The sequence below is a fragment of the Durio zibethinus genome, chromosome 28, assembly GCF_047325235.1.
Source record: "Durio zibethinus cultivar Kanyao isolate XHJ-2024 chromosome 28, ASM4732523v1, whole genome shotgun sequence".
NCBI classification, from domain to species: Eukaryota; Viridiplantae; Streptophyta; class Magnoliopsida; order Malvales; family Malvaceae; genus Durio; species Durio zibethinus.
In genome coordinates, this window is record NC_143189.1 from 1,628,268 (window position 1) to 1,900,839 (window position 272,572).

The window sequence follows — 272,572 nt, forward strand, 5'->3', positions numbered from 1 at the left end:
CTTGACTGAGAAACGTCTGTTTTACATACTCTGAAGTCATGTACGATGAGATAAAATAATTTCCAACAATATTTAAACTGAATATATCATACAGTAAAAAAAATTAAATTATTAATTTTTTATGTGAAGTTAACAAAAATAAAATAAATAAAACTAATAAATAAATTATCATACTACAAACACAAAAACATAAATAATTTTCATGAAAAATATTTTCAAATCGAAGAATAAAAACTACATATAGTAACAAATAACTTTTACTATTAAAATAATGAAAATATAAAAATTTTTTTAGCTAGAACTAGAGGTATATAATATCTCAAAATTAAATAATTTTGGTAAAAAACTAATCTTGCAAAAGAAATTTGAAGAAGTCTCAATAAATTTAAAAATTAATAAACACTCGTAAAATCAGTAGGTAAAAAACTCGAAACTCGATCTCCACTATTCAAATTAAAGAACAATTAGTCATAAATACACTGATAAATTTTTAACTAAATTGGATAACAGATTGATTTTAATCAAACTACTTAATCGAAATTGTACAAAATCTTCTTTTTTTCCTTTTTTCTCTATTTTGTCGTCACATTCTCTTGTTTCTTTTTTCAGTCATATAAGGGTTTAAAACCCTATAACTAAGCATAAAAAGACTAAAAAATCCTTGGAGAATGGGCTTTAGTTTTAAGTCAACTCCGTATAAGGGAAACTAAGCCTAATAAATCTCTCATTTTTCTAACTATGTGAAAGGAATCGCCATTATGATAATTGAACAATAAACTTCAATCTTCTACCTTTGTAGTTTTACCAGCTTAAAAGTATTATTTCATACAAAGACTTCATCTCGTCTTGCATGGCATCAACCTACTCTTTCTTTTGTTCATCTTTCATGGCCTCTGAATAACATTCAAGTTTTTTCACATCAGTTAGTAACACATACTTATCAATAAAATATCATGTGGAAGGTTATCGATCTCTAATAGACTTCTTGAATAGAACTTCTGGTAAAACCTTTGGTTGAACCTCTGATATTGATGACTATTCATAGGTATCATCACCCACCTTAGCCTGTGTAAGACTGGTATCAACATCACTTGTATTATATTGGTTATCCTCAACATCTTCAATCTCTATAGGCATATGTGTTAGAAGAACTAGATCTAAATCAATCAAAGCATCACTGCATCGTGAAACTCATGTATCAGTCTTTTGAATATTTTGTATGGTCTAGTCTTTAATAAAAACAATATCTATGCTTTTCACAAGTTTTTTTTACATTGGATCATAAAACTTATAGCCAAACTCATCCCAGCCATAGCCAAAAAATACATATTGTCTAGTCTTGACATCAAACTTAGACCTTTCATATTTGGGAATATACTTAAAAGCCTTACATTTTTATGTGCACAAGTGATCATAAGACACATTTTTGCTTGATCAAACTCTATCTAGAACATTAAAATCTAGAGGAACACAAAGTGAAAGATTTAAAACAAGTACAATTGTACTTAGAGCCTCAACCCAAAAAGATTTTGATAACTGTTCTTGTGAAAGCAAACATCTTACTTTTTTCATTAGTGGTCATCTTTATCCTCTAAGCTAACCCATTCAACTAAAGAGTTTTAAAAGGTGATCTTTGATGTCCAATACCCTACTATCTACAATACTCATCAAAAGGTCCAGTGTACTCACTTTCATTATCAGTCTTTATGCATTTCAATTTCAATTCTATTTGTCTTTCAACTAAAGCATTCAACTATTTAAATACATCTAACACTTAGTCTTTTGATTTCAAGGTATAAATCTACATCTTCTTTGAATGATCATCTATAAAGATCACAAAATAGATGAAACCACCAAGTGTTTTTGTTCTCATAGGACCACAAACATCAGAATATATTAAATGAAATATGCTTGGCTTTTTTTATGGAGGAGATGTCTTGAATGCAACTTTGGTTTGTTTCCTTACCAAGCAATGATCACACTTCTTCAAAGATACATTTTTCACTCCAAAAAGAAAATTTTTCTTGACCAAAACCTTTAAACCTTTCTCACTCATATGACTAAGTTGCTTGTGCCAAAACTCAATTGTATCATCATTATCTACTATATTGATAATGAAATCAGATACCTTTACCTGCATCAAATACAATGAAGAACACTTTATACCTGTAGCTACAACCATATAACCTTTAGTGAGTTTCCACTGACCATCACAAAAAATATTGTAAAACTTTTCATCATCAAGCTTTCCTGCAGAAATCAAATTCATGTGAATATCGAAAATATGTTTAACATTTTTCAGGACCAATGTAGTACCATTATTGATCTCCAAAAACACATTTCCTATACTAATGGATTTAGTTGAGCCATCATTACTCATTCTAACACTCTCAAAATTACAAAGTGTATAAGATGCAAAATAGTCTTTCTGAGATATAGCATGAATTATAGCACCAATATCAATACTTAACTAGTCTCATGGCATGTAAGATTAACAACATCATCATCATATAAAATAAAAAAATTATCTATAACAGTAGAAACTTTATCAGGATCATTGCTATCACCATTTTTTTTTCCTTATCTTTTTCACTATTGTTGTCTCTTTTTAACTTTTGGCAATATTTTTTTTATATGTCATTTCATACCACAATAATGACACTTAATATTGATAAATTTATTGGACTTAATCTTGCTACTGTCTCTATTTTTGGATCTCTACTTTTACTCATCATCTTATTTTTTATGACTAAGACCTCAAATTGTGAAAAGAAACCCTATGAGTTTCTCTACATTTTTTCATTCAAAACACCACTCTTAGCTAAATCTATAGTGATAATACAATTTAGGACTAAGTTAGATAATGTTGTTCTAAACATCTCCCACGAGTCTGACAGTATACCAGAAAGTCATAAGCTTTATATCTCATCTTCAAACTTGAGATTCATGCTAGCTAATTGATTAATAGTACCTTAATGTGCATTCAAGTAATCTGTCATAGGAGTTTCATCTCTATATTTCAAACACATCAGCTACTTAATTAAAAATAGTTTGTTATTCTCAGTTTTTCAAGCATATAACTCCTCAAACATGCTCCAAAGAGTGTGTGCATGTGTTTTTCACCTAACATGGTTCAAAACATTATTATCTATCCACTGTTTAATATAATCATATACCTGTTAATGAAACAAATTTCATTTCACATCTGTTTTATTTTAAGGTTTTTCAGTGGCAAACATAGGCAAATAATAATCCTTTATATAAAACAAGTTTTTCATATCCCTTTCTACACATGGTAATTTGAACCATTCAAATTAATCTTTCTATATGTATTAGCATACATTATTCAACATAAGGCATAAATCAAATAGCATGAGCTCTAATACCACTTTAATGAGATAAAAGAATCTCAACAATATTCAAACCGAATATGTCACGTAGCAAAAAAATCAAATTATCTTATTTTTTTATGAATCTAGCAAGAATCAAACAAATAGAGCTAACAAATAAATCACCAAACCACATGCACAAAAACACAAGCAATTTACGTGAAAAACATCCCTAAACGAAAAGTAAAATCCATAGACAGTAATAAATAATCTCTACTATAAAAATAATAGGAATACAAAATTTTTTTTAGCTAAAACTAGAGGTATATAACCATAATATCTCAAGATTAAGTAATTTTGCTATATAAACAATTTTGCAAGAGAAAATTGAAGAAGTCTTAGTAAATTTAAGAATTAACAAATACTCATAAAATCAGTAGGTATTAATTTTAAAACTCGATCTCAACCGTTCAGATTGAAAAATAATGAGTCATAAATACAATAATAAAATTTTAACTCAATCGAATAACAGATTAATGGTGATCAAACTACTTGACCGAAACTACACAAAACCCTCTTTTCTTCCTTTTTTCTCTATTTTGCTGCCACACTCTCTTGTTTCTTTTTTCAGTCGTATAAGGGTTTAAAACCCTATAACCAAGCATGAAAGAACTAAAAGTCCTTGGTGAATAGGCTTTAGTTTTAAACCACCTTTACATGGAAGAAACTAAGCCTAACAATATCCATTATCAACAATCAAAAATAATTTTGATTAATATTTGCCAACTTTGTGCTGTAGTCCCTATTGGGAGGGAAATTTTGACTACGACATTTGAGAGGAGATTTATACTTACAATGTTCCCATAACTCTAGTTGTATTAGTATGAGTTTGACCATATTTGAACATTTAGTCATTCCAAAATCTAAAATTTTAAGATTCATCTCTTCATCTAAAAGAATGTTATCTGGTTTTAAATCTTGATGAATAGTTCATAGTAAAAAATCTTCGTAAAGATAGTGAATCCCTCTAGCAATTCTCATTATAAATTTTGTAACTATGTTCCTAATTCAATAGCACACACTTGGTTGAATCTACAAAATTATAAAATTAAGTTACTAAACTCATGGTAAAACAATGCTAATAACAAAAATAGATGTATAAATATGAATTTTATTATAAATAAACTCTCTCTCTCTCTTCATGTATAAGCTCTTGCCTTTTTATGAGATGTGTTGATATAATATCCACAAAAAATGGATCAAGAAAAAAAATGTAATCATGCGAAATATAAACTTGCCAAGGTTTGATTTAGGCACAAACTAATAAATGAAAAGCCTTTCCTCTTCCTCTAAACAAAAACCTATATGCCTAAACAAAATTTTGTATTGAAGCCTTGCCATTAACAAGACTTCATTCTTAAATTCTAATTTTCCTTGTTCAGAGTTCCTAAATAGCCTCTTCATGGCTACTTCTTATCCACCAAGAGGCATGCTCTAAAGCAAAAAAATAGAGAAAATATGAATCCTAGTCCTAATAGAAAATTTAAAATTGACTCGTTCTTCTACTACGGTCTCTAATTACTTTAAATTATTGCTTTTTTGATAGTTCTAAGATCTAGTTGCGATGATTGCCTACTAAAGTTAAAAGGCAATCTAGTGCTAACATTTTCATCTATAACTTCATGGATTGATTTGGTGAACATATGTAAATGGAAAAAATGTAAAAAATCTACATGGTTTGATCTTATGATCTTTATTGTAGACTGATTGATTTTCTTTGGCACAACTACTAAACATGCAATTTCAAAGCATTAAGCAATAAAATTATTTTCTATGATTTCTCTAAAATTCCAAGTGCTTGAAGCTATTGTAAAGAAGATATGTAGTCATTGTCAACTAAATTTGTAACATATAGAACCAAACAAAATAAAATGATCAATTACTTTTCTTCTTCTATTTGATCTTTTTCGTCATCCTTTGTAGCATGGTGTGATAGGATAAAATAACCTTAAATAATATTCAAATTGAATATGTTAAGCAGTGAAAAAATCAAGTTATCCCTTTTTTATATGAATCTAGCAATAATCAAACAAATAATTTTAACAAATAAATCTCCAAACCACAAGCACAATATCACAAGCAATTTATATAGGAAACCTCCTTAAAATGAGAAGTAAAAATCATAGGCAACAATAAATAATCTCTACTATCAAAATAATATGAATACAAAATTTTTTCTAGTTAAAATTAGATGTATACTACCACAATATCTTAACATTAAATAATCTTGATAAAACAATAATCCTGCTAGAGAAAATTGAAGAAGTCTCAGTAAATTTAAAGATTAATAAACACCAACAAAATCAGTAGGTAGAAAACTTAAAACCTGATCTCCACCTTCAAATTAAAAAAAAAATGAGTTGTGAATACATTGATAAAATTTCAACTCAATTGGATAACAAATTAACTTCGATCAAACTATTTGACTAAAATTGCACAAAATCGCATTTTCTCCCTTTTTTCTCTATTTTGCTGCCACACCACTTTTTTGTTTCTTTTTTAACCATATAAGGGTTTACCCTATAACTAAGAATGAAAAGACTAAAAAAGTCCTTGGTGAATAGGCTTTGGTTCTCCACATGGAGGAAACCAAGCCTAACAAATCTCACTTTTTCTTATTATATGAAGGGAGCAATAATATGATAAAATCATCATCAAAGAATTTTTGCACAAACACACAATGATTAGAAGTAATTTTTCGGTAGCCCTGCTTACCCATAACTAACTCAGACTTCTTATACCATTGTCATAGTACTTGCTTCAACCTATAAAGACTTTTTTCAACTTGCACATAAAATCCTCTTTTCTTTTTATCATGAAACCCTTTGGCTCCTCAATGTAAATCTCCTTGTCTCAATCACCATGAAGAAAAACAGTTTTGATATCCATTTGCTCAATCTCCAAATCAAGGCTAGCTGTAAAACCTAAAACCACACGAATAAATGACATTTTAATAACAGGAGAAAAAAATTTATTAAAGTCAATACCTTTCTTCTGACTGAATCCCTTAACAACCAATCTAGCTTTGAAACATGGTTGTGATATGTGTTCTTCTTGCTTCACTCTATATACCCATCTACATTTCAAACTGAATATGTCACATAGCAAAAAAAAAAAAAAAAAATAATCACTCTCTCATGTGAATTTAGCAGAAATCAAATAAATAGAGCTAATAAATAAATGTCCAAATCACAAGCATATGGACACAATCAATTTACATAAAAAAACCTCCACAAAACGATAAGTAAAAATCACAGGCAGTAATAAATAATCTCCACTATCAAAATAATGAGAATATAAAAGTTCTCTCTAACTAAAACTTGAAGTATACAATCACAATATCTCGAGATTAAATAATTTTGGTAAATAAATAATATTGTAAGAGAAAATTGGATAAGTCTTAGCAAATTTAGAGATTAATAAATACCTACGAAATCAGTAGGTAAAAAAATGAAAACTTGATCCCCACTTGTCAGACTGAAGAATAATGGGTCATGAAAACACTGATAAACTTTTAGCTCAATCGAACAATAAATTGACCTCAATCAAATTATTTAATCAAAACTGAACAAAATCTTCTTTTTTTCCTTTTTTTCTCTATTTTACTGCCACACCACTCTCTTGATTTTTTTTTTCAGTTATATAAGGATTTAAAATCCTATAACCAAGTATGAAAAGATTAAAAAATCCTCAATGAATAGGCTTTGGTTTAGGCCACCTCCACATGGAGGATACCAAGCCCAACATGGTGGAAGTAAGAGCCAAAATTGCCGTTAAAGTAACAGTTGGAACAACGATGAATATAGCAGTTCGAGATGTGGAGCTTTCTTTAGCTGCGAAAGCCAGCAACATGCTTGACAAATTGAATCCAGCATTTATAAAAAGTGAAACAATATAAGAGGTCCCATACAGGCAAATTTTGGGTACCTTTCTTTTTCAAGTATTTCAAAATAATTCATGTCTATTAAAGAGGATAGTTCTATATATCCTTTTTTTCAGTCCCAAATAATCTGAATTTCTCCAATGGGCGAGAACCCGAACCTTTCTTGGTTATTGAATCAGTAGAATGTGGATGAGGAATATTAGTTGGAGGTGGAGGAGATAGGGACGGGGGGTCAGCTGAAGAATCATAGAAGGTGTACAAATCCCATCGGAAGGAACAGTTAGGTTTATGAACATAACCTCCCTGCCTCCCATGGGAACGTCTTAGATAGTCAGTGCACTGCATGAGTGAATATATCCTCACATGACTAGTCAAATTACTCAAATGTATCTGCAACAACTATACCGAATATGAAGTGGTCAAGGCTTGAGTTATAAGTAACAAACTCGTAAGTAAATAGGCTTTGTCTGAATTGTCAAACAAATTCCATTGCACTATGCCGCCTTTGCTTAATTTGGTTCTCATTGGCCTCTAATATTATTTATTTTAAAAAATAGACAAAATAAATATGATTATTAAGGTAATAAACAATTAGTAAAGTCCAAATCAATTTGAATATCAAATTGTGAATCTCTTGTTTTTTCCTCTAACCTCATGCATCATAATGACAATAATAATGAAGGTTCCATTAGTAGATGATTACAAACATTGTTTAAGATTAATTTAAATATATATTTTTTAAAAGAATATATTATTTTTATCAAATTTAATAAAAAATAATATATTAAATTTATCCAAAATGTGCTGATTCTACGAATCGGGTCTGCAACACATATTTTCGTATTCCCAGCACGTACTAAAAATAACTAAATTTGCGTTTTAACAAAATATGCTTCGCGTGGATAGTTCTTTTTGATGGACTCCTTTTTTGTTTTCTTTTACTTTTGGGCTTCGTTTTTTTCTAATTTTTTCTCTTCTTTTGGATTGAGTCACTAGCCTTTCACCCCACGCCAACGGGGCAACAGCTTATGGTCAAACCTTTTACTTTTGACTTGGGCGGGTTTATATAGCCAATGGGTTCAAAAAACTGGATTTCATCCTAACTACTACTTGGGCTTTAAATTTTCAAGGGAAAACTCTGGCCCGCTAGGTGTAGTTCCCTTATAGAATACAAGAGGTTTAAGCTTTTACAATCCATTCAACAAACCGCTCGAAGGGAAAAACATTAAAAATTAAAAATATATAATATGGAAGACTTACCAAGCCAAGGGCTCACCGAGCAGCGAACCGAATTTGATTATTATGTGTATTTCAGGTAAAGAAGCACTACCATTGGGACTTTGTTGAGTTGATAATATATAAGTACTATCTTACGGAAGAATTTATTGACAAGACTTACAGATGATATGTAAGTACTATCTTTCAGACTTCATCGAGGATCTAGGTCGGAAATTGAAACCTCATTAATTGAGACTGTGGCAGTTTCACGTCTATATTGATCAGATATGGATGACTCAGACCTCGTTTCTGTCTCCTCAATGGAATGTTTATCAAACGCAGGTCTCGATGGCACTGGGAGAGATATGGAGTAGCGACTAAGCATGAGAACGACAGAGGCCATTGTTGGTCTATAAGCAATATTTTCTTGAACACATACCAATCCGAGATGGATACACCTCATTATTTCACAGCTCGAACCATCCCTCAGAATTGGATCTATAACTTCTAAAGCAGTCCCTTCATTCCAATTTTTCCATGCCTCCAAAGATTTTGAGAATATGAACTCAGCAAAGAGCATGTAAAATCTACGTTGTCCTTTTTAACAATTCTAATCCAGTTATATCATGAGCACAAGGGAGATGCAACTTACATGGGTTAGAAGAGACTCTACCACTTTTTCTTTGGTGAAGCTACTGATTTTTTTACCACTAATGATTTCCAAAACCAACACACCAAAGCCATAAACATCAGACTTAGCTGAATATTGTCCATGCCATGCATACTCTGGAGCCATGTATCCACTGAAGACAACAAATTAATAAAAAAATGAATTTGGTTGGATGCTAAAATAAGTCCTTGGTGAATTTGTGCTAATGCTTAGGATAACCTAGTTTTTAGACTCAACAGGTGTAAAAGCAATATTTGGATGTTCATATACTTACAAGGTCCCAACGATTCTGCTTGTATCAGCTTTAGTTTGATCGACTGGAAACAATTTTTCCATTCCAAAATCAGAAATTTTAGGATTCATTTCTGCATCTAACAATATATTGGCTGCTTTTAAATCGCGATGGATGATTCGATATTGAGAATCTTCGTGAAGATAAAGAAGTCCCTTAGCTATTCCCTCTATAATTTTGTATCTCTTCTGCCAAGATAGTAGTAAACGCCTGACAGGATCTACAAAATTCTAGGACTAAAATGCATTCAAAAAGTTTCTACTCATAATTAGTCATGAACAGAATATTAATAATCAGAGATATTCAATTTTTTACCAATAAACATGTCTTTTCAACGCATTCTGCCAAGACAAGCGAATTAAATAAAGTCAATATATTCAATTTGTATGGTCAAATGAATTGCTACCATACCGAATATGAAGTGGTCAAGGCTTGAGTTGGGCAAAAACTCATAGATGAGAATCCTTCTTTTTGTTCCGAGCAAAAACCAAGAAGCCTAACCAAATTCCTATGTTGAAGCTTTGCCAATAACAGGACTTCATTCTTGAATTCTTGTTGGCCTTGTGCTGAATTTCCAGACAGTCTCTTCACTGCTATTTCTCGTCCATCTTGAAGCTTACCCTGATAGAAGATGCAACAAAGAAAATGATGGAAAAAACTAACTTGCAATTCCTAGTATTTGTTTTTCAAGGGAGTAGTGATACTAGCGAATTACTTGTTTTTTGGCAGAAATACAAACACTAGATTTAGCACATTTTGAAAGAAAATTTATTATAAATGTGAAATTTGGAGGTTGAGTAACCGAGACACCACTAAAAGTGTTAAGCTTAGCACTCGGAAAAGAGGACAAAGTCCTCCATTCCTTCTAGATATAGAGGCAGCACAGCGGCAGGGGAAGCCTTATTCTATTATTCTCTATCTTTTCTTTTCTTTTCTTTTTTTATATTGAAAATTTTCACACACTAAATCTTAAATTACCTTATAAACAGTACCAAATCCACCTCGTCCAAGCATGTTTGCATCCGAGAAGTTTTCTGTTGCAACTCTGACTGCATTAAAATCAAATTGCAACGATTTCTGATCTAATTGCAATGATTTCTCATGACTCCTGTCATCTGCAAATTAACAGAAGAAGCAAGTTATAGCAAATGAAAAGGAGAGAAAGGCACTGGCAAGAATTTGGCTAAATGGATCTCACTTCATAGATAGTTATTAAGCTAACTACAACCTTTTCTTTTTCATATTGCTGGATTAAATTACTCATCTTTAATTTCCAAATTATGAAACCACACCTACTTAAAAATTGTAAAGAGGTTGATTTTGGGAAGTGGTGATGGTAGAGTGGTAGACTATAACAAACAAAAATAAAAAACGATCTTACTTTGATCATCCTGCTTTGTTTTCTTCCTCATCTTGAGGAGAACAACAACTGCAAGTATGCCAACTATCACGAAGACGATAATTGGAACAACTATAATGGCAAGAGTTGGGGATGAAATGCCTCCATCCACTGCAAAAACAAGAAATTTGTATGTAATTTTTTTTTCAAGATACCTATTATTGAAATTTTCGTCTTCTTGCTGAAATCTGCATGTCATCTAGCAGACCCATACTTACCTTTTGTGATTGTGGAGTTCACTTGGTGCGGAGGAGGACTTCCAGATTCAGGTGGGGGAGGAGGAGAAAAGGATGGAGCAGTAGCAGACTAGAAGATACAAATCCCACCGGAACCAACAGTTAGGCTTCCTAACTACACCTTCTTGCTTCCCGTGGCAACATGTTTCATAGTAGTTCACGGAGTTCCTTAGGCAGGAATCAATTCTTCTGCGATAAATCTGGAGTGCACTGCATTAGTGGGTATATGTTTTTAAATGGTGTAAAATATGTGTCCCCAGTTGCATACTTGAGACTAGACGAGCCAATGGAAGCCTGTCTCACCACACTATCCATCAAACTCTCCCAAACCTTATCAAATTGTGTCAAGTTCGATGTGATATTGCCCGTGTTATAGACTGCAACAGTAGGGTCTAGCTCCAGGATTCCAAAAAACGACCGATCTGCATAGCGTACAAGACAATCCTTTTCCTATGTTAGGGCTTCTTTCTGGTTAGGACACTTAGCTATGAGATCGTGAATTGAGGAATTGAGGCAACTAAAACAATTATCTGAAGAAAGGTCTCCTCTGCAAAGCCCGAGAGCGTAAACTTTGTTGGAGTCTTGGCCAATAGTGGCAGTAAAGAAACCACTTTTCGCAGAGACGTTAGCAGGGAGAGAAGCGAGAATAAGGTCCCGGTTTTTGCCATACGTACTATTAGTTGTGTAATTACCTGTGTCATAGCAATGTTGGGCAGTGACAAGATTGATGCCTATAAACAGATGGGAGAGGAATGAAACAAGAACTTTAACCCACATTGCGTGACTACGCTGGCTTCAAAATAATCGACCTCAAATTTGAGAGAATTGAGATCCCTGTTGGAAAAAAAAAGTTTTTTCTTGCAAGAAGATGAGAGTTTGTATGTTCTGGCTTCTTAACTTGAGTTGGAAAAATACTGCCATGGAAGCCTTACGCAGTTGAAGTCAAGCAATCCAAAACATGTGAAATTCTCACATTCCCCGTAATTACTCGTCATCTAGTAGATAACCCAGCATGGCAGTGTCGCATCGCTAAGCACGCAACGACTTATAAGTTGGCGTGAATAGGAAGAAAATTGAAAAGAGATCCTTCCAGGTTTCTCCCTGAGTGGTTCTGTTTTTTTGACAGTGACACTAAGGGACATGGCTTTGGAGTTAGCTTTTTGACTTGTAACTTTTCGAAGTCAAGGTCTTCCTATACCAAACCCAACAATTGTATCGGGAGTAGAAGAAATTACTGCAGAATCATTAATGTGATATTGCGGAGTTTTGTCAGGTTCAAACTTACAAACTGGTTTTGCTGGTGGAAGTGGTACGTAAATCAAAGACGTTCGTCCATGGCAATTGGAATGATTTTTCCTCGGTTCCAACGGCCAATGCAATTTACTCAAGCTGTGTAAATTTTACGGGAATTAATTCTATAAAAAAATTCTTTTCGTTTTTGAATAGCATACAAAATTTCTAATTTTATTAAAATTAAGATAAAAATAATTTAAACTATCACATGATCAATTGATAAAAATTTAATTCCTTAATTTTAATAATTAGAATTCGAATTTTAACAATTTAAAACATAAAAAAATTATTAAAACCAAAGTAAATACGTAGTACAAACTGCCAATCAACATTTATTAGAACAAAGTAAATAAGTAATAATGATCAATTCCAGAAAACAAGTTTAAAAATACAGCTTAAATTTTCAAACGTTGTCGAGGATCTGTGTCAGAAATTGAAACCTCATTTTGGGTAAATTGAGTGATTTCGGTTTTGGAATCATTGGATGCCACCAAATTTGTACTGCCATTTTTTAATTAGGATTCCCCCAATTCCGGAGAAGAGTTTTGGCAGAATCCAGGTTTTGAGGGCTCTGGAAAAGAGTAGGTGCATCTACTGAGAGTAAGAAGAGCTGAAGCCATAGTTGGTCTATTAGCAAACATCTTCTTGAACACATAGCAACCCTAGGTGGATACATCTCTTCGTATCACTTGTAGAACCACCCATCAGAATAGGATCTATTTCATTCAAGCCTGTTCCTTTCTTCCAATTTTTCCATACCTGAAAAAGTATAGAAACTAGAGACTGTAAATTAGTACTACTAGTAAAATTCCCAGAACATAGGGAAAATATCACTTGTTCCTTTTTTTTCCAATGGTGCTTGAATTATTGACTATGTCTTACATAAGTTGGAAGACTCCCTGCCTCCTCGTCGAAAAATGACTGATTTTTTTGCCACTGATGATTTCCAAAACTAACACACCAAAGCTATAGACATCTGACTTGACTGAGAAATGTCCATGTTTTACGTATATCCACCATAGACAATGAGAAGTAAAATTTGATTGATATTTGCCAATTTTGTGCTTTAGTCCCAATTGGGAGGGAAATTTTGACTATGAAATTTGATAGGTGACTTATAAATGTTCGCACAACTCAGGTTGTATCAGTACGAGTTTGATCAAATTTGAATAACTTGGCCGTTTCAAAATCTAAAATTTTTGGATTCATCTTTTTGTCTAAAAGAATATTATCTGTTTTTAAATCTCGATGAATAATTCATAGTCGAAAATTTTCATGAAGATAAAGAATCCCTCGATCAATTCCCACTATAATTTTGTATCTATGTTCTCAATTCTATAGCACACACTTGATTGGATCTACAAAATTACAAAATCAAGTTACTTAACTCATGGTAAAACAATGCTAATAATAAAAATAGATGTATAAATATGAATTTTATTACAAAATCTATCTCTCTCTGTCTCTTCATGTATAAGCTCTTGCCTTCTGTGAGATGTGTTAATATAATATCTACCAAAAAATGCATCAGGAAGAAAAATGCAATCATACGAAATATAAACTTGTTGAGGCTTGATTTAGGCACAAACCCATAGATGAGAAACCTTTCCTCTTCCTCCAAGCAAAAACTTATAAGCCTAACCAAATTTCTGTGTTGAAGCCTTGCCATTAACAGGACTTCGGTCTTAAATTCTACTTCTCCTTGTTAAGGGTTCCTAGACAGCCTGTTCAGGGCTACTTCATGTCCATCAGGGAGCGTGCCCTGAAGCAACAAAACAGAGAAAATATGACTCTTAGTCCTAATCGAAAATTAAAAAATTGACTCATTCTTCTACAACGGTCTCTAATTACCTTGTAGACAGTGCCAAAAACACCCTGTCCAAGCTTGTTATCATCGGAGAAGTTAATTGTTGCTTCTTTGATAGTGCGAAGATCTAGTTACAATGACTGCCTGCTGAAGTCAAATGGCAATCTAGTGCTAACATTTTCATCTGCAACTTCACAGATTGAATTGGTGAACATATGTAAATGGAAAAATGGAAAATACCTGCATGGTTTGATCTTATGATCTTTATTGCAGACTGTCTGATTTTCTTTGGCACAACTACTAGACATGCAGTTTCAAAGTACCAAGCAGTAAAATTATTTTTCTATGATTTCTCTGAAATTCCAAGTGCTTGAAGCTATTGTAATGAAGATATGTAGTCATCGTCAACTAAATTTGTAACATATAGAGCCAAACAAAATAAAATGATCAGTTACTTCTCCCATTTGATCTTCTTCGTCATCCTTAGTAGCACGGAGCAAGTAAGAGCCAAAGTTGCCATTAGAGTAACAATTGGAGCAACGATAAATATAGCAGTTCAAGATATGGAGCTTTATTTATCTGCAAATTAAAGCCAGCAACATACTTGACAATTGAATTCAGCATTTATAAAAAGTGAAACATTATAAGAGGTCCCATGCAGGCAAATTTTGGGTACTTTTCTTTTTCAAGTATTTCAAAATAATTCACGTCTATTAAAGAGGATTGTTCTATATGTCCTTGTTTTTAGTCCCATATAGTCTGAATTTCTCCAATGGGCGAGATCCTGTACCTTTCTTGGTTATTGTATCAGTGGAATGCGGAGGAGGAATATTTGGTGGAGGTGGAGGTGGAGGTGGAGGACATAGGGACGGGCCGTCGGCTGAAAAATCGTAGAAGGGATACAAATCCCATCGGACGGAACAGTTAGGTTTATGAACATTACCTCCCTCCCTCCCATGGCAACGTCTTCGTTAGTCATCCACAGACACTCTTAGGCAGTTGGCGCAGTCTCTCTGAGATAGATCTGGAATGCACTGCATGAGTGAATATATCCTCACACGGCTGGTCAAATTACTCAAATGTGTTTGCAGCAACTATGCCGAATATGAAATGGTCAAGGCTTGAGTTATAAGTCAAAAAATCGTAAGTAAACAGGCTCTGTCTGAATTGTCGAACAGAGAATTACCCCGAGAGGAAAGAAAACGGGAGACGCTGCATAGTAATTGTATGCGTGGAAATAGACCGATAATGAAAACAAATTCCATTGCACTTCGCCGCCTTTACTTAATTTGGTTCTCACAGGCCTCTAATATTATTTATTTTAAAAAATAGACAAAATGAATAGGATTATTAAGGTAATAAACACTTAGTTATATTTCTTTAATTTAAAAGAGATGAAAAAAAAAAAGAAGAATATACTGACAATAGTAAAGTCCGAATCAATTTGAATATCAAATTGTGAATCTCTTTTTTTCCTCTTAACCTCATGCATCATAATGACAATAATAATAAAGGTTCCATTAACAGATGATTATAAACATTGTTTAAGATTAATTTAATATTTTTTTAAAAAAAGAATATATTATTTTTATCAAATTTAACAAAAAATAATATATTAAATTTATCCAAACTGTGCTAATTCTATGAATCGGGTCTACAACACATATTTTCGTATTCCCAGCTCCTAGTAGAGACAACTCAATTTGCTTTTAAACAAAATATGCTTCACGTGGATAGTTGTTTTATGGAACCAATTGCACGGACTTTAAGAGAGTCTGTTGCTTGCAGGGCCAGCAATTTGAGAAAAAGCCAAGATTGCTGAAACTTAGTTTAGGGTTTAAGTACGCGTGACTTTAATGCAGGTTAAAATCATAATGTGCAGAAGAAATGCAAAGGTGAAATTGATGAAAACATATGATGCGAGAACAAATCCAACAACAACGCAAATCATTTGGTGAACAATGTACAAACAGCCTTTTGTCACAAGTGGAACCAGTCCGACTACACACTGACGGGATGCCCTTAGGTATATAAGCTCTCTTTTCGATGGACTCCTGCCTTTCGTTTTCTTTTACTTTTGTGCTTCGTATTTCCTTTCTCTTCTTTTGGAAAAATTAAAGCATTAGCCATTCAACCCCCGCCGATGGGCCAACAGCTCATGGTCAACCTTTCACTTAGGACTTGGGCGGGTTTATATAGCCGAAACGAGTTCACACAAGAGGATTTCATCGACTACACACTGACGGGATGCCCTTAGGTATATAAGCTCTCTTTTCGATGGACTCCTGCCTTTCGTTTTCTTTTACTTTTGGGCTTCGTATTTCCTTTCTCTTCTTTTGGAAAAATTAAAGCATTAGCCATTCAACCCCGGCCGATGGGCCAACAGCTCATGGTCAACCTTTCACTTTGGACTTGGGCGGGTTTATATAGCCGAAACGAGTTCACACAAGAGGATTTCATCCTATCATACTACTTGGACTTTAAATCCTCAAGGGAAAACTCTGGCCCGCTAGGCATGTCGTTGCCTGATAGAATACGTGTGATTTAAGCTTGTACGATCCATTCAACAAACCACTCAAGGAGAAAAAAAATAAAAAAATAAAAAATGAAAGACTTCTCACGCAAAGGGCTCACTAAACAGTGAACTAAAGTTGTTTGTTATGTAATTAAACTAAAGAAGCACTACACACGAGAATTGATTGAGTTGATAAAGATTCAACACTTCGCTTGTGATTTGTCTTGGGCTACGGAGTTTCTACGCATCTTAAATTTTTGTGAACAAAAAAAAACCCAAAATTTCTAGACAAACTTGCAGATAATATGTAAGTACTATATTTCAAACTTTATCGAGGATCTAGCTCGGAAATCGAAGCCTCATTGACTGAGACTTTGACAGTTTCACGTCTATATTGATCAGATATGGATGACTCAGACCTCGTTTCTGTCTGCTCGACGGAATGAAAATGAAACGCAGGTCTCGAAGGCTCTGGGAGAGAGGTGGAGTAGCTACTAAGCATGAGAACGACAAAGGCCATGGTAGGTCTATAAGCACTATTTTCTTGAACACATAGCAATCCGAGATGAATGAACCTTATTATTTCACTGCTCGAACCATCGCTCAAAATTGGATCTACAAGTTCCAAAGCAGTCCCTTCATTCCAATTTTTCCATGCCTGCAAAGATTTCGAGAATATGAACTCAGCAAAGAGCATGTAAAATCTACGTTGTCCTTTTTAATAATTCTAATCCAGTTATATCATGAACACAAGGAAGATGCAACTTACATGAGTTAGAAGAGACTCTCCCACTATTTCTTCGGCGAAGCTACTGATTTTTTGACCACTAATGATTTCCAAAACCAACACACCAAAGCCATAAACATCAGACTTAGCTGAATATTGTCCATGCCATGCATACTCTGGAGCCATATATCCACTGAAGACAACAAATTAATAAAAAAAATGAATTTGATTGGATGCTAAAATAAGCCCTTGGTGAATTTGTGCTAATGCTTAGGATAACCTAATGTTTTAGACTCAACAGGTGCAAAAACAAAATCTGCATGTTCATATACTTACAGGGTCCCAACGACTCTGCTTGTACCAGATTGAGTTTGATCGACCGGAAACAATTTTGCCATTCCAAAATCTGAAATTTTAGGATTCATCTCTGCATCTAACAATATATTGGCTGCTTTTAAATCGCGATGGATGATTCGATATTGAGAATCTTCGTGAAGATAAAGAAGTCCCTTAGCTATTCCCTCTATAATTTTATATCTCTTCTCCCAATTTAGTAGTAAACGCCTGACAGGATCTACAAAATTCCAGGACTAAAATGCATTCAAAAAGTTTCTACTCATGATTAGTCATGAACAGAATACTAATAATCAGAGTTACGGAATTTTTTACCAATAAACATCTCTCGACTGCATTCTGCCAAGGCAAACGAGTTAAATAAAGTTAATATATTCAATTTGTATAGTCAAATGAATTGCTACCATACCGAATATGAAGCGGTCAAGGCTTGAGTTGGGCAAAAACTCATAGATGAGAATCCTTTCGTTTTGTTCCCAGCAAAAACCAAGAAGCCTAACCAAATTCCTATGTTGAAGCTTTGCCAATAACAGGACTTCATTCTTGAATTCTTGTTGGCCTTGTGCTGAATTACCAGACAGTCTCTTCACAGCTATTTCTTGTCCATCTTGAAGCTTACCCTGATAGAAGATGTAACAAAGAAAAATGATGGAAAAAACTAACTTGCAATTCCTAGTATTTGTTTTTCAAGAGAGTAGTGATACTAGCGAGTTGTTTTTTGGCAGAGATAAAAACACTAAATTTAGCACATTTTGAAAGATATTTTATTACCAATGGGAAATTTGGAGGTTGAGTAATAGAGACACCACTAAAAGTGTTAAGCTTAGCACTCGAAAAAGAAGACACAAAGTCCTCCATTACTTCTAGATATAAAGGCGGCACAGCGGCAGAGGAAGCTTTATTCTATCATTCTCTATCTTTTCTTTTCTTAATTTTTTTTTTTATATTGAAAAATTTCAGACACTAAATCTTTAATTACCTTATAAACAGTACCAAATCCGCCTCGTCCAAGCATGTTTGTATCCGAGAAGTCTTCTGTTGCAATTCTTACCGCATTAAAATCAAATTGCAACGATTTCTCATCAAATTGCAATGATTTCTCATGACTCCTGTCATCTGCAAATTAACAAACGAAGCAAGTTATAGCAAATGAAAAGGAGATAAAGGCACTGGCAAGATTTTGGCTAAATGGATCTCACTTCATAGATAGTACTTAAGCTGACAACGATCTTTTCTTTTTCATATTGTTGGAAAAAATTACTCATATTTAATTTCCAAAGTATGAAACCACACCTACTTAAAAATTGTAAAGATGTTGACTCTGTGATGTGGTGAAGGTAGAGTGGTAGACTATAACAAACAAAAATCAAAGACGAACTTACTTTGATCCTCCTGCTTTGTTTTCTTCCTCCTCTTGAGGAGAAAAACAACTGCATATATGCCAACTACCACGAAGAGGATAATTGGAACAACTATAATGGCAAGAGTTGGTGATGAAATGCCTCCATCCTCTGCAAAAGCAAGAAATTTGTATGAAATTTTTTGACAAGTACCTATTTATTGAAATTTTCATCTTTTTGATGAAACCTGCAAGTCATCTAGCAAGACACGTACTTACCTTCTGTGATTGTGGAGTTCACTGGATGCGGAGGAGGACTTCCAGACTCTGGTGGGAGAGGAGGAGATAAGGATGGAGCAGTAGTAGCAGCATTAGATGTATAGAAGGGATACAAATCCCACCGGAACCAACAGCTGGGCTTCTGAACATAACCTCCTTGCTTTCCATGGCAACATCTTTCATAGTAACTCACGCATTCCCTTAGGCAGGAATCGCAATTCTTCTGTGATAAATCAGGAGTGCACTGCATTAGTGCATATATCTTTTGAAATGCTGTAAAATCTGCTTCCCCAGTTGCATACTTAAGCTTAGACGAGCCCATGGAAGCCTTTGTCACCACACTATCCATCAAACTCTCCCAGACCGGATCAAATTGTGTTAAGTTATATGTGATGTCGTCCGTGTTATAGCCTGCGTTAGTAGGGTCTAACTCCAGGATTCCAAAAAACGAGCGATCTGCATAGCGTACAAGACATGCCGCTGCCCATGACAGGGCTTCTTTCTGGTTGGGACACTCAGCTATGAGATCGTGAAATGAGGAATTGAGGCTGCTATAACAAAAATCTGAAGAAAAGCCTCCTCTGCAAAGCCCAAGAGCGTAAACTTTGTTGGGGTCTTGGCCAATAGTGGCAGTAAAGAAACCACCATTTGCAGAGACATTAGCAGGAACAGAAGCGAGAACAAGGTCCCGGTTTTTGCCATATGTACTGTTAGTTGTGAAATTACCTGTGTTATAGCAATTTTGGGCAGTGGCAAGACTGATGCCTATAAGCAGATGGGAGAGGAGTGAAACAAGAACTTTAACCCACATAACGTGACTATGCTGGTTTCAAAATAATCGACCTCAAATTTGAGAGTTTTGAAATCCCTGTTGGAAAAAAACAGTTTTTTCTTTTGCAAGAAGATGAGAGTTTGTATGTTCTGGCTTCTTGACTTGACTTGGAAAAATATTGCCATGGAAGAGCAAGCCTTATGCACTCGAAGTCCAGCAACCCAATAACATGTGAAATTCCCAAATTCCCCGTAATTACTCCTCATCTACTGGATAACCCAGCACGGGAGTGTCGCATCGCCAAGCTCGCAACGACTTGTAAGTTGATGTGAGTAGGAAGAAAATTGAAAACAGATGCTTCCAGGTTTCTTCCTGAGTGGTTCTGTTTATTTGACAGTGACACTAAGGGACGTGGCTTTGGGGTTATCTTTTTGACTTGCGACTTTTCGAAGTCAAAGTCTTCCCATACCAAACCAACAATTGTCCTGGGGGTAGACGAAATTACTGCTCACATTAATGTGATCTTGCGGGGTTTTGACAGGTTCAAACTGACAAACTCGTTTTGCTGGTAAAAGTGGTACGAAAATCAACGACGGACGCCCATGGCCATTGGAATGATTTTTCTTCGGTTCCAACCTCCATGTCAATTTACCCAAGCTGTGTAAAATTTCAGAAGAAATATACGGGAATAATTCTATAAAAAAATTCTTTTCATTTTTCAACAACATACAAAATTTCTAATTTTATTAAAATTAAGATCGAAATAATTTAAACTATCACATGATCATTAATAAAAGTTTAGTCTGTTAATTTTAATAATTAGAATTTAAATTCTTACAATTTAAAACATAAACAAATTATTAGACCAAAACAGATAAGTAGTACAAACTGCTAATCAACATTTATTAGAACAAAGTAAATAAGTAATAATAACCAATTCCAGAAAACAAGTTTAAAAATACAGCTTAAATCTTCAAACTTTATCGAGGAACTATGTCAGAAATTGAAACCTCATTTTGGGTGAATTGAGTGATTTCGGTTTTGGAATCATCGGATGCCACTAAATTTGTATTGCCATTTTGTAATGAGGATTCCCCCAATTCCGGAGAAGAGTTTCGGCAGAATCCAGGTTTTGAGGGCTCTGGAAGAGAGTAGCTGCATCTACTGAGAGTAAGAAGAACTGAAGCCATAGTTGGTCTATTAGCAACATCTTCTTGAACACATAGCAACCCTAGGGGGATACATTTCTTCATTTCACTTGTGGAACCACCCATCAGAATAGGATCTATTACATTCAAGCCTGTTCCTTTCTTCCAATTTTTCCATACCTGAAAAAATATAGAAATTGGAGACTGTAAATTAGCACTACTAGTCAAATTCGCAGATCATAGGAAAAATATCACTTTTTCCTTTTTTCCAATGGTGCTTGAATTATTGACTATGTCTTACATAAGTTGGAAGACTCCCTGCCTCCTCGTCGAAGAAATGACTGATTTTTTTACCACTGATCATTTCCAAAACTAACACACCAAAGCTATAAACATCTGACTTGACTGAGAAATGTCCATGTTTTACGTACTCTGGAGCCATATATCCACTATCAACAGAGAGAAGTAATTTTGATTAATATTTGCCAACTTTGTGCTTTAGTCCTAATTGGGAGGGAAATTTTGACTACGACATTTGAGAGGAGACTTGTACTTACAATGTTCCCACAACTGTAATTGTATCAGTATGAGTTTGATCATATTTGAACAACTTGGCCATTCCAAAATCTGAAATTTTAGGATTCATCTCCTCATCTAAAAGAATGTTATCTGCTTTTAGATCTCGGTGAATAATTCGTAGTCGAGAATCTTCATGAAGATAATGAATCCCCCGAGCAATTCCCACTATAATTCTGGATCTATGTTCCCAATTCAATAGCACATGCATGGTTGGATCTACAAAATTACAAAATCAAGTTAATTAACTCATGGTAAAACAATGCTAATAACAAAAATAGATGTATAAATATGAATTTTATTACACACACACACACACACACTTTCTCTCTCTTTATCTATAAGCTCTTGCCTTCAGTGAGATGTGCTAATATAATATCTACCAAAAAATGCATCAGGAAGAAAAGTGCAGTCATACGAAATATAAACTTGTCGAGGCTTGATTTACGCACAAGCTCATAGATAAGAAGCCTTTCCTCTTCCTCCGAGCAAAAACCTATAAGCCTAACCAAATTTCTGTGTTGAAGCCTTGCCATTAACAGGACTTCATTCTTAAATTCCACTTCTCCTTGTTCAGAGTTCCTAGACAGCCTTTTCACGGCTGCTTCTTGTCCATCAGGAAGCGTGCCCTGAAGCAACAAAACAGAGAAAATATGAATCCCAGTCCTAATAGAAAATTCAAAATTGACTCATTCTTCTACTACGGTCTCATTACCTTGTAGACAGTGCCAAAACCACCCTGTCCAAGCTTCTTATCGTCGGAGAAGTTAATTGTTGCTTCTTTGATAGTGCTAAAATCTAGTTGCAATGACTGCCTACTAAAGTCAAATGGCAATCTGGTGCTAACATTTTATCTGCAAATTCACGGATTGAATTGGTGAACATATGTAAATGGAAAAATGGAAAACACCTGCATGGTTTGATCCTATGATCTTTATTGCAGACTGACTGATTTTCTTAAACACAACTACTAGACATGCAGTTTCAAAAGACTCAGAAGCAGCATAATCCTGTTGTCTCAGGCAGGGCAATGGATTCCACATGCCAGTTTTTCTTCTCCTTAACTATTACATTCCTTCTTACTCTTAGTCGTACCGTTGCCCAACAAGAGCCTCTAGACTATTACTGTGCAGACACTAGTGGTAATTTCACCAGAAACAGCACTTACGAGACAAACCTCAACCGCGTGCTGTCATTTTTCTCCTCGAACACAGCAAATGATTATGGGTTCTACAATATGTCATCTGGCGAAGGCTCAAACAGAGTTAACTCAATTGCACTTTGCAGAGGAGATGTGAATTCAGGTGATTGCATCGGCTGCATCAATAACGCAACCGCTGAGCTCAGAAATCTCTGCCCCAACCAGAAAGAGGCAGTTATCTGGTATGATAATTGCATGTTTCGCTACACAAATCGCTCTATCTTTGGTGTTGTTGAAAACGATCCTTCTTTCTATATGTGGAATTAAATAACGTCACGGACGTGGATGCTTTTAATCAGTCCCGAGGTACCTTGTTGGGTAGCCTAAGAAATAATGCTTCATCAGGCACTTCCCTTCGCAAGTTTGCAACAGGAAATGCTGAAGTTACAGCTTTCCAAACAGTATATGCACTTGTTCAATGCACTTCTGATTTGACCGAGATTGAATGCAGCTCTTGCTTGTCTCAGGCTATTGGATTTATTCCGGAATGCTGTGACAGAAAACAAGGAGGCAGGGTAATTGGGCCTAGCTGTAATTTTAGGTTTGGGATTGAACGCTTCTATAATCTTACTACAGCTGATACACCACCGCCACCAACACCAGTATCCCCACTGTCTCCCCCTTCCTCAAACAATACCACCACAGATACCCTCTCTGCTTTGTTTTGTCAACAGTTGTTTCTTTTCCAAATAAGAATGTCTACCTGCAGAAAAGTAATTCGTATGCACAGCCACAAACCAGTTTCAAGAATTTCTCCATCTTGTATTGAGGGGATGTGTGCCTGTGACAATTTTCTTTTCGTAAACAACATTGAAGAGGGTTTCTCTAATTTAATTAATTAAATTAAGATACTTTCATATCATTTTGCTTATGTTATTGGCAGAGTAGTTTCCAACTTCCAAAATATACTATTTCAGCACTCATATAGAAGGTGTTTGAAATTTTGCAGGAAAAAAGAGTAACTCATCCCGAACTATTATCATCATAACCGTCTCGGCTGTTGCTTTTGCAGTGCTTCTCATTTTCAGCTGCATCTTCATCTTTTTAAGAGTAAGAAAGTCAAAGGTGAAAACTGAAAGTAAGTAAAAGAATTTGTTTACTGGTTCTTTTTTTGTTTGTTTACTAGTTCTTTTCCTTTTGGACCCTTGTTGAATGAATTTAGCTCGTGATTAAATCGACGATTCAGACTTATTTACTTCTATTTTTGTTCTTTTCTTAAAATGTGAAGCAGCTGAAGCCGTGGATGAAATAGGTGCAGAGTCCTTGCAAAATGATTTCAACACCATTAAAGCTGCACCAAATCACTTTTCTATTGCAAATAAGTTTGGGCAAGGTGGATTTGGCGCGGTTTATAAGGTAAAACGAAAATGATCGTATCTGTAAGAAATAATAAGGCCATTGCATCAAATGATAAGTTCAGTTACTATAAACATGTATAATTTATTGTGATATCTTCTCAGGGCACACTTGCCAATGGAGAATTAATAGCAGTGAAAAGGCTGTCTACAGATTCTGGACAAGGAGATTTAGAATTCAAAAACGAGGTTCAGTTAGTGGCCAAGCTTCAGCACAGGAATTTGGTTAGGCTCCAAGGTTTTCGCCTGGAAGGAAATGAAAGGCTTCTCATCTATGAGTTTGTGCCTAATGCAAGTCTGGATCAATTCCTATTTGGTATGATATATCAGTGTATTATTTAGAATGTATTGTATACTATAAAGCAAAAGACCAACATCCATGTTTTACTTCACTAATTCGGATGTGTACATTAATGGTGATCCAGATCCAGTTAAGCGTGCATATTTGGACTGGGAAACAAGATACAAAATCATAGGAGGCATTGCGCGAGGACTTCTCTACCTTCATGAAGATTCTAGACTCAGAATTATTCACCGTGATCTCAAAGCTAGCAGTATATTATTAGATGCAGAGATGAATCCTAAAATTTCAGATTTTGGCATGGCAAGATTATGTGCTGTTGATCAAACTCAAGGTGCTACTAGTAGAATCGTGGGAACATAGTAAGTACTAGAAATCTTTTAGAGTCAACAGTTACACTTTAATTTGCATCATATAAATAACAGAATAATCTTGGCTGATACATTATCATTCTCACTTGAATAAGATAAATCAAACAATTCAAAGGTTGAAAACTAAGTTTCTTTTTATTGATTTATAGCGGATACACGGCGCCCGAATATGCAATGCATGGTCAATTTTCTGTTAAGTCTGACGTTTTTAGTTTTGGTGTACTACTTTTGGAGATATTAAGTGGTCAGAAAATTAGTGCTTTCCTTAATAGGAATAATGTAGAAGATCTTCTAAGCTTTGCAAGTACTAGCATCCTTTGTGCCCAAGTTCGAGACTGCAACTCATGAAATTTATTCAAAGCATTAAAAGAATTTACTGTTTAATAATTTGCATGAACTAAACCCCTTCAGGCTTGGAGAAATTGGAAGGATGGGACAGCATTGGATCTTGTAGATCCCACTTTGAAGGATGGTTCAAGAGCTGAGCTGATGAGATGCATCCACATTGGGCTGCTTTGTGTTCAAGAAAACGTAGCTGAGAGACCAGACATGGCTTCAGTTGTTCTGATGCTAACAAGCTACTCTGTCACTCTCCCACTACCCTCAGACCCTGCATTTTTTATGCACAACAACACTCAAGTAGAGATTCAATGGTCGCAGGACTTAAATGCAAGGACAACAAATTCCTGTCAAACGAAAAACGAGGTTTCAATTACCGAGCTGTATCCAAGACAGCAAGCAGCTGGTCACATTTATAAGCTTTTTTTTGTCAAATTCAGTACCATTGTCATTTATGATTGTCATTTGTAATTGTCAGTTTGATCTCATTTATACCCTTAGACCATCCTTTTTATTTGTGAAGTATGCCGGGGTTAATCAAACTCTTATCATTTTTTTTTCTTTTTTAATAAGAATTCATTTGAATGAAAAATAAGATTGATCGGTGAAATTAAAAATATTAATAGAGGTATGATTAATTATTATTAATAAATAATAATATTTATTTAATTTATATATTAATATATTATATAATAATTTTTTTGTTATATTAAATGAATGAAAGTACTTTTATAATTTTTAAATGAAAAAATTAAAATGTTATGGAAAAAATAAAAAAAATTAAAATGAAAAAAATTGGCTCAATTAGTGTTAAAATAACATTTAGGGGCAAAAATAAATAAATAAATAAAATCATCTGTTTGAATATGCATAGATCATTGGACACAAAAATAATAATAATAATAATCTCTCATAGAAAGTCCAATCTCATCCTAAGTCACTTTGAATTATAAATGTAGTGCGTGCAATACCTATAAGTCAACAGATTACGCTGGTTTTTTGACTAATTGATATAAACTATATCAGGCCACGTTCTCTACCAAGAATCTGCCAGCTGTCACAGTTGGACTCCCATATTTTAAGCTGCATATCGACATGTGCTTAGCCTAAACAACCACTGATGATATACATATAATTGTCATATAGACAAACAATCATAAAAATAAAAAAAATAAAAAAATTTGAAATCTTCTTGTTTGACTGGCAATGTATTTGATTTTGACACGGCATTATAATTGCCGCAAGGAAACAAAAGTAAACCGTGGACCCTTTCTTGTATTTAACAGAGGTGGAATCAACCTCGAAGCTTCACAGCTTCTCTTCTTCCACCAGTCCCATCTCAATCGAAGACTTTCTTTTTTTAGAATTCTGAATTTTTTTTTTTAATTCAAGAGTAAATAAATTATTTAATTTTTATGTTAGAATAAAATATATTATATTTAATAATTTAAAATAAATGATTATAAATTATATATTTAAGATAATTTTAATAAATAATTATCAATAAAATTTAAATTTAAAATTTTTTTATAAAAAAATAATTTTAATTGATTAAATTAATCACTTGATAATTTTTTTTTTTTTTGGGTTTTAAACAAAGCGTGTGAACTATGAAGCCCTGTTAGCAATTTCTTATGAAAGAACTTATGAGTAGTCCAAAATTAAAAATCTCAACGTAATCTCCCAAATCCTCTATATCATTGCCGAGACCTTAAATTAGTATAGCAGGCTGTTGGACTGATGTTTAAGAGAGCTAGCCATTGCTGATCAATTAGATTCTTCAACATTTGCAAAGAGAATTAATGATCAAGAAATAAAGTTAGTCCATTCAATATGCCCACTTAGTCCATTCAACATGACCCACCAACTAGTGGTAGAAAACTTATAAAAAGATTATGGACGAAAAAGTCTAAATAGAATTATTTAAACGTAACAATGACGAAACATTGACAATCCTCTCCAATTATTTTATTTTGTTTTTAATGACAATCCAATATTTACATTTACGAGTTCTGTGGGTTAATTCAGGTCAGTTTTATTGACAACCTAAACATACACTGGTTAACTGCAGTGTGAATCCGCCACATAGATGAATAACGGTCAAACCGGTGCCCAATGGAAATACCAAGCACAAAGAAAGCCAAGTTGGTCCATGGCGACTTGTCGCCAACCACTGCCATCTTTATCAACCCTTTGTAAGTAAATATATGGGTACATCAACATGCGCAAAAATATGATGCATACCATCCAAATTACTTTATTAAATATTGGTATTTGGATGGTCAATTCAGAAAAGTCTCAATTTCTCAATTCGGTTTAGTAATTTACTAATGCTTTCACCATTTTAGCAACTATGTTCATAAAGTTTCATATAGAAAAAAAAAAAAAAATTGGAAGAGCAGAGAGACGGTATGGCAATTGGATCTTCAAGACTGCTTCTCTTGTTGTATTCGGTTCTCCCATTCCTTGCTACTCTCACCCTTGCAGCCGATCAATATTTTCAGCATCGTTGTATAAGCACAGCAGGTAACTATACCGCAAACAGCACTTACCAGGCCAACCTCAACAACATCTTCTCTCAACTTACCTCTCTGACAGAGTTCAACTATGGGTTCTATAATCTGTCTGCTGGTGATGAAAACGCTACCAAAGTTAATGCAATCGCACTATGCAGGGGGGACATAAACCAAGCTGATTGCAACAGTTGCCTCAATGACACCATATCTGAACTCAGGCAGCGATGTCCCTTTTACAAGGAGGTGGTTGGATGGTCTGAATTTTGTATGCTGCGCTACGCCAACCGAGACATATTTGGAGAAATGGAAGACTCTCCTGACGCTTGTCTATACAACACACAGGATTTAGCGAATGCTAATCAGTTCCATCAGACATTGGCTAACCTCTTGAATAATCTGAGCAGTCAAGCCGAAGCTGGGGGTCCTCTTCGCAAGTATGCAGCAGATAACTCATCGGTGGGCGTCTTTCAAATAGCATACGCTCTAGTACAGTGCACTCCTGATTTGTCCGAGCAAGAATGTGGTGCTTGTCTAACTGTGGCTAAGCAAGGGATTGGAGGTTGCTGCTCGGAGAAGATCGGATGCAGGGTTCTTAGACCAAGCTGTTTCTTGAGGTTTGAGTCTAGCCCATTTTATCAGACTCCAATTCCTCTACCGTCGCCTCCACCATCTCCAACTTCTTCTCCTCCTCCTGGAGGTAAATTATCTAGTCTTGCTGATAAAAAAATGATTACTAGGAGTAGTTCGATCAAATCAATTGTCTTCTTGATAACTATATATCATTTGCATACTTCTATCAACTGGAAATCAAAGTTTTTTGTTCTAAGAAAAAAAAACTCCAAATCCCTGAATAATTCGGTTGTTCTTATTTCTTATGTTACAAATTAGTTTCTTAATAATAGAAATCATTCATGATTAAAAATAAAGAAAAAATACGGGTAGTAGAATTCAAGGGAAAATTGCAACTGTTCAAGTAAAATTTTTTGGTAAGGTAAGGACTCGCAAAGTCAATAGAAGAAACGGAGTAAACAGAGCAAAGCACTTGAAAAAGAAAATAAAATTATTTATAGAGGAACACCAATATGTAGCGGTTTAATGTGTGACAACCAGATTTGAAGGAATTGTTCCTTTTTTTATTTTTGGCCCGGGGTGGGGGAGGGTTATGTGGTCTTGTGGGGATTTTCTCCATTGTCTTCTAGGTTTATCCATTCTATGTGTAAGTACATAGAATTGTAATTCTGATTGGACCTTTGAATTTTGCAGGAAACGGCAATAACACAACTCGTATTGTCATAATTGTTGTTGCCTCAGTTGTTGGAATTCTGATACTGATTACCTCCATCTGCATCTTTTGGAGAGTCAGGAAGACCCATGAAATACTTGGAAGTAAGAAATATTACTCCCTAATGCAATATGATAATGGACTTGATTCGGTAAAAGATATAGGAAAAAGACTTTCCAGTACTAGCTGCTAGCTGGTGAAGAATTGTGATGAATAAGTAAAGATTACTGTCAATAACCAGTGAATAAGTTTATAATAATCAGTAGAATGTACTTGAAATGCGTACAAAATGCCATTTTTTATCTGTAAGTGTAAACAGCTTGCTTCGTGCAGCTGATGATGAGGTTATTAGGGCTGAGTCCTTGCAATTCGACTTTGCCACTGTTCGGGTTGCAACTAATAACTTTTCTGATGCATTTAAGCTTGGTCAAGGTGGATTTGGAACTGTTTACAAGGTAAAGAGCTCAGCTAATTGGAAAAGAATATTAAATTGTCTCAAACTATGAAAGCTTAACCTAAATTATGAAATCAATTTAAAATCACTTATGGTGCATTATTCTATTTTCAGGGTCGGCTTCCAAATGGACAAGAGGTTGCAGTGAAAAGACTATCCATGAATTCTGGACAAGGAGACCAAGAGTTTAAGAATGAGGTCTTGTTAGTGGCGCAGCTTCAACACCGCAATTTAGTTAGGCTCCTTGGCTTCTGCTTGGAAGGACATGAAAAGCTTCTCATTTATGAGTTTGTGCCAAACACAAGCCTTGATCATTTCATATTTGGTACAGTTTCCATTTCACTTTCAGATGTATTCCTAATAATTTTTATAAATTTTTTGCTTTTTTTTTTAATCCATAGACATCAACATGAACATATTTTTAAACTGACAAGTGATAATATCCAAACGAAGCCTATAATCCTAGTAATTTCTCTTATTCAACTATTGTCAATCTAAAACTTCTATGAACATGTAATATAGATCAAGTCAAGCGTGCACAACTGGATTGGGAAAGGCGCTACAAAATCATAGGAGGAATTGCTCGTGGGCTCCTTTACCTTCACGAAGATTCTCGACTTAGGATAATTCATCGGGACCTTAAGGCAAGCAACGTTTTGTTAGATGCAGATATGGTTCCTAAAATTGCAGATTTTGGGATGGCAAGGTTGTTTGTTCGGGATGAAACACAAGGCAATACCAGCAGAATTGTGGGCACCTAGTAAGTATCAAAATATTGATTGAGCTTTGAATTGTTTATTGTATGAACGAATTCCAGCACTGTATATGCCATAGAAACAGCATGAAACTCCAAAAAAAAGATTTAGTTACATTCTATCTTTAAGAAAACCTTGTTCGTCAAAATTGAGAATGACATTAGAAATATTCATCTGCAGTGGATATATGGCACCAGAGTATGCTATGCACGGGCAATTCTCAGTAAAATCTGATGTTTTCAGTTTTGGTGTGTTGATTTTGGAAATTATAAGTGGTCAGAAAAATAATTGCTTCCGAAATGGGGAGACGGTGGAGGACCTACTAAGCTGTGTAAGTATACTCTGTAAAGTCATATTTGTTTCTTTTTGGTTAGAAATTTGCACCATTATTTGTCTATAAATTGATAATTTTTTGCTGCAGGCATGGAAAAATTGGAGGGAAGGGACAGCATTGAATATCATTGATCCAACTTTGAGAGATGGTTCGGGAAATGAAATGATGAGATGCATCCACATTGGATTGCTATGCGTTCAAGAAAAAGTAGCTGACAGACCAACCATGGCAACAGTTGTTCTGATGCTTAATAGCTTCTCAATCTCCCTCCCGCTGCCCTCACAGCCAGCATTTTTTATGCACAGCAACATTGAATCTGATATGTCATCCTCGTTGGGTTATAATTCTCAGATGACAGAGTCCAACGAATTCAAAAGCGCAGCACTTCCATTGTCCACGAACGAGGTTACAATTACTGATCTCTATCCTCGATAGTGTTTGAGAATTGAATCGTTCGATGTCACTCGCTGCACCACTTCAACTTGGATTTGTCTCCACAGTGGTAGGAGCTGGTGAGAGTTTAGACAAAGATTATTAGTTGTAAAATTGATGCTCTAAAAAAATGGTGTTGCTTTGCTTCATGTCAATAACAACTTCCAATTCCTGAATTTGGTGTTCTTGCCCACCGGTATACGCTATACATGCACATCTTAAATCAAACTCTGAGTATAGTTTTTTTTTCCTGTTTATTGAACTTATGATCATAACTTATGGGTGTAAAAATTATGTATGAATATCATTTTGTTTGATTAGAAATGGGAAAAAAAGGATTGAAAGACTCGTTTCATTTTGTTTCATAAGTAAATGTTGCATCTAAGCCTTTTAATTTGATTCAGCAATTAAGCACAATTACAAGTCTTCATGAACCATTAATGAATATTTGCCATGATATTCGGTTTCTTTTATTGAAGGACAGTTGTACATAATAAACTTGCCGTACAATTAATGTTTCAAACTCCATAGTTGTAGGGAGAGAGTGAATGCGGGTTCTTTGTTAGTTTTAACATTTCATTAAATTGAAAAAAAAAATAGAATCAGTGGTTATATTATATTATAATATATTATTTATCCTATCAATTTGGTTTAAAATATTTGTATTCATGACCTAATATATAGTTATCAAATAAATTCAAATGTTAGATCGGTCAATTTATGGATAAATCAATTAATTTTTAAATGAAATATTACACATAAATCAATAAATTATTATAACTTAAGAATAAAAAAATGATGCGGCAAATAATATTTTTTATATTATTAATTATCCATATATTAATTAGTTAACTTAAAATTTACCTCTTTATAAACTTCCTAAAAAAATTTTTCTTGTTACCAAAAGATATAACTTGAGAAAAAGGGTTTCAATACCAAAATTTCTTTAAAACACAAATGTGATTAACGGGACTAAACTTGTTTCAGCACAATCCACAAGAGACTTGTATAAATTTTTTAATAATAAGTGACTCGTTCAGTATTTCTAGAGGAATCAATTCGCCTTTCCATGCCAACTAAGCAAAAATAATTACCTATAGTATATGGTCACTTAATTGCAAGTTTAATTAACTTGCATTCTACACGTTTTATTTATATATTTATTTTTGAGAAAATAATAATTATAGAATAATATTTTGTGGTCCGTTTCAAATGAGATTAGGATTTTTTTATGTATTATTTATTAATAATTAAAAAAATCATTATTACTATTATAAAAGGTCGAAGATAGCTTACATAAATTTCATTTTTAATATATAAAAAACAAGGATTATTATTGCAACATGTGATGGCTTTGTCTCAACTACTTCAAACAACTTCATGTTCAGGCGTATTATTGAAGAGTTTAATTTCCATGTGATGACAGAGTGTTTCAATTCTACGGATTTGATTAGTCTTAAACTCTTGTCATAATCACAACCGAACCACCCAATTTCTTTGAACTCAAGTCATGATCATAAAAGGAAATAACCATACAAAAATAAACTTTTCCAACACAACTTTAAAATATAGTAGTCAAACTTTAGAAGTTTAAGCAAAATTTTAAATTTATAAATAAAATATTATAAATTAACCAATTAATGAATTAATGAATATATTAATATATTAATTTATTATTAAATAAATTTAATATAAAATTAAATCAATTTTGATAAGACCTGAATATTAAATTTTAAAAAAATTTCAAAAATTTTTCGTTAAAGTTGACACAAAATCTTTTTGCCAACCTTTTTGATTTGACCCAGTGCAAAGCCGAAATTGACTTATTCAACAGTGATAATTATAAAACCTTATGAATCAAAAGCATTTTTGTTGGATTTCCAGACTGATGTTGTATCGATTTTCAAGGATTAGATTAAAATGATGGCAATGGGTTCTTCAAGACTTCTTTTCCTTTTAGCTCTTAACCTTGTTCTCAGTGTCAGCAGCGCCCAGAACTCTCTGTTATTTCCAAGTTGTTCAGACGATGAGGTAACTTATACCGCCAACAATACCTACGAAGCAAACCTCAACAACCTACCGTCTTCTTTCTCCTCTATAGCTGCAAATGATTACGGCTTCTACAACATGTCCGTCGGCCAAAACACCGACAGAGTTAACGCGGTTGCCCTTTGTAGAGGAGATATTAACCCTGACGTTTGCCTTAGTTGCATTAATAATGCTACCACTGAGCTAACAAATCGGTGTCCCAACAGGATGGAAGCAGCTATTTGGTATGACTATTGTGTGTTGGGCTACTCAAATCGCTCCATCTTGGGTGTCATGGAAACTAGCTTTTTTTTTCTATTTGACGAACCCTATGAGTTTAACGAATCTGGTCAGTTTTAATGCATCGCTGAGTAATTTGCTGTTTCAACTGATAGAAAGAGCCGCATCAGGAGGTTCTCTACGCAAGTATGCAAGAGGAAATGTTGACGATTCAAATTTCAAACCAATATATGCACTTGTGCAGTGCACTCCTGATTTGTCCCTGCCTTGGAGAGATCTTTTCAACAGATTCCACAATGTTGTACCGGAAGACGAGGAGGCAGGGTAATTACGACTAGCTGTAGTCTACAGTTTGAGATGGAACGTTTCTACAATGCTTCACCCGGTACAACACCACCCTCGCCATCTCCTCCTCCGCCTTCCAATGAAACCGCAAACTCAACATATAAAACACCTATTCTCTGCTTCAAATCTGTTGAGTCAAACCGTCCTATAAGTGCTCCATATCTGTGTCTCCTTTTCTGTCTCTTTTCAATGTTCTGAATTGTTATTCTTTTTTTGCTTTCTTAATTCAGGACTTGATTAATCAGCAAGCTTTGTTATGAAATCAAATGTTTGGTTTTTTGCAGGAAATAAGAACAACACATCTCGAATTGTCATCGCTGTCGTTGTTCCATCTGCCAGTGTTATGATACTTATCATCTGTGTCTACCTTTTTTTGAGAGCTAAAAAGAGGAAGGAAACTGTTGAAAGTAAGATTAAACGTCTTTCCAACAATTTTATAGGAAAAGATTATTTATTTATTTAGAAAAGCTTTTGGGTGTCAAACTTGCTAATTTAGCCATATATATCAAGTTCAACCTTTAGTAATTATAATTACTTGCTCCTCGCAGGTATGGATGAAGAAATTATCAGTGCAGAGTCTTTTCAATTTGATTTTGGCACCATTAGAACTGCAACAAATAACTTTTCTGATGAATATAAGCTTGGGCAAGGTGGCTTTGGTGCCGTTTACAAGTTGAAGGAGAAATAAATATCTCTGTTTTCTAATTCTTGATGTAATGTAAGTGTTTGACGTATATATATACTTTATTCCATTCCAATGTTTTTCAGGGTAGGCTTTCCTCTGGAGAAGATATAGCTATAAAAAGGTTATCCAGTGAATCTGGACAAGGAGATTTAGAATTCAAGAATGAAGTCCTCTTGGTGGCCAAACTTCAACACCGAAATTTAGTCCGACTTCTTGGTTTCAGCCTGGAAAGAACTGAAAGATATCTTGTCTATGAGTTTGTACCTAATGCAAGCCTCGACCGCTTCATATTTCGTATGGCTGCATTTAATCTTGAATTCACTTAAATTTCAGATTTTGGCATGGCAAGATCATGTGCTGTTGATCAAACTGAAGGTGCTACTAGTAGAATCGTGGGAACATAGTAAGTACTAGAAATATTTAGAGTCAATAATTACACTTCAATTTGCATCATATAAATAACAGAATAATCTTGGCTGATACATTATCATTCTCACTTGAATAAGATAAATCAAACAATTCAAAGGTTGAAAACTAAGTTTCCTTTTATTGATTTATAGCGGATACATGGCGCCCGAATATGCAATGCATGGTCAATTTTCTGTTAAGTCTGACGTTTTCAGTTTTGCTGTACTACTTTTGGAGATATTAAGTGGTCAGAAAATTAGTGCTTTCCGTAACGGGAATAATGTAGATCTACTAAGCTATGTAAGTAGTAATATCCTTTGTGCCCGAGTTCGAGACTGCCACTCATGAAATTTATTCAAAGCATTAAAAGAATTTACTGTTTAATAATTTGCATGAACTAAACCCCTTCAGGCTTGGAGAAATTGGAAGGATGGGACAGCACTGGATCTTGTAGATCCCACTTTGAAGGATGGTTCAAGAACTGAGCTGATGAGATGCATCCACATTGGGCTGCTTTGTGTTCAAGAAAACGTAGCCGAGAGACCAGACATGGCTTCAGTTGTTCTGATGCTAACAAGCAACTCTGTCACTCTCCCACTACCCTCATAACCAGCATTTTTTATGCACAACACTCAATCAGAGGTTCAATGGTCGCAGGACTTAAATTCAAGGGCAACAAATTCCTGTCAATCGAAAAGCGAGGTTTCGATTACCGAGCTGTATCCAAGATAGCAAGCAGCTGGTCACATTTGTAAGCATTTCTTTGTCAAATTCAATACCATTGTCATTTATGATTGTCATTTGTAATTGTCAGTTTGATCTCATTTATACCCTTAGACCGTCCTTGTCATTTGTGAAGTATGCCGGGGTTAATCAAATATGTTATCATTCTTTTTTTCTTTTTGAATAAGAATTCATTTGAATGAAAAGTAAGATTGATTCGGTGAAAGTAAAAATATTAATGGAGGTATGATTAATTATTAATAATAAATAATAATATTTATTTAATTTATATATTAATATATTATATAATATTTTTTTTTTTTATTAAATTAATGAAAGTACTTTTATAATTTTTAAATGAAAAAATTAAAATGTTATGGAAAAAATAAAAAAAATTAAAATGAAAAAAATTGGCTCAATTAGTATTAAAATAAGATTTAGGGGTAAAAATAAATAAATAAAATTCACGGGCATCGATGATCTGCTTTCATCGCATCGGTCATCTGTTTGAATATCCATAGATCATTGGACACAAAAAATAATAATAATAATAATCTCTCATAGAAAGTCCAATCTCATCCTAAGTCGCTTTGAAATATAAATGTAGTAGTGCGTGCGATACCTATTAGTCAACAGATTACGTTGGTTTTTTGACTAATTGATATAAACTATATCAGGCCACGTTCTCTACCACGAATCTGCCAGCTGTCACGGTTGGACTCCCGTATTTTAAGCTGCACATCGACATGTGCTTTAGCCTAATCAACCACTGATGATATGCAAATAATTGTCATGTAGATAAACAATCATAAAAAAAAAAAAAAAAGGAAATCTTCCTGTTTGACTGGCAAAGTGTTTGATTTTGACACGGCATTATAATTGCCACAAGCAAATAAAAGTAAAGCATGGGCCCTTCTTGTATTCAATGGAGACGGAATCAACCTCGAGGCGTCACAGCTTATCTTTTCCACCAGTCCCATATCCATCGACGGCTCTTTTTTTTTTTTTTTTTAAATTTTGAATCTTCTTTTGGTTTTAAACATAGCGTGTGAACTATGAAGCCCTTCCAGCAATTTCTTACGAAAGAACTTATGACTAGCCCAAAATTAAAAATTTCAACATGATCATACAAATCTTCTATATCATTGTCGAGACCTTGAATTAGCATAGCAGGCTGTTGGACTGATGTTTTGAGAGAGCTAGCCATTGCTGATCAATTAGAGTCTTCAACATTTGCAAAGAGAATTAATGATCAAGAAATAAATTTAGTCCATACAATAAAACCCACCAACTGGGCCGGATAGAAAACTTATAAAAAGCTTATGGACCAAAAAGTCTAAATAGAATTATTTAAACGTAACAATGACGAAACATTGACAATCCTCTCCAATTATTTTATTTTGTTTTTAATGACAATCCAATATTTGCATTTACAAGTTCTGTAGGTTAATTCAGGTCAGTTTTATTGGTAACCTAAACATCTACTCTAGTTAACTACAGTGTGAATACGCCGTATAAATGAATAACGATCAAACCGGTGCCCAGTGAAAATTCCGCCTTTGGGGCACAAAGAAAGCCCAGTTGGTCCATGGCGACTTGTCGCCAACCACTGCCATCTTTATCAACCTGTTGTCCTATCTACTCGCCCAACTAATATATGAAATAATTATAATATACATAAATCTATGGGTTACATCAACATGCGCAAAAATATCATGCGCACCATCCAAATTACTTTATTAAATATTGGTATCTGGAAGGTCGTTTCAGAAAAGTCGCAATATCTCAATTCGGTTTAGTAATTTATTAATGCTTTCACCATTTAAGCAGCTATGTTTATAAAGTCTCATATAGAAAAAAAAAATTGGAAGAGCAGAGAGACGGTATGGCAATTGGATCTCCAAGACTGCTTCTCTTGTTTTATTCGGTTCTCCCATTCCTTGCTACTCTCACCCTAGCAGCCGATCAATACTTTCAGGATCGTTGTATAAGCACAGCAGGTAACTATACTGCAAACAGCACTTACCAGGCCAACCTCAACAACATCTTCTCTCAACTTACCTCTCTGACGGAATTCAACTATGGGTTCTATAATCTGTCTGCTGGTGATGAAAACGCCACCAAAGTTAATGCAATAGCACTTTGCAGGGGGGACATAAACCAAACTGTTTGCAACAGTTGCCTCAATGACACCATATCTGAACTCAGGCAGCGATGTCCCTTTTACAAGGAGGTGATTGGATGGTCTGAATATTGTATGCTGCGCTACGCCAACCGAGACATCTTTGGAGAAATGGAAGACTCTCCTGGCACTTGTCTACTCAACACACAGGACGTAGCGAATGCTGATCAGTTCAATCAGGCATTGGATAACCTGTTGAATAATCTGAGCAGTCGAGCCGCAGCTGGGGGTCCTCTTCGCAAGTATGCAGCAGATAACTATCCGGTGGGTGCCTTTCAAACAGTATACGCTCAAGAACAGTGCACTCCTGATTTGTCCGAGCAAGAATGTGGTAATTGTCTAACTGAGGCTAAGCAAGGGATTGGAGGTTGCTGCTTGGGGAAGATGGGATGCAGGGTTCTTCGACCAAGCTGTTTCTTGAGGTTTGAGTCTAGCTCATTTTATCAGACTCCAATTCCTCTACCGTCGCCTCCACCGTCTCCAACTTCTTCTCCTCCTCCAGGAGGTAAATTATCTAGTCTTGCCGATAAAAATATTTCTTTCTCTTTCATTTAAAATGATTACTAGGTGTAGTTCGATCAAATTAATTGTCTTCTGGATAACCATATATCATTTTCCATACTTCTATCAACTAGAAACCAAAATTTTTTTGTTCTAAGAAAAAAAAACACTCCAAATCGCTGAATAATTCGATTGTTCTTATTTCCCATGTTACAAATTAGTTTCTTAATAATAGAAATCATTTTCGATTAAAAATAAAGAAAAAAATAGGGGTATTAGAATTCAAGGGAAAAATGCTACTATTTACGTAAAATTTTTTGGTAAGGACTCACAGGGTAAATAGAAGAAACAGAATAAACAGAGCAAAGCACTTAAAAAGCAAATAAAATTAGTTAGAGACGAGCACCAATATGTAGCGGTTTAATATGTGACAACCAGATTTGAAGGATTTATTATGTGGTCTTGTGGGAATTTTCTTCATTGTCTTCTAGGTTTATCCATTCAATGTGTAATTATATAGAATTCTAATTCTGATTGGAGCCACACTTATGAATTTTGCAGGAAACGGCAATAATACAACTCGTATTGTCATAATTGTTGTTGCCTCAGTTGTTGGAGTTCTGATACTGATTACCTCCATCTGCATCTTTTGGAGAGTCAGGAAGACCCATGAAAAACTTGGAAGTAAGTAATATTACTCCCTAATGCAATATGATAATGGACTTGATTCAGTAAAATATATAGGAAAAAGGCTTTCAAGTATTAGCTGCTAGCTGGTGAAGAATCGTGATGAATAAGCAAAGATTACTGTCAATAACCAGTGAAAAAGTTTATGATATCCAGTAGAATTTACTTGAAATGCGTGCAAAATGCCATTTTTTATCTGCAAGTGTAAACATTTTGCTTCTTGCAGCTGATGATGAGGTTATTAGGGCTGAGTCCCTGCAATTCGACTTTGCCACAGTTCGGGTTGCAACTAATAACTTTTCTGATGCAAATAAGCTTGGTCAAGGTGGATTTGGAGCTGTTTACAAGGTAAAGAGCTCAGCTAATTGGAAAAGAATATTAAATTGTCTCAAACTATGAAAGCTTAACCTAAATTATGAAATCAATTTAAAATCTCTTATGGTCCATTATTCTATTTTCAGGGTCGGCTTCCAAATGGACAAGAGGTTGCTGTGAAAAGACTATCCATGAATTCTGGACAAGGAGACCAAGAGTTTAAGAATGAGGTCCTGTTAGTGGCGCAGCTTCAACACCGCAATTTAGTTAGGCTCCTTGGCTTCTGCTTGGAAGGACATGAAAAGCTTCTCATTTATGAGTTTGTGCCAAACACAAGCCTTGATCATTTCATATTTGGTACAGTTTCCGTTTCACTTTCAGATGTATTCCTAATCATTTTTATAAATTTTTTGTTTTTTTTTTAAGCCATGGACATCAACATGAACATATATGTAAACTGACAAGGGATAATATCCAAACGAAGCCTATAATCCTAGTAATTTCTCTTATTCCACTATAGTCAATCTAAAGCTTCTACGAACATGTAATATAGATCAAGTCAAGCGTGCACAACTGGATTGGGAAAGGCGCTACAAAATCATAGGAGGAATTACTCGTGGGCTCCTTTACCTTCACGAAGATTCTCGACTTAGGATAATTCATCGGGACCTTAAGGCAAGCAACGTTTTGTTAGATGCAGATATGGTTCCTAAAATTGCAGATTTTGGGATGGCAAGGTTGTTTGTTCGGGATGAAACACAAGGCAATACCAGCAGAATTGTGGGCACCTAGTAAGTATCAAAATATTGATTGAGCTTTGAATTGTTTATTGTATGAACGGATTCCAGCACTGTATATGTCATAGAAACAGCATGAAACTCCAAAAAAACGATTTAGTTACATTCTATCTTTAAGAAAACCTTGTTCGTCAAAATTGAGAATGACATTAGAAATGTTCATCTGCAGTGGATATATGGCACCAGAGTATGCTATGCACGGGCAATTCTCAGTAAAATCAGATGTTTTCAGTTTTGGTGTGTTGATTTTGGAAATTATAAGTGGTCAGAAAAATAATTGCTTCCGAAATGGGGAGACGGTGGAGGACCTACTAAGCTGTGTAAGTATACTCTGTAAAGTCATATTTGTTTCTCTTTGGGTAGAAATTTGCACCATTATTTGTCTACAAATTGATAATTTCTTGCTGCAGGCATGGAAAAATTGGAGGGAAGGGACAGCATTGAATATCATTGATCCAACTTTGAGAGATGGTTCGAGAAATGAAATGATGAGATGTATCCACATTGGATTGCTATGCGTTCAAGAAAAAGTAGCTGACAGACCAACCATGGCTACAGTTATTCTGATGCTTAATAGCTTCTCAATCTCCCTCCCGCTGCCCTCACAACCAGCATTTTTTATGCACAGCAACATTGAATCTGATATGTCATCCTCGTTGGGTTATAATTCTCAGATGACAGAGTCCATCGAATTCAAAAGCGAAGCATATCCATTGTCCACGAACGATGTTTCAATTACTGAGCTCTATCCTCGATAGCGTTCGACAATTGAATCGTTCGATGTCACTCGTTGCACCACTTCAACTTGGATTTGTTTCCACAGTGATTGGAGTTGGTGAGAGTTTAGAAAAAGATTATTGGTTGTAAAATTGATGCTCTAAAAAAATGGTGTTGCTTTGCTTCATGTCAATAACAGCTTCCAATTCCTGAATTTGGTGTTCTTGCCCACCGGTATACACTCTATTTGCTTTTCTTAATCAAATTCTGAGTATAGCTTTTTTTTTCCTGTTTATTGAACTTATGATCGTAACTTATGGGTGTAAAAATTAGGTATGAATATCATTTTGTTTGATTAGAAATGGGAGAAAAAGGATTGAAAGACTCGTTTCATTTTGTTTCATAAGTAAATGTTGCATCTAAGCCTTTTAATTTGATTCGGCAATTTTAAGTACAATTACAAGTCGTCATGAACCATTAATGAATATTTGCCATGATATTCGGTTTCTTTTATTCAAGGACAGTTGTACATAATAAACTTGCTATACAATTAATGTTTCAAACTCCATAGTTGTAAGGAGAGAGTGAATGTGGGTTTTCTTTTAGTTTTAACATTTCATTAAATTGAACAAAAAAAAAGAATCAATGGTTATATTATATTATAGTATGTTATTTATCCTATCAATTTGGTCTAAAATATTTGTATTCATGATATAATATATAGTTATCAAATAAATTCAAATGTTAGTTCGATCAATTTATGGATAAATCAATTAATTTTTAAATAAAATATTACACGTAAATCAATAAATTATTTTAACTTAAAAATAAAAAAAATGTTAGAACAAAAATGGTGCGGCAAATCATATTTTTTATAATAGTATCTATCCATATATTAAATAGTAAACTTAAAATTTACCTCTTTATAAACTTCTTAAAAAAAATTTTCTTGTTAGCAAAAGATATAACTTGAGAGAAAAGGGGTTTCAATACCAAAATTTCTTTAAATCATAAATGAGATTAACAGGACTAAACTTGTTTCAGCACAATCCACAAGAGACTTGTATAAATTTTTTAATAATAAGTGACTCGTTCAATATCTCTAGAGGAATCAATTCGCCTTTCCATGCCAACTAAGCAAAAATAATTACTTATAGTATATGGTCACTTAATTGCAAGTTTAATTAACTTGCATTCTATACGTTTTATTTATATATTTATTTTTGAGAAAATAATAATAATAGACTAATATTTTGTGGTCCGTTTCAAATGAGATTAGGATTTTTTTATGTATTATTTATTAATAATTAAAAAAATCATTATTACTATTATAAAAGGTCTAAGATAGCTTACATAAATTTCATTTTTAATATATAAAAAACAACGATTAATATTGCAACATGTGATGGCTTTGTCTCAACTACTTCCATCAACCTCATGTTGAGGCATATTATTGAAGAGTTTAATTTCCATGCGATGACAGAGTATTTCAATTCTATGGATTTGATTAGTCTTAAACTCATGTCATAATTACAACCGAACCACCCAATTTCTTTAAACTCAAGTCATAATCATAAAAGGAAATAACCATACAAAAATAAAATTTTCCAACACAACTCTAAAATATTGTAGTCAAACTTTAGATTTTAAGCAACGAATCAATTAATAAATTAATTTATTATGAAAAAAATTTAATATAAAACTAGATCAAATTTAATAAGACTTGAATATTAAATTTTTTTAAAATTTTAAAAAATTTTCGTTAAAGTTCACACAAAATCTTTTTGCCAACCCTTTTTGAATTGATCCAATACAAAGCCGAAATTGACTTATTCAACATAGATAATTATAAAACCTCATGAATCAAAAGTTTCAATTTTCAAGGATTAGATTAAAATGATGGCAATGGGTTCTTCAAGACTTCTTTTCTTTTTAGCTCTTAACCTTGTTCTTAGTTTCAGCAGCGCCCAGAACTCTCTGTTATTTCCAAGTTGTTCAGACGATCGAGGTAACTTTACCGCTAACAGCAGCTACGAGGCAAACCTCAACAACCTCCTATCTTCTTTCTCCTCTATATCAGCAAATGATTACGGCTTCTACAATATGTCCGTCGGCCAAAACACCGACAGGGTTAACGCGGTTGCCCTTTGTAGAGGAGATATTAACCCAGATGTTTGCCTTAGTTGCATCAATAATGCTACCACTGAGCTAACAAATCGGTGTCCCAACAGGATGGAAGCAGCTATTTGGTATGACTATTGTGTGTTGCGCTACTCAAATCGCTCCATCTTGGGTGTCATGGAAGCTAGTGTTTTTTTCTATTTGTCGAACTCTATGACTGTAACGAATCCGGTCAGTTTTAATGCATCGCTGAGTAATTTGCTGTTTCAACTAATAGAAAGAGCCGCATCAGGAGGTTCTTTACGCAAGTATGCAACAGGAAATGTTGACGATTCGAATTTCCAACCAATATATGCACTTGTGCAGTGCACTCCTGATTTGTCCCTGCAAGATTGTACCACTTGCTTGGAGAGATCTTTTCAACAGATTCCACAATGTTGTGCTGGAAGACGAGGAGGCAGGGTAATTACGACTAGCTGTAGTTTACAGTTTGAGATGGAACGTTTCTACAATGCTTCACCCGGTGCACCACCACCCTCTTCATCTCCTCCTCCGCCCTCCAATGAAGCCACAAACTCAACAGGTAAAACACCTATTCTCTGCTTCAAATCTGTTGAGTCAAACCGTCCTATATGTGCTCCATATCTGTGTCTCCTTTTCTGTCTCTTTTCAATGTTCCAAATTGTTATTCTTTTTTTTCTTTCTTAATTCAGGACTTGATTAATCAGCAAGCTTTGTTATGAAATCAAATGTTTGGTTTTTTGCAGGAAATAAGAACAACACATCTCGAATTGTCATCGCTGTCGTTGTTCCATCTGCCAGTGTTATGATACTTACCCTCTGTGTCTACCTTTTTTTGAGAGCTAGAAAGAGGAAGGAAACTGTTGAAAGTAAGATTAAACGTCTTTCCAACAATTTTATAGGAAAAGATTATTTATTTATTTAGAAAGGCTTTTGCGTGTCAAACTTGCTAATTTAGCCATATATATCAAGTTCAACCTTTAGTAATGATAATTACTTGCTCCTCGCAGCTACGGATGAAGATATTATCAGTGCAGAGTCTTTGCAATTTGATTTTGGCACCATTAGAACTGCAACAAATAACTTTTCCGATGAATATAAGCTTGGGCAAGGTGGCTTTGGTGCTGTTTACAAGGTAAAGGAAAAATAAATATTTCTGTTTGCTAATTCTTGATGTAATGTAAGTATTTGACGTATATATACTTTGTTCCAATCCAATGTTTTTCAGGGTAGGCTTTCCTCTGGAGAAGATATTGCTGTAAAAAGGTTATCCAGGGAATCTGGACAAGGAGATTTAGAATTCAAGAATGAAGTCCTCTTGGTGGCCAAACTTCAACACCGAAATTTAGTCAGACTTCTTGGTTTCAGCCTGGAAAGAACTGAAAGACTTCTTGTCTATGAGTTTGTACCTAATGCAAGCCTCGACCGTTTCATATTTGGTATTGCTGCATTTAATCTTGAATTCACTTATATTTTATTTGTTAGTTAGTACGTACGTAGAAAGCACTGCCGGTGATAGAAAACCACACATGATTGATTTCTTATCGGTAAATTGATAGAAAACCACACATGATTGATTTCTTATTGGTAAATTATATATAGATCCAAGAAAGAGGGAACAACTGGACTGGGAACAACGCTACAAAATCATAGGAGGAATTGCTCGGGGACTCCTTTATCTTCATGAAGATTCTCGACTTCGAATAATTCATCGTGACCTCAAAGCGAGTAATGTTTTGCTCGACGCAGGTATGAATCCAAAAATTGCAGACTTCGGCATGGCAAGATTGTTTTCAATGGATGAAACACAGGGCAATACAAGTAGAATTGTGGGAACCTAGTAAGTAATTTCCTAAGTAACATGATCAACCGTCTAGCTTTACGAATTAACACCGTTTATCTACCAAAAAAGCCAATTACATTATGAAAACCCCAAATGCCACGCATATATTTCAAAGGGAAATTAATAATATGATTCTAATTATTTGTGTTTTTATTCTTGATTGGTAGTGGTTACATGGCTCCAGAATATGCAATGCATGGACAATTTTCCGTGAAATCTGATGTCTTTAGCTTTGGAGTATTGGTTTTGGAAATAGTCACCGGTCGAAGAAATAATTGTTTCCGCGATGCAGAGAATGTAGAAGATCTTTTAAGCTATGTGAGTATGAAATTCATAAATTCAAATAGTTTTAAACTTGGTGAGGATTAGAAGCCTCAATATTATGTTGCTTACTAAAAAAATCCTTGCAGGCGTGGAAAAATTGGAGGGAAGGATCAACGGTGAATCTCATAGATCCAACTCTGATGGTTTCTTCAAAAGCTGAAATGACAAGATGCATCCACATTGCTTTACTCTGTGTTCAAGAAAATGTGGTGGACAGACCAACCATGGCTTCGGTTGGCGTCATGCTTAATAGTAACTCACTTACACTTCCGTTGCCTTCACAGCCAGCATTTTTCATGCACAGCACCATTCAATCGGACCTCTCAAGTGTTACGGATCATTCCAATGACGAAGCCTTGCCCTTATCGAAAAATGAGGCATCAATTACAGAGTTATCTTGTCGTTAGGTGCTTAACCACCATTATAATGGATGTTAGTTTCAATTATAACCATTTGTTCTGTATTTTAATATGTTGCAGTTAGTTATTAAACATAAACAATTTTTTCATGTAATGAAATTATATACTTGCGATTCTTGAAAGTTGATGCACTGAGATGCTGCATGTTGTACTAATTAATTCTTTGTACCATTTTATTTTTTTGACAAATGATATTTCATTGATCGAAGGAAACATGAAGAACCTGTCAACCGTCAACAATTAAAAAAATAACTACTTTATTATCCTTTTTATTTTGGATTAGCAATGGGAAAAATTTTAGATTTGACCATTATTTAAAAGTAAGTTAATAAGCTGATGGATGCAACAAAAAGTACTTGTAATTGAGCTTAGTTGTTGCTTTGATTTGGACATTTGGTTTGGTCAGGAGACGATTGGCGTCTCATGTGCTTTATAAAAGAAATTTATGTTAGAAAAACAAAACTAATAAAGAAGTTGGCATCGTGCCACCGCCAAAGATTGTTTTATCTTGGACCGCTTCTATCTCAATCAAATGTTTAAAGTTCGACCACAAATCTTTATTCCAAACAGTTTATTAGTATTCTTCAAAGTTCAAATAGTTGATTAGTATCTTCTTCCTTGACGCCCTGTCAAAGGGTTGAACAACGGTTTGAACAACAATATATTAGAGTTTTTTTTTTTTTTTTTAATGTAGATCGAAATATAGAAACTAAATAAAATGAAATTGTAAATACAGGTGATAATCTTAGCCTTACCGAAATTTACTTTAACAAAAAGTGAATGAAAAAGATTAGTCTTTTACGTTTATAAGTCTAAGAATGAGGTCCTGTTAGTAGCCAAGTTTCAACACAACAATTTAGTTAGGCTCCTTGGTTTCTGCTTGGAAGGACATGAAAAGCTTCTCATTTATGAGTTTGTTGCGAACACAAGCCTTGATCATTTCATATTTGGTAGTGTTTCCGTTTCACTTTCAGATGTATTAATTTTTATAAATTTTCTGTTTTTCTTTAAGGCATAGACATCAACATGAACATATTTGTAAACTGATAAAAGTGATAATATCCAAGAGAAGCCTATAATCCTAGTAATTTCTCTTATTCCATTATAGTCAATCTGAAACTTCTGTAAACACGTAATATAGACCTAGTCAAGCGATCACACTTGGATTAGGAAAGGTGCTACAAAATCATAGAAGGAATTGTTCATAAATTTTTTTTACTTTTATGAAGATTCTTGACTTAAGATAATTCATCGAGATTTTAAAGCAAGCAATATTTTGTTAGATGCAAATATGATTCTTAAAATTACAAATGTTGAGATGGCAAGGGTTTTTTGTATGGGATGAAACACAAGGCAATGCCAGCATAATTGTGGTTATCTAGCAGGTATCAAAACATTGGTTGAGATTTGAATTGTCTGTTGTGTGCACCAATTCCAGTACTGTACGTGTTATAGGAACAACATGAAACTCCAAAAAAAAAAAAAAAAAAGATTTAGTTACATTCTATCTTTAAGAAAACCTTGTTTGTCAAAATTGAGAATGACATTAGAAATGTTCATATGCACAGTGGATATATTAATTCATGAGTAAATCAATTAAATGAGATATTATATTTAAATTGATATATATTATTATCACGTAAGAATAAAGAAAAAAGTGTGAGAAAAAAATGGTGCGCCAAATAATATTTTTTATATTATTATTGTCCCTTATGTTAATTAGTTAACTTAAAATTTACCTCTTTAGAAACTTCTTTAAAAAAATTTTTTTTGTTTGCAAGAGATATAACTCGAGAAAAAGGGGATTTCAATACCAAACTTTCTTTTAAAACATAAATGTGATTAACATGACTAACCTTGTTTCAGCACAATGCACCGGTGGCCTATACAAATCTATAAAATATATTAAACTTATCCTGATGGGAAATTGAAGTTTAATTTTTAGCCACCAAAGCTGTGTCATAAATAATAATTTGATAGATGAATTTGACTTTTAACTTAAGAATTTGGGTTAATTAAGATATTTAATCATAGTTTTAGGGTTGGTTTGGACTTTTCAATTAACTCTAAATAGGGTATTTAGGACTTTAACTAATGTTTTGGGGGTTACTTTGGGATATTAACTTATGTTTTGTGAGGTTAAGTTAGTAAACATCAAATTTAAGTTATTTTATTATTTTTAATTAAAGTCTCAATTAAAAAAAAATCAAACTACTAGGCCTTTAATCAAATTAAGCCCTGTTTGAAGTTAGTTTTTTTTTTAAGAAGTCACAAAATCAAACAAAAATATCACAAAATTTCAAGAAATAAAAAATTAATATGCACTTAATCAATACAATAAATATCAATCAACTATTAATTTTATGAAAATAAAAAAATTAATAATATAATATACAATAAAGTTGTCTCCAAGTAGGAACAACTCTCAATTGAAGGGCAACTCATAATTGAGCTTTCAAATTATTTTCTATTTATCAAATAGGTATTGGTTGAAAAAAGAGTTTAATAAGTTGGTCTAGTAGATCATAATGTGTTTGGTTTAAATTAGATTGACACATAATAAGTTGGGTTTTAATTAGATTTGAAAAAAAAGAATATGATTTTCGTTTGATGTTAGATTATAATTTGTGAATTTTTACAAGTTTTGAGTTGATACCATTTATTAGCCACAATCAAATAAAATAAAATAATAAAATATAATAATAAATAAAAACATAAAAAATTAAAAATTAAAAAATAAATTATTTTTTTTGTTTTAAATATTTATATAAAAAGTGTTTATAATTTATAAAAAAATTAAAAATTATATGTTTTGATCAAATAATTAATAAAAAATACAACACTCATAACATAACATAAAAATAATAAAAAAATATAATAATACTAGCTTTTCTAACCCGTACAATGTACATTATTTTTTTATTAAATTTTACATAATTTTAAATTTATTTTTTAATTTTTTATCTAATATATAATCATATATTTATAAATACTAAGTTGCAATTAAATGATAATTTTATATAACATATTATAAATAACATTATTCATTTAAAAAAAGTTTAAACTTTTGTAAGAAATCCTTTTTTTTCATTAAAAAATTTTTTCTTCAATTTATTTGCTAAATATTAAAAATTTTGATACCTCTTTTTTCTTATTTAATAAAAATAAGAATCAATATTTAAATAGCTAAGATTAATAATTGTTGTAGACACCCAATTTGATCCAGGTCCGGATCAATTGGGCCTGACCCAAATAGGTAAGCCCAATTCGGTTCTTATTTTGTATTATTTTTATTTTTTTTCTTTTTTATTTTATGTATTTTATTATTTATTATTACTATGTATTAATATATGTATATCTTTATTTTTTTTCTGTTAATATTTATATGTATTTTATTTATATAGTTATATATTTATTATTATATTATAATTTATTTATTATTATTATTTTTTTTTATCTTGTAATATTTTTTGGATTTATCTTATTTTATTTTTAATTATCTGTTAATTTTTTTTATTTTTTTCGTTTATCTGATTATTATTTTTTTTTTTTCGGGCTGTGATTGAAGGCTGAAGAATTCTACTGTAAATAGAGATTCAATCAGAAGAGTCCAAATTGGATTCAAAGATTGAATCCCCGTCCAAAGAGAAATTGGGATTGATCAGGAACTCTTGATCAATTCCTATAAAAAGGACCCTCTGAAACAGAAGCAAGGGACAGAAAAAAAAACAGTGAACAAAGCTACTGATTTGAGAGAAAATGGGCGTATAGAAGGCTAAGAAAAGGTTTAAAAATGTTTTGAAAATTAGCAGAAATTTTTTGAAGATTTTTGACAATTTTTTTTTCTGGAAATTTTTGAAAAATTCCAGATTTCGGTTGAATTTTCCGGTGAAATTTGCATTTTTCGACAAAGATTTCTGCCAACTTTGAAGTTTTCGGCGAGCTACCCAGTTTTTGACGAAGGATCCCAGAAACCGACCAACTTTCGGTGAACTTCTGGCCAACTTCCGATGAAAAACCCAGATTTCGATAAAATTTTTCAGAATCCGGTGAACATTCAACCGGAGTTCTTCGACCTTTTAGAGAGAAACGAAAGGAAAAAAGAAGAAGAGAGAGAGAGGGGAGGAGCTTTCTGTCGAAAAACAAAGGGAAGAGCCTTATATACCCTCCCAAAACGACGTCGTTTTTGCCTTAAATAACCCAGAGGATCCGCGCATTTTACCGAGATCCGACCCGACCCAAGCGTCGACCCGCTTCTTGACCCACGCGTGTCTTCCCCCCTCCGAGCCCAGCCGAGGTCCCAAGCCGCTTTTTCGAGCCGTTCTCTTTTCCTCGAGCCGAGCCGTTTCCCGAGCCGCTCCAAGTTTTTTTTTTTAAATTTTTATTTATTTATTTATTTTTATTTATTAAATTAGAATTATTTAATGTTCTTTTATCTTTATTTTATTTTTATTTTTGGTTTTACCTTTTTTTATTATTTTTATTTTATTTTCTTTTCTTTTCTTTTACTTTATTATTTTATTTCCTTTTTTTTAAAAAAAATCCAAAAAAATAAATTTTCAAAAAAAAAAGGTTTTTGAGGAAAAGTTGAAAGTATCAATTTTCCTTAAAAATAAAATTTCAAAAAAAAAATATTTTTGAGGAAAAGTTGAAAGTATCAATTTTTCTTAAAAATAAATTTCTAAAAAAAATATTTTTGGGAAAAAGTTGAAAGTATCAATTTTCCTTAAAAATAAATTTCAAAAAAATCAATTTTTGAGGAAAAGTTGAAAGTATCAATTTTTCTTGAAAATCAAAGTTTCCAAAAAACACATTTTTGGGGAAAAATTGAAAATATCAATTTTCCTTAAAAATAAATTTCCAAAAAATCTTTTTGGGGAAAAGTTGAAAGTATCAATTTTTTCTGCACAAAAACAATCATTCTTTCCTTCTTTTTTATTTTGATTTTGATTTTGATTTTTCTTTAAATAATCCGACGATGAAGCCTCTGCAAGTGAAACAGTAGTTTTCTTGCATACTCCTGAGGTGAGGAAATTTTTTCAATTTTTTGCTAAAAGTATTAGAGTCAATTGAGAATAATTTCTAATAATTAATTACTTGGTAAAATTTTAAGGCTTATTGGATAACACAAATTTAAGCTGGTACCATCTTTTGATTGGCGTTGTGAGGGTGCTATAACCTTCCTTACACGTAACCGAACTCCCGAACCCTGTTCTGATTAGTAGACCTGAAACTATTCTTTTAAGGACCTTTAAACTTAGGTGTCCCCTGAAAGGCTAGATTCCTTAGGTAGCCAATCGCACCTAGATAAAAAAAGATTGGTGGTGACTCCCTTAAAGTCAATGTCTAGCGATAGATCCCCGGATCTAGACGTTATGACAATTATTTTTATCATAATGAGGATTAGGTGGTATATATATATAAATATATATATATTTGATTGAACAACAAATTACAATTGTTAATTTTGTTATAATCATTTGCTCTTTATTAGTTTTTATTTTGACATACTTCAGGTAATTATTACATAAATATATTGGGCTAACAATTATTTCTATATATATCAACAAAATAAAGTTATTTTTTAAATAAAAGGAAAACAATAATTTTTTATGTTATTCTTAAAAACTTTTTTCTTGAAATATTTTTTTATTTTTAATTATTTTTAACATAATTGATAGTATTTTTTATGAGTTAGATATGATAGTAATCATCATTCTTCTCATATCATCCATTGTAAATAAAGAAATTCAATAATAAAAAGTATAGCAAAAAAAAAATAGAGAATATAAATTTACATATTAATTTGTCAAGATTAAATATATACAATAATATAAGCAAATATGTTAATAAATTAATAGAAAATAAAAACATTGAAGAAATGAATAAAACCAAAAAAAATATAATACAAAAAGTTAATTATAATTAATCTAAGCAAAATTCAAAAAAGTTATGAACTAAAGAGAAACGAATAAATTAACCAAATATATAATATAACAATATTTGAATTAGAATATAAATAAAAACATTATATTTGTTTTCAAAGTAAAATTATATTTTTATCTAATTTTTTATCAACATTCAAATGTCTCATATTTTCATATAAAGATACAAGCTTTTATTACTTTAACAATACATGCTTTCTAGTCAATAATTTATTAACTTATCTAAAAGTATTAAATTTAAATAATCTATTAAATAATTTTTAATTTTTGATAGATTTTGATTTGATTTTAAATAATTATCTAAAAATATTAAATTTAAATAATTTATTAAATAGAATTATTTGATAGCAAATAATTTTTTTAAGTATATATATTTGGAACTGTCAGTAAATTAAAAAAAAGATAAATTATAATTTAATATATTTAAATTCAAATCTTATGCAAAATTTTCAATCTTAGATAGATTTTGATTTCAATTTAAATAATTATCTAAAATATTCAATTTAAATAATTTTTTAAAATATTTTATTTGATAAATAAAATAATATAAATATTATTCTATGTGTTATTAAAAGAGATTATCCACCTAAGCATCCACATAAATAATTTTAATCATGCATCATTGTATGTTGTAATATAATATATATATTAGATATGAAATATTATATATATTTTTAATTCTAATGTTTTTATTTTTTTTATTTATTATTATTTTATTAAAATAATTAATCCACCTCATGAGAACTATTTCTAGTCATTATAAAAAATATATTTATTATTTTAACAAAAATAATAAATATATTTTTTTATAAAATATAAAAACATAATAAAAATAAAATTTAATAAAAAATTATCAGCCCGACATTCCAAAGGCAAAATTCTAGTTTTGAATTAATATTTTTATTTTGTTTTTGTTTTTTTTTTCTTTTAATTTTGATTTTATTTTTTATTTGTTGATTTGCTCATTTATTTGTTTGTTTGCTTATATACTTAAAATTTTTTGTTATGAACATATTTTAATCGGTTGACAATATAAAAACTAAAAAATAAGTGTTAGACAAATAAATTTATAATTTTTATAATTATATTTATTTATTTATATCATATAAATTTACAAAATGTAAAAAATTTTAATAATTAAATTAGAAGAAAATTGCAAATGATGATTGGAATTCTTAGGTGATGAATTTTTTTAAAATTTTACCAAAAGTTTTGAAAAGATTTTGAAAGTATTGTAATAAAAAATAATTTATTTATTTTTAATAAAATATTTAACATAAATAAAAGTTGGTAAAATCATAAATAAATATAAATAAAAATGTAAACTTCATTTTTATAAAATTTTAAATTAATCCAACGACAAAATCTCTTCAAAGAAGTAAATAAGTTTTTTTTTATTTTTTATAGATGAAATAACTTTCTCGAAATTCTATTAAAATATTTAAAAAATCTAAAAACTTTTTAATATTTCAAATAATAAAATTTAATTATGAATAAAAAATTATTTAAATAAGATCCTTTTAAGATAATATAAAGCTAATTGATATTGTCTTTGGACAAAATTTGTAAGAATGATAGTACTATTTTTGGATGAACGTTGTGAGAGTATTAATTCATTCTCTACATGTAAATTAATAACATAATGTACAATAAAAGTTGTCTACTAGTGTGGATAACTCTTAATTGAAAGGTAACTCATAATTGAGTTATCAAATTATTTTATATTTTTTAAATAGCTGTTGGTTGAAAAAGGAGTTTAATAAGTTATTGGGTCTAATAGAGATCATAGTGTGTTTAGTTTAGATTGGATTTAGACATTATAAGTTGGTTTTAATTAGTTTTGGAAAAAAAATGATCTTTGTCTGATGTTAGATTATAATTGTGTGAATTTTTATAAGTTTTGAGTTTTTACCGTTTATTATCCATAATTAAGTTACCTTTTTTTTTGTTTTAAATATTTTAATAAAAAAGTATAATTTACAAAAAAATTTAAAAATTTTATATTTTGATCAAATAGTTAATAAAAATACAACACTCGAAACACAATACGAAAAATAATAAAAAATATAATAATAATATATGAAATATTATATATTTTTAATTCTAATATTTTTATAATGTTTTTATTTGTTCTATTTTTTTATATTAAATAATTAATCTAACTCACGAGAACTAATTCTAGTAATTATAAAAAATATATTTATAATTTTAACATAAATAATAAATATATTTTTTATAAAAAAATAATAAATACAATACAAAAATTTAATAAAAAAATTATCACCCCGACATTCCAAAGGCAAAAATCTAGTTTTGAGTTAATATAATCTCTCCACACAAAATTTTTAATAAATACCCGGAAAAGGACATTTGGCACCTTTTTCCAGCCTTTACGTCTCTCGTAGTACAATCGTTGGTTCGCGTAATTAAGGGTGTAATTGAGTCGATATATTAATAAATTTTACCTCGAATTCGACTCACAACTCGAGATTCGATACTCGGCTCGAATTCAATCGAGTTTTATTTTTCAAGCTCGAGTTCGATTTATGATCAAATTCGAGCTTATTCGAGTTCGCTCGATTGAGCTCGATTAATATGTAAAAATAAACTCGATTTGTATACTCAACAAGAGTTCGATTATTTATGTTCGAATTCGAACTCGAAATATTTTATTAATTAAAATAATAAAAATATATTTAAATATAAAAGCTTAATTAGCCTCGCGAGCTACTCGAGCCGGATGTAAGAATACTCAAATTCGGCTCGATCGATAAGTCGAGATACTTGAGTTCAAGCTTGACTCGATAATAATCGAACTGAAATCAAGTTTTTTTTGAATCGAATCCGAGTAACTTGTGAGTACTAATGTATCATTTACACTCATAGATACAATGATCAAATTCTTTATTTTTTATTTTTCCTCTTTATTTTTTTTCGGCCGTTGGATATTCCAATCAAGATCTCGGTTAGATGCATTTGGAGTTACGATAAACCACGAACAACTCCCAAAGATGATGGATTTTCTTACCCTATATAGTGATCATGATGCAGTCGACGAATTTGATTTGGAAAAATAATTGACTTCTAAGGCAGCAAATGTTGTTTAGCAAAATAGTATAATAGTTTGTGATGTATTTGATCTTAGCCTAATAATGCGTGGTAAATAGCAATTAGAGCGGCAAACGAATATGAATAAACGTACCTATGTTTGTGATTTTTTATCGTTTGCTTTTAGAGTTGTTCGGACTCAATTTGTGTTTGATAAAAAAAAAGTATTTTCCTCGTTTAAATGATAAGATGTTTATATTTAATTTAATTAAGTTAAATAAATTTGTTTATAAATATTAAGAGAATATATCTACGAATATATATAAATAAATATATTCATAAATAATAGATAAATCATAATCAAATAAATTTTAAATTAACATAAACGAATATAAATAAATCTTAAAATAAAATTAAAATAATTGATAAAAATGTAAATTTATTAATATTATTATAAATAAACAGTAAACAAATAACTAATAAATAAATTTTAAACAAACTTTAAACGAGTTTATTAACGAATATGAATGAATTAAAAAAATTTTATTCATGTTCAATTCAATTAATAAATAAATATAAAAAGATTATTTAAAATTATTTATTAAATTTAATACACGAATCTAAATGATAAAAAATTGAATATATTCACAAATAATTTATCAAAAAATATATTCGTTTGCACCCCAAATAACAATCAAGCGTGTGAGAGACCAAAAACGATTTTTTTTCAACGCCTAATAATTATACTCCCTTAGTGTTTTTTTTTTTTTTTTTAAGAATTAATCTGGAGGAAAAAATAATTAATGTTGGTCCAACCATTAGCTTGAACAACTTAGTTGTGGATTTATATTTTAAAAACCTAATCTTTTATCGGAGCAATATTAAAATTAAAAGGTTCTTTCCCACATTGCTAAGATGAAATTAAAATTTTATTTTTAATATTTTTTATAAGAATTGAATCTCATCTTGTTTTTTTTTTTTTTATCAATTTGACTAATTTTTATGGATTTAATTTAGAGTTAATATTTAATATATTATTAGCATAAATTTTTAATTTCATAAATAATATAAAAAATTTAACATATATTTCAATTTTATTTTTAATTATTTTTTATTTTAAAAAATATATGTTATCCTCTTAATCTTATTATAAAATTTAAAAATTTTATTGTCAATATATTTGATAATTTCTTTTTAACGTATCTACGACGGTGTGAACCTAATGTATAACAAACATTTTAATTTTTTTATGAAAAAAAATTTGGTCTATGATGCTGACAATAATTTGTTTTTTAACGTGAAAAATGATACACCATATACTTTAAGCATGATTAACAAGAATTTGTCAAAGAAATTAATTTTGGAAAAAAAAGTTAGTCAATATGCCATACGCAAGTAATGATAAGAGATTGAGCTTTCTTGGGTTTACCTGAGTTGTAGTTGTCAATGAGTCAAGCGAAAACGCCAATGGGGTTTTTATCACGATGCTTTCAAAGCATGTATTGTATCCCTCGTTTTTCAACAATTTCATTTTCACTATTTTGCAATTCATGTAAGTCAGCAAAAAACCTTGGAATTTAAAGAAGGCTGAAATATGAAAATGTCTTTGAAGTATTAAAAAAAATCTAACTAAGTTTTTGTACTATTATTTTATTTAAATAAATCCTTCAATTTTTATTTTTTATTATTTAAGCTCTTTTGGAACATGTGTAAATTATTATATGGCAAAAAAAAATATATACATGACAGAAAATTATATATGTGGCATACACGTTGCAAAAATGTATAATGAAGGAAAATTTTTTTTAAAATGGTCTAACAAATTTATTTTAATTGGTAACATGATTAGAAAAAATAATTATTAAAAAATGATTATATAAAATTAATAAAAAATTAAAATTATTTTTATGACCTTAACATTTAATAAGTGCTATCTCAATATTACAAGTGATTATCATATATACATATAAACAAAATATATGTATATTTAATCAAACAATATGTATAATTTTCTTGCAACATATATACAATGAAAGTCATAAAAGTAATTTTTTTTTTTTTTTTAATTTTACATATAAACATTTATTTTTCACTAATTATTTTTAATCATGGCATCAAATAATAAATATCTTTGATGTACATATATTTTTAATAAATATAATATATAATAATATTTATTAATAAAAATATGTTTATATGTAAAATCAATAAAAGGGAAATATGTATATTTATACAAAAATTAATAAAAAAGTAAATTAAAATCAAATTTGTAATTTTCATATAAATATAGATATTTTTTTATTAATTTTACATGCAAACATTTCTTTTTTACTAGTTGTTTTTTTATAATAGTATTAAATAATTAATTTTTTTATTAATTTCCAATATATATGAACATCTCTTTTTTATTATTTTTACATATAGACATTTCTTTTTCACTAATTAGTATTTATTATGGCATCAAATAGTTAATTCTTTTTATTATTTTTCCTATAAATATAGAAACTTTTTTAATTAATTTTTTAGAATATTATTAGGGCGGTCAATCTTACCTATATCCAATGAATAATCTGATTTTTTATCTAAATGAAAATGAGGATGGGTATTACATTGTAAGTATGGGGATGTGGATGTGTATAATTATAAATTTTTATTGGGTTTGAGAATGAAGATGAATAATATAGTACATGTCCCGTACCTGTATCATATATATATTTAGTAAATGAAATTTTTTAAATAATATAAATTATTATTTTAGATTAATTAGAATTAATAAAATTTTATTGTATAAATATATATTTATAAAAAATTTCCTAAATATATAAGAAAAAAAATAATAGTTAAAAAAATCATACCCATTAAATACTTATGAAAATGAATATATAGATAAATTTAAAATACTCGTTGGTTATAAGTACATGAATTAATATAATAAAAAATTTTGAAAATGAGGATGAGGAATACTCTACCCTCTTTATATCTTATCCATTAATATCCCTAATTATTATTATTTTCTTATAATTATTTTTGATAATAATACCATTTAATAAAATTTTTTGTTAAAATATACAATTTTTGGCTATATGTATTTTTTTTTTATCATGTCATTGTTTACACATATCTTAAAAAGACTTAAATAGTAAAAAATAAAAGTTGAGTAATTTATTTAAATAAAATAATAATACGAAGTCAGATGTTTTAAAATGCTTTAGGAGTATTTATCTTGTTTTAGCCTTTAAAAATCTGTTAAATCTATGGAACCAAAAATGCACGTTGAGTAGAAAAAGGAGAACAGTTTCAGTGAAAGAGAAAATTGTGAGAAAAAAAAAAGGTTTCAAATGTCCTATGCAACTTCCAGATAGATATATTATGGCGGTCACAAAGATTTGGATAGGCGACGGAACCAACCCAAAATCCAGTGATACGAGAATCGAAAGTTTAAGGATCCACACGCATTTCAGCAAGCAGAAAAAAGTGTGTAAATTGGCAGAAAATCAGACATAGAAAACTGAAACAAGAGAAGTGGGACTCCGACATGTCTATCACAGTTTTCCAGCCTTGTAAAGCAAGTTCGGGTGGTGGCCTTGGAAAAGTTGTTTCTTTCTTGTTGACAAGTGCATAATAAAAGACCAAAAGAAGGGGACCAAAAGGAAAGGACCAAAAGGAATTGACCCAATTTTATAAGTCTCTCGCGCAATAACTGCGGCCAAATAACAAACTAAAATTCCAGTTATTCAAAGCCGAAATTGTTCACTTATTCAACATAGATAATTAGAAAACCTTATGAATTAAAAGAATTTTTTATAGGATTTCCAGAGTGAAGTTCTATCAATTTTCAAGGATTAGATTAAAATGATGGCAATGTGTTCTTCAAGACTGCTTTTCTTTTTAGCTCTTAAACTTGTTCTCAGTGTCAGTAGCGCCCAGATGTCTCCACTATTTGAAAATTGTTCAAGTGATAGAGGTCGCTTCACCGCTAACAGTACCTACGAGGCAAACCTCAACAACCTGCTGTCTTCTTTCTCCTCTATAGCTGCAAATGATTATGGCTTCTACAATATGTCTGTCGGCCAAAACTCCAACACAGTTAACGCGTTTGCCCTTTGTAGAGGAGATATTAGCCAAGATGTTTGCCTTAGTTGCCTAAAGAATGCTGCCACAGAGACAACAAAACGATGTCCCAAAAGTATGGAAGCAACTATTAGGTATGACTATTGCGTGTTGCGCTACTCAAATCGCTCCATCTTGGGTGTCATGGAAAGTAGCTATTTTTACCCGATACCGAACCCTAATAATGTAACGAATCCGGTCAGTTTTAATGAATCGCTGAGTAATTTGCTGTTTAAACTGATACAAGAAGCCGCATCAGGAGGTTCTCTACGCAAGTTTGCAGTAGGACATGATGAAGATTCAATTTTCCAACCAATATATGCACTTGTGCAGTGCACTCCTGATTTGTCCCTGCAAGATTGTACCACTTGCTTGGATAGATCTTTTCAAGTGCTTCAACAATGTTGTGCTGTAAAACAAGGAGGTAGGGTATTTATGACTAGCTGTAATCTGCAGTTTGAGATGGAACTTTTCTACAATGCTTCGCTCGCTACACCACCACTCTCTTTATCTCCTCCTCCTCTTCCTCCTCCGTCCTCCAATGAAACCACAATCTCAACAGGTAAAACACCTATGCTCTGCCTCAAATCTATTGAGTCAAACCGTTCTATATATGCTCCATATCTATGTCTCCTTTTCTGTTTCTTTTCAATGTTTCAAATTGTTATTCTTTTTATTTTTTTTATAATTCAGGACTTAATTGATCAGCAAGTTTTGTTATGAACTCAAATGTTTGCTTTTTTTTTTTTTCAGGAAATAAGAGCAACACATCTCGAATTGTCATCGCTGTCGTTATTCCATCTGCCAGCGTCGTGATACTTACCATCTGCGTCTACCTTTTTTTGAGAGCTAGAAAGAGGAAGGCAACTGTTGAAAGTAAGATTAATCGTCTTTCCAACAATTCTATAGGAATAGATTATTTTTTTATTTCTCTTTATACTTGCTAATTCAGCCATATATATTAAGTTCAACCTTTAGTAATAATAATTACTTGCTCCTCGCAGCTATGGATGAAGAAATTATCAGTGCAGAGTCTTTGCAATTTGATTTTGGCACCATTAGAACTGCAACAAATAACTTTTCAGATGAAAATAAGCTTGGGCAAGGTGGCTTTGGTGCCGTTTACAAGGTAAAGGAAAACTAAATATTTTTGTTTCCTAAGTATGGATGTAATGCAAGTGTTTAACGTATATATACTTTGCTCCAATCATGTTGTTCAGGGTAGTCTTTCCTCTGGAGAAAATATAGCTGTAAAAAGGTTAGCCAGGGTATCTGGACAAGGAGATTTAGAATTCAAGAACGAAGTCCTCTTGTTGGCCAAACTTCAACATCGAAATTTAGTCCGACTTCTTGGTTTCAGCCTGGAAAGAACTGAAAGACTTCTTGTCTATGAGTTTTTACCTAATGCAAGCCTCGACCGCTTCATATTTGGTATGGCTGCATTTAATCTTGAATTCACTTATTTCAAATTCAGTAGTGCAGAACTTTTTTTTTTTTGTTAGAACGTGCGTAGAAAGCACTGCTGGTGATAGAAAATACACATGATTGATTTCTTACTAGTAAATTATATATAGATCCGAGAAAGCGGCAACAATTGAACTGGGAACAACGTTACAAAATCATAGGAGGAATTGCTCGAGGACTTCTTTATCTTCATGAAGATTCTCGACTTCGAATAATTCATCGTGACCTTAAAGCAAGTAATCTTTTGCTAGACGCGGATATGAATCCAAAAATTGCGGATTTTGGCATGGCAAAATTGTTTTCGATGGATGAAACACAGGGCAATACAAGTAGAATTGTGGGAACCTAGTAAGTAATTTCCAAAGTAACGTGATCAACCTTCCAATTTTACAAATTAACAATATCTATCAAAAAAGCGAATTACATTATGAAAAATCCCACGCATATATTTCAAAGGGAAATTAATATTAGTTTTTTATTGATGATTGGTAGTGGTTATATGGCTCCAGAATATGTAATACATGGACAATTTTCTGTGAAGTCTGACGTTTTTAGTTTTGGAGTACTGGTTTTGGAAATAATCACGGGTCGAAGAAATAATTGCTTCCTCGATGCAGAGAACGAGGAAGACCTTTTAAGCTACGTAAGTATGAAAATCGTAAATTCAAGTAGTTTCAAACTTGGTGAGATTAGTAGCCTCAATATGAAGTTTCTTAAAAATTCTTGCAGGCATGGAAAAATTGGAGGGAAGGGTCAACGGTGAATCTCATAGATCCAACTTTGATGGTTTCTTCAAAAGCTGAAATGACAAGATGCATCCACATTGCTTTACTCTGTGTTCAAGCAAAAGTGGTGGACAGACCAACCATGGCTTCGGTTGGCATCATGCTTAATAGTAACTCACTTACACTTTCGGTGCCTTCACAGCCAGCATTTTTCATGCACAGCACCATTCAATCGGACCTCTCAAGTGTTACAGATCATTCCAATGACGAAATTTTGCCCTCATCGAGAAATGAGGTATCAATCACAGAGTTATCTTGTCGTTAGATGCTTACCAAAATAATGGATGTTAGTTTCAATTATAACCATTTTGTTCTGTGTTTTACTATGTTGCAGTTAGTTATTGAACATAAATATTTTTTCATGTAATCAAATTATATAAATGCAATTCTTGAAACTCGATGCATTGAGACCATGCATGTTGTACTAATTAATTCTTTGTACCATTTTATTTTTTAGACAAATGATATTTTATTAATCCAAATAAACATAGAAAGTCTGTCAACGGATAATATTTCAAAAAATAACTAATTTATTATCCTTTTATGTTGGATTAGAAATGAGAAAAAATTTTAGATTTGACCATTAAGAATAAGTAACTAAGCTGATGGATGCAACAAAGAGTACTTATAATTGAGCTTAGTTGTTGCTTTGATTCAATCAAGAAAGAAGAAGACTAACTCTTTGCTATCTCTTTCCTTGTGAGATTAATATTTCACTCGGGCGTGGAAGCCGGAAGGGGTGATGTCGAAGCAGGGCCTTTGGTGTCAAAATGACACCCATGCTGGTTGTCCAAGTCCAAGCCCAATGACCCAAGCCTAATTGTTAATTCTTATTTTTTTGGGTTAATAGATGACAATGGTTAACCATCAAGAGGGGTTCCAGCAAGATTCAAAAGGAAGGAAAAAGTTAAGAGCAAGATTCAAAAGGAAGGAAAAAGTCAAGTCTTTTATGTAAAAGAAGATGACATTGTCAAATCTTCCGGAGAACTTTGTTTTCTTCGACAAAGCTTTTTGGTGAAGATTTGAACCACTTTTCTAGTTAAAAAATAAGGAAAAATAGAACTTGAGTGGGGATGAATTTTTATTCATCTCGAATTCGATTCGATTTTATATTTATCAAATTTAAATTTGATTTTTAAAATTTTTTTTATTTTTTAATATCTGAATCTGATATTATATAAATTGTATCATATCTGATTTGATTTAAAATTAATAAAATATTATTTTTTAAAATATAAAATATTTTTTAAAATATAAAATATTTAAATAATAATTATATAAATATTTATATAAATAAATAAATTATTTAAAAAATTATTTTTATATAATATCAGATCGAATTAAATTAAATTTATCTAAAATTTAAATCTAACTCAAATTTTATTTTTTTTTAATATTATTTGACTTGACTTAAAATTTAATTTAAAAAAAAATTGATCATATAAAAATAAATCAAACCGAGTCAAAATTCGTTGGAGACGAATTAAATTGCCCACCTTAGATAGGACTGGAAAAGTCAAATTTTTGGCGTGCAGGTTACTGTCCGTCTGTCTCGCTTGGACTTTGTTTATGATGCACGACGTCCAATCCAAGAAAAGGATTAAAGAAAAAAAAAAAAAAAAAAGGAAAACTCACCATTTAACAAAGAACGTCAAGAATGTGGTAAATCAAGGCCCTTCATCTTTTCTGTACATTCTATGAATCATTTCATGGTAAACTTCCAACGATGTTGTCATTGTATGGTTAAAACACAAAGAAATTATTGATGGGTTTATTTCATTTTAAGGACAGGAAAATAGGAAATTTGAAGTGGAATATTTTCTCTTCCTATCTTCAAAATTTTATTAATTTAGAGAATACTCTAGTCTATTATAATATTACTGTTCTAGACAGAAACAGTAATGTGATTCTTTTTTTCTTTTTTCTTTTTTTTTGGGGGGGGGGGAATGGTGGATAACAACAGATTATTAAAAAACCACGATTTGACGCATTCTTTCTAAGAATGTTATGCCTCAAATATTAAGGTGTAATATAATTATATTATCTTAAAATAAAATTTAAAAGTAATACAAATTTTTTTTAAATTATTTTAAAATTTTTTAATAAATTGATATAATTTATTAAGTAAAATTTATATCTTTAATTCAATTAATATTACATCTTTATATCTAAATATAAACTATGTAAAAATATAAAACTGTTTAATAAAATCTCATTAGTCAATATTTTTCCAATGAGTAAGAAATCTTTTTTATTTGATCTTTAAGTTTTTCACAAAATTAAGCAAATTTATTACTTACTCATTTGTTAAAAAAAAAAGTAAAAAAAAATAAGCAAATCACAGCTTAGCAAGTATAGGTTCACACATCTTACCCGATCAAGTATTATTTTTATATATATTATATAGATCATTCAAAATATTCATCAAATCATAATGTCAAACATTTTCAATGTTATTATTATGTCAAACATTTCGTAAATTATAAATCAATATTAAAACATATCAATTCATAAATTATTGTAAAATATGCTACCATTCAAATATCGTAATCAAATTAAATCATGAATCAACCATTAAAATCATTATAAATTATCATTATTATAAATCATTAGTTTATTGTTAGTTTATCGTTAGTTACGGTTACTGTAATAACTCATGATATTGGTCGTATGAATAATTTTATTCTCATGATAATTGTTAACTATTATAATCCATTAACTAGGGCCTTACGCTAACTACTATAACCTATTAGTAGGGTCATACGATCATGTCTATGCTAATTACTATTACCCGTTAGCTGAAGTCGTAAAACAAATTTTGGTGTCGATGATCTCACTTTTTAAAGATATAAAAACATAGTTATCATAAAATCGTTCTTTAAATATAAATCATTTTCTCATTTCATTCATAGGCATGATTCATCATTTACATAGCAAAAATATAAAATAATCATATGCTTGATTCTATTTTCATATATCGAAAATAATGAAATAAAATATTTACTCATTTAAAAATATACATATATACATAAGTTCAAAAATAAACAAAGAGTGTGAATTTTTACTTATCTTCTTTTGATTTTACCACTTAGTTTTTCCCTCAAAATAATTAATAGCCTATTTAAAATAATTTCAACATAATAAAATTTAATTAACCCATTTCAAGACCAATGATACTAAAAACAATTAAGTTAAATAATGATTAACTTAATTAATTAATACTGATAGTCTAAGCTCATTTCACTAAAACAGTCATATTTCAATATATGCAACTTAGAATTAAGATCTTTTTAATGTGTTAGAAACTCAACTCGATAAGCTTTCTAACCATATATGATCCATCTTGTAATTCCTTATAGATTAATTATAATAATTTTTGAAATTTATTTCATATGCTGTTGTTAAATAGCATGTATACCTTCTAATAAAATTTACACACTTATTCATAGGAAACTTCAAATTCAATTCCGCCTATTTCGTTAAAAAATAGACTCAATAAGCTTTTCAAACATATATGACTTAATCTATAATTTATTGTATAAGAATTAAGAAGAATTTTGAAATTCCACTTTACTATTGCTATTAGGCAACCTGCACATCCTTAAGTAAAAATTAAACTACTTTTCATAAAAAAACTCAGAATTGATTTCTGTTTATTTCATTGGACAGTAAATTCAGCAAGCTTTCCAACGGTATATAATAATCATAGCAATATTTTATTTTAATCTTAATCCATCATTGTAAATATCAGAGTTCAAACGAAATAAAAATTTTCTTTTCTCACACTATCAAATTTCTATTTCCTATTTTTACATCAATGAAATCACATTATTAAACTTTCTTAACATTTTATTAGACCATAATTAAAGTTTAAATTATTTGCTCAAACCAATCTTAAAGAGGGATATTGGATCTCTTAAAATTTTAGAGTTTTTAGATTATAAATTACACCTCAATACTTAACAATCAATATTATTTCTCTAAAATTTAAAAAAAATCATTTACTCACCTCTAAAAGATAATTTTTTTTTTTAGATTTTGTTTTTATTCTTCACTTAAAATCCTTTGATTTATCTTTTCTATATAAAAAAGATAAGAGAAATAAGCTTTTTTTTTTTTTATCAATTGTCAGTCGAACAAATGAAAAATACTAATCCTATTAAAAGTTGAGTATTTTATCAATAGATCTTATATATTTTTTATTTTTTATTAAAGACTCTCTTCACTTATAAAAATACTTAAAAAATATAAATATATATATATATATATATTTTACGGGCATTACAAAGAACATTCCTAATTTTGGGATTAACTAGTGTCAGATATTGCAGAAAAGCAGTCGGAAGAAGTTATCTACATTGCCGGCCTTAAAAAATTAATTCTCAACTTTTTTTCATAGAACCACGGGTCAATGTTAGCTGCAGTGACATTATTGAGTATAGTTTTTCAACTATTAGTAATTATCCAGGCGAACAAATCAACAGGATGCCATGGAAGGTTGACAAAGAGAGACGTGTTTTTACCTAATCCAAGCTAAATTTTGAAATATCAACTTTCTTAAAGACAAATTCACCAGCCATAGCCTAGAAGCAAATCCTGTATTCTTGATCAACCCTTTTTTTCATAGAGCATGAAAGAACAATGACTCTCCTTTACAAACCCAGAGCCTTGCTTTTATGCTTGATCACTATCTTTGGGCTTATTAGCTTCATCACATGCCAGTCACCAACATTGGCTACATATAATTATCATTATTGTTCTGGTCCAGATAATGATACAACCACTGCCAGTTATAATTCGAGCCTTGCAGCTCTTCTGGGTTCTATATCCTCTAAAGCTTCCGACCACAGCTTCTATGATGATAGCTTAAATGGAATTTACAGTCTGTTCCTTTGCCGAGGTGATGTTTCTAGCAATAATTGCCAGGTTTGTGTCAACAATGCTACTCAAACACTCGAACAAATGTGCCCGTCTGATAAAGGAGCAATCATTTGGTATGATCAATGCATGTTACGCTATTCGAACACCAACTTTTTTGGGCTGGTGCAGCTTCTTCCGGGATTTTTAATGTGGAATACTGGCCAGAATAATAGTACTTCACCTGATGAAGGAAATATTGGTACAAAAAGTTTGATTTATCCTCTAGTTGATCATGCTCCATATACGGAAAATATGTTTGAAACAAACGACATGGTAGTGGGAAATGGACCAGAACGTCGATATGGTCTCGTGCAGTGCAGCAGAGATCTTGATGTTAGTGCATGTTCTACTTGTTTGAGAGGATTATTAAATCAGTCAGAAGATTGCTGCATAGAGAAAATGGGATGGCGAATTTCAACTCCAAGTTGCTTTATGAGGTACGAAAGGTACCAGTTCTATGAGCAACCATTAGCTCCACCAGGACCACCACCGGAGAATGGAGGTAAGCCAAACTGGATTATTTTATCGCCTCGCAATTTTTTCTTTCCCTCTATAGAAGCAGAAGATTGTCCTGGTTTTCCCTGCGATATTTTGTTTAACAGACAACTTAGCCCAATGCCTATCTATGAATCATTAATCAGTTATATATCACTTCCCAAAATGTAACAGCAGGTGCAGGTAAGGGAGGCAACAGCACAACGAAGATCATAATAATCACTGTATCATCATTAGCAGGTGTTTTTGTATCAGTTCTCGTGGGTTTCCTTTATTATTCATCCTTAGTCAGGAAGAGAAGACAGAAAGGTATTTTGACTTTATTTTTCGGGCCATATAACAAAAATTTGATTTCCCAAAAAGTTTGAACATTATTTCTCGATACTCAGATGGAGAAACAAGCCAAGAAATTTTACTAAGAAGCTATCAAGGCTCAAAGCCCGCACATTTGATGGAGGCAGGTATTCATCTATCAGATGAGGATCACAGCGGAGAGATGCATCACTTCAATTTAGCTACCATGCAGGCTGCAACAAACAACTTCTCCACGGAAAATAAGCTTGGAGAAGGTGGTTTTGGCCCTGTTTACAAGGTTGAAAGTAGTTCTTTGCTTGGATGCACATTTAACATGTGTGCACGTTCCACTCAATGACAGAATAGAAGAGCACTTTTAAAATTGTATGGCAATTTTTCTTTGAATGACTAACTGTAAAATGCTTTCAGGGAAAAATGCCCAATGGGAAGGAAATAGCAGTTAAAAGGCTTTCGATGAGATCAAGACAGGGTCTTGAAGAGTTCAAGAATGAAGTGAAGTTAGTTATTAAGCTTCAACATAAAAATCTTGTGAGGCTACTGGGATATTGCTTGGAGCAAGATGAAAAGCTTCTTGTCTACGAATACATGGCTAACACAAGCTTGGATGCCTTTCTGTTTGGTTTGCTCCCTCTTTCTCTCACATGTCAAGTTTATGTTAGATGATTCTTGTTTTCCTTTATCAAATATCTATGAGATGAACTGCATATGCTCAAGTTTGGTCCATATAAGTGCTTTTGAGTGTGCATGTGAAAAATGAATATTTGGTACAAGATTTTTTACTTTGCTCATATGCTTTTTCTGAAGGCAGATCCAGAAAAATGCAAGCTACTGGACTGGGGAAAACGGTCAAACATCGTTATTGGAACTGCTAGGGGCCTCCAATATCTACATGAGGATTCTCGGCTTAAAATAGTCCATAGGGATTTGAAGGCAAGCAATGTTTTGTTAGATGATGATATGAACCCTAAGATATCAGACTTTGGCACCGCAAGAATATTTGGAGGCAATCAAATGGAAGCCAACACTGAGAGAGTTGTTGGCACATAGTAAGTACTTCATTTTGTTCCTTCACTCGCACATTCATTGTTGCTAAACATTGTCAGGATGAGGTGAAGTCCTCTGTGTTATGCCTCTAATTATGTTTAACCAAATTTCAATTGAAATGGAAAAAGGGGGCAAAAAGATTCCAAATTCATAAGATCAATTATCACATCGAAACTCCGGTGATAATCGTGTGCTGTCAAGATTTATTTTGCTCATAGCAGGTTACTTCACTTTATAAGTCCTAGATTTAGTGTTTTACTTTCCAATGCAGTGGATACATGGCACCAGAATATGCGCTAGAAGGGTTGTTTTCAAACAAGTCTGATGTTTACAGCTTTGGAATCCTAATGCTAGAAATATTAAGTGGTAAAAAGAACAGGGGATTCTACGACCAGGACGGCGGCCAAATCCTTCTAACATATGTAGGCATCCTCTCTTCATTATCTCTTCCCTGTAACTAAATTAAGGCTTCTTTCCTAATTAGGACTTTGTTATATATGGCCCTGAGCAGGCATGGAAGCTATGGAATGAAGGCAAAGGACTGGAGTTGATAGATCCTAACATTGCTGATGATTGTCCTATTCACGAGGTTCTAAGATGGATACACATTGCATTGCTGTGTGTTCAGGATGACCCTGCATTGAGGCCTACAATGTCATCAGTTGTTCTCATGCTTGGGAGCAGATCAGTCAATCTCCCCCAGCCATCGACACCTCCATATTCTGCAGCAAGATTTGTCACAATGTTGGATCAATCTTCAACTACTGGGACCGGGACAGGGTTTCTTTCATCTGATCAGTCTTCAACCACTGCATCTTCCTAGCTCAGAGATTTAAGTATTTAAAGAGTATTTAAGAGATGGACTTCACTGTTGACAATTCTGATTATAATTATTTTTTGGAAGAATGGTGCATTATGTGCTTGCAGATACAAATTAAAAGGAAGCTGTAGTTACATTCTTCATATGATACTACTTTTAGCTTTACTGGTAGTTTGCATACTGTACAAGTGTAGAATTGATATTATAAAGTAAATCCCTAGATTTGTAATAGGATTCCTGAATTCTTCAAAGAAAAATAAAAAGGAAGTTGCAACATCATTAGAGAAAGTCTTTCCCCCAGTTGACAACCTGTTTTGGCAGGAAATGTTAACAACAATTTTTGAAACCAGAGGAGACAACAGGCTGAATGTGTATGCAAAGTGATGACAAAGTGATATGGAAAGTATAGAATGAATTTCCAATTACCATGTATGTGGTAAATAATCTCGAGCAAAATTAACCATTCGTAAATTGAAAAAACCTTATGTTGGAAACTAACAGCAATCATCAAGGACTTTATAGGTGACTCACCCACCACTCATGAGTTGTGACTCTGATTTGTCAGGGCATAGAAAAAGCACCAGATAAACTGTACAATGCACTACAACTGGGTCCTTGGGGCTCCCATTCTTCATTTCTTCTTTATTCTGCAATACCAACTCTTCATTCTAGCACTTCATCTGAGACTTGTCAAGCCTCTTCCTCAGCCATATTTATCACTCTTCGTTTTTGTTCTCGTGTCACGGATTGGTTTTACCCTCTTCTTCTTCTTCAAAAAAGGCTATTGTCTATCAAATTTCCCTTTGATCAGGTCCTCGCTGACTTCTGCATAGCTCAGGCTTCCCATATCTATCTGTGAGAAGGACGAAGGTACTTTCTACTGACATATTTGTCAGGAATAGCTCAAAAATTAAGAACCAGTGCCAAAGAAAAGGATTAAAAGCCTAAAAAAAATCAATAACAAGAGAAATTGCCAGATTCAGGAAAGTTGGCTTTACATTATGTACAGCTGGTATTAGTGAACCTTTCTGCATGGATAGAAATTACTATATGATGAAAATTTGTTGGTTACAGACCTTGGTTTTGACCTTCAAAATAGCATAATTGAATAGCCAATGAATGGTTATGGCAAAATTAAAAACAATGGGACTGCCATTGATATGCCAATTGCAACTCCTTGCAAGGAGACTCTCCTAGCACCTGTTTTAGCATCACAGAAATGGTTCAGTTTCATTTATTATCAAAATAATATCAAGCATTACATTAAACTTCTAATTAACGTTATGCAGTAGAGATTGCAACAAATACAAAAAACTTTGTCTCCATCAAGGGAGAATAATGATCAAAGCAATCACAACTCACCATCATTTGTAGGGATGGAAATGTTGGAAAAAAACTGGTAATCATGGTACCACATGCTACAACTGGACCCGTAAACCTCCCATCCTCTCTTATTTCCAATCGTGGTTCTAAATGTCACTAGCTGAGTATCCAAGCACTTGCTGCAGTCAGTTCTAATAATATCTCTGGTACATTGAGCCATGCCATACCTCTTCCCAAATTGCCCAGCATCCAACACTGCAGTGTGAAACATCAAAGGCTGCTTTGGTGCTGTTATTGCAACTTCTCTCATAAAGATGAGTCCTTTGGAGACAACAGAAACATCATCAAAATTGGTGTCATTGACTCTTGCCATCGAAGATTGATCCCAAACACCAAAAAAATGCTCATTTGAATAGCGAAGAAAGCACCATGTGAACCAAACCTGAACCTTTTTGCTCTTTGAGCAATTATGTAAGGCTACTGCAACAGATTCCCTTGTACAATTGGCACAGTTTTCTGCAGAAACATCCCCTCTGCATTGCACTAGACCATAAATCTTCCCTGATCTCCTTCCTACTGTGGTTTTAAAGAAGCCGTTGCGGAGAGGCCCATTTTCAGTTAGTATATTCAGTAGGTTGCCAAGATTGATCATGAATGATTTTTCAGATGTAGAATTATCAGCTTCTGAACACTGCCAACCAGAATTCACATTGCTATCAGCATGGCATATGTCAAGTGACAACATGAAAACTAAAACTATAATGAAACTTGGCACATTGAAATCTAGCATTTCTAAATTCTGTAACTCATTTATATCTATGTTGCCCAACGGAAAAGACTAAGAGCTAGATCTGAGCCATTTGGCTTCAATTAATCTTGAATTAGTGTCAAACAATCAAAACAATGATTATATCTGTTCCTTTTGCTTGTTAAAGGTCAACTCTTCAACTTTTGATGCCAGGCAAGCAATTATGTTCTTAGCCAAAACAGATTTAGAAGTCAACTGCAACTAGTTGCAGATACTTGAGTATATCTTTACCTCAATTCTCCAAAAGCAGTAAAGAACCAAAACTTTGGATAAGTACTAATGATAGTAAGTTTGATTAAGATCATAGAACTAAGATGGGTTCTTTTTTATATTGCAAGAATCCAAGGCATTTTTAAGTCAAAAGGCAATCAACGGTGTCTTATAGGCTAGGATGCAAGCACAGGGCAGCATTTGGGACATAATTTTCTCCCATTTTCTTTGGAAATAATTAAAGATTTCACATTACTAAAAACTAGAACAAAAATGAAGCAAAAATGAAGCAAAAACAGAAAAAAAAAATTATTATAAAGTCCAAAAATTCAAGCTTCTGAAAACGCTTTGATGTACTCTGAAGGTTCAGCCTTGCAAAATCTGAAATCTTTCCAAAACTAAGAATCCAAAGCCTCAGAGATTACAAAAAGAAGGCTGCATTATTTCTGACAAAAATTAATCATATAGGGACCAAACTTTAAAGAAAATGGGCAGATTGTAAGCATTTCATAAGTGCCATATAGCGATCATAAAGGGTTTATTAGATTAATATAAGGCTGTCTCAGTCAAAAGTTCAAATGAAAAGAAAAAAAAAAAGACATTAATTTCTTGATGGATGAACATGAATTTGCAATAATGCTCAAAAAGGAACCATGCTGAAACCTACTTTTTCCTGAATGTGCGGACATGCCTAATGAATTATTTTATTTTATTTTATTTTATTTATTAACTAATTAAGGAGGTAATCAAGAGTCTTTAAGCCCCTTGATTAATACCCAGATTTCCTGTAATCCTATGTGAAAAATTATATAGGCCTGTTAAATTTGGCATTTTCTCATTGTTAACTCTTTCATCTTTTTATTATTTTCAAAAAAGCATCTATCATTTTTTCTTAAATTTTAACCACAAAGAAAAAGTAGGTCACTTGTGGCAGGAGTTTCTTTGCATCAATTAGGTGGATAAAAAGAAGAGATGCCTCTTGGCATGTTACCCTGGACCACTGATTTGATTTTAATGGCGGAACCAATTTGATCCATATCGCTCGATCATGGCCTAAACTGGAAAATCTGATAGAACTAGGATATCTGCCACCTATTACTCTATCAACTTTAGGTATGTCAGCTTTGAATATTTCACGATGTAATGAGCAAATAAGACAAATTTGCATCTTCTCTTTTAAAAAAAAAAAAAAAGTGAGCATTTTAAATAATTAAAAAAAAAAGATATAATTGTGCATTTGTAATCACAAATGCACAAATGAGTCATTATCAAAACCCGTAATCATTAACATGGAACTACTGTTTTTGTTTCCTGGGAGATGTTTTACAGCTTCTGATGCTTCTTCTTTCTGCCAAAAAAATGATGAACAAACAGTTATCTGCTCACTTTTTCTGAAAAGCTCGAGCAAAAAGCAATCCTCATGTAAGCGTGAAAATGTAAACCAATAATTAATCGACAAATGATAAAAAGTATCTTTACGAATTTAATGGCGGCCATATGTAATATTTTAATATTTAGCAAAGAAAGAAGTCAAGATAAAAATGAATGTATGTACATTTGACGCATGGTAGCACTAATATCAACTTTGACATAAAGAAATCGATCGATTTCACACTATGAATCATCTCTAGCCTGATTGGCCTAAAATGAAAGTGATATTTCCCTTTCTTTTCATCCATATCTAGTTATCCACATCCATAAGTTCTCCGAGTTGCTAAACAATTTGACATTTGAATTTTATATTACACCGTAGAACTCTAGTGGGTTCTCCATTAGATTTCATTTTGTATGGTGATTGCTTCAACTTGATAGCGATCTTTAGCAATCCAAACCCTGTATATGTGCATATCAGGCCTGAACTTTTCCCGTTGGAAGATCAATAGTTAGCTACTTGGGTCGAATTTTATTCCAGGGGATCCTTTGGAGAGAGCTAGGCGAATCATGGGCCCGTCAAGGCGGGATTTGGCCCATTCCAGTTGAGAGGATATTGCGAGGTTTCTAGATTTGTCAAAATCCAAGATCTCTTAGTAGATTTGTAGTAGATAAATAATTAACATCTCTCGAATCATTATCAATTACCAACCAGGTCACCTTGTTGGGAAGACATTGCGAGGTCTCTGGCTGTCTTTCCCATCAGCATATACCACATATGCATCCCCCATTACCAATGTGGCCATCAAAATCCTAAACCAACCCATCAACTTTTTCTCCTTTAAATTTCGTGCACCGCTTATTTTTTCGATGCGAATTCCTCTACCAGCTAGTCATTATAAGTGAAAAATAATTGAGATCAATACAATTTTAAATCTCATATTCTCTTTCATCACATCAAAATTTCAACATTTCATGGTATGGATTTCATATGCGAATGGGTGAATCATAATTATTAGTACAATTTTGTGACCTAAAAATGAAAAGGACGTGGGACAAGTTGTGAGGAACATCCTTTATAAATTAAACAAGAGGATAATATCTGCCCCTGCAACCGGTTTTTTTTTGTTTATACAGGTATTCTTTGAGTTGATAGTGAAACTTCCTGTGGTTTTCCCTTCTTCCCATGTAACCTGCGTCGAACTAACCTTGTTGAAGACACAGGGAATGAATTCGAGTGAATTAACGACACCCCATCGACTGGCCAAAAAAAAAAAAAACGACACCCCATCTAGTATTATATTTCAGGTGCTTTCTTATTTGTAATATTAATGAAAGGTAGAAATTTTGAGATAATTTGATAAAATTAAAGATTCAAAACATTCATGATTTGATTCCTCCAAATTCAAAGACAAGATCACTATTTTTCCTATCCAATTCAATCGGCAAATAGTTTTTTTTTTCCCTTTTTTTTCATATTTCTCTTAGACATGGCCTATATGAAATTAATATTATATTGCCAGATTAAAGTAATGAAAGGGTAGATTGAGATGGAGCTGATCATCAATAAAGCAAATCACGAATGAATATTATATTGTTTTTAATTAAAATAATTTTTGAAATTGATCTTGTCCTTTTGTTGTTTTCACGAAACTGTCATCCAATTCAAGAATCAATATGCTATCAGCCTTATATAATAACATTTCGTAAGACTCTTGTTTCTACACAACACAGCTCCCTTCTCGAGGGACAGAAACACCAACATCACCACCAAACAACTTCCAGCAAATGAAGATCCATGTTTTGCTAAGATGGGTTTCACTCACCCTTCCTATTTTCATCATCCTCATCAGCCAGAGCCAATCCCATTTAACACAAACGCAACCTATTTTAGATGATCTCACGATTGGCAGCTTCGTCAACAAAACTCTCCAATGGAAAAGTCGCCTCATAAAATTCCAGGGAAACAAACTGAAACTGTCAGCCTCTACTGCGCTAGCAGGAGTGTTCTGCTTTATAGCTGCCTCCATATCCAGTGCGGGAGGTATTGGTGAGGGAGGGTTGTTTATTCCCATTCTGACAATTGTGGCAGGTCTAGACCTCAAAACTGCTTCAAGTTTCTCAGCTTTTATGGTCACGGGAGGATCAATTGCAAATGTTATGTACAACTTGCGTACCAAAAGTGCCAAGTTTGGGGGTAAGAATTTGATTGACTATGATATAGTACTTTTGTCAGAGCCCTGCATGTTATTAGGAGTAAGTGTTGGAGTAGTTTGCAACCTTGTCTTACCAGAGTGGTTGATCACCATCTTATTCGCCATTTTCCTTGTTTTCTCTACCTTTAAGACTTGTAGAAATGGGGTCGGGTTTTGGAAAATGGAGTCAGATCAGCATCAAGAAACTAGAAATGGGTGTGAAAGATTGGAAATTGGGGTGATTAAAAATGGAACTTGTGGAGAAAGTGGAGAGATTAAGAGTCTAGAAGAACCTCTGGTGGGTACGGAAGGTAAAGAAAAATCTAGGTTTCCATGGAAGAAATTGTTGGTCTTAATTATGGTCTGGTTTTCCTTCTTTATCATCAATCTCCTTCGTGGCAATCGCTATGGACAGGTGCTGCTTCTTGTCTCAATATCTGATATTCCTTCTAAAATGTTGCATGCTTTTTCAATTCAATATTGTTTCTTTTTCATCATTACGACTAAACCGTTTTTGGAGATGCATAATCTGATACTTTAGAAGAAAAAGCATTACTATACGTTAGTTCATGATGTCTCGGTCACAAAATTCTTCATTGAGCACCTTTTAAAGATTCTGTTAGAATATCTCGTGGGATTCAGCTAATCATCTTTCTGTATATACCTTCTTTCCTTTATAAAAGATATCTCAAAATTAAAGGTTGCTGATAAAGGTCTTCCATCTACTTCAGGAATTTCTACAAGCTTCTTGGTCCCTTGGTATCTATCTCCATTCATCGATACTCATCATCAATGCATAAAAGTAGAACAGAATATGCCATATATGCTCTAATTAACCAAGCGTTAATCTAAATGAAGTTTTAATAGTTTGAATAATTGACAATGACCCGGATTTGATTATAGGCCAGTGTCTCTTTCTTTACACGAAACCCACAATTACAAAGTGAAAGCTATCTCACTTTGGATTACAGATAGTGAAAATGACGAGGAATGAGCTACACCAACTATTCATGGTCCAAGTATTCGACTTTGACAGAGCACTATCTGCCCACTTCTCTATTAATGTTAATCTCAGTTATTACACTAAGAAAGTATACATCCAATCAAACCAATTACAAATTGAATTTTGTTTTGAATCTTACTCTGCCTCAATCTTTTAAAAGTAAGTACCAAAGTTTTTATCACTTTGTTTTTATGTTTTCACTCTTGTTTAAAAAATTAGAACTACATGGAATGATGGGGATGATCTTCAATCCATGTATAAATCATGGCGTGTTCAAGAAACGTGCAGGGTATCATACCAATGAAGCCTTGTGGAGTAGGATATTGGACAGTCTCATTATTTCAAATTCCTCTTGCCCTAGCTTTTACTGCATGGATCCTTAGTAGAAAAGAGGCCATCGAATGCCAGGGTCCAAATAAGCAGGTGCTTAACAAATTTATTTACAAAATCTAATAGCTACCGCCTACCAGATAACTTAAATTGAGAAAATATATATAAAAATCAATTTTTTCCTTTATTTTTTAAGGGGGTTAACACGCTTATTTTCCCCTTAATGGCGCTACTGGCTGGAGGCTTGGGTGGAGTTTTTGGAATTGGAGGTGGAATGCTTATAAGCCCACTTCTTCTTCAGGTTGGGGTAGCCCCTGAGGTAAACACTCACTTCTCCTTTATTCAACCATTATAGGGTTCCATATTCTTTCCAGGGCAGAAGCAAAAAGTAATGATTTAATGATCATTTGATGCAGGTAACAGCAGCTACTTGTTCTTTCATGGTTTTCTTCTCATCCACCATGTCTGCCTTCCAATACTTATTGTCAGGCATGGAGCACACCACCACAGCCCTCATATTTTCAGTCACTTGTTTCGTCGCATCGCTTCTTGGATTGGTGGTGGCGCAGAAAGCCATCAAAGAGTTGGGAAGGGCATCCCTAATCGTGTTCTCAGTTGGTATAGTGATGGCTCTGAGTTCTATTATGATGACTAGCTTGGGAGCTCTTGATGTTTGGGAGGACTACTCATCAGGGAGTTATATGGGATTCAAACTACCTTGTTGAAATCATTTTTGTAAACTTGTTTGATAACGAACTAAGTCTGAAATTTGAGCTTTAAAATGAAGAGGTAGTTTTATGAAAGCAAGAGAGGCTTCCACTGTCTTGACAACGTTGTATGGGGCAAACTTGTCACGTCCACTTTTGCTCCAACGCCTAAACCAAGGCAAACTTTAAATAGAAGTTGGCCTTTCCAATTCCTTTTTACTCCATTTCCCATATAGGACCATATTTTCATGGAATATCACCAGGCAACTTGATCAAATGGCGGATTCTATCAATGAATGCAGCAAAAAAAAAAAAAAAAAAAAGAAAGGTAACTCAAATTTAAATAAATACGCTAGTTTTACTTCTAAGTAAATCACACAAACTGGGTAACTGGAAGATCCTACAAATATATAATTCACCTTCTTTCTAACTTTTCGCGTACCTAGCTTCAAAGACTTGGCAACATAATTGACCAAAATTCAGTTGTACAAAATTATAAGTTATCCGAGCAATGAATGATGAGAGTTTCACTTCCAAGCTTACCACAACATGGCTTCTCTCGTACTCTTCCAAACAAGGGGAGTAGAAAGTACAGACCAAAGAGAAAAACCACCAAGATCAATGACAGATATAATTAGAACAATGGTTTTTTGTGCTAAGGCAGAGCCAAAACAATAGCCTGCCAGCCTATGCGACTGGAGGGTGGAGAATATGATCCTGTGATGTGTCAACAGCAGCAGGAGGCAAGAACTGCCACATGGAAACTCCAGGATAGCCAACAAAGGGCACCACCTTGCCACCAACAACTTGGCTTGGGGTAGAATATGGAGTTGGAATAGCAGGAGGATGAGGTAGGAATCCTGGTGAGAACCCAAGGCATTGACTTGCCGCTCAAGATTCTCTTTCTCAGTCTTTAGCCTCTGTTTCTCATCACGAAGTTCATTCTTTTCAGCCTACAAAATAAAACTCTCATCAGCACAACCAAGATGAGTTAAACACTCAAGCCACCTAATTCTCCAGGAAATTTAATTACTGATGCATCAAATAAAATTTTAAACACGCATCACTTGTCCATGTATACTGGCAAATAGAACATAGAATAAATGAACATCAAAATCCAGGCTCACCTTTAGCTCATTAATCTTCTCCTTCAGACTCTCATTTGACTCCCTCAGTTTCTGAGCTTCATCCCGTAACTGAGTAACCATCCGAACAGCATCAACCAAAATAACAGCCTTGTCCACTTTGGCAGGCCTTCCAGGATCTAGGATAGAACCCAATTCCAGGAACCTTGAGATATTGAAAATGCAAATATCAGAGAAGGCAGAATGAGTTGAAAAGGAGAGAAATCGGGGTAACCAAACATGCCTGTCATTCAACCTATCCCTTCGCATCTTTTCCCTACAAGCTTTAGAGCCAGATGCAGTGTAAGTTCCAGGCCTCACCCTGCGAATAGTGAAGAGATTAGTACAGGAGTCCTGGTATGAAACCAAGGGACAAATTCAAGCACAATTACACTAAAACTGGGCCGAAGCTTAAAGAATAAAATGGTGCAGATGTCAAACCGGAAACTGCATTATAAAAATAGAGTAAACAAATTCAATAAAAAAATTAACGAATGAGTAGCTGTATACCGTTTTCGGAAGCCTGTTTCGTTAAGATTGTCTGAATTCCCAAACGATTCATTAAATTCAATACTGTAGGAATATCAAGAAAGATTAATGAGCATGTGTAAAGTACAATGAGAAATTAACATAGCCTAGCTTGAAGGAGCAACCGGGCCACGACAGACCATGTGGCCAGAAAAATTATACTAAACCGACAGGAAACATGGAAAAAGAACTACAAAAGTCAAAAGCAATTGCTTTGAGTACCGCACTGTTGGGAAAATCCATACTTGAAGTTGAAACCTACTTAAAGTTACAGTTGATCAAACATGAGACAATCAAATACATCCAATTCCATTTCATTTGACATTCATAAACAATTAAAAAAAGGAAAAGATAGGAACCTGAGACGAGTAGAGCAAGTAAGGGGGTGTGATGACCAGATAAAGGCTGAAGGGTCGAGTGAGGGAATATCACCATCAGAGACAGGAATATCTTCTAACAAACCATAATCATGGAATATCCATGTGTTGGGATTTTCCAAGGAAACCAGGTCCTCCTCGTTTGGTTGCCGGGATACCATATCCCCGGCAAGGATTCAGTTATACCACGCGGTAGATGAGTTATTCCAAATGTGAAAAAAAAAAAAAAAAAAGAAGAGAGAGAGATATATGGAACGAGTGAATTTGATTGGTTTGGCGAATTTTGGGTGGGCAGATTGTGATGATGGAAGAAGGTAAGGAATATTTTCTTTGGATTTGGCGTTGGGATTTGATAGGGATTTGAGAGAAAGTCCACATTAATTTTCCTTTCTAAAGCAATTGTTTTTCATTCCACTTCCACCGCCGTCACCGGCCACCATATGCAAAATAAAGAGCAGGGTCACTTTCTCTCGGTCCGACTACGCAAGAGTGACAGACTAACGCTCCTTTGGAGAAATTGGGCTTTGATTGGTGACTTTTGGGCTACATTTTCTCAAGGAAATGTGCTAGTAAACAGTATTTACAATCTATCACCCAGAATGATAAGCCCAGATCAATGGGCTGCACTCTTAACCCGGTTCAGAGACAATTTTTTCCCACATACCGATGAGACACTTTCTGCCTTGGAATGGGTTTGGTTTTGACCAATTCTATCTGATAGCTCCTACATTTACCGAGAGACACACGATGAAGCAAGTGAAAAGAGATGATTTGGGGACGGGTCATAGTCACAGACAGAGAGACCATGCCGATTTATAGTCCACCAACAAGACCCACCAGGAGTACAGGTTTCAACCCCTTTAACTTCACCAATTGACAAGCCCAACGTGAGAATTCGCTGTTTATGCTTTATACAACAAATTGGTCCAACTGCATCAGATATTCTTTTCAACAGGATGAAGATTGTGGAAAGAATGCTACAAATGAAAATCCTATTCTCTGTTTTATCCTTACAAGACAATAACAATCACCAAAACATCATCTGCTTCAATGATGCAAACAGTCTCTTGGTCTTAGATGAACAAGACAACCACATATAATTTTACACGTTCAAAGATGTATAAAATCACAAGCATTGACACTATGCAACATATACACGAATGGACTGCACAAAACCATCAATCCTTTTCCTTATCTCTTCTGGATTTGCACCGACTAGCTTATCAACTACAACACCTTCCCTCATCAGTAAAAACGTTGGCATGGCCTTGATCTCCATCCTCGTTGCTACCTCCTAATATTTCCACCAATAAAGAAATTTTCAAAGTCATCTACATGATTAATACCAAACAATTAAAAGGCAAATCTCAAAACTAAAAAACATTATGACAACCAATCTGCACATTAGATAGGGACATCCCGCTGATAATAACTAAACAACTTGACCAAACCAGAAACCTAATATGGAATGAAAGATGGAGCATAATATGAACTAACAATCAAAAATCACCAAAGAAATATTCTCTCCCCCCCCCCCCCCAACCAATCAAAAAAAGAAAGAAAAAGGACATCTGAAATATTCAGACATCTCAAAAACCAGGGGGCCGACAGTGAACATGATTATTTAGTGGTCATTGTACCTAGCACTAACAAGAAAAACCGACGTTATTATTAAAGGATGATACTTATCCTCACCTTCAGATGTCTCTAAAGACGAGTCTGGAACATCTTCACCATATCACCCACAGTCACAATAATTATATTCAATAAATAGAATATGAATTCGAACTCAAAGCTTAACTCAATCGATTCATGTAATCAATCTTACGAGGTGGCATCCAAACGAATCAGGTTCAAATCTTAATACTTGCAATCTCTTTCCTTATCTTCATACTGCCATCTCTTTTGTAAAGTTAAAAAAAGATAGAACATAATTCTAACACATCTTCACCATACCAAGCTTGCTGTTACAAAATAATGTGCAATCAAAAGGTACATGTATCAAAATGTCAAGGAGGAAGAAGATAATGAACTCACTCTCCACTTGTATTATAACAGTTCTATCTTCATTCTAAATTTTTACTTTCTGTGTGTAAGGTAACAATTCAATTCTAATGCTAACCCATAATATAAAACCCACATCTGAACAGAATCTCAAGAGTTTATAAGATTCTTACCTTAACGTCATCAACATCAACAGTGAGAAACAGAACATCTTGTAAAGCTGAGGCCAGTTCTTCAAAAAAGGGGTTCATGGCCACTGAAGGGATACACCATGAAGCAGTGAAGTGTACAACAATCTACAACAGGGTTTGAGATCAACAGACCATGAATGAAAAGAAATTGAATAGCGGATACTAAACTTTCATAAGAGAAGAATTCAAGGGGGCAGATAGTAGTGGATTTAAGATTGTTTTCAAGAACAATGACAAGGGACAGGGCAAAGCCAAAAATATTACTAATAGAGAGATTTTAAACATATAAAATGAAAGAATTGAAAAGCTTACTGGGCAGCCTTGATTTGTAGCTTGGTTAACATAGAACTCCCAGGATTCAACAGAGTCAACCTTCACAACTCTAGACTTGTTCTGCTGCTCTTGTGTCTCCATCTCTTTCTTCCCTCTCGTTTACCTTCCTGGGCAATCCTCTTTGATGCTTCGTTGTTTTGCTTCCAACAAGGAAAATCCTTGGACTATGAAACACTAGGCGGCTAGGCCCATCTCTTCCCACTTGTTGATTTATTAAATTTTGTCATATTCCCACTTATCACATTACTTTTTTTTTTTTTTAATTTCGAACTTGAAGAAGCTTCCTCCTCCGATGCCTATCCCAAATAAATATCTCACCAACTTATTCCATTTCCACTAAAAGCCAATGGTATAAATAGTTTCATTTACAAAAATATCCCTACTTTTCTTGTGTTTTTAATAGAAAGGTATATTTTCAATTTTCTCAACAAAACTTGTACTCAGATAAAACATAGAAGAATTCCTTTGTTTCTGTGTTCATCAAAGAATGAACTTTATCATACAACAATTAGAGTTACTTTGTGCCAAGCCAACAACAAATTGGAACTTTCCTATCATAACCATCCATCAGAAACAGTATAAATCTAAGAATACAGGTTAGTAGTAGTAGCTCAAGCAGAATCTATCATTACAAAGCATGATCCTTTCAATTACTAAAATAGTTACTTTAGTTATAAAAGAATGTGATAATCATAACTTCAGCCACAGCTCAACCGCGAATCAGCTGGCCGCAAGGTCATCTGACGGCGGGGAACTCCAATTTCACATGCATTCACTCTAGCAGCAAAGCGGAGAGAGCACAGCGATTCACCCACGGAAGAAGGATCCGGCGATACATTCACAAACATAAGAGTTTTCGAATCTCCACCAAGACAAGGCTGTTTATCGATGGAAATAAATTTAAAAGGAATGCAGTGATTCATTGAAAACAAAATGATTCTAGAATATAAAACAGCATAACTAATACCAAATTCATTTTGGCCCAAATTTCTTGACAAAAGAGATATATTCAGAAGGCACCATCATAGTAATAAGGCATCAGAAAACACAGTTACCATCAAATAGGGCATCAATCAAAGATGATAAGCTCTTCAAGAGCACTTTACCTGGAGAAGATATGTCAGCTTGGAATTCCTAAAAGGCACATGATCCTCCTTCTTGGCCAAGGCAAATATGACATCACTTAAACACGATAAGCTCTTGTTTATGGCCTGGTTTCATGGAAAGAGGTCAGCATAACAACATAAAGATTAATTTACGGAACAGACAAATCCAGTGGTACGTTAAACACCTGTGTCTCCTTCAACCTATCTCCAGTTGCGCCACTCCTTGACAGTCGCTCACTTCCTGCAAGATCAATGAGGTTCAAGACACCCTGCACTTGTTGCTCAGTGCCCTAACAGAACAAAGAAAAGAAATGTCGATATACAGAGGAAAGAGGGTTATCAAGAGATTCAACATAAAACAAAGAAGCATTAAAAGGAAGGATATTTACCTCGTTTATGCCCGATATCCTTAATGTGAAAACCATGTGACTTCTCGACGATTGTTCATTCATCTGTGTCCTGCCCACTGACCTGCAAAACAGAAACGTATAACCCCCTTAAACTTCCAAATTGTACTATTGCATGGTCATTGAGAACAAAACTCATACAAGGCATTATACATTATATATCAGAGACAAACTTTTATTGCTTTTGTTTAAGTTTTGTTTTATTGGCATGCACACTTGGCATCTAACTCTGTCATCATTCATAAACATTTCATAGTTTATAACATTAAGTAATTTAAAAGGAACTAACTCTTTCATCCAAATTCATTCAATTGGGAAATAATTTCTGGAACAGTTATAATTCCAACATAACATTGTAGAAACAAATTCAAACTAGGGTAGATGCATAAGGCAAGACATAATCTACAGAATATTATAGCAATAATCACCAAGACTCTAAGCAATTTTACCTGCTTTGAGCAGCCTGCCGTAAAAGCGAGGAAATCTCTGTTAAGCTGCTAACATCAACAATTGTCAGGTCACTGACATATGTATTACCATTTGCGTCATGTTTAATTGTGTACTGCTTTCCAGAAACTGCACTTTCTGGGCGTACTGGATCTGAACTAATTGATCGATTGGTTGATAACAAATCGCGGATGGTCTCATTGTATATTTCCAACATTGAAGCCTAAAAATTTTAGCAAGATATGGTTAAAACTATGATTAGCCAATGTAATAAGTGGAAATTAGGACCAAATTGAATTACCTGCATTTTGTATTTCCATCCCTGGGCTTGCAGTGACTGACTACTTTGGAATATCTGCTCCAATGAACGCGGTATCAACCCTTGTTGCTCTGGGGCTTCTGGCCTTCCCATCATGGTGTACGTCTTACCTGAACCTGTCTGTCCATAAGCAAATATACAAACCTGCCAAAAAAAACAAACCACCAACACTCTATGAATGCATATTTTCTTCGCATCAAAGGGCAAATGATGGAGATCAGATAGCAATCGTAGACAATTACAAGTGATTACTCAGCTATCACCATAAACACTGTAGAATTCAGCTTCAAAGAAGAAAAGTCGTGTGCAAAAGAAATCACCTAGCTTTAAAGTTAGATTTTCTTCAATTTTGGATTAAAAAAAAAAATTTCTTACCCGCCAGTCACCGTAGATTATATTGCTAGTGCAGTAAAAAGATTGACCTAAATGTGCACAAACAAGACCACAAAGTTGCTAAATCACCTTATATCCATCAAGGGCACTCTGTACCAACTGGGATATCTCCACAAAAACATCTTGCTGTGAAGCCTCATGATTGAAAACCTTGTCAAATGTGAAAGGATACTTTTGTCCTGTTCACAGTAAGATAAAAATGATTAAGATTGTTGCCTTTGATATTAAACAGAAATTGGGTAACAAAGAAAGAACGCAAATGTTTATACCACTTTGTATCAAGTCAATGCCACGGCCGAGAGATTCCATTGATGTAGGATAAGAGACGACTGCCCCTTCTGCTGCACCATCATCTGGTAAAAGAGGACGTACACGACAAAATACTCGAATGTTCCCTTTTAGTTCCTGTAATTAAAAATAACTTAGTATCATTACAGCATTACAAGCAACAAAAAAAGGGCGATGAAGCAGCAGTACCAAAATAGTATTGTGCAGCTTTTTCCTCAAATTCTCTCCTTCAATAAGTTTATGTTCCATATCTGCCAGCCGATCTTGTAGTTCTTGTACGATTCTCTTCTGTTCTAAATATTCCATCCTTGTTTCTGAAGCTGACAAGTCAACCATCTAGAGACAGGAAAGAAATACAATCTATGACATTAAACTATATTGAAGATATTTTTTGCAAAACAAGATAAAACACAATAAACTGTGTCTAGATTTTAAGCAAAATCATTGGTACCTTTAGTTTCTCATTTGCAGCTGCAAGCTGAAGCTCCAGTATTCTTATTTGCTCCCTCTGAGAAGAGCATGTCTCCTGCAAAAGAAACCTAGCATGTAGTAAAGCTTGCCAAAATGGATTTTACTACTTGTAACAAATAAAACCAACGTACCTCCAAGGACTTTGATTTCATTGTCAAGTTATCTAATTCTGCAAATGATTTTCCAGTACTTTCTTTGAACTTCACAATTTCAGCAGATAAGGCATGCACTTTTGACACTTGGTGATCGCGATCATCCCTCACTTGTTGTAGTTCTCCTCGTAAGCATTTGACTTCATTAACTAATGTTTCCTTTTCATTAACAGCATCATCTTGTGAAGCCTGAGATGATAAGATCCAAAAGATTCAAAATCTACTGAATATGATATTTGTTGTCTCAACGCAAACCTCAGTGCTACAGAATGCAAGGAACAGGTAGGAAGTGTGAACACACGTTTGTGGCAAACCAGCTATTAAATAAAACCAGGGTTGAATCACTAAAGTTGGGAAGAATAACAGAAAAAAGTGCACAAAAGACCCCGATAAAATTTTTGTGAGTTCAGAATTAGTCATCATGAAAAATCTGTCTCAACCATAAAATTACAAATGATTAAATAAAATCCAACGACCCCAATTGAAGAAATTCTCCAAACTTAATTTAATTACTTGAAACACAACATGAAGGGGAAAAAAACTAAATATGATAACAAAGAAAAATTATAGAACAGGCTGACATGAAAACTTACTCTTGACAAGGTTAATTGTTCTTGCAATGAACTACAGTGGCCCCTTAAAGTACTAAGATTCTCCACTATTGTCAGTTTCTCCTTTTCAACTCGTTTGAGTGACTCACGGACTGTTTCAAGGTCAGTGATTAATTTGGAGTTGTACTGTTGAAGACTCAGGATGTACTCTTGTAATCGCTTGTGTGTATTGTCAAGCGAGGCAGCCTGCAAAATTCAGCCTTCAAAGTTAACACTAATTTAATAATAGCATCTATTTCATAAGACAAAAAAAAAAAAAAAAGCAAAGACGTATATATTACCCTCTCATTAGCAGCTGCTATATCCTGCTGAGCTTTTTCAAGCTCTTCTGTCAGAGAAGCAACCGACTTTTCAGCGGTAACCCTAGCTTCATTTTCACTTCTATGGCGGTCAATAGCATCCTAGTTATTAAAACCAAACAAACATATGAATAAAAAAATAAAGAAAAACATACATCCATGACAGATTTTTAAGATTAAGTTCATACCAGCTTGTCAGAAACTTCCCTAGAAAGCTTCTCCTGTAAAGACGCAATATTGTCCCTTAACTCTGAAATAACCGCATTCAATTCTTCCTCCTTGTTTTTCTTCTCTAACTCTATAGAATCAAAAGTTAATTAACAAAAATCAAGCAGTCATTTAAATTAACTTTTATAGGAAGAAGCAAAATTACCCGTATCAATGCATTTTTTCTGAGCAGATTCCAATGAATTCTTAAGCTTCTCTTTATCAAGTACATGATTCTCATCACATTGTTGAAACCATTTCACACAAAGCTTAAGCCTTTTATTATGTTCCGCCGCGTGTTCATATTTAGCCTACACAAAATAATCACCAACGGCAACAATAATAAAACAAACAAATATCAAAATTAAATTTATAAACCAAAAACAAAACTGACTTTACCTTGAGATCGAACCTTTTTGCTTTCGGCTTCTCGTTCAATATCCCTTCGACTTCTTCTTTGGTGAATTCATGATTAGGACATTCCTCGGCGGGGTTAGCGGCGGTTGTAACGTCTTGGCGGTTGTTAACAACGGCGAAGGCTTGTCGGGTTCGCCCGGCTCCTGTGGGCCCCGCTGCTCTTCCTATTGCTCCAAGCCTTCTCCGTTTGTCTAACGGATTGTCATCTCCAAGCTCCTTCCTCTGAATTTAATAATAAGAACAGTAATAACTAAAAAAAAAAACAGAGTGAAAAAAATTCAAAATAAGGGGGAAAATTGCTTACAGTGGAGGGGCTGCGAGGAGGTCGGTTCTGGTTGCGGGAAGCCATATTTGAAACTCAGTCGAAGCTGTTGCCGAGGTTATTTGACAATACTTTGTAGTGAGGAAACGGAGCAGGGTTGGATCTGGGCCGTTGTTATGGGAGAAAATGGATTTGGAATTGATTTTTTGGGGAGATTTTGGATTTGGGGAACAAATTGGAACGTTAGGGTTTGGAAAAGGAAAGGGGGAGAGAGCGTTGTGAGATTGGGGGGAGCCTGGAGACCGAATTTTTGAATTGATTTGAAATTAGATCTGGCGGCCTGCCCTATGAAAAAATATATATATACTAACGGTAACTTCTTTCTTTTGGGTCGGGTTTGTAGGCCATTAATCTCAACCCGGTCGACCAGGTGTGGACTGATTGACCCATGTTGTCTGGACTCCAAATCCGATGAACCAAACATTGGGCCTTTGATTTGAATTAAGGCTAAAGTTAATTTAAAAAAAAAAAAAACCAAAATTTTTGCAGCGTCACGTGTCAAAACACAAACCACGCCAACGTGTCATATGCCAAAATCATCAACCACCACATGTCTAAGGACAATGGGTTAAGGCCATATCCAACTTATCCAAAGTAGAAAATGGCAGATAAGGTTTTGGACTACTGTCCAAAACCAATCTACATCACAAGAAAAAAAGGGAACAAACTAAAAGCATCTTTCGTCCAACACCCCCTACTCACGCCAAAACAAAAATATAATTCCACATTTTCTACTCTTAGCTCAGTGGCATTGAAAATTACTTGCTGCAGAGATGGTACAAGCAATGGCATCGATGGCTGGCTTGCGTGGCTCCTCACAGGCTGTCCTGGAAGGCAGCCTCCAACTCAGTGGCCAAACCCGCTTGAACATTGCTGGCAACAATAAAGTAACTGCGGCTAGGCCTGGTTTCATCGTGAGAGCCCAACAGGCACCGACCGAGCCTGAAACTGGACGCAGAGCCGTGCTGGGTCTTGTTGCTGCTGGTTTGGCCACAGGCTCCTTTGTTCAAGCTGTGCTTGCCGATGTAAGAAGCCTCAAGATTGGCCCACCTCCCCCACCCTCTGGTGGATTGCGTAAGTCATCAATGCTTCTCAATTTTTACAGACCTTCTAATGATTTTTTCCCTCCCTGCATGCAGCTCTGTTTGGAATGGTGGTTCGGTTAAATTTGTAAATCAGCACTGTACTTAGCTCCGAAATAATTAAAAAAAAGTACACAAAATTAGGATGAGAATGACAAGATTTTTATCATGAGATTCAAAGATAGTTGTCAATTGGGCTTCGTTTGCAAGAATAATGAGAGGGAAATGATTTTGCATATCAAACTTGTTCATAAGTTCTAGTAGAAAACAATCCCTGTAAATTGCTAAGAGAATTCCAGCAATGTAGTTTCCCAACTTTAATCAACATTGCTTTGTAGGCCAATGTCCATAAAGAACATGAAAACTGAAGTTGTAGGTTGAAAATGGAATCATTATATATACAGTTCAGTATTTTGATGGCCAAATCGGCATGATGGCAGCTGGAACTCTGAACTCTGATGAGCCAAGAGACCTTGATCTGCCATACAAATCCAGGTTCTTCCTCCAACCACTTACTCCAGCTCAGGCAGCTCAAAGGGCAAAGGAGTCAGCCAAGGACATTCTTGGTGTCAAGAGCTTGATTGACAAAAAGGCCTGGCCCTTTGTCCAGAATGATCTCCGTCTCAAAGCTGAGTATCTCCGCTATGACCTTAACACTGTCATTTCTGCCAAGCCCAAAGACGAGAAGAAGTCTCTGAAGGAGCTCACTAAAAGGCTCTTCGATACCATCGGCGACGTAAGTTTTGAAGTTTGCTTCGGTTTTGCTGCGTAATTCCCACACAATTACTTCCTTGAAGGAACGTGGTGAATTATCATAAGTTTCTGATACGTATAATGTTTTCTTGCAGCTGGATCATGCGGCCAAGATCAAGAGCACCCCTGAAGCTGAAAAGTATTATGCTCAGACTGTATCTACTCTGAACGACGTTCTTGCCAAGCTTGGCTAAGAGAATTGTTGTATTTTGAATGCAAGCCTTGTTCATCGTTTGTAGAGACACTTTTCATTTCTATTAACGAAATTGAAACTTGTTAATTTGTGGAAGCACTTTCGCGTCATGTCACCGCTCACTCAAGGATTCTAGTTTCGGGAAAAAAACAGAATCAATTTAAGCAACTTTTGATAAACAAGGCACCCTTTTGCCCATATTAAAAGTTTATAAAGCCCCAGATAAAGAAGCCCATATTAAAAGTTTACTAATCATAAAAAGCCCCTGATAAAGAAGCTCAAATTGATATAGAATTGGGCTTCCAGGTAAATTGGCCGAAATTCTCAAACGTGGTGGCTGCCTGTGGGCTAGAGCCAGATTTCCAGATTTAACCCTCCCTTTTCTAAATTCCCCAATTTCCCGCTGTTCCCAAAGTCCAAAACCGATCGGGAAACTAATCGTCAACCGTCCATTAACAAGCACAATCAACGATAAAAGATCATGATCCGCGTAACTTCCTCTCATTGGCTATCACACCCGCTTCCCCAACCATATAAAATTCCAGGACATGCAACGCCTCCCCGGCTGAACATCATCCAAAATCGACTCGTGACCGAGGCCTGATTCTTCCCTTTACAAACTAATAAATCTGAATTTTCTCAATATCTCTCCAATCTCGAATAGTAGCAAATTAAAAGAAAACAATGGCAGGAAGAGGAAAGGCAATTGGAGCAGGAGCTAAAAAGATGGGCCAATCAAGAAGCCACAAGGCTGGTCTCCAGTTCCCTGTAGGCCGTATTGCTCGTTTCTTGAAAGCTGGAAAGTACGCTGATCGCGTTGGTGCTGGTGCCCCTGTTTACCTCGCCGCCGTCCTTGAATACCTCCCCGCTGAGGTAACTAATCCGCTACAATTTATCCCTTTCTTTGTTGGGTTTTAATCTGGGGTGGTGTTGGATTTGTGATCTGTTACTTGTGATTTGACAGGTCTTGGAATTGGCTGGTAACGCTGCGAGAGACAATAAGAAGGCAAGAATTGTTCCAAGGCATATTCAGTTAGCAGTTAGGAACGATGAGGAACTTAGCAAGTTGCTTGGAACAGTTGCAATTGCTAACGGCTGTGTTTTGCCTAATATTCACAACACCTTGTTGCCTAAAAGGGCTGGTGCTGGCTCCAAGGGTGGCCCTGCTGATGATGATATTTAGGCTTATTTTTATATCAATTTGTGAAATATCAGTAATTTTCTTTCTGGGTTTTTTTAGTTTCTGCGATTTTTTGCATTTTGTTGGAGGTAGTTTTGTGAAGATTGGCAGTGGCTTTAATTGATGTTGTAAATCAATTACTTTTTGACACATTATAATTCTTCAGTTTTGCTTCTGCTTTTAAGAAACCTTTCATTAAAGTGGTTACATCCAAAATGTCAATAAAATAATCAAATATCAGATGTTAAACTTTGCCACAAAGCTTGGAAAAGTGGGATAAGGTAAATTAGGCAGTGGATCGAGGTCGATTTGTTCCATCTTCTCGGGCTGCTGCTGTTGCTGATACATAGTAAGCAACTGTGAAAAGTCCATGAATGAAACAGAGAATTCCTCCAATGGAGAAAAGCCGATGGTGGGATATGCCGCACGTTTTCCTTGACTTTGAGTTTGATAGTGTCCCTATGATCAGCATTGAGAATCCAACTGCTAATACTATCCTGTTTTTGTCATCACATTATAAGTTAGAGGGCATGATTATGTCTCTGTCACTCTCCAAGAAAAATTGAGTACGGATTCTAGATAGATGTTACTTGACCATAAAGGAAAGCACGATTTACATATCTGGCAACTTTGTTAGTAAAAGGTTTTGAATATGGATTGGGGTCCTAGAAAATTAAGAAGCGTTTCTTAACTGGTGTCTTTTCTGCTTTTTCTTTTTTGTTTTTTGGTGCAAATGAAATCAGAATGATAATTTCTAGGTGGCCTGAAAACATCTCAGTGATCAATTTTGTTATGCGAAGGTGGGTATTAAGAGTGGCAAGGCCTGCATATGGAGATTGTTTCGGGTACAATAACTTTGTGCTTTGACCTAAGATATTTATTACCTTTTTTATTCTGTATTGTACGATGCGAGCAGTTTATTTGTTGTTATTCTTGGAGAAGTGAAGAAAAAGATACTAGGCCGAGAAGGAGATGAAGGGATATTAGAAGACATACCATGCAAAAATGAGAGACGCCACAGCTAATTGTTTGTTAGCAGACGCTCTTTCGAAGTCTTCCCTGGTCCAAATGCATACGCAGCCACCAAGTAAATTACCGATAACATGGGCAAGGCCAAGAAGGACTGCTGCCGCCAGTCCTAGCTTGAAAGCTTGAAAGCTGGGATCTCTACACTCAAAAATCCACACCCTTAAATGCTTCACCTGTTTAACAGCACCACCATGCATCATTAAGAAAAGCTTAAGATTAGAATTCTCGTTTCATTCTAACCATACCTTGTTTTCAGATATTTCGGCTTCAATTCCAAGTATCCCCGCAGTAATGTCCATAGCCATGATCAAGAGACAAATCAGAAAACCAAAGTTTCTTGCCATGCCTATTATGAAAATTTACTATGGAGCACCAATGAATATGATCGCAAAGAAGGCAGGAGAAATCTCTCGGTGAAAGGCCCCCTTTATAAGGGCAAGCTTTATGAACTCTGGAGTCAGAATGAAGACGAGAATGAGAATAAAGTGGGACCAGGCATGCAGATTAGTAACAAATAAAAGGGAGATTGGCTGTGAGCTGTGAGTTTTAGATTAAAAGCTTCTTTTGTTCTTACAGTTTTCTATATTCTTCTTTTGCACCTTCTTTTTAAATTCGGATTCCTTCCATGGAGAACAAGAAAAGTAGATTATCTACCGGACTGAAACAGACATTGATCAATCCCTGAGATGTATGAACAGCAAACCATAATCCCCACTTAATAATAACTAGTTACCTTTTAGAGTTTTGGTTTAATTCTCAAAAGCCATGGTCAAGCCACAACGGTAACCCCAGCTTAGATTGGTGCATTGGCAATGGCAACTGTAGGATGCCTTGCCCCTCCCTTTTCTTTGCCGGAGTACCAAAATTCAAGATTCGGTTAACTGATCAAAACGTTTTGGAATCAAAGGAAAAGATGGTACCAATGTAACTTTGTGAAGCAAATGGCATACATCAAAGCCTGGAATCAAACTTTCAGTGGGCATTGTCATACCTTTAACCGTTTCAAATTTCTCATAAAGTCTTTACCCCAAAAAAAAAAAAAATCATAAAGCGAACATGTTTGCACATAGAATAATCAAGGAGAGTGCATGGGAATCATTTCAAATTAGCATATTGTTTTCATTAAATAATTAAATTGAAAATATGTAGTTGCTGTAATAGAGGTTTTGCCTTTTATTATGAGAGGTTTTAAGATGGGAATCTCCTTTTGCTTTGTACTTAAAACCCTCCATATTACAAATTCATCTCTTCCAACTTCCTAGTCTTGATCTTCACCAGCATAGGTTCAGTTTACAGTAGTGATTTTGTGAGTCTGGCTCCGTGTTTGAACTCTTGTTGCATGAGATTACTCTTTAAGCCCATTTGAATTTTGTTTGTAAGCAATCAAGTCAAGTGTGTAAAGCAGAGTTGTATGATGTGCAGGATCGCAAAGGCAACGGCAGTGAGTCAAGAAAGCCATGTTTATGTAGGTCCGGGTGTTCAAGATCCATATCCAATTTAAGAGATGATATTTATGGAAGCAAGAAATGCACAGACAAGGCACCAATTGGTAGCCCAAGATCTATAACATTCTCAATCCGATTCAAGTAGTTTTCAGTAACTCGAAATGTTAACTCAAAATTAACACTCAGTGTTGTGATAATGATAGTGGCAAGGGGGGTTCAACTTTTGTGGGCACCCTTAGGCCTGGTACACCTGGCCCTGCAGACCGCCTTATGGAGCTCGACTACGGCGGCATAAGGTCATTCGGCCTTTCAAGGAGTATCCTTTGGGCAGTAGCAATGGCTTTCTTCGAGGCCTAGGATCTCTCTTGATGCAGAGTCTCAAGGTTTTGTTTGCCAAAATGTGGTGAAAATTTTAAAAAGTTGGAAGCCATAGAAGCATATCATCACTCCGGACATGCCATGAGATTGCATCAATATGCATAAAGCTGTAGCTAGTTGTAGCTTTAGAATTCCTAACAATGCTTTCATTTTCAGCTTAACTGCTTGAAGTTTCTCACCACCCTTCCCTTGCCCCGTCCCCTCTCCATATTTTTTAGTGAAACTGCCTTTAGGATTGTCCTGCAGGTAAGTCAATTTGATCTTCAATCAATGATCATCTTGGGTAATTCCCATTGCCTGTTTCCTTTTCAGAAGAATTTAGGGAATAATTAGAAGAACTCCAGTACAGAATCTATTAAACCTTATTAGAATCCAATTCTGTTAGTGCACTGATCCTGCTATGCCTGGTCTAATTCCTTAACAAAATTGCCGTGTTTGGGTATTGTCGGTCTAGTTCCTACTGTTGCTCTTCTTGGACTTAGATGTCATATCTAAACCTGATGTATATTTTGATAGTAAGAGTCACTTACAGAAATGGGTTAGGATGAGTTGTTGAATTTGATTATATACCAAAAACCTGCTTTTAGCAATTAAAGCAATGCTAAACTTCATCTAATTTACGTTTAAAGGCACTTTTTCCTACATGGAGAGATGTTTTTGCTAATCCAAGTTGTTTTTTTCAATTGTAACAGCATTGTCAAAATTAAGACCTAGGGTTTTTAAAGATGATTTGTTTAGTACTCCATTCTTTATTTGGGAAGGGAAACTTGTGATATAAGAAAGATTATTAAAAGATCTCCCAGGTGTTCTTTTTTCCTCGTCTGGTTAATTTTTTTCCTCCCCATCAAACAAATTAACTATAGTTTCAAAACAGATGTTACACTTTTTAAACGTCTGAATCCTGATGGTCGAATGATGTACAACCGCCACTTTAAAAAAAGGATTCGTGCCTTACCTGATATTGTGGTCAAAAACAGAAAAACCACCTAACCGGACACCCACGTGATACATTATTTAGATCCAGGGTGAGGTTTTTAGGTGGCCATTGGCCCAGCTACCCCCTTTTGCCCTCTACTCTGCATTTCCAGAAATGTTGACACCAACCATGCATCAAATACTGACACCAAAACCAATTTCACTCAAATTCTAGGATAAAATAATTTATGCTGGAATTATATGAAAAGGCAAAAAGCCTTAATTGCTCCAATCTTAGAATTAAAAGCTTTTGTTTTCTGCCTTATCTAAACCAACATTGGAAAGAAGCCGATACACGAACCTACTTTGCGCATGATTTTAAATGCCGCTGTTCGTACAACAGAAGAACTTGACCTCAACCCACCTTCAAGATTTCATCATAGGAGAAAATTGTATCTCATCCTATAAACCTACTTTTAAGGATGTTTGACAATTGACATCAGGGTTTAAGCCTTTTGAATCGTTGGTGTGCACAAGGTCACGTGCTCACCTACTACATCTAAATATCTAATCACGCTTTGAAGTTTGGACCAAGTGAGCAACTTCTATAAGAGGACTTTGCTTAATGTTTCAAAGTCATAGCAGTCAAGTAACAATTTTTCCTTCAAGAAATCAAAACAAGCAAGAGAAAAAAGAAAGTAGAAAACTAGTAAAGGAAACACAAATTAAGGCATAGAAGCATGGCCAGCGAGATTGTAGGAACAAAGAAGGCTTGTGTCGTGGGTGGCACCGGGTTCGTTGCATCTTTGTTGGTCAAGCTGTTACTTGAGAAGGGTTACGCTGTTAACACTACAGTCAGGGACCCAGGTTGATTTCTTCTTCTTCTTTTGGTTTTTTCTTTTTGATCGATGTTTCTTTTTATGTTATTGTTCTGCCCCCATTTACAGTGGGAGTGAAGTGGGAGTGGCTAGTGTTTAGTGGTTTGTATTGTTATCCAGCTTCCTAGGTTATACCGCCTTGGTTTGGTGGGCCATTCTAATGTGTAATTTACGTTTTCTTTTTCTCTGATACTCTTTGCATTTGCTCAATGTATCATCCGCCTGCCCAGGAATTCCAGGGCTTTTAACCCCTTCCTGACAAGTCTTGTCATCAATAATGGCGAAAATCTTAAAGACTTGAAGTACTCATGTGGAGACCTTTTAAGCTTTTACTATGATTCTAGGCAAGAATAATATCAAGGCCTTTGAAAATTTTCGTCGATTTGAAGAGTTTCCTTATTAAATTAATAACATTGCAACACCCAAAGTAAACATATGAATGGGATTAATGCTACATCTTTTATGCAGACAACCAGAAGAAGATCCCTCACCTGTTAACACTACAAAAGTTGGGAGACTTGAAAATCTTTCAAGCAGATTTAACTGATGAAGGGAGCTTTAATGCCCCTATAGCTGGTTGTGATTTTGTCTTCCATGTTGCAACACCAGTCAATTTTGCTTCTGAAGACCCAGAGGTATATGACACTGTTAAAACGACTTTCCTTTGATAATCAAATTACTTCTGCTTTTGGGAATGACAAGGTTGCTTTATTTCTCTCCACTTTTTTTTTTGGTTATAGAATGACATGATCAAACCAGCAACCCAGGGAGTGCTGAACGTTTTGAAAGCTTGTGTCAAAGCAAAAACAGTTAAACGTGTCGTCTTGACATCTTCAGCTGCAGCTGTGTCAATCAACACACTTAATGGGACAGGTCTGGTCATGACGGAGAAAGACTGGAGTGATATTGAGTTTTTATCCTCAGCAAAGCCACCAACTTGGGTAACAAAATGATGCTAATACAATATTCTTTTAGGATCAAGCAATTAAGATAGCTGTTATGTACAGATAAATTTTAGGTGGGCAAAATCTGAAATAAGCTTTATCCATATTTGCAGGGGTATCCTGCATCCAAGACATTGGCTGAAAAGGCAGCATGGAAATTTGCTCAAGAAAACAACATCGATCTCATTACAATTATCCCTTCTCTGATGACTGGTCCTTCTCTCACGCCAGATGTTCCTAGCAGCATAGGGCTTGCTACATCTTTGATTTCAGGTATTTAAAATTAGAACCTAGTGTTCTGGCATTGTTTCATTCTGCTGCTAATATCTAGATGTAGAACTGCTTAAAGAAAGTACACTGAAGCACCATAAACTATAACTGATGGAATTTAAACATTTTGCAGGGAACGAATTCCTCATAAATGCTTTGAAAGGTATGCAAATGTTGTCAGGTTCAATCTCTATAACACACGTGGAGGACGTATGTCGGGCCCATGTTTTTCTGGCTGAGAAAGAATCTGCATCTGGTCGATATATATGCTGTGCTGTCAATACCAGTGTGCCTGAGCTTGCTGAGTTCCTCAACAAAAGATACCCCGATTTCAAAGTCCCCACTGAGTAAGTCAATATGCATTGTCAAGATCTGCGTTCAATATCATAGCTAAACTTCTCTTCTTTTCTGGGAGAATTGTGTTTAACATAGTTTGTTTACTTTATAACAATTGCAGTTTTGGAGATTTCCCCTCTAAAGCCAAGTTGATCATTTCCTCAGAGAAGCTTATTAGTGAAGGATTCAGCTTTAAGTTTGGGCTTGAGGAAATCTATGACCAAACTGTCGAGTACTTAAAGGCTAAGGGGCTGCTCAAGTGAAGACTCCTGAACTTTTTCACTGATGATTGTGGCTTTTGGTTGCTTAAGATCTATGCTGTGTTCTGTGATAATATCCTAATAACTTAATGTGTTACAAATTAAGCTAAGATCATGTGGCGAATATGATTTGCTTTGTTTATGAAGGGCATTAGTAGTTGAACTCAATTTTCATAGTACTTTTCTATTTTTTGCTTTTCCATCAGCATATAGATTAATACCTTTAGACACCAAACATGATCTCTACTTTTAATTCTACTTAGCTAGGCTCAAAGAAAACATGAACTCTTCATTGATTGATTATCATAAAAAAATCAATCTCAGAAGAAAAAGGAAAAAAACCAAATTATCCTTGTTGGAAGACCAAAAATCAAATCACAAACTGAATCATGAAACAGATTGTTTTATACAAAACAATGGCTATGATACTTTGTTTCTGGGTTCAACTATAACATTTGTGCAACTCTTTCAACGTTCAGTTAAAGAATGACCAACAATCCCTTGAAGGTCCAGTTCGAAAGTAGTTTCTTCTGCTTTAGCAGGGTAGTTTTGGCCGTGATGCACCCTTGAGTTCCTTGGCTTACGGATCTCAGCCCTTTTCTGGAGACAGGATTTACACAATTATAAGCAAGGGCAGCAATATAATTCAGTTGTTGAACATAAAATTTTCCTGCAAGTCTAGAATCTGCAATCTCTTCCCACTCTACATTGTCTTCCACATCAATAGCCACCTATTCGTGATCACAGAAATGAAAAACGTCAATGAATCATGCAGTCAATTTCAAACTATGGCTTCAATTAGAGGTTCATATTTTTTGCATGCACGTAAAAAATGTGGATGCATAGGCGAAACGCAGGTGAGTAAGGGCAGAGGGGCTTGAGAGAGATCTCACAAGCTCCACATACTCAATGAGACCCTGTTGTGGGTTCTTGCTACTCAGTATTTCAAATAATAGCACCCTAAGACAATAAACATCACTTTTCTTAGTAAAGATCACCACAGACATACTCAGGATCAACATATCCAAAAGTTCTATTGACATTAGATGAATGCAAATTATTCTTCCCCAGTCTTGAAAGTCCAAAATCAGCAACCTGCGCTGTTTGACATTAGTACTTACACATTTTAAGCATCAGAGCAAGAAATACGTGGGGGAAATGAACTAGCTACTGAAAATTGAACGCATACTCTGGCTTTCATGAAGCTGTCCAACAATATATTTGAAGATTTGATGTCGTGGTACACAACAGGAGGAACAGCCTGTTACAAAATGAATGAAGCTGAATACTGATACACCTCTTTTCAAAAATTTTACCAGTTGTTTCTACTGGTTCAGTGACAGACTGAAACCTACCCTATAATGAAGATAATCCAAACCCCTTGCCACGTTCAGAGGTATCGGAACCCTCAAATTCCAGCTCTAAGCGTCATGTTTTTCTTCAGCAATTCAAACATGATAATGCGTTTTGCACTACGAAACAACAGTACGGATATCAAATATATGTTCTTGTCACTCAAAGCCTTCCAACTTGCAGGATAATCACACATCTGATGAACTATTCACTGATCTTATAAAATGATATGGAAATGCGAGTTCAATCAAGAAATATTTTCAGATAAAACAATGGCTAAAGGAGAAGAATTAGCTAAAGGAGAGCTGATTGACATGATCACAAAGCGAGGTATGGCGGACCTCTCTGCAGAGGAAAGGCCGAAAGCTTTACAAGCTGTAGCATCTTCCAAGAATAGGAAGAATAGTAAACGAAAAACTCAGTCAAAAGACATAATTCAAGTTTCATTTTTGCTAAAGAAAAATTATCAAATCAAAGACTTCCACCAGGCAGAGAAAGAGAGAGGGGATTCTCCATCATCAATCCTGTGATACATGCGAGAAGTGAATGTTTAAAAGGAAAAAGCTCATGAGCTTATAAGGACATGACAACCAACACATGTAAGAAAATAAATGGTCAATGCTTCAACACTCAATCACCTTTGCTGCTATCCTTTATCAAAGGTACCACTAATGTTGCACGCATGGTACACTGCCTCTATCAATTTGCAGAGGGATTTAGCATTCAAGACCCAGATACGTTCAGGCATATCCTGTCTCTCCTAATTCAACATATGAATTTCTTTAAAACAAGTATAATACTCAAATAGAGTCAAAAACAGTTTGACCAATTGAAATTGTTTAAAAATAATGGGACCAAGAATTCAAGTCCAAGATAAGACTTGGCCCAAAGTCTTTTTAGCGCTTGCTCAGGCTCATGATTCCTTTTTCATAGTTGAAAGCCCAACATACTTTTCAGTTGTAAAATTGTGATTGAATTACTCAAGCCAAGCCCTGGTTTAATTGACAATTAGCAAAACCAGAAGAAGAACAGTACAGCCGAAGAAGAACAGAACCGTCCCGAGACAGGGAAACATTATTAAACTTTGTTTGTGTTTTAGATAGAAAAAAACATTGGGTCCGTGAGTAAGAGGCCATCCCTTTCTCTTTTCCAGAGCTTCTCCATCCTTCGATTTTCTTTTTGTTCTTTTATCTTCCGGTTTCAATAAATCGGGGGTTCTTTTTTTTTTTTTAATATCTTTATTTATTTTTCTTTTCTATTTGCATATACAAATTCTTTTATTCATATATATTTAGAGGGAGAGAAAGTTTGAGATTTTTGTTTTTGGAGGGACAAATAATCAAAGGGAAAATGTCAAAGAAGAAAGCTTTCAGTGGCAACACTATGACTTTGAAAGATTTTCATGGTGGTTCAATCCCAACTGATCTCCCCCTCCCTTCTGCCCCTGGCGTGTAAGTTCCCAAATTTCAATTTCCATTGATTTTGATCCAATTTCTCTTTTTTTTTTTCTTTTTTTTTTTTGATGTATACTTTTCTGGTATAATCCAAAATGTTAAATTTGAGTCGTTTTATAATGGATCTGAAAGCCACTGGATCTGCAAGTGAAACCCTAGTTCATTAATATATATTTTTTAATTGAATTTGATTGGTATAGGATTGTTAGACCTGTCGATCGCTCAGGTTATGACAGAGCAACATCGTGGGGAAACCCGATAGGCCGGCCTGATCACCGAGCCCGGCCCAATTCGTCTCCCGGAACTAGGCATTTTGATGATAAAACCCCATTTCTTACCAATTCAGTGCATATTGGTCGTAATTTTGATGAGGATGAAAGAAAGCCTTTAGATGGGCTTTCTGCCCCCCGTAGAACTATTAGTGATGACGGTTTTCGGGTTCCAGCTAGTCGTGTGGAGCTGAAGCCAGAGTCTGCTTATGCAGGGAGGGTTTCAGGTCAAAATGGGTCAGCTCCGGTATCTCCATTGTCAGGTGGAGCGGGGAATTCATACTCTAGTAGAGTGTCTGAGGCTGCTCACTTTGGTCGAAGTTCTCAGAGTGCAGGAGGGAATCATGGGCAGGCTGCTTCTGGGTTGTACCCTAATGCGTGGGCAACTAGGAAGGAGGTGCTTGTGAGTGTTGCTGAGCCTGTACAATCTGTATGGTCTGAACAAAGTGCTGTCTCGAAGTTGGCTCATGCTAGTGCACTTGAAAAGGTTTCCTCAGGTAGATGGAAGTCAAAACAGTCCGATCAATATCAGACAGATATTGATGTAAGTAAACATTCAGAAACAGAAAATGGTTTGCACTCCCAGGGTTATGATGATAAGACATACACCGGAATGAATGCTGTGGGTAGGATGGAATATTCTGATGTGATATTGGCTAAGCATGTAGAAAAGGGTTTGAATAATGAAGATGGAATTCAGTCTGGAAGAAAGGAGTTACCTGAATATGAGAGGAACCTCAGTCCTAATTATTCGGAAGTTAAAGAAAAGATGTCTGTAATTTATGGTGAAGGAATTCAATCAACTCAATCAGATGACAAATTTGGTTGCTCTGAATTGCAGCCATCATTGTCAGTGCCATTGGAAGTATCTGAGCGACCCAAGTTGAAGTTACTTCCTCGGACTAAGCCAATGGATAATCTAGAATCAACTGTTATTGATCCTAAGCAGGTACTGATCTGATGCCATGCTATCGAAGTTTGCATTCATTTAGTTCTCCTCTAATTTTGACAATTTTCTTGAAATAGGGGTACCAGAGGCTAAGTGAACACATTCTTGGTCATACTGAATTTGGTAGTGATTCACATGGACATGTGAATACTTCAAAACCTGGTTTAGCTGGCAGTGAGAGTGGGATCCAAACAGTGGAGCGTCCAAAGCTGAATCTAAAGCCACGTTTACAGCCCATTGAACAATTGGAAGGGAACATTGAAAAGGAAAGGTCAGTACACTTCCGGACTTTAAATTGATGTTCCTTTGTATGAGTATTTTATAGATGTGTATTCCTGTTATTATAAAATCATGAGACAGAGTTTTGAAATTTGAATATATTAAGTCTGCTTCATATTATCATCTGTGGTAAGAGTAAGTCAATGAGGGTGAGGGACAGAATTGTTGAGGTATGGAGCGACAAATATAATGTATTAGGAATTGATGACATATGCTCTTTCTTGGAGACTTCATTTAAACTTTTAGCAATTATGTACACAAAATGATAGATAAGGATAGTTTGTTGCTTTTAGGGAATATCTCTAGGTATCTCTGATTGCAGCTTTTGTTCTTTAGTTATCAAAATATGTTTGTTTGTCCTGTTGTGTGTTGTTTTTCCTCCTTTTCTTGCCATTTTTATTTTTTTGATTTTGCATGTGCTATTCTGTTGACTTGGCAATTACTGTTTGCATTTTTATACCCTGTCCATAGGAATGCTAGTGTTTTCTCTATTTCCTTGCATATTTTATATAAATAAAGGAAAAAATTGGTGAGTCTGAAGGCAGTCAAATTAGGAAGGTTATTTGGAATTTATTACTCTTTAATAGATATATACTTATGTTGCAAGGAAAAACTTTTAAGATAAGAGTGAAATGAAAATTTTTAATTTCACAATAGCAAATTTAGATGATTTGTAAATTTTGAATGTGATAGTCTCATAAGGAACTTTGAGATTAGCCATTAAATCATGATATTCTTAGGCATTAAATTGACAGTGAATTATTGAGTCACATTTAACCTTATTACTATTAAGCAACTAAAGCACAATTGAAAGGTGAAAGAATGCCATCTATGATTTAAAGTATAGAACGTGATAATGCACTTTTACTACAATTTTTTAAATTTTCTTGTCACCTATTTGTTAGGTTCCCATGCAAAACTCATCAATCATTACTTAACTTGAATAATAGTTTAGATCTTATGCATCTTACCTGGCTAAAGAGAGTTTTTGCTATATTCTATTTGCATATCCTATCAACTTATACAGTAATCTTGAATGAATGAGTTTTTTTAGTTTATTTTCTGGACAATGAATGAGTTTTTTTAGTTTATTTTCTGGACAATCATCACGTTAGGTTTATGAATAACTACTTAGCTAAGTGTTACTGGTGCAGAAATGCATTGTTTGGTGGTGCTCGCCCACGAGAGCTGGTAAGTGAATCTCTCCTGCCTGCTTATTGGATTATTCAATTACTTTGTTCATTCATCACTCCTTTGTTGATGTCAACATAATTTAATTTATAATAATAGCTTCACACTTTTTATTATGTTCTTTTTGTAATTTTCATAATAATAACAGCTAATAGGATTGCTGGTCTGCATCTCAGGTTCTGAAGGAAAGAGGGATTGATGATAGCAACCATGAGCCTGGCCAACATCCTGATAACCATAGGTAGTAGTGATTTATTGTATTTAATACGATTCTAGGACATTTTGCCCCTTTTAATTTTTGGGTTTGTTCACCAATTGGCTAAAACTTAATAATACCATGTCGTTATTAGTCTTTGTTTTTTCATGAAGGGTCAAACATAATGTTATGAGGGCTGAAAAAGTTTCTGAGCAAGCAACTCCTCGCCATGGTGAAAGAGTTGAGAATGCTCCTGTTGATCAGAGAGCTGGAAGAAAATCAGGGAGGAATCATCATGTGGACAATGAAAGAGCTGATATGCAGAGGAGGAATTGGCGTAATGAAAACCGGTGGAATGGCAGGGAAACTGAAAGGCAGCAGCAGCAGGAGAGGCAACCATCACCTGAGACCTGGCGCAAGCCTGCTGAGCAGCCTAAACCAGTCTCTCCTGAGGCTGCTGGCGTGCGCTATGGAAAAGCAGCATCAGCTGTGGAGCTTGCCCAAGCCTTTTCGAAATCATTCTCAGATCAGAAAACAGATGATCGATATGCTGGGCAAAGGGGTATTCCTGGACAGACCCAAATGCCTTTCTCTCGTCTGATGAGTCCAACTCCGAGGCCTCAGATAAATGGCTACTAAACTTTGAGAGGCATATGGACTTCTTCCCAGTGGCCAGATCGTGTTACTGGTAATTGGTTTTATGCAGTCGATGATTATAATGTGACGTACGACTCATGAGTCATGAGTACCGTCGCAATTCATGAGTCCATGCATCTGATTTTTTTCCTTTTCATTTAAAAGAAATTTTTTCAGAACAATTGGCATGCCAAAAAGATTGCTGTGTCTTCTTTCTTAAGATTCTCAATTTTCACTAGTTTTTCATCAACTCTCATTTGGTTAATTCCTAATTGCTTGTGGAAAAGTCGAGTTTACTGTTAGGCCTACGCGTTTGATAAAATTGCGTTGGAAGAAAAGTTAAGATGAGCTAAGGCGCCATATGGTTATTATATCCATTAAAATAGATGATATATGAACTGTTATCCAATGCGAATGAAGTATATAAATGCTCATTAGTTATCAGGACTCTCTGTCGCAACTAGTGGGCTCCTAGTTTTGCCCTTCTTTTTCCCGTTGCTTTTCTTCTTAAAAAAAAATAATTTCTTTGACTGGGCCATAACAATATCTTATATTTTATGCCTCTACAAAAATCCAATACTTGCTCAGCTTCTCTATTTCATTTCTTTTTAAGTGGCGTACAGATTCAGCCTCCACCAAGAGGTTTCTCTCTTGCTCTCTCTGGCTCAATAGAAACTGGCGCCACGAGTAACGGAGTCAATAGGCATCAACGCATGCAAAAGAAAAAAATAAATAAAAAAGGAAGCGCTCGAACGATGTGCATCATAGAAAAATAAATTGTTTTAGAAGTACTATTTTCTAGAATGACTTTTCCAATTATGTATTTCAGCTACTAAATATTTTAGTTTGAGAATGTGAAAGCCCAGCCTTCCTTCCTCTTTGACGATTTCAACTTCCTTTTCTTGTGGAAACTAATTTGATGTCCAATTTTCAATGTAAACTACATGAAACAACATCACCAAGCAAAATCAAACCCACTGGCTATTTCTACTTAAAACTTTACTTAAATTTTCATTGGTTTGATATCCACAAAATTTTTTCCATATACTAATGATAATGATGTGATTTAGACTAAAAAACATTAAAAATTTTAAATTTAAGTCATCTTAAGATTAAAACATGCGTTTTTTCATCATGGTTGTCGGATTTGATACCTTTTTTAAGGGTGTGAATTCGCCACCAACAAGCGTGTATTTGGTAGATGAGAAGGAACAATGTGGGTGTCCCCATTGCAATATGTAGCAACTGTAAAGTTCCATTGTTTTCAAAAATGCCTCGTTGCTTCTTATTCCCTCCCCTCCTTTCTATATCTACATCTACTCTCTACTAACAAACCTTGTCTTGTCTCTTATGCTCAGTTGTCCATTGACCAACCAACATCGCACCAGCTTCTTCATACAAGCAACTTTTCTACTGTGTTTCTCTCCCTTCTCTCTTTGCATCACTCTTCATGTCCTTTATTCTTCTTTTCTGGCTCAATCCCAAAAAGTGTATCCCCTTTTTGAACGCGGCACCTTTCATTTTCTAAGCTCTATTAACCTCTTTTGCCCTGGTGGGGTTTTCAGTTTTCATCTTAGTTTATCTCAACAATGCAAGTCTGCTGTGATCTTGAAGTGGATGTCAACGGTGAAGAGATTTTCAAGGTAGACAAGGTAATAATACTCTTACTGTTTACCATTCAATCCTTTTTGTCAGTAACATGCATAGTTTGATCTTTATTATGGGGATTTAATGCTATATTTACTATTGTAGTTTGTTCACTTCACTTGAAACTTGGCAAATGTTTTTCTGTTTTTGGAGGTTGGATCTTTAATCCCATGTCGTTTTCACCCCCGCTGGCATGCTTATCTCATTCTTGTTTCAGCCTCTATGATCATTAGTACTCAGTTGAAATCAATGTGTTGCTACTTTCTGTACTCCTTTTTATGCGTCTTTTCGATTCTTCTGGTATCTGTAATCTATTCTTTAATCAAGGATCTTGGCCCTTCCACTAGATTACAGAAGAAACAGGACCACTCTTAAATTTATGGTTGACAGAAACTTCCCATCACAATTTCCTAAGAACGCAAGAAACTGGACCACTCTTAAATTCATTATCTTGTATGGGTTTAATTGATACATTTAATTCATTTTTAGCTTTTTGTTGAGTTGGTAACCGCTTCACTTTTTGGTGTAAAATGAACTAAATGTCATAAAATGTTTCTTCCTTTCACTATACTATTAGATGCTATAATTCCTCTTCAATTTGTCTTATAATGCAGAGAACTCTTGCATCTTACTCTGGTATATTCAGCAAATTGTTTGGTAATTTGATGGATGATACCAGGAACCTGAAATTGGTATTTCATGACTTTCCTGGGGGAGCTGAGGGTTTTGAACTCGTGGCAAGGTTTTGCTATAACAAGGGAAGAACTGAGATAACTCCCGCCAATATAGTCCTACTAAATTGCGCTGCACAATTTATGGAGATGGAGAGTGATGGCCTCAGGGCCAGCTTGTTAAACCAAACAAAAAATTCACTTGATGGTATCAGCTTCTGGACCTGGTCTGAGCTCCTTTTAGCTTTGAAAGAGTGCCAAGATTTGCTTTATTTCTCAAATACTTCGGTAATACTTGATAAGGTCCTGGATTGTGTTATAGGAAGGCTTACCTCTCCTATTGTTGCAAGCCCATACACATCTTCCTCAGAGAACTCCAGTTTCCAGTGTTCCTCTGATACAAGGAGCAGCTATAGTATTAGAAACAATTTCTCTCAACTATCTTGGTGGTTTGAGGATCTTCTGTTTTTGAATATTGATTTCATTGACAAGGTAATAAACATGATGATATGCCAACATTTTGATAATGCTACAATTAGTAAGTTCCTCTTCTGTTATCAAAGATCGAGATTTCTTAGTGCCACCCCAACTGAGAAGTGCAAAATCACAGAGGTCATAATCAATCTGCTTTCTTTACTTGATAGGAGCTCCCTTTCTTGCAAGCTCTTATTTGATATATTTCGAGTGGCTTCAAGCTTGAAAATTAGCAAAAATTGCAAATCCATTTTGGAAAGTCATATTGGTTCACAACTGGATCAAGCAACTATAGATTTTCTGCTAGTCCCATCCCCACGCGGGAAAGATTATATGTATGATGTGAATCTGGTACTGAGGCTTGTAAAGGCATTTTGCAATGAAGGAAGTTGTTGTTTATCCCCAGTGCGATTAAGAAAAGTTGCTAGCTTAGTTGACTCATACCTTGTGGAAGCGGCAGCGGATTACCACCTGAACCCTTCAAAGTTTGCAGCATTAGTCATGCTGCTGCCAGATTCTGCAAGAGAATCCCATGATAGGCTTTTTCAAGCCATGGACATTTATCTAGAGGTATTGCTATGAACTTATAGATATTTACCCTTGTTATAAATGCAATTAATTGCTTTGCTCAAAATTTAGAGCAAACCTGATTCTCATTCTATCTTAAGAATTGAAGTATTGATAACGGTAGTCTACTCTTTATGTAATGTAATGGCAATAGTAAGTGGCAGGCCTTTTGCTAGGGCTTAATCACTTCAGGTTCCCAAATTTAGGTAAATTCATTGAATATACAAATGAAAAGGGCAAAACTGATGTTATAGCCAGCCCTCTACATGCTAATTCTATTTGATTGTTCTTACTGGAATGATATCACTTTTTGGTTATTAGGATCAATTGTAATCCAAAAACTCAATTTTTTTCTTGGCTGATGGAATTTCAGGTTCATGGTAGACTACGTGAAGCAGAGAAAATGAGAATCTGTAGTGCACTTAACTATGCAAAGCTTTCAATAGATGCATTGAGACACTTAGCTCGGAACTCGAAATTTCCATCAAGAATAGCTATACAAGCTTTCATTAATCAGCAGTCCAAGCTTGAAAATTTACCTGTGGGCAAAAAACATTTTGAAACCTTTAGTGGTTCCATCTCTGCTGAGGAAAGTATCAATGAGAAAGAAAATTCTGATCAAAACCTTCTGTATGCAAAAAGTGTCAACCTTCCTAGGAAAGCCGAGCAACTTGATGCACAGCTGCAAGGAATGCAATGTAGAATAACAGAACTGGAGAAGTTCTGTGGGATAATGCACACTCAGATTGGAAGTATACCAGGAACAAGATTATCCAGTCTTGGTAATAATGCTAGATTCTTACCAAAACTATGTTCTTGAAGATAGCCTTGCCTCCAAGGTCAATTTGGTTTTTCCCCTACATTCTATTTGAAAACATTTGTATAGTATGAAGCAAATTAATGTAAATGCAAATTAGTTTTGTTTCGAATTTTGTAAAGAACGATCAAGAGTGGGAAACTTTGGTTTTACTTCATTCTCCTCTGGTTTTACTTCATTCTCGAATAACTGTAGAAGCATGAGTAGGTATCTGATTTGCATACTGATCCAATAAAAACATACTGATGGAAGGATGAGGATCTTTACTGCATTTGTACTTTATGATCTTCTCTTAGCATCGTTTCCTAAGGTTTGGGTTTTACTTGGAACTGTGTTCTTTTGACATGATGAAAATGAAATACAGAAAGAAGTAAAAAAAGTTCAAGTTCCAAACTGATGACCAAGAACAGTTTGTTGAATGTCAAAGAAATGTGATGAAAAAAGCAGTCATTGTAGAACACTAATCACTTTACCATTGGTTTTTCCAAGAAAGGCTACTGCATCAGGTGGAAAATTGCTGCCAGCTTGTGGCAAAGCAAAGCATTTCCATTGCAATTTCCAACTGCTTTCATCGAAGTTTAGTTGTCCTAGTTATTCAATATGACTTATCAAGCTGGTATGAAGGCAAGAATTATTGAACTTACATCATCATCTAATTGGGACAAGAAAATAACTGTGGAACAAATTAAAAGTACAAGAGACAATTCCAGCATCTATGTCCTTTCTTAACCCAGGACTCCCAGCCAAGGCAGCCTGCGAACTATGTGGCGAAGAGCACGGTGGTTGCGGGGCTCACTACACGAATGTTTGCAAATTGCTCAAAAATTTAAGGCACCATTTGTTAATGTAAAAGAAAAATGACAGTCCTAGGAGATATTGCAATAGGTTGTAGATATTTCACCTTGACCTAAAGCCTTGAGAGTTCCAAGTTTCAATAATATGGTGCTGTCTTTTCCTTGGAGAATGAGAATTAAATAATGAACTAATGATTAACGATGAACAAGGACATCAAATGACGGACAAATTGCATGCACTCCCATGAAAAAGAACAATGTCATGTTTTCTTTGGAACCATGGTTTTGTGTGAGCCATAAATGCATTGGCCAACATCCTTGAAAGAGCCATTACTACTTTCATCGCAATCGCGAACAACTTTGGTTATAGTGATTTTTTTTAGTCAACCAATTTGTGGGATGCTGGGATCATTAATGAATTGCCAAGCCAAGACCAAAGCCTTCTCTCGAGGTGTTAAAATTTCTTACATTTTATAATCTATAGTCAAAGCAGGGGTGAAAAAGATAAAAAAAATTAAAAATTGTTTTGAAATTATAATATTTAATTTGGTTTGAATCGATTTTTTTTTATTTGGTTTGAATTAAAGTAAGATATTAAATATTATATTAAGTTCATATCAAATTTTGAATCATGATATGAAAAATTGAAAAAAAATTAAATTATATATTTTTATTAGATTGTATATATATTTTAAATTTTTATAAAATAACATAATTATTTTATATATAAATCTATTTAAATATATTAAAATTTTTATTAAAATAATATATAAAAAATAAAAAATAAAAAATTTAAAATTTAAAAACTAATAAACTGAATTGATAGAATTCGATTCAAATTAAATCAATTTAAAAAAAATTTAATTCAAATTCGAATCAAATTTAAAAAATTTATAATATTATATATTATCCAAAAAATTGAAATCTAATCTAATTTGATCTAAATCGTTTTCCCCCAATTGAACTGCGCCAAGGAAAAGAAAAGGGCGAACAACCAAGGTAAATTTTGGGTTTTTCTGATGGGCTCAAAGAGTAACCAAGGCTTAAGCAATATGGGCTCATTTGGGCACTTTGTTCACGTTGATAGATTACAGCAAAGGGCTTAATGGACTATGGTTAGCTCATATTGGCCTGCTACACTGGTGATTTATCATACGCAATAGTTTGGTTTGGGATTATATTTCTTTTGATTTGGGCTATACCCTTGCAGCCAAATCAGAAACGACGCCGTTTCGGGTTCTCAGGGACCGATATACGTCTTCATCTTCCTCATCGATACTTTTTCTAAACAATACAGACTACAATTTTTGCTTCCTCTCTCTGCAACAAATCTACTAAAAAAAATCGAAAATAAAGGAAAATAAGGAGATGTTGGAGAAGATCGGATTGCCGGCAAAACCATCGGTGAGAGGGAATAATTGGGTGGTTGATGCTTCACAATGTCAAGGATGTTCCTCTCAGTTCACCTTCATCAATCGCAAGGTTTTGTTCTTGATCCCTTGATCTTTCTAAGGGATTCCTACATTTTCTTCTCTCTAATTCAATACCCATATCTCAAAATTTGTTATTTTTATTTTCCAAATTTGTGGGTTGGTTCTAATTTTACTTGAATTTTATTATTTTAGACTTCTAGAATTTCTCTGATATAGAATGATTGTATTGGAATTTGAGATTCTTATTGATGCTCTATTATAGATAAAATTGAATTTGAGTCTGATTAGGATCCTACTTTTAGAAAGCAAGATGTGTGAGCTTTTTTCTTTTTGGTGATAATTGTTGTAGTTATTGATGTTATTTTTACTATGGATTATCAGCATCACTGCCGAAGGTGTGGGGGCCTGTTTTGCGGTACTTGTACACAGCAAAGAATGGTTTTGCGTGGACAGGGTGATTCACCTGTGCGTATTTGTGAACCTTGTAAAACACTAGAAGAGGCCGCACGATTTGAGTTGCGCCATGGGTACAAAAGTAGAGCTGGGAGAGGTATCAATATTTTTTCTTGGTTATTGCCTAAAGGATTCATTTTTAACTGTGTAGTGCACTTAGTCACTGATACTATTGTCTTACTTTGTTTTCATTTTGTATATATGGGTTGGTATTAGAAAGATGAGTTTCAGGTTTATTTGGTGTCCTCCTTGTATAACTAATTTATGGTCGCATTAAATTAAAATTTGTATACATAAGTTTGTATAAGGTTCACTTGTTTGTTTGCTCATGTATGTCAGTTATCACTATGAAACAACAGGGGATTTTACCCTCAATATTAAATGGCTTAGCCGCTTTTTGCAGGTAGTTTGAAACCAGCTGCAAGGGATGAGGATGATATGTTGAACCAGATTCTAGGTGCTGACAGAAATGAATCCTCTTCATTAGGAGTAGCTTCCAACAATGACATGACTCCTAGTGTTCGAAGGGCAACTAGCAGTGCTTCGTGCTCCAATCTTCAAGTAGGTTCCAATCATGATGGGGGTGGAGAAATACTTAGAAGTCAGTCTGTTGATCAGCGTATGCAGAATGATATGGTATTGTCCAGTCCTGAGGAATTGCGCCAGCAAGCATTGATTGAAAAAGGGAAGTATAAAATTCTAAAAGGAGAAGGGAAACCTGAGGAAGCTCTAAGAGCCTTTAAGAGAGGCAAGGAGCTAGAGAGGCAGGCCGAGTCTTTGGAGATATATATAAGAAAAAACCGTAAAAAAAGTTTGCCATCTGGCAATATGTCGGAGATCCAGAACAAAGATGCCCCTAAAGAATCTGGCAGAAAAAATAAGGTCCCTCATCAAGTGGGTAAGGATGACCTGGCTGCTGAACTCAGGGACTTGGGGTGGTCTGATATGGATCTACATGATGACAATAAAAGATCCGCAAGTCTGAGTTTGGAGGGTGAACTCTCTTCCCTTCTAGGAGAAATGCCAAAGAAGGTTAACAGTCATGACACTGACAAGACCCAGGTTATTGTCATTAAGAAAAAGGCTCTTATGTTGAAGCGTGAAGGGAAGCTTGCCGAAGCAAAGGAAGAACTGAAGAGGGCTAAAGTCTTAGAGAAGCAACTCGAAGAACAAGAACTATTGGCTGGAGCTGAACATTCTGATGATGAGCTATCTGCAATAATCTATAGCATGGACAATGATAAACAAGATGAAATGTTAATTCAATATGAGCATACACAAGGCTTTGACTTTGATCAACTTGTAGTAACTGCTGATGATCTTGTTATTGATAGTAATTTTGAAGTAACTGATAAGGATATGGAGGATCCGGAAATAGCTGCTGCTCTGAAATCACTAGGTTGGACTGAGGATTCTAATCCTACTGAAGATGTTATGGCTCAGTCTGCACCTCTTAACAGGGAGGCACTATTAAGTGAAATTCTTTCATTAAAAAGAGAGGCTCTTAGTCAAAAGCGGGCAGGTAACGTGGCGGAGGCAATGGCTCAGTTAAAGAAGGCAAAAGTACTTGAGAAGGATCTTGAAAGCTTCAATTCTCAGCTGGAGAATTTGACAGTTAATCTAAATGGACCAACTCCTCACTCTGCTGATATATCAGTGAAGTCAGTTAAGTTGGGTGATGACAATGTTAATGCTATGAAAGATGTGGATCTGAAACCTGCACCAAAGAGTAGATTGATGATTCAGAAAGAGCTTCTTGGTTTGAAGAAGAAAGCCCTTGCCTTGAGAAGGGAAGGAAGATTGGATGAAGCAGAGGAAGAATTGAAGAAAGGCAAGATTCTTGAGCGCCAGCTTGAAGAAATGGAGAATACTTCCAACATGAAGGCTGCACAGGTAACCATTGGCAGTAAGGGGAAGGATTTGACAGACAAGCATCCTAGTGTATCAGAAAACCTGCCGGTTGAAGGAGATGTTACAGATCAAGACATGCACGATCCAACATATCTTTCAATCCTGAGGAACTTAGATTGGAATGACAATGATGATGAGCTTTCGAACTCTTTGATGAAACATTCTAAACCAAAAGATTCTGAGCAAATTGTTGAATCTTCTTTGACTCATTCCCCTCCTAAAATCCCAGCCAAGGCATCAAGAAGAACTAAAGCTGAAATACAGAGGGAGCTATTAGGCTTGAAAAGGAAAGCTCTTTCTCTGAGGCGCCAAGGAAATACTGATGAGGCAGAGGAAGTTCTGGAAACAGCAAAAGCATTGGAGACTGAGATGGCAGAAATGGAGGCGCCAAAGAAAGTGGTTGAATCAAAGTGGCCAAACGAAAAAGCCACTGTAGCTCCCCTCAAAGGTGATGGGGAAGAAGCAGATGAAGAGAATGTTACAGAGAATGATATGACTTATCCAGCTATGCTCTCAATGCTAAAGAATTTGGGTTGGAAGGATGAAGAACTTGAACCTGTAACCATGCAAGAAAAGCACTCTAAAAATCTTGCCCCTGAGCCTTTACATTCTGGCCATCCACACGTCACTCAAATCTCTTCAGGCATTTCAGCTTCACCACCAAGAAGTAAAGGTGAAATCCAAAGAGAACTTCTGGGTTTGAAAAGAAAGGCTCTTGCCCTTAGAAGAAATGGGCAAGCCGAAGAGGCTGAGGACTTGTTGCAAAGGGCAAAGGTACTGGAAGCCGAAGTGGCAGAATTGGAAGATCCGAAAGGGGAGCTTGTGCTTGATTCGTCCAAGGACAATAAATCTGTGAACTTTGACTCATTTACTAACCATGAGAGGCAAGGGAATTTGAAAAATGAAGTGATAGTAAAGAAAGGGCCAGTTGCAGTAAAGGTGGGACCAAGTGAAACAGTCGTACAATCATCGATGGGTTTAGGAAGAATGGGGAGTGATACAGATAATCCTACCCTGTGGACTTCCGATCTATTATTTCCTGCATCCTCCAGGCCACTAGAAGACAAGCAACACTCGTTGGAAAAGTTGGATCTCTCTGCTGCAATGGGACTTCAAGGTGGTGAGGGAGAAGTTGAGACTACCAGTTTCATCCCTCCACCTGACCAGTCTGCAAACATAGTGGATTTGTTGACTGGTGATTACCTGTCGAGTTCACAGATACCTGTGAAATTGGAAGAGAAAGGTGATCTTGGATCCAACTTCTCTTCTCTTGCTAGACCCAATGTTCAGTTGGCATGCCAAGAAGATCTTAGAACCAAGGTTGAAAATACCATCGGAAAAAGTAGAGTGGTTAATGGAGAGCAGAAGTCACATGCACTTGGTGTGAGTTCAGTTCAGGGATTTACTTCTCAGAACAACCAAGATTCACTTAGGCAAGCAGTTTTGTCTCACAAGAAGAAGGCACTTGCTTTGAAGAGAGATGGAAAATTGGCAGAAGCTCGAGAAGAGCTTCAGCAGGCAAAGCTGTTGGAGAAGAACCTGAAAGAAGATGGCACTCCGCCAAAACCTGGTGCAGATGATGTGTCAATATCTGCATGCACTGTTCCCTCTGATGCACCAAAAGGGCAGGATGCATCAAGTTTGGCTCCGAGACCACTGTCTGCGCGTGATCGCTTCAAGTTGCAACAGGAATCCCTCAGTCATAAGCGCCAGGCTTTGAAGCTGCGAAGAGAAGGTCGGATGCAAGAAGCAGAGGCTGAGTTTGAAATAGCTAAGTCTCTTGAGGCCCAGTTGGAAGAGTTGGCTACTCATGATTCAACAAAAACTCCTAGCATTGGCGAATTACGAGTAGATGATGTAGTTGTTGAAGATTTTCTCGATCCTCAACTTTTGTCTGCCCTGAAAGCAATTGGATTGGATGATTCTAGTGTTTTAGCTCGTGGCCCAGAAAGACCAGAAGTCGTTAAGCCCAATGCTGCCAAAGGAAAAGATGTTGACCAAGAGAGAATCCAATTGGAAGAGCGGATTAAGGCAGAAAAGGTCAAGGCAGTAAACTTGAAAAGGTCAGGCAAACAAGCTGAGGCTATGGATGCACTTCGGAGGGCGAAAATGCTGGAGAAAAAGCTGAATTCCTTGTCTTCATGATAATAACTCGTATAAAATTCCATTTTCAGCTCGGAAAAGGATTGAGGTATATGGTATTTGAGATCACCTTGTGAATTAACTTGAACGCAAAATAGTTAAAATGATTTATTTTAATCTCAACGGTGTATGCTAAATTTTCATTGTCGATTCTTAGATGGAAAATGTATCTTCATCGATGTAAAAAAAGGATGAACATGTTGATTTATGATTGGATCTGTTCATTTGTTACTGTTTCTGTTAAATATATTCTTGTTTTCTCTGTATTGTTCATAAAAAGAGATACTCCATAAGGTTTTAGATTTCCAGCAATGCACTAATCATAATGAAGGATCAGAAATGTTGAAGTTTTTGAAATCAAACAATTTGTCCTTGTACAATGATATTGGTTTTAAATTGGAACCAAAACAGCTAAAATTATTTATCAATTTGAGTTGGTCCCGAACTAAACCCCTATGGTCCCAAGTTGTCTTCTATGTTATGAAGCTTTTTGAAACTCTCAAGTCTCTTCATCAATAAGCTTAGCAGCTTACAAATGATGTGGAAAATCATGGTAGTGTGTCTCTGGTTACAGAGACTGGAGGGAATTGAATGCATCTGTTGCATTGAACCTTGCATGACTCGCCTTTGGCCCACACTATATTCATCTTCGCTGCTGCGGCCATATTGAGAAAAGACACGTTTTTCTTCTACAAAGGGATTGGATCAAAAAGCAACGACATTGCATGAGCTGGTCTTGCGGTTTTGAGAAACATGTCCATCTTCACGTTGATAAATGCAATGGGCCGTCCTCACAAGATTCAGTACGATTCCAGTGACGATCCGGGATAATGGGACACAGCAGCTCGGTGCACAATTACCTTTTTCCATGCCTCATTAAATTCCAAATATGTTCACGGACAGCTTCGTCAGAGATGCCATTTTCGTGCATGTAAAATTGGATTGATTTTGTAACATATCACCTCTCTTCAACTCGTCCTGAATTACAGGTGAAGGTGATCAGTGGATGGAAAGCTAAGTTCATCTTATAAAGCTCTTAATTTTATTTTTTTTTAAAGCAAGAAGAATTTTATTGATGGTATAGCTCTTAAATTTTGGTAGCTTTCATGCCGATGAAGTTCCTAAATCATCTTGAAGTCAAAAAATCACGGATCACCAATAAAATATATCTGGGTAGCTTTCCAAGAATTCTAATTCCTTCTGGTTTATTCGATTTGTGAAAGAGACTTGCTTGAATTGCTATTAGAGGCCCTGTTATTTGATATCCAGGCATTTTTCATGTACTCTTCCAAAGTTGCTGTATATCCACTGCGGTACCATCTTGCTTCCAACAAGTAGGATCCTAGTACATCCACCCATTGACGACGCCATAAGCAAGCGGAAGAGTTCTTATGAGAATTTGTCATATCATTTTAAATCTGAATCACATAAGATATCAGATGACATTTATCCGAGAGAAGATACATTGCCGCATTTTTAAGATTCACACAACATCATGACCCTGCTCCTTTAGAATGTCGTAAATCATCTCATTGACAGTGTTGTGAAGGGCAAGGAAGCATATTTTCATATGGTCCGGAAGTCGTTTCATTGCTTTAATATCCCACCTGAAAAGTGTAGAAAAGAGAAAGAAGTCAATTAATTCCCTCTTGGAAAGTAACAAGGCACTATAGATGCCAGAACATTTTCCCACCAACCTCTCAACAGCATCAGTGAAGAGCTCAAGTTCATCCAAGGTACTATAGACGTCATAAATATCATCTATCATTGTGATTAGTGCAATGGCCTTTGTATGAATTTTCCGGAAGCTTCCAAGCTGAGGCTTGAAAGCAATTCCCACTGTCCATAAGAAGGATTCGACCAACCTATTCCTAGCAAAGCTCGATTTCTCTCCAAGACATGAAGTGCCAAGTTGCCTCCGTGGTGCTTTCTCCTTCAAAACAGTAGTATGAAGTTTCATATAAGTTAAGCATTGCCATGATATCATCACAGAGAGATAGCTTGAAATTGCATGTCTTGTCCCTAAAACTGCCAAAAACATCTACACTCTAGCAAAACCACTTATTACAAAGTCTTATACACGTGAATCATATATAATTAAACACATCATTTCATATCTGGAGAAGAATGATATCCATGTTCCCTGAGGAGCCTAAATTCCAAAGCAGTTGTTCTTGTAGATGCCCCCTCATATGTTGTTAATTTAATCATCAAAATGATATGCCACCAAGCCTCTGCAAGTTGTCTATCAATTCAAGTTGATCGAATAGCCCTTCTACGTTGGTTAGCATCATCTTCACTTTTACTTTCAGCTCTTGAACTCGTCTCATATAATCATATGATCCTATCGTACACAAACTTTGAAATTAAAGCAATAGTCTGGACTTAACCTAATAATATTATTCTCTCACTTAAAATTAGAGATATAGATTGAAATATTACGTCTGAATGTTCTTTAAATTAAAAATAGATTGTAAATCTAGTTTTCGAATTTTCTCTATTCTCTCAGGTTTTCCAATGTTTTTGATTGTCTCGTAATATTATTTTTTTCAAAAACTGATATCATAAACTCTATTATATAATATATTTTAATACAAAATTGTCAATTTTATTAGCCTCTTGAGTCACATCACATTAATTGTCTCGCATATAATATCTTCAATTACAGCTTAGAAGGCATGAAAATCGTTATAGTGTTTCAATGTTGCAGCTTGGCTTCTGACAGGCTTTCCGCCCATGGTTTGGCATTTTTATTTGTTGTTTTGAGTGTCAATTTATCTTCCTTGATGAGTCAGGATCAGTTAACCAATATGGCTAAAAAACTTCAAGCTGTGCTGACCCACACATTCATTTAGTAGTTCCGTATACATTTGTTTTTATCAATCTAAATTGATTCATGATTTAAGATTAATTATTAAATTTAAAGGTATTTATTTGATCAACTTTATTAATTTAAAATTTAATTAAATTAATTAAACTATTTTTATTAATTGAATAAATTTATTAATTTTTAAAATTAATTAATCAAAGTTAATTTATCAATTTAATTAATTTTTTTAATTAATCAAATAATAAATTATTTGAATTATATTATATTTTAAATTTTTTATATTTTAAATAAATTAAATAAAATTATTCAACAAAATATTTAAATATAAAATATTATATTAAAAACTTTAACAATTTAAAAAATAATATGATATATATTATGTATTTTTCGTTTTATATTTAGATTTTATTATATTTCAATTAAATTTTTAATTAAATTAATTTTAAGTTAAATTAATTAAAACTAAAATTATTTTTTAATTAATCAAAATTAATTTAATGATCAATCAATTAATTAAATTAAAATCAAAATTTGAATATCCTAATTAAAGTCAATTATTTTGTACGCATTCATGAGTAGTTCCATCAAATTCTGAGCACCGCACATTTTGTTTTGCCATGATATTTTTTTAATTCCAGACAAAAATGGTGACTAATAAAATTAATATATTTGTATCATGTTTTATATTAACTATAAATATTATAATTTATATTAATATAAAAATATAAAATATAATTTTTTTTTATTTTATTAAATTTATATATAATTATTTTTATAATTTTAAATTATATTATGTTTTATTTTTATTTTTATATTATATTTATATAACATTATTATATCATATTTTAAATTATCAAATTAATTGACGAACAATAATTTTAATTTTATCGGTGGGCAAAAGTCATATACAATGAGTTTGATTAGAGATTTTTTTTTTTTTTTTTTTGCAATAAAAAAATCAAGAATCTATATATTTGCCTCGTGACGTTGTATCTCAACATTGAATCCTCTGAAATAGAGACCTGAAATACGTAATCAAACCATAAGCAATTCAAGAAACAGTCTCCATGGCGTTGTTTTCCAACGTTTTGTTCTCGTCCCCGTATGCTCCAATTTCTACTAACAAAACTTCACGAATTATTAACAATTCCAACCTTATTGCTCCTACTTCATTGCCTATGATTCCCAGATGCAGCGTTGCTCATCAACACTTTGATAATCGAAACGCACACCCCACCATTACAGTGAGTTTGTTTATATATAAGATCTTGCCCTGTTTCAGCCCTTTATTTCTTTTTGACCCCTTTATCCCATAAGCTTATTTTGTCACCTTTATTGTCTTGCAGGATAAATTTCGCATTGTGCATGCAAACAAATTGGCGGCATTCAAGCGTATATTCAGAGAACTTTGTGAAGATCCATTTGATGGTTTGGCCATGATTGATGCAATCCAGCGCCTAGGCCTCGACCACCATTTTCAACATGACATTGAAAAAGTTCTGCAAAAGTAGTACCATATGCTTTCTTGCACTAATGGTGTTCATGATTATGATCTTCATGAGGTTGCCCTTCGATTTCGACTACTTAGACAAGAAGGTCACTTTGTCCCAGCAGGTGGGTGAGAAGTGCAAATTCAAGCCTTTTTGTAGACAGCGTATTTTTTTGTTCTGTTAATTAACCTATGGAAATGGTTTTCATATTAAGCAGGAGTGTTTAACAGGTTCAAAGACAGGGAGGGCAGATTCAGAGATGAACTAGGCAGGGACATCAAAGGATTGATTGAATTGTATGAAGCTTCACAACTGGGAATAGATGGAGAAGATATTCTTGATGAAGCCAGAAAATTTACTTCCCACGTCCTGAAAAAATGGCGAACTTCAGAAGTGGACCGTTTTCTGGTAGAGTTATAACGAATACACTGGACCAACCTTATCATAAAAGCCTATCAAGATTCACAGCCAGAAACTTGCTTACTGATTTCCAAGGCACAAATGGATGGATAAATATCCTCCAAGAACTAGCAAAAATGGATTTCAATATGGTCCAGTCCTTGCATCAGGAAGAAATAGTTCGGATTTCCCAGTAAGATTTATATTAGTATATATGGACACAACTAAAAGCTTTCTCTATTGTCCCAAAAATCGCCAACTCTAATTTTCTTGTATGTTTGACGAATGTTTAGTTGGTGGAAGGAGCTGGGTTTAGCTAAGGAGTTGGAGTTTGCCAGAGACCAACCAGCGAAATGGTATCTTTGGTCCCTGGCTTGCCTCCCTGATCCAAGCTTGTCAGAGCAACGGATTGATCTCACAAAACCCATTTCCTTAATCTATATGATTGACGACATTTTTGATGTTTATGGGACACTTGATGAACTCACCCTCTTCACCCAAGCTGTCGATAGGTATCTATATATATATATATATATATATATATATGCATCAAGTCTTTCAGTATCATCTTTTAACTCTATCCCAAGTTATAATTTGTTAACAAATTCTTTCATTAATTTGCATTTATAGTTGGGATTACTCTGATACTGATCGACTGCCAGATTACATGAAATTATGCTTCAAAGCTCTTCTTGATATCACTGATGAAATTAGCCGCAAGGTGTACAAGGAGCATGGGTGGAACCCTGCCAACTCGTTAAGGAAGGCGGTATGTAAACTGATAAACTCTTTTAACAAATACTGCAACGGGCAACACCCATCTGATAGCGTATTTATCTATTCATATGTAACAGGACTATAACTACCAACAAATAAAAAAAGGGCTATAAAAAGGTTATCTAAACTAGTCTATATCTATAACTATATTTTTAATTCTTTAAATATTTATATTTTTATATTTAAAATTATCAAAATTTAATTCCTAATCTAATAAATTATTAACAAATTACTTAGCGATCGGTTATATTCATCAAATCTATCTTGTCGTAAAAGTTTGTCCAAAATAAAACGTTGACCCTATTAAAGTTGAGCTTTGAAAAAAAAAAAAAAGGGTCGTTAATTGGGAACCATACAAACAATAATTAAAGTTTTGAGACAAGTGAACAGGTAACGTCTCTTTGTTGTTCCTCAAGAAAAAAAGCAGGTTGGAGGAGCGTATAAAAAACTGACAACAGAGAGCATCCTTTTCATCAAAAATATATTTTAGGATTGTTGTACTATTAGGTTTAATTGTACTCCCCTCGATCTCATTCATGTTAAATGTTCATGGAATTACCCCTTTTTTTGGCCAAACATAAGTATCCTAGTTAAATTCTTTCTTTCAACGCACGCATCGATTGTTTGAAATTTTAATCGAAACGTAAGTGTGCATGTAACTCATACATATTGAAATTTGAAAACCATGTTTTGTTAATAAATCAAAACCTTATGGGCGGGTGAAAATTATCTTTCACTTACAATGGTTTAGTTTTGTTTTTCAGTTTTTCTGAGCTTTAGTTATAATACAGTGGTGGGTTATTATTGCAGTGGACCACTTTGTGCAGAGCCTTTTTGGTAGAAGCGCAATGGTTTGGTTCAGGGAAGCTGCCAATGGCCGAAGAGTACTTGGAGAATGGGATAATTAGTTCAGGAGTCAATATAATGCTGGTTCACACTTTCTTTCTCCTTGGCCATGGCTTAACTAATCAAAATGTGGAACTAATTGACAACAATCCTGGCATCATCAAATCCACTGGAGCAATCCTTCGCCTCTGGGATGACTTGGGAAGTGCCAAGGTAAACTAATTCTTTATTTTACTTCAAATATTTTCACGTCCAAGTGTCAAGTCCTCTGATTCAATTGACTTACATTTATTATTGATTGTAGGATGAGAACCAAGATGGTCACGATGGGTCCTATGTTGAAAGAACACCAAGGCATTGCGGTTGAAAGTGTTAGGCAGCATGTTATCCATATGATTTCGAACGCTTGGAAGGGCCTTAACCGTGAATGCCTTTCCCCAAATCAGTTTTCTTTGTCTTTCTCCAAGGCTTCTCTAAATATTGCAAGGACGGTTCCATTGATGTACAGTTACGATGAAAACCACTGCCTTCCTAGCTTGGAAGAGTACATGAAGTCCCTCTTCTATGAAAGTGTACCCATGAAAACTCATTTCTGAAATATGACATATACTTCTATGAAAGTATACATCATATTTACCTATCGTCACTTCTTTAGTTACTTTCCATTACAACACTTCAATGGTTGTAATTAACTCGTTGCTTAATCGTTAAATTAATAAGTTTTATATTTTACTCTTTCCATCTTCTCTATTAAATAAAGCCTCAGTTTTCGATCGATATTTTTTGAGGGTGGATGCAATCAAAGATATTTTCAGCCGTGACAAAATTTCAATTATTCTATTCGTATCTATTGATCTGATACATTCTCAACCGCGAGTTCCAATTGGGTCCAGAACTTGTTCAAAGTACTAGACCGGAAAAGATTATCTAGACTATAAAAATGATGAGTTTAAATTAGGAAACTTGATAACTCCAGTAACATAAATAATAAGCGCCTAATTGAATGAAGGCAAAACTTAAAAACTCAATGCTATTTTCTCTACCACCTGTGGAATCCAAGTTTGATACTACGCAAGTGACCTGTTTGGTAACCTGTTTGATAAATTTCTTCAGAAATGATGCCTTTCTTGTTTCGAATAACTTTGTGAAACAATAGACTATCTTTTTTCGTTGTATGATCCAGCAGTGAACTTAAGGAAACAATTTTAAGCACATATAAATCGAGGAGGCGTTTGAGATTCTTTAGACAGTTTGTAGACAACGTCACGCAACAGGAAGTGATCATGACCTCAAAGAAATGTTCACATGTTATTTACCATGTTTCTCTTGAGTGGTTTGAAGAGAATCATCCGCAGTTGATGCTGAATTGCTGTTGCATTCCATTGTCTATCAGCTGGTCCTACACACTTGAAATTTGTTTTGTCATTTGTACCGATTTTTAGGAACTGTCAATTTATTTGAAAAGCATTTTTCATTCATAATCTTCAAAGTAAAAATGAAGCCTATAGTACTGAGGGTTTGTGCGGATAGAATTATAACACCCGAATCATGCATCTGATTGATGATTTGGAACCCTGCCTAATTTTCTAGTTTCCGTAGTCGTTGCTTTGACTGATTGTATGTATGTCAGGCTTCATTTTTTTATAAGTTTGTGGGCTGAAATGACATGGGATTTCGCTTTGAACATACAAACCATTGGAGGCATTCCAGTTAACAGAAGTCAGAGAAAGAAGGAAAGAAAGATCCAAACAAGCAATTCAAAAACAAATGTTCAAGGAGTAAATGTTGTTGATCATGTGCATTTCCTAATTTTCTTTCTCCTGTACATATGGGTACCATCTGTCAACAAATTTTAAGGCTCGGGGATCACTTTGTGAAGTGCCAAAAATAACTTAAAATTAACTGCAGTCAAATATAAGTGTAATATCGTATAAATTCGTAAATTTATAATTAAATTTAATAAGAGAAGTTATCATCAATTTTTTTAATTAGTTGTGATTGGTCACTTAATGAATTTATCTTTTTAAAGAGCTCTTAAGCTTGACTAAAGATTCATAAAGAATAGGTTCTGACCTTCTAAACAGAACTAAATTTAGGAATTCGATTATATATGCAAAAAGTTATACTATTCCCACAACGCCCATCCTAAGATAGTATTATTTAATTTTAAATTATCCTAAGATCTTAAGTATGATGGTCTTAAATTTAATATTGAATATTGAAAATAACTTTTAAAATTCTTCATTAATTTGATAAAATACTTAAAAATATTTTATTATCTTAAAAGTATTCAAGAATTCCATTTATTTTTTTGTAGAGGTTCCGTTGTCGAAAAAAGATTAATCATTTTTATTTTTTTATTATTAAAAATATATATAATTATTCTACAATTTGAGCTAAATTAGAAATATCTTCTCACCAAAAAATCTCTTAGATAATCAACCATTTGCGATTATTAAGAATTTCATCATTGAGATTTTTTTTTATTTTTTTATTTCTAAATTTTTTACCATTTTGGTCTATTTAGAATTCTTTTTTTTATCTTTGAAAAAAAAAATAATATGACAATTATTTTTTAAAGTTTCATTTAAATTCTTCCATCATTTGAGACAAATTTAAAAAAATTTCTTATCTAATGACTTTTTAGAGAATTTGTCATTTAAAATTTCTAAGATTTTCATCTTTAGATAATAATCAAATATTTCAAAAAAAAAAATTTCATCATTTGGAATAAATTTAGATAAATTCCTCACCTAAAGATTTCTTAAAAAAATTACCATTTGAAATTTTTAAGAATATCATTCTTGGGTAATTAGTATTTAATTCCAAAATTTTATTAAAATTTTTTATTTTTTTATTCTTTTAAATTGAAAATAAATATTAATTATTATTATTGAAACTTTATCTAAATTATTCCACCATTTGGGATAAATATAGAAAAAAATTTCTCACATAAGAATTTTATAGAAATTTACAATCTAAAATTTCTCAAAATTTCATCATTGGATAATTAGTATTTATTTTCAAAAAATTATTTTGTTTTATATTTTTTAATTTTTTTAAAATTTAATCATGCAAAAATATTTTTAAAAATAAAAATAATTAATTAATTAAATTTTAAAAAAAAAGAAAATGGCTCGGTTTGACTAAGAACTCAGCTCAGTTGGAGGCAAGGGAAGCAGCTGGGATGGCGTGGCTTGCGACTCAACTGGAGCCAAGGACAGAGACGCAAGTTGAAAACAAGTCAAACACTACGGGTCAAGTCACCCGCTAAAAAACATGTGGATCCTGGGTTTCTTAAACGCCCAAAATGATGTCGTTTAACAGCAGTATAAAAGACAAATTCTTGTCTTTTCCCTCAAATTTTTCTTTCTCTCTCTCTCTTTTTTTCTCTTTTCTCTTCCTTTCTCTCCAGAATCTAAAAAACGTCAGTTGAATCTTTATTGGATTTTAGAAAACTCGTTGAAATCTGGGTTTAATCATTGAAAGTTCATCAAAAAACTCAATCTTCACCGAAATCTTTAATCGGATTTGAGAAAATTTACCCAAAAATTCAAATGTCATCGAAATCCAGGAATTTCTAAAAAAATTTTTAGAAAAAAAATCTTTATGTTCAAACCAAAAAATCTCTAAAAAACCTCATATTCTCTGACTTTCTTTATGTGTATTTTTTCACTGATTTTTCTCTGTGTCTTTTCTATTATCTTTATGTGTGTATATTATAGGGTTCTGATCCAAAGAACTCTATATCCGAAAGGACTTTCAATTTCCTTTAAATTCAAACTTCAATTTCCTTTAAATTCAAACTTCAATTCTAAATTTATCCCAAATATGATAACTTCAGAGGAATGATCCTAAACAAATCCAACCACTCTAAAGCTTTTCCTAATTTTTTATTTTTATTTTTATGAATAGAAACAATTAAAATTCTAGACAAATTAAGGTATCTATAGTTATCTCTCTTTGAGCATTTTTTATAAAACAGGAATTGTGCAAAGACATAGACACCTATTACTTTTGGGTGTGACTTAACAACAATTACAAAATCTTGAAATTTCAAAGATTCACAATTTGAAGTATTCAAAAATTTTATAATCTGACATTTGCAATTGAAACTCAAAGATTCATAATTTGAGTTCAACGAATCACAATTTTGAAATTCAAAGGTTCGTAATTCCAAAATTCGTAAGAACAAAAATTCACAAAAACTCATATTTGCAAGATTTTAGGATTCGTATTTGTGAGATTCACATCCAAAATTTTAATTTAGGGATTCGTATGAAAATTGTAAGGCTCATACTCACATTCGAAAATTCTGGAGATTCACACCTAAAAGTTAAAGTTTTTTTTTTTTTTTAACTTTAGGGATTCACTTCCAAGATTTCAAAGATTTTGATTAAAAAATTTTAGTGTTTCCCATCCGATATTTCTTTTTTAAAAGCTTCAGGATTTCATCCAAAGTTTTAAAACTTCTCATTCGATTTCAAAGATTCATATTCGAAAGATTTTAAAGTTTCAAATCTAAATTCAAAGGTTCTCTTTCAAAAAATTTGGGGTTCATATCCAGAAGTTCAAAGCTTATCATTCGAGTTCAAATATTCACATTCAATAAAATTTAGAGTTTCACATATAAATTCAAAGGATCTCATTCAAAAAACTTGGGGTTCACATCCAAAAGTTCAAAGCTTCTCATTTAAGTTCAAAGATTTACATTCGATGCTTCAAAGATTCAGATTCAAAAATTTTAGAGATTCACACAAATTCTCAAGATTCTCATTTAACACTCAAAAACAAAGATTCTCATTTAAAACACCTTAAAAATTCTCATTTAAAATTTCTTAAAGATTCTAATTTAAAACTCCTTAATGATTCTTATTTAAAACTCCTTAAAGATTTTCATTTAAAACTTCTTAAAGATTCTCATTTAAAATTTCTTAAAGATTCTCATTTAAAATTCCTTAAAAATTCTCATTTAAAACCCCTTAACAATTTTCATTTAAAACTTCTTAAAGATTCTCATTTAAAACTCATTGAAGATTCTCACTTAGAACTCCTTAAAGATTCTCAAAATTTTTAACATTAAAAATGCTTCTTTAAAAGGCTCCACAACTTTAGAACTCTAAATGTTTTCCTCATAAAACATTTTTCCATTTGAGGATTTCCAACATTGTCTTAAAAAGCTTTCCTCAAAAAGTTCAAAATTTTTTGTCTTGAAAATTCTCAATCTTTCATCAAAGTCAAAATTTTGTATATAAATAATGTCATGATAATGATGCAATTTTTTTCTAAATGATGCAAATGTAATAGTCTAGATTCTCACAATAATGCAGATGTCATATTCTAACCATGATTCAAATGTTTACTACATAAGGCAAATGCATGGCCAACCAAGATTCAAATATTCACCAAATTATATACATGTATTATTCAAACAACAATGCAAATGGCATGCATGTAATACAGTTGTCACTAACATTAATGTCATGAAATTCTAATTAATTATGGTAATATTTTTCTCACGACTTCCCCATCTCGCATTTACTTTTTAGCATCTTGGCACTAACAATTTTAGAACAAATTTCAAGCATTTTTTATTTATTTAATAAAGATTATTTGTCCTTAAATATATAGCTTTTATTAGTTAGTTATTTAAATTTAAATATAAAAGTGTTATAAATGAATAACATATATACCCTGATAAAATTTTAAAAATAACAAATTTATCTTTCAATTTCTAACATTTTTATTTATTTAATAAAAATTATTTGTCATTAAATATATACATTTTTATTCATTAGTTATTTAAAATTAAATCAATTAAAAATTTACAAATAAAATTTATATCAAATTAAACTACATTGAAATTTTATTTGTGGGATATGATGGGTTTGTTGTTGAAAATTAACTCAAATTTACTCTCATTTTTCTTTTAGTATTCTTTTTTGTTACTTTTCTCAAGTAATAATTCAATCAAATCATATAAAATACATTTCTCATCCTATAGACTGTGGCATATTATAAGTTCGTGGTATTGAACAAAACATAGATACAATCTTTTTCCTATTGCTCAATTACTAATTGTCTTAGTCTAAATTATTAGATCATAACGAGTATGCCCCCAAAATATTTAGCTTTATTTTAAGTAAAACATATAATTTTTCATTTTCAAGGTATAATCTAATTTACTTTTTATCTTCTTTAATAGTACATGTCATGAGTTTTTAGATAGATTTATATTATTTATTTATTTAATTTAGATTAATTAAAATTAAAGCTCATAGAAAATTATAAATTAAATTATCAAAAAAAAATTAAACAAGAGTAATACATGTATTATGGTAAGTTTGTATGTTTGATTTTTTTTGTTGATAAATATACATTTATAGGTTTAATGATTGCAATAGTTGATTATGATATTTCTAATCACTCTATGCAATCACGCCTTAACATCACAATGCCTAAATGAATTTTTACTTTATGAACATAATCTCTAGTACCATTGAATTGTTACTAAACTTAATTTTTATTTTATTTTCTATAGATTGATTCTATACTATGCCCAAATTAATTTTGGTCTATTCTTATTTTTTTATATTTAATTTCAAATATTTAGTACTTAAGATATTTTTATAAAACTAAAGTCAACATTGTTAAAAAACATTAATCTTAGAGAAGAGGAATTATTTGATATACTATTAGTTGCGTTTTTTTTTTTATCTTCACAAACAGGTTAAAAAATTAACACATCACTCACTTTTTATTCAATTAATTTTTTTTAATATACTCTAAAGCTTAAAGGATATATATCATGTTGCTAACTTCATTTGTGAAATTTAAAAAGTATATTATTAATATATTTGATAATTTTTTCTTGAAAAATATAAATTTATTTTTTTAATTAAGAATGCTTTAACATATTTTTATTTTTAATCATGAAAAATATTGATTAATTGTGCATATTTGTTGAATGATCAAAGCTTTGTTAGTTCTCTAACCAATTATTATATTTTTTGAAACAATAATGTTATAGTTTATTTCATGTTATTTATGTGTATACTTAACGTTTATAATTATTGATTTGTATTCTTATAATGAAAGTATCTATTTAATAATTATTTGAACTTTTATGAGTGTATTTATTATACATAAATACATATATTACCTTGATATATACATATAAAAATGTGAACTCTAAACAATATTAAAAGTGATTTTTTAATTTGGTATACTTCTATTAATACACTACATGCCAATCATGTATGTCTAACTAATTCTTCAATTCATAAAGAAAGGAAGACTTATAATTAAACTTGTTAGTTGCACGATAAAAAATTTGAAATATAAGGTGTGGAATAAAATATTTTTATTTATATAGTCTTACAATTAATATAAAAAATTAACTTAATTGATAAAATTAAATTATATATATACAAAAATAAGATAAATGAATCAATTAATATTTCATATAGATCCTAAGATTATTAAATTAGTTTTTTTATTACTCAATGGGTCAATGTATCATAATATATATGAAAATAATAAAAAAAAATGTATTAGATGATAGATGATAATGTGACCTCGGATATTTATTTTCAATTAATGTTTAAAAAGTACTTAATTTGAAATTTAGCCAATTTTACTATAAATAGTTATTTAAATTTTAACTAAATATTTAAAATACCGACAAACATGTGAATGCTTTACATTTTATAGCCTACTTTAAATAGAAGATTTTATAATTAAAAAGATGTTTAGTGTATATATATATATATATTATATATAAAATGTGATAATTTATTAAATTATCTCTACTTATTTTTATTTAATATTTTTTTAATAAATTAAAATGTTGTCTATTTTTTATTTATTTTCTTATTAAAATAGTTTTTCTACATATGAATATTTTAATGTTTGTAACACATTATACCTATTAATATGTTTTACACAATTAAATTAATTATAAAGGATTTAGTGGTAAATAAATTGTAACATAGTAGTAAATGTATAATACTCTCTCTTTTTTATTTTTTTCCATCTTTTCTTTTTGAGAAGCCCAAAATTATATTTTTATTTTCTTTTTTGAACATTTAAAAATCTTATTTTTTATATTTTAAATTATTTTTTATGATTTTTTTTACTTTTTAACATTAAAAATCATAAAACTTTAATTTAATTTAAAAAATTTAATTTTAACATTAAATACATTAGAGTTAAAACTTTTTTTAAACTTTGACAATTTAACTACGACATATATAGGAATTGACAAATTTAGTGATAAATCTTAAATAACTTAGTAATAAATTAATAATAATTTAGAACTTAATAGTAATTAATAATTAAAAATTAAAAATTAAAAGCAAATCAATATAACTTAATAGTAACATTGATAAATTAATAGTTAATCAGTAATAGTTTAGTATAGTAAATTAGTGATAATTTAATAATATATCAATAATAATTTAATAGTAAATAATTGATAATTTAGTAGTAAATCAATAATAATATAATAGTAAATGCATAATAACTTAATAGTAAATCAATTATAACATAATTGTAAATGCATAATAACATATTAGTAAATCAAATGATAACTTAATAAAAAAATAAAAAATAACTTAATAGTTAATCATTGATAATTTAGTAGTAAATAAATAAAAACTTAGTAGTAAATTAGTTATAATTTAATAGTAAATCTATTTTAGTTTAATAGTAATTAAATTATAAACTTAGCAATAAATCATAAATAACTTAGCAATAAATTAATGATACTTTAGTAGTTAATCATTGAAACCTAGTAGCAAATCAATGATAACATAGTAGCAAATACATAGCAGTGTATAATAAATACTTGATTTTTAATAGTAAATTATTGATAATTTAGTAGTAAATCGTTAATAACATCATAGTAAATCATTGATAACTTAGTTGTAAATTAGTGATAATTTAGCTATACATTAATGCTAATTTAGTTGTAAATTAGTTAATTATTAATAACTTCATAGTAAATTAGAAATAATTTTATAATAAAAGATCTATAACTTAATAGTAAATTATCAATAATTTAGTAGTAATTGTTTATAATTTAGTAGTAAATCTTCTATAACTTTGTGATAAATTGATGATAGTTTAGTAGTAAATTAGTGATAAAATAATAATAAATAAATAATAACTTATTTGTTAATTAGTAATAACATTTTTTTATACTTGAAGTTACTAGTGATTGAATCTTGGTTACTAAAAATAGCAAAGCTAGAACTTTCATTATTAGAAAGTAGAATAAACCTACTACGAACCTATCCATTAAAAAAATTTAGTAAAAAAGTTCTAAATTTGAATGAAATAATAATATTTTATATAAAATGAAAATTATCTCATATATTATAATTTGTTGATAAATTAATAGTAAATCATAAATAATTTAGTAGTAATTTAATTGATAACTTAGTAATAAATAATTGATAAGTTAATAACTAATTATTAAAAAGTTAATAGATTAATGGTAATTAGTAAATGCATAATAATATAATAGTAAATTATTGAATTTAGTAGTAAATCACTAATAACATACTAACAAATCACTTATAATTTAGTTGTATATCAATGATAATTTAGTAGTAAATTTGTTAATCATTGATAATTTTGTAGTAAATTATTGATAACTTCATAAAAAATTAGTTATAATTTTATAATAAATTATCAATAACTTAGTAATAAATTATTTATAACTTAATAGTAAATCATTAAAAATTTAATAATAAATCACTGTTAACATAGTAATAAATCAGTGATAACTTAGTTATCAATTGATTAATAGTAAATCATTAAAAATTTAATAATAAATAACTGATAACATAGTAATAAATCAGTGATAACTTAGTTATCAATCGATGATAAGTTTTTTTATACTTGAAATTTTTAAGGATTAAACTCTGATTACTAGCAAGAGTGAAATTAAAACTTAGTAATAAATTAGTTATAATAATAAATTAGTATTAACTTAGTCGTAATTTATTGATAACTTAATAATAAATAAGTTACAATTTAGTTGTAAATCAATGATAATAATAAATTAATAATAACATATAATAAATCAATTTTAGCTTAGTAGTAAAGTATGAAAAACTTAATAATAAATTATTCATATTTTAATAGTAAATTAATGATATAACTTAATAGTAAGTCATCGATAATATATAGTAATAAATCATTGTTAACTTAGTTTTTTTTTTTTTGGTTGAATATTGATATAGAGCTATCTTTTTTTAATATTTGTAACATATTTAATTCATTTAAAAAATTATATTTATTGCCATTTAATATGAAGGTATTGAATTACAAATATTTGTGGATATTGCACACATATATAATTAAAACAATATTCATATACCAATTACTATAACAACATAATTTTATTTTTAAAAAATTAATTTTTGAAGTAAAAATTTAGAATGACTTTATCTAAATTTGTATGTCTACTTGATAATAAACTAATAGTAACTAGATTAATGCTATATCTTTACTAAAAATAAATTGTTGTGCTATATTCCTTCAAAACATTGATAGCATTTATACAAAAAATTATTGTCTTTAAATATATTTTTAAAATGAAAAAGGGAAATAATAAGTCTAAATTTATTAGAAAACACCATAAAAAAATTACCTATAAGTTATTTTCTTAGGTACACAATATTTTAAATCAAAATATATGACTTAATAATACTAATAATACTATGAATTCTATAAATTATAGTTTTATAATAATATCAGTTAAATGATAAATTTTTTGTATGACTTATACTAGATATATAATTAAGTGTTTGCCAAATAAAGAAATTACTCTATTTTAATTTAAAAAGAGTTCAAACATTAAAAATATATTCATTATCGATTTTAAAGTCTAAGATTTAAAACATTTATTTTCAAAATAAAGTAATATCTTTTGATATTTATCTAAAATAGGTCATATCTTATTAATTTTAGAATTCTTATATTTCATTATTTAACAAACAATAATAATATTGAACCAAAGTTAATTGAGAAAAGTATTTCAATATTTAAAGAACAACATAAACAATTTATTTGATTAGATAAGATATACCTTTAAGTCAAGTGTCTTGTTTAAACTCTTATTATAACATATTTTAATAAGTTATGCATATTTAGTGGCTTTTTAAGAAATTAATATTTGATATTAAAAATAGTTTTAGTCAATATCCCTTGTAAATACATAAATAAACATCATTGAAAATTGCATCGAGATATTAATAGTTTTTGATTGCTTCATATCCTTTTTTCTAGAATATGTTTATAAATTAATATTTTTTAATTAGTAAAATTCATGTAAGTATGCATTTTTTTTACTATAAAATGAAACTACAAAATAATTTATATTACATAAATAAGTACATGTCAAAAACCGAAGTAAGTGATGAAAAAGAAAACATTATATATTTACTTTATTTCAAGCAATAAAAATTTTATAACATTTTGGTTTCAAATCAAAATAAAGAATTTAAACTTTCAATAACAAATAGATAATAAAAAAGAGTCTAAATGAGTTCAATGATGATCAATTGCTTCAAAAATTTATAAAATTGAAAATAAAATTTATAAACTTGAGAAAAAGCATAAAATAGAGAAGAAGAGAAGTACAAAATCCGATTTGATTGTGATAAAAGACAATCATCTTAAAAAATTTAAAATATACATATATATATATATATATAATTAATGAAGATGATGACCTAAAACCAAAAAATTAAAAAAAAAATCTAAAAAAAGTTCAAAATAGAGAAAGATTAAATATTTATTCTTTATTGAAATTTTAATTTAAATGTTTGTTATATTTAATTTTTAAAACTTAAATTTATATTTTTAATTCAATTTAATATGATAATAGTTATTTCAATTTTATTACTATAAAAGTATTAAAATTATAATTTAGTTAATAAATATGTGCATAGCACGTGAAAGAAAACTAATTTTTTAAAAAGCAAGAAGAATTTTATTGATGATATGGCTCTTAAATTTTGGTAGCTTTCATACTGATGAAGTTCCTAAATCATCTTGAGGTCGAAAGATCAAGGATGACCAATATAATATATCTGGGTTGCTTTCCAGGAATTCTAATTCCTTCTGGTTTATTCGATTTGTGACAAAGAGACTTGTTTGAATTGCTATTAGATGGCCTGTTATTTTTTTTATGTTCTCTTGCAAAATTGAAACATCTACACTCGAGCAAAACCACTTATTACGAACACTCTTTTACACATGAATCATATATAATTAAACAAATCATTTCATACCTGAAGAAAATGATGTCCATGTTCACTGAGAAGCCTAAATTCCAAAGCAGTTGTTCTTGTAGATGCTCCCTAATATGTTGTTAATCTAATCATCAAAATGATATGCCACACCAAGCCTCTGCAAGTTGTCTATCAATTCAAGTTGATCCAATAGCCCTTCTACAATATTGGTTAGCATCATCTTCACTTTGCCTTTCAGCTTTTCAACTTGTCTTATATAATCATTCTCCTATCATATATAAACTTTGAAATTAAAGCAATAGTCTAGACTTAACCCAACAATATTATTCTCTCGCTTAAATATTTTTGAGATTTTCTCCAACTTCTTTCTCCTCGTCATGTGTTAAAGTAATAAAGGGAGAAAGCTAGATGTTATATGCTTAGATATTTGCTATTCTTTTTACTGTGATTTTATAAGTAATTGTTATTTGAAATTTTTTTAAAAGTTAGGACAAATTCTCAGAATAAAAATATATTGTAACATTAATTTAGTTTTTTTTTTAAATTGATACCATAAAATCCACTACATAATATATTTTAATACAAAATTGTCAATTTTATTGTCATCTCGAGTCACATCACATTATTTGCCTTAACTTTATGTCTTGTCTATTGTATATCTTTATTAAAATTATTTTAATAAATGAGATTTTTTCAATTTCATTAAAATTACTTTATCAGAATTATTTTATTAATTTATTTACATTACTTTATGTCATCATCATAAACCTTTTACTCGTTTAGGTAAGAAAACACACTTGTCAAATAATGTCAATTTATGTCTTCCATAATAAGGAAGGATAATCAGTCAACATATACGGCTAAAAAACTTCCAATCGTACTGATCCACCCATTGTTTGTATATATGATTGTGTTCATTCAACTAAATTGATTCATGATTTAAGATTTGATGTTTAGATTTAGAGATATTTATTTGAACGATTTTATTAATTTTAAATTAAATTATTTTATTTTATTTTTGTTAATTTAATAAAATTTATTAATTTTTAAAATTAATCGATAAAATTTAATTCAATTAATTTGATTAATTTTTTTGATTAATTAAATAATACATTTATTTAAATTAGATTATATTTTAAATTTTAAAATTTTCATATTTTAAATAAATTAAATAAAACAATCTAATAAAATATTCAAATATCAAAATATTATATTAAAAATTCTATTAACTTATAAAATAATATGCTCCATGTTATATTTTTTTTGTTTTATATTTAGATTTGATTATATTTCAATTAAAATTTCAGTTTTTTCAAATTTTTAATTGAATTAATTAAATTAAAATTTTTTAAAATTATTTTTATTAATGAATTAAAATTAATTTAATAATTAATAAATTAATAAAATTAAATCAATTTAATTGATTAATTCAATTAAAATCAAAATTTGAGCACTCCTAACTGGATTCAATTATTTTGCAGTGTCTGAGTGCTCTTGAATATATGGTTTCACAAAACGCAGTTGCGTATCCAATTTTGTTTTGCCATGATATTTTTTCAAATCCACGTTTTTTTTTTTTTTAATTAAAACTTACATTTTGGAAACATTAAAAATATAGCAACTCGTCTTGGCGGCTATCAATCACATCGATGGCCAAAAGTCACATACGGTGAGTTTGTTTAGAGAATTTATATATTTGCCTCCTACCTCGTAACGTTATATCTCAACATAGAGAATCCAAGGAAGTAGTCTCCATGGCGTTGTTTTCCAACGTTTTGTTCTCAACCCCGAATGCTCCAATTGCTACTAACAAAACTTCACGAATTATTGACAAATCTAACCTTATTGCTTCTACTTCGTTGCCTATGATTCCCAGATGTAGCGTTGCTCATCAACACTTTGATAATCGAAATGCACACCCCACCATTAGAGTGAGTTTGTTTTTATATAAGATCTTTCCCAGTTTCATCCCTTTATTTCTTTTTGACTCCCAAGCTTATTTTGTCTCCCTTTTTTAAAAGCCAAATCTCTCATTATCTTGCAGGATAAATTTCGCATTGAACATGCAAATAAATTGGAGGCATTCAAGCGTATATTTAGAGAAGTTTGTGAAGATCCATTTGATGGTTTGGCCATGATTGATGCAATCCAGCGCCTAGGCATCGACCACCATTTTCAACATGACATTGAAAAAGTTCTGCAAAAGCAGCACCATATGCTGTCTTGCACTAATGGTGTTCATGATTATGATCTTCATGAGGTAGCCCTTCGATTTCGATTACTTAGACAAGAAGGTCACTTTGTCCCAGCAGGTGGGTGAGAAGTGCAAATTCAAACCTTTTTGTAGACGGTATTTTTTTGTTCTTTTAATTAACCTATGGAAATGGTTTTCATATTAAGCAGGAGTGTTTAACAGGTTCAAAGACAGGGAGGGCAGATTCAGAGATGAACTAGGCAGGGACATCAAAGGATTGATTGAATTGTATGAAGCTTCACAACTGGGAAAAGATGGAGAAGATATTCTTGATGAAGCCAGAGAATTTAGTTCCCACATCCTAAAAAAATGGCGAACTTCAGAAGTGGACCGTTTTTCTGGTAGAGTTATAACGAATACACTGGACCAACCTTATCATAAAAGCCTATCAAGATTCACAGCCAGAAACTTGCTTACTAATTTCCAAGGCACAAATGGATGGATAAATATCCTCCAAGAACTAGCAAAAATGGATTTCAATATGGTCCAGTCCTTGCATCAGGAAGAAATAGTTCGGATTTCCCAGTAAGATTTATATTAGTATATATGAACACAACTAAAAGCTTTATCTATTGTCCCAAAAATCGCCAACTCTAATTTTCTTGTATGTTTGACGAATGTTCAGTTGGTGGAAGGAGCTGGGTTTAGCTAAGGAGTTGGAGTTTGCCAGAGACCAACCAGCGAAATGGTATCTTTGGTCCCTGGCTTGCCTCCCTGATCCAAGCTTGTCAGAGCAACGGATTGATCTCACAAAACCCATTTCCTTAATCTATATGATTGACGACATTTTTGATGTTTATGGGACACTTGATGAACTCACCCTCTTCACCCAAGCTGTCGATAGGTATCTATATATATATATATATATATATATATATATATATATATTTATGCATATATATATATATATGCATCAAGTCTTTCAGTATCATCTTTTAACTCTATTCCAAATTATAATTTGTTAACAAATTCTTTCATTAATTTGCATTTATAGTTGGGATTACTCTGATACTGATCGACTACCAGATTACATGAAATTGTGCTTCAAAGCTCTTCTTGATATCACTGATGAAATCAGCCGCAAGGTGTACAAGGAGCATGGGTGGAACCCTGCCAACTCCTTAAGGAAGGCGGTATGTAAACTGATAAACTCTTTTAACAAATACTGCAACGGGCAACACCCATCTGATAGCGTATTTATCTATTCATATATAACTGGAGTATAACTACTAACAACTAAAAAAAGGGCTATAAAAAGGCTATCTAAACTAGTCTATATCTATAATAATATTTTTAATTCTTTAAATATTTATATTTTATATTTTATATTTAAAATTATCAAAATTTAATTCCTAATCTAATAAATTATTAACAAATTACTTAGCTATGGTTACATTCATCAAATCTATCTTGTCGTAAAAGTTTGTCCAAAATAAAACGTTGACCCTATTAAAGTTAAGCTTTGAGGGAAAAAAAAAAGGGTCGTTAATTGGGAACCATAAAAACAATAATTAAAGTTTTGAGACAAGCGAGCAGGTAACGTCTCTTTGTTGTTCCTCAAGAAAAAAAGCAGGTTGGAGGAGCGTATAAAAAACTGACAACAGAGAGAATCCTGTTCATCAAAAATATATTGTAGGATTGTAGTACTATTAGGTTTAATTGTACTCCCCTCGATCTCACTCATGTTAAATGTTCATGGAATTATCCCTTTTTTTGGCCAAACATAAGTATCCTAGTTAAATTCTTTCTTTCAACGCACGCATCGATTGTTTGAAATTTTAATCGAAACGTAAGTGTGCATGTAACTCATACATATTGAAATTTGAAAACCCTATTTTGTTAATAAATCAAAACCTTAAGGGCGGGTGAAATTATCTTTCACTTACAGTGGTTTAGTTTTGTTTTTCAGTTTTTCTGAGCTTTAGTTATAATACAGTGGTGGGTTATTATTGCAGTGGACCACTTTGTGCAGAGCCTTTTTGGTAGAAGCGCAATGGTTTGGTTCAGGGAAGCTGCCAATGGCCGAAGAGTACTTGGAGAATGGGATAATTAGTTCAGGAGTCAATATAATGCTGGTTCACACTTTCTTTCTCCTTGGCCATGGCTTAACTAATCAAAATGTGGAACTAATTGACAACAATCCTGGCATCATCAAATCCACTGGAGCAATCCTTCGCCTCTGGGATGACTTGGGAAGTGCCAAGGTAAACTAATTCTTTATTTTACTTCAAATATTTTCACGTCCAAGTGTCGAGTCCTCTGATTCAATTGACTTACATTTATTATTAATTGTAGGATGAGAACCAAGATGGTCACGATGGGTCCTATGTTAATTACTACATGAAAGAACACCAAGGCATTGCGGTTGAAAGTGTTAGGCAGCATGTTATCCATATGATTTCGAACGCTTGGAAGGGCCTTAACCGTGAATGCCTTTCCCCAAATCAGTTTTCTTTGTCTTTCTCCAAGGCTTCTCTAAATATTGCAAGGACGGTTCCATTGATGTACAGTTACGATGAAAACCACTGCCTTCCTAGCTTGGAAGAGTACATGAAGTCCCTCCTCTATGAAAGTGTACCCATGAAAACTCATTTCTGAAATATGACATATACTTCTATGAAAGTATACATCATATTTACCTATCGTCACTTCTTTAGTTACTTTCCATTACAACACTTCAATGGTTGTAATTAACTCGTTGCTTAATCGTTAGATTAATAAGTTTTATATTTTAACTCTTTCCATCTTCTCTATTAAGTAAAGCCTCAGTTTTCGATCGATATTTTTTGAGGGTGGATGCAATCAAAGATATTTTCAGCCGTGAAAAAATTTCAATTATTCTATTCATATCTATTGATCTGATTCATTCTCAACCGCGAGTTCCAATTGGGTCCAGAACTTGTTCAAAGTACTAGACCGGAAAAGACTATCTAGATTATAAAAATGATGAGTTTAAATTAGGAAACTTGATAACTCCAGTAACATGAATAATAAGCGCCAAATTGAATGAAGGCAAAACTTAAAAACTCAATGCTATTTTCTCCACCACTTGCGGAATCCAAGTTTGATACTACGCAAGTGACCTGTTTGGTAACCTGTTTGATAAATTTCTTCAGAAATGATGCCTTTCTTGTTTCGAATAACTTTGTGAAACAATAGACCATCTTTTTTCGTTGTATGATCCAGCAGTGAACTTAAGGAAACAATTTTTAGCACATATAAAACGAGGAGGCGTTTGAGATTCTTTAGACAGTTTGTAGACAACGTCACGCAACAGGAAGTGATCATGACCTCAAAGAACTGTTCACATGTTATTTTCCATGTTTCTCTTGAGTGGTTTAAAGAAAATCATCCGCAGTTGATGCTGAATTGCTTTTGCATTCCATTGTCTCTCAGCTGGTCCTACACACTTGAAATTTGTTTTGTCATTTGTACCGATATTTAGGTAACTGTCAATTTATTTGAAAAACATTTTTCATTCATAATCTTCAAAGTAAAAATGAAGCCTATAGTACTGAGGGTTTGTCTGGATAGAATTATAACACCCGAATCATGCATCTGATTGATGATTGGGAACCCTGCCTAATTTTCTATTTTCCGTAGTCGTTGCCTTGACTGATTGTATGTATGTCAGGATTCGTTTTTTTACAAGTTTGTGGGTTGAAATGACATGGGATTCGCTTTGAACATGCAAACCATTGGAGGCATTCCAGTTAACAGAAGTGAGAGAAAGAAAGAAAGAAAGATCCAAACAAGCAATTCAAAAACAAATGTTCAAGGAGTAAATGTTGTTGATCATGTGCATTTCCTATTTTTCTTTCTCCTGTACATATGGGTACCATTTGTCAACAAATTTTAAGGCTCGGGGATCACTTTGTGAAGCGCCAAAATTAACTTGAAATTAACTGCAGTCAAATATAAGTGTTATAATGTATAGATCCGTAAATTTATAGTTAAATTTAATAAGAAAAGTCATCACCAATCTTTTTTAACTAGGTGTGATTAATCACCTAATAAATTTATCTTTTTAAAGAGCTCTTAAGCTTGATTAAGGGTTCATAAAGAATAGGTTATGACCTTTTAAACAGAACTAAATTCAGGAGTTCGATTACGTGTGGAGAAAGTTATAACATACTCACAACACTCATCCTAAGATAGTATAATTTAATTTTAAATTATCCTAAGATCTTAAGTCTGATGATATTAAATTTAACATTGAATACTGGAAATAACTTTTAAAATTCTTCATCAATTTGATAAACCTCAAGAGCATTCAAGAATTTTACTTATTTTCTTGCAGAGGTTACGTTGACGAAAAAAAATTAATCATTTTTATTTTTTTATTATTAAAAATATATCTAATTATTTCACTATTTGAGCCAAATTAGAAATATCTTCTCAACAAAAAATGTTTTAGATAATTAATCATTTGCGATTATTAAGAATTTCATAATTAAGATTTTTTTATTTTTTTATTTTTAAAATTTTCACCATTTGGGTCAATTTAAAAATTTTTTTAATTTCTAAATTTTCTACCATTTGGGTCTATTTAAAAAAAATTTTTTTATCTTTGAAAAGAAAATAATATGACAACTATTTTTTGAAGTTTTATTTAGATTCTTCCATCATTTGAGACAAATTTAAAAGAATTTCTTACTTAAAGACTTTTTAGAGAATTTACTATTTGAAATTTCTAAGATTCTCATCTTTAGATAATTGTCAAATATTTCAAAAAAAAATTATTTCACAATTTGGGACATATTTAGATAAATTTCACACCTAAAGATTTCTTAGAAAATTTACCATTTGAAATTTTTAAGAATATCATAATTGGGTAATTAGTATTTAATTCTAAAATTTTTATTAAAATTTTTTATTTTTTTATTTTTTTAAATTGGAAATAAATATTAATTATTATCATTGAAACTTTATATAAATTATTTCACCATTTGGGATAAATTTAAAAAAAAAATTTCTCACATAAGAATTTTATAAAAATTTATAATTTGAAATTTCTCAAAATTTCATGATTGGATAATTAGTATTTATCTTTAAAAAATTATTTTTTTTAAATTTTTTAAATTTTTTTAAAATTTTAATCATGCAAAAATATTTTAAATAAATATATAAATATAATTTAAAAAAAAAAATGGCTCAGCTTGGCTTGATAACTCAACTCAATTGGAGGTAAGGGAAGTAGCTGGAATGGTGTGGCTCGTGGCTCGCGGCTCGATTGGGCCAAGTACAAAACATAGGTCAAAAGCAAGTCAAACACTACGGGTCAAGTCACCTGTTAAAAACACTTGGATTTTGAATTTCTTAAATGCTCAAAACGACGTCATTTAACAGCAGTATAAAAAACCAAATTCTTATCTTTTCCCTTAAATTTTTTTTTCTCTCTCTCTCCCTTTTTTCTCTTTTCTCTTCCTCTCTCTTTAGAATCTAAAAAACATCAGTTGAATCTTTATTGGATTTTAAAAAACTCATCGAAATCTGGGTTAAGTAGTTGAAAGTTCACCAAAAAATTCAACCTTCACCGAAATCTTTAATCGAATTCTAGAAAATTCATCGAAAAATTCAAATGTCACTAGAATCTAGAAATTTCCAAAAAAAAGTTTTAGAAAAAAAATCTTTTTTTTCAAACCAAAAAATCTCCAAAAAGCCTCACATTCCATGGCTTTCTTTGCGTGTATTTTTTCTCTAATTTTTCTCTGTCTTTTCTCTAATCTCTATGTGTGTATTTATAGGGTTCTGATATAAATAACCATATACCTGAAAGGACTTTCAATTTCCTTTAAATTCAAACTTCAATTATGAATATATCCAAAATTTGATAACTTTAGAGGAATAATCCTAAACAAATCCAACTACCTTAAAGCTTTTCCTAATTTTTTATTTTTATTTTTATAAACAAAAATAATTAAAATCTCAGACAGATTGGAGTGTCTACAGTTGTCCTTCTTTGAGCATTTTCTGTAAAACAAGAATTGTGCAAAGACATAAACACCTATTACGTTTGGGTGTGACTTCACAACAATTACAAAATCTTAAAATTTCAAAGATTCACAATTTGAAGTATTCAAAAATTTTATAATCTGGCATTTGTAATTGAAACTCAAAGACTCACAATTTAAGTTCAATGAATCACAATTTTAAAATTCAAAGGTTCATAATTCAAAAATTGGTAAGAACAAAGATGTACAAAAACTCAGATTTGCAAGATTTTAAAATTCGTATTTGTGAGATTCATATCCAAAATTTTAATTTAGGGATTCGCATGAAAATTGTAAGGCTCATAGTCACATTCGAAAATTCTGGAGATTCACGCCTAAAAGTTAAAGTTTTTTTTTTTTTTAACTTTAAGGATTCACTTCTAAGATTTCAAAGATTTTGATTCAAAAATTTTAGTGTTTCCCATCGATATTTCTCATTTAAAAACTTTAGGATTTCATCCAAAGTTTTAAAGCTTTTCATTCAAGTTTAAAGATTCATATTCGATAGATTTTAGAGTTTTACATCTAAATTCAAAGGTTCTCTTTCAAAAAATTTGGGGTTCACATCCAAGAGTTCAAAGCTTCTCATTCAAGTTCAAAGATTCACATTCAATATATTGTAGAGTTTTACATCTAAATTCAAAGGTTCTCATTCAAAAAATTTAGGGTTCACATCTAAAAGTTTAAAACTTCTTATTCAAGTTCAAAGATTCACATTCGATGCTTCAAATATTTACATTAAAAAACTTTAGAGATTCACACAAATTCTCAAGATTCTTATTTAACACTCAAAAACAAAGATTCTCATTCAAAGATTCTCATTTAAAACTTTTTAAAGATTCTCATTTAAAATTTCTTAAAGATTCTCATTTAAAACTTCTTAAAAATTCTCATTTAAAATTTCTTAAAAATTCTCATTTAAAACTCTTTAACGATTTTCATTTAAAACTTCTTAAAGATTCTCATTTAAAACTTATTGAAGATTCTCATTTAAAACTCCTTAAAGATTTTCAAAATTTTTAAAATTAAAAAAGCTTCTTTAAAAGGCTCTACAACTTTAGAACTCTAAATGTTTTCTTCATAAAACATTTTTCCATTTGAGGATTCCCAACCTTATCTTAAAAAGCTTTCCTCAAAATGTTCAAAATTTTTTATCTTGAAAATTCTCAATCTTTCATCAAAATCAAAATTTTGTATATAAAGAATGTCATAATAATGATGCAAATGTTTTCTAAATGATGCAAATGTAATAATCTAGATTCTCATAATAATGCAGATGTCATATTCTAACCATGATTCAAATGTTTACTATATAAGGCAAATGCATGGCCAACCAAGATTCAAATATTCAACAAATTATATACATGTATTATTTAGACAACAATGCAAGTGCAATGCTTGTAATACAGTTGTCACTAACATTAATGTCATAAAATTCTAGTTAATTATGGTAATATGTTTTTTAAAACTCCCCCATCTCGCATTTACTTTTTAGCATCTTGGCACTAACAATTTTAGAACAAATTTTATCAATTCATCCATATTATTTTCATCATTTGATCATAACTTGCAAGCTTCTCAGTACTAGTAATTTCAGAACAAATTTCGTCCACTGATCCACATTACTTCTATCATTTGATCACAACTCATAAGTTTTTTAGTACGAACAATATCAGAACAAATTTCACCCACTAATCCATATTATTTCCATCATTTGATCATAACTCATAGGTTATATCGATTGATCCATTACTATATTCATCACTTGATTACCCTTTGTGTCCTTTCAAATCACCTTTTTAGGCATCTTCCATCTTTTTATTTTTTTGCCTATATTATCTTAGATTTTTTTTCAAATGAATGCAAGAATCTTTTCTAAATATTATCATTCATTGATTATCATTTCAATTTTTGACAAATATAATGCAATCATATATTTTTTTGATTTATTATGGGGATACAAAAATAAGATAGTACAAAGTGAATTGAGAGAAAGGTAATCAATACAAGAACAAGTCTAGTAAAAATAATAAATGGGTAAAAGAACAAATTCAAAGCAGATCACTAAAGATGATATTGTATAACAATATCTAAATAATAAATATTCAGACAATTCTTAACATTAATCTATAATTTTTTTTAAAAAAACTTATTCCATTGATTTTCGAACTCATTTTGAGCTTATCAAATTTTACCTCAGTTTCAGAAGATCTTCGGATGACATTTGATCTTTCATAATTAAATTGTTCATCTAACTCTAAGCTCAGAGGTTTTTCTACTAAAATCGTCTTTTTAAGTTTTTAATTTAAGTTTTCTTTTTTTATTATTTTTTTTCATTTTTTTCACATTCCTCATTTTTCACCTTTTTCAGTTTTTCTTCATTTCTTCATTTTTTTTTCATTTTTTCATTCTTTTTCTTCATCTATTATTGATATTGCCATACATTAATCACAAAAGCATAAAACATAGCATGATTCACTTGCTCCATCATAAGTATGACTTAGCCTAACATATGATCATTTAATTCAAGTATTCACATTTAATCAAAATAGACTTTTAAGGGTTATAATGTAGGCTATGGTGAGGGCTCATGAAAGAAATTGATAAAATAGGCTCAAAACATATTTTTAAAGGGTTCAAACCAAAAGATCATTTCTCATCATGTGATGTAATTTGGCACTTGCCCCATTCTATATCATTTCACTACTTTTTTTTTTGTTTTTTTTCATCTTACTTCTCACAAAATGATTCTCATTACTTTGTCCCAAATCATTTGTGGCATTTATTTTTTTTATAAAGGATTCTTGTTTCTTTTTTATTTTTTTAACTCTCTATCTTTAAGGCTTTTTATAATCTTTTATCTTTTTTCAAGTATTTTTTTCTTAAAATTTACCCCACAGAATGAATAGTGATCCTTGTTTGGGGTTATTTAAAAAAAAAAATCATAATAGGCTCAAAAGGGTACTAATATATGGTTTTATGAATGGTAAAAAAAATATGACCATTTTTTTATCTCAAACGTGAATGCTTTTTTTGAGGATCATCTATTGAACAAATAAAAACTTATGGATCTTTATAAATGACTGCATATCTTTAAAACATATCTATTTTATATCTGCTAACAACTTACTTTTTTTGTTAAAATAGTCTCCACAGATCAATATAAATGAGTTCTTAAAATTAAATCTCAGAATTATTGTTATTATTATCTAAACATTCATCATTAAGAATGAGAATAAAAAGACATGTGAAAAAAACTAAAAATTAAATAGTGGTCGGGATGAAAGAGAAAATATAATGAAATGCATCATACTTGTCTTTTATTAGAATGATAAAAAATAAAATCTTATTACATAGAAAAATCCTAACATTACTCTGAAAGAAATCCCAAAATGATAAGCAACATCTAACCAGCCTTAACATCCTCGTCCAATTCAAAATTATGCCCTTGTACGATCAGGTGAAAGATTTTTATTGACATTTTACCCTAATAATTTGTCGAAACTCATCAAGTCTTTATAGATTAAACTTTGCACCTTGTTTTTGAAAGCAAGATAAGTTTTAATAAAATGACCAACATTTCTATTATGATAATCTCATGTCGCATTAGCATCATACCATTTTAGATAAGGTGGCTTCAATGGTTCTAAAATAATTAGAGATACCAAGTCATTCTTAACTAGTTCTAGGAATAACTTAGTCTAAGTCATGAGAATAGGATCAATATAGGCTCTTTCTTGGTTGTTTTAAGATCTCTTTAAATTACTCACTTGATTGTTAGGCTTTAAAGTTGATGCAGTGATATGACTAGACCCATATACAGATACTTGAAAGACTGATTGATAGATTTATGGGTAAGCTAATTGTAGATATGGTTGGTAAGGGGTCTGCACAATACCATTAACTGTGGGATATTAAATAGGATGAACAGGCAGTGGATATAAAGCATAGCTTCTAAATTATTGTCAATTAAAATTCACAGCTTGGGCTTTAATTTTTTTTTTTAGGAAACTCTCCTTTCTTGATGGTTTTTCTTTTTTGGAGCTTACCACTCTTGATGGTATTTTCAATAATTTCTCTTGAAATCACTATATCAATGAAGTTTTTCGTTGCATTTCTATCATATTTTTATAATAGAAAGATTTTAAAGTTCTTACAAATAACACTGTGATCTTTTTCTTAGTTAAAGGTGATTAAACTTGAGTAGCTATGTCCTTCCACCTTTGAGCATACTCCTTAAATGATTCGATTGCTTTTTTCTCTATATTATGCAAAGCTAGAAGATCAGGAGCTAAATCTTTTATATATAGATATTAACTAATGAAGTCGCGAGCCATATCACTTTAGGACTGAATGTGGGTCCTGTCCAACTGGATGTATCACCTAGCAATAGAGCCAATGAGGTTGTCTTAAAATACATGTTTTAATAGTTTCTTATTATTAGCATGGGTAGCTATTTTCTAGCAGTACATGGTGATATGGGTCTTTAGACACTTTATACCATTATATTTTTCAAACTCTGAAATCTAAAATTTAGAGGAATACTAATATCTAGGACTAAACAAAACCCAACCGCATCAACAGAACCATAAAAATCAATTTTCTCTACTACTTGCAACATTTTCTCGAGCGTATTTATCTTTTTGTCTGCTATTAAGTCTTTCAGTGACTCACCTTTTTTTGGTTTTAATTTTTTTTCTTTTAGATAATCCAAATCAGGGATTTAGATTGGTTTCACTACCTTCTTAATAAAACAAGATTTATATAACTCTAGTAATGCTTTGGATTTAAAGTTGATGGCATTTCAGAGTATGTATACCCTATAAGGTATATGAACTACTGTGGTGGTGCATCTTATGTAAGCTGGGCTTGTTGTAAACCCTAACCAATAGGGTGCAAAGGATCAGTCACCTCTTGTAAAGAATGGTCATGTTGGCTAATGTTTTCTTCCATACCCTTCCATTTATTTAACTTATTCAAAGCCTCCAAAATCTTACTCAACTCACCTTCAAGCTTCTTTTGAGCTTTCTTTATCTTTTCAAGATGATTGAAATTTTTTTATTTTATTTGTCTAACTCAAGCTCTTGTGTTGTATTGGTGAGTTGATTGTGTGGGGTTCTTGGTTGGTGGAGCTATCCTTGAATATTGAGTATTACAATTATGTCATTATTAGAAATGCTATGCTTTATATTCAATATTTTAATGCATGAATGTAATGGACTAATATTATGCAGCTATGAGATTAATTTATCAATATTTCTTATATGACAATGATGCAAATGCACAATGTTAAACATAATAATGAAATGATGCATGGAATTAAATGGAAACACTAATTGAAATGATGCAAATGCACAAAGTCAAACAAATAAAATTGTTAGATAATCAATATATCACACAAATTATTTTTTCTTGTATCCTAACTTAGGGTTACATCTAGCAACATATAGAAAAGGCTCTATTTTAAAATTGACCTCTTAGGTGTAAATTATATACTAGGTTAGGTGATTTTGACCACTAAATATTCTCAAATTGTTTCTTACATCATTGTCTATTATAGACTAATAAGGCATTTCAATTTTCACCTATCACAAGCTACCAACGTAAAGGATTTAATTTGAGTGAGAGTATTTCGTTAGCCATTACGAAGATTATCATCTCACGAGAGTGTAGATACTTTACTTCTTCCTAAGAGGGACGAAGCCTGGGTGTAAAGCCCATGTAATACAAATGCATATGATAGTGTGTGTGAAGAAACATAAAATTTTCAATCCCATAAATTAAGACAAAAAAGAAAAAAAAATGTTAGTAAACAAATAACATAATCATTACATTTTAAAACCATATGATAGTGTGTGTGAAGAAACATAAAATTTTCAATCCCATAAATTAAGACAAAAAAGAAAAAAAAAATGTTAGTAAACAAATAACATAATCATTACATTTTAAAACCATTAGATCAGAGGATAGGACAAATTTAAAATTTATGGCCCAACTCTCTAGCAATTGCCAATGAAGTTATCAAACTATCATAACGTATAGATTCATAAATCTATAGCTACACTTAATAAGAGGAGTCATCACAAATATTTTTTAACTAGGTGTGATTGGCTACCTAATGAATCTATCTTTTTAAGAAGCTCTTAAGATTGACTAAGAGTCCCTAAAAAATAGGTTCTAACCTTCTAAATAAAACTAGGTTTGAGAGTTCGATTGCATATGAGAAAAGTTATAGCACCCTCACAATGCTCATTCTAAAATGGTACCATTTAATTTTAAATTATCGTAATATCTTGAGTCTAATGGTCTTAAATTTAATATTGAATATTATAAATAACTTTTAAAATTTTGCACCAATCTGTTAGAATTTTTAAAAATTTTTCTCACTTCAAGAGTATTCAAGAATTCTATTTGTTTTCTTAAAAATGCTCCATTGTCGGAAAAAGATTAATCATTTTTATTTTTTATTATTGAAAATATATCTAATTATTTCACAATTTGGACCAAATTAGAAATATCTTCTCACCTAAAAATCTCTTAGATAATCAACCATTTGCAATTATTAATAATTTCATCCTTGGGATTTATTTTTATTTTTTCATTTCTAAATTTTCCATAATTTGGGCTAATTTAGAATTTTTTTTTATTTCTAAATTTTTCACCATTTAGGTCTATTTAAAAAAAAATTTTATCTTTGAAAAGAAAATAATACGACAATTATTTTTTGAAGTTTCATTTAAATTCTTTCACCAATTGGGACAAATTTAAAGAAATTTCTTACCTAGAGAATTTATCATTTGAATTTTTAATATTCTTATCTTTGGATAATTATCAAATATTTCAAAAAAAAATTTGTATTTGAAAAAGGATACAATTACTTTTATTGAAATTTCATGTAAATTATTCCACCATTTGAAACAGATTTAGATAAATTTTTCACCTATAGATTTCTCAGAGAATTTACCATTTGAAATTTCTAAGAATTTCATGCTTAGGTAATTAGTATTTAATTCCAAAATTTTTATTAAAATTTTTTATTTTTTTAAATTAAAAATAAATATTAGTTATTATTGAAACTTTATCTAAATTATTTCACTATTTGTAATAAATTTAGAAAATAAATTTCTCACCTAAAAATTTTATAAAAATTTATCATTGAAATTTCTCAAAATTCTATCGTTAGGTAATTAGTTTTTATTTTCAAAAAATTATTTCGTTTTATATTTTTTAATTTTTTTAATTTTTTCTAAAATTTAATCATGTGAAAATACTTTTAAAATAAATAAATAAATAAAATAAAAACCAAAACAGAAAAATAGTTTGGCTCAACTGAAAAACTTAACTCGGCTGCAGGCAGAGGAAGCAGTTGGAATGGCACAATTCACGACTCGACTCGGTTGGAGCTAAGGACAGGGATACAAGTTAAAAGCGGGTCAAGCACTACGAGTCGGGTTACTTGCTAAAAAATACGTGAATCTTGGGTTTCTTAAATGTCCAAAATGGCATTGTTTAATAGCAGTATAAAAGATCAAATTCTTACTTTTTTTCTTAAAATTTTCTTTCTCTCTCTCTCTCTCTCTCTTTCTCTCCTCTTCTCTATTTCTCTCTAGAACCTAAAAAACACTAGTTGAATCTTCATTAGATTATGAAAAACTCATTGGAATCTGGGTTGAGTCATCGGAATTCAATTTTCATCAGAATCTTTAACTGGATTCTGAAAAACTCACTGAAAAATTCAAATGTCAATGAAATCTTTATCAAAATCTGAAAAAAAAATGCCAAAATCTAGAACTTTTCTAGAAAAATTTTCAAAAAAAAAAAAATCTTCTTTTTTAAACCAAAAATCTCCAAAAAAAAACCTCGTATTCTCTAGCTTCCTTTGTGTGTATTTTTTCTATGTCTTTTCTCTGATCTGTATGTGTATAATTATAGGGTTTTGATCCAAAGAAGCCTATACTCGAAAAGACTTCCAATTCCCTTTAAATTCAAACTTTAATTCTAAATTTATCCCAAATTTGATAACTCCAAAAAAATAATCTTAAACAAATCCAACCACCTTAAAGTTTCACTTAATTTTTTATTTTTTATTTTTGTTTTTATTTTTATTAACAAAAACAATTAAACTCTTAATTGATTGTGGTGTCTATAATAAGAATGACAACTAATTATAAGGATTTGCTTGTAATTAAAAATCAAATGTTAATTTCATTTACTTATAGCATGAAGGCACGTATAGGCATAATGGGTTGAAGTTTTTGAAAACATCTACGTCTTGCTCTAGTTAATAGATACCGCATGAAGTAGACAAGATAAACGTGGAAAAGCCATCATGAAAACGATGCCAGTGGGCTACGAACAACTGTGGTTTGATCAGTCCAGAGTTGAAAATCATTAACACTTTCGGCTTAACAGTTAGGAGGCTTCGGTTCATATTGCTTCTCGCCCATATCCATCTTAATTCATCGGCTTTTCAGTGGATCATTTTTTTTAACTGGGTCAATACGTAGCCCAAACCGTATTAAAAAATACGATAAACTGGAACAAGCATGTAATATAACCACAAAAAATGAAAGGAAAAAAAAAAAACACTATCTTTGACGATTCATGCATGGCACATTAAACCACTTAAAGCAAGTACACAACTTTGGCATGACATTGCGTATCTTTGTCTTTAGACCACAATAGTTTGTACTTCAAAGTGGAAGCGAATACATATCTGCCTTGGCAAAAGCCTCACAGATTTTGTACTTTCCAGTCAATGATGCTAACCGTTAACTGCCCAAGACATGAAAGTAACACTGACCAAGATTGAAGCAAACACATAATTACTAATCTCTCTTTTTACTTCTGTAATTTTTTAGTTAGATGTTGAATTGCCTGATAAAACCCATTATTATAATCATATATATATATATATATATATATATGTCCATATTTTAGGAATGTAAGAGAAGTTTGTTAATATTAATATAAAAACTTTTGGGCTTGCAAATTTATCCAAATAAAAGGGCAAGTTTATTAATTTATTGGCTAAATATTCAATTTTGTCCTTTAACATTTGGGAGATTGTTCAATTCAAGACATAATTTTCAATTTTAACAATTCAGGGCTTAATTTACTCAAGATTTAACAATTAATCCTTTGAGAAATGAAATTTGATATGTGTCGTACATCCGTTGTTTGTTTTGCCAAATGACTATTATTCCTACCAAATAAAACAAACAATATGACATGTAAGACGCCGGCATGTAAAGTAAAATTTTTAAAAGAAAAAAAATCCATTTTCTCAAAAAAAAAAAATTTTCTTTCAATTTTCTTATGTAATCAGGATTTGCTTGACCAATGATTCTTCTTCTTTCTTATCATTCTCATCATTATCATCACCGTCGTGTGTTATCAAAGCACCACCACTACCATCCCTATATTGTATCCATATTAACTGAGAAATTAGCTCAAACCCACATTTATTTTCATCAGCAATACAAAGGAAATGGATGCCTATACCCTTCAATCTCAGAGTTCATGAACCCAAATAAATTCGCTCTTGTAACTCATAATAAATTTAATTTTATTGTCATTACATGAATAAAAATCATAAAAAGCTGAGATCATTTGAAACCTGAAAAAAAGAAACCTAAAAAAAGTCCAGAATAAAAGTCAATCTTGTAAATTCCCAAGGAGCTCGAGTAACTTATAAAAGGTTTGAGTTCTTAGATTTGAGTTTAACCTTTTTGGTGATTTTGAGTTTGTGTTTCTTCTTGAAATGTACATATTGAAACAGATGCATTTGAGTAAAAATTTACAAGGAGTAAAAAATTAAATTAAATATTTCACGTCACCCAAGGTAACACGATTTAACAGTATGTGTATTACAATCACCAAATTTCATGTAAAAAGTCCTTATTAGTTAGATCCCACATAGAAAAAGTTCTTAGTTGTTAAACTTAAAAGATTAGGTCCTGATTTGAATAACCCTTCAAATATTAGAATTAAATTGAGCATTTAGCAAAATTCATTGCTGTCTCCAACAAGCAAACATAACCGCCAAGATTCTCTCTCAAACGATCTCGTTGTGACCTTGTGAGAATCATGTATATGTAACGGTTCTCCCCAATGTCCAAGTTGTAGTTTTGTCAGTGCTTGCTCTTCCCTCTGCATTTTTTAACGTATCGTGATCCAAAGACCACTAGCAAGACTCCATGGACCATGGATATGGAATTTGTAGGCTCTGACATGACTATATTATCCATAACTGACCCAGGTCCTAGCAGAGGAAGGGCGGGGCGGAGAAAGCTTGAAGATGGTGATAACAAAGAACTCAAATCAAAGAACCTCCATGCCGAGAGACGAAGGAGGCAGAAACTCAGTGATAGGCTATTGACTCTGCGTTCAGTTGTCCCAATAATCACAAATGCAACTACCCAAAACCATACATTTTTATATCTTCACATTTCAAATTTCCAATTTGCTAACTTCACAATGTTTTGTCACATCTACTAGTAACAACCCTCTTGTTCCTGATTCTAGATGAACAAAGCAACAATAATTGAGGATGCAATTACTTACATCCAAGAACTGCAGAAGACTTCACAGGTTCTCAGTGACCAGCTACTCGAAATGGAAAAATCATCTGGAGAGGGAAGAAATTCAAAGAGAACTGAAGTTGATGCTGCAGAAGATATGAAGAAATGTGGGATAAAGGTTGTTCACCCCTTTTTTGTTCATGAGTCATAGTCACATTATAATTGTTTTTATCTCCAATATGATCTTTTTCACTCAACATATAACTCTATCGATATTCCATTTCCATTGTGATGTTTATAGGAAGAAGTTCAGGTGATCAATATTGATGGGAACAAGCTTTTATTAAAGATTATCCTGGAGAAGAAAAGGGGTTGCTTCACTAAATTGATGGAGGCCATGAATTATCTTGGTTTTGAGCTCAGTGAAACCAATGTTACCACCTTTAAAGGAGCAATGCTTTTTTCATCCTGCGTACAGGTGAGTTTAGCTTGCAGAAACCTTAACATCCCCTCCTCTGTATGACCATGTGATGGCAACAAACCAAAAATTGGTACAAAACCCTTATCCCCCATGTATTATTGGACTTTGCCCCCTTTTTCAGTGAAATATCAAATATCTCATTTTTTTTACTTTTTTAAAAGGAAACAAAAAATGAAAACGAAATATTGTCCATGTAGTACGTACTGTGGTTGTGATGTGCACCATCCCAAAGCTCACATCTCTATCCTTTGTGTAGTTTTATAAACCTAAAGATTGGCAAGCTAAAGGTAATGTTACATTTATTATGATTTCAGGGAGCTTATGGGGATAATCTCATGGTTAAGCAGACCCAGGAGTTTCTGTCAGAGATCATCAGAAGAATGAGAAACTGTTCTGAATGTGCTATTGATGAGTCTCTCTGATTTGTGAATTTGGGAAGACAACTTCCAGGATTATAGTTTATTTATCTAATATTTATAACATACTGAATTATAGCAGTAAAAATATGACTCAAAGAATTTTATTGCTTATCGTGGTTGAGAGGAAACCTTGATTAATTTTAAGTCTGGATGTTGAGAACAATAAAGAAAAAAAAGGTTGCATGATTATTTTAGAAATCTAATTCCCCTGTTTCCTGACAGACATTAAATTGAACTTGATGCTGACTATTATTGTCTGATTGTTTACATTTTGAAATAATGATCAATCATCCTGCTGGGAGAAAGTTGGAGAATATATACAGAAGACATTGATTTAAAACTATCACAAGAAAATACTAGTAATTAGCGACTTTAAGTTAAAGAAATAAACTTCATGAAGAAAGTTTGATGGCTTTGTTGAAACCGATTTTCTAGCTTGGGTGAAGTTGACTGATGGTCAATCTTCTCTCCATCCTAAGGCAAGCGACTAATTCGTTGAAAGCAATCGTATGAAACACAGTTGTTATTTCTTGTCATTTTGTTGATTCCTCGCATTCTATACAGTTTACCAAAATTGAATAGTGTCGGAGAGTAAACCTTTAGATCTCCCCCGAATATACCTTCCCGAACACCACCTCCCCTCATAAAGCATTATTCAAAGATCATGAGATCAATATTCAAACAAACGGAACAGTTGTTTCCGAGTGTTCAAACCAACATGCCACTAACCCTCATAAAATAATTTACAGAGTCAAGATACAGTCCAAGCTTCCTTCTCTATGTGTATGACCAACCCTGCTTTCTTGGCAAGATTTAAAGTTATACCACTTCCATTTGAGTTTCATGGCTCCGTTTCGACACCTTTGCATTGTTTTAGCAGCCGAGTCTTTTAGCTTTATTTTCAAGTTTCAAGCAGCAGATGGTTCCAGGCTCATCCCACCAGATCAAGCTGGGACAGAAGCTGATCCACCGGATGTTGCAGTGGTAGCAGAGGCCCCAGTAATTAGAGCGATCGGGAAGCATTATTCTTCTGCTAAGTCTGCAGCGGGCGGAGATGTCATCCTCGGTGGATTTGTAATGGCTCTGGTGGTGGTAGTTGTTTGCTACCTTCGCGTCACAAGAAGGAGCCAAAATGCCGATGCCTAGTTTTCAAAGGCCTTGCTTTGAGTGTTACGATTTATGAAACATAAACTACTTGCAGTCCCCAAGCTTCTCATACTGTTTTGGACGAGGTTAGATTTTCATAGTCAGGCAAGTGCTTGATACAAATTTTAAGATTACACAACCTCGGAGCATGATAGAGTACATTAATATACATTATTGCTTCATTTTTACTGTTTTTGAACTTTTAATTCAATGATTTGGTAGTGTCTTACCATTTTGAAAGCCTATCAATTGAACATTGATCTGTAAAAGTATGGGCTCACATAATTTTTTTTTTATATAAATGATATTTTATTAATCCAAAGAAGCAAGAAGAACTTGCTATCCGTCAACAATTCAAAAAAATAACATGAGAAAATTTTTATACAATCCTCATATTTTTACATACCAAATTACCAAAGAGATCTTCGATATATTTTACAAATTTGAAAAGACAAAACTTTACATCAAAACTAAATTGAAAGTTTTATACCTGGAATACCGAATAGCCCAATCAAGCTGTTGCTGCCAGTTTTGAATCCTACCATCAAAGCCACACACTTTACTGAAACCAGATGCCAAACCTTGTTTGAGAAGTGATAAGAAAAGTTTTGAATCCTGGGGTTCGTAATCGTGATTAATTAGTTTAGTGTAATAATCATGGATAATATGTTTCCAAGTGATTATGATTTAACTATAGTTGATCTGATTTTCAAACAAATGACTGGTCGCTGGTCCCACTATCTTCAGCTAACAGATTGATAGGAAAAACTAGTTGCTATATGTGTATGCTTATTCTTACGGTACAATCTAGACGGTCAACATCAACCTTTTTTCTTTTTTTTTTTACGTTAAAAAACTTGGTAATTTTCTTTTGCGTTTTATGTGATGAAGATCACTGCCAAATCCCAAAGTAGGGTCACCAAGAGGGGAATTTTCTACTTTTTGATATGAAGTGCTGCTAAGGTGGGGATTCGTTCTTAACTTATTGAAGTATTGTTTGATTTAACTCTAGAATTTTACAATTTTATTTTACAAGCTTTTCGAGTATAGGTTAAAATTTTAATTTATATAGTATAATAGATATTTAGAATATCTCAAAGTAAAATTAAAATATCATAAATTTTTTTGTTAAAACATAATATTTCTATCAAATTCAAAATAAAATACATAAAATCAGGATTACATTAAATATTGAAATTCTTGAAATTTATAACATTTAATTCTTATAAAAATTTTAAAAATAACTCTCATAATGTAATACTTAATTTTTTTTTATTGTCAATTGCTATAATATTTGTAAAAATTCATGTAAAATTTACGAAATATTATCCGTTGTGATCATAAATCTTATAATTTGATCTCATAATAAATGCTTTCAAATATAAATTTAAATCTCAAATGAGTAAATTTCGCATGAGAAGAGTAATTTAATGCTTGAACTCAAAACAAAATCCTAACATTTTGCTTGGAAAACTAACAAGAGGTAATTTAGTAAACAGAAAAGCGAGAGATAAATAATTCAAGATCTTTTTTATATACAATTTTATGAACTCCTAAAATTTTGTCAGTTGATTACAAAATCTCATCTTCCATCTTCCATTTTTAGATCCTACAAAGATCTTCTACAAACTCTAAAGAAGGAAAATAAAAAACAAAAGGCCAAAAAAAAAAAACAAAACAAAATCTCTAAGAATTTTCATCTCGTGAGATCGAATTCCTTCTTCTTCCTTCCAATTTTCTCTGCCAAAACTTCTGCATTTAACAGCCAAAATTTTACATGATTTAAGAACATTTTTAATTCACAAGATTCAGACAAACATAATAAAGAACACAATCCTAAGAAAACATAATAAATTTAAAGTTCTAGACTGATTATTTTAAACCCAAAACAGAGGGAATAAGCAGAATAAAAGAAACAAATAATTATAAACAAATTCATGCTCCAAATCAATCATGAAAAAAACACTAACAAAACCAATGAGGATCAGAAGGATTAGAGAGAGAAAAAGATTACCTTGAGGCTTGCAAACAGGAGGGTTTTCAAAGAGAGAAAGAGAGAGTTGCTTGTAAGCAAGACCAATATCAAACAAGATAAGCCCAGAAGAAGGATCAGTCACTATGATACCTTTAACAGGCAACCACAAAAATAGTTCTTCCTGCGAGAGCCCTTCAAGCCCCACAAGCCCGCCATAGCTAAGGTTAGCTCTCACCACACGGTCAAAGTATACTCTTCCATCAAACTTGGCCATGCATGGGCTTTCCAGGTGCACTTCCAGGCGACCATCAAGGTCAAGTTCGTAGGATTTAACATTGTCCGGGAAGAGACCTATAGGCAGGCCTTGACTCTGGAGGAGTTCTTGTATGGAGAAGGAGGCTGTGAAAGGGAGGAGGAGAAGAAACAGAAGGAAGAAAGATATGGGTCTCAGAATTTTCAGAGATGAAGACATTGTTTGGATGATTTTAAAAGACACACACTGAAACTTGAATGCTGAGGTTTTTTCAAGGGTTTTAAACTTTTAATTTTAAGATTGTGTTTTTAGATGTACTACAGAACTGGGTCAATTCTAGGATGGAATATAAAAGTGAGGCCAGAATGCACCGCCTAATTTCTAGGCTGGCAATTTTTAATTTATATTGACTTTACTATCCTTTCTCAATGTCTTATACTTTGTTAATTGTGATTTAAAATCAACATATTTGGAGGGTGATTTGGGAAATCCGAAGTATAAAGTTTGTGAAAGGAATCATAACAATAAACAACAGTTTGTCAATCAGCAAGGCGGCCAACAAATGATCGAGTCAGCAGCTACATATCAGGTTTGAGTTTGACAGCTCAATTACTAATACTAGTTTTGTGATCACTGATGACAATCGCAGCTTAATTCCCATAAAACATGGAAATCTTGACACGCCACAGATTTAAAAAATTACATAACAAGGTTTTTAATTAAGATGATTAACCGGTTGTCAGATTACTAAACAAAATAATTTACATACTTTTTAATCGGTGAAGCCACTTTCCTTCTCTTTATGACTTTTGCTGTTCCTCTAATGATATCATTGTAAATGTATCGATTGAAATATCTGGTGCCTTTTTCTGACTTGCGGCCATACTCTTCATTTTTTTGTAATCTTGCTTTTGTTTGTTATCACCTTCTCCGGCATTGTTTTCTTTAATTAAAGTTCTATAAGTAATTAACTTTCAGTTTCACTGTAGAAATTTTTATGCTGCATTTTTTGGGGTGTGCATTAGTTTTAATTTCAATCTGATATTTGTTAGACCTGAGTTTCCATATTAAACTGAAGAATTTGTATAAGTATCAGAGATGAAGCTGATAAAATTTTCTCAAATGTCACTTATTGATTGTTTATAATTGCAAAGCACCAGTAATGCAAAATGCGGCCACACTCCAGTATGCAAGCTTGGTCTCCTCGGGGACTGGGATCATATTCATTCTTGCAGATGCCACATATTTCCTTTTCTTCCAACATCCTCAATAACAATTGTTGGAAATGGTTGCCCGCCATCACATACAAAATAAAAAGCACAAAATAATTAATGATTGCATCATGTATTAAGCATTTTGTAAATAAGTTAAAACCCAACCAGTGCATTGTTGGTCAAAGAAGGTAATGGCTGCAGCCTGCAAGTTAATGCAAGGCCCATTTATTTACAAATGAAAAGGGTCGAAACCTCTTCCAAGGCCCATTCTCAGTGGACTGGCATATCACAAAAACTTCAACCGCCAATTGACCTTTAGATATGCAGCTTAACCGGAGAAACTGCCCAGAAACATGGTTAATTGTTAGTACTTTGCTGCTATAATTGTCAAATATTAGTCAGTGACTCTCTCACTAGATGCCTTTATTTTCTTCTCTGATTGACCAATAGCAAACGTAATGTATGAAGACTGAATTTAATGTCAGTCGAATTTTATATCTCCGCTTGGAGTACATACAAAAGGTTAGGTTCATTTTACAGCATAACAAGCACACAGTTCAAGGAAATCAAGAAAAGGCCTAGCTGATATACGTCATTGATTACAAAGTGTAGTATCCCAAGTGGAATTGTTTGAGGAAAACTCAATAAACAAAATTAATTCATTATATTATTTATTTAAGTATAATCATTTGACCAAATCTTATATTATATCAGCAGTTCAACCAAACTCTTGTTTTCTGAAAGCAATTAACCAGCTCTTGTTTTCTTATAAAAAATATATGTATTTTGCCCAAGGGATTATTATAAAATTGTCTTCATTGTTTGATCCTTAATCGGCTATCTATAAAAACAAAGGCCTGGTCGACATCCTTGTGTCATGTAAGATAGTGATTGTTCATCTTCAATTTTGGCTTAGGCAAACCAAACTGAATTTTATAGTTTGCAAGTGATTGAATCTTGTAAGTTATTAGAATATTATTTAACTTTTGTTGATGCATCAAAGGACATCAGGATTTTGGGATTTCTAAACATTTATCATAGCTCCTTTAGGCAAAATTATTGTTATGTATATGGTTGCATTAACAATAGTTTCTAATGTTCTTGTTTTCTTGCAATAAAGGTCAAGATCATTAATAAAAATAAAAAATCCTTCACCAAATTCTACAGAGAGCAGTTTAACCTTCCTTTGTGGGTCATTTGGAATGTAGTTGTTGGAGGAAAGCTGCATTGATCACCCTTAAAAGGGTAAGCAGTTATGTCAGGTATTGTTAATATATCTGATAATTAATTGTCTAATCTTGTTTCCCATTCTTAATTATCTCTAATCTCATGTAATACAAAAAGCTTTTCGATATGATTCTTCTTGATCATCATCTTGTATTTGTTTACATTTTCATATAGGGCAAGTTACTTAATCATGTCAACTTCTCTGGAGGATTTAGCTGCACAACTTCAACACATACAAAAATAAACTTATTGGACAAAACCTTTGGCTTTGGTTGCTCAAATACCAGTTTTTTTGGCTAGAACCGGTGAATCACACTTGAAGATTGAGTATGCTGATTATAAAATGCAATATCCACATGATCTGACTTTGGAGTTTTTACATGAATGCTTCACGAGGTAAGAAACAAAAATGTGAACAAGTGATTTCAGATGAGGTAAAGAAGCGTGTGGACAAAAAATTGAGTAGGGAAAGGGAATTGTTTCCCTAGCAATAATGACAAGAAGAAGAATAAGAAAAAGAGTAGGTCCAACCCGTCCCTCTACTCCATTTTACCATCATGAAACCTAAAACAATATTATCTTGAATAACTCCTTCACCTCAGTCCATTGCTTTTGAAATTCCTCTGATCAATTGGAATGGAATTGACCCATCTGCCAGTTCTTTTTCTAAAGTGTAACGATGATGTCAAGCTGTGGGGCTTTTCTTACCAGTTTCATAAGCTTATAGAATATCACAAAATTAGCTCCCAAACGATGTGTGTGAACAAAATAAATATTTGATGGGGATGTATGATTTAATGGAAAAAAATTTTGAAAATTCATGAGGCAATAATTCTCTTTTATTTTAAGAGAATTAGTGATTTAAAGATGTGATTTCAAATTAAATTCAAAAACATTTAATCAATATTTCAAATTGTGAATCATAGTAGTTCAGACTTGAGAAAGAAGCTTGAAATATCGGTGGAAAAGGAAAAGAACTGCATCCACAATAACACATTTCAAAATCCAATGATAGAAGAAAACACAAAGAAAATTTTGAGGTACTCTTTCAGTACATGTTGACCAATGTAAATATATATATATATAATCAAGGACATGTATGAGCAAAAGTTGACAAGGAATGACCTTATTTTAATGTCCTAAAATCATCAGTCTTAAGAATATTAAAGGGGGTATTATCTAGGCACCCCAAATGACTAAAAGAATGTTTTAAATTACATGGGTCAATCATCCATGTCAATCCCACCAAATGGAAGACTAGTTTTTGGGTGACATTTCATAAAATCAACAAAAAAAAATTTATGAATGACCTGTCGTAGGTGGCTTTGGAATTTAGGAGGAATTTTGTTTGGTTGAAAATGCTCAAAAATGCATTTTCAAAGATAATATCAAACCCATAAGAGGATAGAAGTCAATCTAGACAGAGATGGCCATGGAGGGAACATGCATGCACCTAATGCAAAGAGAAGGATTACAAGTTACAATTGAGTTTCATGAAACCCATGGGCTGATCATTTATAACTCATGGGAATTGAAAAAGGGGAAATTATGTAGTGCAACTACCACTAAATAAACATTAAGCCACTTTAACATCATGTTTAGCACAATTTGACAATTTAATAATCTATATATCAATTATCATTTAATTTAAGGGTTAATGTTCAGTTTTCTTCATAGTAAATTAGTAAATAGGGAAGGGAAAAGGTATGTGTAAAAAGAAGAGAGAAGAAGAAAGGGTAAAGGGCGGCTGGCGTTGTCATGGTGTGTGTTTCACCGAGTTTGGGGTTGACCAAATAGGCAAAGCCACCGCACACGTTGGAACCACAAAACACATGGACCATCTTTTTGGGTTTGAACATTTGGAGTCGAACTCTCAAGCCCCAAGTCAGTTAGTCAACCCATGGCCTCATCTCTCCATTAGTTTATTTTGTTCACATTTTGTTGGTATTTGCTCATTTCCCTACTTGTGTCCAACCTGCATGATCGCTTGGGGTTACTTGACCAAGTCACTATTCCTCTCTTCTCACCCATACCTATGTATTTCTCCTTTATTTCTTGCAATCTTTCACACTTCATGATTCCATCAGTATTACATCACTATTGTATATTTCTACATATACATACATGTATTTGATTAAGTATGTACATTTCAAAGCACTGATCAAATCTCTAGGATTCATCACCTTATTCAAGTAAAATAATTATAATTATGACAACCTTGAACAAGTCCGATTTTTTTTGTACATGCATGGTAGGAGTCATAAGAAGCAGGACATGAGCAGTAGGGTCCCCCAAATGGGCAGGTCACTTAGTGAAGAAAGAACATTCCACAATGACAAGAAGACAAGCGAGAAAATCTAAGGGCTTGATGGGTATAAATATATATGATCTACTATCTTTTTGCATTGATGGAAAGTGACCATGCTGTCTTTAACCTGAGATAGTCTGGCTCAGCTAGACAGCCACTTATTTCAAGAGGATTTTCCTTCATTCCCAAATATTATTTAATAAGGTCAACCAGTTGGAGAGTGGCATTTAACTTATATAAGCCTAATAAAACACAAAAGATACAAATCCGCAAATTTGATTTTTCCACAGACATTATATGAAGCGAGAAGAGCAAATTTAGGATTAATTAAGATATTCAATTACTTGGGACAAAAAGCTGTATGACTTAATTAAATTATGTATTAAGATTCTTAATTGTAATATCATATATTAATTAAATACTAAACTCTAACTATAGCCCATGAAACTTAAAATCTTACAAGAACAGGCCAACCTCTAATATTTATAGCAATATATTTAAATGTTCAATTTAATAATAAATTTAATTGCTAATGAAATATTTTTTAAAATTTTATATATATTTACTAATGAAATACTTTTTATGGCAAAGTATACTAACAAAAAAAAAATAAAAAATATCAAAGGCTGCGAATTGGGGGATAACATTGTTGGAATAAAAGACAATCACGTTAATTCAAATAATCATTAATTTTTTAGAAAACAAATTTTAAAATAAATTTTCATAAAGTTAAAATTCATTCTTCATCGTTTATAATTTTTTTTAATACAAAAAAATTGTAATGTAAAAAAAATATATTATAAATATTAAAATTCAAACTCCAAATCTAAAAAACATCAATTATATAAACTAATTAAATTAAATTTTGAATTGTTCATCATTTGTAATTTTCCTTCTAATTTCCATGATTTCGCCCTTACATGTAAAGATCAGAAAGCTGCAGTAATGTATACATAGTAGTATTGACTGACTGTATGTAATGCTGTTGTACTTGTACACCCACCTGCCACCCTCGCCCTTGTATTTTGACTCTTGAGCCGTCAAACACGGTCCCACGTGTCTCCTCGCATGCGCGCCTGCCCCGTGGGACCCATGATGACTCATTTCTCTCTTCTCTTCTCTTCTCTCTTCCTTCTCGGCTTCTCGATATCTTTGGTCATATTATAATATATATGATTTGTAAAGTTAATAAGTAGCTTAAAAGGCGAAGAACCTTTGATTAGTTTAATGGTATTTAATTAGTTTTTTAATTATTTTAGTTAATAGTTTTTTTTTTTATTAATTTAACCGCTGCTAAGCATATTAAAAAGTTTTGGAATAATGGAATTTTAGTTATTAATCAATATATATGTGTGCGCTTCATTTTTCTAATCTAATATTATTATTTGATTTGGTGGGAGTGTAACGTTCAACTTTAAGCCTTTCTATGCTTATTATTATGTAGATATATAATTTGTCAAAATTTAAAATTTTATTCAATTTTATATAATTATTTTTTTAAAAATAACAATTACTATATTTAAAATTTCAATTTCAATACTTATAAATTTTTATTTTATTTTCAGATTATGATTTTTTTATACAAAAAAAATTATTTGGTCAGTACCAATGAATAATTATCAAGTAAGCGTATAAAAAAATCATCTCATGCTTTAGAAATTTTATGCTTATCACATTCTTTTAATTTGCAAAACGAGGGAGCAAGCATAGTTTCTCTTTTTTTTCTTAAATTTCAAGACCCATTAATCCTTTGAGAGCAAATGATTGGCTATTTTCAATTTAATTTCGCTATAGCATTAGACCTATTCGCAACAAAGTGATCTGCTTAATTATAAAAGTCAATATTAGGCGGCAGTCCACATAAAGATGATAGGTAACATGATCAATCACCGTGGAACTATATATGTATGTTTCCTATGTATAGTTTTTTTGTGAAATTTATTATGATATATGCATTTATATCCCCACGTGTATCAGAATTAACCAAAGATCATTTGTTGAAAGATTGATTAAGGGATTATGACTTGATAAAGTATCGATGTCAAGCGAGTTAGCAGTGTTGAAACTTTGAACTTAAACAAAATAGTCTCTGTCCTTTGCATTTATGGAGAAAATTTAGTTTTCAGGGATCAGACCTAACTTACTTTTTAAATCTTCAAAAGTCAACTATTTTCTTCAAATGTTTTTTTTTTTCTTTTTTTCTTATTGTAAGGTCTAATTAACTTTACCACAATCAAGAAATTAAATTAATTGGTCCAAGTCAAAGTAAATTAAGGTTCAATCACATGTATCGTGTTTGATTTTTTTTTTTTTACTCATTAGTGAAGCCATTGACATTGATTTTGATTTTTTTTTTCGATGGTTCATTCCCGCTCTCTTTGATTGATGATTTTTATTTTTTTGTTATTTTTCCTTTATTTTTTCACTTTTTTTTTATAAAATAAATTTGTAATATGAGAGCAGGAAAACAGATTTTAGAATTCGAATATTAAATTAACTTAGCTGAAAAGTCATATAAGGAATCCTTTCACAAATTCACAATAACAAATTAGGCGGCTATGTTATTGTGGTTTGGTCATCTACGTTTGTTGACCTATTGATTTGCTCTTTCACTTTGTTGCTTTCATATAACACGAAAACCTTAAAGGTGTGAAAAATAATTTCGTGTAAGAAAAAAAAAGAAAGTAAATGCTGACAATTCCTATATATGAGTTTTAACAAATATATTTCATATTTAATTTGTTAATATGAATTTTGATACGATATTTTTGTGTTTAATACATTTAATTCGTGTAAGATACAAAAATTATATTTAAATAAACTATATCACATAAATGCATGAATAAAATAAATAAAATATGTCAAATACGTTTGACACGTTTATAATATAATTTATTTAAATTATATTATTAATTTACTTACCAAATTTAATGCATATAAATATCTATTAATTTGATCTTCATTTTGAATTCAAATCAAACATTTAAAAAAATCTTTAAAGGTTTTGGTATTGACACAAATTATCAAACCAAGAGGGTAATTTAAATTTCTATATTATAAATGTGTTAAGGGTATTTTCGGTCAATAGTTTTTTTGTTAATGGTATTTTCGAAATTGACGAAACTTGAAAGTGACTTTCACGAGCCACCACCAGAACCAGACGCTATGGTCACTTCAAACGTACAGTAACTGCTTTCCCTATGGTCCATAAATTTCAGGTTTATGTTCAACCAAATATCAACCGTCTGATTAAACAAGAATTTGAGTCCAAAACAATGACGTGGCAGTCAGATAAAACACCATCATCATCATCATCGTATGCCCACATCCCTCTATTTGTTAGGAGCAGAGAATAATTTTTAAAACAATTATCAAACAAATAAAACACAAGTATTAAAATTTTTTATTGGGAAAGTAGGAATAGCGAACAAAGTTAAATTTCTTTTTTAATTAATAATACTTAAAGAGAAAAAAATTCGATTCAAAATGCTTTCTCTCATTTGTCCAATCATCCTTTGAAATGTCAACTAAATTCTAGTAATTTCTTTTGCACTGATCCGTACTCCTAAACATTTATAAATTACACATCATGCCACACTGGTAATCCTTTCATATACAAGTAACGTTTGGCTCACAAGGGAGAGAGCTCTCATCAAGACAACAAACAAAAAGGACTTCAAATTGTTTACTATGGCAGAAGAATTTCATGCAGGAATTTGTGGCGAGACATGGTGGAATCCGTCGAAAACCATGTTTACAGGGTGTTCTTCGCCTTGTTCTATGGGAATTGCTGACATGGGAAGCTTCGGATGGGGTATTGATATGGTGGATATCAAGGCAAGGACTTGTGATGAGGAGTCTAACAATTCAGTTTCTGGTAGCTCTATATTTTTCCAGGGTGCTCACCAAAAGCCTCAGCAAGCTGATTCAGATAGTGGTGGCACCAGTATTTTGATTGATTCTACCTTACAGATGATGGGTTTTGGCCTTTCATCATCGACAACATCTGATTGGAACCAACCTTTGATGTAAGTTTGATGTGTTATGATGATAACTGGTATAATTAGTAGTATTCATTTTCTTTAGCATGATCAAATAAGAATTTTGACGGTTGAAGTTCAAATACCAGGAGTCTTTATAGTCCAAAGCTTCAACCACAAGTTGGAAAGAAGAATAGTTAAGACTTTTTGGTTTTCCTTGGAAAAGGAAGTCAATATGATCAATGAATTAAATGTTTAATTATTATAGATTAAAATTCTTTATATGAACTGAATATATATGTTGTGATTCATCCTCTTGCCTGCGGCAGTACTCGGAATAATGGGTTGGATTCTTCTCAAATCCAAAAGGATTGGAGTCCAAAGAGCTATACAAGCCCCGGTGAAGATTCGTCCATTACTACCTTCAAGCCTATCAATCAAGATTTTTCATTGGAGCAACAGAGATTGAATTCTGTAACCAGCTCTGGTAACAATACACCAACCTGCCAGGGCTTATCAGCTGGGTTTCCAATGGGTACAGCATCATATGGGTACCCATCAACACTGTTACACAGTTTGTTTGAACCTGATCCCCAACCTCAACAACAATCACTTTTCAACAACCGGTCAATCAACTATATGTCTTCCACTGCCCCTTATAGGGCAAACGCTAATGAATTATCACCTTCTTGGCCAAAACTAGCTCCATTCATAAGGCCATCGTTGCCAAAGCAGCAGCCCAGTAGCATACACTTCTCCAACAACACACCCTTTTGGAACGCCTCTTCCACTGGCGGAAACGACGTTAAAGCTGGTTTTTTACCCTCGCTGCAATCACAATTTCTTGTGCAAACATATGAAAAGAAACCCAATTGTCCCAGCCTCACGATAAAGGTAAATAAATAAAGTTTGATGAGACATATATATAGAAGTACTTGTTCAAGTTCATGCCTTGGATCCAGGGATAGGGTTTCTGTGACGATTTTGATTTATTTATTTTCTGTTATGGATTGGTATTATAGACTAATATCGAAGAAGTTAGAAAGTCGGGGGGGTCAGTGATGAAGAAAGGAAGTAGTGAACCTCCATTCAAGAGGCCAAGAATTGAAACGCCATCGCCATTACCAACTTTTAAGGTACTACTATATAAATTTGACCAAGTGTTTTTAATGATGGAATCTTCAAGCTTTTTCTTCCAAGAAAGTGATCGTTTATTCAAAGAATTAAGATAATAATTTATAGCAATTTTTATCAGGTTCGGAAAGAAAAGCTAGGGGACCGAATCACTGCTCTCCAGCAATTGGTTTCACCTTTTGGAAAGGTGAATTTTTGGAATTTTCTTCTGCTTTTTTTTTTCCTTTTGATATTTCACAGAATATAATTGAAGGCTTTACTTTTATCTTGTCCTTTGGTTGATGTATACCTTACCTTTTTTTCAGACTGATACTGCATCTGTTCTCCATGAAGCTATTGAATACATAAAGTTCCTCCATGATCAAGTCAATGTAAGTTCCAGTTCCACTACCTTCTTCCTTTTATTCCTTTTTTTTCTTATATAAGACTGAACCACTAAACCCTAACATATTGTTTAACATATGAAGAAAAAGATACTAGGTAGAGAATTCTCAATATGGACTGAAAAAAAAAAATTTTTTGTGTCATTTCAGGTTTTAAGTACTCCATATATGAAACAAGCAGCAGCTTCCATACAACAACAACAGGTATTAAATAAAAAAGAAAAGAACACTTTGATCGATAACTGGTTTTCTTTTTCAGTCTGCTAATAATAACTATGAATTCCTATTCGAATAATGGAGTAAATGTCTTATTCTGATTTTGAACAATTCCGCACTTTTTTCTTGCAGAGTCCTGATAAGTTGAAAGACCCAGAAGGGCCAAAACAGGATCTAAGAAGCCGGGGGCTTTGTTTGGTTCCAATCTCAAGCACATTCCCAGTTGCTAATGAGACCACAGCTGATTTTTGGACGCCGACGTTGGGTGGAACTTACAGGTAGAGAGGAGACAGTTAATATAGTTAAAGGGTGTTGTACACAACTACACTGTAGCAGATTAATTACCAGCTCCGGCCATAACTTCGATACTCAGAAAGTGAAAAAAGAAAAAGAAAAGATAATGGAAAATTTAGAAGCTAGCTACATTGCTTTGCTGTACCAGTTTTGATAAAAAGCTAAAGAAAACAAAGAAAAAGGGAAAAGAAAAAGGAAGTGACGCTCCAAAGATGGATAGAGACGAACAGTGTGCTGGACTGCTGGGCCAGCTACAAGCAGAATGATCAATGATATAGGGCTAGCAAATGATTAGGAACCCAACCCTTGGAGGATTATTAAAAAAAAAAAAAAAAAGAAGATAACCATAGTTTTTTTTTTTTTTTTCAATAATCCAAGTAATATTAATTATAGTTGGAGGTGATTGGCAACGGGAACAAGTGCTAAATTCAGCGAAAACCGACGTGAATTTAACTGATATTATACTAGACGTCTATTTATTTTGTTGTTGTTTGTTGATGTTAGTAGCTGAATTTAGCAGATGGGGTTCATAAAGAGCCTTTTGTTCCTGGTGAGTATGTGTACAGGGCAGCCACCCCTTTTATTATTTACTACATGAAAAAGAAAAAAAAAAAGAGAGAAAATCAATAAAGAGATTATTGTATTTGAAATATTTGTTGTTGTTCAGGACTAGCTATAGAAGTGAGTGGAGCTCATTTGATTGGGGTTTCGACTTTTTCAGTGTTTTTTTAAAATATTTTGGGAATGTGCTTGATAGTTGCTGGTGGAAGTCAGATGGCAGACCACTGTTCCTGCTTTTAGGGTTTCTTCATTATTTTAATTGAGAGAGAAAGAGAGAAAAAGACAGCAAGAAAAAGAGAGAAAACTCTCTTCAATTCTTCATTTGTGCTTGAGTGTGCGCGTGGCTGCCTTGAGGATTCAAGATTTTATCTTATTGGGGGGCATGAATCATGCTTTTGTATGGAAAAGCCACTGGCCAGTGTCCATAATGGGGTGAAATATTGCATACATTTTAATTACAGATATTGAACTTGAAAAATAGCCAAAACTGACCCAACCCTCTCTCATTCCATCATCTAATAATAACCTAGGATCCTTTTTGTGTTTGTTGTGGCACTGGATTTACCGATGAATGGTATTATTTTGATATTTCATGATGTGTGCCAAGGTAATTTACTGTTTCTAAAAGTTGTAATTAAGAATCTTTGATCACTGCTAAAACTTGTCTAACACATAACTATCTCTTTCTAATCATTATGTACTACTCCACTGTTGATTAGCATAACTTTTCTTAAGTTGTAATCTGGAATTTTCTGCAACTTTATCCTAAACGAATAGTAGCAAGCATAATGCAATAGTAACACCATAAAACCATATTGTATTGAAAACCATTGCTGAAAAACGAAATAAAAGAGAGTTGAACCACAATTACACAACTCAACTACGCAAAAACAAACTAGGTTGTTGGACTTCTTCGTCCTTACAGTCCTAATTCAACTAAAGGTTCAGTGGTTGACTTCTTTTGATTATTATCAGATCAAACCAAGTATAACCTAAATTTGATGCATATATATGTGAGGAAATGAAATTCTCAAAGAGATGATTTTTCATTTGGCCTCTTGCATTAAGATCTTCTTTGCCATTAATTTAGTGTTTCACAATTTACACTGATAAAGCAGATTACAAAAGAATCCATTAATCAACCATTTGAAGTCATTATTTCCTCAAATTATTGCGTTCAAGCAAATCCTACATCCGTTTAACAAGATATTATTCAACCTTGTTAAGCAATGTAAAAAGAAAAAAAAAATCAGAGATGAGAACCAATTAAAAGTAAAGAACTTAATCAAGTACATATCCAAAACTCTCAAAGAAGCTTAATATTGAAGAATCGGATGTGACAAGTGACTAATCATGAGAAATAAAAAAAGTATAATTTATAATAATTTTTCTTGACTGGTATATGGTCTTGCCAGCTGCTTTCTGTTTTGTTAACTTTTGGTGACTTTTTGAATTGATCGGCTCATGGGTATTATACCATAACTTGAAGCATCCGGATCAGTACCTATCTCAGTCGAGTACTCCATGGAATTCTATTCTTATATATATTTGTTTTTGCCCTAAGAAATACAAAGACAGAAACATAAAATGGAATACTGAAAAGGAAAAGCATCTATGCATCATTGTTGATGTTAATAAAGTATATGACTCCCAGCAGTTCATGATCTATCACTTTCGTGAAATACTTTCCTTTTCCTTGTTTTGGCTAATCAGAGGAAAACTCAAACAATAGTTGTCTTCTGATACAAGTTTTTTTTTTTTTTTTTTGATTGCTTGAAAAAGGGTCATTGCTTTTTGCTCCTTTGAATCTAATCTTGTGCACCATTTACGAATCAAACCATATTGGCTTATAATAGCCTTCCAAGGAAGTATTGTTACACCATTAAAGATTCTTTCAATTTTTGGGTGTTGATGGGAAAAGAAAAAGCTTTGTCGCCAACTTTTGCTTCTCTTGTTTTGTCCAGCTCTTCGACCTCTAGCAATTTGCAAATGTTCCCGTTTCAAGGAGTTGATCTCTATTGCATAAAAATTTTGAACCCAAATTGCATTGTTATTACTCATATCAAGAAAGTTGGCTAATAAAGTTTGATCTAATCTGTCATAGGAGTAGTCAAGATCGTTATATTCTGTGCTTATGAACAGTTGCAATAGAAAAAAGAAATTGAAAATGGAAAAGATATTAGCACCGACTTGATTTTCCATGCTATAAAAATGGCTTAAATTGATCCATCATTCCTGCCGAAAAATAGAAACCCATGAATCATCATCGTGTCTCTTCACTCTTCGGCTTCTTTTTCATGACAACTTTCGCTTAGGAGTGGGATGGAAGTTTCCTGTACGAAAAAAGGCCATCATTTCATTTAATATGTTTCTTTTTCATCTTTGATTTCATTTTTGGATGGAAAAACAAAAGAAATCCAGATGAGATTCTCGATGTTGTGGCTCTGGGAGGGTATCTTCAATTTTCTAGCAGCTTCAAACGGCCCCAATTCTTATGGATTTTGGATCTTGGGCCTTTGGTTGCTTGAAATTTTGGGCTGCAACTTTCTAGCAACTTGGACTGTAATGGACCAGTCAATAAGGAATTGGGCCCAACTTTTATCCAATTATCTAAGAGAAAAAAATAGAATTCCTCAAAGAGTCGGTTTGAATATAATTCGTGACAACAACAAATCCATCCCAACCAAGCATATATTATTCTATGGAGACCAAAGATCTGGAACAATAACAAAGGAAAGAAAAAAAAAAAAAAACATGTTTTATAAAGCTGAATGCTAGTAGTTTGTTAAGTGAAATTTTAAGCTACTCCTTTGAGCTTCTTTGCAATGCCAGCGAAGTACTTCCCCTGGTGGAAAGCCTGCTCTAGCTCTAGCTCAGATGGTTGTCTCGAGCCATCCCCAGAAAAAGTCCCTGCACCATAAGGGCTTCCAACCTTCACTTTTTCCATCTTAAACATACCTGCGCCAAAGGAATATCCAATGGGCACAAAAATCATTCCGTGGTGAACAAGTTGAGTGATTGCAGTTAAGCTGCAAAATTTTCGAATTAGAAAAAATTAATAAAAAATTTATTTGAACTGCTATTTGATACTTTTACTATAGTCACGGTCCAAATACTCACGGGGTGGTCTCTTGTCCACCTCCTTGGGAACCAGTGCTGTAGAAAATTCCAGCAGGTTTGCCTGCAAACTCTTGTGTTCTCCATAGACCACCAGTTGCGTCCATGATGGCTTTAAACTGTGCAGCCATCATTCCAAATCTTGTGGGAAAGCCAAAAAACACTCCATCAGCCTTGGCAAGCTCATCGGGTGTAATGAAAGGGGCATCAGTCTTTGGTGGTGTACCCATCTTTCCAAGAACTTCCTCTGATAGTGTTTCAGGTACCTGTCAAAGTACCAATATTAAGCAGGAACGTACACTGAACAATTGAAAGGAAGGAAAAGTGACAAAGGGATTTCCAATTTTCAATGCTCATTTGGATTCCCCTTATGCAAATGTGTGATAATTGCATTTCTACTGACGAATTTCACAAGTAAAGGTTTTGCTGGTCTAGGTTCGAAAAGCAAAACTAAGAATCAGAAAATGTAAACTTCGAAATGCACTTGGTAAGAACTTCGTAAGTAAAAATCGGTTAAACTAGAGAAGACAGTTCAAATAGCTTCACCTACTGTAAAATGCTTCCTATATCTCTAGGAAAGAACTAAGCCTTTGAATCTAGTAAAAAGGAAAACATTGTGAAGATAATCAAACCTGCCAGAGTTTGACTTCTACTCCCACAACGGATGCAGCTCCTTTCTAATCTCCTGTGCCAGCTTCTCAACATGTCCATACACGGAATATAGTAAATGCTACAAACACCCAAGAAATTTTTAAGTTACTACTCAACAAAATACAGCAATTGAAATTCTTTCAGTAGGTATGTTTCCTAACAATGCAAGGGGTTATAACAAAGGAAATTATCGATCAAACCCAATTACAATAGAGAAAGTTACACAACGCAAATGGATCAACGAAAGTGCTTGATGGGACTACCCTGTCAACAAGATAAGACAAACTGTGGGTGTTTTGTTTTCTACCCTTGTCATCTACATATATAAACAATTTCTTTCTAGGTGAAAAAAAAGGTTATCTGTAAGCATTGGAAGCCATGAAAATGAAAGCCACTATGTAAATTATATGCACAAAGAATAGGACTACTTTAAAAATGGATGATGGGACCACTTGCTAAAAAGAAGAAGAGCCACCAGTTTTCTCCTAATCGTATAATTTCAATGGCAGGTCATGTTTCACAATCACTTTATTTTGATGATTGAATAAAATTATGTACTATTCAATGGCAGGTCCTGTCATAAAAAATCTTGCAAGAACACAGAATGAAAAAGGAGAGATTGAAAAGTAACTTGAAATTGAGTATAACAAATTTTCCTTAAAGATACAAATGCGGATTCAACCATAACTATAAACAAAATCAAATCATTTGAAACCAATACAGTCTATAGGTTTTAATTGAGAGAAGCGATTTCTCACCAATAAACATTCCCTTTTAAGAAAAATGTAGTAATAAAGCAAAACAATACATAGCTGAAAACTCCATTTAACCGAGGAAAGAAAGACAAAGGTGAAGGAGAAAAAGAAAGTATTAAACTAAATCATTAATGCAAGCAATTGTAACAGAATTAATGACTAAAACTGAACCCCAGAATCAAAATTTTCTGATTCATAAGGAAAAAAAACAAAACTTCACAACTTAATGGCTAAATACACGAGAAAACAAATGCAATGAAAAGCAGAGCAACCCCAAAGAAACAAGATTAGAATGCTAGCACAATGTAGACTTTGGTGGCCATTTTCTTTCTTAGTTAACTGTATTTTATGCTTTTGAAGGCAAAGCAGAAGCATTTTTTTTTATTGTTTGTTAATGAAAATGTTCTGTTTCTAGCAGAGACACAAGAGAGAACAGAGGAAGGAAATGCTTTTAGATATGGTGACGTTTTAAGTAGAGGCTTTGGGATATTCTTTTGTCCAAGAACTTTGGAAATTCGTAGTCTATGGGTTTTTTTTTTTTTAATTTTTTCTTCCCTGTAATTTGGTTTATTTACATTATGCCTCTCATATTTTTGTCACATTTAAATTTTAGGTTAATGTAACGAATAACTCTTATATTATGATAACATATTTAATATAATTTTAAAATTTAAAAAATTTTAATGTATATGTTAATGAATGTGATAGTCACTTTTAACTTATTAACTTTAAATAATAATACATAATAAATAAATAACACTACAAATACTATATTAATTAATAAATTAATAGTTTTGATATCACATTAAATATTTATTATAATGTAAGAACCATGATATTAACCTTAAATTTTTTGTGCTAAAATAGACTTCTTAATTATCAAGAAAATAAAAAGACATATTAGTATTCCTCTGGTCATATGGGACAAGAACTTTTTTTGCTTTTGAAAAATTTCAAAGCATTCAAGCATATATGATTGATACATTGAAAAAAGAATGTTAGAATTCAAATTATTCAGAAGAATAGCATAATGTAATTGGGGTTAATGAAGCTAATGTTTTAGCCAAAACATTCAAACATTTTGGATTTCAGTCTAAATGAGATTTCTTCAACTTTAAGTGTCCAAAACTTGGGTTTTGGCTTAAAAAACCTTTGCCTAGGTGACAAATTGAAATGAGAATTTGATTGAAAGAAGTGTGAATTTGAATCATAATTCTTTATAGTTCTTTTTGTTTCAGGGTTGAAAAAGAGAGAGAGAACATGAACTATTTGTCTAGTAACAACAGACAAATGGTCAGCTCTATTACAAAAGGGAACACCAACTCTTTCACCATCACCCTGGCCGTGGCAACCTTGTACCTCTTTTCCAAATCAACCAGCTCATCAGAGAGGGAAATCATACAAGTTTTAGGCACAAGAATTAACAATGAGAGGTTTTATAAAGAAAAGAGAGTTGAGGGAAGAAAATTCTGAAAAGAAAGAAGAAAGAAAAGTTGTTGTGTTCATTGTAAAATTGAGTTTTTTATTAATTTTTGTTTTTTAGAATAAATTAATATCAATATACAATTAAACCATGAAATTAAATCATGCATAATTGTTACATACAAATTTTCATCTAAATATATCTTTATTTGTAATCGTTGATAATGTTTAATATTTATTTGTATGAATTAAAATGTTTATTAGTGCACGAATATAATGCAATTGGAATTGATTGATCAATGTTCCGGCTAGTTATGATCATGTACAACCAGATAAAAAAAAAAATCCATCAGTAACTTTTCAGTGCTTAAAAAAGCAATGCCATTAGCGTTTGTCTCACACCATTTCTCTCCCAATCCCCCATTCTCTCACCCTCTTGAAGCTTGGCAGACCCCACCACCTAGAAGAGTTGCAAGGGAAAGAAATGGAACTTCCCTTTTTCCCTGCCCTTTTCTCAACTGTTAAAAGCTTGGTTGTGAAACAACCCTTTTTCCCAACCTTGGAGGATTGGTTAGTGAATCATCCGAAAATCCTAGAGTTTTCATGGATTAATGGCCAAACTCCAGCCTCCTCTCAACGCTTCCTTACCCTCACTGTATTCTCTTACATATCCTTCACGTTCATTCTCTCCCAAGTATCTCGACCTTTCCTTGCACGTCCAGTCCTGAAATCTATCTCAGCCGTCCACAACATATTCCTCCTCACCCTATCTTTCATCATGGCCCTTGGATGCCTCGTTTCAATCTTTTCACAGGTGCCAAACTTCAACACCCTCGTTTGCTTCCCTAAGCGCACATCACCATCGGGACCTCTCTTTTTCTGGGCCTATATATTCTACCTGTCAAAGATTGTTGAATTCATGGATACCCTTTTGATCATCCTCGGCAACTCCATGAAAAGGCTATCGTTTCTTCACGTATACCATCACTTTATGGTCGTGATCATGTGTTACTTGTGCTTAGACAGTGTTCAATCTTCCTTCTCGATGGTGTTGGTTACCAACTGCATAGTGCATGTTGTAATGTATACTTACTACTTGATGTGCACCCTGGGAATGCGCCCAAAATGGAAGAAAATGGTTACAGATTTCCAACTTTTGCAGTTCTGGGCAAGCTTTTTGATCATGGCTATGCTTGTCTTCTACCATTTCACTGGGTCTGGGTGCTCTGGGATTTTGAGTTGGTGCTTCAATGCTGTCTTCATCGTTTCTCTTTTGTTCTTGTTCTCAGACTTCCATGCTAAGAGTTACTCTCCCAAGGTCAAGGGTAACTAAATTAATTTAGGTGTACATTTCTTTTCCATTTTTATACTTAATCTTTGAGGGTGATGATTCAGTTCAAGAAAAAACAAATATGCACATTGCCAAAGGTGCACTGTCACAATTGTTCACCATGTATCTTCTTTTCTTCTGAATAATTGTTCAGTACCATGTATCTTAATTTCAATTCAAGAGTTTGAATATTATTAATTATTACTAATTAAACTTGGGAAATATTATTAGATCATATGCTTTAAGTCATGATTAAACATTGCATGTTCATGTTCATGTTCATTTTCATTATCACAAGCAATTCTTGTGTTAGCCATATATGTGATTAAACAGTACTGCAAATGCATGTTCAATGCTCATATATGAAAGGAAACGGAAAAATATTGCAAAATGAAAATCGAATATTTGTCAAGATACTCCCCCTGACGAGAAAAGCTGGAAATGTCGTTGGTGTTGCACTTACCATTAAATATGGTAAGCAGGTGAGTTAGATAAGTTTGTCAGGTACATGTTTCCTCAAGAAAAAAGTTGCCCCTTAGATCGTTGTATCATATTTAAGGTATTTCTTTGTCATTTTCATAGATTTTTACTTCCCAAGGATTCCTCAATATTTAGTAGTAGTAATTTTGATATATATATATATATATATATATATATATACAAAAAAAAAAGATTTTGTTTATGTTTTGTTCAGTATCACGGATTCATTGTATATCACGGCTCATAGAATGAGAAATGTGTTTTAATGATTTGATTGAATTATTATTTATGAAATTTAACAAAAAAAATTTTAAAAAATGATAGTAAATTTGAGTTAATTTTCGACAATAAATCCATTATATCTCACAAATAAATTTTTAATGTAGTTTAATTTGATATTAATTTTATTTGTAAATTTTTATTTGATTTAAATTTAAATAAATAACGAATAAGAAGCTATATATTTAAATTTTTATTAAATAAATAAAAAATGCTAGAAATTGAAAAATAAATTTGTTATTTTTAAAATTTTACAAGGTTGTTTATGTTATTCATTTTTAACGCTTTTAGTTTTAATTTTAGATAACTAACAAATAAAAATTATATGTTTAATAACAAATAATTTTTATTAAATAAATAAAAAATGCTAAAAATTTTAAGATAAATTTGATATATATTAAAGTTCATAAAGATATTTATGTCGTTCACTTTTAATATTTTTAGAGTTCACACATATATATATATATATATTTGATATTTATTGTATGTCAATAAGTAAGCAACTTCGTTTTAAGAACAAAATGTAAATTTTTACAGTAAAGATCCATGGCTTCTAGACAGAGGTATTGGAGAAGATGCATCTGATTCTTATATGATCTATTGGTTCAGGGTCAAGATCATTGACTTTATACTTTTTACAGATTCAGAATTGTGGAGAGTGTTGGATGGATGTTATTTGATGCAAGAAACCATAGTTATTTGCTTGCAATTTTGGCCGGTAATCTCTAAAAGGAAATGAGAAGATTGTACCAGCTGTTTGTTGAATTCAGAATGGAAATTGCTATAGTGGTTAATAATGACTTTAATTCCATTAAGGAAAGAAGATTTGTAGCAGCTTTCAGTTGAATTCCAAGAGGGGACGACTGTTTACTCACTATAAAAAAAAAAAAAAAAAAGATTGCAGCTATGCATTCCCATACACAAGGAAATACGAAGAAGATTAAAGCTGCTTTCTTTTGATTTCCAAGTGGAATCTGCTCAGTACCTTCATTGACATGAAGACTAAGCAATAAGTAAGCAAGGCTTTCACATGGTATCATGTGTGTTTTTGTTTGAAATTTCCTATTGTCTCTTTGTCTCCGGGGGATCTAAAACCAGCATCAATTGCCTTTGTTTTGAAGCGTGCTTATTTCTTCTTGATACCAACTCCCTCACGCCTGCAAATTTCATCCCACTTACGCATATTTATTACAAATAAAAAAAACTCCTAACAGCCATTATTACAATCCCATAATTATAAATTATCATTGTTATCTCATCATCTTTACCTGCTACAATGCTCTCCTTTGCTTTGTTCTTTTTGTTGAGTGAGCTTTTACGATTGCATTTTCACTTGTTTTACATTTGTTTTTAGGTTAGATGAGAATGAGATGATGAGACCACCATTTCACACTCACAAAACTCCATGCATGTCTGATGTCCCCATTTAGCCATATGATAAAGTTACATTTTGTTGGGGGGATAACGTTTGGAAAAGGCACCAGCATCAATCCCTTCATATGGTAAGTGTATATGGAAAAACTAATATATATGGAAACCCATTGTTGAAGAGATAATCTTTTTGAAAAAGTTATAATCAAACAATAAAACATAGTTAATTAAAGTTTAATCCTTATATTTTTGTAGTAGAACCTAATTTTTAAATGAAATAACATTCACACAGAATTGAGCATTGACTTTATTTAGCTACTAAATTCTAAACTTATTTAATGCCAATAGACTATGATGGTATGTGTTAATCAATCTGACTTTTTCAAAAAAAGTTTTCTTGTAACAACATTTGCATAATGTTTAAATTCAATCTCGGTTAAATTCATCGATTAATTTAATTGATTCATACAACGACTTTTAAAAAATAACATTTAATAAATTTAAAGTTCAATCCCAAAGTTATTAACTCCACGACTCCTACGAAGAGTGAACTCAACTGGTGGGGAAAATAGTACATGCAATCTCTCTATGGGGTTAGAGCTTGGAATAGATAGAACTTAAGAGTAACCACCAAAATACATGAGTAGGAGAAATGGCTTGTTGGCTTTGATAGCTCCACGAGTGTTTCTAAAGGATGACCCCTTTTTTGAGCATCCCAATTTCATCATATCCCAACAGAGATCAAACGTCTACGCAGATCTTTTCTAGTAGTATTTTTTTTCTTCTTTACCCCCAAGACCTCATCAGAACCTTCAGAATCATGGCTATAAATTGGCCTTTTTTTGGGTGGTTGGTAAAGTGTAGGCTTTTTGAGCTGATAGCATTATGGAAGCTTTCTTCCTTGCTATTGGACTCACCACTAAATTAAACACTTTGCACATTTGGCTTTTTTTTTATTTACCATTTTCCTCTCTTCCTTCAAAAAATGAAAAGTAGTAGGCACTGTCGGTGAACAACCATAAACTGCCCCACTCAAAAGAGGATGTTGTTGTCAACTTGTTGTTCACTTGGTGGACCCAAATCCAGTAATACACTTAACGTATTAGGTACCCCATAACCCGTTTTGCTTTTGCGTATTTACTTGCCATTTTCAGTTTCGCTTTCATTTTTTCAGTATTTCCTTCGCACAACTTGATGTTGCCCGATGAGGTTTTTCTTTGTTTCCCATGGACCCAAGTTTGATATTTCCTTCTGATGCATATGCACGATTAGGTTCACGTCATATCATCAACTTCTGCCAAGCCCAAAGCCTATATTATCAAAGGCCAGGATGTCCAAGACACCTGCATCTTGCCAGAGACCTATTAGGCCCAAAAGACTAACCTAATGACCTTTGCTTGTTGCCCTAAGAACAAGTTACACCCATTCAGCCAGCTACCCAAACCCATGGCCCAGAAAAGATCAACAAGGATGAGAGAGACAGAGGCTAGCCTAGCATATTTGCCGTTCAAGTTGTCAAATCAGAAAAAGAAGAGAGAGCAACCAAGTTTTGCGCCGTCGTCCCCTCCTCTGCTGCAGCCCTTGGAGGAGGCGGCAACGAGTAGATGGATCTCCCATCTCATTGGAAGCTCCTCTGATTTTTTTTTTCAGTCTGATATGTTCCTCTCTTTCTTGGATGATTTGGTCTGTTCACTTGGGCTATGTCGCCGTCAAACAAAAGAAAAAGAAGAAATTAAAGAATAAAAAGTAAATGAAAAGGTACCTTATCGGCAGCCGAATACACTTATTTTTACCAGGATTTAATTAATTCATAAGAAAGTAAAAGCATAAGAGCTTTCCCTCTTTCAGCAGACACTTCATTTCATTTTGATGCCTTCTTTTTACGAATTACTTTAACACGCATGCCTCGACATAACTCTCAAAAAATATTCTCCATTACGTTCACTTTACAAAAAGTAAACAAATGATGGTAATTCCATTCACAGCCCTATTTTATAACCCAAACCAGTTGGGACAGAGAAAAACATATAATCACTAGAAAATTCAGACATTATATAAATTACATGTATAGGCAGGTGTCAACTGATCACACATGCTCATCCAGTATATATATATATATATATATATATATATATATATGTATATCATCTTATTAGTCAGCCCTGGGCCCTTGACATAATGAAATCAAGTCAAATTTGGCTACCAAAGCGGCCCTTCAATCTTGTATTAATTTAATGTAATTAGCTGCGATGCATTCTTGACTCAACTAGAAAGAATCAAACAATAAGAGAACCTATCAAATACCAACTACACACGGCCTGACCATGTAGCATGTGGGATAAGTGGACAACCACCGTTATCAAATAACTAACTTTATGCAATGTTACCTACCAAACAATATGTTTAAGTATCTATGAAGTATTGCATGAAATGTCATATGTCACAATTTTTATGCACAATGTATCTGTATGCTGAATGTAGAAATGAAGGCATCAATTCTTAAGCTTTGCTTCACAAATAATTCATCTTCTGTTTGCTGTTGTAGACTTCCCCAAGAATAACATGGTTGGAAACCAGCTTACGCCTAAGCCCTTATAAACAGCTATGAACTTGCACATGATGCACTGCTGGACTACAACAACCAATCCTACAATGATACCTTGGCGGCTAACAAAGCTAAAGTGAAATTCATTAATCATTTCAAAGAAACCACTTTCACCATGCAAATAAAAGCCATGTCCAAACTCAAAACGTTTAAATGAAAATTGAAGTTGCACAGTGGAAAATGAGAAACATTGAGGATCAAAATCAGAAAATAGGAATGGGGATTGCTCAATTCAAGGTTGGTTTGCTCAATTTATGGTTTTCGAAGGCACTTTTCACAGTTTCTCAACCTATGGATGATTTTCTGACAATTGCAACTCAAAGTTTCCATATCTAAGTAAGCAGCAACTTGTCATGAAGCTTTAGCCTACAACATATCATTTCATTACAGTTTAAATGACATTCCACCTACATCAACTCATAAAAGTTCAAGTATATAAAGCCATTAAGAAAATCTCTAGAAACTGTTGATTAAACTTCAATGGAACATACCTTCTCTTGAAGTTAGAGAATGATGGTCCCTAGTAAAGCTGCCATATACTCTTCAGCTAGTTATCGAGATGCTCCAGCAAGCAAATCTACTTGCCATCTGCTACGGCATCTCATATGGCCAGGCAGAGAAACTAACCTAACACCTATTTGATATGGCAATCTAAAACTACAAGGTTTGCACAGACAAAAGTTGTTTGTTCACTCAGCATTCCTAGTTCGTTATGGGGCATAGCAAATACATTCTATTTATACTCTAAACCAAGATAAGATCTGCTTTTCTTCTCAAGGTACAATTTTGGTACATTATAATCTTCATAATCCAACCAAAGTAATCATTTGAGACAAATTACCAGTCCAAATGTTAAATTCACACAACACAAGCAATAATGGACCATTTATGCCTCAAAATTTTTAGTCAACACAGAAAACATATAAATTGTAGTCATACAAGCAATCACAGCTTCAGCAAATGAATATAACTAGTAAAAGAACATATCTATTACATCTCATTCAAGTTTCTTTCAAATTCAAATGGTTGCAATATGCAAAATGGGAAAGTAAACACTGAGGTAACTTTGATCAGATTAAGTATCCCATCCCAACCCCGAAGTTCAATGCCTGAGGGCATTAACAATGTCCCATTTGTCTGACAACAGCAACAACAACTAGCAGTATAAAGTACACAAACAAAAGTACAGTTTAAATTACTATATAGCATCTGATCCAGAAATTTTTAACTCTCAATGACAGAACCAGAGGCCATATTAACAATTTAATGATAAAGAAAGAAAGGGCGAGAATACTGAATGTCACTGCCACAAATTCCTAATAAACACAAAGCAACTAAATGAGGCAAAATTTCTAAGGCAAATTGATTGAATAAAAAAACAATCACAATCATAACTGGAAATAAATCTCATTATTCAATCTTCTCGTACCGAGCAAGATTTAAATAAGAACATTTCTTTCTCTTTCCAATCTCTATTAACAACTTATCCCTTGCAAAATCCACGGCCAAAAAAGTTCGTAAGAGAAAAAAGTTTAACAGGAGATTAAAACTTTGTAGCCAAGCTTTAAACACAAGGAAATTTCTAAATCAATCCAAAATTATGATTCAAGTAACAAAACTTTGAAATTTTTTTTTTTTTTTTCACTAATACACCTAAAAACCAGGGAGAATAACGAGCCCTCCCTTCCATAATGTTCCCTTTTATTCAAATATACACAGATACAAAAATCTAATCTTTTTTCCTTTTGTACAAGAAACTATTCCCACCTTCTAAACATCCCATAAAAAAACCAAAAAACTAAAAAAAAAAAATCTCACCTCCTTTTCCGTCACAGAAATTTTCATTCACCCAATACCATGATCTCCTCTCATCAGAGTCTGAACCAAACTCGAAGTATACCGCCTTATCTTCTCATTCTCTTCCTCCACTAACCCCATACAAATCTCCAAAACACCTTCGTTTCTTGCTTCAAAACAAAAACTTTCGCTATAATTACACAAACAATTCAAAGTAAATAACCCATATTGAACTCCCCTTGAACTCCCATTCCTTAAAACCCCAACCAAAACTTTAACACACCCATTAACTTTCATCATCTCTTCTCGGCCTTCTTTACATTTCACCAATAATCCCAACACTTCAATAGCTCTTTCCAGCCCTGAATCCAATAACCCAATTAGTATTGGCACCGCCCCACATTCTATAGCTCTTCTTCTGTTATCATCAAATGAACAAATTGTATAAAGAGCCGTCGCTGCCTCTTTCTTTTCCCTTCCTTTTCCTGCAACTAGGAGGCAAACTAATGCCCGAATCGCATCCGGGTATGCCCCGATTGTCGCTTTATTGACTTCAACAACGGCTAAGCTGGTTATGATCGTTGCAGCTATGGCTCTGCAATCGGGCGACCCCATACGTAAGACTTTGACAACCCGGTTAATTGCGCCTTCTGCGACTAAACCCACTTTGTTATCATCGTCGAGGCTGAGATTGAGGAGTAAAGAGAGTGCCTTTTCTTGTAAACTCGGATCATCCGAGTCGACACACTTCAGAACGGCAGGGACTGCTCCCGACTCGGTTAGTTTGCGGCGAAGTGCTGAGTCACGCTTGGTGATTCTGGCAAGATGGGTAAGTGAGTCGAGCTTGGTTCCAAGAGGGGATGATGAGGATGTCAGAGCAGAGATGAGGGTCTGGGGTTGAGGGCAAGGTTGCGATGTTGAAAGTGTGACAAGGGTATAATTGGAAATTAAGGAGCGAAGGGCGTGGTTAGGGATAAGGCAGGGGTGTTCAGGTAAGGGAAGTTTGGTAATTGGACAGGTGCGGTGACCGGAGTCTAGCCAGCGTTGGATTGAAGCTCTGTCGAAGGTATGACCCGATGAGAGAATAACCGGGTCAGACATAATCTCAAGAGATATTGGACACTTGAAATCTTCTGGGAACTGAGTAGCCATCTCGTTTGCAACTCGAGCAAAAGACGCAGCCTCTCTTTCTTTTTCTTCTCTCTCGAAAGAGCTTTGAAAGGAGGGTTTATGAGGTTTTGGCAGCTGTGGAGAGAGCTGACACAGCGAGCAGTTCGCCTGTGAATGTAGTTTGTTGGTGACCAAATGACCACAATGCCCTCCTCATTCAGCTGACAAAGGGTATATATCCATTTTGGCCGAAACTTTTAGGGGTAAGCAAGGTAGATTAGATTTCCAGGAAAGTCATCATTCTCTCAACTTTTTCATTAATGACAAAGAAAAGCCATATTTCCGGTATCAACGCCTCAAAAGGGGCAAATTCGGAAACGTGATCTCCGATTCCTATTATAAAAACTGTTGCTTCGGCCTTTAATGAAGACAATAAATTAATTTGCATTAAAAAGGAAAAAACCTCAAAAAGGGCAATGCTAGAGTTACCCAGCAGCAACGGCTCCACGTACCTCCAGTATTGGTTGAAATTACCCTAACACCCTTCTTATTAGTGGTATAACCTTAAAGTCAACTTTCCAAAAGTCCAAATTTGCGTGCCAAATCATATTCGAATGACACGTGGCTTTATACAATTTTGTTTTATTTTTCCACCCTTCAATTTCTCAACTTATTATGTTTGAAAATATTTTTTTAAAAAATTCTTTACCCAATTCATTGAAATTTTAAAATATTAGTTTAAGAAAAATTTATATTTAATATACTATTTTTCATTAAATTTAAACAAAATAATATATTAATTATTTATTTTATTTTAAATATCATCAAAATGAAAAAGATTAATGTAGAAAACCGACAATTCAATGGGCGGACATGCTTGAAATAATGTCCAAACATAAAACAACAAAACAAGACCACCTTAATCCTTCTGATAAGGGATGAGTTGGTTAGCTCTACTAATTTGGTTAGGTGGAAAAGGGTATCATATCAAACAATTAATCACTGTTACTTCAACAGTTAAATCCTCCATACCCCATAACAACAAGACAGGATGTTAGTGACTGTTTCTGTTTGGCCTAGAAAATCTCTTTCTTTAAGATATCTTTCTAGTAATTAAGACAGGATTGGTTTGGATTTTTTATTGTTGTTGCCAAAGGATGTCTTGTTGAGACTGAAAAAGGACATTTGCCAAGAAAGAAAAAAACAATAGCCTGGGCACTTGCCCAAATATTGATAGGAGGGTTCCAAAATCGCATGATGAGTCCAAAAATCACATATTTGGCAGTGTCAGGACTTCTTTATTTATTTATTATTCTCATAGCCAGTTCAATAAAATCCATGATTGGAGGGGATAAGGTCAAAGGTTTCCTATCTTTGTTTTTTTTTTTTTTTCTAATTATTTTATGTTTTGCTTAAATTATTACAAATTGGCTTGGGTTGGCCTGTCCCATTTGGGTTTTCGTGTTGCCGGAGGCCCTTTGTTTAATTAGTAACAATGAACAAATTTACCTAAAATTTTCTTTCTTTTCTGGTTTTTATCCCTTTAACAATTATAATGAAACAGAGGGACAGTATTTCAATTTTTTTTTGGTAATAAAATGACAGCTATGGAGAAAAAGATGTAATAGATTTGTTTTTTCAATCAATGATTGATGATGATGATGAAAAGGAAAGGGGAAGGGAGGCATGGATGGATGAGACAGAGTCAAGAATCTCGGCCTCGCCTTCGGCTTACTTTGGTAGAGGAAATTGAATTTGTCAAAAGAATGGCTGACGTGTTTGAACTGTGAAATTTATTGCCTTTTCCTTCATTATCACAATATTTTTACAGAAGAAAAGGAACATGAACCACGGGCATTGCCACGTCTATTAGACATATTTATTTATTTTGATTTTTTTTTTTTGGTACGAACAGGGTGGCAACTAGCATTAAGATAAATAACGGTACACAACGGTTCCAACTGCATCCTCATGCAGTAATCAAGCACAAAGTTTGGAGGTTCCACAAAAGAAACAAAAGTGGCATCATTGCCTAAACACGTGAATGATCTTCTGGTTGTCAAGCTCCCTCAGAAGCTGCCTGCAATCAGAAATGAGCGGTTGAAGCACAGGGTTAGGCACCATTTGGCTTTTAGTCATAGAAATGACAACAGATGATCAAGCTAAATTTCAAGATTTCTAAGGTTAAGGTTTTTAGCGAGCAATAACCCATCCCTAAGGGCCCATATTTCGGCAAGAACGTCAGTCTCAACCCCAATGAAACGGGAAGATCCTCCAATCCCCTGCCCTTTGTGGTCCCTAACAACCACCCCAGCACCAGCTTTGCCTGGGTTTCCATGCGCAGATCCATCAGTGTTCAGTTTAAACCAACCCCTTTCAGGAGGATTCCAACGAATAGGAACAAGAGTTTCTAACCGCCCTTCCTTCCTTTTGGTTCATGGCAAAGTACTCCCCAGCGCTCTCCACGGCTCGTCTTGTGATGTCTCTGCCACTTCAATTGCCTCTGAATACAAGGTTGTTCCTTTCCCTCCATATTTCCCAGAGGGCATGTATGAATATCACGCCCCAAGGGATTCCTTAATGGGAGATTCCTTGACTGTTAATAGCATTTCTCTTGATCCACTCCCCCACCACAACGTCCATTCTTAAACAAGAACCTCCCACCTCCCTCAAGCTGTCCCAAATGTTTCTAATCCGTTGGCATTGCATGAAAAGGTGTTCAGTGCTTTCAGAGTGGAGGTTGCAGAAGGCACAAACATCTTGGAATTTTGGCCCTTGTCTATATAGGAATATTGATAAGGTTTCTCATTTATGGTACAAAAATTTTAATGTTAGTGGATTTAACGACCCTCTTATAAGGTAACGATCATCTCATTCGAAATTAGATTCCCAGGGGTTGATGATGAATCTGTCTATGAAAGACACCTTTCTGGATAAAAACCTAGTTCTTCCAGGTTGAGTTAATGACATACTCTTGCTATCCGACATCAATAGCACAGTTTGCATCACTGTCCTGTCTTCTGGCCACTGCTGAACACAAAGGAGCACTGCCTGTATGCGTCTGAGTGCTTCATGTTCAGGAAACTCTTGCTCCATCAATTCCAAAGCCTTCCCCTCATTCCACAATATCCAGGCCTAAATGATATTTAATTTAATTTAATTTTTTTTAACTCAAAGTCCTTGATCCATCGCCTAAGACAATGGTATCGTTTTTAGCTGTAAAATTCAAAATCTAAACACTTTAGATGCAGGTTGAGCCTTATACTTACTAGGTTCCAACTACGCTCTTTGTGTTTGCTTCAGTTTGATTTCCACGGAACGTTCTTGACATACCGAAGTCTGAAATTTTGGGATTCATGTCGTTGTCCAAGAGAACATTACAGTGTTTGAGGTCCCTATGGATGATTCTCTGTCTTGAATTAAAGAAACCTCCGAGCTATTCCAACAATATGATGTCATGTCTCCTTCTCCTGTCAAGTGAAGGCCTTTTTGTTTCATCTGCAGCCATTGCCCATCAAGATCCAATATAGTTTGATTTTCTTAATGAAGAAATCAAAAGGACTTAATACTGATGGCTAGCTTGAATATGAAGCATGCATATTCTGAAGAAAAATTTATAAATGATAAAGCATCAAAGAAATAAATAGAAAGTTGAGATACCAAAGAAAAAGGAGACCATACTTTTAATATTTGGCATGTACTCATAGATTAACATTCTTTCTTCCCTTTCAACGCAACAACCTAGAAGCTTGACCAGATTTATATGTTGAAGTTTGGAGATCAAAATTAAATGACCTCATTTTTTAACTCTTGAAGGCCCTGTCCAGAATTATCTGCAAGTCTCTTCACATCTACGTCTTGTCCAGACAGTAGCTCACCCTATGAATTATATCGAAGATTATTTAGAAACAGTAATGGAAAAAAGAGAAGAAATAGTCTAAAATAGATGATGCCTCCCAGAACAATCTGCAAATAGATTTCTACCTGGTATACTGGTCCAAATCCACCTTCTCCAATCTTATTTGCAGCAGAAAAGTTGTTAGTTTGAGTCTTTGTGTGTTATTCAGGTGGCTATTTTGTACCAAACAAATGGCAATTCAAATCTAATTCTGCTCATGCCATTCGAAATTCAAAAACATATGAGATCTTACAAGTTACGACAGTATGTTCTCATTCGTGCCATTTGAATGGAAGATATTTCTTACAAGTTACACCACAAAAGATTCTTAACTACCCAAAACTGCCACAAAAATTATGGCAAAGGCTGTCATAAAAATCACAACAGAATATATGAAGTCAAGTTTTTGAGATATACAAACACCCTTGATGAGGCCGGACCTTTCACTATCTGGCATCTAGCATTGTAACCGTGACTTGGTTCACAGTGCATGATTCATCTTGCTTACTGGTAGATGAATCAGTTTCAAGTACATTTCTTCCTAGGCAAAAACCAGGCGTTTTAGGACGGGGCATTATGGCTGTGTCACTGTTCAGCATCAAAACCACAGTCGACATAATTGGCCTGTCTTCTGCACGCTCTTGCACGCACAAAAGACCAACCTGTATACACCTTAGTACTTCATGTGCTGGATAGGTATCACCTGCTGCTGAATCTATTAACTCCAATCCCTTCCCTTCTTTCCATGATCTCCATGCCTGCAATAATACGAACCCAATTAAGTATTGATTCAGTGACATGACAGGCTTTCGCTAGTGATAAGAGTATAAGCATCAGTAGAAATAAGATGTGATACTCTGCTTACATGGCCAAGAAGGTTGAGTTCACTGTTTGAGTGATAAAATCCTCTGTTCTTCTTGCCACTGACGACTTCCAACACCAGAACACCAAAGCTAAAAACATCTGATTTTGCTGAGAAGAGACCATCCATTGCATATTCAGGTGACATATAACCACTGCATATCACAGGTAATTAGGATGAGGAACTTTTGTTTTTACATTTTCAAACAAGTATAGAAATCAAGTTTACAGTACTTACTAGGTTCCAACCACTTTCTTTGTATTTGCCTCTGTTTGATCACCACCAAAAATTCTAGCCATGCCAAAGTCTGAAATTTTGGGGTTCATTTCTCCATCGAGTAAAATGTTGCTTGCTTTGAGATCTCTATGGATGATCCTGAATCTGGAATCCTGGTGAAGATACAGAAGTCCTCGGGCAATACCACATATAATGTTGAAGCGCCTTTGCCAATTTAATAAGGAGCTTCTTTCTTTATCTGAAAAAAGTTTCAACTGCTATAAGTGCCATGAATTTAGAATTGTTACCTTAATCAAATTTGTTTACTAAAGAGAACCCAATTGAGTTCATTAAGTTGTGAGAGGGACTAACTGAATAAAACAGAATCAAGGCTTCTGTGTTCCATGTACTCATAGACTAGCATCTTCTCATCCATCTCAATGCAGCAACCAAGAAGTCGAACAAGATTCCTATGTTGAAGCTTTGCAATCAGTCTAACCTCATTCTTGAATTCTTCAGTCCCTTGCCCAGAGTTCTTTGAGAGCCTTTTTACTGCTATCACTTGACCCTCAACCAACCTACCCTGGCATTAGCATACGTATTTTCATGGTTAGATTTTGAGTTCATCTGTGACTATTTGCATGCAGAGGTATTGTTTGTATCATTGAATTTACCATGTATACGCAGCCAAAACCACCTTGTCCAAGTTTATTTTCATCAGAAAAGTTGTCTGTAGCTGTTGCAATGGTATCAAAATCAAACAATGGTAATTCTAGTTCATCAGGTTTACTTTCACCCGAGTATTCCTTCTTATATGAGATAACCACTTCATTCAATAGAAAATCCTGGCTTCTTTCATGAGGACCTGAAAAGTAGAAAGATAAAACTTTGAAACCTAAAAATAAAAAAAAAAACTGCAGGGATAACTATATTCACTTAGTCATCCAAACTTGAAACTCCAGTTACCTTTCTTTTCTATTTTTCCTCTTCTTCCCACTGCCTTCCTCTTCCATATGACATAGGCTATCAATCCTAAAAGCAAAACGCCAGCACCCACCGTAATGCCTATAATCAGAGCAGTTTTGTTCCCACCATCTCCTGAAAGAAAAATCAGATTTAATCATTAGCCATAACAGTAAGAATTTGTAGGCTGAAGTGCTACCCTCTTTCACTTTCACTTTCACTTTCACAATCACTGAAATATTTTATAGTACTTGTTTTCTGGGGAATTAGTAGAAGAGTTCTAACTTTGCGAAAATTGAAAATTCTCACTAAATTCTCCCTAAATTGCACTTGTGGCTGACTGGCTGTAGCTGTACCTTTCCAATAATCATCAATTTATATGCTAGAAACATATGAAAATGAAAGTACTTAAGAGTTAAAAACATGCTACGATGCTACATTACACGACAACTCGGCTCTGTGTCACCAGTCATTATTCTGATAGGTCACCTTCCACACAGCACAAACAATGTATTATGCAAGCCATGAATGAGATGGCAACCGCCCGTATTTACAGAACCAGACAACCAGTAAGACCGCCAAAGCTGTTAAGTCTAAAGTCTAAACCTAAAGTCCAGCTACCCCTTCTGATGCAGTTTTTTCAATGCATTCACTTCAAACCTTAAATATTTACTACTTTATTTGTATCATAATTTCAGTACACTGTTCAATTCCATCAGTCCCAAGTGAGAACTCTTTTAGGATGCCATCATCCTTATTAGTAGTAGAAAATTTAATGACAGAAGCAAGCACGAGTCTCTGCCATTACTCCTGTGGACCTTTTCCTAATAAATTCATTGGCTGTAGCAGGCATATTTTGTTATACAACTTCCATATCAAAAGATGAAAATCCTCTTTAAAACAATGTCCACATGATACCTAACTCACCAACAACCGAGGGTTTTTCTTCCGGAAAATAATGATTGGTTGGGAATTTATTTCTACCATTATATCACTGACAGCTTAGCAGATAAATCAAAATTCCATGGCCGATTGACATCCTCAAGAGGGTCCTTGACAGGAATGTTGGAGGACGGGTTCTTAGGCGATTTGGGCCTAAATATTACACTTTTTTAGGTGGATTATGGGGCCAAGGGCTTACTAACTCTCCTATATGGACCTTAATTTAGGCCTAAATTTCAACACATCCTACCCCTTGTGGGTTAAGGGAAAGAGAGTGGGCCACTAGGTCCTAAACCTTAAAGGCCTAAGCTTTTTTTATCCGGTAACTTGCAACACACTTTTCATACCAACTACAATCATAGAGAATCACTCATATATAGATATTATAACTTTGACTGGTCATAATTGATTTATTCGTTATTATTGATTCGAAAAGTACTAAAGGCAATGCTAATCGGCCCAATTCCATTAAAAAAAATGTGTAAACCAGCAAGCTAAGATTTAATACACTTTGGTTTTATCTTTAAAGAGTGACATAAAAAGGATGGTATTAGGTAGAGGTTAAAGATAGGCGTCGCTTTCAAAAGTTGAAAAGGAAACACCTTCCAAATCACAACTAGACCCACGGAATTATTGTTCCAACTGAAATATTGAAAACATTGTTATTGCTTCAGAAAGCGAAAGTGAAAACAAACCACAAATATAACGTTGGCTCCAACTTAACCTACCAGGTCAAAAACGTCGGCCCAATTTGTGGAACCATCCAGGAAGGAATTAAGACTCTTGTATGTATATTGACTGTATGCAGAGGCTTTTTGGTGGGGGGGAAGTGGGGACAGTGAAAACGTTACATCTTTTGATTAAGCCATTATCTCACGGAACCAATCATGGCGAGGAGTTCAGCTATCTTCACTCCAACACTTGGACTATAACCTATGACAGACAACCTTAGCACCATTTGATTCATGGAGGAATTGAAATGTTTCAAAACAGTGATCTGACACATATAAAAATTTTTTACGTATCACCAACTCATCACAGTCGGCTGTGACGTATATCAAATCTTGCTAAAGGAAATATTTCAAAAGATTGTCGTATTTCATGAGATTGTAATTCTAGAATTGTGGGGTTAGTTAGGCTTCACCCCAAACATTTGCTGCCATTCAATGTTTCGATGCCTCTTTTTGTTTTTTGGGTTAAGGTAATGTCTTCTAAGATTGGTTCAACTAATGTGAGCCTCAACTCACAACATCTAAAACAGGGGATCCCCTGTTCTAGTTGACTTGATTCAACCGATCGATTACGCATAATGAAAATAATCCCGAGTGAAGATTATTAAAGAAAGGGAATTTTGAAACGTACCTAGGTCAGAAGCAGCCAATCTAACAAAGAGATCTTGTCCACCACCTGTATATTGCCTCAAATCAATCAGGTCGCCAGTCCAAATGACACATCCAGTGCCTCCATTTCGAATATCCGAGTTAGAATAGGCAGTACAAGAACAGTTCCTGGTGCACAATGCTTCACATTCCTTAAGATTCATGGTATTGTCTCCGAATGAAGTTGTACTTTCTGGCATCTTCATATTAGGCAAGTGCAGGAACTTGTCTTTGGTGCAATCTAAATCTGTCTTTCTAACACACCCATCAGATCCATCCCTTAAATTCCATGCTTGCTGATTCTTTGGACTGAACCCCTTTGGACACTTACAAACCGGAGATGCGTTGCTGTCACATATACCATACGGACCGCACTCCCGGTAATTGTCACACTGGTCTTTTGGTGCGAACCAAAATGGATTCCATTGTTTAGTATCGGGAATCCATGTTAATCTTTGAAGAGCCCCTGTTGGAGTAACTATCAATCTGGAAAGCAAGTTCTTGTTTGCTATAGAAAATGAGTAATATACCTCATCTTGGTTGGTGACAAAGTTGAAAGAGATATAATCAAGAGGTTTCATTTCCGGGACACCGCTAAACCTTAGACCGTTCCATGGACCACTTCTGTATTCTTTCTCTTGCTTGTTCCACAAGAATATTTCGGGAAATCCATGATAATCCAGCTTGAACGAGCAATCCCCAGATGAAGGGTCCCCTCTCGTCCTCCAGGCTGTTAAGAACCTGTTAAAACCTGTGTTGAGATCCCATCCGAGCTTCATATCTGGTAACAACGTATCTGTAGGGTAATCAAAGCTTTGCCAAAGGTAGTTGTTGGTCCCATCGTTGGCGTTTGCTTCTCTTAAAACCAAATTTCCAGAGTCTAACAGCTGTGCAACAGGGTTGTCGCCCTTTGTTAAATTTGATGACCATACAAGATTCTGTCCTTGGTCAAGAAGAACGAGGTCTCGATCCTCCACCTTAAAAATACCTGACGAGTTTGTAAGTGGGTTATCTCGGTTGGCAACCCACACGTAGGTTCTTTCAGGAATGTTCTTGTACCATATCCCGACGTACCATTCCCCTGGATGTTCCAGGGTGAAGAATCCGAGCTCGAAAACATCACCTGGGGAGACAAGAGTTTGGTTATGTATGATAGACTGAGTAGCAGATAAGATGTCTACCGAAATGGAAATTGTTGGGAAGATAGTTAGGAAAGTGAAGAGCAAGAAGAAGTTACAAATATGGTCATCTGTCATAGTTCTCATTCTTTACTTTAGCTCTGGGAGCTTCTCTCTCAAAACAAAATGGTTTAGTTGGTTTGTCCATTTTGAACACATTTAGTATTGTTTGATAGGAGAGGATACTTGGGTCTTTGCTTGCTTTTTTTCTTGATATTCTTGGTTTCTTCTTTGAATTTGGCATTTGAAAAAGCAACTAAAAACCAAATATCATAGTACTGTAAACCAAGAAAAAATGATGGGCCTGGTTTGGGCTTGCACATGTGTTTCACTAGGTCAAAGACTGAAAACTGGAGGGTCACCTAACCATCTTTTTTATATTTGTGCAGATTAAATGTGCTTTTCGTCTCTCCTTTTTCCCTGGTATTCGGTGTTGGGATGGGCAGTTCACATTCACAAAGAAAACGAATGATTCACACGCGGGATGATGCTGCTGGGCTTGTTATTGTCTTGGAATGGGACATTTCTTGGACAGCGCTGTAGCCTACCACAAAAGGCGACAGTAAATTTCGAAATACTTTAAAATATGATATAATTATATAATACAAAAATAATATAAAAAATTTAAAAATGGTACAATATAAAATTTCAATAAAATTTATATATAAATTTAATAAAATAAATATATATATTTTATATTTTTATATCGATATAACTATAATATATAATTTTTATATAAAATATAATATAAATATATAAATTATCATTTACAAATTATTAAATCTATGTTTTTTGAGCTGTTGTCTTTTATTGTTAAATTTTAATTTAACCTTTTTTCTGTCATCCTCTTTCAATCCAAATCTAGTCATCTAAAAAGATTTCACTTTTCCCTTTTTTTTCAGTACATTTATACACTTTCTCCTTCCAAATCTAGGGTAGAAGCCAATTTTACTCTTGAGTTATTGTATATTTATCTAATGGAAAATATCAAAATATACTACCAAGTTGCCAACCCTTACGGATTCTGCCATATTTTCAAACAGGATTTAATAACACAGGTTTAGTTGGAAACTTGATTTTATAAAACCTTACCAAACAAAGTTGAAAATCTTTAGGGTCTTTTATTAATCCTAGTTTTGCTTTCTTTCTATTTAATTTAGTTCCCAAATCAATTGTTTGTTAGTTCTTGATGTGAAAATTGGTAAAAACTCAACTTTCTTGTTGCAGAAAGAGAAATATTGATTTTCTGTTTTTTAGATGGGCCTTGTTCAGAAGTAAAAGTTATTTCTGACATGACATGTAGTATAGTTATATTAATTACTGAAACCCAAAAAAAACAAAAAAAAAAAAGCTTGAATCAATTAAATATGGTTATAAATGGAGGTTTATATACATTATTTGATCATATTTCTGTCTTTTGATCCTTGCGTAGCTGAGGGCCCAAAGATTAGTAATGCACACATCTGTAACTGAAGTACCATAATACCTAAGCTAGAAAGAATCTGTTCATCATCATTCATCAATCATCGGCCTTCGGTCGCTGACAGAGTGACCTCATTCATGAAGCACTTCAGAGCAGTCTTGCCAACTCTGAAAAGCAAATGCAGGTTGCTTTGATTGCAGAAGGTTTGTTCCACCGGTAAGCTGGAGAATCACGGTTGGCATGTTTGGCCTGCTTGCAAGTGCAGGATTTTCCTGGACGCAGAGGAACCCAACCTTCCAGTCATGACTAGGGTCCGCAAATCAACCCGAAACCGTCGGGTTCCAACCCGATCCGACTATTTTAGGGTCGGATTTTTTTTTCAAAAATCGGGTTTCAGGTCTGGTCGGTTTTATTTTTTTAAAATATCGAATTCGGGTCGGGATCGGGTTTGTATGAAATCCGACCCTACCCGACCTGAAATATTTATCAAAATACCCTTAATATATATAATTTTTTTTAGGGTTTCTGAATTTTAATTTCTTTTGGGTTTTGGCCGTTCTTTCTCGTCTTCCTCAGCCGTTCTATTTTGCATTTCTGCTTCTATCTGCCAGACTGCCAGGCTGCTTCACACTCACATAGGTGCTACCCACTCCCAAGCGTGCATTTCAATTCCGTCAGTTCTTTCTATTTTTTATTTCCAAAAATATTATTTTAATTATTATTTTAATCAATTCAGTCCTCCTATTTTAGTCTTGAATAAATTTCAAACCATTTAATTTAAACCCTCTTTATCAGATCCAAACCGTTTCTTTGAGTCTGATAAAACCCAAAGCAAAACATAAAAAAAAAAAAACAAGAAGAAGAAGGAGAAGAAGCTTATTTTTTTTTCTCTGAAAACAACTTTAACAGTTTTTTTTTTTTATTGCTTGGTTTTGAAAGGCTTGTTTCTCAACAACCTTAATCTTTTGTAAGAAATTTTTTTTAATTTTTTAGAATTTTTAACTTTCGTTTTTAAAAAGCCGCTGGTTTACTTTCTTGTTCATCTTTCTCGATTTTTTTAGTAAGCAGTTTTGATTTTCGTTTCTTCCAACGAAATCCGAAACGTTTCAATTTTCATTTTTTTTCTCTTTTTATTTTCTTTTTCTTTCTCAAAATGTCTGCTATGTCGATCTTCTTCTAAGTTTTTCAGTGTGAGTTTAGCAAGGATATTAATTTGAATTTCCAAAAAAAAAAACTTTTTTGGTTGATTTTCGGGGTTTTTCTTTCAAAAATGATGTTTTCAGCATCGCCGACGACTTTAGCGAAAAGTTCGCTAGATTTAGGTAGGAAACAGGCCATAGATGATTTTACTAGATGTTATTTTCAGGCATGTTTGCTATGTCTCCTTATTCTCCCTTTATCTCTTGTTGCCTTATTTGAAGGCAATAACAAACATAATGATGATAACATTCTGATCTACAAGAAATTTAAGTTGATGAATTACTACCTTGCTTGTATGAAATTCACTGAGAAATTTCATTCTTGTTTATATAATAGGTGAGGATTCTTGTTAGATTATATGTCTATAGTTGAATATGCCATCGTCTGGTTCTGATCCATGCATATCAGCAATATTGAAGTTCTCAGTGTGTTACCTTAGCATTTTTTTGAAGGGGGAATCATAACAAAATGGTTCTGTTTGAGATAATTAGTCTAGTCTTTCTGAATAGCTTGCTTTGCCCTTCAAGTTATAATCTTAGTTTATTGTCATTAACATAAACTTTAGTGGTGTTTGGAAATTAATCATGTCTGTTATTTTTGAATAAAGGTAAAATGTCTAATTTGGGAGATAATTCGTGTTTCCCAACACCTCCTACTTCTACCTCACATCAATCACTAATTCAGCAAACTCGAATTTCAACATCTGATGAAAATACAACTCAATCATTAAATATGACGAATCATGGTGTTGAAGTTGATGATAGTGGGTATAACTCAAGTAAGCTAAAATCAGAAGTATGGAAACATTTTAAAAAAGAGAAAATCAATAATGAATGGAAGGCAATATGCAATTATTGTAAGAAAAAACTTGGTGGTGCTTCAAAAAATGGGACAAGTCATTTACGTGAGCATTCAAACAGGTGCAGCAAGCGATTTCAAATGGATATTCGTCAACAAGTGCTGGTAGCAAATCAAAGGAAGGCAGATGGAAAAGTAACACTAAAAAACTTTTCCTTTGATCAAAATGTCACAAGGAGGGAGCTTGCCAACATGATAATCATGCACGAATATCCTTTATCAATGGTTGATCATGTGCAATTCAGAAAGTATTCTTGCAGTCTCCAACCTTTGTTGCTATGCCTTCTCGAAATACTATAAAGAGTGATATTTTGAAGATTTTCAAAGAGGAAAAGGCAAAAATAATATCCAAGTTGAAAGCTAATGAAAGGAGAATTGCTATCACAACTGATATGTGGACTGCTGATCACCAAAAAAGAAGATACATGGCTGTCACTACTCATTACATCGATAATCATTGGAACTTACAAAAACGCATCATCAGGTATATTTTATTAAATTGTCTTATTTTGATAATGTTTATTTTTTATTAAGTAATTATTATTATTGAATTAATTATTAAATTAGTGTAAATAATTGATTGTTTAATTAGGTTTGAATATGTGCCAACTCCACATACAAAAGAGGTCATTGCTTCAAGTTTGATGAAATGTTTCCTAGATTAGAATATTGATAGAAAACTTTCATCTATTACAGTTGATAATTGTAGTGTGGATGATGGTGTTATTGAGTTGTTAATTGATAGAATTGGTTGTGATGTATTTTTGCTTAATGGGGCTTTTTTTCATATGCATTGTTGTGCACACATCTTGCATTTGATTGTGAAAGATGGATTGAGTGTGATTGGAGATGGAATTGAAAGAATTCGTGATAGTGTCCTTTTTTGGGGTGCTACACCAAAGAGGTGGGAAAATTTTGAAGAGGCAGCGCATCAATTGCGCATTCCAACTTTAAAAAAGTTGTGTGTTGATGTCAAAATACGATGGAACTCTACTTATTTGATGCTTCGAACAGCTTTGTTTTATAAAGATGTTTTTCCTCGTTGTGTGCAATTACATGGTGATCCTTTGTACAAACATTTACCAACTAAAAATGATTGGATCATTGCAACCGAGATTTTGAGAAGTTGAAATTATTTTATGATATCACTGAAGGGTTTTCTGGCACAAAATATGTTACTGTAAATCTTTATTTTCCTAATATTTGCAAAATCAGATTGAAATTGAATGAATGGATTATGCAGACCGATAGAATTATTTCATGTATGACTGTGAGCATGTTAGGCAAATTTGAAAAATATTAGAATGATGTGCATGGTATAATGGGTGTTGCTACAATTTTAGATCCAAGGTATAAAACAGAGTTGTTGGAGTATTACTTTGAAAAGATTTATGGAGAAAATGCTGAATTTGAAATTGAAAGGATTGTGCAAATATGTCAGGATTTGCTTAAGGAGTATGAGAAAATTTTGGCTTTGAAAAAGGAAGAAAGACCTTCTAGTTCAAGCTTTTCATTTTTAGATGGTGTTGGTGTTACTGAATTGAGAAATTTGGGAGACTATGATGATTTTGTTTCAAGGAAAAAAAAGAAAAAATCAAAAGTAAAATCAGAGTTAGATCGTTACTTGGATGAAGAAGTCATACCAAGAAAAAGAGATTTTGATATATTGAATTGGTGGAAACTAACTAGGCCTCAATTTTCGACCTTACAACTTATTGTTAGAGATATATATGCCATACAAGTTTCTACTGTTGCTTTAGAGTCTACTTTTAGTACTGGAGGGAGGTTGGTGAGTGCACAACGTAATAGACTTCATCCATCAACTATAGAAGCTTTAACATGTTGTCAAAGTTGGTTATGGGCTAAAGAAGAAGGTACAATAATTCATATTATATAATTTTATTTTTTATTTTAGCATATTGTTAGTTATTATATTTTGTTGTTATATATTATTTGTTAATGTTTTATTATTTCATTTGTAGGGTCAATTTCATTAGAAGAAAATTCTTTTTACGAGGATGTTGATGATAGTGAGATTGAAGAAAAGATAACTAGTTTGGTAAATAATATTATCTTTTTTAACTAATTTATTTTTTATATTATTATTTTATCATATTTATTTATTCATCTTATTGTTTTATTTTATAGGACTAATGTGGTCAGAGGAGAATGATGATATGAAGCTTAGTGATGATGAAATGATTTGTTGTGGTCTTGGAAGATTTTCACCATATTGGATGAAAGAATGTTCAAACAATTTAACTTTTTATTGTGGTAGTTTAAGCTTTTAATGTTTATCTTGTATTATGTATTATATTTAAATTTTAGTTATTAACTTATGCTTGTTTGATATTTAAATTTTAGTTTACTAAGTTTTATATATTTCATAATTCCATCATTTATTGTGAGAATTTGTTAGTTTTGATTTACTATGTTTTATGTATTTTATAATTCTATTATTTATGGTAAGAATTTATGAGATTTTTATTAAATAAAAAAAGTTGTATGTACTAAGTTTGAATTTGTGAGTGATTATGTTAAATTTGTTTATGTTTGTAATATATTTAGATTATGATTTATTACATTTGCAATAATTTTGAATAGGTAGTAGATTAAATTAGGGTCGGGTCGGGTAAAATTCGGGTAAATAATATTTTAGCAGGTCGGAGTCGGGTTTTTCAGCTACAACCTTCGAGCGGGGGCCGGTCGGGTATCGGGTAGAAGCATTAAAGCATCGGGTCGGAGGCGGGGAAAGTGAAAAACCGACCCGCCCCGCCCCGATGCCATCCCTAGTCATGACGTACTCAGGAAGAATATAGCCTTCAATGTTGAAGTAGTTGAAAAAAAATATGGATTTTAAGGTACATTCAACAAGGCAATATTGCGAGGCTCCAATCACATGTTAAAAAGATATGTGGATAATGAATTATATATATGTAGAGCTTTAATCTTAAATTTACAATACGTTTTTTGTGGAATAAAATCGTGAGACTTTCAGGTCAAAATTGATAATACCTCGCAAGTTAAATGTAGGTCTCCATAAATGGTATCAGAGTGATCATCAGTTCGCAGTCATGAGAATCACTAAGTGCTACACAGTGGAGTCATGCCGCAATCATGAGACTCCACAGCCATGGGAGAGTTACTAAGTGCTATATGATGATCTAGTGTGATTTTGGTCCCAACACCTCTCCGAACCCTTGTTGAGGTTCAATCCATTTTTTTCGTTCTACCTTCCTTATTTATTTTATATAATTCTTATATAATTAGAATTCTAAAAAATACTAAATATAATTATTTCTTATAGAATTATAATTCTAAAAACAACTAAAGTCAAAGGGTTTTAGTTCTACCTTCCTTATTTATTTTATAAAATTCTTATATAATTAAAATTCTAAAAAATGCTAAATAGAATTATTTCTTAAAAAATTATAATTATAAAAACAACTAAAGTCAAGGGGAGCGAGAGACTAGTCTCTGTTACTAAAGACTCATACTTGGAAGTCCCCTATTCCTAGCAAGGGATAGAGTAAGACTTCACTAACTCTATGTAAACTTGCAACACCTCTTCAAACCCTTGTTGAAGTTCAATCCACTTTTTTCGTTCTACCTTCCTTATTTATTTTATATAATTCTTATATAATTAGAATTCTAAAAAAAAAAAACTAAATAGAATTATTTCTTATAGAATTATAATTCTAAAAACAACTAAAGTCAAGGGGGCAAGAGATTAGTCACAGATATTTGATTGTATATCGATCTAATCTTTTTCACCCTAACCCGCAACAATAACTAGAATTAAAAAAAAGGGAATGTTAATGCATCCGGGAAGAAACGATTGATCTCTATCAATAAACCCGTTAAAGAATTGAACCATAGAGTACTTAGTATCGGTACTACGAAAAGATATGTTTTTAGATCTCGCATTTAAAATCCTCATTCTTTATCGTATTACATACATTATGGTAATACATATATAATCACATGTATGTGTGGTTAAAAACCACTTGTATTTGTATATTTGTACCTGGAATTCCTAATTCAAAATTCAAATTTAAATGTACAATGCATAATTTTCTCAGATCAGAAAGAAGAATAGGAACGAAAAAGAAAGAATAAAAAAGAAATCTTTTTTTTTATTCATTCTTTCATATATATAGAGAGATATAATATGTGTCCTGATTTATGAGCTAATGTAATATTTAATTTTTTTCGTAATCGAAAACAATAGGTTGAAATATCTATTGATATTTCTACAAAAAGTATTTTATTGAAGGCTTAAGTTATTACTCAACAAATAAAAATTGAAATTAGTATTGTTCTAGAATACTTTTCTTGAATATCATTCAAAAAAGTTTCGGATTGCCTAGTATTCCATCAATTAGTAATCCAATATTTCAGACTTTTATTAAATGAGAGAGAGATCCATCAGGGCAAAAATACTATAGATGCAAGATATAGAAGGGGAGTGAATGCTTTCTTTTTTGCCATTTTTTCATCTGTGAATTGTTAATGAACCCACCTCATTCGTTGACTTTATGTGATCTAATCTTTCTATCAAGCATGACTTTCATTATATTATAAATTATAAGATAAATTATAAGGTAGGGGCCCATAAATCTATTCTTTTTTTTTTTTTATTCATTGCTTAGTCCTTGAATTTAAAAAGAGTATAGAAATAGAAAATAAGGTAGGGGGAAATGAAAGCTTAATAGCAAATATAAGGATAAAGTATAAAGATAGAATCCTTAGATAGAGTCTTGAAGTATAGGTACCTCACAGGTTGGGTGCGGGTCTCCACAAATGGTATCAGAGCGATCACCAATCCGCAGTCGTGAGAGTCACTAAGTGCTACATGATGGTCTGGTGTGATCTTGGTCCTGTGGATGGACGTCAAGCATTAAAGGTAGAGAAATTGTAATGCCCCCAATCCCACATCAGAAGGATGTATGTAGAGACTTAATCCTAAACTTGCGAGGTTCTTTTTGTGGGATAAAATCGTGAGACTTTCGGGTCAAAGCGGACAATACCTCTCAGGTTGGTCTGGTGTGATCTTGGTCATGTGGATAGACATCAAGCATTAAAGATGGGGAGATTGTAATGCCCCTAATCCCACATCAGAAAGATGTATATAGAGACTTAATCCAAAACTTGCGAGGTCTTTTTGATGGGATAAAATCGTGAAACCTTCGGATCAAAGCGGACAATACCTCGTAAGTTGGGTGCGAGTCTTCACAAATGATATCAAAGCGATCATCAGTCCGTAGTCGTGGGGTCACTAAGTGTTACACGGTGAAGCCGTGGAAGTCACTAAGTGCTATATGATGGTTTGGTGTGATCTTGGTCTTGTGGATGGACGACCTTCGAGTCAAGGCGGACAATACCTCACAGGTTGGTCTGATGTGATCTTAGTCCTGTGGATGGACATTAAGCATTAAAGATGAGGAGATTGTAACGCCTCCAATCCCACATCAGAAGGATGCATGTAGAGACTTAATTCAAAACTTGCGAGGTCTCTTTTGTGGGATAAAACTGTGAGACTTTCGGGTCAAAACGGATAATATCTCGCAGGTTAGGTGTAGGTCTCTACAAATGGTATCAGAGCGATCATCAGTCCGCAGTTGTAAGAGTAGCGGACAATACCTCGTAGGTTGGGTGCGGGTCTCCACAAATGGTATCAAAGCGATCACCAATCCACAGCCGTGGGAGTCACTAAGTGCTACATGATGGTCTGGTGTGATTTTGGTCTTGTGGATGAACTCGGCTTGACAGGGACGTCAAGCATTAAAGGTGGGAGATTGTAACGCTCCCAATCCCACATTAGAAGGATGTGTGGATAAGGAATGATATATATGTAGAGACTTAATCATAAACTTGCAAGGCGTTTTTTGTGGGACAAAACCATGAAACCTTTGGATCAAAATAGACAATACCTCGCAAGTTGGGTGCGGATATTCACAAATACATACCTAGCAAAGTGAATCAATGATTAAGTGTACATGAATTTTAGACTTAGACCAGAATTTAATGCATTACTCATGAAGGGGATGAATTTTGATTCCCGCAAATTCGAAGTCTGAAAGTTTTGGGTTCATGTCTTTATCTACGTGAACATTGCTAGCCTTCAAATCAAGGTGAATCACCCTTTAAAAGGAATGACAACGTGCATAGAAGGTAATGGAACAACTCTTGTATATACTTCAAAGAAGAGAAGCAGAAATTAAACACCAGGTTCAGGACAATTTGTATGGTGTAAACGAATATATAATATTCTGCATAAATTTATCAACATATGAAAACAATGGAAGGGAAGCTAACAATTCAATCTATCTTCCAACTACCATTGTCACCGTGACATCATTTGAAGATACAATTTCCTGGCCATCCCAAATAAATTCGGAATCTATGGAACGCCTTTTGGAAGTATAAGTGGGTTGTCTTGGCATTGGAAGTGTAGGAGTTTCACTCTCAAGCATTAACACCACGGCTGCCATTGTTGGCCTATGCATTGCAGAATCTTGCACGCACAGCATGCCTATATGTATGCATTTCAACACTTCGTTTGGAGGGCATGAATCCCGAATGCAAGGGTCGACGAGATCCATTGCTTTATTTTCCATCCAAAGATGCCATGCCTGAAACCAGTTCAATAAAATTCCATTTTAGTATTGAATCTTCAATATCTGATAAGAAAAAAAATCTCTCGATTTCTTGTTTCGCAGTTAGCTTTAGCTGTAAATGGTGCATTTGTACTTACATATGCGATGAGACTTGTGTGTTCAGATGAACGAAAGCCAGTATTTCTCCGGCCGCCAACAATTTCTAGCAATAATACCCCAAAGCTGTAAACATCTGACTTCACAGAAAATAGGCCTTCCATTGCATATTCAGGAGACATATATCCACTGCATTTTAAGAAAGGAAGGAAAGGATTAGATCTGTCAAGCTAGTGACAATGTTTGAAAGTTGAGTTTTCTGTTAACATATCTATAAATAAACGTGTAGTGCTTACTATGTGCCAACTACTCGAACTGTATTTGCTTCATTTTGATTACCCCCAAATATTCTGGCCATGCCAAAGTCTGAAATCTTTGGATTCATTTCTGCATCCAACAAAATGTTGCTGGCCTTTAAGTCTCTATGAATAATTCTAAGTCTTGAATCTCGATGGAGATAAAGAAGTCCTCTGGCAATGCCTTCAATAATGCTGAGGCGGGTTCTCCAGTCTAGCTGTGCTTGCTTGGCTTCATCTGCCATAAAGTTTATCAGGAAACAACTATCAGTACGAATAAGTAGCTACAAAAACTAACAAATCCAGATTTTGCCATTTTTTCTCTACAAAGACCTCTAAAACAATATGGAACATACCAAAAAGAAAGCTATCCAAACTTTTATTGGGCATGTATTCGTAAATTAGGATCTTTTCTTCCCCTTGAATGGAGCAGCCCAATAGTCTAACAAGATTTCTGTGCTGCAGTTTGGCAATCAGGATAATCTCATTTTTGAACTCCTCTAAGCCTTGACCAGACTGTCCTGAAAGCCTCTTTACAGCTATTTCTTGACCTCCAGGAAGTTCTCCCTGTTGACAAAAATAAACAGTGACTGGTATTACCTTTAATTCGATAAAATTATACCGATTACAAATTTGTAAGTAACTAAAGAAAGTCACCTTGTATACAGCACCAAAACCCCCCTGCCCAAGTCTGCTTCCTTCACAGAAGCTGTTTGTTGCAGCTGCCACAGTGCTAAAATTAAAAATTGGTAATTCTGGTCGATTAACTTCATTCCTATCTATAAGGATGTCAGATGGTTCTGAAAGATCTGATGAAACTTCTTTGCCCTTGGACTTGGACACATCAAAAACTGCTACATCCTCGTCCTTGCAACATGGCATTGATGAAACTGCAGGCAAACCTGAAAAGAAAGAGCTGAAAAATTAATAACAAGTAGTAGAGCAGACCACTTTCTCTAAGCTGCATGCCTCCGAAGGAAATCATACCTCCCCTCTTTTGTTTTTCTTTTTGGGGAGAAAAGAATCTCACCTTTCAGATTCTTCTTGTATCTCCATAGTAGCCATAAAGATACCGCCAAGAAGCATGCCCCCACGAGAGAAATTATGATTATCACAAGGTTGGATATCTTCCTTGTGCCATCTATGTTTGAAGTGAAATGAAAGGTGTTAATATATCAGAATAATTGTATAGGATTCTTATGTCTATTATTGTTTAAAGATCCAATAGGAAACATCAAATTCTTGTATAAGATTCAACTTTGGTTCAGATTTATGCAGCCAAATGCAGCAGAATAAATATTAAAATGAGCAAATGATCTCAGTCATTTAGCCCTCTAAGTAATGGGAGTTCACTAGACGCCTAAAAGTCACCAATATTTCAAGAATCATGACACCAACCTGATGTAGTAACTGTAGTCTGAAAAAATTTGGCAAGAAAGGGCAAGGTTTGGGAATCAAAACAACTGAAGGAAAAAATTGACTAAATTTGAGACTACTCTATGAGAAAAATGAGCAAGTGAAAAACTTCTAATGGACCATTACAACAAAAAAGAAAATGTAGCTTACCTATTTCAGAATGATGGAGGCGGTAGAAGAACTGTAAACTTCCACTCTGGTCCAAATGCTGAATATCAACCAGTTCTCCCGTCCATATCATGCATCCAATCCCTAAAATAAATGAACACGCAGTACATGAACAATTTCCCAAGCAGCTTGCTCTACAAGCATCTAAGTTCCCCGCAGACAACCACAAGCTTGATAAATCGGGTAACTTCATGCTATTTAATCCCTTAAAGCCATCTGGTTTACCATTTCCCCCTGCTGTTCCATTAGTACTATGGCACTGCAGTTCAATCCTCCGTTCACACCCACCTGACCAATTCCCTCTACTCCACTGCTCTGGAAACTTTGGTCTAAACCCTTCTAAACAATTGCAACTTGGAGAATTAAAGTTGTGGCAGGTCGCATAATTCCCACAATAATTATAAAGCTCACATTTATTAGCAGAGTCAGGCTGTGAATGCAGAACTGTCCAGTTTGTCCCTCCATCATCCCACATCAACTGCTGTTCCTTTCCATCCCAGCCTATTCGAAATCTGAATAAAGTAGAAGAATTTGATGGATCATATGTAAAATACTGGGTCCTATTTTCATCAGGATGAGAAAGCTTGAAGCCATATAAGAAACTAGCTGTATTACTCATTTCGGGGACACCTGTAAAAATCACCGAGTTCCACTGCCCGCTTCGCCACCGTCTTCTCATTTGATCCCATATTACTATCTGTGGTCCTCCATCAGGATCAACGCCCATGGTGTAGTTTCCTGGTGATGGATCATTGGCTGATTTCCATGCTCTAAAAGCACGGTACTCTCCTATCGCAGAATTCACTGGGACTCTCATTCCAGGCAGAAATGTATCAGTTGGGTGATTGAAGCTCTGCCAGTGAGCCCTACTGTCATCACCAATGGTATCATTGTTTGATAGAACGAGATTTCCTGTATTCCGGAGAATTGCTGCAGTGTTGGTTGATAAACCTGAAACATTAGTTGACCAAACTAAACTCTTATTTCCATCCAGAACAACCAAGTTACCATCAACTCCTATCCTCAAAACTCCACTTCTGTCAGATATTGGACTGTCTCTATTTGCAACCCATACATCTGTTTTCACATCAATCTTGTACCATATCCCGACAAATCTAAATGGGGAGTTTTCAGGACTGAAGAATCCCAGTTCAAAAATTCCATTCTCAGATATCAACGTCTCGCCATCCCCTATTATCTCGCCTTGTCTGATTATGTCAATCGCATGGCAAAACTGAGCAGCAAAAGAATATAGAAGGAAGATCAATGAAGCAAGAAAAACAGCAACTGGGTTTTTATTGTTAGTTTCCATATCATATTCTCTGAGAAATGCAGAGATTGATGAGATGGGTAGACAAATTCTAACTTATTCGAAGAAACTAGCTGTTAAAATATTTGGTAGGAATTCAAAAAAGAAGATTCAAAGGGTGGCCTTGCTGTTGCCTATGGAATCAGGAAGACAAGTTAGACTCAAAAACCTGCAGAAACCACACCGAAGAACTTAAAAAGTTATTCTCCAGTCACTATGTCAGATGTCACACATCAAAGCCACTTTTAGACGCAGAATTTTATTCCGCTTAAACTTTGACCATATGAAAATAAGACGCCGAATGAGAAAAGATTGTTCGATTAGGTGATATTTGGTCAAGAAACTTGACTAGTCACCCGCATGCATCACGCAAGCTCTGAATCTAAGGTGATGAAAATGATTTTGTTGTGAAAAATCATAGCCCTCGTTTTCTTCACTTAATGAAAAATGCTTTTAGATGGTTTTTGAAGTCATTTTTGTTGATCAATAACTCATTTTTATAAATTTTTATCAAAAAAATTAAAAAATGCAAAAATTATTTTTGGGCAATCAATTTTTTTCAAAACAATAATGTCAAATGGCATGTATTGTTCGTTTAATCATTTTAAAATATGTGCAAATAAAATAATGAAGTGAAATTGGAACACATGCTAAGATGCAGTAGCAATACTAGTGAAAGAAATTTTATTTTTTTTTGGAATTATGGTGGTAAAAATTTCTTAAAATACACAAGTGAAAAATTATTTATTTGCATGAATTAATTCTGATTTATGAAGGCTACAAAAATTGATAAAGGTTATTAAGGAGACATCAGTCTCCTTATGGGGATCATTTTTCTGCCCTGGATTTGGACCATGTGGAACGGCATGGACCATGGAAGAGAACATGTCTGAGACTGGGGTTCCCGGAAATTTCTATTTGGGTTTTATGAACGTGAGGTTTTGTTAGATATATAGCAAGATTAATATTTAAATATTGATAAATTAATCAATTGGATATTCGGCTGTATTATTTGAACTTGATGTTCTTTTGAACCAGAGTCCTCATGATCACAAAGTTTGACCGATAAGAAATCAGATATGAATTTAGGGTTTAATTCATTTATTTATATAATCATTTTAAGAGATAAAATTTAATAAATTCAAAGTTAAAATTCAAACATTTATAATCTCCTTTTTCATTTTCAAACTACAATCTATTTTGTACGAACTAAGTTTAGATAAGAATGATTGTCAAGGAAATGCCAATGAGTAAGGGATTAGTAGTTATTAAATAGTGGGGTTTTGGCAGGATATGAAATGCTAAGAAGATCAGCAAACATAGAATTATCCTATAAATGGAATATTTACTTTTTCTTTTAACGTTTATGAACTGTGTTTAATTGTTCCCATATTTCCTTTCACTTAATTATATACACGACAAACTAGTAGTAGATTGCACAATTCTTTTTTAAGTCCTTATGATAATATTTAAAGCATTAGTTTTAAGAAGAAAAAAAAAAAAAAAAACCGCAACCGGTGGTTTGACATAATTTATTTTATTTTAAAAGAATTATTCTAATCAAGGTAACAAACATAACGTTTGGTTAGATAGGAAAGATTAAAGAAGTAGCTCACAGCTTGATGAGAAAAACAAGCTAAGTTCCAAGCTCCACGCTGCAAGTCTGCTAGAGCTAGAAACCGAAGTCTAAACTCTAAACTTCCCATTCCAAACGTTGTTTTCTTTATTCACCACCTGCCATGCACAGTACCACAAACTTCTCTATCATTAATGACTTATTACTAGACTGTTTCCCATTGGATGATTCTCTTCGGTTTATATATACACGGTAGAACTAATGATTTTAAAATATGATATGATAATATAATATAATTATGATATAAAATTTTTTGTGTTAAAATCTTAACAGGTGCATGGTTTAAAATTTTAATAAAACATATATATTAATTTAATAAAAAAATTTATTTCATATTTTTATATTTATACAAATTGTGATACATAATTATTTTTATAAAACATAAGATAAATATATAAATTTTAATAGTTTATATAATATGGATATACAAATACAATGTGGGGAGATGCGCACAAATTAAAATGATATAGAGAAGATTAATATGATCCATGTGCAAGGATGACACGCATAAGTATATGAAGCATATTTTATAAAACAAAACTATGAGATATTCGATTTAAAATTAACAATATTTTGTTGGTTGAATACAAGTTTTTATAAAATATACACAGATCATAAGATTATATCAGACGTTGAGATTCTAAAGATGACTCCTACAATATAATTTTTAATTTTTATTCGATTAGTGATCACTTTGATATTATTTATAAAAACCTACATCCAACTTAGAGATATTATCCATTTTTATTTGAATATTTTACAATTTTATTTCATAAAAAATAACTTTCAAATTTAAATTTAAGTTTTTATTTAAATATTATAACAAATTCTTAAAATCTCTCCTGTAAACATTACATACAAAACATCAAATCTAATACAAAATAGATAAGATGATGGATCATCTTTTCGGTCATTAAAAAAATTTGAAGCCTAACAAAACCAAGGATAGAACTCCACATCATAATCCTAATCCAATTTGATAGCCCATAATATAAGCTCAAGTGCGTCTAATCATTAAGGGGGTGTTTAGTTCCCGAGATTATAAATTTCAAAGAAAAATATGATCATAAAAAATATATAACATTTAGGGTTTTTTTTTTATTTTTAAAATATTTTATAATCAGATTCACTCGTTTGATTAAGAAAGATTCACATATATTAAATTTTAAATAATTATTATAATCTACTTGATATATATAATGATAATTTAAATAATTTAATTTTTAATTAAAAAAATTTATTTAAGATATTTTTTATCAAAAAATACTTTGATTAATCTTTACAAAAAGTTAAATAAGATTATTCAAAATGTTTGTAATAAAAAATACTTTAAATAATTTCTTTAATAATCTCTTTTAATTTTTATTAAAAAATTATTGAAAATATTTTTAATCAAAAATATTTTGAATAATTATTTTAATTTTTAAAAAAAATTTATTTAAGATAATTTTACAAAAAATATACTTTTAATAATCTACTCCGCTTTTTAACATATCTGATCATTGCTATTCATATATGAAATACGATGAAGTGCTTTCGTAAATTGGCATCCAAAGCAAGACAATCTCTATCTGGAAAACACTACTTGGAATGACCTGCAACCTATCTCACATGCAACTTCGAGGAAGGAGGACAATTTTCACAGGCACAAAAAGCCACAAATCAAATCAATGGCAGCGATTGCCAGCAGAGACAACCTTCTTAAACAGCTTCATTTTTTTTTTTATCTGCACCTTTAATTTGTTCTCATTAACACTCTTTCCTCGAAAATTTCTGCTCCTTTCTCCCCATAGCTTTATTCTCTTTCCATCACATATAAATACTACCTACCTATTCTCCTTTCTTTTGTACCAAACTAATTTCCATTTTTCAAAATCAATAAAAAATCAATAGGTTCTTTTACGTTTAATGAACAAAAATGGCGTCCCAAAATGGTGTAGTGTTCGAAGATTTTTTCCCTGCCATGGTTGAGAAATTGGGGGCTGAAGGTTTTATGAAGGAGCTGTGTAATGGGTTTCATTTGCTTGTGGATGGAGACAAGGGAGTGATCACTTTTGAGAGCTTGAAGAGGAACTGGCAACTGCTTGGTTTGCAAGATATGAGTAATGAGGAGAAGATTTGCATGTTGAGAGAAGGTGATTTGGATGGTGATGGTGCTTTGAATGAGATGGAGTTTTGTACCCTCATGCTTGGGTTGAGTCCTGAGTTGATGAACAGTTCAAGAAAATTGTTCGTAGAAGCTATTGTCAATTTCTACACCGTTTATCAAAATATTAATCAGGATTTTGAACTTCATTTCGCTTTCATTTTCGTCATTTTTGTCCCCAACATTTGCCAATTATAAGTAGCCATTTTTTGCAATTAAGGGCCCCATCAATTTATCTTGCTCTAAACGTTGGGTCAATATTGCCCAAACATGGATCGCAACATCCAACCTCCAGATCAGACCAGACAGGCCAGATCGGCCCAATTCCCACCATTTGTTTTCAATCAGCCTTTACTGGAATTGAAAGTGTTTGTTGGCTCCAAAAATAATGTCATTACATTCTGAATTTGCTGATGAGTAAATGGATAAACAAAAGTTTCCACCATCATAGGTTAGAAATTGGAATCAAATTGCAGTTCTTGTTTCTCTCTCCCAAACTGCAGCAGAAAGCAACTGCACTGCAACATTTGCATACTTGAACTCATGCCAACAGGAAATTTTTCTGCCTAGGTATCTAATTGTACGGAGAACATGATTCATGAACCTTATTGTAACTTTGACATTTCTAGTTCCAGGGCGACAATTTGATTTGAAAACTTCGTAGCATTTACATAGCTAATTGCTAACCTTTGAAGTTCCGAATCACATTTTTTCTTGATTAACGTTCATTACTTACTGATATAAGAAAGATTGACATTAGAATATATCGCTGGACAAATGTTGCTACCAATATAATTAATTTGATGTTAATGATCATATCAACAATAAGATATATAGGTTAATTCTTTGGCATTATGCCTTCAGCCTGCATGATTAAAAATACCTACCTTGTTAGTAGAAGACTTTTATTTCGACGTGACAGAAATAGAAAAGTGAGAAATGCCATCTATGAAGAAGAAGAAGGACGCAGTAGGCAAATACCCACCAAATGTCAGTACAGATTTCAAATTTTTAGAGAAAAAGGAAACAATTAAAAAAAATCCCTGGTTGAAATTATTTCCTGTGTGCTAATAGATGCCCTATTTTTCACACTCAAGCTTATAAACTACCCATGTTCGGAAAATTGGTGATATTAGAAATCGTGGTCATCAAATTTTGCTCTACAAAGCATGAATGGCTTCCCACATGAGCCATGCATTCAATTCTTAATATCTTAATTGGATATGGTAGAACGTATGAATCTTAGGCCAAGTAAATTATCTTCAGAATCTTGCCCTGATGCCCTTCTGGCACCCTTTTTTGTTTTCGCAAGTCATATGGTAGAAAGTATGAATCTTAGGCCAAGTAAATTATCTTCAGAATCTTGCCCCGATGCCCTTCTGGCACCCTTTTTTGTTTTCGCAAGTCAATTGGTGGAGTGGTAAAATGTCCGCCTCTACATTTCACATCTTTAATAAAGAGATGCCTTTAAGTTTTATATCACAGAATTTCATGCTCAAGGGGAAGAAATATCGGTTTCTCAGCCAACCAATGAGGAAAGTTTAACCTCGTCCACATTTATAAAGGCAATGCAATACATGAGCAACAAAACCAAGCCTACAGAATATGTAAAACCACCCCAGGTCCACCACCATGTTGAGTATCAAAAACATGACAAGCTGATCTTCACGGGCTCCATGGCAACATGAGTCTTTTCCCTTCTTAACCTAAACCACAAATTTCTTTTCCTCATTCAGATTTGTCGTTTGGGGAAAAAAGATTTATTCATCCATATCTTGTAGTAACTGCTTTTTTTAGAGAGGAAATATACACCAGCAAAACCACAATCATATTCATCATGCTGCTTTTCCATCAGACACCAGGATTCATGTTGTGTTCGAGCATATTAGAACATAAGCTATGGACGTTTGAACTTGTGTGTCTAACTCCTTCATGAAGAGACAAAACAAATTAGTGATGTGTGAAAGTGGAATAAGAGAAGAAGAGGTAGAAGATTTAATTACGGAGAAAAATTGAAAGAAATCTTCTATGTACAGACAACAGATATGTAATTCCCAACAAGATCTTTATCACGGCCAAATTTGCACCAAATAATAGACCAGACAATACAAGCACGTTTCTCTTGACTAGACAATAATATGTAGCCAGACAATAGGTGAAACCTCACTCCAGTAAAATGAAGTTTGTCACTTGACAAATGCAGATCGGAAGAAACATCAACCTGTGGAACCATCCCAACCAATTATTCTCCTAAGAAGAAATTTAGTAAACACTACCATGAGGTCCACAGAACTGATAGTTCACTAGGATTCAGACAGGTGTCTTTGCAACTACTGTACCAAGCCGAGCTAGCCAGGGAGTATTGAAATTGACAGAAGGTCTACACAGAAAAGCCAAGGGCTTATCTTCATCATCAATTTATGCCTAATAGCAGATTATGCTTATAGCAAGAAACGAAATGACTTAAACTAGTTAGGTCCAGTGCTGGACGCCTGATCCCAAGGTTTAGGACTAGAATTACGAGTTAATTATTGAATAGAATATGATGTGGCAAGATCTGGGTGGGTACTGAATGTCCAATAGGTGACCAAACCCCACCTAAGAAAATATTATGCAAATTTGGTCCCCTTTGTTTTCTATTGCTTCATTTCTTTTTACTGTTTGCAGATTGCTTGGAATCAAGATCTTTAATTTTAATTATATTACATTTTATAAACAGTTGCCAAGTTGCCCTTGAGCATGTGTATCGTATTTTAGAGCACTAGGTGGACTAGCGGAAACAAAAACTGAACATATAGGCATAAAACTCAGTGAAGCACATGGAAATTCAAGCTTGAAGGCAATTCTCTCAAAAACAAGAAAATGAAAATGAAAAAGTGTGAGCTTTGCAATTTTGTGGCAAAGATTTATTGTGAATCTGATCAAGCCATCTTGTGCTGGGACTGTGACTCCCGAGTACATGGTGCCAATTTTCTGGTTGCGAAGCATTTAAGAGCTCTTCTTTGCCACCTCTGTCAATCTCCTACGCCCTGGAATGGCTCTGGACCAAAGCTTGGTCCAACTGTCTCCGTTTGTGACAATTGTGTCAATAGAAATGCTTGTAGACAGGAGATAAACAATGAAGAAACACGCGATGAAGACGATGAAGATGTTGGTAATGATGATGATCTTGATGGTGAAGATGACAGTGGTGAAGATGATGATGGTGATAGTGGTGGTCATGAAGAAAATCAAGTGGTTCCATCGTCATCTACGACACCAGTTTCCAGTTCTGCAACAAGTGAAGAATGTTCCACCAGGTTTGGCAGCACCCAAGAAGGTGCTTCTCAATCAAGAACAGTACATGTATTGAAGCGCATGCGTGAGACTGCAGAGCCTGCTTGTCGAGTAAGCCATTCTTTTTCCTCCAGTTTTAACTAATTTCTCTTTTAATTTGACTTCAATGATCCTGATTAATCTTGGAATCCTTCATTTCTTTAAGGCACAACCTGATTTTTAGAATATTATGAGATTCTGTTTTGAAGCAGGAGCATTCAGGCTACTCATTTTCTCGACAACATCAGAACAAGAATTTGTCGAATGAATCAGCTTCTTTAGATGCCTTTAGGTCATTTAAAGACCAGAAAGTAACAGTGAGAGACTCTCTCAGGGAATAATTGGAGACGACGTATGAAGAAGTCGATAACACTCCTTGATATCTGCAAATGAGCAAAAGCTGCATCAAGTTGTTAATGGCAATTTTAATGACAAATTAATTTTCGTTTAATATGAGGTAACTTTCTCTAATTAGAAGTCAGCCAGTCTTGATTGATCTGTATTTGGTTTATTTAAAGTAGAAATGCATGTGTTTTAGTTGCAAGCGTTGAGGCTAATAACAGCTAATAAATTTTGTTATTTATTAAGAAGATCGATTCTTTTTCAACCTCAACCAAGGATCACATGTTCCTTATGGGAATCAGGCAATCATCTATCATTTTTTTAAAGGGGTGAATTTGCACCGTAATGATCAGATTCGCCAAAGCCGCATTTAGTTTTTTTTTTTTTTTTTTTTTTTGAATAAGATAGTAATCACCACATCTCCATAACAACAACAGTTTCATTTATCCTTTTCCATTCCCAACCCACTCGATGGAATCAATGCATAGATAATGCTACCGATTATGACAAAGCAATTCACCCACACGCTGGATGATCTCATTTGGATTGCAGTACTGCAAACACCTAAGATGAGGATTTACTCGAAGTACAAAGGGCTATTCGGTTCTAACCCACCTTGCACATTGCTCAAGTCCAGGAAGCATTGGGACCTCTTTCTAGTGCAAATTGGACACCATTTGCACTCAAACAATAGAATTTGGTTTACATCGTTTGACCAATAAAATCCAAAATTCCATTTCTTCACTTCACCATGAGATTCACAAAGAACAAAAACCGTAGAAAACTAAAAGGGGATGATGGTTTTGTACTTTCCCTGTTTTGTAAGTCATTTTTTGCCAAGAAATTTATCAAGCACACGCATTCTCCCACTCAAGGTACATTCCCTTTGTTTTGATTTTCTTCCTTGAGAGCTTGGAGACTGATAAAAATCGAATGGCTTGAGCTTAGAGTGAGGTCAGTGGTTAATTTCATTTGGTCCGCAAGCTTTGACAGAAAAACATAGGAAATTAATGAAGGAAAATGACTGGTTTTTTGACGATTTTCTGCATGGAATTCAAACTTTTTTTAATGACATTCTAAATCCGAATATGTTAATGATTAAGTATGATTACAACAATTAAATATTAAAAAAGCATTTAAGCATGCATGACTTTTGGCCTGTCTAACATATAAAATAATCATGAATTAGAATTCTCATTACAAGTTGCTTATTTACATTGATATAAAATCGACCAAAGCAGAGGGGTCTAATTAAAAGGGATTGAGCTAGTTTTTTGTCTCTGGTGGGGATTGGTTGCTTGCAAAGGAAGAAAAAATTTGCTTAGCCCTGGTCTATTCTTATGAAAAGTAGGTGTTTGGGTTTCGAAGATAAATATATACCCTCTCGCATTTCCAAACTGCTTTGCTTATTGACTTTGTGATTGCCTGGTTTAGTTATACACATACATTATGTTGGAGAAATGTTTCTCAAGTCTCACCATATTTTAGTTTTAACCAAGTTAAAAGTGAGAAATCGAATTGATGATCTCTCAGGATCACCCACTCATCAACCCAAACTTTATAGATATGCAAAAGCATATTGCAAAAACAAAACAATAGCTCCACCAAACATTTGCACACAAGACCTGTTCAGACATTCCATTAAGACCATTTCAACTTCAAAAACTGCCTCAGCAACCTCCTTCCGGCTCGTACAGCCATCTGTAAATTTGTAACAAGCAAGCAAAGGATGTCAAATTTCACCCAAAACAGCATGATTGATGATGCCATAACACCTATAACAGAGAGGGGAGAGAACATCTCTACTAGTTTGTCACAGAGTATGAAATTTCTTTTTCTGATAGCAAGGGTGGTAATACATGTATATGACACTGGCTGCGAATTAATTGCAGATGTATCATTTAAGAAATTATATATATGAAGCACACATTGGTTCATAGAAGAAAATAAACTAAACATGACAGGTCAAATCACTATTAAACACCAAACTCTCTACATATCAGTTTATACAATTCTAGTATTTAATCAGACGGATCAACCACCAGCCAAGAGTTAGCATTCTGCTGAAATAACTTCTTTGGGCTTCAAGCTGAATGGAGCTTAATTTAAAACGTGGGATTTCATATGTTAACACAGTTTCTTGACTCTAGAGAAATATGCTCCTCACGATAATAACGATTTTTTTTATATGTTTCATGTTATTCTATTCTATATGAAAATGTTGCATAGATTAGCAGTGTTATCAGTTTCTCAGTCTCAGATACACTTTTAGGTTGATTCAACAGGAACCACCTCAATTAAGTTATTACGAGACTGACTAGCTCCTTTGATTTTTATGACCACAAAGTTGTACATATTGTAGATACATATATACATATGGATATATAGTTTTCAACTTCTGCCAAAGGCTTCAAATTGCCAACATCTTGTTTTGTAATCCTAAATCTTCAGCTTCTACCGCAAAAATATCAAAGTAAAAGGCTAACAAGAGCACAACAAATTGGTCTGCCCAATCATAGTCAGAATGTGCTATACAAAAAATGCTACCCGGTTAGAGCATATGTAAAGGTTGAGAATATATGAGGTGATACCATATAGGTTAATAACAGTAATAAAAGGAGGGATACTATAAACAAAAACTTCATTGGTTACTACATCAATGGACATGAATTACCATAAGCACACCATTTGCCTTTTTGCAACTACAATATGCTTGGCAAATTGTAGGGTAAATGAAATACATAAACTAATTTTAGTTCTTCATTCTGATTAGGAACACCAAGGGAGAAAAGAATGACTATTTTTTGTTTGTTTGTTGGTTTTTAGAAGGATATTGAAGGTAAGACACTGCAGAGTGAATCATTCAGAAAAATAAATACATGGAGAGTAGGTTTAAACTAAGGCACTGGAGAGCGAATCCTATTTATCTATTAGCACGGGTAAATATAAAGGAAAATCACCCACAAATCTAGCTACTGGTGCTTGAGAACTTTGGATTTCTCAAGGAATAGTGACCCTTAAAAAACTTTGTTCTATCCAGAGGAGCTCTTCTTACTTTTTCTCTAACAGAACATCTTACCAAAATAGACCCAAGAAATGGAAGTTTACTACTTTGATTGGGATACATGTTTGAATTAAAAAGGTTTAGGGATTATGAAGTAAATGACATGGGAGAATCCAAACAAATGTAAAATGTTGTACCATAGGTTACAATATGAATTATGAAATAAATGGTCTTCAGGGCTCATTAGAACACACAGCAATGCATCAAGATGACAGGTATGGCAAATAAAATGTCACTCACAGTATCATTAATCATAAAAAGCAAAGAACAAACATCAATTTAAACTGTTTGAGAAAGCACCCAGCAGACATTCTAGTTCAGTGGAATGAGAAAATAAAAACTGAAATAGACTAACTTATATCTAAAGCTGACACATTGAAGATCTATTTCTCTAATTAACAATCATTTTTCCTCGCAATTTTAACAGGGAAACACATTGGTAGTTCGACATTGAAGGGTTTGAGGCAATTAAACAAATCGGACAAAATGGAACTCAGTTGCAACTTACTGATGCAAAAAGATAGAAAATCAAAGTCATAATACTGATCACTATGCAGATTGGGATGCAATCTATACAAATTAAAATAAAGAGAATAGAATTGCTATAGAAAGAGATGGGATGCTTCCCCCAAGCTCATTATCAACAATCCGATAGCATTGAGTAAGAGGTGCCTAATCATATAATCAGAAAATTCCCTCTCACCTCTTCAATTTTCCTTCTATATATGAATAGAATGAAGTACACAATAATGCGCGTACCATACTTAGATGATGAAACAATGACATTCTGCCATATCAAATGATGAAATTAAAAAACCAAACCTCAGTGTTTGTCCACAGCATTATGAAACTCCTGTTCCTCTTCCTCTACTAAAGGGCATAAAACTTCTCCATCTTTATCCAACCCAGTTTTCCCTTAAAGTTTTCCACTGCCATCTTTCCCTTTCTCTTTCTCTTCATCAGGAAACCTAACAACAATCACAGGACAAACACAGTGACGAACACAATAATCACTCACACTTCCCAGCCTTCCTTTGGCACTCCTCTTCGCAGCTCCTAACCCTCTACTCCCCATAACAACAATACTCAAACCCAACCTTTCCACCTCCAAACAAAGCCTTTCCTTCATGTCATGATCTTTGACCATGTGAACCTTAAAGGGTATAGGAGATTCCGCCAACGGTAAAGCAAGATCGTTTATTTTCTTATTAGTGAATAAATCAAACTCTTCCTCTCTTTTATGCTGAATTTCCAGTCCCTTCTTCATCAGGAAGTGACACGTCTATGGCTCCCCAGTCAGCACCGTAGAGAACGCAGGTGGGGCGCACGTGAAGGAGGATGACAGTGTCACCAAACGAAGGTAGTTGTGAGCAGCCCATGTAACGGCAAAGGCACTCTCGTCACTAAGATGAACAGCTATCCCGATCTTACGGTTGGTACCGGAGGTGGTAACTGGGAACCTTGGAGAAGATGGTTCGACCAAAATAGCTGTGGCCGGTCGGTCCGGCCATAACTCCGATGGTTTCCCTTCTTAGGTGAAGCTGCCATGGAACAGGTTTCCTTATCTTTTTTCGCTGTGTTTAATTAATTTTATTGGTTTTCGGTGTCGGAGAGGGACAAGACAAGTTGGTAAAGAACGTTGGAAGTGAAAAAAAAAAAAAAAAAGGGCGTAAATGTAACGTAAGAGAAAGTTAAAATTCCGACAAGTACTGTCGGTTCGGTTCGGTTTTTTTTTTTTTAAATAGAAAACCGATACAATTTCTGAAGATCTTAACTTGGTGATTTCTAGGGTTTCACTTCTCTCAATCTTCCAATCGAATAGGAGTTGAAACGATTAGGGTTAGGGTTTTCCCTTCCCAGTCAAATAATCAAAGATGCCACAAAGACACTCGAAGAACAGCAACGATTTAGCCTTCTTCACGTACGATGAGAAGAGGAAGCTACGGTACGGGACGCAAAAGGAGAGATTGAGGAAAGACTCGATTAAGCCATTCAATGCTTGCTGCCTTTGCTTGAAGCCTTTCATCGATCCCATGTCTTGCAAAAAAGGTCATGTCTTTCGCAAGAAGCATTCTCGAATGCCTTTTAGCCCAGAAAAAGGACATCCAAAGGTATCTCTTTTAACCGACAACCCTGTTTGGCTCCATATGTCGTTGGTTGGTATTTTTGCTCAATTTCTTTGTTTAGAATGCTTGTTAATGACTTGTTTTGATTGAGTCTACTACAAACTTGTCTGATGATGTCCCCATTGCTGTGTTTTCCTTTCTTTCTGTGATATTATTGAAAGTGAAAGAAACAAAACTGAATGGAAATAGGGAAGCTGGTTATCATAGAGATGAGAGGCTCTTTAACTTCTAACAAACTTCTGTATTTGCAAATGTGAAGGCTGCTCTCAGTTAGTGTGTGCTTGTATTTGTCTTCTTTAAATTACATTAGCCAGTTTCCCAAAACTTTAGTGATTTTTTCAGAATGTTAACAATGATCAGTTTCAGATCAAGAAGAACAACAGTTAACTTTTTTTTTCAAGATTTTATATTATCTGTTGCATTACATGGTAAGTTAGATCAAATCAGGACATTCATCAGTTTGATTGGATACAATTTATTTTCCAGGGATTTTATTAGTAATTGCCCAGCGATGGGAGGTTGGGAAACTGATATGAAAACTTGCAAGGACAGCATCTTTGCTACTCTTTCCTCCCTTTTCATTGAAGCAAAGTAGGATTTGAACATGCCTTCTTTTGTGCTTTTAATGTCTGGTAGTGGATCTTTATTTGTAAATTTAACACTATAATTGGAAGTCTCCAATGTGAAAAACTACCTTTCATGTGGTGCAAATAATTTTTTGAAGTAATAGGTTCTTTGGTAATTAAATGAACTGCTTTTACTGGATTTTCTTAAAAAAATAAAAATAAAAGCTCTTCTGTTCAGAATGAATCAGATAAAATTTGCCATTTTTGGGGTTAATCATGAAAAGCATGTTTTTCTCCCATCTGGCAGGAAGCTAGCTGCCCACGCTGCTTAGCAGAAACAGGAGAAGGGAGAGGAGGAGGAGAGGTTGATGTTGCAGAAAGCAAGAGAGCTTGATGCATTTGATCAGCAAAACCACGGTGCTGTACCACAATACAATGACAGAAACCACGGCAGAGACAAGAATGGGTTCCATGGGGCAAATAGTGTGAAGGTTACTTCTTATGAAGAGGAAGCACTCTGGACGATGAAAGCTTTTTGGCTTCCCTCTGCCACTCCAGAAGCACCTGTTAAAGTCGAGACTCCGTCAACCAATACAATCCGTCCGGAAGGCAAAGATAAACTCAAGCTAAGAGCCTTTTTCCTATCTACTTCACTGAAGATGACAGTGAACAGAAGAAATCTAATTCTCTTGATAAGACTTATATTTGTCCGAGCTGTAAGGTCACTCTGACCAACACTTTATCATTGGTAGCCCTTAGCTCCTGTGGGCATGTCTTTTGCAAGAAATGTGCTGACAGGTTTATGGCTATCGATTAAGTTTGTTTGCTGTGTGACAAGGCATGCAAAGAGAGGAATTTGGTGACCTTGGAAAGAGGAGGGACATGCTTTGCTGGCCATGGTGATCATCTTGAAGCCACTGATTTCGAGCATTTGGGAAGTGGTAGTGGCTTGGGGCTTGTGAGACCTGCTGCGAATACGTGACTTTCTTTTTTTATCTCTCTGTAAGTCTACTTGTTAGCCTCTCGCTTGGAAGAAAAGTGGAACAAGGAACGGCAAAAGGATGCAACGAGATTCATTTGCTTTATTACACATCATTCTATTCTGTGCTTCTGATATGAATGTGTTTAATGTTATTGAAAAAAGGCAATTGAAGTGTTGAACTTCTTCCCATTGTTTTCTAGTGGATGGAAAATGCAGATAGAAATGGATCTCCCTATTGTTTATCACAATTATTAATCCCTGCCTTTTGCATGATTGAGGTTCAAGCCCATCTTTTAAAACCAATGGGCCAAGCTACAGGTTCATATATGAAAATCTTCTTGTCTTTTAGTTTTTGTCCTGTGCCGATGACTGTCTCAGTCTTACCCGTTCTTGGTAGGACATGGAAAGGGTATTGCATCAGACGAACTGATAATGTCGGATTCGTTTAAATCATTTTTTATCCCGACTTCATATGCTATCAATAGAATATAGGTTCTTCATATAATTTAATCACGTGAAAATCCCATAAGGAAAGTCTTTGACTTATAGCCAAATAACTTTTTCTTTCTTAGAGAAAGTAAAGTAGAGGTGGGAAGATAAGCAAAACACGTCTCAATGGGCGGATTTGGCCTAGGGAAGGCAAAAAAATCCGTACCCGACGGGTTTCGGTCCGACCCGATTTTTTAGGGTCGGTTTTTTTTTTGAAAATCGGGGGTCGGGTCGGGGTCGGGTCGGGTAGCATGAAGACAAAGTCGGGGTCGGGTCGGGGTCGGGTTTTAGGCAAACCCGACCCTACCCGACCCGATATATATATAAAAATAATTTTTTTAATTAATTTTTTAATTTTTTAATTATATATATATTTATATAATGATATTTTTAAATATTTATATTTAAAAAATAATATTTTATTAATTTCGGGTATGATCGGATCGGGTACGGTTTATATAGTGTCGGGTCGGGTTCGGGTTCGGGTATGAAAAAACAAAAAAAATTTCGGGTAAGGTCGGGTTCGGGTTTTTTATGCATTAAGTCGGGTCGGGTTCGGGGCGAGCAAAACCCGCCCCGAACCCGACCCGATGCCAACCCTGATTTGGCCACTCTAAACGTCAACAAAAGACGGCCAGATTTTGATAGTGGCCCTTTCATAAAATGTTTAGCAACGCAAGCAAAAGGACGGCATCCTGAATGCAATTGCGCGTAGTGACTAGAGAGTAAGATGGTGTATATGGATTGGGAAGATTTTACAAATCTTTTTCCCTAGTCAATTTGCAGCAAAAAAACGCTTTATGCACGTGAAGTGGTTGGGAATTGGCCATAGCTCTCAAGCGACCTTTATTGGGAATCATAAGAAGCTTATCTGATCAGATCATCAAAACCCATCAAAACGCTGTACTAAAAGACACCCCCACCAATCCACTCCTTTGATCAACTTCGGACTCCTAACTGTAACAGTATAGTAACAACCCAACAAAGCCGGTTGCTTTCTCTGTCCGAATTCAACAAAGTTTAAAGCTTGAAAGTTGAAATCTCTTCAAAATATGGCTAACGAAATTACTACAAATGTTACCCAAAAAAAGAAATCAGAAAGATTCATTGCAGCGTTAATATAGCAGATTATCATAAATAATCTTAATTTCCTATAATTGGATCCTACGTGTCAACAGTTGTCCCGTCAATTATCCGCCCCCCTTTGGGTCCCACATCACCATTTAAAAAAAGGAACGGAACGCAACTTAAAATGGCAGCTATTTAAAGAGAAAGAAGAAAAAAAGAAAGAGGTTAAGCTGTGAAATTTCCTTTGTTGGGTTTTTAATGGCGGAATTAGAGAAGCAAGAGAGAGTTGTTGTAAATAGAAACAAAGATAAAGAAAAGGAAGAAGAAGAAGAAGAAGAAGAAGAGAGGTTGTTAGAGGGAATGGCGGTGTTGGATTTCGACATGCTATGTTCCACCGTGGCTTTGCAAACCCATGGCAAATGGAGGAAACTTGAAAACGCCGAGGATTGTTTAGAACAAGGAAACGGAGACTTTGGTGGCGTTTTCAGGATGTGGGAAGGTGAAGTTGTTCTTGATTTCTTGGATGACCGCCGTGTCGCTCTCCAATCTACCTGGTCTGTTCTCTCTCTCTATCTCTCTTGATTTTGAGAAGAGGTTGTTTGTTTCCATAGAAATTAAAAATTTTTCCTAGAGAGAAACTTCTTTCCAAGGGAAAAAATATTTGTACTAAAATTGTTTCCCTTCTCTATTACTTCTTTTTTGTTGCGTGTGTCTGATTCCGACAATTTGGGACGCCGCCAATAAATGTCAAAAAGAAACAATCTTCGCTATTGCTTTTTTTTTTTTTTTTTTTGGTGTTAGAATAAAATTAACTCAACAGGAAAACCTTTTTTTCTAGCTGACCCAAAAAATTTTATTTTGTATATATTTTTCGTTTCCAGTTTTTTCTGTAAAATAGTTTTACCCCAACAGAAAATTATTTAATCATTTTGATTAGTTTAAAAATGATTTATTTAATCTATTAAGCTTGTTGTAATTGATTGATTAACCAGTTCTAGCTGTTTAGTTGAGTTACTACCCCACCCTCACGCATCTCTTTTTTACTTGTCATGAGGTTTAGCTGATAGTGTTTTCTCTTATTTCTTTTTAGCTCTTATATTTTGATTATATTTATGTCTGTGTAATAGTGTGTGTTGATGTTCCAGTTGCCCCTGCTACAGATTTGGGAAGAACATGAGGAGAGCTGGCTTCGGATATTGTTTTCTTCAGGTAAAAATTTTCATGTTTCCACATTATTACAACTCTAAAATACCATACCTGGAAATATTTAGTTCCCAGATATGTGTTTTCATAGTTAACTTATAATCTGCAAATGTGGGGATTTTGTAAATTTTTGTATGAATTCTGATTGCTGAAGATAAGAGTTTATACCCAATGATGTTGTGTTTCACTTATCCTGAATTCTTAATGTCGTTTTGCAGGGAACTGTTTATTTCATTCTTGTTTTGAGTGTGTTTCTCAACTTCCTTGCCTTTATTGTCACCAAGCGGAATTACTTTCTGTATTTGGCTGGTGCTTTCATCTTATCTGTTGGAGCATATTTGGGTTTCTTCCGCATGCAGATAGAAAGAAAATTCAATATTAGGGTGAGAACTTTTATTTATCATCATGCTTGATTCTTTTCTGACTATAGGGTCTAATGATGAATGATCTTATGATATTTCCATGTGTTTAGTAGTTTTGATATTTCTAATTGACTTTTTGGACTTCTTGATACTGACTGAGGATGTTATAGTTCTCGTGGACTGACTTCAAAGAGGTATCTAAAGGACCAACTAGATTGAGGAAAACATGTTTTGCATAACATTTGGAATAAGCGCATGGTGCCTTCCATGGCATTTGCAAGAGCCCTAATATGTAATTGATATTTAACGATGCACTCACACTGGTGGGAATTTTAACCTTGGATCTCCTTGGGCCATAGCCTGCCCTTTTACCACTGGAAGCCTCATAGGCAGTCCCGATAATTTTACTTGATTCCTCTTGATCATGGCATTGTCAATGCATTGAATCTGTTCTTTTGCATATCAGAATTATGAAGCTTGATAAATATTTATGATTCTCTTCATTGTCAGCTCATGGAGTCGATTGTAAAAGATGGTGTTTGATTTATCTATTTTCTGGATAAGGATAGCTATCTGAAAGTTTTTTACACTTCTATTTCCCAGCATCGACACTACTGGTAGAATTTTACTGAAATCGAAATATTGTTGGAATTATGTTTGTATGCAGGGTAATGATAGCTTATTGGATGATTGCATCTACCATCTCATCTGCCCTTGCTGTACATTATCCCAGGTTATTGTCCTTGCCAAATTATGTTGGAACTTTGAGTATTTTATTTAGTGACTCTACAATAAAAAATGCAACGAGACTCTTTCAATTAGTGATACCATTAAAGAATCAAAGTCAAATGTGGCTCAAATATAAGTTCTTCAAATCTCATTTTCCTGAATATTGATACATAATTAACCTTTTTTTTCTTACATGGAGCAGGAGTCTAGAACATTGGAGATGAACAATGTCCAAGATGGTACATGGCACGGTCGTGGTGATATATGCATAGGAAGCTATGGTGAAGGCAGAAAAACGTTCTTTGACCTACACCCTCCTTCTCCTATGTCAATTAAGACTCCTGAGCCCTGCAACATGCAAAATAGTTTAAATGGTGATGATAATGCTTGAACATGAGAACTTGTATATTCAAAGATCTTGTCCAATATTGGCTGGAACAGCCAATCGCAAATATCCCAGAAAATTTATTCTTTGATGGAGGGATGCTAGACAAGCAGATGGAAGAGCAAAGTGTTTGTGGCTTGGATTATAGAATCCTGCAGGAATGGTGATTCGGTTTATTCAAGGAGAAAGATAATGTTGCTTCCATGTGCATGAAAGGAAACTATTTGTAGCAATGTGGGGGAAGTAATAGGAGATCCTATCCAACTTAATATTTCATTGTTACTTTTCCCATATAGACTTTGAATCTATGCCCCCGTTCATCTCTTCCTTGATTGACTAGGGAACACCTAATTCACCATGACTGAAATAGATGCTTCTCTCTAGAAAGTATATTTTTTAAAGGATAGCTTGGAAATAGGTTTTTATTTTATTCCAGGACTTTTTTTATTCTTTCTGTCAATAAATATAGCTTGTGCCGACTGTACTAGTATTAATCATTGAATTCAGCAGATTGATAGTTTCTCCAATATTGCAGGCTTCAGATTACAGTATACGACTTAGTCTGATGGAGAGAGAGCAACAGGGTGATTGTGTCTCATACTCTGTTTTTAGGACTGAAATACTGTCTTTACGACTGAAACTTCTTTCCATGGAAGTTTCAGAAAGGGTGAAAGCGTTCCAATTAGGGATAGCTTAGGGATAGCAACGGATTGGGACGAGTTTTTGTTTAGTTCGAATTTAATTTGATTTTACATTTTTTGAATTTGAATTTGATTCGATATTATATAAATTATATTTCGATTTAATTAAAAATTAATAAAATATTATTTTTTTAAATATAAATATTTAAATATATAATTATATAAATATATATAAATAAAAAATTATTTTTATATAATATCGATGTTTGTTTAAAATTTGAATTCAATTTTTTCTTAATATTTATCTAATTAGAAACTTAGTTTTAAAAAAAAAAATTTCTGAGTTGGGTTGTGCGCCCTAATTTCAATGAGAAAGCAAAAGAAGCTTTTGCCCTTCACTTACAACGGTGAAATTTGTAACTTTGTCATACAAAAGAACAACTCCAAAATTTTTGTGAACGGAAGTACATAATCGACACAATCAACTGTATACAGGGTTTAAAAGCTAGAATTGCAAGCTGGGCTTGGATCCTTGGACCATCCAATGTAGCCCAGTGGTCCCTGAATTGAGATGGTGTTTTCCTGTCTATAGAAATCAAGGTCTGATGTATCATTTCATCCAAAAGTGGGCCCGAAGATTCATTCAGGACCATCAACCTCTGCCCCATTATTCAATCCTGCGCAAACCATCTTCCCGATTGACAAACAAGAAAACAAACCTTATAATTAGGAGCCTAGGTCCTAGGAGGAGGACTATCTTCTTTCCCGCCAATCTCATTTTCCTTGGTCTTTTTCACCAATTTATGCTTATATTCTATACCTTGACATGAGAAATGAAACCCCCATCTCTGCCTTTCCAAGAAAACCATTTTTCTTATTTGAAGTTTACATTAAAATATCTTATTGACTGAAGCATTGCACTATTCCCTATCTGATGCAAAACAACATAACATTAACACAAACAAGGGGTATTATTTTAACATTTGAAGCCATGCTTTGTCCTTTGTGTCCCTTCTGCAACAGCTGACCCCGCTCACATTTAATAATTAAATGAATAATAAAAAAAACCCATGAAACAAAATGGATTATCTTTGTCAAAAATCCTCTCAAAACTCTCACATTCAATAATCATTTAAATTTATGATATTTTATTACAATTAATTAAATTATGAATCTTTTATTTAAACTAATTAAATTTTTAAATATTTATTTTTACTCAAATAAACCCTCAATTAAAGAAAAACACCAAACACCCAAATAATTAATTATTTTTTCTCTAACAAAGGCTCGATTGATAAAAATAAATATTTAAGAGTTTAATTGATTGAAAAAAACAATAAGCACTTAAATAATTATTGAATTTTAATTCATGAATTTTTTACCCTTTGGCCATTATCTTACTTCTCTCATCTCCAAAATTTTTTCTTTTGTTCTCTTTTGCAATTTTTGGTCAAAGGAAAGCCATTCATGACTTTTTTTTTTTTACGTTTAGGACATTAACTAGTGAAAAATCTAGCTGAATCTTATTCACATGGTTGAATCTGGGAAATCTTCACCCTATCACTTTCACTGCAAAAACGATTCAATTTCCGATGCTTGATTTCTCTCTTTTCAGGCATTGCAGTGGCAGCCATGGTGATAGTGTTACTCTCACTTTCGGATTTGGTGCAGTGGCAGTACAAAACACGTATTAGACTACTTGTACTTGAGCTTGACACGGTATCAACAATTGATTTGCTGATTTCATTAATCACCATCTCTTGCATTACGTTAAAGCATTTCAACAGGTTCTCCTGTCAAATTATTGGATTGGTTCATTAACGTAAAGTAAAAAAGAAATTAACAAAATATATACTGTAGAACTAAATATTATTAGTACTAGTTGCTTACTTTATTCACATATTCGCAAGACAAAATTGAGGTTTCGAAAGATGGAAACTGCAATGGGAATAGCTCATGAGATGCCAGAAGAAGAGCTGATGCTGCAATTATTGATGGTTTGAACTCTAATAGATTGATTTCTGTAACAAAAAACAGAGTTTTCTCATAAGGGTTGAAGCTGTTTTCTGACAAGACATAACAGGAATTTATTTTATTTTCTGTCTAATTACCATTACGAGCTTGGAGGATTATATTTGTCGCTCTCTCTTTTAGTGCTTGTGTCAAAGGTGGATCTTTTAGTTCCAACAAAGATATGAAGAAACGGATAAACGAGAAGGGTGTTATTGATCTCATTCGCCAATTCAGGGCATCAAGAATCAGAAGCTCCATTCGTTGGATAGCTGGGGCATCAAAGATGAACCCTTCTTCTCTCTGTTTCATTTGTATTAGTCTTGCATGGGGTTAAACAAATTAAGGAGATGAAAGTAGAACATTATGAATCAAAAAGAAATGTTTTTACCTGGAAATTAGAGGAAGAGAAATGTATTTCCTTCATCTTTGCAGCCAAAGAAATGCAAGCTATCACAAGAAGCCTCAGAACCCATGGATTACCTTGCTGCAAAAGTCAAGATGAATTGGATTGTTAGCTAATGTTGTTTCAATGCATTAACCAATCCTTTGTTTGGTGACCAAGAAAACAAATATAAACCAATGAACACTCTGCATCTTATATCAAGTTAATTTTTCTATCCTAAACCAAGAGAGAATATTTAGCTTGACTACATACTGGGATTTCTTGTCTGGAGATGAACCGATCCATGTAGTTAACAGCCAGGTATGGCGTGAAGGGATCAAGGTTACAAGAATGCTGTGCCTGACCAACTAAAACAAGTTTACAACAAAATACAAGAAAATAAAAGGCAAGCATACAAGTAAATAACATAAAAGATGAAAGAAAAAGAGGAGTACTAAGCTAATATAGATATGGGATACCTGCAAAATTAGAGAAATAGCTTCCTGTCGCAAAGAAACATAGAAGTCACGGGTTTTTAAACATTGAAAGCAGTTCTGGGAAGGCATGTGATCAGATTCTGAAGAAAAGAGAGCTGAAATTGTATCAGATTGGTTTTCTTTCAAGCTTGTGAATGGGTCCTCAAGATCAAAGTGCTCCATATCAATCCTCTCTTTGTTTGGTTTTTCTGTATTTTTCTTCTTCCTATAAAATTTTACCTTGTTTTTTTCGCTATATGTTGCAATTGCATGTAATTTGAGAGAAGGGTCAAGAGAAGAATGAGAAAGAAATAAATGTGAGAATGAAAGAGTGAGCAATTATGATGGAAAACATAAGGGTCACTTTCTGTGCTGAAAATGAAGCCGTGGCGTCTTCAACTTCACTTCTGAATCCTCTCAGTCTCAGCAGCTCTTCTATTTATAGGAGTAGATGAATGGCTGGCATACCAGCCCTTTTTTTTATCCAATTACTCAACTTTTCCACTCCTCTCTGCTTCAGGAATTTCACCTTTGTTTTTCTTTTTTTCCCTTTTGATTTATAGGTCAAGTTAATGAGCAGAAAAACAAATTTTTTATCTATACAAATTGAAATCTTATCAGATGAAAGAAGAGTGACAAAATAGCTAAAAATTGACAATATTAAAGCAGTCACAAAAATTAATCCAATTGATATGGATAGAAATTATTTTTTTTACCAATTAAGATTCGATTTTTATGAACAATGTTTCAGAAATAAAACGTGTTTTTTTAATATCATCAAAACTTAAGAATATTCTTTATGGTATTATAAAAAAGAAATTATAACAAACTATACTTTTCCTATATAACTTGAAACAGGTATTACTCTTTAAATTAGTCACATTTTCCCGAAGGTTTTAAAACATTTTTCTATGTCCTTAGACTCAAAGTTTCCTTTCTCTAAGTCATTATTTTATGTGGATTGACTCGAGCAGTTTTGTTTTTTTTTTTAAATTGACTTGCATTTTTCTTTGACAACCCCCACATTCTCCCTCTTCCCTACCCAATTTAGAATCCACTTGAGTATTAAAGGGTGCCATTTCCTCTTACATAGAACAAAGATTCCTTCGTGACTGAAAACTGTGCACAAAGGTTACATAGGTGGTGGTTAGGAATTAAATAACAGAAGACTGAACAAATATCAGCTGTTTCTATCTATATACAAGTGTTTAAAATATTTTCAAATGTTTTGTTTGAGTTTGTCAAAGGATGGTTACCTCGATTGATACGGCATTCCATTGGGAAAAAGGAAGTTAAACCAGGCAGCAGGCAAGCAAGAAATTTTCCCGTACATGTGACTCACGTGTTTGTGGTAAATGTCAACTTTGGGTCTGAATCTGATAGATATAGGAAGATGCCACTACTACCACTTTTTAATGCCAAGAATTAAGTTTGACAAGAAGCTATATTGATCGTTCCCCTTATCAGGAATTCAGCATAATGTTGAGAATCCTGTGAAACACAAGCGATAGAACCCCACCACTGCAACCAGTCTCAGGTTCTTGGAAATTTCCCATTCCAAAAAGTTCTACAATTGTGCGGTATACATCATCATCATCATCAATTCAAGAACAAAAATGATGGAATTAAACAAAACATGGATGGCTAACTTAGCAGATAAGTGGGGGCATATTGTTGGCAAAAGATGCAACTAAAGCACTACATATGTGATGCCAATCACATTTCGAAAACACATCCCAAATATGGACACTTAATTCCGGTCCCTTGGTATTAAATTTATAGATGCCAAAGGCCAATTCCTTTGAAGAAAGAAACAAATAAGATATAGATAGCTGCTACTGCATGCATCACAGAAGCCACATTGTTTCCCCGGAGAGAGTTTTGAAATATTGGAGAAACATTCTTGAATTTTTCATTACATACAAATAGTGTTCATTCTTTTACAAACATTTGCTTTTATTTTTCGCTCACTTTATATATATATATCTTCTTGGCATAAATTAATGTTTCATGGCCAAGCTAAGCTGTCATTGATTGTTTCCAACATGAGAGCCGTTAAAACTTGGCAACTTATAAATAAAACCATTATTATTAGTTGTTGTAATGAAGTCCTTTGAATATTATTCCTCTTTACAAACTGAGATGTTCAAGTGTCCATGGAATAAGACATACATGCACAGACATAATTAAGACATCGTCAGGTGAACATGTCTGTTGTTATCCTCCCCAGAACTTTAAACTGCATACATAATTACTCAAAACCATCCATAAGATTATATGTGGTTGAGATTTTGATCTATATGCGATGGCTTGAAACCCACGTTAATTGCATATATCCTTGCAATGTAATAGCACTTAAACATGGAGAGCATTCTCCTAATCTTCTCAATCTTTTTTACTGAGAACTACACGTAAATATGATTATTAATTATTTAATTTACGAGTTAAGATTTAGATATTAGATTTAGAAAATAAAAATAAATGATTAAATTCGAAACAAAAAATCTTTTTCTAGATAAATCAATTTATTTATTCATCTAAATAAGTAGGCTAGCCTACTACGGAAGAGCAAACCATAAAATAACAATTAATTAATGTTGAAACAGAATTATCCGTGTTTAGTCTACTACTACAGTGCGTACCCAGCCCGATGCCATATTTAGTTAAACCGTTGTTGGGCTTTTATGTGCATGCATGCATGGTGCTCAATTCATTAGTAATCGTCCAATATAAATCTGAGATAAGGAGCCCATGAGCTGGGCTCGGAAGACCAATCGACCCAAGCTCAATCCCAAGTTCCTACATGCAATGCAAGGTCAACTTTTGTTAAGGACTCGAGTATTTCTGGAAAGTATATTATACATCACTTCCCCTAAAAACAATGGAAAGGGAAATATATTAAGATTCAAATCTCCCTGTAGACACCCATTTTTTTCACTCCCACTGCTACTTTTTAAGAAGGAAATGTTAGAAAAATGATATTGGCCTTCGGTAATGTTTTTAGATGTCAAATTAAGACTGATACAAAACCCAGTTCGAATGCTGCTTAAGAACTGGCACAAAGAACCTATTCAAGTGGCATGGGAAAAACTTGAAATTGGATGGACTAAATTAAACTTTGATGGATCTTGCAAAGGTAGACGAGAAAAAGCGAGTATTGGAGTGGTCTTCGAGAACCACGAGTCTGAATTCTTACTTGGTTATGCTGAATCCATAGGAAGAATCACTAGCAGTACTATTGCAGAACTAGATGCATTGGGAAGAGGCCTTGAGTTGGTATTGGTAAATGGTTGGACTGATAGCTTGAAGGTGATGCCGAGACATTGGTCGATATCATTGTCCAGAGGAGGCAGGTTAAATGTGCAGAATCACAAAGACATGCTAGTCACATAAACTTGATCATACTGGAGCTTAACCATTATCAAACATGATCAACAGAAAATTATCAAAGTTCTACCATTTGACCTCCTAATCAAGTGGTCCCTACTTGCTACCTAGAGGTTGGAGTTTGTAATAACGAATTTCTGACTAATCCGACGCAGTTTTATATATTATATAAAAGAAAATTATGGTAAACCATGCAATGAATTCGATAATTGGATGTTGGGGTCAAATCCAGTACAAGATTTAAGATTCCAGTACAAGAAACCAGTACAGCCTGAAGTCGCTTAATGGAAGAAACTTGATTCAGATCCCCAGAAATTAAGGGGCGTACAAATCAAATTCAAGTTACATGTACTGCAACTAGTACATGTATTTTTTTTTTTATTATACTCGTCCAGATGTATTGGTTGGATAGTTTAATACTTAAATCTATTGCAGCTGAAGCAAACAATTGAAGATTCCCAGATGGAAGAAACATCATTGAGTGCAGCGTTGATGAATTCTATCAGTTTCAGAGATGAATTTGCCAGCGCTGCACTCAATCATGTTTTTTGCTTTCTCTGGAACAAAGGCAATCATTCAAGATTCAAAGAGAATACAAATGTTACAGGTTCTTTTTTTTTTTTTTTTTTTTATCTCTCTTCATTCCATTTTTCAGCCTTTTCGCCAATATTTTGGAAATCAGTATCTTAGGAGCAATTCCTCGGTTCTCGATGAAAATTGAAAAAAAGTCAATTTCTTCTCCTATATGTTAGTTTTCCCTTCTCAGGGTATAGATTGGGATCTGAATGATCAACGTTTATTCAAATGTTGTATTGCAGCATTTCAATATCGTTATTTGAGATACCGATGATAATCCATCACATTTGTCTAATCGAATCAGGCAATCCCTCGTATCATGAAAGTCAACTATATTCGATAATTAACATCCTATCTCCAACCAGCAGGAACACCATTTCATTTTCTACTCTCCAAAGACTAGGCAGGTGAGCATAATTTCCAGGTTAACAAATCCTGCTATCTTCGCTTGCTGTTCCAGATCAAACAGATCCCAACTGCACAAGGAGTAGTCTGATGATGACTACTCCAATACCAATAACTGAATAGAAAGATAGACAAAATAAAAAAGAAATGTGAAATAATTTTTAAAAAGTGTATTTAAGCTTCCATATGCATCTGCTTGATTCTCTGGTATGCCTGCAGGTTATGAGTTTCTTGCTCGTCAGTCATTATTTTTTGATTCACTTTTTTTCTTTCTTTTTTTTTTTGGTGAGATGTGCTCTTTGCATTATGTTTTACTGCCTTCTGAAATCTTAAGTTAGGTGTAGCTTATAAACAATTTTACCTTTTATATGGTGGCAGGTTGAAATTGGTATTAAGCAGTTATTTTTGGGGTCATTGAGGGGGCTGACACAATCTAATATGTGTGATGGGAAGCTGAAACTGAAGGGCTGGCTTTCTTCTCATTTATTTCTAGAACAATTCCCAGATCATTATACTGAAATCATTTGGGCTTTATTACTTCCAGAATACATGGATCCTTGAAGTGGTCTTTTGAACATTGCTGCAAGGTTGCCACAAGAAATCATAAAGCCTGACCCAGGCCCTGTGTCTCTGTCTCATATTGCAGTGGTGAGGAACTTGTGCATGCCAATTCGGTGACAAAATTATGTTACAGTTTATGTGATGTGGTATGTCTATGTCTATCCTTCACTAGTATCTCGTTAAATTTATCCACCTTTTAAAACTTGGAAGGATGCTTATTTTACAAGTTATCTCCACTCGAATGTAAACAGCTCTTGTTCAATGATATTTCCTAGCGAACAGTTTAACGTATGTTGTGCCAATTCCGATAAAACAAAGAACTCAGTCAAGTGCGCCTATCATAGTGGCAAATAAGTTTCTGAGGCAGGCTTAATTAATCTTGCATATTGACATGCATCATAATCTCTTGCACATGTTTTGTGCTATGAACTTCGTTTACAATTTTTAAAATATGATTTTACCATTGCTTGGTGTGTCTAATTGATCATGCTCTTAACCTTTTCCACATAATTTTCTACCTTTACAAAATGTTTGTTCATATATTCTGACAAACCTTATCATCCCTTAGAAGGTAATGTTGTAAGGTGAGCTCGGCAAGAAATTATTTGAAACTTTTTAGCAATTGGCGTTATTATGGAGTTTACAGAGCATCAACTATCATATTCTTGAAGTTGTTCGAAAGTAAACTATGAAGCCTCAAGTAAAGCACAACCTTAAACTATATCTGTTGTTGTGAAAAGCCTTTGATACAAACATTTATCATCCTTACCATCATGGAGATGTAAGTAATCTTTGCCATTTATTTTGTCTTTCCTTTTTGCCTCTTCCCTCTTTCTATCCCAGGTTAATGTTTTGGCACATGCTACATATGCTCCTGTATCCATGAAGCAGCTTAATTAAATAAGAAAGTTAATGAAAAAAAAAAAATCTCAAGACCAAAGGAAGCTTTCTAAGACTACTGTTGATCGCAAGATGACTAATAAAGTGAAGGAAAAATCTCCAACACACGGTGACAACATGGACGGAGTAGGAAAGAATGATATGATCAAGAAAGAAATGCATGCTCATGATAGAGTACCAAAAGTTTCCCAATTACTTTCTGCTGTGCATGAAGCACATGATTTAGGTTTCAAAGATAGAGATGTGTACCAGGATAAGGAAGATAGCTCTGACTCTGGTTCTTTTTCTGGTTTTAATTCAAATGCTCAAGCTGCACTACTTCCATGCCAAACCATTCACAGCTCAGAAGCATTAGCAAATCAGGAAGTCCTTGGGGAAAGAACAGAATTGGCCAAGTCTTGTGGTGCAGAATGGGATATCTTCCGTAGGCGCGAAGTTCGGAAGCTTATGGAGTACCTTAGAAGGCATTCAAATGAGTTCGTTCACACATGTTGCTTACGAAAGAATGTAAGACCAGTCCCAAGACTTGACAATGTTCTAGCAGCATGGACATAATACTGATTTTTTTTTTTTTTGAGCTCCTGCTACAATTGGTTCATCCAATCCTTGATCAGCATTTCTTTCTTGACATAAGTCACAAAATAAGGCTGAGGATGAGTATGGTGAGTGTACTAAGTTTTGTTTATCTCTTGTTACAGTTGAGAATAAACCTACTGAAATTTCTTTCCACCTGATATTGCTTCTAGAAATTGAACCCCGGACTTTTGAGCAGCATGTCGGAGAAGCTGTTATAATTCCAACTGGCTGTCCATAACAGATTAGGAACGTTAAGTTAACGTATACTACTAATATCTTTAGTCTTGAATGATTGTTATAGAATTTACTGTTATGAATGATGCTGTGTTGAAATTCTGAATAATTTTATAGTTGCTCCATATGTTGCTTCATTTATTTCAATTTTATGAACTACAAGCTACTTTTTGCCAAGAAATTTTACCAATTTGTATGTCTAAAGATTCTTTTCTTTCCCCTGACAACCTGTAGTCCTGCGTTAATGTGGTTTTGGACTTTGTTTCACAGGAAAATGTGATGAGTGCATCCAGTTGATCGATGAACTTCGTCTGCTTCCAGAAGATCACAAAGCCAAAGCAGAGAAGTTTGAGGTAGACTTCGTAAAAATATTACTCCAGTTAACAGTGTTCATTTTCTGTATTAATGTGAATATGATTCTGCTTTTTCTCTAAAATCAGGTTGAAAAAATGGCCCTGTATACGATTAATGCTGCAATAAAAGAAATTCGTGAGCTTACATGCGCAGAGTAAGTTACTTGTGGAATACTAAAGCCTCTATCTGTATCTTTATCTCGCTGTTAAAACGATATTCATCAAACTCCACTAAATTTACAGCTAATAATATAAATTCTCATTCTTGAATTTACGTCCAGTGCTGAGCTCAGTGAGTAGTTGAGGATTGAAGAACAATGACATGTAATATAAGGGATTCTCAGTTTGGGGCCATTGCTGCTGTTATCTTCTGCTCTATGGTTATTCCTTAGCGTGCATTGCATGCAGAAATTTTGATGCAATTGTCCATTCTCTCTCCCCCTATTGGCCATGGCAAGTCGAATTATTTGGAATTAGTCCACTTTGCTGCGACTTTGTAAATGTGTAATATTTTGATCAACCATGTACTTAGTACACTTAAGTAGGGATGGAAAATCATTCAATACAATTAAACAGCTATCAGCTAGCGTTTCTTTATTGCTGGTTCCTTCTGTGAGTTGAAATACATTGCAACAACGGAAACCCCATCCTATTTTGAGCAGCAAATTGGCGAGTATTACTGAAGTTGGCACGGCCATCCGGCAGTTGACTCTCTCCCCAGTCCCCCTCCCCCCACCCATTATTGCTTCTTCCTGGTTAAAGAGTGCTAAAATATAGCGGTGAATTCCTGTAGGAGGCCAGGGTCCCGTGTATGAAAGATACTAACTCTCGCCCTGTCTTAGATGGAAATTCAGATATAATTTAGAATCGAAGTTATGTTTAGATTCGACTCTAATTGTGAATAAGATGATAATTGAGATGGAGATTTTAAATTAATTTGAATCTCTATGTTCTCCTGATCAGTCCTCGTATAATGATTAGGAACAGTGTTTTCAGCTAAAAAGAAATAGAGTGGGAAAGCTATAGGTTTGGTAGCATCATGTCCCTGAGGAATATATATATGCAACAATCCTGAAACAGAAACATTAATAGTACCAAATTTTATGTATTAATTACTTGAATATTAATTCCATTCTTATTACACGTGTAGCAGTAGAGAGAATTACACCAAATTGAGGCAAAGAGTTCACGGACAAACTAGATAAGCACGATCAATAACTTGTTTTTCTTTTTAAAATTATTATTAATTTCATATATTCTAATTAAAGAAACATCCCAAAAGTGAATTTTTAGTCAATAATCCCATCTTTTAAAATGTCCACAATTGAAAATGTCAACTAAAAAGCAAGAAATGGAAGAAAAAAAGAAGAAGGTGAAACCCAAAAGCAAATTAAGACAGGAAACCACTTTAGAGGGTGTTCTTATTCAAAATGTTTCAAAGAACAAAATTTCTGTGGGCGGTCGAGAAATTTTTTGATGGATTGTTATAGTCAAAGAAGAACTGTACCTTTATACCTCAAAAATTTCTACGCTAATTGACATGTCAAGCCTTAAAAATCTGATATAATTTTTGTACGTTGGATGGAACATGAAAAAGAGAGAATTGAACTGAGGTGCCTAACTATTATTGGTTTGAACCCATAAAACAAAGCCAATTTTTCACGTATAAATGACGTAAAGCTTATATGAGATTTGGGTGGGGGGAGGTTTACCTAGAGGGCCAGTAAAAGAGGGTAAGAAGCTTCGGATCGCACGAGTAGAAGATAGGGTTCCATGTTCTTTTTTTGGCAGCAATCTGTAATAATCAATAACTAGAAAGTCAAACATAAAGCTCATCATCAGGTTGAAACTTGAAAGGACATGCAAACATATGACCAAAAGTAGCATGCGCAAGACCCTGTTAGCCAAGAGATGTATGATCAAGAGCAAGAGATTTCGCTCTTAGCCAAGAGATATTCATGGAGAATACATTCCAGACTCTTGATGGTGCGCCCCGTACGTACAACAATCCAGACCCTCTTCCATGGACATTACATTCTTACTCATAAAACTTCTTCACTACTACAAACTTGTAACAGTATTTTGTCCCAAAACTACGGACAAGTTAAATTTATTTTTTTTCCAATGATTTACATAATCATGGATTAACCTGAAATTAATATTATTGAGTAAGCATGATTATTGCATGATGCACCCACAAGAAATAATCTGGAGAAGAAGCCTGTCACTGTGGTTTACCCGGTCAGCCGGTAAGTCTCAAAAGCACAAGCCCCTTGCTTTTGGGACCCACCCCTGCAAGATTAGTCCACGTGTCCCCAAAAATGTTGACGTTATTACGTATGGGGTTCTTGGTTTGACACCGAAGCTTACTGATGGCGTAAGAGAGATGATAGAGACAAAACAACAGCACAAGAGCCACGCCATATTTTCTACAAAAGCAAGCTTTTCCTTTGCATGGTGGTCCCCCCCCCCCACCCCCACGGCTTTGGCCGCCGGTTGTAGGTCGGCACGTCCTCTTTTTTGGTTAATTGCTTTAGGTCATACCCGGCATCTCCAAAATCCCCCATGCGAAAATACATACTTTATCACTGCCTGAAAGACAGTTGCCCTTTCTGGTGCAGAGACACGTGTCGAATCACTAACGCCGATGAATTATGGCCGGAAAGCCAGCTGGAATTTGACTTCCTGTCAGGATCCTTGAAGCCAAGATCTTATGATTTTCTTTTATGATCATAATAATACTTTGAGTAAGTATTTTGATAAGTACATATATTTTTATGCTTTAAAAGCTTTCTTCTTATAGGCAAATTAGATTGTCCATATTAGGGAAGGGGTAAAAAGATGTTGCTTCCATTTGATATGATTTGAATAAATATATGATAAGATGACTGATCTCAATAAGATATGATAAGAAACAAATAGAAAGTCAGTAAATAATTAAGCCACAAAAATAATTGTTGTGACATATCAATGGAAACTTCCCATTATATAAAAAGATTTTTTTAAAAATGAAAAAAAGAGAGAGGTAGGATCTTGATTCCTAATACAGTAATTCTTAGTAGAAAATTTTACACTATCAACATCCTCCACAATGGACATAAAGGGAGGCTCATTTTTGTAAGTTTCTGATTTTGGAACTACATGAATTCATTAGCCTCCAAAATGTCTGGGATTTCAAGCTTCAAAATGTTGCTGCAATAGCTCTCTCTTTCGTCTTCAGTGCTGCAGCTGTTGATGTATGTTGAACTAGAGTTCAATGGAGTAGGACTTGATGAACGCGTTGATATAACTGACGCGAAGCTGAAGCTCTGGTTGCTGTTGTTTGAATGGAAAATTGAGGTTTCTGCTGAAGGGGCCAGGGTTTGATCAGAGCCGTAATAGTTATAGTTTGGCATTAGCGGCACGTAATCTTCAGTCAAGTTTGAAGGTATCGCATTGCCTTGCCAGTCACTTAAGTCGGTGAGATTTGATGGACATTGGTCCACATTGAGGTTCATGACTTGTGCTTCGTTAGAAAATGGAATACTACAAGGAGTATTCAACGAGTTGCAACTTGGGATTTCTTGGACTTGCGTTGGGAGATGGTTAGATTGCACTAATGGTTGATATCTGTTTTGGCCTTGGGAACTGCAAAGTCGGTTTTCTTCAACATTTTGAAGGAGGAAATTCTGGTTTTGATTTTGGTTTTGGTTTTCACGTTGAGGTGACATGAGAGAAGTGGCTAGCCTTAGAAGCTCAGGGTTAAAGAAGGATTGAACTCCGAGTAGCCTTGACATATTCATTTGAGATTGATTGTAGAGATCAGATGAGCTTAGGATTGAGGAGAGATCAAGAAGATCCAGTCGAGGACTATGGGTCACCGGATCAATTCCCATTCGAAGAAGCTTCTTTCTAATGTGAGTGTTCCAATAGTTTTTGATTTCGTTGTCTGTTCTTCCTGGCAACCGCGCAGCAATGGCTGACCACCTATAATATTCAAAACATTAGAAAAACTATGTTGTGAAACAAAGAAAAATAGAACTAAAAAGAGCAGAAGAAGTTAGAAAAGAGCTTACTTGTTGCCCAATATACTGTGTAGCTGAATTATTGTCTCTTCCTCTTCAAAAGAAAATCCTCCTCTCTTGATATCAGGCCTCAAGTAGTTGGTCCATCGAAGACGGCAACTCTTTCCACATCTTTGCAGCCCTATCATAAACAATTAAAAAGGCAAAAACCCAGTAGCATAAAGTCCATAAAAAGTACAGTAATTCATCCATGCAGACCAGAAAGTAGGCACGTTAAGAAATACTAATAAAAGAAGACTTTTGCAGCTAAGAAAATATAGTAGGTAATGCTTACCAGCATACTTTGGCAGTGTCCTCCAATTTCCACAACCATGTTTTTGAATATAATCAATCAACTTCTGATCCTCTTCCGGCGTCCATGGCCCTTTTTTCAGCCCATTTTTATCACAGCAAGGTGCTCTTCCCATACTTTGTCTTTGTTTATGGTAATGGTTAGGTTTTGGTTAGATTCTCTTCGCGAGAGAGAGGTGTTAAAAGAATTGAAGAGAAAATAGGGAAAGGATGCAGCAAAGAGATGCAGGGTCCGTATGGAGACGTTCTTGAATAAATAGCGAGAAGGGAAGGGTAAGACACCAAAGCCAAGTCAATAGGATTCGGTACCGTCCTCTATTCATCACCATGGCGACGTGTCCTCCTTTCGAGAAAAAATGTGAAGCCACCCCCTAACAATATCTCTTTCTTTCAGGTTTTGCATTTTCCCTTAATAATTTTTTTTATTTGGATTTTTCGATAATTATTTTAAATTTAAAATTAATTCAAAATCAAATTAAATCAAATTTCATAAAAAAATAAACTCTTTTAAATTTAGTTTTTTATTTATAAGATTTGAAATCAAAATCTTACTAATAAAAACTAAATTCTTTGCCGTTGGAACTTGGTTTTTCCTTTAATAATTGAATCTTAATTAGTCCATCCAAAATACCCTTGTTATTTTGATTTTTATCTATCATTTTTCCTGCTGGCGGAGAGTGTCATTACCTCCTTTCTGGATTCATACTAACCTGTCACCAACATGAAACAGCCACGTTTTCTTTTCATCTGCATGACTGCATTTTTGAAAAGATTGACCTTGGCTTAAGCTAAAGCTAGATCTTCTGAGTTGTGACTCCAAGACTCTGAAGACACAAGACTGTTTTACCCATGAAAGCAGCATTATTGGACCAATTCCTGTTCCCACCACATGAGGGTAATGCAATCATTTCCCCTTTTTCATACGGCCATATCATAGGAGGATTCAAGGTAATCGGTTATATAAATGCGAGGGAAGCATGGCAAATAATAGAATTCACTATTGACACATATTATTATGCAGAGAGAGGACTGACAAAGGGTTCTCCTCCAATAAGTTTCAAGATAAGCTTTAATTTTTTCAATATTCAATTTTCCTTGAATATATATACTATATGTTATCTATATGATTCAATTTTTTCCCTTTCTTTTCCATTGATTGGATTAAACATACATCTTCAAACTTGTTTAATTAAGATCAACACAAGCGCTTCATGGGATTTTAATGGAGTAGGAGCAGTATTTCGAGCGTGGTCAACATATGTAAAAAGAAAGTTAGCACAAGGAAGAAAAAAAGAAAGATTGATTTTTGTGTGAATATCAAAGACAGATCGCAGCCTCACATCACGACTCACTTCCAGTATTTTTCATGTGAGCATGTATAGATAGACAAATAGCTAGTTTCGTCAACATCCAATTACTCGAATCGAGAAAATGCTTCTTCTTAACCTTTTCATCAGTACTAGGGCGGAGAGGGACAGATAGGGATGATCAAATTTGAGTACAGTTGTCAAATTACAAGAAATTGGAAATAACCCTTAAACACGTTAGCTTTGATCTTATGGTCCAAAAAGGTTTTACAAAGAGAAAATTACCAATTCATCGTTTGGGAATAACTTGTAAACTTAAATCAGTCCTTCTTTGTCTCCTGTTGTTTCTCAGCCACATTTGATATATGATGATTTGCTGTTCCAGCAAAACATCAAGAGCTCAATGTCGTTGACTTGTGCAACTTCGACTTCCGAGCAATTATTATTGAAGTGGGGTTGCTTCTAAAATAGACAATGAGTGGCTTTGTGATGGCGATATGATCATCTGTTAAAAACTTTGAATAATTTGTTCTTATTAATTTCCTAGCTAGCTAGCAGTTCCCAGCCCCTCTACTCCACCTTCCTGGTCCAGCTATCCAAAACCTGGCCACACAATCACAACCACTCCGTCCACATACCAACCATATTTCCAGATTATCTTTGAATTAGTGGTTATAGTTCAGAAGGTCTTGCAACATCAAAAACATGTGTATCAGCTTGGAGGCAACAAGTAAACCAATCATAACTTAATTAATTACCATGATCAAAGCGGATGCCATTGGACCTTTTTTTTTTATTATTATTTTGTGAATAGAATAAAATTCAATTCTCCTTTAACAAATATACAAAAAGAAATATAAGGGTTTCAAACTGCATTGGGTTTTTTCTTTAAAAATCAGTTTTTCGACACATTCAAGCTAGAATATGGATAACATGAATGCTTTCTCTCCAACTATGTTAGAGACACATTAATCATGAAATGTTGCTTTTTGCCTAATTTTCTCCTCTCCACAACCTTTTAGATGGGCCATAAATTCTTTTTGAATTCATAGTTGTAAAGCTATGAATAAAGAAAAACTAGAGAACGTGATTGTTATTAACATAATAAAGGAAACAAATAAGCTTCTCTTCAATTTTCAAAGCTACTTTGAAATCTAAACTCAAACTATACTTTGCGGCTTGCTGTCATTGACACACATTATTGTCAAAGTAACAAATTCAAATTAATTTAAAATTTAATTTAATTAATTCATACAATTAATCTTAGGGCAAATTGTGAATATTGAGTGCCACACGTGTGGGCTGGGCAGACAATTAGATAAACGTGGGTTTGAAATGGTCGTGCTGAAATTGGACTTGATTTTCTCCCATTTGGGCTTCTAACAATTAGATACGTCTTTCTTTCTTATTATTATCACCATAAAATATCTTACCCAGAATCTTAAACTTTCCAAAAGCATACAAAACCCGCGGGAGAACTTCCAAAATCAAACGTGGGCATTGGGTTGTCCTTATCCTCTTATTTGGAATCTTCTTGTTTTGTGCCAGTGAAATTTAGACACGTCATCATCCCCCCCACCTCAACCCGGGGGTTGCGGTTTTCTTTGCTTTTTCCTCTGATAAAAGCGTCCATTTAAGTCACCATAACCGGTTGTTTACGTAAAAGAGCGTCGGATTCAAGTTCTTCTCTCTCTCTCTCTATATATATATACACCTAACCAACTTTCTCCAAATACTTTAAACTTCTTGAAAACTATCTCTCCTTGTAATTTTTCATGGAAAAAGTTTTTCGAGAGTGTTTGATTACTTATGAGCTTGAGGTACGCCAGCAAGGTGTTTTAACAGGCGGTGATGAGGGTGATGCAGGGGATGAAAGACCAGGCATCAAAGCAAGCAAGGCGTTTCTCCAATACAGTCAATTCCGGGGCTTTCAAGACTGCCAAGAACGAGAGGCTCAAGCAGGCAGAGGAGTCTCTTTGGATTGTTATGTGCTTGACTTAGTCCTACCTGAGCATCAATTCCTCATGTTTCCAGGGTGCTTCTAAAGAAGATCAAACTAAAATTAAAGACGAATTGTTTACGTTCGAGCAAGACAGGACCTATGGTTTTAGGCCAGCCCAATTTCAGGCCTATTGCTAATTTCCCATGGACCCAGAGCCCATGTATCTAAAGTCTTGGACAAAGCCATGCTCCATCTCCATCATATCAACGTAAGGTTTGATTCAAACTAGTGACAATTGATAAACTTCTTTGCGTCTCCATCTTCCATAATATTGAGGCTCCAAATACAGGATAACTCTTCTTGTGATCTTCTTTTGTTTGAAACTATAAACAGAAAGTATAATTTTACACTTACTTTCTACAACCCTTTATCAAACTCCATTGCTATCCAATTCTAGAAAGCTTCAAAAACTAGATAACACACAAACCAGTTTTTCACAAGGCAACAAGTTGTTTACTAGAAGAAAACCAGTCATAAGAGTCTGTAGAAGCCAAGGTGAAGGAGAGAAGAATACAGAAAGGAGAAGTTTCCTGTGTCTAGAAATTAAGCACGATCATGAAAGGCTTCTTTTATGACATCTTAGCATGATGAGACTATATATAGTGATGTTTTGTACATGTTTTGAAGGCTTAGCTTAACCAATTATGATTTGTTTTCCGGATATCGTCTTTAAATCTACTAAGAGTGATGTCAGAGCAAGAAGACGTTCAATTGAGGAGCTGAATGCTGGTAGGGTACGTGACTGTTTTGCGAAGGATAAATTGAAAAGCAAACAAAATATATCTTTTATTTTCTAGGTATTGAAGCATTTTAACGCAGTTGGAGGGGTGAGGAGCCATAGATTGGGAGTATAATCGAGTTAAATTAATATAAAAAAATTTTAAATTCGAGCTCAACTTGAAATTTATTATTTAAAAGCTTGAACGTGATTAAATTTTAATTTTTAAATTCGAATTTGAATTAAGATAAAAATCAAATTATTTAAACTCGTTTGATTACACTCATTTAATAAAAATGAGTTTAATTCTCATATTCAATTTAAAACTTAATTACATGTTTAAATTGAGTTTAAGCTTAAATTAATATATAAAAATAAAATAATAATATTTTAACTAAAATAATAAAAATATTAGATTTGTAAGCTATTCAAATAAGATATTAAGATATTTAAACTCAACTTGTTCAATAAATCAAACTATTTAAATTTAAATTCGACTCAAATTAAATTTAAATTTTATTTGAGTTAAATTTAAATAATTTATAAATATTAATATATTATTTATACTCAATAAATTGTGCTACTCAAATTTGAATTTAACTCAAGTTAAATTTAAATTTTATTCGAATTAAATTTAAATAATTTATGAGTATTAGGTAAAAATTTTTTTTTTTGCTATAGATTAGTTGCTCAAGAGGACCAATCCCTGCCTAGAATTGGTTGGGCCACGAGCCCACGACAGACTCTCTAAAGTCAACGTTGTTTTCAACGCCAAATTGAATTTCCGCGTCATTCCCACTAATTATTTGCATTATTACATCCTTGATGACAACTCACAAAAACACGAAAATAAATAACTATCAATCCAAATAGACAAAAATCAGTTCCTGTTTACATTTTTTAAAAAAATTTTAAGGAAATGAGAATTCAAATTTGTTTTTTCATAAAAATAATTAAATTTGAATTAAATATTTTTAAAATTAAAATTATAATAAAAGTTATTATTTATTTCCGATTTTCGTCTTCCCTGCTGAGTAATAAACAAAACACAAAAACGCGTGACTGTTAAATATTGATTTTAATAAATTGATATTAAAATTACTAGTTGTTCGACACGTTTGGGAAGAGGGAAAGGTAAGGAAAATCCAAAAAATGGTGTCACATCATCTTGAAAAAAAAAAAAAAAGGAAAAAAACCCGAACTTTTAATTTTAAAGTAGGGACCAGGAACACCAAAATTTCTTGACCATTTCTCTGAAATCATTCAAAGTGACACAAGTTTGATCACTAAAATTTGTCATTAATCGAACTAATCCCACCCAAATTCCATTAATTAAGACGTTAATCTAATCCAACAGCGTCAATAGAAAATCCCACCTGCCCCTGTTTTTCCTCGTCAACTCAACTCCAGTAAAAAGCAGTAAAAAAGGATAGAGGCCAAAAAAAATTCAAAAAAAATAAAATTTAATTTGAAATTGTGATATTTAATTTAGTTAAGATTGATTTTTTTTATTTAAGTTGAATACATTTAAATATTAAATATATAAATTAAATTTTGAATTGAAATATAAAAAATAAAAAAATCAAATTGAATTAAAAAATATATTTTAAAGTTTATAAAATAAAATAATTATTTTATATATAAATTTATTTAAAAATATTAAAAATTTTATTAAAATAATATATAAAAATAAAAAATTATATTTTAAAAATTGATAAATTAAAATGATAAAATTTAATTTAAAATTAATTTTAAAAATAAAATCGAATGAAATTTTGAATTAAATTTAAAAAATTTATAATAGTATTCATTATATAATCCGAATTTTTATCACATTTAAAAGAAAAAATAACAGTGACGGAAAACGGCGCCGTTTAAAAAGCCCCCGCTAATGAAGCAAGGAGAGGGTAAAAAAAAAAAAGTTTGGGAGGGTGAAAAAACGGACTTCAAATTCTCACAAAGTCAAATACGGTAGAATCCGTGCTTTGAAGTCCGATTCTCTTTTTCTTTTTCCTTTCACGAGTTTCTCGATTCAAATACCAGAGAAGTGCTGTTCTTTTTTGTCCTTTAAAGTTGGCAACGCGTAAAACCTTGCCGTACATGTGCTTGTAAGGGAGATGGCAATAGAAACTGAGCAAAAGTCACCGTCCGATGGCAAAGTTTGGGGATTTTTTAAGCTGCCGTTTCGGCAAACCGGAAACAATACCAGTACTACGTCGTCATCTACCTCGGCGTTGAATCTACAAGGTCAAAGTCAACCTCATGTCGAAGGATCGAACCATCACGGCTCTGCCAATTCTGTTTCCTCTGTTGCGAAGTCGCTCTTGCCTACTCGGCGTCGGCTCAAGCTTGATCCAGCTAATAAGCTCTATTTTCAATGTAAGTACTTCATTTTTGAATAAATAAAACGAAACTAATGTCTCAGATTATAGATTTTTCGCTTGTTTGATTAAACTAAAGCAAAAATTTTGATGCTTATTTCTGGAAATCGACAGTAAAGTCAACAAACTTTAAAGAGTAGAGCTTGCTGAGAATTAAGATTCGTCATTTGTATCGTGTAAAAATACTGAAATTAGTGTATTCCTCCCGAATTTTACACGAAAATTACCTATTTATTAGTATCGACAAGAAAATATAAAATATATATTTTTTGATTTTGTTAAACTTATATGTAGTTATTGCAAAAATTTTAGGTCGCACCACCGTGTCCTACTTACATAACGTGTGTTGTGTATCATGTTTTAAATTACCAGCTTTAATCAAAATTGCTGGGTAAATTTTGTAGTCATAGTTTTTCTTCTTTGCTACTAATTATTGAAAAAAAAAAAAAAAAGCTTTTGTTTTTTTCACTTTGAAATGAAAATGACTATATATTAGGACGTAGAACGACTTGTTGACTTAACTCAGAAAGTCTTTTGTTTGATTTATTTCGAAAGAACTTGCATCCAAAATTGAAGTGTTGAGAATTAAAGGCCATTATTTGAGGTAACTAATTTCAAATTAGAATTTGCTTTTTCTTGATTGCATATCTTTGTTTTGTATATTCCAAGATGAACCTGGGAAACAGGTGAGGAGTGCAGTGAGGATTAAAAACACGAGCAAGTCATATGTAGCGTTCAAGGTACCCCTTAAACCTTTGGAACATTTTGTTTTCTGTTTGTTGTTTTTGTCTTTCTTGTTGTTCATATTTTGTTATGTTATAATTAATAAGTTAGAGATAGAAGTGGAAGTGAGTATGTTATAGTTAAATGTAGTATATTATAAACATTGCTTTGATGAGTCTTGTAATGAGTCCTTTTGTTTCTGTTGGTTTAGTTTCAAACAACAGCACCAAAGAGTTGTTTCATGCGCCCTCCTGGTGCTATTCTTGCTCCGGGCGAGAGCATCATAGCAACGGGTAATTGCTTCTCTACACTTTTATGCATACCCTTTACTTGTGGTTCATATTATGCATTGGCACTATTATATATTTTCACTAGTCATCATATCTTCTGAAAGATTCTTATGAATTTCTCTTCTTGTTTTGGATGGATTTTCTAGTCTTCAAGTTTGTGGAGCTTCCTGAGAACAATGAAAAACCAATGGAACAAAAGAGCAAGGTTAAGTTTAAAATCATGAGTCTCAAGGTGAAAGGTCTGATGGACTATGTTCCTGAACTGGTGCGTGCATAGAACTTCTATAAAATTTTTTTTTTATAATTCACATGATTTTCATTTTCTATCTTGATGACGAAGAATAAGACTTTTTAATTTGACCACATTTAGATGATGATGAGCTTATATAGTTTATGTAGTTAATATTTAAAGTTCTCTGCTAACAAGTAGCTTTACGGGATGACATTACATTTAAGCAGTGCTATAGTTTGATTGGATTTCTTGTATTTCCAAGGCTTCTTAATCTGAAGCATAAAATGTCTCTAAGGAACAAGCTTCTATATCCGATATTCTTCTTTTTCTGGATTTGTACCTGCTGTCTGCAACATAAAGAAACTACTGTGCTTCAGGGCCAGATTTTTTGCATTTTGGTCATCAAGATGTCTTGGTGTTGCTGTAAATAGACTTTCGAAGGTGACATATGCCCAATTGTCATGGTTGATTGGATGAGAATCTCTTGTTCAATGCTGATTTTGGGCCCATTTTAATAGAGGCATGAATGATTTTTCAATTATTTTGTGGGTTCTGGCTGCCTTAGTTTGATGCACAATTTAGAATATTCTTTTACCACCTATACAATTGATTGCTTCTCTACCTATCTGAAATTTTTTCCCTTGGAGGTTGAATATTTGTAACCTTATTGTGTAATTAATCTTAGGTGCTTGTTTTTCGCAGTTTGATGAGCAGAAGGATCAAGTGGCAATAGAGAAAATATTTCGGGTTGTTTTTCTAGATCCTGCTCGTCCTTGTCCTGTAAGTACTTAGCATCTTTCTATCTTATCCTCAGCTATATGTGCTTTTATTCGCACTTGCTTCTGCTTTTAGACATTTGCATGTCAACACTTTCCACCTGCATGATGCTTGAAATGCATTATCAATATTGTAGCAAACTAATAACCCATCACAAAATAAAAGTCTAAACAAAAAAGAATGCATAATTAGCTTTAATATTTACGGGTTTCTGCCTCATACCTTTATGAAGGCTTTGGAAAAATTGAAGCGCCAATTAGCTGATGCTGATGCTGCACTTGAGGCTCGCAAAAAGCCTCCAGAGGATGCAGGTCCAAAGATTATTGGGGAAGGACTTGTCATAGATGAATGGGTAAGTTTCTTGTAATCATCTGATGAAAATTATGCTTACAGATGTTTTACTTCTATGATATGCATTACTTATGACTGTCAATTTCTATTGTGTAGAAGGAACGTAGGGAAAGATACCTTGCTCAACAGCAGGTTGAAGGAGTAGACTCAGCATAAAAGTGGCAATTCTTCATTAGTTGCTTTGATACGTGATGGAAATTTGATATAATCCTCTCTTGCGTATACCCCTTAAATCTTTTCATGTAACGTGAAGGGTGTTGTAGTGGAAGAATGATCATCTTTTGTTATTGTATAAAAGTGAGCTGAATTTTCTGTGATTGGAGACTTGAAACTCAGCTAGTTTACATATGCTTTGTAGATAATGTGATTTTGTCGCTTCCCCAAGGGAATAAAACTTTTCTTCATGGGATGTAATACACTAAAAAGGATGTCAAAGTGAGTAGTAGTGTCTCAAAGCATATTCTACAATCTTCGCATCAATTATCTTTAGAAAATGTTTAATATATTGGGTAATTAGTGCCAAGCTATTTGGATATGGGATTGAAGACGTTTTCTTTTGATTTTCCCTAGCCAAAACCTGTACTTGTCATTGTGAATGCATAAATGGTCAATGATGGCCCATTGATGAAGGGATTCTTTTGGGGATAAATCCCAGCGGTTGCGTGTACTTTATGGTAGGGTTGGGAAAGGCGCCCGCAATTTAAAACGTCGAAGGAGAGTGAAAAACCGTTGGCTTTCCATTGGCATTAATCAGGAGGATACGCAAGTCACGCCAGGGATGGCCTCTCCATTCCTCCTGTTTCTTGCCCATTTCATAACCGAAGTGACATTGTTTGTTTCGTCACTATCAGGAATTTTTGTTATCGTTGCCCTTGTTAATGCCATACGACCCTATCCTATCTTCCCTTTCATTTGTCATTTGTAGCATCTTTCCTTCTTTTCCCAACGCTTTTTTTCCTGGTTTTACAGTGTGTGAAGTTTGCAGATTGGGTGGGGACAGAGTGTCAACCTTCCTTAATACTCTGCTCATTCAGGCCACTCGAGCATAGCTGTTCGGCTCTGGGATTGCCACGTTTTTTACTGATAATGTTTCTTGGAAAAAAAAAACCCGCTGAGCAAATCCCTTTGGAGTTTGGACGACTCCAATCAATAATTAAAAAAATTGTCCCGCCACCAGTAAAACCAGAAACCATGGTTGCCACGTGGTTTTGATGTTGACAGGATCCTCAAAACCACTATCCTCGCCAACTGATAATGTTTCATTGATCTCTATATAGTTTAGGGGTTCCTGATCCTCTTTTTAACAGGGTAACAAGGATAAGTTAGAAATCCAGAGAAACTAGGCAATAAGTAAAGATGAGTTATTTGAGCAGAGTTTGCATGGCAACTAGTGTAGCTGCAGTGGAAGGTCATAGAGATTATAGCTCCAAATGGAATTCCAGTCTTCGACCTATTAACGCCAGCAAGAAGGGGTATTTTTCTACTGTTAGTTCATCGGATGATAATAGACTTTATGGCAGAGGCAAATCCAAAGAGGATAACAGACGTCAGACTGAAGAATCTCTTCAAAGAGTGATGTACTTGAATTGCTGGACACAAAGCTAGACTCTGATTAAGGGGGAAGTAGGAGCATTCAGCCAATTTTACATCTACCAGTTGGCAATCCTAACAGTCTAGTCCATGGCATAGACGGCCTGGAATCCAAAAGGAGTGACCGACTCATCATTATTCTTAAGCATCATTACATAAACTGCAATGCCAAGAAGTCGACCTGTAAAACCTATGATTTACACTTCTACTATTAAACTGTCGAAGAAATTCTTGGATGGATTTTTTTTACAGTGGTAAAAATTTGGTTGTTTAGCTCTTCTCTTATTCTGTAAATTTTGGTTCCAATCCTTTCTAACTGTATCCTAATTCCAAGCCAATCAACATTAATTTACTTAACTGTAGAACGAGGAATATATGCCTGTGGCAATACTTCACTTTGGCGACATCAGAAGATAAGAACAAGTAATAAATTTTGACACAGAATCTTGACACTGAAATGGATAGGAATATATCAAATTTTGAAAACCAAATACATCTCAGTGGCAATTGCAGGAAAGGATATTTTTGTTTGATTATGAACGAATAGCCAATCTAAAGAGAGTTACATATCTTCTCTTCTGATCAATTACAAAGGTTTTCGCGTCTTAACTAAAGGAATGATCATGAAAGACTGCTTTCTTTCATCTTTTGATCGGAGTATCATCGTCCTAATCGTCTTTATATTGTTATTTGTGTCTAACTAAACTGTCTATATTTGTCACATCTGGTGCCAAAATTCTCTTCCCTCTCATGGCAAGTTGAAACTGAACTATTATGCTATGAGCCTTTTAGGCCATGACCAAAGCGATGCAAATTGCTTACCTCTCCTCTGTAGTCTATTCTGCTTCAATATTCTTAATCTTGGTAATTAGCAATGCTTTGTCTTTGTCTCATCCGCCATGAAATGAGAATAGATCACAAAGAAAAGCCGGCCTCTGGTTTTCCAATTAGGCAGTAACCACTCAGATATTAACGGCCTTATTGACTCTTTTGTATGTTACCAAGATGAATTTTTTCTATAAATAGGAGTTTAATCCAGGAAGTTGCTCCACCGAAGAGCAGAACAACTTCATAAGCCAAAGAAAGAACAAAAATGCCAAAGTCCAACAACAACATTGCCATGCTCACCAACTTTGTCTTGATCGTTGCTCTTTTGGCCATTGTCTCCATGTCTGAAAGCCGAGAAGTTGGAAGTAAGTCTCAAATCTCAATAATTAGAACAATGTTTGAACTTTTCATTTATGTTTAGCATTGAAATGCATGCAGTTCCAAAGGGAAAGAAGAGCTCCCTAACTTGTGACAAGGTGTACGGCGTAGTTAGTGGCGACACATGCTTTGGTGTAATAAACATGTTCAACTTGACCACTACATTCTTCGAATCAATCAACCCCAATCTCGATTGTGATTCACTCTTTGTTGGTCAATGGCTTTGTATTGCTGGAAAAGCATAATCAAGCAGTTGTTTGAACAAGAAAGAAACAGTTCTTATGATTCAAAGTCCATGAATAAGTAGAAAATAAAATTATCTCCATGTCGGTTGTTTTTAATTTTCCTTTTAGTATAACCTGCTAGCAACTGGATTATGTCGCCAGCTGAAGCTATTATCCCTTGTTTCTTAACTGGTATTCTAGGAATTTCAATAGATTTCTTTTCTTCCATCGTAATTTCCAATGTTTCTTAATTGGTGTCACTTGTTCCTTAATTTTAGTATAACATGTATAACATGAACGGGAAACTGCTCTGTTGCATACAAGATGAAGAAAAGAAAAACTGATGTGATGGACCAACAGCATTTTTAAAACAAAGGATAGCATTAGCATATGATACCCAATTTCGAGTTTATATTTAATATATTATCAGTGTATTCAATAAATTAAATGATGATAACTCATTAATTAACAAATATTAATCATTAATATAAATGTAAATAAATTAAAATAATTTATTCATTAATGAAATATTATTATCTGATTCATTTTATTAAAGAATTATTATTTTATTTACTAACAGTGTATAAAATTTATATATTGACAATATATCAAGTATAAACTTATTTTTTTATCACAAAAACAGTGAGATTGAGAGGGACAAGTAACAAAAAGCATTAAATTCTACTTACCCACTTCTTTCCATCCTATTCAAAAGCAAAATCATGAAAAAGGGAGGTTTTGGGGGCTTGAAAGAGAGAGGCAAGCAAATTTCCCCAAAATTAATTTACAACAATTAATGTATAGTCATGCAATCCTCCTTTTTGCCGCAGTGCGAGGCTGTGACCGAATTGACAGTTAGCCATCCCTTTTCTTCAAAAGATTTAGCCTTTCCTTCCTATGTTTTAATATCCTTGGTCAATTCGTACATTAATTCGTTTCAATTCATTCACCGTCACGTTTGTTCACCGAAACTGTCCATGGACATTTAATATATTGAAATTTCCAGTCGAAACAAAGCACAAGAAACTTGGTTTTTAATCAGGAACAAATTATATAAACCTTGATCCAAGAACATTGAGAAACGAGTAGTATGTGCTAGTACCATAAGCTAAATTTGAAAACAAAACAAAGAAAAGTAATTCAATCCAGGATGAGTTACACATTCTTTGGACCCTGGCCTTTCTTCCTCATCTCCAAACCCCCATTGGGGTAATCAAGGTCTTCAACGAATCTGGACCAGTACCAATGTGACTTCCATACTTGGCTCATCTCTTCAATTGGGATACCCTTTGTCTCGGGCAAGAAGTAGTACACAAAGATGGACATTAGCACCACAAAGAAGGCGAAGAAAAGGAAGAGGCCAAATTTCAAGTGGCAGAGCATGGTTAAGAACACTTGAGCCACTGCAAATGTGAAAAGCATGTTGACAGATACATTGATACTTTGTGCAGCTGATCGGATTTCCAATGGGAAAATTTCACTAGGCACCAGCCATCCAAGGGGTCCCCAAGACCAGGCAAATCCGGCAACATAAATGCAGATGAAAAGCACCACAACAATGGCATACCATTTGGGCAGGTCACCAGGGTTCCCATTAATTCCAAACTTAGCACCAATGCAAGCTGCCACAACAGCCTGAAAAGCAGCAAAGATAAAACTTAATAACACATTTTAGCACGAATTGTTATTCACAGTAGTTTCATTGTACCTGGCAGATCAACATTTGAACCCCACCCTCTAGGAAAAGGAATCTCCTTCCCCACTTATCAACACCATAGATTGAAACCAAAGTTGCAGCAACGTTAACAACACCAGTGATCACAGCAGACATGAGGGAAGCATCGCTTCCGAAACCAATTGTGTTAAACAATACAGGAGCATAAAACATAATCACGTTAATGCCAGTTAGTTGTTGAAAGAAGGGAATTAGGATGGCCATGGTTAGATGGGGCCTGTACTTCCTCTGCAATATGTTTTTCCAAGGGTGCTCAACTAGCTTTGATGCATCACTGGCAGCAACAAGGTCCCTAAATTCCTCATCAACATCATCGACCCCACGAATTCGCTTGAGTTTCTCTCTGGCTTCCTCAGTTTGACCGCGTTCAATCATAGAGTTTGGTGTATCTGGGAGGACTAGAGATCCAATTGTGATGATAAGTGCAGGGACCATTGCACCACCCAAACTCAAGCGCCATCCCCAGCCACCTTTGATCTTAGCAAAGAAATAATTCAGCACGTTGGCAATAAGGATACCAACTGTTATTGACAATTGGAACCCAATGTTCAGTGCTCCTCTGTATTTGTAGGGGGCCATTTCAGAAAGGTAGAGTGGGACAGACTGTAATAATTACCCAAAAAAAAAAAACAATTAGTCAAAATTAAATTACAAATCACCATCATTTTAGTAAACTAAAAGTCGGGCAGGTAAGTAATGCATAAAATTTCTTTCTCAGAGACCACATGGCTTTGTCAAGTTGTCAATGTTTATTGGATTAAAAACAAAATTTCTTTTCAACGCATCGAAGTCATTCTTGTAGAAAAACCAGACACTTAAAAGATCACTTTCAATAACAAGCCACCATCATCATATTTCAATTTTCTATTCAACGCCCGATGCATCAAGGAGTATACTTTATCGGAAAAACATTGCAAAGAGATGTCATGCAAGGAAAAACAAGCCATGTCTGAATCTGACCAGGAAAAAAAACAGTAATAAAACTTAAACAGTGTTTTCAAGCTTCATATTAACACTTTAAACCATTTATTGGAAAATAATTTATTATATGTCATTATAAACTGAAATGGTGAGTTATTGCTGACTTCTCAGATCTCAAGAAATGCAAGTTTAAAGAAGACTGGTCAGTTCCAGGGTAGAAAAATATCAAATGTGTAAAAAACCCAGATAAGCCTTTATCAGGTAAAAAAGCATAGAAAAGCTCATATTTGATTCAGAAACAAGTTTGTAAAAACATGTTTTTGTTGTCATTTTCAAAGCCAAAGAAATTGGATGATCTGTTAATACTCAGAACCATCGCAAAAATAGATCTGAAAGAAAAAATGGTCAGGTTTGAAGAGGAACACAAAGAGACACGTTACACGACAAAACCCAGCAAAAATCTAAATAAAAAATGAAACGAAACCCAAAAAAAAAAAAAAAATCACTCTTTTCAGACAGCACACTTTTTGTTCTCTACGAACAACTTGCAATAAAACAAAACAAGAACTTAAGGAAAGAGCCCAATTAGCATACCAATCTCAGGATCCAAACAGGTAAGAGGAAAAAAAAATCCAAACACAAGATTGAGATAAAGAGCTTGGAAGTAGATAATGGTTATTACCTGATTGGCAAATCCAACACCGAAACCAAGTAACATTCTACCGACAATCAACATCCAAACAGCTTTGGCAAAGCCATTGATAAGAGCGCCGGCAAAGAAAAGTAAACCACCAAAAAGCATGGACAATTTCCTTCCAAGCTTACGGGTGACAATGGAGGCTACCAGGGAAGCCAAAAGAGCAGCCAAGTACAGTGAAGATGTGAACATCGTCAGCGTTTGGCTATCATATTGGCAATACTGATTTGTCGACTTATCGGCTTCCTTTTTCTCCCACACTTTTCGAAAGAACTTTTGGAGAAATGAAGTCATAGTCGTCACTCCACCTGTCAAAAAAATCCAAAAAAAAATTAATTTCTACATGAAGCGAACAAAGATAATGAGAAAGAAAAGAAGTTTTTTGATCTTTGAAATATTACCTGAAATCCCAATATCATAACCGAAAATCAAACCCCCCATGGCTGCAACAATGCATGTTACAGTGACAAATGGGGTAAGGTTTCCAAGGTACTCCTTGCCGCTACCCGGGCCAATTCCTCCCACAGCCGGCATTTTCGATCTTCCTTCACTTCAATTCTAAAGAAACAAACTCAAAACTAGGAAACAATTAAAGGGAAATATAAGATTGGAAGAGGCTATTAACACAAAGAAAGAATCAAGGAAAACCAAGCTAAAGAAGATAGAGGTTTTAGAACAGCATAGGAGGTGTTTATATAGAGAAACAAAGGAAAAAAAAGATTCACAATATTCTTAGATACAGGAGAAAGCTGAGTTGTCAAAAAAATAATATCTTAATTTTGAATCAACAAAATTCAAAACTATAATTACCTTTCATTTTCTTCATACGTAGAAAGTACTATATAAGATAGATATAATTTTTATTTTCCAACATAAAATAGAGCAATTTATATTCTGTTTGTCATTAAGTTTCCTTCGACATCCACTGGCCCTACAAAACCACTTTAGTACTCAAACTTCGTGGGGGTCAGATAAGGTCACTCCCACCAAAGTTGAAACAAAGACAACCCATTTTTCTGCAATCCAAACTGTTTTCTAATCAGGGTTTTAGCTTAAGATGGAATTATTAATGATTTCAATACTATGGGAACAAAATCAGACCACGACTAAGATTGTAAAGATTTGGGAAAATATGAAATTGAACACGTCACATATTATTCAATCTGAGTAGGCAAAAAGCCTCTCCAACTAATTAAAATGTTTTGCCTTATCGAAGTTTGGATAATGTTTGATTTATTGTCACATCGGCTAAAGCGGAGAAAACGTGAGTTTAACGGCCTTTTACAGCAAAGTTATAGCATGTGAACACTCAGAAATAATGTAGCAGCTCTGGTTTTTTTTTTTTTTTTTTTTATCAAATAACTATATTTAAAATTTATTAATTGCATGAGATTTGATAATTTAAAATATAATATTGTGATATGATATAATAATAATAAAAATATTATAAAAAGAATATGATTTAAAATTTTTAAAAAATTATACATGATTTAATAAAATAAAAACATATATTTTATATTTTTATATCAATATAAATTATAATACATAAATTTTATATAAAATACGATACGAATATATAAATTATTAATATTTTATATAATACAAATAAATAAATTATCAAATTTACTACTAAAAAAAGGGTACATCTAACATAAATTAATGGTCAATTACATCTCCTGTTCTTTATTCTTTACTCTCTATTGCACTCAACAAGAGCTAAAGTAAAAAAGGGAGAAAAAAAAAATCAAAGTATAGCACTCAACAAAGAACATGAGAAAAAAAAAAAAAAAAAAAAGAAAGAAATCAGCAAAGTAGGAATATTGTGGATATGATTGACTTTTTGAAATATTCCTTCAATCATTAACTGTTACAAAAAGATTAATCCATGTAGTAATGATTTGGTAAGAACAAGAGATTGGAGAATGAATGGATTATTATAATAAAATTGAAAAAATAAGTCATCAATAATTTAAGGTGTAGTCACTATTTATGAACATGAAAAATGTGAGCTCACCTCATGAATAATTTTGTAATTCAAATCCATTATAAATCATATATTTTTTGTACTAAAATTAAGTTATAATAATATTTTATTATCGCATGTAATGTGAAACTTTAACAAAGCTTAATTCGAATAATTTTATAAGTGGAATCCATTTATTCAAAAACTAAAAAAAATTATTATTATCGATAAAAATTTTCGTCGATCGTAAATAAATTAACATTATTGCTTAGTAACATTATTGTCCTGATTTTCCAACAAATTAACAAAGTTATGTGTTAAAAGACATACTATACCATGATGGATGTGTCCTTTTACAATCAGTGTGGAATTTTCACTTTGCTTTTACAAAAGTGAATGGAAGTTCTCTTTGGAAACATCCTAAAAGCATAAATGTTTAGAAAAAAAAAAATTGGAACTCAAAAAATTAAAGAGTAAGAGAACAAAATTACAAAAGAAATAGTGAAAAGTTAAAAAAAAGAAAAAAGAAACAAGGTTTCCTGTTTCAAATTCTATAAAACAAATAAAATTCCATAGAGAACTTTTCCCTCACGAATGATGTGAATAACTTTTCCACCAATGGAGTGGAGTGGAGTGCTTTGTGGGGTTTTCTCACTTTCTCACTTTTGATTGTTCTTGGCAGATATAAACATCGGCGTTTTATTTTTAGTAATAATTGATGTGAAATACATCAAATCAAAGTCACGAAAAAACAAACCCTGGCAGACGGCCAATGTCTCCTAAACATTGGATTGCAAAAACTGGTAGCTTGAGCAAAAATTTCTGAACCCCCCGTTGCCAATTGACTTGTCCAATTGCCAACTGCAAAAAAAAAAAAAAAGGGCAATCTTCCTCTCTCAAAGAACTTGGGTACAAAAAGGAAAACCAACAACGGTAAGTGAAATTACCTTTGGGGCATTCAAATAAGGTTGGCTTGACCCAAATATAATACCAGTGAATTTTGTTTTTAGTATGATGAAATGGGTCAAGTCTTGCAAATCGGGGAACCCTAGTTAGAGGCTGGTTGGGACAAAGTGACATGGGTTAGTCTAGTAGTTAATAAGGGCTAGTCATTATCCAAAAGGTTTCTGCTGTAATCTTCGATAATTTATGGGATTGTGTGGGTCCCCATGAACCATACATTGGCATTCGATTTGAACGTGCCCAAAATAGGGGAATGGGCGGTGAAACCAATCTCTTTTTCTTCGGATAAAGATTACAAGTGTGGCGGTGATGGTGGTGTGCATCAGGGTTTTAGGCCGAAAAAGCTAAAAGGTATGAAAGGACTTGCGTTTTTGAGCTTCCGTTTCTAGTAACTTCATAATTTGGATTTTGTTAATTGCAGCGTTTCCATTTGGGTGAAATATATAGTTTGAAAACGTTGAAAAACAGATGAGCAAATTGAGGAAAGCAAACTTTCATCCAAAGCAAAGCGGTGAAATGAGCCATCACCTCATTCCTTCCTTTGGTATGGAAAAGATAGCGTTAATTGATAAGTATTATTTGGCCATCACAGGGATAAGGAAACAGATAGAAGGAGCTGCAATGCAATATGTAAGTCTGAAGTCAACACATTACACATTTTTAATGATCCCTACTTCCATATCTGAAGAAAGAAAAAAAAACCCAAAAATTAATTGAAAAAAAAAGTCAACGAAATTAAACATTCATAACATGGGCAAGAAAACCACTAGAGGGGTTGATGATGGGAATGGGGTTCAATGTCTCCCCTTGAAAGAGTTTGACTTAGGAGGCAGGGGAACAGACCCCACAGCCTTTGCAAAGTCTTACCAGGGTTCAATCTTTTGTTGCTGGTTATGCTTATCTGGCAATGATGGAAGAAGCTATAGCTGAATTTAAAGAAAATGTTTATGAACACGTTGTTTCTTTTGTAATAAACAGCAATCAACGACCTTGAGAGCTGGGGATTCTCTTAGACATAAAAAGATAGCCGTTACTAGTTGCTTAGACATTTTGTCTTTATCTTCACATGATCTCAGCTGTCAATTTGCTCTAAATATATATAATGTCCGACGACTTAGCGGTGTTCATGGTTTTCTCGGCTTCAAATTTTATGTTATGGCCATGAATTGATGATTTAATCAATTAAAGTGGAGCTCCTTCAAAGCCAACCACTATCGAATCACGTTACTTCTTCTAAAATTCAATAACCATGCATTTTTCTTTTCATTTTCACCTAATAGGGGATTTTCCCCTTTACAAGAAGCAACATTTTGTTGATAAAAACACTGTCGTTTGATTTTTTTAACAAAAGAAATTATAATTTAAATATAAAAAATCTTAAATATTGATATTTAAAGTTTAAATTTATTATAATTATTTTTTAAAAATGATAGTATAAATAAATTAAATATTATATTATATTCATCCTAATCTATTTCTTAAAAATTTCAAATCAAATTCCTTTCTTAAAATAATGGTATTATATATAAATGCGTACCAGGCAACGTACACATTCTGTAAAATTTATTTAATATAATTATTTCTATATTAATCATCATTGTCAATGCTTCTAATATTAAGATTAATTTTTGGTTTTCTGGTAATATAATAAGAACATATGCCAACAAAGTGCTCTTATTTTAATGTATGTTTAATTTTGTGTTTAATCATCCATTAATTAAATATGGGTTTCCTCTCCTTGTCACGGGAAAGGGAATTTGATAGTGATAAATAATAAAAAAAAACTACATTAAAATAATGGTTTATGTTGTGAATATTGGGTGGCAACTTTTCTTGCTTGGAGGGAAAACAAATAAGGTTGGCAGTCAATACAAGTACGATGATTTCGATTCGATTTAATTTTGTAAGATTAATTTTTTTTTAAATTAGATTTTAACTCAAGTTGGATATTATTAAAAAAAAATAAAATTGAATCGGATTTAGATTTTAGATAAATTTGATTCGATTCGATTTGATATTTATATTAAAAATTATTTTTTAATTTTTTATTTATATATAATTATATATTTATATTTAAAAAATAAATATTTTATTAATTTCGAGTCGAGTATGATTTATGCAATATCAAATTTTAAGTCAAATTCAAAAATTAAAAAATAAAAAAAAATTAAGTCAAATACAGATACAAATTTTATGATTATAAAATTGAATTAGATTCAAGACGAATAAAAACTCACGTCGATCTGACTCGTTATCAATCCTAAAAATAAACATCATATTGGGTTAATGTTTTCTCAAGTTTTTGGTAACAAGGGTAATTACAACATAGAAAAGGACACCCCCTACCTTTATTATGGACAAATCAAATTTTGCTTTGTTGTTGCTTCCAATTTTGCCGAAAAGGATTGGATCAAATAACAAACCCATATGCTTGGTTTCCATTTTCTTATTTAAACAAAATTGGAAATTATATAGATTTAGGCCTTTGATTGCGGAGAGAAATGAAAGAACAGGAGAAAATTAATCTATTGAGGATGGAAAAATATAAAGTTTAATTCTCCTATAGAATGTGTGACAGCTAGCTTGATTTGATCCTGGTTCAGCATTAAAAATGGAGTGAAATCCTTAATTGACTCCTCCAATACGAGAAGGGCCACTCTGGGACCTTGACCATGAACGTTTACAACACATGAAATTACATACCTGACATACTTAAGTAAAGGAAAATAAAGAGCAAAGCATATTTGCACATGTTATTGGCTTAATTGGTGGGTTCTTTGAAAGGAGAATTAAACTCGTAGTGGTGACCAACATTTCTTGTATTTTTTTTTTTTTTCTGGAGTGACCTAGATATTTCCGAGTGACATCCAACTTAAATTATCTATCTTGTGGGCTTATTTTTTCTTCGTTTGTCTTCACTTGTATAATTGTTGTAATGTTCATGGAATAGCTTTGTTTTTGTAACTTCCAGGGCAAAAAAACGATAAGATAATCAAAATATCATGCATGGGACCTCCAAAGATGGATCCAATAGCAATATGGTTATTATGATTGCTTCAATTTTGAAAGACACAGCTTACCAGAAAGTTCCTTTACTAAACTTGTGTCATTGTGTTATTGGATTGAATCACAATATTGTTTGCAATAACATGCTTTAAAAGATAAAAACTTAAGAATGATTGCATCATTTAAGAGATAAAAACTAAAAAATGTGAACATGCAAACTTCCAAGCAACAATTTGGAATTTTTTTTACTTTTTTCATTTTTTTTTTAAGTAGTTTCTCCATTTTAAAGTAGTTTTTTTTTATATTTGCATAGCAAAGCCCATTTCAGAAGTAAAGAACTCCGTCCATTTCAGTGTCAGACTTTAGTCAGTTTTTGGATAAAGCATAAGTCTAAGATAAAATCAATTAATTCGTCAGTTTTTGCAAGTGAAAACACTGCCAAGTGGTCAAAAGCCTGCAGGGCAGCATGATTATTGAATGAAAATGAATGAATTGGTAATGTGGAAGAAAAACCAAAATTTTTCGACAGCACTCGAATCTGTAGACCTTGTAATGTTTATGTAGCAATTCCACTACGAGCACCCACAGACCTGTTGCCTTAAATGCCACTGGTATCCCTCCCGAAAATAAAACGCCTTACCCAGTCTGAGACCACCAATGCCTTTGTGCGCCAGCTTACTTGCTTGCTGAGTTTAAAGAACAGGAATAAATTTTAGATTGGTTTCCTAAACGTTTCATGAAGTTTTTATGATACACTCAGACTCACCAATTCAATTTCTAAAAAAATATATCATTGAAGTTTATAAAAGCAAAAAGCTCAGAATGGAAACCACTTAATACCTTGCATAGACAGAATACCAGAGCCACTGCGAGCTGTGTCCAATAGAAACCCAATCACCAGGAAGTTGTGCAGCTGTTTGCTCTCCTCCCAAAGGAGCAAATTGTCCCAAGTGCCTGTACCTGAAAGAAGATCACCGGTGTTTATGGTAAGGGTATTATTTCCCTTGGTTGTAAGACAACATTGTATGTGAGATATATTGATCTCTTTCCCAAGCCAGTAAGATTGAATGATCTCATCTCTAAATATCCTCTTAGACAGGTAATAAGCCATACCTATTCATAGATTATGCCATCTACTTTTGAATTGAACTACAACAATGTCTTGTCAGAGATTTACTGGTTTGTAAACTTGTAATCCTATTTGCTAGAAACCATGAATTTAAAAACAGCACCAAAGACACATGGAGAAGAGAGAATGTGCACAGACAGGATAGACGTTCAATTTGTTACCTAAAGGGATGGAATCGATGGCGACCTGTTCCTCTGAACCTAGGGGGACCTTCAGGATTCTTTTCACACTCTTCCATACGGTTGAAGCACTTAGCAAGATAGGCACCTTGCTGGTTTGCAACCTGAAACATTGGCAGATGTTGAATGTATATGTATTTTCTTGGAAAGAAAATATGGGTCTGAATGTGCTATAAATTAAAATAATTACCTGTGCTGTTGCAGGAAGATTCTTCATCTGAGAATCAACCGTAGAAAGAGCTGATTTAAACTGTTCAATATTCAGTTCAATGGATTCTTTTGCAGCATCCCTTTTGGCTTCCTTCAAAAGATCAAAAATGTTACGCACTTGCTTGCTCTTTAGATAAAGCTCCACTTGAGGGTATCTTTCACAAATATCATCAATGATTTCTTGAAATTCTTTGACTGTCAGTGTTCCCGAGTTGTCCTTGTCTGCCTTTTTAAATATTTCTGATATATCTTCCTAAAATTGTTTGGAATTTAGAAGAGAAAGAAGAAAGAAAATAAATACTAGCAATAACCGAAAACTCATAAAGGAATGGCAAAGTTTTACAAACAAGTACCATGACTTTCCGTTGGTTAATAGTTGCACAGTCACCAAGTGCATAAATGTTATCAAATCCCTCAACTCGCAGCCATTCATCAGTTGCTAAAGCACGCCTGTTACCCTGTTCCCACAGAAGACATACTTGTTCAGTTAGAAAAGTGAAAAACTAACTTGCATGAGTGACAATGGAAGGACAATGAAGGATGGAAAGTATTCAATGTGATGAGTTCCTAGGTCCAGAAATATTTCACCTGACCAATTTGCTTCATAAATTCCTTTATGAGAGGACGTGGCCCAATGCCAGTTGACCAGAGAACCATTCCATATGGTGTAGAAGTTGTTCCACCATTACCTCTTGCTCTTGTAGAAATTTCATTATTACCTACTTTTGTGACCATTGACCCTAGTTTCACATCAATGCCCCCTCTTCCAAATTTCTCCTCGGCAAAATTTGTGATTCTTTTGTCAAACCTGAAAGCAAGAATGTCTTAAAAGCTTGAGAAAACTTCATACTGTAAACTAAATACCTCGAAAAACCTTGAATATAAAGAATCCTGAACCTTTTCAATGTTAATATGAGCAAAAACACTAAAGCTTCTTAGAGATGCCAGCCATCAGGATAATAATAATGATGGAAAACAAAGTGCTACTTATTTATACAGAGGATTTGAACATTCACTTTCTTACATGTTCAGAATATGATCTGTAGCCTCAAGAAGTGTTATTTTCACAAAGTGTTGGACCATTGGATATAGTTTGACCACGTCCTCATTGACAAAATCATGAAGTTCTGCAGCAAATTCCACACCTGTAGGGCCTCCTCCAACAATCACAAAGTGGAGGATTTTCTTTCTCTCCTCATCACTTAAATTTGGTAGGCTTGCCTTCTCAAAGGACTCAATAACATTCTTACGAATCTTCTGAGCATCATCAATTTCCTGCACAAAGAATCATCCCGCTTAAAATGAAAAGAAAACAAAACAAAAATACAGGAATAAGAGAAAGAAAATGGCTCCTATCACCATGTTTTCCCAATCCCTAAAGCAGCATTCCAGTAACTCCTTCAGGTTAGCAAAAGACAATAAATTGAAAAAAAAAAAAAAAGAAAAAGGAAAAATGAATTTACCTTTAAGAAATGACAATTTTCTTCGACACCAGGAGTATTAAAGGTGTTAACCTGAGCTCCCACAGCTATAATAAGGTAGTCATATTCTACTACAAACTCTTCTTCTCCCTTGGAATTGGAATTTATAGTAGCACGACAGTAAATTTTCTTATTTTCTGGATCTATCTTGAAACATTCAGCTTCAGAGAAACTTGTGTCAACATTTTTCTGCTCAAGCATGAATAAGGAAAACCATCTTCAGCATTCATTTACAAATGGTTTTCTGAATTTCACAACATATATCATATTATTTTTCATGGTCAATATACATTACCTTTCTGATGATGTTGCGAATTGGCTCAACAATGCTGCGAGGTTCTACTTTACCGCATGTAACACTCGGTAGCAATGGGGTAAAAACAAAGAAATTACGAGGAGACACAACTTCCACTTCATAAGTAGGATTATTGAGATTCTTCAAGAAACTCATTCCTGCCCAACCAGTTCCAAGCAGCACCACCTTCTTTTTCTTGGGAACTACTGGAGATGAAGTAATACCATGCGCATCATTGGATGTGATTGCATCAGCATGAGCAACATGGCCCTTAACGCCATTGTTTGTGTTTGCCTCAACATAAGCTATAAGGCTTCCACCACTGCACAAAATGCAATAGGCTTAAACCAATTTGTATTTACATTTTTTTTTCTTTTTTTTTTTAATTCTTAATCCAAATTCCCTTTCCTTTGTCATTTTATTGATCCAAACAAAGCCTTAATTCTCCTACGATTTCTATGATTGATTGCTCCATAGGATCAACAAAATGGAAAGAGCTTAGAACTCAGTTTTCCGCTTCAGGTTATTCACTACTTCAAATTCTCTCTCACTAGCCATTCTCTTCAGATCAACAGAGTTGCTCTGTTTTCAGAGTTTTGACAGACAATTTCAAAGATCCAAAATTTTTATGCCAACTTCAGCTCAAAATACCGAATCTACTCATCAGTTATCGGATCCACCCAAAAAACAAGCTTATCTAAACGCAGAGAAAATCTACTCACAATGAGAACATGAAGAAATCAGCACTTAAATGATCAAATCAGAAACAGCAAGCAGCACTTGCAAAACGAACAAAATAAGCTAATGGAAACAAAAGCAAATCAAATATTTGTATAAACATAACAAAATTGAAATATATATATATATATATAGAAAGAAATAGCGATGGATCAGAGCAGAGCACCTGATTGTAGAGACGACGATGATCTTAGAAAGAGAAGGGTAGTCCTGGAAAGCACTAGATAATCTCCCGAACAAGTTGAAGCTTCTCATATTCTTGCTCCTTAGATCTGTTGTTAAACTATAACCACGAAATCTGGAGAAAAGGAGAAAAGAATGAAACAGACAAGATCAGGGACGTTGCTTCTTTTGAAGATATAGGCAACAACAGAAGAAGAAGACGAGTTGGAGAAAGAGAAAAAATCGGAAGCCAAGTCAATGGGAAACGAGAGGTGCGTGGCGCTGTCACGATGGTTCCAGCTCTTTGCCATTGGAAGTGAGCCAAAGGCGACATGTCATATTTTTTGTGTTCTGCATGGACGATGGATGTGTTAAAGTTTTTTATAACTTTTTTTTAATTAGGGTTTTCTTTTCATGATGATTTAACATTTTATGCAATCCTTTAAAGCACATCAAATTTAGCAAAAATCTAATCAGAGCTCATCAATGGAACAGTATTCTACACTGCTTATGATCTAATATTTTATGGCTAAAGATAAGCTCTGTTCGGAACAGACCAACCATGTAAAATCAGACTCGAAATTGCATAGCATAACGCCATATCCTCACATTGAGCCTCCTGTAAATCATGAACACTTCGATTTAGTTCAGCTTTGGACTATCCTCTTAGGGCTGAAGCCAATACCAATCATTTATCAAGCCGCAAAAAAATGTGCACCATTCCAGATCAGGAGCAATGTCTACAAAAGGTAGAAATTTGTAAAATGAATTGTTTTCAGTATGTATGCCCTTTCCATTGCACTAAGAATAAAAAAAGAGAACCATTTTTTTCTGGTCATACATCTGCACAATTTGACACAAAACCATGGATGATTTATTTTAGTTTTCTCTGTTTCTGTATTTCACATCTCTATCACCCCAATTTTCATGAATTTCTTGGGTACAAATAAGACTCGAACATGGCATTTAGGCCCATTCACCAAGGGCTCTCTGTCTTCCGGTATTCTCTCATTTCTTAACCATCTCTAGGTCTTGTCACCCCCATTAAAACTGTTGGGTTTATGGACTAATTGTACTTTAAACATTGATATAATACAAACAGTAATCCCTCACCAAAAGAATCCAACATCCCATTCCAATACCCAAGACCTCAAATCTCTCGCTATAGACCTTTTTTTTTTTTTTTTCTTTTTTTTTACTTTAACCTTTAATTAATTTGATTAATGCAACATTAGCTGAACCTAACCCATAAGAGAAGAATTATCAATCTCGATAAAATTCTCTTCTCTATGAATATCCAAATCTTTCCTATCGAAAGCTATCTCAATCAACCCTTCTCTATCTTCCTCTTCCCATCTGTAACATATCTTCTCCCACGGAATCTATTCTCCGATGGCCGGAAAATCTGTCTCCAATGAAGAAGAACTATCCGAGTCAGATTCCGGGTAGTAAAGTGATAACGAAGGGTACCTCTCAATACCATAGGTCGGATTCGGCTCATTCTCATTCGGATCCTCTCCTCCTTCATATATAACTTTGAGCGGTGCTCTCACGTCCCATTCAACGAACTTTTCTTCGAAACTCTGCATTATAGGCTCTGGGTCTTTTTTGCATGTGACCGATATGAGCTCTTGTTGTGAAAATTCTGTTTTTTCTGCTTCAGCATCAGCGACGCTTCTTTTTATTTGGTTTCAGCTTGGATTCTTTGGACGGCACCAGGACGAAGGAGAGAAAGCAAGAGAGAAGCAGTTAAAATAAGGACAGGAGAGAAGAGGATTTTGAGAGAAAAGCTTTGAGGGCAATAAAGAAGAATTAAAATCTAAAGAGTGATAATGCAGGAGAAAAGAGGATCATTTAAGGAGTAAAAAGAAAGATTAGAAACTGTTTTTGAAGAAGAAACCATGGTAATATTTTCAATCGATTTCAAATACTCCCAAGGATTCCCATTCCAATTCTCATTCTCGTTTTATTCCATAAAGATAAACAAGTAGAACCGCAAAAAATAAAACTTAGCAGGGGTTCTTAAACGGGGACTGCTTGACTGTTTTTTCACTCCTTTTGACAAGTCTTTGCTTTAGCTCTTTTGGGGACTGTTTAAGAGCGAGGCATGGAATATATATGCAAAGTGTTGCGAATGTGTAATTACCGAGATGACCTTTGTAAATCTAATTTCAGAATAAAAATGGACAAAAGATCTTGCAATATCAATCTTAAAAGATGGTTAATCCGCTTACATTGTTTGTGTCCAATTCCATGGATTTAATCAGGGTACCAAGACATGAAACAGAGTTACGAGAGTTTGAACCATTTTGGACCTGTTCATCACTCCCAATTCCAGGGTTCTTACTACTTAAACACTTCTTTTTTATTGAAATAGTAACTTACTTAAACTACATATCGATATTTGCCTTTTTTTGTTTTTACAAAGGTAATTAATAGACTGTTTTTGGACAATTCTCCATATCATAAATATGCAGCATGACCATGGATGATGAGCTGATGGCCTCTGCCGGTAGATTATCAGTTCTCTTCATCTCTTGCACCAGGTCATGGACAATGGAGCCTGTCAGATCCAACTATATATATCTGACAAAATTAAATGAACATTTTTCCCTTATTTTTTTAGTATAATATTTAGTTTCCCCTCCAATGCCGACACTTGATTCATATGGCATCTGAAATGGCAAAAAGAGGTCCATAATTAATTAAAGAAACATAAGTTGACAGCAAACATTGCATCCTCTTTAGCAGGCCAATAACAAGATAAATGAAGAAATAAAGCAAGGGAAGCTGTTCAAATTAAATAAAAACTTGGGACAGTCGATTGGAGGTTGGAAACAATATTAGTGCAGGTGTTGGATTGTGGGGACTATGATCTTTGCAAAAATAATTTCTTCCTTTTTCCCCCCTTTCATTCACTTAGTTACACAAAATCCATTGCCTCCTGGTCATCTTTCTTTTCATTTCCTAATAATGGTTTTCATCTTTCTTTTCATTTCCGATTCTTATCTCACCCTCTCCCCCTCTTTTTTTTTTTCCTTTTTTTTTGCTGTCTTTCTATTCCCTGACAAAACCTGGAGTATTACTGTACTTGTTGATGTATACCTGTATCTTTTCAGAAACCCTTTCAGATAATCCTGCTTAAGTTTTAATTGCTTAAAAGTAAAATTTGATACATTACTCGTTTAATTCAATGCAAGTAGGCAATAAGAGATAAAAATTTTTGAAAACAGTTTTAATTAAATTTGGTAACATTGGTTACATACATACATTGGCATATAGTTTTCTCTATTATATCACCTGATAGAACCTGAAAAACAACCAGATCGTTAGTTTGAATATGACTAAAGGCTATAACCAAATTATACACAGCTGATAATATCCTTCCTCCAAACCAGAGTCCAAAGTAACTTTCTACTCCATTTTTTTACAAAGATGAACAGCCTGATGGTGACAACTTCTGTTTAATCAATACATGCTCCATCCCTCTACCATTTGCTTGCCTGTTGATCAGCTGCTCTAATTCTTGATTAAGAAAACAGTTTGTAATTGCCATAAACAGCAGTATAATCTTTATTAGCTAGTCTCTGATAATAATCTGCCAAGTGTTAAAGTTGCTCAACAAGGGACGGATTTATTTAAACAGGGAGGTTTTTGCCTAAAAAAAAGTGCTATATAGGATTTAGACATTCGAGATCAAAGGTTTCAGGTGCATTTCTTGATCAATAGCCAAATTAGGTACGTGAGAAGACCAGCTGAATGATACCGTGGGCGGTCCTATCACAAAATGGGATTATAGGAATATCGTCTGCAATAGCTAAATAAGAAAGATTCATCAAAACTAACACCCTACTTTATATTGTTGCCTTTTTTTAAAAAATAAATTTGGAGGGAGCCTAAGTCCAACTATCAAGGATTTTATCCACATGATTTCGGTGAGTTAACCCTCAAGTTAGTCAACTGCTAAATATTCAAAAGCTTGCTTAAAATAAGAGCATTAAAAGAGAATCCATTTCTATGGCAAACCACAATATATATATATATATATATTTATATATATATATATATAAACTCTAAAAGTAATAATAGTGAACGAGCAAAATACCCTTAGTAAAATTTTTAATAAATTTTAATTAAAATAACTTTTTATTATTAAATTTCTATTGAGATAAATTATAATTTGAACTTTTTTTATTATTAAACTTCTTAAAAATTGTAATTTAAACTTTTTTTATTATTAGACTTTTATATTAAATAAATATTCAAACTCCTTTAAAGAAACCAGTTTGCAATATCAACAAGCAATCTTCTTTTTTACATTAATATCAGATTTTTCACTGTCCCTATTCAAGTAACTTTGCAAATTATATAACTTTTAATTAAAGTTAATTAATTTAATTGTTTTTTCTTTGAATTTCAAAGTGGTTAATGTTTAGGCTTCTTTTATTGAACTAAATACAAATATATAGTTACAAGGAATGTTTGTATGCTATGATTTTTGTATAGGTAAACAGCTAACAAATTGTAAGAGATGAAAGTTCCAAGTAGTTCTTTCATTACTATTAAGTACTGTCATTACCAATACTAAAGTCAACTGAATACTTACATTAGAAGATTATATATATCACTCTTAAGATTAAGATTTTTTTATTGCATATAAATGAATTTGGAGAAAATCAAAACTAAAATTCTCTAGGTCATCATTATATACCTTAATGAATATAAACATCACTTTCATGCTAATACGTTAAAAATTATAATTATAACTTAATAATACTACGAAAAATACTTTTGACTTTTCTTTGTTAGATTCAAAGAAGAGAAAAGGATGGTTTTCGCCTTATATAAAGATAGATCCACATAGTGATAACCGTCAAGAACAAAAAGCAAAAGAAATAGACTCCTCAATTCTATTGCTCAAACTATACATGAATCCCCTTGATATGCCTATACAATTAGCAATACTTGAGAAGAGTCACCTGGTATTTGGAAAGAAATATAATCAATAAACCCATGTTCATGAATCTAATAAGATGATAAGATATGTAGCATTTACAACTTTCATTTAAATATAAAAACTGCATATAAATATTTCTCTTCCTAAATAAATAGTCTAATTAGTCAAAAGCTCTAATAACATTGCTCCAGGAAGGCCAAATAAAACACCAAAGGCACCAACATAAATGTTATGCTAAATGAAAATAGAAGATAGTATGCTCCCACTAAAACCAGACAATAGGTAGATAAACCCAACACGCACTGCCAAGGGAAAGAACACATATCAAATATAACACTGTGATGGGCCAAATCACTTTCAAGGTAGATATCAAAAGAAAAATCCGAAAGTAAAATTTACGAAATCTAGCAAACTCAGTACTGTTGGAATGAACAAATCCATCCATCAAGTAATGTAGTCAATGGATCATCTATAAGGCATATTTATATGATATTGCATTCTGTTAACTGGTTAAGATTGACCAAAAACTTAAACTTCTAAATGTCACATATTCCAAAACATATTATACTATAACGCAGAATTTCCTAGGAGAAAATTTGGAATAATTAATCAAACATTAAAAAAAAAATAAAGAGATAATGTATCAAATCCAAATTGTTGTTCAAGGCGTATTCTAATGAAAACCAAGCTCAACATGTTTGCTAGCAGATGAATAATACCTACATGAAGCTAGATGCAAGGGCTTTCTTGTAATATGTTACTAACATAAGAAGACTTAAAGACATAGATATTGGTGAAATACGGCAAAAAAGCAATGCAAATAAAATGAAGATGGAAGACTAAATTATTATATATATTAGTGTGATTCCGGTGAAAACCCATTTTCTCGGAAGTACTAATCATTCACATAAAGTTCTGCTTCAACAATCAATCATTTTTATTTACATTTACATTATTCCTATGCATATTTAGGAGTTAGCAAAATATGGTGTGTGCTTTAACCATGATAAAATCTCTGTTAACAACATATTTTTTCAATGATTAAAAATGAAACTGTTGGTGCACAAAACATCTACCCACATACATCATACATCTATTAGAGATGCATGCATAAGTTCACATTCGTGCATGTCATATGTATGTGTTGTTAAATTAACAATCATTGATGGAGATTTAATACTAAGTATGCCACCTGATAAGTACTAAACTAAGAAAGTTTTACATTTTTACATCCTTAATAAACAAATTCAGCATCATTCAAATTTATTATAATTCAAATTTAATATGCATAATGTCATTATCATTAAAAAATTTAGATCAAATTAGACATCAAACAATATCTTTTAAGTGAAAGCTTTTATGTGATTTTTTTGCAAAACTTATGCATGTTTATCTTTTGGTCTTTTTGTGTCAAATTCTTCTCTTCTTTGCAGACAAGTAGTCGGCTTATTTCCATGGTAAAATTGTCTGCTCATTGTTTGGAATTTCTTGCATCAAATTTAGCCTGAAATCAATAAAAAAAGTTACGCATCGATAAATTCTTTTAAGGTGAAATGAAATTTATTGGAACATGATGACAAGATATCAAGGTTAAAAATTTATTTTATTTTATTTTTTAAAATTATGTATTTTAATATTTAAATATAATAAAAATTTATCTATAACAAAATTTTTAAATAATAGAAGAATTAATCATTCAATGAATAAAACATGCAATTACTTTCAATCGATGAAATCACCGATGGAGGATTATCCTAAGCAAAAAAGAGACGAAAGAATGACTAGTCATACATAGCTCTATCTTCTCCGTATGATAAACAATGTTAATTTTATATGATTTTTAAATGAAAGATATACAATTTTATTTAACTCAGTTTTCTTTAGAATTAATGTGAAAATATTTTATTAAGAGAAACAATGTATACTCTTTCATTTTCTCCATTACATCAATTGAAAAAATTCCATGTTGTAATTAATATAATGCTAAAAAGTTCCAATATAAGCCTCAATAATTTTGTTGTCAAACTGGTCAAGTGAAATTAACTACCACTCATATTCTAGAATAGTTATACCGTTTTTTTGCATCTCAAACTAAATAAGCCATTGAATCTCGAAAGCACATTAAATCTTACAATAGTATGTTTTCATTCACATCATTTGGAGTGAAATCTTACAATAGCATGTTCTCATTCACATCATTTGGAGTGAGGTTAGATAAGGATCTTGCATCTTCAAGACAAAGTATTTGCACTTTTCGAGCAGAAAGGCAAATATATCATGATATTCTAGCATTAGTTCCAGAAGAAATATCCATATTATTTTCAAATATACTTTAATGATATTAGTAACGAACTTCAAAATAGAATGAAAACATAGCACAATAAAAATTTAAGTGCAAAAGTTGTGGAGATGCTAATAAAAATTTTAGAAGAAAATCTTTATACCCAAGTCTTACAAAGATTAAATGATATATCTTTATTTGAGCATTTTAAAATCCGTATTGCAACAAATGCTAATCTAGATCAACAAGTTTATAATCGTCATCTGCTGATCATGTTGCTGCTATATGGGTTGAAGGAAACAACTCAAACATTCCATTGGAAAGAGATATCATAGTTCTTGCTCATTCAAGAAGACGACGTAGAGTTAAACATTATTTTGGTTGTTATGACCCTTTATAGTATCCTTTGCTTTTTCCAAATGGAGAAGTTGGTTGGCATCAAAATATCAAGAAAGTTATTTTTTAATAATGCTAATGAGAATGAAGCAACAATTGGAAATAGATCATCTTTTATTCAGTAGAAGAAATTTTTGAAGGAAAATGTAAAGGTAATTATCATGAACTTAATATTTTTAAAATTATTGTATGTTTAAATTTTTTAAATGTTATTCATTTCTCATTACTTTTATTATATCATATATAACAAAATTTTTATCTAAAATTTATTACTTTCATTGCAGCAAATCATTTAAAAATTTTCACTTTTTTATATAAAATTATACTTTGCTAATTGGTAAGAAAATAAATATACTATTCATTCAATCAAATCCTTAATAAATATTAGCTTCTTATGAAAAAGATTCTAATTTTTTATTTTATAATATCTAATCATACTTTGTTAATTGTTTTTTTTTATATACTTGATTAATGTTAATTTTATGTTAAAAATTCGTAACATTAATCTTTTAGTTACTTTAGCGTTTGTTTGATAATTTATCAATCACTTTATATATATAATTATATAAGTAATTATTTATATAATTATTTTTAAAAAACAATATTTAATAAATTAAAATTTTAAATTTCGACATTTATAATTATTTTTTCAATTTTTATTTTTATGCTGAATGCATTGACAGAAATATACTTTTACAGTGTTGAAAGAAAAGAGGATCCATCATGCCCAAAAGAGAAAGAGACTTGAATCTTCTTCGAAGAAGGATTAAGGTACTTGATTTTTCTTTTCTTTGTTTTTTTCCTCTATTCTTTCTCCTTTTCCCAGTTTCCCTAATCCCAATGGCTGTTCAAAGTTGTAATTAATCATAACAGAAAGCAGGGAAAAAAGTGAAAAAGTTGAAGGCCTGGACAGCCCAGACGATAGAGGAGATGACTGAATTAACAAACTCGGTGGAAAAACGTTACCAGGCAATCGTCGAAATCAGGGAAGTGATTCACCCATTAACCTTTGCTGCTGAGGCGTTGGATGCTCAGGTACTCGAGTTCTCCCAAATAGAAGTTGTATTACACTCGAGCTTTGTCTTATAGTAACTGTACTTAAATTTTTATTAGATCCCACTACCGCCATGTCAAATGTTCTCTTTTGCACGCCATCAAACCCACTCTCACAACAGGACAGGACAATTCAATATATATATATATATAGTAGTTAGGTTTTACAGCAGATATGAAAGGAAAGGAAACCATTGTCTTCTAGGGCAATTTATCTGAAGATTGACGATGAAACCCAGCTACTACAGGGGAGTGAATGGTCATGGTCCGAAAGCACCAAAATGCCTAGCAGGTGCCTTTAGCCACAATCAAATGCCAAGCCTCCTGCCTATACGTCCATAAATTGAAAAGAGCCTAACCCCATTAGGCATTAGCTAACTGGACCAGCAGGCGTGGATGTGTACTGATAACAATGCACGTGGTATGTGTACTAATAACTACCCATCCTTGGTTTGGTACTTTGGTTTGATATTGAAAGCAAACAAAGCGCTGGCTGATCACTCTCTTTTATAAAGCGATAGTTTTGGGTCTACCACTAAATACTAGCTTGATTTCCAAGAAAATAATACAGGATTATGATTGAATGTGGTAGAACAATGCATTTCAACCTTATGGTTCTCTCTGAGACTTTTTAGTGGGTATCGGTTAAAGTAGAATATTTCAATCGTGATAAGGTTAGGATGTTGAGTAAGAAAAAGCAGATCATGATTATTATTCTGTGTCACCAATCTGAGAATCCACGCATAATCCTTTATTCATTACAACCAATTCATGAACACGTTAACCAAAAAAATAATAATAATAAACATGAACAACATACAAGGTCAGGAGTGGCCATGGCACCAAGATTTTATGCTGAGTGCCTGGATGCCGGAATTATTCTTCATTCGCAGGTCGACTTCTGTATTCTTTTGTTGTGATTTACGTTTATCATGCAACATTCCCAGACATGTGATTATGATTCTCTTTGTGTAGGACTCGAGACCCTCACCTTTTCATAATTAATCACTTACTGAAACTAAATTGTCTCAAAACTGGACCAAAAGTGAATCTTCCTATTCATTTAGCTCAAATATCATACGTTTCTAAAAAAATTGTGAATGATCATTAATCAACAAGCTAACCCGTAGTTGTACATGACAGAATTATCTTAGCAGAAATTTCCCTCGATAATGAAACTGAAAGCTTCTGTACTTTACTGCATTAACATTGTTGTGAAGAACTAACCAAGAGGAGAACTCA

The 272,572-nt window shown here is 33.4% G+C and overlaps 34 protein-coding genes, 1 long non-coding RNA gene, 1 other non-coding gene and 14 pseudogenes across 64 annotated transcripts; 27 read left to right on the plus strand and 23 right to left on the minus strand.

Annotated features, from left to right (window-relative positions):
* Positions 1–8,340: 8,340 nt before the first annotated feature.
* On the minus strand, positions 8,341–11,879 carry LOC111280409 (cysteine-rich receptor-like protein kinase 11; annotated as a pseudogene). Its single transcript, XR_016334957.1, has 7 exons — positions 11,070–11,879; positions 10,834–10,962; positions 10,431–10,567; positions 9,864–10,073; positions 9,435–9,672; positions 9,143–9,293; positions 8,341–9,031 (listed from the first exon to the last, which is right to left on the minus strand). The product of XR_016334957.1 is annotated as a cysteine-rich receptor-like protein kinase 11 (transcript).
* Positions 11,880–13,105: 1,226 nt separating this feature from the next.
* Positions 13,106–14,707, minus strand: LOC111280283 (cysteine-rich receptor-like protein kinase 10; annotated as a pseudogene).
* A 2,121-nt stretch (positions 14,708–16,828) lies between these two features.
* Positions 16,829–21,476, minus strand: LOC111280407 (cysteine-rich receptor-like protein kinase 14). Its single transcript, XM_022867761.2, has 7 exons — positions 19,402–21,476; positions 19,166–19,294; positions 18,763–18,899; positions 18,193–18,403; positions 17,766–18,003; positions 17,472–17,622; positions 16,829–17,360 (listed from the first exon to the last, which is right to left on the minus strand). Exons 1-7 carry the CDS (start codon positions 20,210–20,212, stop codon positions 17,031–17,033), a joined length of 2,007 nt encoding a protein of 668 aa, XP_022723496.2. The 5' UTR covers positions 20,213–21,476; the 3' UTR covers positions 16,829–17,030.
* On the minus strand, positions 21,154–24,495 carry LOC149510612 (cysteine-rich receptor-like protein kinase 29). The gene is made up of 5 exons (XM_089756922.1): positions 22,613–24,495; positions 22,316–22,526; positions 21,879–22,116; positions 21,623–21,770; positions 21,154–21,501 (listed from the first exon to the last, which is right to left on the minus strand). The coding sequence occupies exons 2-5, from the start codon at positions 22,431–22,433 to the stop codon at positions 21,154–21,156; spliced, it is 852 nt and encodes a 283-aa protein (XP_089613048.1). The 5' UTR covers positions 22,434–22,526; positions 22,613–24,495.
* LOC111280412 (cysteine-rich receptor-like protein kinase 26) lies at positions 22,874–25,986 on the plus strand (annotated as a pseudogene). Its single transcript, XR_016334959.1, has 7 exons — positions 22,874–23,740; positions 24,045–24,176; positions 24,330–24,454; positions 24,559–24,769; positions 24,879–25,116; positions 25,275–25,425; positions 25,537–25,986. The product of XR_016334959.1 is annotated as a cysteine-rich receptor-like protein kinase 26 (transcript).
* A 1,721-nt stretch (positions 25,987–27,707) lies between these two features.
* LOC111280406 (cysteine-rich receptor-like protein kinase 29) lies at positions 27,708–31,583 on the plus strand. 3 transcript variants are annotated; one of them, XM_089756920.1, is made up of 8 exons: positions 27,724–28,677; positions 29,244–29,366; positions 29,465–29,468; positions 29,582–29,717; positions 29,831–30,041; positions 30,239–30,476; positions 30,652–30,802; positions 30,893–31,583. In XM_089756920.1, the coding sequence occupies exons 1-8, from the start codon at positions 27,876–27,878 to the stop codon at positions 31,238–31,240; spliced, it is 2,013 nt and encodes a 670-aa protein (XP_089613046.1). In that variant the 5' UTR covers positions 27,724–27,875; the 3' UTR covers positions 31,241–31,583. The 3 variants fall into 3 exon arrangements, with proteins under 3 accessions (XP_022723493.2, XP_089613046.1, XP_089613045.1); XM_022867758.2 differs by lacking the exon at positions 29,465–29,468 and having other exon boundaries at positions 27,708–28,677; positions 29,596–29,717; XM_089756919.1 differs by lacking the exons at positions 29,244–29,366; positions 29,465–29,468 and having other exon boundaries at positions 27,725–28,677; positions 29,596–29,717.
* Positions 31,584–32,994: 1,411 nt separating this feature from the next.
* On the plus strand, positions 32,995–35,845 carry LOC111280930 (cysteine-rich receptor-like protein kinase 26; annotated as a pseudogene). The gene is made up of 6 exons (XR_016335211.1): positions 32,995–33,992; positions 34,096–34,257; positions 34,399–34,521; positions 34,617–34,938; positions 35,096–35,243; positions 35,355–35,845. The product of XR_016335211.1 is annotated as a cysteine-rich receptor-like protein kinase 26 (transcript).
* A 1,595-nt stretch (positions 35,846–37,440) lies between these two features.
* LOC111280928 (cysteine-rich receptor-like protein kinase 29) lies at positions 37,441–41,151 on the plus strand. Of its 2 annotated transcripts, XM_022868471.2 has the most exons (7): positions 37,441–38,353; positions 38,911–39,033; positions 39,263–39,384; positions 39,498–39,708; positions 39,905–40,142; positions 40,318–40,468; positions 40,559–41,151. In XM_022868471.2, the coding sequence occupies exons 1-7, from the start codon at positions 37,552–37,554 to the stop codon at positions 40,904–40,906; spliced, it is 1,995 nt and encodes a 664-aa protein (XP_022724206.2). In that variant the 5' UTR covers positions 37,441–37,551; the 3' UTR covers positions 40,907–41,151. The 2 variants fall into 2 exon arrangements, with proteins under 2 accessions (XP_022724206.2, XP_089613594.1); XM_089757468.1 differs by lacking the exon at positions 38,911–39,033 and having other exon boundaries at positions 37,478–38,353.
* Positions 41,152–42,744: 1,593 nt separating this feature from the next.
* On the plus strand, positions 42,745–47,065 carry LOC111280929 (cysteine-rich receptor-like protein kinase 29). Its single transcript, XM_022868472.2, has 7 exons — positions 42,745–43,569; positions 43,754–43,876; positions 44,018–44,142; positions 44,236–44,446; positions 44,610–44,847; positions 45,018–45,168; positions 45,261–47,065. Exons 1-7 carry the CDS (start codon positions 42,762–42,764, stop codon positions 45,579–45,581), a joined length of 1,977 nt encoding a protein of 658 aa, XP_022724207.2. The 5' UTR covers positions 42,745–42,761; the 3' UTR covers positions 45,582–47,065.
* Positions 47,066–58,192: 11,127 nt separating this feature from the next.
* Positions 58,193–62,071, plus strand: LOC111280285 (cysteine-rich receptor-like protein kinase 29). Of its 3 annotated transcripts, none has more exons than XM_089757443.1 (8): positions 58,193–59,258; positions 59,450–59,572; positions 59,701–59,825; positions 59,917–60,127; positions 60,271–60,508; positions 60,653–60,803; positions 60,890–61,180; positions 61,796–62,070. In XM_089757443.1, the coding sequence occupies exons 1-8, from the start codon at positions 58,439–58,441 to the stop codon at positions 61,898–61,900; spliced, it is 2,064 nt and encodes a 687-aa protein (XP_089613569.1). In that variant the 5' UTR covers positions 58,193–58,438; the 3' UTR covers positions 61,901–62,070. The 3 variants fall into 3 exon arrangements, with proteins under 3 accessions (XP_089613569.1, XP_089613570.1, XP_089613571.1); XM_089757444.1 differs by having other exon boundaries at positions 58,200–59,258; positions 61,650–62,071; XM_089757445.1 differs by lacking the exon at positions 61,796–62,070 and having other exon boundaries at positions 58,200–59,258; positions 60,890–61,358.
* A 3,439-nt stretch (positions 62,072–65,510) lies between these two features.
* LOC111280286 (cysteine-rich receptor-like protein kinase 10) lies at positions 65,511–68,573 on the plus strand. 3 transcript variants are annotated; one of them, XM_089757448.1, is made up of 8 exons: positions 65,557–66,367; positions 66,535–66,669; positions 66,750–66,952; positions 67,084–67,294; positions 67,484–67,721; positions 67,991–68,141; positions 68,231–68,455; positions 68,499–68,573. In XM_089757448.1, the coding sequence occupies exons 1-8, from the start codon at positions 65,587–65,589 to the stop codon at positions 68,553–68,555; spliced, it is 2,001 nt and encodes a 666-aa protein (XP_089613574.1). In that variant the 5' UTR covers positions 65,557–65,586; the 3' UTR covers positions 68,556–68,573. The 3 variants fall into 3 exon arrangements, with proteins under 3 accessions (XP_089613572.1, XP_089613573.1, XP_089613574.1); XM_089757446.1 differs by having other exon boundaries at positions 65,511–66,367; positions 68,231–68,573; XM_089757447.1 differs by having other exon boundaries at positions 65,511–66,367; positions 66,538–66,669; positions 68,231–68,573.
* A 687-nt stretch (positions 68,574–69,260) lies between these two features.
* Positions 69,261–71,477, minus strand: LOC111281031 (antimicrobial ginkbilobin-2-like protein). Of its 4 annotated transcripts, none has more exons than XM_089757451.1 (3): positions 69,902–71,477; positions 69,616–69,739; positions 69,261–69,392 (listed from the first exon to the last, which is right to left on the minus strand). In XM_089757451.1, exons 1-2 carry the CDS (start codon positions 70,650–70,652, stop codon positions 69,663–69,665), a joined length of 828 nt encoding a protein of 275 aa, XP_089613577.1. In that variant the 5' UTR covers positions 70,653–71,477; the 3' UTR covers positions 69,261–69,392; positions 69,616–69,662. The 4 variants fall into 4 exon arrangements, with proteins under 4 accessions (XP_089613577.1, XP_089613579.1, XP_089613578.1 ...); XM_089757453.1 differs by lacking the exon at positions 69,261–69,392 and having other exon boundaries at positions 69,602–69,739; positions 69,902–70,553; positions 71,238–71,477; XM_089757452.1 differs by lacking the exon at positions 69,261–69,392 and having other exon boundaries at positions 69,602–69,739; positions 69,902–70,553; positions 70,902–71,477.
* A 1,969-nt stretch (positions 71,478–73,446) lies between these two features.
* LOC111280998 (sulfite exporter TauE/SafE family protein 5-like) lies at positions 73,447–76,582 on the plus strand. The gene is made up of 4 exons (XM_089757450.1): positions 73,447–74,861; positions 75,738–75,872; positions 75,976–76,098; positions 76,196–76,582. Exons 1-4 carry the CDS (start codon positions 74,040–74,042, stop codon positions 76,502–76,504), a joined length of 1,389 nt encoding a protein of 462 aa, XP_089613576.1. The 5' UTR covers positions 73,447–74,039; the 3' UTR covers positions 76,505–76,582.
* Positions 76,583–76,955: 373 nt separating this feature from the next.
* Positions 76,956–79,337, minus strand: LOC111281393 (transcription factor ILR3-like; annotated as a pseudogene). Its single transcript, XR_016335198.1, has 5 exons — positions 78,498–79,337; positions 78,121–78,183; positions 77,855–77,932; positions 77,614–77,776; positions 76,956–77,439 (listed from the first exon to the last, which is right to left on the minus strand). The product of XR_016335198.1 is annotated as a transcription factor ILR3-like (transcript).
* A 153-nt stretch (positions 79,338–79,490) lies between these two features.
* Positions 79,491–81,328, minus strand: LOC111281397 (thioredoxin-like protein CXXS1). Of its 2 annotated transcripts, none has more exons than XM_022869144.2 (3): positions 81,023–81,328; positions 80,693–80,815; positions 79,491–79,809 (listed from the first exon to the last, which is right to left on the minus strand). In XM_022869144.2, the coding sequence occupies exons 1-3, from the start codon at positions 81,122–81,124 to the stop codon at positions 79,657–79,659; spliced, it is 378 nt and encodes a 125-aa protein (XP_022724879.1). In that variant the 5' UTR covers positions 81,125–81,328; the 3' UTR covers positions 79,491–79,656. The 2 variants fall into 2 exon arrangements, with proteins under 2 accessions (XP_022724879.1, XP_089613585.1); XM_089757459.1 differs by having other exon boundaries at positions 79,491–79,846.
* On the minus strand, positions 81,226–86,759 carry LOC111281392 (kinesin-like protein KIN-14C). 2 transcript variants are annotated; one of them, XM_022869141.2, is made up of 17 exons: positions 86,465–86,759; positions 86,143–86,382; positions 85,910–86,054; positions 85,725–85,834; positions 85,519–85,638; positions 85,220–85,423; positions 84,606–84,815; positions 84,455–84,529; positions 84,193–84,339; positions 83,985–84,120; positions 83,785–83,894; positions 83,305–83,466; positions 83,006–83,226; positions 82,539–82,620; positions 82,335–82,439; positions 82,150–82,254; positions 81,226–81,339 (listed from the first exon to the last, which is right to left on the minus strand). In XM_022869141.2, the coding sequence occupies exons 1-17, from the start codon at positions 86,507–86,509 to the stop codon at positions 81,226–81,228; spliced, it is 2,331 nt and encodes a 776-aa protein (XP_022724876.2). In that variant the 5' UTR covers positions 86,510–86,759. The 2 variants fall into 2 exon arrangements, with proteins under 2 accessions (XP_022724876.2, XP_022724875.1); XM_022869140.2 differs by lacking the exon at positions 81,226–81,339 and adding an exon at positions 81,491–81,921 and having other exon boundaries at positions 86,465–86,756.
* Positions 86,760–87,162: 403 nt separating this feature from the next.
* On the plus strand, positions 87,163–88,606 carry LOC111281394 (oxygen-evolving enhancer protein 3, chloroplastic-like). Its single transcript, XM_022869142.2, has 3 exons — positions 87,163–87,556; positions 88,005–88,300; positions 88,413–88,606. The coding sequence occupies exons 1-3, from the start codon at positions 87,256–87,258 to the stop codon at positions 88,509–88,511; spliced, it is 696 nt and encodes a 231-aa protein (XP_022724877.2). The 5' UTR covers positions 87,163–87,255; the 3' UTR covers positions 88,512–88,606.
* A 327-nt stretch (positions 88,607–88,933) lies between these two features.
* Positions 88,934–89,840, plus strand: LOC111281398 (putative histone H2A.3). Its single transcript, XM_022869145.2, has 2 exons — positions 88,934–89,383; positions 89,475–89,840. Exons 1-2 carry the CDS (start codon positions 89,195–89,197, stop codon positions 89,691–89,693), a joined length of 408 nt encoding a protein of 135 aa, XP_022724880.1. The 5' UTR covers positions 88,934–89,194; the 3' UTR covers positions 89,694–89,840.
* A 125-nt stretch (positions 89,841–89,965) lies between these two features.
* LOC111281396 (protein DESIGUAL 2-like) lies at positions 89,966–93,333 on the minus strand. The gene is made up of 3 exons (XM_089757455.1): positions 90,965–93,333; positions 90,687–90,892; positions 89,966–90,187 (listed from the first exon to the last, which is right to left on the minus strand). Exons 1-3 carry the CDS (start codon positions 91,061–91,063, stop codon positions 89,977–89,979), a joined length of 516 nt encoding a protein of 171 aa, XP_089613581.1. The 5' UTR covers positions 91,064–93,333; the 3' UTR covers positions 89,966–89,976.
* A 762-nt stretch (positions 93,334–94,095) lies between these two features.
* Positions 94,096–96,313, plus strand: LOC111280787 (anthocyanidin reductase ((2S)-flavan-3-ol-forming)). The gene is made up of 6 exons (XM_022868255.2): positions 94,096–94,324; positions 94,804–94,970; positions 95,076–95,276; positions 95,393–95,552; positions 95,683–95,896; positions 96,007–96,313. The coding sequence occupies exons 1-6, from the start codon at positions 94,198–94,200 to the stop codon at positions 96,146–96,148; spliced, it is 1,011 nt and encodes a 336-aa protein (XP_022723990.1). The 5' UTR covers positions 94,096–94,197; the 3' UTR covers positions 96,149–96,313.
* A 311-nt stretch (positions 96,314–96,624) lies between these two features.
* On the minus strand, positions 96,625–97,694 carry LOC111280287 (calcium/calmodulin-regulated receptor-like kinase 1). Its single transcript, XM_022867496.1, has 6 exons — positions 97,635–97,694; positions 97,501–97,566; positions 97,295–97,406; positions 97,155–97,245; positions 97,039–97,105; positions 96,625–96,876 (listed from the first exon to the last, which is right to left on the minus strand). Exons 1-6 carry the CDS (start codon positions 97,692–97,694, stop codon positions 96,625–96,627), a joined length of 648 nt encoding a protein of 215 aa, XP_022723231.1.
* Positions 97,695–98,462: 768 nt separating this feature from the next.
* On the plus strand, positions 98,463–102,722 carry LOC111281009 (uncharacterized). 2 transcript variants are annotated; one of them, XM_022868570.2, is made up of 6 exons: positions 98,463–98,949; positions 99,153–100,170; positions 100,248–100,441; positions 101,604–101,640; positions 101,817–101,881; positions 102,010–102,722. In XM_022868570.2, the coding sequence occupies exons 1-6, from the start codon at positions 98,849–98,851 to the stop codon at positions 102,473–102,475; spliced, it is 1,881 nt and encodes a 626-aa protein (XP_022724305.2). In that variant the 5' UTR covers positions 98,463–98,848; the 3' UTR covers positions 102,476–102,722. The 2 variants fall into 2 exon arrangements, with proteins under 2 accessions (XP_022724305.2, XP_089613575.1); XM_089757449.1 differs by having other exon boundaries at positions 98,507–98,949; positions 101,565–101,640.
* Positions 102,723–102,865: 143 nt separating this feature from the next.
* LOC111281012 (BTB/POZ domain-containing protein At3g22104-like) lies at positions 102,866–106,805 on the plus strand. Its single transcript, XM_022868572.2, has 3 exons — positions 102,866–104,124; positions 104,734–105,834; positions 106,205–106,805. The coding sequence occupies exons 1-3, from the start codon at positions 104,062–104,064 to the stop codon at positions 106,649–106,651; spliced, it is 1,611 nt and encodes a 536-aa protein (XP_022724307.1). The 5' UTR covers positions 102,866–104,061; the 3' UTR covers positions 106,652–106,805.
* A 1,923-nt stretch (positions 106,806–108,728) lies between these two features.
* On the plus strand, positions 108,729–113,626 carry LOC111281007 (uncharacterized). The gene is made up of 3 exons (XM_022868567.2): positions 108,729–108,924; positions 109,257–109,425; positions 109,732–113,626. The coding sequence occupies exons 1-3, from the start codon at positions 108,811–108,813 to the stop codon at positions 113,382–113,384; spliced, it is 3,936 nt and encodes a 1,311-aa protein (XP_022724302.2). The 5' UTR covers positions 108,729–108,810; the 3' UTR covers positions 113,385–113,626.
* A 97-nt stretch (positions 113,627–113,723) lies between these two features.
* Positions 113,724–132,368, minus strand: LOC111281016 ((R)-limonene synthase 1, chloroplastic-like; annotated as a pseudogene).
* Positions 117,212–120,442, plus strand: LOC111281019 ((3S,6E)-nerolidol synthase 1-like; annotated as a pseudogene). Its single transcript, XR_016335196.1, has 7 exons — positions 117,212–117,455; positions 117,558–117,825; positions 117,919–118,293; positions 118,394–118,612; positions 118,731–118,869; positions 119,688–119,936; positions 120,028–120,442. The product of XR_016335196.1 is annotated as a (3S,6E)-nerolidol synthase 1-like (transcript).
* A 1,334-nt stretch (positions 132,369–133,702) lies between the features above and the next one.
* Positions 133,703–136,978, plus strand: LOC111281010 ((3S,6E)-nerolidol synthase 1-like). Its single transcript, XM_022868571.2, has 7 exons — positions 133,703–133,920; positions 134,034–134,301; positions 134,393–134,768; positions 134,869–135,087; positions 135,238–135,376; positions 136,199–136,447; positions 136,539–136,978. Exons 1-7 carry the CDS (start codon positions 133,744–133,746, stop codon positions 136,839–136,841), a joined length of 1,731 nt encoding a protein of 576 aa, XP_022724306.1. The 5' UTR covers positions 133,703–133,743; the 3' UTR covers positions 136,842–136,978.
* Positions 136,979–150,448: 13,470 nt separating this feature from the next.
* LOC111280289 (transcription factor DYT1-like) lies at positions 150,449–151,793 on the plus strand. The gene is made up of 5 exons (XM_022867498.2): positions 150,449–150,649; positions 150,764–150,937; positions 151,061–151,237; positions 151,555–151,652; positions 151,736–151,793. The coding sequence occupies exons 1-5, from the start codon at positions 150,449–150,451 to the stop codon at positions 151,791–151,793; spliced, it is 708 nt and encodes a 235-aa protein (XP_022723233.2).
* Positions 151,794–154,081: 2,288 nt separating this feature from the next.
* On the minus strand, positions 154,082–155,859 carry LOC111281018 (uncharacterized). Its single transcript, XM_022868577.2, has 2 exons — positions 154,820–155,859; positions 154,082–154,557 (listed from the first exon to the last, which is right to left on the minus strand). Exons 1-2 carry the CDS (start codon positions 155,250–155,252, stop codon positions 154,502–154,504), a joined length of 489 nt encoding a protein of 162 aa, XP_022724312.2. The 5' UTR covers positions 155,253–155,859; the 3' UTR covers positions 154,082–154,501.
* Positions 155,860–163,387: 7,528 nt separating this feature from the next.
* Positions 163,388–166,501, plus strand: LOC111281013 (transcription factor bHLH112-like). Its single transcript, XM_022868573.2, has 7 exons — positions 163,388–163,810; positions 164,092–164,656; positions 164,785–164,898; positions 165,018–165,083; positions 165,202–165,267; positions 165,430–165,483; positions 165,628–166,501. The coding sequence occupies exons 1-7, from the start codon at positions 163,473–163,475 to the stop codon at positions 165,775–165,777; spliced, it is 1,353 nt and encodes a 450-aa protein (XP_022724308.2). The 5' UTR covers positions 163,388–163,472; the 3' UTR covers positions 165,778–166,501.
* Positions 166,502–168,892: 2,391 nt separating this feature from the next.
* Positions 168,893–170,504, minus strand: LOC111281017 (putative NAD(P)H dehydrogenase (quinone) FQR1-like 1). Of its 3 annotated transcripts, XM_089757457.1 has the most exons (4): positions 170,382–170,504; positions 170,100–170,197; positions 169,471–169,733; positions 168,894–169,379 (listed from the first exon to the last, which is right to left on the minus strand). In XM_089757457.1, exons 3-4 carry the CDS (start codon positions 169,695–169,697, stop codon positions 169,148–169,150), a joined length of 459 nt encoding a protein of 152 aa, XP_089613583.1. In that variant the 5' UTR covers positions 169,698–169,733; positions 170,100–170,197; positions 170,382–170,504; the 3' UTR covers positions 168,894–169,147. The 3 variants fall into 3 exon arrangements, with proteins under 3 accessions (XP_089613584.1, XP_089613583.1, XP_089613582.1); XM_089757456.1 differs by having other exon boundaries at positions 170,100–170,422; XM_089757458.1 differs by lacking the exons at positions 170,100–170,197; positions 170,382–170,504 and having other exon boundaries at positions 168,893–169,379; positions 169,471–170,084.
* A 2,060-nt stretch (positions 170,505–172,564) lies between these two features.
* On the plus strand, positions 172,565–174,086 carry LOC111281015 (uncharacterized). The gene has a single exon (XM_022868575.2). The coding sequence runs from the start codon at positions 172,780–172,782 to the stop codon at positions 173,626–173,628; it is 849 nt and encodes a 282-aa protein (XP_022724310.1). The 5' UTR covers positions 172,565–172,779; the 3' UTR covers positions 173,629–174,086.
* A 5,669-nt stretch (positions 174,087–179,755) lies between these two features.
* On the minus strand, positions 179,756–181,673 carry LOC111281014 (U-box domain-containing protein 8 pseudogene; annotated as a pseudogene). The gene has a single exon (XR_016335197.1). The product of XR_016335197.1 is annotated as a U-box domain-containing protein 8 pseudogene (transcript).
* A 1,370-nt stretch (positions 181,674–183,043) lies between these two features.
* LOC149510613 (uncharacterized) lies at positions 183,044–184,942 on the minus strand. Its single transcript, XR_016335199.1, has 2 exons — positions 184,537–184,942; positions 183,044–184,402 (listed from the first exon to the last, which is right to left on the minus strand). It is a non-coding gene; the product is annotated as an uncharacterized LOC149510613 (long non-coding RNA).
* Positions 184,943–185,363: 421 nt separating this feature from the next.
* Positions 185,364–190,952, minus strand: LOC111281008 (receptor-like serine/threonine-protein kinase SD1-8). 2 transcript variants are annotated; one of them, XM_089757442.1, is made up of 8 exons: positions 190,765–190,951; positions 189,511–190,650; positions 187,210–187,341; positions 186,918–187,108; positions 186,616–186,826; positions 186,265–186,502; positions 186,031–186,181; positions 185,364–185,923 (listed from the first exon to the last, which is right to left on the minus strand). In XM_089757442.1, the coding sequence occupies exons 1-8, from the start codon at positions 190,790–190,792 to the stop codon at positions 185,612–185,614; spliced, it is 2,403 nt and encodes an 800-aa protein (XP_089613568.1). In that variant the 5' UTR covers positions 190,793–190,951; the 3' UTR covers positions 185,364–185,611. The 2 variants fall into 2 exon arrangements, with proteins under 2 accessions (XP_089613568.1, XP_022724304.2); XM_022868569.2 differs by having other exon boundaries at positions 189,511–190,952.
* A 9,404-nt stretch (positions 190,953–200,356) lies between these two features.
* On the minus strand, positions 200,357–204,249 carry LOC111280853 (G-type lectin S-receptor-like serine/threonine-protein kinase B120). 2 transcript variants are annotated; one of them, XM_022868372.2, is made up of 7 exons: positions 202,765–204,249; positions 202,229–202,339; positions 201,856–202,100; positions 201,555–201,765; positions 201,199–201,436; positions 200,944–201,091; positions 200,357–200,821 (listed from the first exon to the last, which is right to left on the minus strand). In XM_022868372.2, exons 1-7 carry the CDS (start codon positions 204,092–204,094, stop codon positions 200,513–200,515), a joined length of 2,592 nt encoding a protein of 863 aa, XP_022724107.1. In that variant the 5' UTR covers positions 204,095–204,249; the 3' UTR covers positions 200,357–200,512. The 2 variants fall into 2 exon arrangements, with proteins under 2 accessions (XP_022724107.1, XP_089613567.1); XM_089757441.1 differs by lacking the exon at positions 202,229–202,339 and having other exon boundaries at positions 202,765–204,143.
* A 1,908-nt stretch (positions 204,250–206,157) lies between these two features.
* Positions 206,158–206,257, plus strand: LOC149510614 (U6 spliceosomal RNA). The gene has a single exon (XR_016335260.1). It is a non-coding gene; the product is annotated as a U6 spliceosomal RNA (small nuclear RNA).
* Positions 206,258–207,448: 1,191 nt separating this feature from the next.
* On the plus strand, positions 207,449–208,659 carry LOC111281121 (calcium-binding protein PBP1 pseudogene; annotated as a pseudogene).
* Positions 208,660–210,448: 1,789 nt separating this feature from the next.
* LOC111280525 (uncharacterized) lies at positions 210,449–211,687 on the plus strand. 2 transcript variants are annotated; one of them, XM_089757454.1, is made up of 2 exons: positions 210,449–211,260; positions 211,398–211,687. In XM_089757454.1, exons 1-2 carry the CDS (start codon positions 210,736–210,738, stop codon positions 211,527–211,529), a joined length of 657 nt encoding a protein of 218 aa, XP_089613580.1. In that variant the 5' UTR covers positions 210,449–210,735; the 3' UTR covers positions 211,530–211,687. The 2 variants fall into 2 exon arrangements, with proteins under 2 accessions (XP_089613580.1, XP_022723735.1); XM_022868000.2 differs by having other exon boundaries at positions 210,468–211,260; positions 211,401–211,687.
* Positions 211,688–212,693: 1,006 nt separating this feature from the next.
* LOC111280333 (universal stress protein PHOS32 pseudogene) lies at positions 212,694–216,125 on the minus strand (annotated as a pseudogene).
* On the plus strand, positions 215,298–218,516 carry LOC111280331 (E3 ubiquitin-protein ligase CSU1-like; annotated as a pseudogene). Its single transcript, XR_016335026.1, has 3 exons — positions 215,298–216,149; positions 216,384–216,705; positions 217,594–218,516. The product of XR_016335026.1 is annotated as an E3 ubiquitin-protein ligase CSU1-like (transcript).
* A 1,484-nt stretch (positions 218,517–220,000) lies between these two features.
* LOC111280332 (uncharacterized) lies at positions 220,001–223,031 on the plus strand. The gene is made up of 5 exons (XM_022867600.2): positions 220,001–220,379; positions 220,971–221,034; positions 221,247–221,411; positions 222,058–222,123; positions 222,322–223,031. The coding sequence occupies exons 1-5, from the start codon at positions 220,084–220,086 to the stop codon at positions 222,508–222,510; spliced, it is 780 nt and encodes a 259-aa protein (XP_022723335.2). The 5' UTR covers positions 220,001–220,083; the 3' UTR covers positions 222,511–223,031.
* A 1,615-nt stretch (positions 223,032–224,646) lies between these two features.
* On the minus strand, positions 224,647–226,403 carry LOC111280856 (putative cyclin-D6-1). The gene is made up of 6 exons (XM_022868379.2): positions 226,020–226,403; positions 225,814–225,900; positions 225,547–225,642; positions 225,257–225,458; positions 225,036–225,166; positions 224,647–224,938 (listed from the first exon to the last, which is right to left on the minus strand). The coding sequence occupies exons 1-6, from the start codon at positions 226,197–226,199 to the stop codon at positions 224,669–224,671; spliced, it is 966 nt and encodes a 321-aa protein (XP_022724114.2). The 5' UTR covers positions 226,200–226,403; the 3' UTR covers positions 224,647–224,668.
* Positions 226,404–228,873: 2,470 nt separating this feature from the next.
* LOC111281005 (uncharacterized) lies at positions 228,874–230,016 on the plus strand (annotated as a pseudogene).
* Positions 230,017–230,750: 734 nt separating this feature from the next.
* LOC111280526 (lysine-specific demethylase JMJ28-like) lies at positions 230,751–233,167 on the plus strand (annotated as a pseudogene). Its single transcript, XR_016335027.1, has 6 exons — positions 230,751–231,091; positions 231,789–232,352; positions 232,424–232,502; positions 232,592–232,671; positions 232,890–233,008; positions 233,096–233,167. The product of XR_016335027.1 is annotated as a lysine-specific demethylase JMJ28-like (transcript).
* Positions 233,168–235,950: 2,783 nt separating this feature from the next.
* LOC111280920 (transcription factor MYB102-like) lies at positions 235,951–237,812 on the minus strand. Its single transcript, XM_022868460.2, has 3 exons — positions 237,347–237,812; positions 237,064–237,193; positions 235,951–236,974 (listed from the first exon to the last, which is right to left on the minus strand). Exons 1-3 carry the CDS (start codon positions 237,477–237,479, stop codon positions 236,146–236,148), a joined length of 1,092 nt encoding a protein of 363 aa, XP_022724195.1. The 5' UTR covers positions 237,480–237,812; the 3' UTR covers positions 235,951–236,145.
* Positions 237,813–243,331: 5,519 nt separating this feature from the next.
* On the plus strand, positions 243,332–246,624 carry LOC111280368 (vesicle-associated protein 4-2-like). Its single transcript, XM_022867684.2, has 7 exons — positions 243,332–243,769; positions 244,441–244,511; positions 244,706–244,787; positions 244,931–245,049; positions 245,719–245,796; positions 246,026–246,145; positions 246,241–246,624. The coding sequence occupies exons 1-7, from the start codon at positions 243,508–243,510 to the stop codon at positions 246,298–246,300; spliced, it is 792 nt and encodes a 263-aa protein (XP_022723419.2). The 5' UTR covers positions 243,332–243,507; the 3' UTR covers positions 246,301–246,624.
* Positions 246,625–250,121: 3,497 nt separating this feature from the next.
* LOC111280367 (sugar carrier protein C) lies at positions 250,122–253,341 on the minus strand. The gene is made up of 4 exons (XM_022867683.2): positions 252,919–253,341; positions 252,503–252,825; positions 250,873–251,502; positions 250,122–250,799 (listed from the first exon to the last, which is right to left on the minus strand). Exons 1-4 carry the CDS (start codon positions 253,049–253,051, stop codon positions 250,320–250,322), a joined length of 1,566 nt encoding a protein of 521 aa, XP_022723418.2. The 5' UTR covers positions 253,052–253,341; the 3' UTR covers positions 250,122–250,319.
* Positions 253,342–258,800: 5,459 nt separating this feature from the next.
* Positions 258,801–264,728, minus strand: LOC111280812 (external alternative NAD(P)H-ubiquinone oxidoreductase B2, mitochondrial-like). Of its 3 annotated transcripts, none has more exons than XM_089757271.1 (12): positions 264,114–264,724; positions 263,253–263,383; positions 262,648–262,994; positions 261,744–262,065; positions 261,431–261,637; positions 260,992–261,242; positions 260,556–260,775; positions 260,321–260,425; positions 259,948–260,220; positions 259,740–259,861; positions 259,290–259,409; positions 258,801–259,135 (listed from the first exon to the last, which is right to left on the minus strand). In XM_089757271.1, exons 3-12 carry the CDS (start codon positions 262,734–262,736, stop codon positions 259,048–259,050), a joined length of 1,797 nt encoding a protein of 598 aa, XP_089613397.1. In that variant the 5' UTR covers positions 262,737–262,994; positions 263,253–263,383; positions 264,114–264,724; the 3' UTR covers positions 258,801–259,047. The 3 variants fall into 3 exon arrangements, with proteins under 3 accessions (XP_089613397.1, XP_089613398.1, XP_022724033.2); XM_089757272.1 differs by having other exon boundaries at positions 258,825–259,135; positions 263,205–263,383; positions 264,114–264,728; XM_022868298.2 differs by lacking the exon at positions 264,114–264,724 and having other exon boundaries at positions 258,825–259,135; positions 262,648–262,779; positions 263,253–263,386.
* LOC149510615 (uncharacterized) lies at positions 263,756–264,618 on the minus strand (annotated as a pseudogene).
* Positions 264,729–272,572: the final 7,844 nt, after the last annotated feature.

Excerpts from the sequence above, each read along its gene's own strand:
- LOC111280407 (XM_022867761.2), bottom strand. The coding sequence starts at position 20,212 with ATGTGGGTTAAAGTTCTTGTTTCACTCCTCTCCCATCTGCTTATAGGC. Across the intron at positions 18,004-18,192 it reads CCTTGACCGCTTCATATTCG|ATCCTGTCAGGCGTTTACTA; the intron begins GTATGGTAGCAA and ends GGAATTTTGTAG. Across the intron at positions 17,361-17,471 it reads GAGAGTCTCTTCTAACTCAT|GCATGGAAAAATTGGAATGA; the intron begins GTAAGTTGCATC and ends AAATCTTTGCAG.
- LOC149510612 (XM_089756922.1), bottom strand. The coding sequence starts at position 22,433 with ATGGCAAGGCTTCAACACAGAAATTTGGTTAGGCTTATAGGTTTTTGC. Across the intron at positions 22,117-22,315 it reads CCTCGACAAGTTTATATTTC|ATCCAACCATGCATGTGCTA; the intron begins GTATGACTGCAC and ends GTAATTTTGTAG. Across the intron at positions 21,502-21,622 it reads CAGGGAGTCTTCCAACTTAT|GTATGGAAAAATTGGAAGAA; the intron begins GTAAGACATAGT and ends ATATTTTTTCAG.
- LOC111280406 (XM_089756920.1), top strand. The coding sequence starts at position 27,876 with ATGGCAATTGGATCTTCAAGACTGCTTCTCTTGTTGTATTCGGTTCTC. Across the intron at positions 28,678-29,243 it reads TTCTTCTCCTCCTCCTGGAG|GAAACGGCAATAACACAACT; the intron begins GTAAATTATCTA and ends TGAATTTTGCAG. Across the intron at positions 30,042-30,238 it reads CCTTGATCATTTCATATTTG|ATCAAGTCAAGCGTGCACAA; the intron begins GTACAGTTTCCA and ends CATGTAATATAG.
- LOC111280928 (XM_022868471.2), top strand. The coding sequence starts at position 37,552 with ATGGCAATTGGATCTCCAAGACTGCTTCTCTTGTTTTATTCGGTTCTC. Across the intron at positions 40,143-40,317 it reads AGCAGAATTGTGGGCACCTA|TGGATATATGGCACCAGAGT; the intron begins GTAAGTATCAAA and ends GTTCATCTGCAG. Across the intron at positions 40,469-40,558 it reads TGGAGGACCTACTAAGCTGT|GCATGGAAAAATTGGAGGGA; the intron begins GTAAGTATACTC and ends TTCTTGCTGCAG.
- LOC111280929 (XM_022868472.2), top strand. The coding sequence starts at position 42,762 with ATGATGGCAATGGGTTCTTCAAGACTTCTTTTCTTTTTAGCTCTTAAC. Across the intron at positions 43,570-43,753 it reads TGAAGCCACAAACTCAACAG|GAAATAAGAACAACACATCT; the intron begins GTAAAACACCTA and ends GGTTTTTTGCAG. Across the intron at positions 45,169-45,260 it reads TAGAAGATCTTTTAAGCTAT|GCGTGGAAAAATTGGAGGGA; the intron begins GTGAGTATGAAA and ends AAATCCTTGCAG.
- LOC111280285 (XM_089757443.1), top strand. The coding sequence starts at position 58,439 with ATGATGGCAATGTGTTCTTCAAGACTGCTTTTCTTTTTAGCTCTTAAA. Across the intron at positions 59,259-59,449 it reads TGAAACCACAATCTCAACAG|GAAATAAGAGCAACACATCT; the intron begins GTAAAACACCTA and ends TTTTTTTTTCAG. Across the intron at positions 61,181-61,795 it reads TGCCCTCATCGAGAAATGAG|ATGACAATGGTTAACCATCA; the intron begins GTATCAATCACA and ends TTGGGTTAATAG.
- LOC111280286 (XM_089757446.1), top strand. The coding sequence starts at position 65,587 with ATGACTCTCCTTTACAAACCCAGAGCCTTGCTTTTATGCTTGATCACT. Across the intron at positions 66,670-66,749 it reads CAGGAAGAGAAGACAGAAAG|ATGGAGAAACAAGCCAAGAA; the intron begins GTATTTTGACTT and ends CTCGATACTCAG. Across the intron at positions 67,722-67,990 it reads GAGAGAGTTGTTGGCACATA|TGGATACATGGCACCAGAAT; the intron begins GTAAGTACTTCA and ends TTTCCAATGCAG.
- LOC111281031 (XM_089757451.1), bottom strand. The coding sequence starts at position 70,652 with ATGCTAGATTTCAATGTGCCAAGTTTCATTATAGTTTTAGTTTTCATG. Across the intron at positions 69,740-69,901 it reads TTCCATCCCTACAAATGATG|GTGCTAGGAGAGTCTCCTTG; the intron begins GTGAGTTGTGAT and ends ATGCTAAAACAG.
- LOC111280998 (XM_089757450.1), top strand. The coding sequence starts at position 74,040 with ATGAAGATCCATGTTTTGCTAAGATGGGTTTCACTCACCCTTCCTATT. Across the intron at positions 74,862-75,737 it reads GTGGCAATCGCTATGGACAG|GGTATCATACCAATGAAGCC; the intron begins GTGCTGCTTCTT and ends AGAAACGTGCAG. Across the intron at positions 76,099-76,195 it reads AGGTTGGGGTAGCCCCTGAG|GTAACAGCAGCTACTTGTTC; the intron begins GTAAACACTCAC and ends CATTTGATGCAG.
- LOC111281397 (XM_022869144.2), bottom strand. The coding sequence starts at position 81,124 with ATGGAGACACAAGAGCAGCAGAACAAGTCTAGAGTTGTGAAGGTTGAC. Across the intron at positions 80,816-81,022 it reads CTACAAATCAAGGCTGCCCA|ATTGTTGTACACTTCACTGC; the intron begins GTAAGCTTTTCA and ends ACCCTGTTGTAG. Across the intron at positions 79,810-80,692 it reads TTGATGTTGATGACGTTAAG|GAGGTAGCAACGAGGATGGA; the intron begins GTAAGAATCTTA and ends TGGAAATATTAG.
- LOC111281392 (XM_022869140.2), bottom strand. The coding sequence starts at position 86,509 with ATGGCTTCCCGCAACCAGAACCGACCTCCTCGCAGCCCCTCCACT. Across the intron at positions 84,121-84,192 it reads AGCTGCACAATACTATTTTG|GAACTAAAAGGGAACATTCG; the intron begins GTACTGCTGCTT and ends TTTTAATTACAG. Across the intron at positions 81,922-82,149 it reads AGCTGACATATCTTCTCCAG|CCTTGTCTTGGTGGAGATTC; the intron begins GTAAAGTGCTCT and ends ATCGATAAACAG.
- LOC111281394 (XM_022869142.2), top strand. The coding sequence starts at position 87,256 with ATGGTACAAGCAATGGCATCGATGGCTGGCTTGCGTGGCTCCTCACAG. Across the intron at positions 87,557-88,004 it reads CCCACCCTCTGGTGGATTGC|CTGGAACTCTGAACTCTGAT; the intron begins GTAAGTCATCAA and ends GCATGATGGCAG. Across the intron at positions 88,301-88,412 it reads TCTTCGATACCATCGGCGAC|CTGGATCATGCGGCCAAGAT; the intron begins GTAAGTTTTGAA and ends GTTTTCTTGCAG.
- LOC111281398 (XM_022869145.2), top strand. The coding sequence starts at position 89,195 with ATGGCAGGAAGAGGAAAGGCAATTGGAGCAGGAGCTAAAAAGATGGGC. Across the intron at positions 89,384-89,474 it reads TTGAATACCTCCCCGCTGAG|GTCTTGGAATTGGCTGGTAA; the intron begins GTAACTAATCCG and ends GTGATTTGACAG.
- LOC111281396 (XM_089757455.1), bottom strand. The coding sequence starts at position 91,063 with ATGGCAAGAAACTTTGGTTTTCTGATTTGTCTCTTGATCATGGCTATG. Across the intron at positions 90,893-90,964 it reads CCGAAATATCTGAAAACAAG|GTGAAGCATTTAAGGGTGTG; the intron begins GTATGGTTAGAA and ends GCTGTTAAACAG. Across the intron at positions 90,188-90,686 it reads GCGTCTCTCATTTTTGCATG|GATAGTATTAGCAGTTGGAT; the intron begins GTATGTCTTCTA and ends TGACAAAAACAG.
- LOC111280787 (XM_022868255.2), top strand. The coding sequence starts at position 94,198 with ATGGCCAGCGAGATTGTAGGAACAAAGAAGGCTTGTGTCGTGGGTGGC. Across the intron at positions 94,325-94,803 it reads CACTACAGTCAGGGACCCAG|ACAACCAGAAGAAGATCCCT; the intron begins GTTGATTTCTTC and ends TCTTTTATGCAG. Across the intron at positions 95,897-96,006 it reads GATTTCAAAGTCCCCACTGA|TTTTGGAGATTTCCCCTCTA; the intron begins GTAAGTCAATAT and ends TAACAATTGCAG.
- LOC111280287 (XM_022867496.1), bottom strand. The coding sequence starts at position 97,694 with ATGTGTGATTATCCTGCAAGTTGGAAGGCTTTGAGTGACAAGAACATA. Across the intron at positions 97,407-97,500 it reads TGGATTATCTTCATTATAGG|GCTGTTCCTCCTGTTGTGTA; the intron begins GTAGGTTTCAGT and ends ATTTTGTAACAG. Across the intron at positions 96,877-97,038 it reads TCATTGAGTATGTGGAGCTT|GTGGCTATTGATGTGGAAGA; the intron begins GTGAGATCTCTC and ends GATCACGAATAG.
- LOC111281009 (XM_089757449.1), top strand. The coding sequence starts at position 98,849 with ATGTCAAAGAAGAAAGCTTTCAGTGGCAACACTATGACTTTGAAAGAT. Across the intron at positions 98,950-99,152 it reads CTCCCTTCTGCCCCTGGCGT|GATTGTTAGACCTGTCGATC; the intron begins GTAAGTTCCCAA and ends TGATTGGTATAG. Across the intron at positions 101,882-102,009 it reads CAACATCCTGATAACCATAG|GGTCAAACATAATGTTATGA; the intron begins GTAGTAGTGATT and ends TTTTTCATGAAG.
- LOC111281012 (XM_022868572.2), top strand. The coding sequence starts at position 104,062 with ATGCAAGTCTGCTGTGATCTTGAAGTGGATGTCAACGGTGAAGAGATT. Across the intron at positions 104,125-104,733 it reads AGATTTTCAAGGTAGACAAG|AGAACTCTTGCATCTTACTC; the intron begins GTAATAATACTC and ends CTTATAATGCAG. Across the intron at positions 105,835-106,204 it reads CCATGGACATTTATCTAGAG|GTTCATGGTAGACTACGTGA; the intron begins GTATTGCTATGA and ends ATGGAATTTCAG.
- LOC111281007 (XM_022868567.2), top strand. The coding sequence starts at position 108,811 with ATGTTGGAGAAGATCGGATTGCCGGCAAAACCATCGGTGAGAGGGAAT. Across the intron at positions 108,925-109,256 it reads TCACCTTCATCAATCGCAAG|CATCACTGCCGAAGGTGTGG; the intron begins GTTTTGTTCTTG and ends ATGGATTATCAG. Across the intron at positions 109,426-109,731 it reads CAAAAGTAGAGCTGGGAGAG|GTAGTTTGAAACCAGCTGCA; the intron begins GTATCAATATTT and ends CGCTTTTTGCAG.
- LOC111281010 (XM_022868571.2), top strand. The coding sequence starts at position 133,744 with ATGGCGTTGTTTTCCAACGTTTTGTTCTCAACCCCGAATGCTCCAATT. Across the intron at positions 133,921-134,033 it reads ATGCACACCCCACCATTAGA|GATAAATTTCGCATTGAACA; the intron begins GTGAGTTTGTTT and ends ATTATCTTGCAG. Across the intron at positions 135,088-135,237 it reads TTCACCCAAGCTGTCGATAG|TTGGGATTACTCTGATACTG; the intron begins GTATCTATATAT and ends TTGCATTTATAG.
- LOC111280289 (XM_022867498.2), top strand. The coding sequence starts at position 150,449 with ATGGAATTTGTAGGCTCTGACATGACTATATTATCCATAACTGACCCA. Across the intron at positions 150,938-151,060 it reads TGAAGAAATGTGGGATAAAG|GAAGAAGTTCAGGTGATCAA; the intron begins GTTGTTCACCCC and ends TGATGTTTATAG. Across the intron at positions 151,653-151,735 it reads TCTGAATGTGCTATTGATGA|CAGTAAAAATATGACTCAAA; the intron begins GTCTCTCTGATT and ends ACTGAATTATAG.
- LOC111281018 (XM_022868577.2), bottom strand. The coding sequence starts at position 155,252 with ATGTCTTCATCTCTGAAAATTCTGAGACCCATATCTTTCTTCCTTCTG. Across the intron at positions 154,558-154,819 it reads TCCTGTTTGCAAGCCTCAAG|AAGTTTTGGCAGAGAAAATT; the intron begins GTAATCTTTTTC and ends TGTTAAATGCAG.
- LOC111281013 (XM_022868573.2), top strand. The coding sequence starts at position 163,473 with ATGGCAGAAGAATTTCATGCAGGAATTTGTGGCGAGACATGGTGGAAT. Across the intron at positions 163,811-164,091 it reads GATTGGAACCAACCTTTGAT|TACTCGGAATAATGGGTTGG; the intron begins GTAAGTTTGATG and ends TGCCTGCGGCAG. Across the intron at positions 165,484-165,627 it reads CTTCCATACAACAACAACAG|AGTCCTGATAAGTTGAAAGA; the intron begins GTATTAAATAAA and ends TTTTTCTTGCAG.
- LOC111281017 (XM_089757458.1), bottom strand. The coding sequence starts at position 169,697 with ATGGGTACACCACCAAAGACTGATGCCCCTTTCATTACACCCGATGAG. Across the intron at positions 169,380-169,470 it reads GGTGGACAAGAGACCACCCC|CTTAACTGCAATCACTCAAC; the intron begins GTGAGTATTTGG and ends AAAATTTTGCAG.
- LOC111281015 (XM_022868575.2), top strand. The coding sequence starts at position 172,780 with ATGGAACTTCCCTTTTTCCCTGCCCTTTTCTCAACTGTTAAAAGCTTG.
- LOC111281008 (XM_022868569.2), bottom strand. The coding sequence starts at position 190,792 with ATGAGAACTATGACAGATGACCATATTTGTAACTTCTTCTTGCTCTTC. Across the intron at positions 187,342-189,510 it reads ATTGGCTGCTTCTGACCTAG|GAGATGGTGGGAACAAAACT; the intron begins GTACGTTTCAAA and ends TTTTTCTTTCAG. Across the intron at positions 187,109-187,209 it reads AGGAAAAATAGAAAAGAAAG|GTCCTCATGAAAGAAGCCAG; the intron begins GTAACTGGAGTT and ends TCTACTTTTCAG.
- LOC111280853 (XM_022868372.2), bottom strand. The coding sequence starts at position 204,094 with ATGGAAACTAACAATAAAAACCCAGTTGCTGTTTTTCTTGCTTCATTG. Across the intron at positions 201,092-201,198 it reads GTTCGAGTAGTTGGCACATA|TGGATATATGTCTCCTGAAT; the intron begins GTAAGCACTACA and ends CTTAAAATGCAG. Across the intron at positions 200,822-200,943 it reads ACACAAGTCTCATCGCATAT|GCATGGCATCTTTGGATGGA; the intron begins GTAAGTACAAAT and ends AACTGGTTTCAG.
- LOC111280525 (XM_089757454.1), top strand. The coding sequence starts at position 210,736 with ATGAAAATGAAAAAGTGTGAGCTTTGCAATTTTGTGGCAAAGATTTAT. Across the intron at positions 211,261-211,397 it reads CTGCAGAGCCTGCTTGTCGA|CAGGAGCATTCAGGCTACTC; the intron begins GTAAGCCATTCT and ends TCTGTTTTGAAG.
- LOC111280332 (XM_022867600.2), top strand. The coding sequence starts at position 220,084 with ATGGCGGAATTAGAGAAGCAAGAGAGAGTTGTTGTAAATAGAAACAAA. Across the intron at positions 221,035-221,246 it reads TCGGATATTGTTTTCTTCAG|GGAACTGTTTATTTCATTCT; the intron begins GTAAAAATTTTC and ends GTCGTTTTGCAG. Across the intron at positions 221,412-222,057 it reads AAAGAAAATTCAATATTAGG|GGTAATGATAGCTTATTGGA; the intron begins GTGAGAACTTTT and ends GTTTGTATGCAG.
- LOC111280856 (XM_022868379.2), bottom strand. The coding sequence starts at position 226,199 with ATGGAGCACTTTGATCTTGAGGACCCATTCACAAGCTTGAAAGAAAAC. Across the intron at positions 225,459-225,546 it reads TCTCTTCCTCTAATTTCCAG|AGAGAAGAAGGGTTCATCTT; the intron begins GTAAAAACATTT and ends CAAATGAAACAG. Across the intron at positions 225,167-225,256 it reads AATCCTCCAAGCTCGTAATG|AAATCAATCTATTAGAGTTC; the intron begins GTAATTAGACAG and ends TTTTTGTTACAG.
- LOC111280920 (XM_022868460.2), bottom strand. The coding sequence starts at position 237,479 with ATGGGAAGAGCACCTTGCTGTGATAAAAATGGGCTGAAAAAAGGGCCA. Across the intron at positions 237,194-237,346 it reads GACACTGCCAAAGTATGCTG|GGCTGCAAAGATGTGGAAAG; the intron begins GTAAGCATTACC and ends TGTTTATGATAG. Across the intron at positions 236,975-237,063 it reads CACAGTATATTGGGCAACAA|GTGGTCAGCCATTGCTGCGC; the intron begins GTAAGCTCTTTT and ends TGAATATTATAG.
- LOC111280368 (XM_022867684.2), top strand. The coding sequence starts at position 243,508 with ATGGCAATAGAAACTGAGCAAAAGTCACCGTCCGATGGCAAAGTTTGG. Across the intron at positions 243,770-244,440 it reads TAATAAGCTCTATTTTCAAT|ATGAACCTGGGAAACAGGTG; the intron begins GTAAGTACTTCA and ends GTATATTCCAAG. Across the intron at positions 245,797-246,025 it reads ATCCTGCTCGTCCTTGTCCT|GCTTTGGAAAAATTGAAGCG; the intron begins GTAAGTACTTAG and ends ACCTTTATGAAG.
- LOC111280367 (XM_022867683.2), bottom strand. The coding sequence starts at position 253,051 with ATGCCGGCTGTGGGAGGAATTGGCCCGGGTAGCGGCAAGGAGTACCTT. Across the intron at positions 252,826-252,918 it reads TTATGATATTGGGATTTCAG|GTGGAGTGACGACTATGACT; the intron begins GTAATATTTCAA and ends TTTTTTTGACAG. Across the intron at positions 250,800-250,872 it reads TTCAAATGTTGATCTGCCAG|GCTGTTGTGGCAGCTTGCAT; the intron begins GTACAATGAAAC and ends GCTGCTTTTCAG.
- LOC111280812 (XM_089757271.1), bottom strand. The coding sequence starts at position 262,736 with ATGAGAAGCTTCAACTTGTTCGGGAGATTATCTAGTGCTTTCCAGGAC. Across the intron at positions 260,426-260,555 it reads TTATGAAGCAAATTGGTCAG|GGTAACAGGCGTGCTTTAGC; the intron begins GTGAAATATTTC and ends CTGTGGGAACAG. Across the intron at positions 259,136-259,289 it reads TGGTATTCTGTCTATGCAAG|CAAGCAAGTAAGCTGGCGCA; the intron begins GTATTAAGTGGT and ends CTTTAAACTCAG.